This window comes from Cetorhinus maximus, chromosome 5 (assembly GCF_964194155.1).
Source record: "Cetorhinus maximus chromosome 5, sCetMax3.hap1.1, whole genome shotgun sequence".
In the NCBI taxonomy this organism is placed as follows: domain Eukaryota; kingdom Metazoa; phylum Chordata; class Chondrichthyes; order Lamniformes; family Cetorhinidae; genus Cetorhinus; species Cetorhinus maximus.
The window spans coordinates 151,911,968-152,200,325 of NC_135883.1; the positions used below are offsets into that span (position 1 = coordinate 151,911,968).

General features: G+C 43.1%; 2 protein-coding genes across 4 annotated transcripts; one reads left to right on the forward strand and one right to left on the reverse strand.

The window, feature by feature from the left end:
• Nucleotides 1–4,930: 4,930 nt before the first annotated feature.
• Nucleotides 4,931–166,445, reverse strand: slc4a1ap (solute carrier family 4 member 1 adaptor protein). Of its 3 annotated transcripts, none has more exons than XM_078542708.1 (15): nucleotides 166,140–166,445; nucleotides 142,563–143,251; nucleotides 136,131–136,326; nucleotides 133,244–133,366; nucleotides 108,425–108,485; nucleotides 103,952–104,091; nucleotides 97,734–97,894; nucleotides 94,584–94,653; nucleotides 78,073–78,262; nucleotides 63,391–63,502; nucleotides 43,961–44,159; nucleotides 26,784–26,897; nucleotides 23,009–23,079; nucleotides 9,275–9,347; nucleotides 4,931–6,069 (listed from the first exon to the last, which is right to left on the reverse strand). In XM_078542708.1, the coding sequence occupies exons 1-15, from the start codon at nucleotides 166,168–166,170 to the stop codon at nucleotides 6,020–6,022; spliced, it is 2,280 nt and encodes a 759-aa protein (XP_078398834.1). In that variant the 5' UTR covers nucleotides 166,171–166,445; the 3' UTR covers nucleotides 4,931–6,019. The 3 variants fall into 3 exon arrangements, with proteins under 3 accessions (XP_078398834.1, XP_078398835.1, XP_078398836.1); XM_078542709.1 differs by lacking the exon at nucleotides 166,140–166,445 and adding an exon at nucleotides 149,484–149,514; XM_078542710.1 differs by lacking the exon at nucleotides 26,784–26,897 and having other exon boundaries at nucleotides 166,140–166,206.
• Nucleotides 166,446–194,560: 28,115 nt separating this feature from the next.
• Nucleotides 194,561–208,215, forward strand: supt7l (SPT7 like, STAGA complex subunit gamma). The gene is made up of 4 exons (XM_078542711.1): nucleotides 194,561–195,249; nucleotides 198,368–198,692; nucleotides 204,351–204,591; nucleotides 207,336–208,215. The coding sequence occupies exons 1-4, from the start codon at nucleotides 194,837–194,839 to the stop codon at nucleotides 207,602–207,604; spliced, it is 1,248 nt and encodes a 415-aa protein (XP_078398837.1). The 5' UTR covers nucleotides 194,561–194,836; the 3' UTR covers nucleotides 207,605–208,215.
• Nucleotides 208,216–288,358: the final 80,143 nt, after the last annotated feature.

Sequence of the window (288,358 nt, forward strand, 5' to 3'; positions counted from 1 at the left end):
GAGGCCATACACAAGGAGTTCATAGGCCATGGCAGGCAGAGTGTAGAGGTGGGAAGAAAATGGAGATCGCAAAGCACAGACAGGGTCTGAAAACAACAGCAGAAAGAGCAGATTGCAACAGGAAAGAAACAATAGATTACATTGTTTTTATTCACGTGGGCGTTGCTGGCTAGGCCAGCCTTTTATTGTCCGTCCCTAATTGCCCCTGAGAAGGTGGTAGTGAGCTGCCTTCTTGAAACGCTGCAGTCCATGTGATGTAGGTACATCTGTTAGGGAGTTCCAAGATTTTGACCCAGCGACAGTGAAGGAACGGTGATATAGTTCCAAGTCAGGATGGTGAGTGACTTGGAGGGGAACTTCCAGGTGGTGATGTTCCTATGTATCTGCCACCCTGGTCCTTCTAGATAGTCGCAGTTGTGGGTTTGGAAGGTGCTGTTTAAGAAGTCTTGGTGAATTCCTGCAGTGCATCTTGTAGATGATACACACTGCTGCCACTGTGTGTTGGTGGCGAAGAGAGTGAATGTTTGTGGATGGGGTGCCAATCAAGCGGGCTGCTTTGTCCTGGACGGTGTCAAGCTTCTTGAATGTTGTGGGAGCTGCACTCATCCAGGCAAGTGGAGAGTTTTCCATCACACTCCTGACTTGTACCTTGTAGATTGTAGATAGGCTTTGGAGAGTCAGAAGGTGTGGGATTCCTAGCCTCTGAGCTTATCTTGTAGCTACTGTATTTATATGGCTAGTCCAGTTCAGTCTCTGGTCAATAGTAACCCCCAGGATGTTGATAGTGGGGGATTCAGTGATGGTAATGCCATTGAACATCAAGGGGCGTTGGTTAGATTAATTGCCACTTGTCAGCCCAAGCCTGGATATTGTCCAGGTCTTGTTGCATTTGGACATGGACTGCTTCAGTATCTGAGGAGTCGCAAAAGGTGCTGAACATTGTGCAATCATCAGGGAACATACCCACTTCTGACCTTATGATATAAGGTCATTGATGAAGCAGCTGAAGATGGTTGGGCTGAGGACACTACCCTGAGGAACTCCTGCAGTGATGTCCTGGAACTGAGATGATTGACCTCCAACAACCACAACCATCTTCCTTTGTGCTAGTATAACTCCAACCAGTGGAGAGTTTTCCCCTGATTCCCATTGGCTTCAGTTTTGCTAGGGTTCCTTGATGCCACACTTGGTCAAACGCTCCCTTGATATCAAGGACAGTGACTCTCATCTCGCCTCTGGAGTTCAGCTCTTTTGTCCATGTCTGAACCAAGGCTGTAATGAGGTCAGGAGCTGAGAGGCCCTGGCAGAACCCAAACTGAGTGTCAGTGAGCAGGTTATTGTTAAGCAAGTGCCACTTGATAGCACTGTTGCTGACCCCTTCCATTACTTTACTGATGATCAAGAGTAGACTGATGGGGCAGTAATTGGCTGGGTTGGATTTGTCCTGCTTTTTGTGTACAGGACATACGTGGGCAATTTTCCACATTGTCGGGCAGATGTTGTAGCTGTACTGGAACAGCTTGGCTAGGGGCTCGGTAGGTTCTGTAGCACACGTCTTCAGTACTATTGCCGGAATATTGTCAGGGCCCATTGCCTTTGCAATATCCAATGCCTTCAGCCATTCCTTAATATCACATGGAATGAGTCTAATTGGCTGAAGACTGGCATGTGATGCTGGGGACCTCCGGAGGAGGTCAAGATGGATCATCCACTTGACACTGAAGATTCTTGCAAATGCTCCAGCCTTAACTTTTACACTGATCTGCTGGGCTCCTCCATCATTGAGGATGGGGATATTTGTGGAGCCTCTTCCTCCAGTGAGTTGTTTAATCACCCACCACCATTCAACACTGGACATGGCAGGACTGCAGAGCTCAGCTCTGATCGTTGGTTGTAGGATTGCTTAGCTCTGTCACTTGCTACTTATGCTGTTCGGCACACAAATAATCCTGTGTTGTATCTTCACCAGGTTGACACTTCATTTTTAGGTATGCCCTCCTGCACCCTTCATTTGGATCCCCTGGCTTGGTGGTAATGGTAGAGTGGGGGATATGCCAGGCCATGAGATTACAAATTATGGTTGAGTACAGTTCTGCTGCTGTTGATGGCCCACAGCGCCTCATGGATGCCAGGTCTTAAGTTGCTAGACAAGTTCAAAATCTATCCCATTTAGCACAGTGGCAGTGCCACACAACACATTGGAGGGTATCCTCAATGTGAAGGCGGGAGGGACTTTGTGTCCACAAGGACTGTACCTCCTCTGGTGGTCACTCCTAAATGTGTGTGTGTGAACAATTGTCATTACGATTTGTGGCTCCCAGTCCTCTAATGTCTTAAATTCAAAGTTCTCATTATCATGTTTAAATTCCTCCACGGTATCACTTCTTCACCTTTGTAACTGTCTTCACCCTCACACCCCAAAAGTCTCCATTTCTCAGATTGTCACACCTTGGGGGGGGGTTGAGTGGCCCGTTTCAGCCGCCTAAGCCCACTGCTCAGGGATTCATTCAATAAACTCTTCCATCTCCCTCTTCTTGAAGATCCTCTTTAAAACCCACCTATTTGACCACCCCTCCTGCATTAATATGGAGGAAATGCAAGTTTGGCATTACCTGACACCTTTTCAATGCTTCTCTCTTGCTCCTTTCAACTTTGGTGCTGTCCTTCACCACAGGCTTATGACCAAATGGGAACTGTAAAATGAATTGCAGGCAACTTCAAGACGACATAGGCAGGTTAACAGATTGGGCAGGAGGATGTGGTACATGAAGCAACTTGCGGTGATAGGTCGTGGGAGGAAGAGTAATCAGAGGACAGAGACAGTAAATGGTAAAGCTTAAAAAACGAGCACGGGTACAGTAAGGCTAAATTTGTTCAGATAAACGAATCTGAGTGGGGGAGGACAAACTGAAAATTATTTATTAAAAAAAAGCACACATCCGATATCTGATACATGGGGCAAGGAGTACAAAAGCAAAGAGGTAAAGCTATGTATATTAACAGTTAAGCAATTAGAATATTGTGCTCAGTTTTGGCCACCACAAGGCCATTGAGGGGGTACAGAGGGCATTCACCAAGATGATCCCAAGGCTGAGAAGTTTTACTCATGAGGAGAGACCAGAGAAGCTTATGCTGGCCCCATTACAGCAGAAAAGGGTAAGAGGAGATGTGTTGGAGGCATTGGCTTTAAGACAGAAAGTAGAGTGGGAGTTAATGATAGTTATTCAGAGAAGGTTTGGAGTGGCAGAAGATGTAATTATGGTACTCCACAATGATCAGTGCTAGGGCCACTGCTGCTCATAATTTGCATTAATGATTTGGACTCTGGAATAAAAAAACGCAATTTCTAAATTTGTAGATGACATCAAATTGGGGGAGATAGTCAACACTGAGGAGAACTGTAACAAAAAAAAACAGGACATTAAACTTACAGAATGGGCAAATAATTGGCAAATGAAGTTCAACACGAACGTGAGGTGATACATTTTGGCAAGAAGAGCGAGGAGATCACATTACTTTGAAGGTGCAAGTCTAGGTGGGTGATCTAATAGAGATCTTGAAAAGTTTTGACAAGAATGAATACAGAGAGAATATTTTTTCTGGGGAAGAGCATAACTAGAGGCCATCAATATAAGGTAGTCACCAAGAAATCTAATAGGGAACCCAAAAGAAACTTACCCAAAGAGTGGTGTTAGTGTGGAACTCAGGAGCACAGGGAGTGGTGGAAGCAAATAGTATAGATACATTTTAAGGGGAAACTGGGCATACATTTGAAGAAAGGAATAGAGGGTTACCATGGTAGATTTAGATGAGCAAAGGTGGGAGGAGGCTTAAGTGGAACAAAAATGCTGACACGGACTGGTGGTTGGGCTAAAAGGCCAGTTTCTGTGCTGTATATCCTAAGTATTCAAAATTTTGAAGGGTTTGATAGAGTAATGGGAGGGGGGAAAAAAAACTGTCGGTGACTTTGTAGCCAGGTGGGCATAAATGTAAAAAAAATAATTTTAAAAATGAATGCATTGTTTCACACAGGGGTATACGCGATCATGGAATGCCATGCAAAAAAACGGATGGAAGCAGAATCCAGAAAAGCTTTCAAAAGGGAAGTGGTGAAATACCTATTTTGAAAGGGTACAGGGAAAAGGCAGGATAATGGGACTAAGGAGACAGCTGTATCAGGGAGCTGTCACCAGCACAACAGGCCGGATGGCCTCCTCCTGTTCTATAAAATTTTAGGAATCTGCCCTCTAAATGAAACAAAACTGTTCTAGCTCCTCAATGCTCACTGTGACAAAAAAAAAAACCCAAGAGGCAAAAAGAAATAGTAGTTAAACCCGTATACAGAATTTCCCCTTCCAGAAAAGTGCTTTCAAGATGGAGAAATGTTTAAATGTTTAAAGCTGTTTTACTTTGCCGATCTAAATGGAGGCATAAAAGAGGAAAACAATTCTTGTTCCTCTTCAATAAGACAAATAATCTGGTGTGGGGTGGGGGGGGGGGATGTGGTGGTGGGGAAGCGCACTAGTACTGTAAATAAAACACTTTTAGAAAACGTTGCATTCACATCATTCTTAATAATTTCCTGGTGGAATTCAGAGTTCATAAGAAGAACAGTTCACAAGAAATGGTTATACTTGGTGATTACAGATTTTTGTTTGTTTAAAAAAAAAGTGAACTAATGAGACAAAATGAGAAAACTTGATGTTTCAATGTTTCATAGTGTGTTCAGACATGACTAAAGCTACTGAGGTGAGCTATTAAACATCAGCAAATGCAGGGCTGCGGGAAACAGGGACAGGTGTGATCCCAAGCCCATGCCTGGGTAAATCCAATTACAAGTAGCTAGGCATCAGAAAATCCATTTCAAGTCTACAAAAGCCCCATGTCATTGCCTAATAACATCAACGATAAGTAAGTTAACAAAATCATATTCATGGTTCCAAATAACAAGATTTATTCCCATTATAACAAAGCAGTTGAATGCTACACTACTAAAGCACAGCCTCTCCCTTTTCAAAGTGACAACACAACCTGGTTGCTGATATAGGCAAGCGTACAAGGGACAATTTTCTTGACTAATGTTGCTGAAATTCTGGGGGTGCTCTGCACCATTAACGGTCAGGAAAATGGATGCACGAGATAACCCAAGAATTTCCAATCTGAACTTCAGGTGGGTGAAGTTTCCAGCAGGAGCCTGAAGTTGTAACATTACCCTTATATTGCAACTGAAAACTGCTGTTACAGAAACAAAATATGAGCAAGCACTGAAGAAACCAAAAACGTGGCTAAGCCAATGCCGTATGTAGTAAACAGAAGTGAATCCAGAGTATGGTTATGGTTATTTATTGTGGGCACCTCGCCCAAGCTTCACAAATCAGTGGTGCGCATGGTGTGGACTAGCAGCCATTGGTGACCAGACTCTCGTCACCTGTGGGCTTCCACAGGCCTGCTGCTGTGTTTTTTTCAGCCTCAAGCTGGAGTTCTCAAGGGAGAATGAAAAGAGAGACGAAGTCCGCCCCATGCGTCATGAAAAACTCCTGTTTCGTTTCCCATCCTCCACTTTGGGTGGGAGAGGGAGGGGCTGTCCCTGGAGGTGTTGTTAAAGCCACGAGCTCACCACGGGAGGAGCTGCAGATACAGAATCATTTCTCGTTGCTCTGAAGTGTAACATCACTGAAGATGTTCATCGGGCAAAGGCACCAGTTGGGGCTGTGATTCCGTCCCCATCCCCAACCCAAAAAGGAGCAACGGTTCGTTATGTGAATGTTGTTTTTTGTGCACAGTAAGGTCCCAGGATCATTGCAATAGGATGGGGTGTAGGCATGCAAAACAGCAGAAAATAACATTGACGAAATTCACAGGGTTGCACTGTTCTCCACTTTAATACAGCACCGGCTGCTGCCGTATCCTCAGTGCCCAGAATCCAAAAATAGTGCTCTGAAGGTGGCAGCACAGCCACGTTTTCAAATCCCCTCCAGCGAGGTGTAAGTCCTTGCGATGTAGCGACTGTCTTGAGCTTTCAATAGCCATATTTGTCATTCAGATGTGTCCTACCATCACCCGTTTGGCCTTGGGAAGGGGGAAGGAAAATCAGAAGTGAACAGTCCGGTCCATCAACAAATACGAGATGTGGCATTTTAAACAGTGTAAAAATACATTGAGTTGAATTACTCCCACTTCATGTTGGAAACACAAATGTTGCAAATGGGTTTATCAAAAAATGCCCTCTCCTATTAATATAAAAAGGTTGTGAGCCATTTGATGTCAGGAAGTTTTTCACACAGGAATGATAAACATATGGAATGGACTTCTGTGTAGGATAATAGAGGCGAAAGCTGCAAAAACGCTTGGATATTTTAACTGGATGGGTGGGAGTAATGCACTGGAGATTCTTTCTGCATCTTAAGCTAGAATAGGCCTGCTGATCCATATCTACTTTGTGATCTCCTATGACCCTCCACTGAAATGATTACCTTTATCACTTCATTAGGACTCACCTCCAAATCCTCAATATTATTCCAAAACAAAGAATACAATTGCATTTTATGTGGTGCCCCATCAACTCTGCCAGAAATGTGCTTCACATATGATGAAGCTGCACTAACTGTTGTGGAGGTGAATGTTGTTTTGCACACATAGCAAGATCCCATGAACAGCCATGCGATGAAGATGAATAATAGAGTTTTAGTGAGGGTGAGGGGGAGTAGAATTTCTTTTTATTCATTCACAGGATTTGGGTGTCACTAGCTAGGCCATCCCTAATTCTTTTCTTATTCATTCATGGGATGTGGGTGTCACCGGCTGGGCTAGCATTTATTGCCCATCCCCAAGTGCCCTTGAGAAGGTGATGGCGAGCAGTCTTCTTGAACCACTGCAATCCATGTGGTGTAGGTACACCCACAGTGCTGTTAGGGAGGGAGTTCCAGGAATTTGACCCAGCGACAGTGAAGGAACGGCGATATATTTCCAAATCAGGATGGTGAGTGACTTCCAGGTGGTGGTGTTCCCATGTATCTACTGCCATTGTCCTTCTAGATGGTAGTGGCTGTGGGTTTGGAAGGTGCTGTCTAAGGAGCCTTGGTAAGTTCCTACACTGCATCTTGTAGATAGTACACACTGCTACTACTGTGCGTCGGTAGTGGAGGGAGCGAAGGTTTGTGGATGAGGTGCCAATCAAGCGGGCTGCTCTAATTGCTTGAGAACAAGTACACAATATAGATTCAAAGACTACACAAAATTATTTGGCAAATTGGATCCAGAATTGGCTGAGTGGCAGGAAGCAGAGGGGTGATGGTCGAGGGGTGTTTTTGTGACTGAATACCTGTGTCCAGTGGGGTTCCAAAGGGATCGGTACTGGGTCCCTTGCTGTTTGTGGTATATATAAACGATTCAGACTTGAATGTAGGAAGGTTGATCAGTAAGTTCGCTGATGACACGAAAATTGGTGGGGTGGTAAATAGTGAGGGGGATGGCCTTAGATTACAGGAGGATATAGATGGGCTGGTCAGATGGGCTGATCAGTGGCAAATGGAATTTAATCCGGATAAGTGTGAGGTGATGTACTTGGACAGGACAAACAGGGCACGGGAATACACGATGAATGGTAGGGCCCTGGGAAGTACTGAGGATCAGAGGGACCTTGGTGTGCATGTCCACTGATCCCTTAAAGGTAGCGGGACAGGTAGGTAAGGTGGTTAAGAAGGCCTATGGGATGCTTGCCTTTATTAGCTGAGGCATAGAATATATGAGCAGGGAAGTTATGCTGGAACTGTATAAAACACTGGTTAGGCCACAGCTAGAGTATTGCGTGCAGTTCTGGAATCCGCATTATAGGAAGGATTTGATTGCACTAGAGAGAGTGCAGAGGAGATTTACCAGGATGTTGCCTGGGCTGGAGAGTTTTAGTTATGAGGAGAGATTGAATAGACTGGGGTTATTTTCCCTGGAACAGAGGAAATTGAGGGGGGGACATGATTGAGGTGTATAAAATCATGAGGGGCGTAGATAGGGTAGACAGGAAGGAACTTTTCCTGTTGGTGGAAGGATCAATAACCAGGGGGCATGGATTTAAGGTAAGGGGCAGGAGGTTTAGAAGGGATATGAGGAAGAATTTTTTCACCCAAAGGGTGGTGGGAATCTGGGACTCATTGCCTGAAAGGGTGGTCGAGGCAGAAACCCTCATAACATTTAAGAAGTATTTGGATGTGCACTTGCGGTGCCATGGCATACAAGGCTATGGGCCTAGTGCTGGAGAATGGGAATAGAATAGTTAGGTACTTGTTTGACTGGCGCAGACTCGATGGACCGAATGGCCTTTTTGTGCTGTAGACCTCAATGACTATTTCAAACAAGGTAGTGAACTTCTTGTTAAGTGCATCTATAGAACTGAAATATTTAAAATATACTAAAGAAAGCAATTGTGAAATAACTTTTTGGCCAATTTTAATTCAACAGAAAGAACTGTTATGAGGTGGGATACAGAGAGAATTGTTTTAAAAATAAAAATTAAATTTGACAGATTGGGCCAAAATCTGCTGGGCAGGGCATGTCACCCAAGTTAGATTTTTTCTGCGCCCTTTAGCTCAAAATATTTTTCCCTGTAAATCGCTGGAAATTTGAGCCGATAATGCTGTGGCCAGGATAATAGAGCCTCTGGGGCTTTGTTGAACGGTGGGACGAACAAACTATCTCTTTAATCAACCAATGAGATTTAAAGACTGGGAAAGAAACAGGAAGTGCTGAGAAGGCAGCTAAAATCAATGTCAAATCAGGTACAGAAAGTAAAATGAAGAACAGAAAAGAAAGATTATGCTAAGAGGGAAATACAAAGGAATGAAAAGTAAGAAAAAAATTCAAAAACCCCAAATTGGACATTTTAAAAATTAACAACTGACTACCTGAAGGAATGAGATACTTAATTGGTTACTAGGCTAGAGAGGATGATTGGCAACCATCAATAACGATCACATTCTTAAAAGGGTCTTTACGCTGATAGTTAACGACTTAACTTCCTGTGTTTCATGGTCAGTTAATGTGCAAATATAGCAACATCATGAAAAAAGGGAGGTTAGTCATGAAATGTCGTTTTCCCACAACTAACTGTGGAGCGGCGCAAATTGGCCAGTGACTTAGGATGACTTGCAATTCACGGGGTATTCTCTTTCTCGCCACAAATTACTGGCCATGTTGCACACTAATGGCAGACACTGATATTTTTTCAGCCAATTCTAGTCCAATGTAGCTCATCTCTCCAAAAGCAGTTGCTGAGATGTACCTGAAGGGGGCATCCACACACAGTAGTCAGGATCATTCTCTGGGTAGTGTTCTGATGAGAGTTGCTGAGGTGGCTGTGGGAAGAGAATTATTAAATAAACAGAAATAATTGGAGGCAAAGTCAAGTAATCAGCATCTGTTACACACAACATAAAACGGAAAAAAAACTACAGCACTGGAAATCTGGTAACAAAATAGAAAAGGCTGCAAATAGAGAACAGATTGATGTTCTGGATCAGGCACCATCCCCATCAGAAATGTTAAGCTGCACTTAAAAGTGTTTCACTTTTTAAAATGAGGAGCATAGGGACCACAGTAGGCCATTCAGCCCCTCGAGCCTTCTCTGCCATTCAACTAGATCATGGTTGATTGTCTACCTCAACACCATTTTCCTGCACTATCCCCATATCCCTTGGTGTCATTAGTATTTAGAAATCTATCCATTTCTGACTTGAAAATTCTTAGTGACTGAACTTCCACAGCCTTCTGGGATACAGAATTCCAAAGATTCACTACCTATTAGTTTATTTTACATATATCTGTTTTGGGGATAAATCGTAATTTACTGATAGTTTCCTTGAGATGGTGACGGTGGTGGGTCACTTCAGAGGGCAGTAGGAATCAACCATGTAGTGTGGGACGTATGTACACCAGACCAAAGGGCTGGTAGCTGGGTTTCACAAATAACATTACCTTATCCTGCAGCACCTCAGCCAAGCTGCTACTGAAACTTTCCATGCCTTCAGACTCAACTATCTCAATGCTCACCTAGCCATTCTACATAAACTTTAGCTCATCCTAATTCACTCCAAGTCCTGTTTACCCAATACGCCATACTCTCTGGCTTACATTGGTTTGGTTTAAAATGCTGTTCCTGATTTAGAACTCCCTCCAAGGCCCTGTCTCTCCCTATCTCTTGTAATCTTCTCCAGCCCAACAACCTTCTGATATTTCGATGCACCTCCAATTCTGGCCTCTTTTCCACATCCGGATTTTAATCTCTTCACTACTGACAACTGTGTGTTGAGCTGCTCGTCTCTAAGCTGTGGAATTCCCTCCCTGAATCTCTTTTACTCTTTCCTCCTTTAAGACATATCTCTTTGACCAAGCTTTTGGTCATCTGTCCTACTATCTCATTATGTGGCTCTGTGCCAAATTATGTTTAATAGCATTTCTGGCAAGAAGCTTAGGACATTTTCCTATGTTAAAGACACTATATAAACACAAGTTGATGTTTTTGTACATTGAATTTAATTTTCTGGCTTGATGGGATTTGAATTCACAATTTCCAGTTTGCTAGTTCACCAGTGTGAGCTCTGTATTACCATGTCCATCACACACAACACATTGATTCATATTAAGATTAATGTACATGGTACAAGCTTGTGTCTGTGACAAGAGAACATTGTTTCCATGGATTCTGGGCAGTTTGATCTCATGTTTGCTTTCCCAGCTTTACCATTATTTCAATGGAAATAGCTGAAGGAAGATGCCATTAGGATCTGATCAGCATAGATAGAGAGAGAGAGAGAGGCCTTGGGTTAACTTTCATCTGTTACTGGCGGATAACAATTTTTGCAGTTGTAAAGTTTCTGATTTGTCACTCTCAATCTTTGGCTTGCAAAAAAAAATGGATAAAACCTTCATTCATCAGAAAACTGGATAATTTTAAATTAAGTTATATAAGGCCATATCAGATCATCCAGATATCTGAAAGATACATGAAAGCAGTGACATACATTAGTACAACAGTAATCAGATGAATATCTTGTTGATCTGTTTTTCACTTTCAGGGAGAAATGTTGGTCAAGGTCCCAGCTACACAATTAAGATCTTTTTATTTGAATTGTGCCATGGGATTTACCAGAACATATAGACAGGGCCTTGATTCATCATCTCACCTGAAAGACAGCATCTCTGACAGCGCAACACAAGCTCAGTACTGCACTTGAGTGCCAGTCTAGATTTCATGTTAAAACTCCTGCAGCAAGTCTTGAGTCCATGACTTTCTGACTCAGTGAACGACTTGCAATCACAGAGTCAAGCTTGTTGAATATAAGGGAAATTAGGGATGGACAATAAATGTTGGTCTAGCAAGTGAAGCCCACTTCCCATGAAAGAATAAATTGAAATATATAATTGGACAGCAAGCATGATGAGCTTAGCTCTAAAATTAGTATGCAGTTAAGTGGTCCTTAAGATTTCTGCCAGGAATATTGGGTGGGGGGTGGGGGGGGGGGAGAGGGTGTGTGTTGTCAGTTTTATGTGACCGCACTTTGGGCTTTTTATAACCCCTACCCCCAACCCGCTCACAAGGATTTCAGTGATAACCATGTGAATAACACCAATGTGCATGTATGCAGAGCCCTTTAACACAGAAAAAACATTCCAAGACACCTTGTAGAGGTTTAATGAGATAAAAGTGAACGGGGAGTCAGGGAAGGAGATATTAGGAGGAGCAATCAAAAGTTTGGTGAAATGTTTGTATTATTTCCACTTGAACTGTGAAAAACAACCGGCAGTGGAGTTGTAGATTTTATCCTTCTAGACTCCGGTCCCATTCCTTTCTGTCATCACCACCTTTGGCAATTTAATCTTTTTTTTAAAGATAGATAAATCCTTATTTCTTTCAGCTTAAGGGTCTTTGACCATGGAGGTCAAGCTGAAGCAGCGATTAGGGCTCTGACCTGGGTATTAATGAATGTTGGCAACAAGGGGGGAGAAGGATAGATATAAAATAAATGAAATTAATTTTAAATATTAACACCCCCCCAATTTAAACAGGGTTTTGCACAACATTGGCGAGCTTGGTCAATTAAAATTGTACTATTTCAAAATGGCTGAACAACATTCTAGTAGCTAGCAATCCCATCCCAACAGAGAGAGCCACTTAGATGAGGCATAGTCACTGCTGTAAGCACTGAAAATGGGGCTTCCCCTGGCATTTTTTAAATAACATTACCCAGTAGGAAAAATGAGAAACACTCTCAGTTAGAGATATGACTGGCCTCAGTGCCTGAGCTGGGAGGTGCGAGGAAGGTGAGAGAAGAGAACAAAGTCCCTGCTCCTGAACATTGCTGGAAAGCGCCTGCATGTCTGAATCTTATTCAAAGACAAGATAGAGTATGACTTCATTGAATAGCCAGCTTGATGTTCACTGTGTGTTCAAACAGCAGCGGTCACTTATAACAGCTCCCAGACAGAAGCCAGTTTCCATGGAACCGTGTCCCAGCATCTTCGGGAACGGAGAAATTTGGCAAGAAATAAAAAAACTAAAATACAGCCTCAAGTATTTCTTAAACCCACCTGTTTATCTATCCTTTAAATAAGACTACCAGATGGGCAGAATATTTAAACAAAGATTGTGCTTTAATATATAAAACAGTGTATACCAAAAGGCCTTCTGCGACAGATTGTATGCGAGTGCTGAAATGCATAAACTATGATTTGAACCAGTAGGTTTTTTCCATTAGACTTTCATTAAAAAAAGCTTTGTGCATCTTACTGATATCTCCACAAATGCATCTTTCAATAAGTTGCTCATGTTTTCAATTGTCTCAGGATGTTCACTTAAATTAGATTCATTATACCGGAGCTGGTTCTCAATGTAACATAATGAGAGAGGGCACTGGTTATGGGAGTCAGTGATATGTGCTGAAGCCTGCACGGCTGTCACTCAAAGTACATCTGATAAGTAATTCAGAAACGATGGCCTCTGACCAGGGATGCAGTGCCAAATTTTGAGGTGCAGGAGCTGGAAGAAAACGTGTTTGCCATATCGTTTCTAAATCTACTATCACGTTGTTTTCCTATGTATTAATCATTTGAGTCCCCAAAATTCAGCCAAACTATGCTTTTTAAGTGAAAAATATTAGTTCCGGTAGGCTTTTTATTTCGAACCATGTGGTATTTTGAATCATTAGTCTTTAGCGTAGTTAGATTTTCATTATGCAACAGTTTACTTATTTAACTCAAGCCTATTAAAAACATGAATTACAGAAAACTTTACTTACTTCTGACGGGGGGTGAGGGGCCACTGCTTTTTTTGATTTATATTAATAACCTAGACCTGGGTGTACAGGGCACAATTTCAAAATTTGAAGATGATGCAAGACTTGGAAGTATTGTGAATTGTGAGCAGGATAGTGACAGACTTCAAGAGGATATAGACAGGCTGGTGGAATGGGCAGATATGTGGCAAATGAAATTTAATGCAAAGAAGCGTGGTGATACATTCTGGTCAGAAGAACGAGGAGAGGTGACAGAAAATAAAGGGTGCAGTTCTAAAGGAAATGCAGGAAGAGGGACATGGGTGTATATGTGCATAAATCACTGAAGGTGGCAGGGCAGGTTGAAAAAGCAGTTAATAAATTACACTGAATCCTGGGTTTTATAAATAGGGGCACAGAGTACAAAGTAAGTAAGTTATGAACATTCATAAAACACTGAAGGATGTGAAGGTTTTAGAAAGGGTGCAGAAAATATTTACGAGAATGGTTCCAAGATGAGACACCTCAGTTATGTGGATGAATTGATGAAGCTTGGGGCTGTTCTCCTCGGTGAAAAGAAGATTGAGGGGAGATTTGTTAGACGTGGTCAAAATCATAAGGGGTTTGGATAGAATAAATGTGGACAAACTGTTCCCATCGGCAGAAGGTCGAGCACCCTAAGGTGATTAACAAAAGAACTAGAGACGACATGAGGAAAACCTTCGTTATCCACCTTTTTTTCATTCATTCATGGAATGTGGGTATTGCTGGCTAGGGGTGGGCAATAAATGCTGGCCTAGGCAGCGACGCCCACATCCCATAAGCAACTTAAAAACAAGAGGTTTGCATCTGGAATGCACTGCCTGAGCGTGTGGTGCAGACAGATTCAACTGCAGTTTTCAAAAGGGAGCTGGATAATTATCTGAAGAGAAAATATTTTACAGGGAAAAGAGAAGTGGGACTAGCTGACTTACTGTTGCAGAGAACCAACACAGAGACAATGTGCCGAGTGGCTTCTTCTCTGCTGTAGCCATTCCATTATTCTAGCACAGATACATTCAAGGAACTTGATAAACACATCAGGAAGAAAGAAGGTGAAGGTTACCCTGATAGTGTGATCAAGAAGGGTGGGTGGAGGCTTGTGTGGAACATAAATACCAATATGGATAAGGTGGGCCAAATGGCCTGTTTCTGTGCTGTAAATTCCATGTAAAGCTGCCAGCAGGGAATACAAACACTACACTGCGTTTGACATCCTCAGGCCATCACAGCCAAGGAATTAATGTTCAGCAGGCAAACTATTAGTAGGATACAGATGCTGCTTTAAACCTTGAGCTTCAAAGACCCTGAAATGCCTTTTTATGAGAAAGCTGTGTGCAGGGAGTTGTAACCAGGGAGTTGTAAGGTTTGTATTTATTTTTACATTGACTCAGACACTCAGCCACAGCAGCAGGAGGTCCGGGACCCTGGCTCCGGATTCACAGCCACACCATGAGCTCTGGACATTCCGGTCAACTCTTACCATCCGGTCTGAACTCAAACTCTAGGAACTCATGGCCAAACTTGTCCCTGTGCCTCATCACTTGACATGGTCCCCGTGTCGGCCGCCTCTGTGTCACACATCACACAGTACCATGTGGTTGCGAGAGGATTTCCCTCCAATTGTCAAACTGATCCTATCTTAAAAAGTGAGGTAGCCTGCGGACTGCAGTTTGAAGTAGGGCTCTTGAATGAAATGTGTCACCCATTTAAAGAGGTCTGTAAGGATTTTGCTTTTCATGGATAAAGTATGTTGAGTGAGCTACTGTCAGGGGAGGCAGGCTTCCTCACTCCACCTCAAATATAAAGGAGGCAGCATTGACACCTGCAACAGCATCAGAAGTGAAAGCGAGAGGATTCTGCAATCACAACTGAAGGCATTTCCGTTTCACTCTCCATCAGTCCAGGTTGGGAATGTAGCCTTTTAATGCTCACACAATGTCCTTCAACATCCTGCCTTTTAAACACGCCTCTTGCGCTGACACTTTGAAATCCACCTGAAGGTGAATAGGACAAGCAGGTTGCTGGGCATGCGCGAGTGAATCCAGCAGAGAATTCACGGATAATTCCTCCTGCTGTAGAACTGGTGGTTATGCTGTGGCTTTGTTTCAAGCAGAGCAGTCCATTCTTCACTCTGCTGCTGCTCTTCTGTCCTAGGATTGGGTTCTGTAAGTAGCAGATGCTAAGCGGGCTGTGTGACGCTAACTGCCTGTGGGAGGCAATATGATGACTCATGCTGTCAAATCTTTAATTATTGCCACTCTGGGGGGGGCATTAGAAAGTTATGACTGATTAACTTTGAAAAGTTTAATTTCAGACGAAATTACATTTCCTAAGTAATGTTAGCAAGGTCAGTGGAAAGAAAAATCAAGTGGGGCGTATAATGATTGGCCAATCAACAAAGGAGAGTTTACTATCCAGTAGTGAATATTAAAGCCTTTAAATAGGTGGTGCTGGAGTGGCGCTCTGGTGCACTTTGGCAGCACTACACCTTGAACAGGACCAGAGAATTTTTCATTCTCCAAGCCCTCCAAAATTAAAAGAAACACTTGTACTCATATAGCACCTGATCACATCGCAGAAAACTTAAAAGTCTTAAATGCTACACATAAAATGAATTACCATGAAGCTGTTCCAGTACAGCTACAACACTGGCATCTACCCAACAATGTGGAAAATTGCCCAGGTATGTCCTGTCCATAAAAAGCAGAACAAATCCAACCCAGCCAATTACCACCTTATCCGTCTACTCCTGATCATCAGCAAAGTGATGGAAAGTGACACTGACAGTGCTATCAAGTGGCACTACAATACAATACTACTATAACCTGCTCATCGATGCTCAGTTTAGGTTCCCTCAGCTCCAGAACTCATTACGGTGTGGGTCCAAATGTAGACAAAAGAACTGAACTCTGGAGGTGAGGTGAGAGTGACTGCCCTTGACATCAAGGCAGCATTCGAATGAGTGTCATCAAGGATCTCTAGTAAAATTGAAGTCAATGGAATCGGGGAAGACTCTCCAATGCCTGGACTTGTACATAGCACAAAAGACAATGAAATAAAAACAGAAAATAGTCGAAATACTCACCAGGTCAGGCAGCATCTGTGGAGAAAGAAACAGAGCTGACATTTCAGGTCCATAACCTTTCATTAGAAAGTTCTCTCTCCACAGATGCTGCAAGGCCTCTTGAGTATTTCCATCACTTTCTGTTTTTATTTCTGATTTCCAGCATCTGAGGTATTTCGCATTTGTACAAAGAAAGATAGTTATGGCTGTTGGAGGCATCGTCTCAGCCCCAGGCATCTCTGTAGGAGTTCCTCAGGGTAATAGCCTAGGCCCAGTCATCTTCAGCTGCTTTGTCATGGCCTTCCCTCCATCATAAGGTCAAGTTTGGGGCTGTTCACTGATGATTACACAGTGTTCAGTACCATTCGCAGATTCTCAGCTAATGAAGCTGTCCATGCCCGCATGCAGCAAGACCTGGGCTGATAAGTGGCAAGTAACATTCGCACCATACAAGTGCCAGGCAATGACCATCTCCAACAAGAGAAATTCTAACCATCGTCCCTTAATATTCAATGGCATTACCATCGCTGAATCCCCCCATTATCAACATCCTGGGGATTACCACTGACCAGAAACTGAACTGGACCAGCCATATAAATATTGTGGCTACAAGAGCAGGTCAGAGGCTGGGAATTCTGCAGCGAGTAAGTCACCTCCTGACTTCCCAAAGCTTTTCCATCATCTACAAGTCAGCAGTGTGATTGAATACTCTCCACTTGCTTGGGTGAGAGCATCTCCAACAACACTCTAGCAGCTTGACACAATCCAAGACAAAGCAACCCGCTTGAACAACACCCTATTCACACTCTTCACTGTGGCTGCCCTATGTACCAGTTACAAGATGCACTGCAGCAACTCTCCAAGACTTCTTCAGAAGCACTTTCCAAACCAGCAAACTCTACCACCTAGAAGAGCAGCAGCAGGCATGTGAACACCACCACTACCAAGTTCTCCTCCAAAGCGCACACCATTCCAACTTGGAAATATATTGCTGTTACTTCATTGTCACTTAGTTAGAATCCTGGAACTTCCTCCTTAACATCACTGTGGGTATACCTACACCACATGGACTGCAGCGGTTCAAGCAGGCGGCTCACCACTATCTTTCTCAAGGGCAATTTGGGATGGGCAATAAATGCTGGCCTAGCCAGTGATGCCCACATCCCTGGAATGTATGTAAAAGAGGAAACGCAATAACTAAGAAGAAAGAAAAACTTGCATTTATATGGTTCCTTTCACAACCTCAGGGCATTCCAAAGCACTTTACAGCTAATGAAGCACTTTTAAAGTGTGGTCATAGTTGAAATGGAGGAAACGTGACATTTGCACATAGCAAGGTTGGAGAAGCAGCAATGTGATAACTGACCAGAGAAACTGTTTTAATGTTAGTTGAGAAATAAATATTGGCTAGGACATCAGAAAGACTCCCCTACTCTTCTAAGCACTGCTGTGGGATATTTTATGTGCAGCTGAGAGGGCAGACAGGGCTTTGGTTTAACATCTCAACCGAGAGACAGAACTCCTGACAATGCAGTACTCCCTCAGTAGTGCACTGCAGTGAGAGAGAAGAATATGAGCTCAGGTCTCTGGAGTGGGACTTGCATACACAATCTACATTACCACTCTAGTGTCAAGTATAACTGTTAAATAAGTCAAGGATGTTCAACCTCCAGCCTGTAGAATCTGGCCCTTGAAGTCCAGGCTGCTGAATTCTATCTGCACCTCTACTGCTCATTTACTGTGTACGACTCATTTCCCGTACTTCTGCTCTCACCTTTTCTTCTCTCTCCCAGAATCATGATAATGTTCCCCTTTTCCTCACCTTCTATCCCACTAGCTTTTGTATTCAACGGATCATCTTCTGCCATTTCCACCACCTGTAGTGCGATGCCATAATGCAAAACCATAACGGGAGTTATGTACAGGCCTCCGAACAGTAGTCAGGATGTGGGGCACAAGATACACCAGGAGATAGAAAAGGTGTGTAAGAAAGGCAAGGTTACAGTGATCATGGGGGAATTTCAATATGCAGGTAGACTGGGAAAATCAGGTTGGTAGTGGATCCCAAGAAAAGGAATTTGTGGAATGTCTACGAGATGGCTTTTTGGAGCAGCTTGTGGTGGAGCCCACTAGGGAACAGGCAATTCTAGATTTAGTGATGTGTAATGAGGCAGATTTGATAAAGGAGCTTAAGGTGAAGGAACCCTTAGGAGGAAGTGACCATAATATGATAGAATTTACCCTGCAATTTGAGAGGAAAAAGCTGGAATCAGATGTAACGGTATTACAGTTGAATAAAGGCAACTACAGAGGCATGAGGGAGGAGCTGGCCAGAATTGACTGTGAGATGAGCCTAGCAGGAAAGACAGTGGAACAGCAATGGCAGGAGTTTCTGGGAGTAATTTGGGAGACACAGCAAAAATTCATCCCTAGGTAGAAGAAGCATACTAAAGGGAGGACGAGGCAACCATGGCTGACAAGGGAAGTCAGGGACAGCATAAAAGCTAAAGAGAAAGCATACAATGCCACGAAGAGCAGTGGGAAACCAGGGGATTGGGAAGCCTACAAAGACCAACAGAGGACAACTAAAAAAGAAATATGGAGGGAGAAGATTAAATATGAGGGTAAACTAGCCAGTAATATAAAAGAAGATTGCAAGAGTTTTTTTAGATATATAAAAGGTGAGAGGCAAATGTGGACATTGGGCCGCTGGAAAATGACGCTGGAGAAGTAGTAGTGGGAAACAAAGAAATGGCGGAGGAACTGAATAGGTACTTTGCGTCAGTCTTCACAGTGGAAGACACGAGTGACATCCCCAAAGTTCAAGAGAGTCGGGGGGTACAGGTGAGTATGGTGGCCATTGCCAAGGAGAAGGTGCTAGGAAAACTGAAAGGTCTGAAGGTGGATAAATCACCTGGACCAGATGGATTACACCCCAGAGTTCTGAAGAGATAGTGGAGGTGTTAGTGGTGATCTTTCAGGAATCACTGGAGTCAGGGAGGGTCCCAGAGGACCGGAAAATCACTAATGTAACCCCCCTGTTTAAGAAGGGAGTGAGGCAAAAGACGGGAAATTACAGGCCGATTAGCCTGACGTCGGTTGTTGGTAAGATTTTAGAGTCCATTATTAAGGATGAGATTTCAGAATACTTGGAAGTGCATGGTAAAATCAGGCAAAGTCAGCATGGTTTCATCAAGGGGAGGTCATGCCTGACAAATCTGTTAGAATTCTTTGAGGAGGTAACGAGTAGGTTTGACATAGGAGAGCCAATGGATGTTATCTACTTGGACTTCCAGAAGGCCTTTGACAAGGTGCCGCACAGGAGGCTGCTCAGTAAGTAAGATAAGAGCCCATGGTGTTAGAGGCAAGGTATTAGCATGGATAGAAGATTGGCTGTCTGGCAGGAGGCAGAGAGTGGGGATAAGGGGGTCCTTCTCAGGATGGCGGCCAGTGACTAGTGGAGTTCCGCAGGGGTCAGTGTTGGGACCACAACTTTTCACTTTATACATTAATGATCTAGATGAAGGAACTGAGGGCATCCTGGCTATGTTTGCAGATGATACAAAGATAGGTGGTGGGACAGGTAGTATTGAGGAGGCGGGGAGGCTGCAGAAGGATTTGGACAGGTTAGGAGAATGGGCAAAGAAGTGGCAGATGGAATACAACGTGGGGAAGTGTGAGGTCATGCACTTTGGTAGGAAGAATAGAGGCATGGACTATTTTCTAAATGGGGAGAGAATTCAGAAATCTGGAGTGCAAAGGGACTTGGGAGTCCTAGTCCACAATTCTCTTAAGGTTAACTTGCAGGTTGAATTGGTAGTTAGGAAGGCAAATGCAATGTTGGCATTTATTTCGAGAGGACTAGAATATAAAAGCAGGGATGTGCTGCTGAGGCCTTATAAGGCTCTGGTCAGACCACATTTAGAATATGTGAGCAATTTTGGGCCCCGTATCTCAGGAAGGATGTGCTGGCCCTGGAGAGGGTCCAGAGGAGGTTCACGACAATGATCCCAGGAATGAAAGCCTTAACATATGAGAACGTTTGAGGACTCTGGGTCTATACTCGATGGAGTTTAGAAGGATGAGGGGGGATCTGATTGAAACTTACAGAATACTGAAAGGCCTGGATAGAGTGGATGTGGGGAAGATGTTTCCATTAGTAGGAGAGACTAGGACCCGAGGGTACAGCCTCAGAGTAAAGGGAAGACCTTTTAGAACAGAGATGAGGAGAAACTTTTTTAGCCAGAGAGTGGTGAATCTATGGAATTCATTGCCACATAAGGCTGTGGAGGCCAGGTCATTGAGTGTATTTAAGACCGAGATAGATAGGTTCTTGATTGGTAAGGGGATCAAAGGTTACGGGGAGAAGGCGGGAGAATGGGGTTGAGAAACTTATCAGCCATGATTGAATGGCAGAGCAGACTCGATGGGCCGATTGGCCTAATTTATGCTCCTATGTCTTATGGTCTTATGCCACCACCAAACACATCTTCCCTTCTCCTCCCCTTTCAGCATTCTGAAGTTACCATCTCCTCTCGACACCCTGGTCCACTCCTCAATTAACCCCAACCCCCTTATCCCCTACCCACAGCATGTTACCATGCAAGCACAGGAGATGTAACACCTGCCTGTTTACCTCCTCTCTCCTCATCATTTAAAGCCCCGAACACTCCATCAGTGAAGGAACAACATTAAGAACAGCCCTTTCAATCCTCCAGGCCCACAAAATCTAAACAGGACAAAACCAGTAAATGAGCAGTAATGGAAACAGAAAATGCTGGAAATAATCAGCAAGGCAGACAGTATCTGTGGAGACCAAATCAGAGTTAACGATTCAGATCAATGGCCTTTCATCAGAACTGGGAAAGGTTAGAAATGTAATAGGTTTTGCGCAAGTGAAATGGGGGTCAGGGAGGGGGGGAAAGAACAAAAGAGAAGGTCCATGATACAGCAGAAGGCGGAAGACAGTAAATGACAAAAGTGTTGGTGGGACAGAGCTAAAGGACATGCTAATGTGGCAAGTGAAACAGCAAATTTACTAGTATGTTTTTCAATTTAGTATACTGTATTTGCTGTTCACAATGCAGTCTCTTCTACACTGGCGAGGTCAAACGCAGATTGGGTGACCGCTTTGCAGAACACCTCTATTCAGACTGCAAGCATGACCCTGAGCTTCTGGTGGCTTGCTATTTTAACTCTCCATCTTGCTCTCACAGTAACATCTTTGTCCTCGGCTTACTGCAGTTTTCCAATGAAGCTCAACGCAAGATTAAGGAACAACACCTCAACTTTTGATTAGGCACTTTACAGCTTTCTAGGCTCAACACTGAGTTCAACAATTTCAGGCCAATTTCAGTAATCTCTACTCCATCATCTTGTTTCCTTTTTTTTTGCATGCATCAAGCTTAATCGTTTTTTCATTTTGCTTCTGGACAGGGGCTGTTCATTATTCTGCCATTCACAGCTTACTTGTCCCATTAGCATGCCCTTTGGCTCTGCCTCACCAACACTTATGTCATTTACTGTCTTCCGCCTTCTGCTCTAACATGGATCTTCTCTTTTGTTCTTCCACCCAGCACCCCCACCCCCATTTCACCTACACAAAACCTATTACATTTCTAACTTTTCCCAGTTATGATGAAAGATCATTGATCTGAAACATTAACTCTGGTTCTGCCTCCACAGGTGCTGTCTGACCTGCTGAGTATTTCCAGCATTTTCTGTTTCCATTACTGCTTGTTCACAAGTTTTGTCCTGTTTAGATTTTGTGGGCCTGAAGGATTGAAAGGGCTGTTTTTAGTGTTGTTCCTTTACTGATGGATGAATCCTCAATCAGAATTCTTGCATCAATGATTTGAGATATTGGGAAATTATCAGAAACATGGATTTAAACATCCCTGTTCCTTTCCCTGTTCCATTGGAGTACATCCAGGAGACAGGCCATGAGGACAAAGCTTCGACTCTCCTGATCCGTACAAACTTGTTATACTACATTTCTGAAGAAGTCATATCAGACTTGAAATGTTAACTCTGTTTCTCTCTCTACAGATGCTGCCAGACCTGGTGAGTTTTCGTAGTACTTTTCATTTTTATTACGTTATAATACTACTGGCCTGAACTGGAAGGGGAGGCTGTGGCATTGTTATCAATTACACAAGACTGGGGCCATGCTCCTGGCTGCTGTGATTTCTCCAGACACAAATTCAGCTCAACTGAAATACACAATGAGAAGAAATAAAACACGCAAGGACTCCATGCTTGAGTTTTAGTGTAAAGCTACAAGTGGAAGAGCAGACAACCAGATGGAAGGACAAATGGATCGGCAAGAAAAATTTGTGTGAACGGTTTCTGGACATGTGAATATATGAGGGACTGCTTTGGGGTCAGTGTGGAAGGAAGATCTGTCAGTGCTTTCTCCATGATGGCAAAGCTCAGACTGTGAACTCAAACTGTAAGGAAAACTGATGTGAAGCAAACCTACCGACACTCTGGGACAACATGCCGTGTCTCCAGCACGCAGCATCACTCTGATATGCCTAAAATATTAATTCTAAAGTTGATTTTCTTTGCATAATAAATATGCAAACTGGCTGGTAGCACGTGTACCCTGTGGATGTGATAATAAGTATAAATTACTTACTTTCTTTGGACCATATATTTTCTTCCTCATAACTTTTCCTTTACTTTTTTCATCATTAGACTTGGTCATGGCTTTGAAGTAAACAAAAAAAAATTAGTTAAATCGAAAATATAGATTTAATTAAAAAAATTGCTTTGTATATGGTTTTCAACAGATGCACAATATCAATGATATTTTGACCAAGTCTACCCTCTTGATCATACAAGATCCACTCAAGTGGCTGGGTCCTTTGGTAAATGTACAGCATTGTGAGGAAGAAGGAAATGATTTGTTTTACAAGCTCATATTTTCTTCTCAAATAGGTTACCTTGTAGAAGGACTGGAGGGCAGATTGAAGGTTGAAGCTGTAATATTAGTAATGAGTGTATTAGTGTTTTAAACAGGTCAACCAGTCAGATAACAGACAAGGGATATCAAATATATTAAAATATTTGTTACTAATGTCACACACAGTGATTTCAATCCCAATTGTCCCCTTGTTCTGAAAAATTAGGCAAACATCTCCTCTGACACCCACTGAGGTGTCACCCTGGTTCCTAAAGGACCAGAAACTTCATTGCATGCTCTGTAAATGAAGTACTAGTTGAGACTAATTTGATAATCTCAGAAAGTAAACAACATACAGAAGATGTGAAATGACACAAAACTCCAGCCTCAATCAAGTATCTGTAATTTGGCCCATTTCCACATCTCCAATATTTCAGAATTATATTAACACTCCCTCCTGCAGTTTTCTTGTCTCCTCTGGACACCAACTCTTTTGTGGGATCTCTGTTATTTTACCGTTCAAGTATGAGTTTAGATACTGTCAACAAGCTCTTCAGCCGAGGCTGGGCATCACACTTCAGTTTGACTCTCTTCTTATCCAAACCCTCTCCACATGCACAGCTCGGCAGGATTGTAGACATCACTTAAGAATGGGAACCCTTGGTGATCATCTTCTCTCTAGCAAGGAGTTCTGTGTTCAATTATAGGACCCTGGTTGAGGCCAGCTAACTTGGTATGGATGCAGATTGGATCCTGGAGCCTTCCCGTCTGTGGCTCCTAGGCCCAACCCGCTAATGGCCAGCAGTGTACTATTGTTTTATATACTTTTTTTATTTTTTGATAATTTTCTCTTCATGCCTACTGTCCCTAAAGACATGAACTGGGCATAAGCTACCACTGGTACTAGGTGCCCTCAATTACATCACCCATATGTGCAAATATCTCTGGAGAGCATAAATGGCCTATTTTACTATGGTGGACATCATAGCTGATGATCAGTTCAGTGAAGAGTGCAGGAAGGCATGCCAGGAGCATCACCAGGCATACCTGAAAATGAGGTGTCAACCTGCTGAAGCTGCAACACAGGACAACATCTGTGCCAAACGGCATAAGCAGCAAGCAATTGACAGAGCTAAGCAATTCCACAGCCAACAGATCAGACGTAAGCTCTGCAGCCTGTCACATCCAGTCGTGAATGGTTAACAATTAAACAATTCACTGGAGCAGGGGACTCCACAAATATCCCCATCCTCAATGATGGGGGAGCCTAGCACATCAGTGTAAAAGATAAGGCTGAAGCAATCTTCAGCCAGAAGTGCTGAATGGATGATCCATCTTGGCCTCCTCCAGGGTCCCAAGTGTCATAGATGCCAGTCTTCAGCCAATTTGATTTACTCCACGTGATATCAAGAAACAGCAGAAGGCACTGGATATTACAAAGGCTATGGGCTTTGACAATATTCCGACAATAGTACCGAAAAGCAGGACAAATCCTAACCGGCTAATTACCACCCCATCAGTCTACTCTTGATCATCTATAAAGTGATGGAAGGGGTCATCAACAGTGCTATCAAGCGGCACTTGCTTAGCAATAACCTGCTGACTGATGCTCGGTTTGGGTTCTGCCAGGGTCACTCAGTTCCTGATCTCATTACAGCCTTGATTCAAACATAGGCAAAAGAGCTAAACTCCAGAGGCGAGGTGAGAGTGACTGCCCTCAACATCAAGGCAGCATTTGACCGACTGTGGCATCAAGGAGCTCTAGCAAAACTGGAGTCATTGGGAATCAGGGGGAAAATTCTCCGCTGTTTGGAGTCATAACTAGCACAAAGGAAGATGGTTGTGGTTGTTGGAGGTCATTCATCTCAGTTCCAGGACATCAATGCAGGAGTTCCTCAGGGTAGTGGCCTAGGGCCAACCATCTTCAGCTGCTTCATCAATAACCTTCCTTTCATAAGGTCAGAAGTGGGAATGTCCGCTGATGATTGCACAATGTTCAGCACCAGCCGTGACTCCATAGATACTGAAGCAGTCCATGTCCAAATGCAGCTTGGGCTGACAAGCGGCAAGTTACATTTGCACCACACAAGTGCCAGGGAATGACCATCTCCAACAAGGGAGAATCTAACCATTGCCCCATGACATTCATCATTGCTGAATTCCCCACTATCAACATCCTGGGTGGTTACCATTGACCAGAAACTTAACTTGACTAGCCATATAAATACTGTGGCTACCAGAGCAGGTCAGTGGCTAGGAATCCTGCAGTGAGTAACTCACCTCCTGATTTCCCAAAGCCTGTCCACCACATGAACTGTCCAAGGCACGGGTCAGCGGTGTGATGGAATATTCTCCACTTACCTAGATAGTGCAGCTCCAAAAACACTCAAAAAGCTTGACACCATCCAGGATAAAGCAGCCTGCTTGATTGGCACCCATCCACAAACATTCACTCCCTCCACCACCGATGCACAGTAGCAGCAGCGTGTACCACCTACAAGATGCACTGCAGGAATTCACCAAAGCTCCTTAGACAGCACCTTCCAAACCCATGACCACTACCATCTAGAAGGACAAGGGCAGCAGACAGATGGGAACACCACCGCCTGGAAGTTCCCCTCCAAGTCACTGACCATCCTGACTTAGACATATATCGCTGTTCCTTCACTGGGTCAAAATCCTGCAACTCCTTCCTGGACAGCACTGTGGGTGTACCGACACCACATAAACTGCAGCATTTTGAGAAGGCAGCCCACCACCACCTTTTCAAGCGCAATTAGGGATAGGCAATAAATGCTGACCTAGCCAGTGATGTGCACATCCCATGAATGAATGAAAGAAAATGATTCTCTCCTCACTGGAAGCTCATGTACAGAGTTTCAGGAAAGGTTGCTAGATTGCAAGTCAGTCTGAATTTCCCCATCCCCGAATGTAGCTCTTGAGGACAGTTGTAGGATCCCATCAACTACTTTTCTGAGGTCAGCTAATTCACTGGAAATCCGTGATCCGCTAACTCAGAGGGAACTAGTGATTAATCTGGAAATCCCCTTGGTCTATATGGTCCAGCTACTCATCAGATAAACTGCAGTGAACCTCTGGGGGGAGTTTCCATCCATTTACTTTCAACATGTAAAACTGGAAAAGTGATTTTGGAAAACTTGCTCTAGTTTGATAGACCCTTGTCTGAGTTTAGCCATCCTCAATTGCAAAACACCCTTCCTGATGTTGTCCACAAGGACAATTGACAGGGAGTGGGCTCTAGAATTCTATGCCAGTCAGGCACTCACTGGGTTAAAGGTGGCACGTCATCATGCTGGTTAACTGCAGAAAAGGGGTCCTGCAGCAGCACTTAGCACTGGTAAGTGAGGTGCAGCACATAATGGTATTATATACATTTTTCTTTAATCTCGCTAAATTTTAATCTCAAATTATTGGCGGAATGATAGAACATTGTCTCCTCCTCCAAGAAGTGCTAAGCTAAGTGGTGATACATTTGAATTGGCTATACCTGGGGATGAATCTTTAGATGGAGAGTTGTTACAATCCCCCTGGTCTTCGAATGAAGGAGCTGCACCATCCTTATTGCCTTCTTGGCTAAGGCACCGAGACAACAGGGCAGTTTCTATTCAAGAAAGCGAAGCAAAACAGATTAACATGTTTCGTGTCAGGCTTATTCAATTGTTGCTTGCTCAGTGAAACTGCATAGCAGTTAATGCCACAGAGAGAAAGTTGTTTCAAATGAATTGCAAAATCAATATCCGGATTGTCTTGCATGAAATTATATGCAATCACCAGCCATGCAAAAGCACTGATTCATCCTTGAACAACACATTGGCTTAACCAGGTGGGAAACCAGATAGCTTTTGATAAAGTACTACCCCCATGGAAGAAAGAGAGAATACATGGTAGTTGGGGTTGGGGATGTGGGATAGTCACGTGTGGTGTTAGGAGGCCCAATAACTCAGATCTGAAACCATGCTGTTTGGTGAGGAAATAACAATTCTGCGATTAGATGAGGTTGCATTAAGTGAGGGGATCAGATACCAAAGATACAGGTTCAGCATTTGCAAATTGAGCAGTCAAACAGAACATTTTCATCTTGCAGGGTTGTAGGCTTTTGGAATAAGTTACCAAAGTGGACAGTACAAGGGGGTTCAAATGGCAATGTGCTGCATTTCTGCAGGCAGATACGATAAGAGATATGATGAGAAGGTGCAGAAATATGGTTGATGAATCCAAGGACTCCCCTTACCTGTGTATTCAAGTAACTGATTATCACAAATGTATTTTGGTGGTAAAAATGTGCTGTAAGATGTATAACAGCTATTTCTTAATGAACTAAGTTAGCTCCAACAGCACAGAAGGGAACATGAAAACACAGTGACCTTTTGAGCTGCAATTTACTTTTCTTCATTGCAGCTTTGCAACTGAAATAAATCAATATTTTGACAAAACTATATATTTTTTTTAACACACAGAAGTTTTTTTCCAGTGGTTGGAATCAGTGCCCCTAACAGAGCTTTCCATTAACCTCAGCAGGTCCGTATAGGAGTTCAGTCTTTCTGACTCAGAGAAGCTGCTGAACTAGAGAGCTCACTGACAGCATTCGCTGTGTGAAGTTTTTTCAGAATTCCCAATTGGATTTAGTGACTATCTTATATTTATGGCCTCCAGTTTTGGTTTCCCCCATAAGTAATTTAAAAATACAATTAGCTAGGAAGGGGAAAAAATATACAAGAACAAGGGAAAAGGGCAAGGAAATGGGACTAGAGTACACGGCTCTGGTTGTTGAGCTAGTACTGGAGACTCCTTCATTGCTACAATTCTTAACAGTCTGATCAAGACAGCTGTTACTGCCTCCTCAAACTCTTCTGCCAAAAGTGACATAGTAAGAGTTAGACTTCCACCTGGACAGGAGAGTGTAAATCCCGTTTCAATTAATGACAGGAAGACTCTCCTATCGTTTGGCTGTAAGGTACTTCAGAGTGTTTGGGCAGTGTACAGGTAGCTCCTTGTGGAAATGGGACTGTGCATAAAAATACTGAAGTTACAATCTCACTTCCAAACATCCCAAGGATGGCTGGCGCAGTGAGGCTGCGATTGAGGTTAATACTGGGGTATGGTAGGAAGCTTTAATCTGCCATTAACTGACCTAGGGAGTGTTTGATACCGACACTAGTTTCCTAAAACGTACCAACATGCCTCAGCTTGGCGACGCCATGAGCCTACCAAAAAATGCTAAACTTCAGTTATAACAATAATATTTTAATATTGTGTTCTGTGAATAAGGCAGTGCATGGTGCTTGTAGAGGCATCACTCTTATTACACTTTTCATTCTTCCATTGCAGATTTGACCAATGAACTGCTAGTATGAAAGACAAGGGAACAATGCTAGCTAGGTTCTTATGCAGGAAGCAGCAGAAACAGATAGGGAGAGACTGACAGGAGTTGTTGAGAGTTTATTTTTTTCAAAGCACTCACCAGCTAGTTTCATACTTTATTTTGACATCACACAGTCAACTTTTCAATTTTCACTGAATAAGGGAGCGAGACTGAAACCTGGATATCATCTTGATCAGTGTCATCCTATGGAAAGCTTATGTAACAGCAACTTGCATTCATATAGTACCTTTAGCATAGCAAAGCTTCCCAAGGTACTATACAAGACAAATTTTGACACCTATCCACATAAGGAGATTTTGGACAGGGAAAGAGGTAGGTTTTATTTAAGGAAGGATGTAAATGTATTAGAAGCAGTTCACAGAAGATTTATTAGACTAATACCTGGAATAGGCAGGTTGTTTTATGAGGCAAGATTAGATAGGCTAGACTTGTATCTGCTGGAGTTTAGAAGAGTAAGAGGTGACTTGATTGAAACATAAGATCCCGAAGGGTCATAATGTGGAGAAGATGTTTCCTTTTGTGAGAGAATCTAGAACTAGGGCTCAATGTTCAAAAATAAAGGGTCACTCACTTAAGACAGAGATGAGGAGGAATTTTTCCTCTCAGAGGGTTGAGTGTCTTTGGAACTCTCTTCCTCAAAAGGTGGTGGAAGCAGAGTCTTTGAATATTTTTGAGGAAAAGATAGATAGATTCTTGATAAGCAAGGGGGTGAAAGGTTATGGGGAGTAGATGGGAGTGTGGAGGTGAGGTGATCTTATTGAATGGCAGAGCAGATTAAAAGGGCGGGGTGGCCTACACCTGCTCCTAATTCGTATGTTTGTACATTTTAAGGTGTGTATTAAATGGGGCAGAGAGAGGTACAGACTTTCACAGTTTACTACCTAGGCAGCTATAGTGGTGGGGAAAGATGCACAGGAGGCCAGAACTGGAGCAATGCAGAGCTCGCGAAGGGTGGTCGGGTTGTGTAGAGGTTGGAGATAAATGGAGTCCAGCCATGGAGGGATTTGAACGCAAGGATGAGGTGTTAATGGACAGGAAGTCAATGTGGTTTGGTGAGCACAAGGCTGATGGGACTTGATACAAAGTAGGATAAGGCTAGCAGAGTTTTGGATGAATTGAAGTTTACAGAGGGTGCTCTGTAAGATGGGAGGCTAGGAAAGCATTGGAAATGTGTCTGCAAGTAATCAAGTTACCTACTAGTTACATGTTCAAAAAACTCCCAAATTTATTAAACAGGATTATTAGTAAAACCATGTTGACTTGTTCTATTCATACTATGCTTTTTTAAATGCATTGTTAAGGCTTCCGTAATAACTGATTCGAGCATTTTCCCAACAAACTGATGTTAGGTTAACTGGTCTGTAGTTCACTGTTTTCTCTCTCCCTCCTTTCTTGAAAAGAGCAACTTGCAATCCAGTGGGACCATTCCCGAATCTAAGGAATTTTGGAAAATCATAGCGAACACACCCGCTATCTCTGCAGCTATCTTGTTTAGAACCCTAGGGCATAGACCAGCAATGTTACAGAGAAGAGCTAGGGAGTCTTAGAGATGGAGAAGATATCTGCTGGAATCTCAGCCCATGGAGAATGCACTTTTTACAAAGGTACAGGGACTTGGAGATTAGTTAGGAGAAGTGGATGGCAACTAGCAGGTTTCGAACAGTAGTTGGTGACAGAACAGTAAACATCTGTTTGCTGCTGATATCAAACTCAAATTCTGGATGGCTAAATGGGCCAAGACTGCTACATACTACATAGTTGAATGCCTATGATAACTTAACCAGTTTACTGAGAACCCTGGTGTTCCAACTGAGATCTGTGTAAACACAGGAACAGGAGTGGGCCATTCAGCCCCTCAGGCTTCATCCGCGATTCAGTTAGAATATATATGGTTGATTTGTACTTCAACTCTTCTTGCCCGATGTAGCTCCATATCCCTTGACATCAATTGCTTCCTGATTTCACTCTTGAATACCTAGCTCTAATTTTAAGGTTATGACCTATTGTTCTTGATTCTCTCACTAGGTCAAACAGTTTCTGGGTTGACCCTATCTAATCCTCTTATATTTTAAACAGCTTGATCAGATCATCCCTCAATCTTCTATACTCAAGGGAATACATGCCATTTATATGCAATCTGTCTTCATAATTTAAAGCCCTAAGCCTAGGTATTATTCTGGAGAATCTGCATTGCACTCTCTCCTATGCCATTGGATTCTCAAACAGAAAGCGAAAAGTTCCAGAAACAGGCATCACATCAAAAGAGAAAGATAATAGTACAGATGAGGTCCTTTGGCAGGGCTTCCACCTGGGATTGTAGCCCATCTTCTCTTATAGAGGCTGACACACTGGCTGTGCAATGTCCTTATTTTCATTCAGGCTTCCTTCATTTGCAGAACTTTTATTTCTACTATTTGTAGACATAGTACCTCAATCCAGTCAATCACTCATGCTGCAAATAAAATCTAGATTGAAACTTCTTTTTGTGCATGGTGTAAAACCTTACAGGAAGCTCAAGTGCCAATGATGGCCCTTGCGCTGAGCCGACGATATTGAGCAGAACGGAAGCATGAATAATTGAGAAAGAGGTAATATTTGAATTGGAGTTTACAAAATTAGATATCTTCGTCCTTGCACTGAGCAGTTTGCATTGAGGATAAATGGTACATTAGAATTCTATTTGGAACAGGCAAGTGCTGATCCAGTCAACCACACTGCCTCAAAAAAAATTTGTTAGAAGCTTTCTAGGCTGCAAAGGAATGTTGTATGAATGGAATTCATTTTAATGCTGTAGTCAATTCCTATGGAATGCCCTCCCTTGCTAACAGCACTTTACCAGAAGCTAGCAGCAGAACCAGAAATTATATACAGGAGGGCATTCAGCCATTGTAACCATGCTGGCACTGTTTTGAATTTTGTAAATCTCTTCCAAAACTTCGAATAGATAGCTGAATTTTTCCCCCCTTTTTGTTAAGGCTGCATAATTTAGATCTACACATCTGAATCAGACAATGAAGTATGCACAAACCTGGGGCTAAGTCAACGTGCTAAAAGGTATTTATAAATGGCAAATGCATGTAATCGTTTGGTGTAACAGTTCCACAAACTATTTGCAATTTCTGCATCCAAAGATATTCTATCAAGGTCATTTCATTGGTATACTTTTATTCAGGAATCATGGATACATCTGCAACAGGTAGATTGGTGAGGATGAGGTCAAGTAGGTTTTCCCTCTTGTTGGTTCCTTCACCACTTGCCAAAGACTCAGTCTAGCAGGTATGTCTGTTAGGACTCGGCCAGCTCAGTCAGTAGTCATGCTACCAAGCAACTCTTGCTGACGGACAAGAATATATTTTGTGCTCTTGCCACCTTCAGTACCTTCTTCTAATTGGTGTGCAACATGGAGTAGTACTGCTTCATTGACTGAGTGGGGGTTGGGGGTGGCAGTCGGTGGTAATCAGCAGGAGGTTTCCTTACCCATGTTTGACCAGGTGCTAAGAGACTTTATGGGGTCCAGAGACAATGTTGAGGTCTCCCAGGGCAACTCGCTCCCGACTGTATACCACTGTGCCACCACCTCTGCTGGGTCTGTTCTGTCGGTGGATAGGACGTACCCTGTGATGGTGATGGTGGCGTCTGGGTCATCATCTGTAAGGTATGATCCAGTAAGCATCAGTTTGTCAGGCTGTTGCTCGGCTAGTCTATGGGACAGCTCTCTCAATTTTAGCACAAGCCTTCAGATGTTAGTAAGGACAGCTTTGCAGGGTCAGCAGGACCGGGTTTTGCTGTTGCTGTTTCTGGTGCCTAGGTCAATGCCAGGTGGGCCATCCGGTTTCATTCCTTTTAGAATTTGTAGCAGTTTGATATAACTGAGTGGCTTGCTCGGCATTTAAGGGTCAACCTAGAGTCACAGGTGGCCAGAAGAGGTAAGGACGGCAGATTTCCTTTCTTAAAGAGCATTAGTGAACCAGGTGGTTTTTTTTTCTAATAATTGATAATGGTTTCATGGTCACCATTACAGAGACTAGCTTATGATTTCAGATTTTTTAATGTAAATTTCACCAGCTGCTGTGATGGGATTTGAACTCGCGTCCCTAGAGCATTAGCCTGGGCCTGGAGAATTGCAAACATTACACCTTTATTCAAAAAAGGATGTAAAGATAAACTCAGCAACTACAGGCCAGTTTAACTTCGTTGGTGAGGAAACTTCTAGAAAAAAATAATCCCAGACAAAATTAACAGTCGCACGAACAAAAGCTGCTCAATTAAGGAAAGCCAGCATGGATTTCTTAAAGGTAAGTCATGTTTAACTAACTTGTTGGCACTTTTTGAAGAGGTAACAGAAAGGGTTGTTGAGGGCAATGCCGCTGATGTGATCTATATGGACTTCCAAAAGGCATTTGATACAGTGCCGCCCAACAGACTTGAGGGCAAACTTATTGTTCATGGGATAAAAGGGACAGGAGTAACATGGATACGGGACTGGCTGAGCGCCAGGAAACAGATTAGTGGTTAACAGACGTTTTTTGTGCTAGAGGACGGTTTGTGGTGGAGTTCCACAGGGGTCAGCATTGCCTTTCCTAATATATATTAATGACCTAGACCTTGGCGTGCAGGGCACAATTTGAAAGTTTGTGGATGGCACAAAACTTGGAAGTATTGTGAGCTGTGTGGAGGATAGTGTAGAATTTTAAAAAGACATAGACAAGTTGGTTGGTGGAATGGGTGGACACGTGGTAGATTCATTTTGGTAGGAAGAACATGGAGAGCCAATATAAAGGGTACAATTCTAAAGGGGTGCAGGAGCAAAGGGATCTGGGTGTATATGTGCCAAAATTATTGAAGGTGGCAGGACAGGTGGAGAGAGCAGTTAATAAAACATACAGGTATCCTGGGCTTTACTAACGGGGCATAGAGGTTATGTTGAATTTGCATAAGGCACTAGTTCGGCCTCAGCTAGAGTACTGCATCTTGTTCTGGGCACCACCTTTAGATAGGATGTGAAGCCATTAAAGAAGGTGCAGAAAAGATTCATGCGCATGGTTCCAGGGATGAGGAACTTCAGTTATGAAGATAGATTGGAGAAGTTAGCATTGTTTTCCTTCGAGAAAAGGCGGCTGGGAGGAAATTTGATAAAAAATCATGAGAACGAAAGGGCACAGATTTAAAGTAATTAGTAAAAGAAGCAGAAGCTATATGAGGAGAAACATTTTTACAGAGTGAGTGGTTAGGTTTTGGAATGCACAGCCTCAGTGTGTTGTGGAGACAGATTCAATTGAAGCATTCAAAAAGGAGTTAGACTGTTATCTGAAAAGGAAGAATGTGCAGGGTTATGGGGAGAATGCAGGGGAATGTACTAGGTGAGTTGCTCATTCAGAGTGCCGGTGCAGACATGATGGGCTAAATGGCCTCCTTCTGCACCATACCAATTCTGTGATTTTGTGTCTCTTGATTACTACTACAATATCACCATTATACCTCCCAAGCTCTACTGAGCATCCTCATCACTTGCCTTGTCCCTATTGCACAAGCTTCTTGTCTTTCGGCAAATTTTCTCCCCTTCCCTTCTGAAATCAGACGCTCGTGGAAACCTCCTGCAAATCATCATTACTTATTTAGGAGCCTCAACAGTAAGGCCTACAACTCTAGTGGAGCACATTATCCCCAAGCATCCACACACCCATTCATCCACAGGAATCACAGAGAATGATCAGGACTGAGAGGCACATACCTCTCCTTCCCCTCCCCAAATTCCAGAGTGTTTGTGAGTGTGTCTGATTGCAGCTCCAAAGCACCATGCTCCAACAGATTCAAGGCTCAATATTCAAATTAAATGCCATCAATATGTAAATTACATTCAAACAGCCTTATACTGAGATAGAAATGCAAATCCAATCAATGCAATGGGGCTGTCAGAGCTATATAAAACACCTATGCAGCCAGCCAGACATAAGTTCAAGATATAATTGTTCCTTCTGTATGTTTCTTGTTTGCAATGTTGGTGTGAAATGTCCCTATTAGTTTGAAGTCAGGTACTTCTTGCATTGTTTAATCAATGCTGTCACTAGGTATATTTATCACCACAAATTGCTCTCACCACTAGTGACAGTTCTATAACCAGTTCAGCTATTTTCATATAGCTTGAACTGATCTCTCCAGACGCAGCTTGCATTTGGGAATGAAGGCAAGAATTTACATTTATATAAAGCACCTAATCACACCCTCAGGACATCCCAAAGTGCTCAACGGTCAATGAGTTACTTTTGAAGTTTAGTCACTGTTGTTATGGGGCAGTTAATTCGGGCAAAGTATAATTCCACTCCCAGCAAATGAGATGAAGGGCCAGTTATGTGGTGTTGCTGCTTTGGGGAAGAACGTTGGCCAAGACACTGGGCCAGGTCCTTGACTGCAAAAATGTATTACTGGGAATTTTTGGCAAAGTTTTAATGGGCACCATAGGCATCTTTTACTGGGTCATTAATTATATTTTTCTGGGTGCCTGGTAACTGCACCAGTTTAGTTTAATGATATAGTGGAACATGGTGATCAATGTACCAAACTAATGCCCACACCAAACTGCATTGGCCAAAGCAACTGCTGGAATAGAGAAGCCTCCAAATATTAGTTTCTGAGAGATTGGAAAACCATGTTCTAAAATTTCAGGGCACAGGGGTTGCTCTCCCAGGGTGGAGATGATTAATTTAATATAGGCGTTTCATTCTAAAATGGAATTTTGTAGATAGGGAGAAACTGTTTCCATAAGCAGGGTGATTGGTAATCAAAGGCTATAGGTTTAAGGTAATTGACAGAAGACCACAGGGGAAATGAGAAGAATTTATTTTTACTCTGATATATGATGATCTGGAATGCACTGCCTGAAAATGAGGTGAAAGCAGATTCATACGTTTATACATATATATACACATGCCCCTCGGGCATACCCTCGCGTTTATGCAACTTGTGGCAGTGGCAATGGGTCATCTAATCTCTCCTCTGCTGTGCAATGCAGTTTTAAGTCAGAAAAGTGAGAATTGAAATAGTTCAGAAAGTAGTTAGTGAATTTGCTCCGCTTGTTATTTTTCACAGGCTGCAGTGACCAAATAGTAATTAAGAATTGTGTTTTGCAACACAGTAAGTAGATGTACTGCAAGTTCAGTCAACGCCTTCGCTCAGTTGGGAAGTCAATTTGGAAAGCTCCCTTGTCTCAGATCAACATCTCTACATTGTTATCTCTTTTCAATAAAATGCAATATACATGTACAAATACTGCCAACTACTGTGCCCCCCTCAGGTTTAACACTGACAAGATTTAAAACAAAAATATTGCTAAACTTCCAACTGGAGCTGCATCAAATCATTAAGATGCTCAGAAGTGTCAATGCCAGGGTTAGGGGCACTAAAGGTGGTTAAGTTTTGAGGATTTGCTGACCACAGAAGCATGAACAAGCAGGTGTAGAGGGAAAATATAACTTTAATCTGAGCTTGCTGATGAGGAGTTGCCAGACTGAATTATGGAGGGTGAGGGGGAGGTGTGTCAGACAGAATTAAGGGGCAGGAGGGAGATATGTTGCTGTATGTACTGGGAAGGTTGGGCAAGAACAGCCAAAGGGCGAGGAGTCTCTGTGGCTGGGGTCCAGGTTGGGGTAGAATGCCAAAATCTGGGCTGGGGTGGAGTGAGTGGGGGAACCGTGTGGGGAAAGGGTGGTGGTGGGGGGGGGGGGGGGGGGGGGGGGGGGTGGAATGGACTTTGGTCGAACATTAACTACTGAAACTAGCTACTGAGGAAGTAATAATCTACTCACTATGCTGTTTTTCTTTTGAAAGAAAAAACAAACCTTTTTAATAGTGAAGAATTAGTGTTTAAAGTTAACGAGTGTGCAGAATTTTTGTTATAAAAAATCCTAAATGTTCTAGGAGAGCATGCACCTACTCCATCTTCCATAAGTGCACAACCAACTTTGTGTCTTTAGCAGTTTCATTCCCGCAATCACATTTTATTTTGGTTATTTTTTATGCATAGATAGAGGTGCCAAGGAATATGGAACCAAGACAGGAAGATGGAGTTAAGATACTGAACAGTGGCGAATTAACTGAATGGCAGAACAGGCGTGAGAGGTTGAACAACGTACTCCTGTCCCAATATGCTCCTCCAATGCAAGTGAAGAAACGTGTCTGCCTACGAAGCTTGTGCAACCATTTGTTTTCGTGACATAGGTTGATAATCAGGATCATTCCTGAATTGTCAACTTTTCTGAACTGCTGGGTTAACTTTTGTTAGTGTTTTGGGTGATTTGAGTGCATTGTAGAAGGAAGATATTACCAAAAAATTAGAATCGGTGCCAGCTCCATTTACACTGCTGGAAACAAGTTAACTGTAATTGAGGTCAGACTCCTTGAAGCAGAACACAGGCTTTCAAACCTGAACAACTGCAAAACAATGGATGTGGAGGGAGAAGGCAGCCATGCAGGAAGAAATGATGATTGAGGTCATGCCAAGAAAATTGTGTGCCACCAAGAATAAAAAAAAACAAGTGATGGAACAGCTAGGCTTACCCAAAAGAACTGGAGTTCAGAACTGAGGTTAAGTTGGTATGCAATTGCTAATGGGAATCAGCTGGAGCATAGCAAGAGGTGCAGATAGCGTATTACAAGCTCAACACTCGCTGGTATAGAACAGAATCTTCTCTCACAACATTTACCACTTGTATTTATATAGCAACTTTAAAGCACTAAAATGTACTAAGGAATTTCACGGGAGTAATCAAAGAAAATTTGACACCAAGCCACAAAGAGATATTAGAACAGTGGAGGCAGGTTTTAAGGAGTGTCTTAAAGAAGGAGAGAAAGGTTCAGAGATTTAGAGAGGTATTACCAGAGCTCAGGGCCTACACAGTTGAATGGTGAAACAAAGAAAATGTGCAAGAGGCCAGAATTGGAGGAGTGCAGGGATCTCAAGGAGTTTTGGGGCTGTAGAGGTTACAGAGGTAGGGAGGGGTGAGGCTATAGAGAGATCTGAAAACAAGCTTGAGAACTTTTAAATCTAGGCATTGCTGAACCGGAAGCCAATGTAGATTTGCGGATGGAGTGGTGATGGGTGAATGGGACTTGGTGCAAGTTAGGATTCAGGTACAAGCGTTTGGATGAGCTCAAGTTTACAGAGAGTGCAAGGTGGGAGGTTGGCCGAGAAGGCATTGGAATAGGTGAATGTAGAGGTAACTAAAACATGGATGAAGAATTCAGCAGCAGGTGGACTGAGGCAGGCATGGAGAAGGATGATTTTATGAAAGTGGAAGTAGGTGTTCTTGGCGATGTATAGGTTACATGGTTGAAAGCTTATCTCTGGGGCATTATCTCTGGGAAAAATAGATGTCAAAACTGCAAACAGTCTAGTTCAGCCTCAGGTCAGGGAAAGGAATGGAGCCAGTGGTGAAGATATGGAGTTCGTGGAGGGCGGGGGATTAGAAGGTGGGGAGGGGGGCAGGGTAGGCAGAAAACAATGGTTTTGATCTTCCCAATTTTTGCTCCTCCAATACCATGTATCGGACAAGCAGTGTGACAAATTAGAAGTAGTGGCGGGATTGAGAGATTTGGTGGTGAGGTAATTCTGAGTGTCATCAGTATACATGTGGAATCTGACATTTTGGATGATGTCACCGAGTGGTACCATGTATATGTGAAAGAGGAGGGGGCCAAGGATTGATTCTTAGTGGACTCCCTGGCAACTGTACAGGAATGGGAAAAGAAAGCCATTGTAGGTGATTCTCTGCCTCCAACTGTATAGACCGGAATAAAACAGTCAAGAGCAGCCCCATTCAGTTGGGTAACAGGGGAAAGGAACTGGAGGATGGTCAAAACAAAAAACTACTGCGGATGCTGGAAATCCAAAACAAAAACAGAATTACCTGGAAAAACTCAGCAGGTCTGGCAGCATCGGCGGAGAAGAAAAGAGTTGACGTTTCGAATCCTCATGACCTGCCGAAGGGTCATGAGGACTCGATGCTGCCAGACCTGCTGAGTTTTTCCAGGTAATTCTGTTTTTGTTGTGGAGGATGGTCAACCCTGTCAAACGCTACAGACACATTGAGAAGGATGAGGGACAGCTTCCCATGCCAGAGTCATATAGGATGTAATTTCTGATTTTGATAATGACTGTTTCAGTGCAGTGGCAGAGGCAGAGGCAGAAACTTGATTGAAGAGACTTAACCCCACCCCCACCTGGGCTGGAGCGCAACTTCACCTGGAACAAGATGTAACACCTGCCCACAGTACACAGGCTCCACTGAAGGCCTGTCCTACAATGGGTGTAATAAAATCCATCCCTTCCACTGCAGAATGCAACACAATGCATGTTTGTAGCAGGTTGCAATACCACCTGCCTATACTTACACAGCTCACAACACGCCCATCTCCACCGCAGCCACTGGCAACAAACTATGAGACATTTCACAAAAGTAAAGCGTTTTACTCAGGTTACAGCAATATTCTGAATTCTTCAGCATAACATTCAAATGTTTTGCCTCGTGATGGAGTTGAGGGAGAGAAAGAAACTTCAGGAAATTTGCCCCATGCGCCACCACCTTGTGGCCAAAACCGGTAATGAGGTTGTGACGGTTGACATACCAAAACTGAAAAGGAAAAGTTTGCATGGCAATTTCTAAGGGCAAATATTAGCCTAAAACGAAGACAGAAGATTGGGACAATAAACAGAAAGTTTTGTGGCCAGGGAGTACTGCAAGCATGATATATTAAAAAAAAACTATAAACAAGACCCTTCGTGGAATGTAGTAAAAGAAGGCCGTTCATGCCTCAAGACCACTGTAAGAAAAGGTAGCTTTAAGAATATTATAGAATCAGCTGGCATAGAATTGTGATTACCTAGTAGAAGATTTTTTTTCTCTTTCTCTCTTCAAAAATAGTTGCTTAGAAACCAGGGCAGGGATAAACAGAGATAATAGCCAAGGAGAATGGTGCTTTCAGGGGCCCTTATATCAAGGTCTTCTGGTACAGGCCTCAATGTTGACATTCCTGAGTTGATAGGACAAAGTCTTGTACCCTCTGATTGAGATCAGTGCCTGGCAGGAGTTAACAAATGGCATCCAGCATGAGGTAAGCTGAAAGATGACCTCAAGGCAAAATGATGGGCAGGGGAGATTACACCTTGGGTACCTGTCCTTCAGTTGTCACTGATCAGATGGGATCGAACAAGTGGTGGCAGTAAGCCACCAGCCCCTAGAATAAGGTATATAAACAGGTGCTCAGAAGTGGGAGTGTTCAGTCTTCTTCAGACCAAAGAAGACTGGAGAAGAGCTTCCCCAACACCTTGATTAGTTTGAGAAAACAGAAAAGATAAAAGAAAGCTGTGAAAGAAGAGGCAAGAGATTGCCACCTTCAGCCACAGAAATCAACTTCAGCTGTCCACTCGTCCTCTGGCGCTGGTAAACTGTTCGCACCTTTCTTTCCTGTCTATTTAGCAAGATATTTAAACGGTTGCTTCTTAATAAACTGCTGTAAAAGCACTTATCAGCTCAGCCCACTTTTTGGGTAATCCGTGACTCCTGAAGTCAAAATTTACAAAATGGTGTCAGAAGTGGGATATCACAGTGATTGAGATTATGAGCCAGGAGTTCATGATTGCATTTTCAGGAGGCTTTCTAATGACGTCCAGAAATGAAAGCTTAAGCTAAAGAAGTGCTGAGATGGTTCAAGAGGAGGTCAGTGAGAACCGAGGTGGAAACAGGCCTTGCAATAGAGCAAACAGGCTCCATTTACCGATAAATTCCAAACTCAGAATCACTATATCTCCAGCAAAATGAAGTGAATGGAGGACAGCTACATTATACAGATTATGTCTGTAAAATTAATCCCAACCATTTATAGCGGTGTGGTCTCCAGGTATGATTGACTCGGGAGTTACCCAATCAATGCCATTCTGGCTATGTTTCATGACGTTACTATATTTAACCTTTAAAATGAAGATTGAACGTATTTTTAGTGCTTGAGAAAATTGGTTGGATTGAGTTTATGGAGTTTGACAGCACTGAGATGTTGAATTAACTGAGGATAATTCAGCAGTCAGTCACTTCAATAGAATCACAAATGCTTCCCATGATCTGCTTCAACAAAAGAGGCAGAAAAAAAGAAAGCTGCTGAATTATTCCCCAAGAATTTTGATCATTTATTACAAAGTTACAGCAAACAGGTGTAGCTGCAGGTTCCAACGGCACCAGCAGCTCTAATCCTACCATTTAAAAATAATCGTTTGGTAGTACAGAACTTGAGTATTGTTGAAAAAAGACATTTTGTCAAAACTTTTCACCTTGCCCTCATCAGGACAATCGCAAGATTACCAATGTCAGGGGAAGCAACAACTTTATTCTGTATGAGAAGAGAGTGCTGATTTGTTGGCAAGTGGACTCTGATTGGTAAAGGCGTTGCCATGGAGAATGCACCAGTTAATGGTGACTGACAGTTAACTGCCAAGCACTGTTTGAAATTTAAACCAGGCAGCTTGACTTTGATTGGTCAAAACATTGCCTTGAGGAATGAACCAGGGAATGGCTATCACTTATTTTGCTGAGCTGAAACAGGCACAATGTGTGTACAGGTTGTTCCTGTCTGCTTAGAACAGGGCCATGTTTATTAATATATGTAGCTTCCAGTACATGCAAATGTGCCACACTGCAAGCCAACTGACAATCTTAAATTGGTTGTCAGCGTAATTTTTAGTATAGTGAGGATTATTTAGCAAACATTGTCCCAATCACGGAATCACATCCAATGTTGGACACTGTGTTTTGAGTTTTGCAAGCACAGGCTGGTTGGGTACGGTCTGTACCTTGCCCATTGTGAACAACTGAAGGGACATGCTGTTTGATACAATCCGCCAGTCTTTGGGGCATACGGCCTACATACCTAGCATCACACTGGCACTGAAATTCATATACATTACTCATTTGTGTGATAGGCAAAACGTCTTTTTGGCTTGACGACAGGATCCTGTTAGTGACGAATACCACTCATGTTGCCACTGCATAGTAGCAGCGTGAAACAGCTGCTCAAATTTCTGAGGAGCCTTACCCCTCCAGGGTTACCTGATGCAGACTAGGCACTTTTCAGGGCCGAAGGTGACAACCTTAGGCCCATTCATGAGTTTGTGCGATACACGGTGTGAAATGATCTAATCAGGGTAGCCATTATCCCGCAGGATGTCTTTGATGTGCTCTATTTCAGCATGAAGTTTGCATTTACGATGTTGCTGATAAGGCTAATTTTATAGCGTGTGGAACTGTAAAAATCCCAAACTAAAACAAAAATACCTGGAAAAACTCAGCAGGTCTGGCAGCATCTGTGGATAGGAGCACAGTTAATGTTTTGAGTCCGAATGACCCTTCAACAGAACATTCGGACTCGAAACGTTAACTGTGCTCCTATCCGCAGATGTTGCCAGACCTGCTGAGTTTTTCCAGGTATTTTTGTTTTTGTTTTGGATTTCAAGCATCCGCAGTTTTTTGCTTTTATCTTAGTGTAAAAATCCCAACTTGTGTATTGACCAGTGAAGGTAGGCTTGCGGTAGACCCTGGCAGATTTCTCAACTAGCATGTCCATGGGATCCCCTCTAGGCCCAGCTCTCGCAAATATCTTTGTTGGGTTCCATGAGAAACATGTCTTTGATGGAATGACACCTAACCTCCTACCCCTTGTATGTTTCCAATATGTGGATGATACTGTTTGCTATAATTAAATCTGTAGCAGGATATAATAATTTCCTTAAATGTCTCAATGGGTTCCATCCTGTGCTCAAATTCACCTTGAAATGAAGCAGTCAAATTAACTCCCTTTTCTTGATGTACTAGTTGAGAAATCTGTCAGGGGGTTCTCTACCACTGTCTACCGCAAGTCCACCTTCACTGGTCGGTATACGTGTTGGGATTCTCATAGTTATACGTGCTATAGGATTGGCATTATCGTTAATCTCGTAAACAGGGACCAAGCCATTTGTTCACCATGCAAGCTTTTTGCTGAAATAGAGCACTTCAAAGACATCCTGCAGTACAATGGCTACTCTGATCAGACCATTTTGCACTATATATCACATAAATTCATGGACGGGCCTAAGGTTGTCACTTTCGGCCCTGAAAAGTGCCAGCCTACCTTAGATTACCCTGGAAGGACAAGGTATCTCAAAAAATTTGAGCAACAGGTGAAGCTAGCTGTTTCACGCTGCTACTATGCAGTAGCAACATGAGTGGTATTCACCACTAACAGAATGCTGCTGTCAATAGACATTCTGCCTATAACACAAATGAGTAATGTGGTATATGAATTGCAGTGCCAGTGTGATGCTAGGTATGTAGGCCGTACGTCACAAAGACTGGCGGATTGTATCAAGCAGCATGTCCCTTCAGCTGTTTACAACGGGCAAGGTACAGACCGTACCCAACCAGCCCATGCTTGCAAAACTCAAAACACAGTGTCCAACATTAGATGTGATTCCACAATGGGGCAACATTTATTAAATAATCTTCAGTGTGCTAAAAGTTACACTGACGGTCGGACTCACAGTGTGGCACATTTGCATGTAGTGGAAGCTACATATATTAACACACAGGGCAGGATGGTCCATATATTAATACACAGAAAGAACATGTACACACATTGTGCCTGTTTCAGCTAAACAAAATAAGTGATAGCCATTTGCTGGTTCCTTCCTCAGGACAATGCTTTGACAATCAGTCAATGTGCCTGGCTTAAATTTCAAACAATGCTTGACAGTCAGTCACCATTAACTGGTGCATTCTCCATGCAACACCTCTACCAATCAGAGTTCACTTGCCAACCAATCAGCACTTTCTTCTCATACAGTATTAGGATGTTGTTTCCCCTGACATTGGTATTCTTGCGATTGTCTTGATGAGTGGAAGATGAAAAGCTTTGACAAAAATGTGTTTTTTCAGCAATACTTAGCATTTTTCTAGTGTTAATCTGGACCGGTGAGCGGTGTGAAACTATTTAAACATTGACAGCATCAAAGCCACTCATAATAGTGTTCACAATTGATGACCACATACTCTCAATTTCTAGTGGGATGGCAGATCAGGAGCGTGATTCTGGCTAATTATCTCTTCCCTTCTTCAGCCAAAAAATATATGATGGCCTCTTGTAGCAGATTAACTGCTGCCTGAGCTGAGACCAATAAAGCAGCACAGGCTGGGAAGACTCCCTCTTGCTAGTTCATGCTGCCTTCCTGATGTCAGCAGTTAAGAATTCTGCTCTTAACTCACCATTATCCTGGCTGGGATTTTCTGCTGAATCAGTCGGATGAGACAGGTCTGCTTCTTGTTCCATTTCTTGCCCTTGGATCCAACCAGCAGGCTTGTTCTTTTCTGCTTCTTCCTCCTCCTCCTCCTCCTCTTCTGCTACTTGGCTTTCCTTCATGTTAAAGAAACTACTGGGTGGTTCAGGGCGTTTAGGTGGCAATCGCTGTACAGGAAGAATAGAAATATAAGCACACCTTTTTATTACCACCAAGTGTTTGGAAGACTTTTCCTTCAGAAAAGAATTTGTCATTAGCACTTTAGCATTAACATTTTGTCATCTAACTTTTTGTCTCCTGACATTTGAACTTTATAGCCAGCAACAACAACTTGTATTTAGAAACAACTTTAACAAAAAAAAGTCCCAAGGTGCTTCACAGAGACATAAGAATGATTAAATAAAAAGGAAATGGTCGTTGAATCAAAGGAGGAAATATTAGATGACCAAAAGCACAGTTAAAAAAAAGGTGCATTTTAAGGATATTTTAAAAAAGGGGAGGTGAAGAATTTGAGGGTTTGAAGAGCAAATTCCACTATGTGGTTAAGACCATTTTAGTGTTATGGAAGGGAAGGAAACTCTATTGGAAGAATTCAAACAGAAAGCTGTTGGAGAAATGGGCATTGGACCTTGAAGGTGACAACACTTTCAAGGACACAAGAGGAAATAGGGGAATTGGCTGATTAATCTGGATGAACTTTTATGAATTCTCTTTATAATTTTGAAGCTTTCAAGTAAATGCCCTCAAAGTCTTCTCCTACTTTTCCAGCTTCTCCCATTTTACTTGGGGTCACCACAATGCTGGTTGATCACCCTTCTCCTTCTATACTTGTCAGTCACCCATTCCTCTTCTAATCCCTCTGCGTTTCAGTCTCTCATCACCATATCCTTCCACCTGGTCTTAGACCTTCCTCCTTTTCATTTTCCTGGCAATCCCATCTCCAATCACTCACCTCACTACATCCTCTCTCTCTCTCTCAATCACAGGTGACCATACCATTTTCAATTGCTTCTCGGCTACATTTTTTGATCCTTCCAAAATCTTCACTGATCCCCCTGATATCCTAATCCCTGATCTTGTCCTTTCTTGTCACTCCACACAACCATCTCAGCATCCACATCTCATTAGTATCCAGTCATTGTTCCTCTCTTCTTGATGTTGACCAAGTTTCTGCACTCTATAACAAGGCCGGTCTCACAACTGTTGTAGATTTTTCCTCTCAGTTTCAGCGATACTTTTCTATCACATAACACTCCACTGCACGTCTTCCAATTATTCCACAAAGTGCCAATCCATTGCTTAATTTCCACTCTCATACTTCCATCTTCTGTGACCACTGACCCCAGGCACTTGAAGCTACTCACTTTCTCTAGGTCTTCACCCATAATCTTTACACCTTCACTCTGTTCCTCTTCCTTAGTTTCAAATCTTAAAGTCCCCTCTTGCCTAAAGAAAATGGAGAAGGTGAACACATATAGAAGCCCAACCATGGAGGCACTGGAAGCAGAGATTACAAACGATAACAGAATGATGGTGTTGGAAGCAAAGTGGGATAAGAAGTTTGTGATCTTGGGTCTGGACCAATCGATGGTGCTGTACAATGCTACATCTGAAGGAAATTGGAATGGAGGATGTCTATGAGTGCTAGTTTAAGTATGCAGAGTTAGGTGCCACCACAATTCCTTAGTGTTCATTTGATTTCCTTAGGGACATCTTGTGGAATTTGCGCTCATCTTTTTTGTATATAGTGGACTGATATTTGGAAAAAATATTCGTCCGAAGTTTTAAAATATTTTGGGTACCATAAAAAATGTATTTTAAAAAATTGACCTCTATTTCAGGTCTTACTTCCTTCGAGTCTTCTTCCTATAAGTCTAAACTGATCCCCAAACATGTGATTCTCTAGCTAGAGCAGTGATTTGCTCCCGGGACAGTTTTGATTAAAACATTAACGCCCTACGGCTGATAGGTGAGGATTTCTAGCAAAAACCAACTGTGGGAAGTAAAGGAGCTGGTTTTGGCACTGACCTCCACCACCTCAAGAGCATCAAGTTAACATTTTCATTTCAACACAAATGCAATTTTCCCCACGTTGGGTGATTGAGTAATTTAGGGTTTTGGCCAGAAACATCCTACATTATCCAGGACAAAGCAGTCTGCTTGATTGGGACCCCATCCACCATCTTAAACATTCATTCCATGCACCACTGGCAGACTGCTGTGTGCACCATCTACAAGATACACTGTAGTAACTTGCCAAGGCTTCCTCGATAGCATCTCCAAAACTAGTGACCCCTACCACTGAGAAAGACAAGGGCAGTCGGTAGGTGGGAATACTACCAACTCTAAGAAGCACACCGCCCTAACTTAGAAATGCATCAACGTTCCTTTGTTATCACTCAGTCAAAATTAGGGAGCTCCCTCACTAATGGCACTGTAGAAGCACTTTCATTGCACAGACTGAAAGGGAGCTCACCATCAACTCCTCAAAAGCAATTAGGAATGGGCAATAAATGCAGATCTTGCCAGTAATACCAACATCCAATGGAAAATAGGAGCTAGGATTCAATCAAACTCAGATTTTCTCTTCCCTCAATCTTCAGTGAAAGTCCCCAAGTGACTAAATGGCCTCCTTTATCTTTGTAAACCAAACTTGGGTAACAAAGTGGGAAATGTCATCCAACGATATATTAGAACTTGCAGTGCCTGTTGAACTGAAGCAAGCCCAATATTCTGATCTATTAATATTTTTTGAAGTTAAAATTTTTAAACTTAAGGATATAATGCTGAATTACACAATTGGCAAAGCAATACAATAAATTAATAAAATATATTCTGCAATTGTACAATCACCATATCAAGACACCAATCAGGCAAATAATGAAATAAACCACTTTGCCATTTAAAACACTAACGCAGTCAGCTCTAGTCACACTGTATATCAAAGTGAAGAAAATGAATCCCTTGAAGCTCTTGATCAGAACCAATAGTTGCAAACCCAATTAAAAAAATGAGCAAAGGCACATGTGTATGACAACACAAGTCAGATGGAGAGAAAAGCTCTCTTTTAATTTGCCGTGATAAACCTTAATCCTAACCTTATAATGGCACCCCCTACTGTATCAGTGTCACACCTCCATCTCTAATAGCTGCCATTGATGTACACCTCTGAATTAAGATTGCCAATTTGTGTCAAATCACTGCCACCTATGTTTTGTAGACTCATACAAGCTGAACTGAATCTGGGCAGGGTCATTTTATGTTTGACCCTTACAACCAGCAGAAATTTGAAAGTTTCATCACATCAACGTGGTATGGATTGAAACCCAGATTCCAGAAGTGGAAAGTAATTAAAGGACATAAAATAAAACAGTAAAATATTTTACTGGCACATCAATAACAGAAAGGAAGACTGTAATGGGAATAGGACCATTAAGGAATAGATAGGATAATACCACAGGTAATGATAGAGAGATGACAGAAATATTAAATAATTATTTTGCTTTGGTGTTTACCAAGAGACATTTAATGATGAGATGAGTAATGAGATATGTGCATTTAAAATAAAAAAGGGGATGTGTTGAATAAACTAAACAAACTCAAAGAGGATAAAGACCCTGGTTTGGATGGATTATATCCATGTGCTTAAAAGAATCTACAGAAGAGATAGCAGAGACATTACTACTAATATTTAATAATTTGTTTGAAAAAGGTGTACTGCCAAAGGACCAGCAAATAGCTAATGTAATCCTTGTATTTAACAAGGGGACAGAAAATGTCTAGGGGATTATACAATGGTCAGCTTAACATCAGTGGTAAGAAAATAACAGAATCTCTGCTAAAGGGGAATAGAAGAACAATTGGAAATAAAAATATAATCGTTTGGTCCCTGAGACGTGAAAAGAAATCCAGAACTTTATTCTTATTGTTATTTTTCTTTAAAAAAAAAGGACTTTCTGCTCAACCAAAAAAGATGGCTGCTACAAGTCACATGATTGTAGGGTTGGCCCTTTGTCTGGGAGCTAACCCCAGGAGTTACAAGAACAAAAGAATTATTTTCTCAGATGGTGGTACCTCACCCCTCATTGTACAGACCCCTTATAATGACGAAAGCCAGGAGACTCTCACATAGAAACTCATTAGGCTTGCAGAGCTGCTAACAGACTCACATCACACCTGAAACTGTCCAGACGCATTTCAAAAGGGAATCAAAGGGATTCCATTTGCACCTGATAAGCTCACCTAGTTAGCCAAATCAGCTCACCTTGTTAGTGGAGTCAGTAGGTCCGCCTAGACAATAGCTTCCTGTCACCAGACCCTCAATATGGGTGGTAACTCTTTCAACACCTAACGACTGGGACATTAACAATCCTGAAATCAAAGCTAGTTCCAGATGCTGGATAAACACAGAGATAAAAACAAAAAAACTGCGGATGCTGGAAATCCAAAACAAAAACAGAAATACCTGGAAAAACTCAGCAGGTCTAGCAGCATTGGCGGAGAAGAGCAAAGTTGACGTTTTGAGTCCTCATGACCCTTCAGCAGAAATGCAGGCTGGGTGACCGCTTTGCAGAACACCTTCGGTCTGTCCGCAAGCATCACCCAGACCTCCCTGTCGCTTGCCATTTTAACATTCCATCCTGATCTCTTGCCCACAATGTCTGTCCTTGGCTTGCTGCATTGTTCCAGTGAAGCTCAACGCAAACTGGAGGAACAGCACCTCATCTTCCGACTAGGCACTTTACAGCCTTCCGGACTGAATATTGAGTTCAACAATTTTAGATCTTGAACTCCCTCCTCCATCCCCACCCCCTTTCCGTTTCTTCCCCCTCCTTTTTGTTTTTTCCAATAATTTATATAGATTTTTCTTTTCCCACCTATTTCCATTATTTTTAAATGTATTCCACCCATCATTTATCTATACCTTTTATGCCCTTTTAGTCTTATTTCACCCCACCCCCACTAGAGCTATCTGTACCTTGCTTGTCCTGCTACCCACTCTTAATTAGCACATTCTTTTAGATAATATCACCACCTTCAACACCTCTTTGTTCTTTTGTCTGTGACATCTTTTGGTTATCTCCTCCTATCACTGCTTGCTTGTCCCAACAACCAACCACTCACCCCAACCCCACCACATCCTCTCCCCCCTTAAACCAGCTTATATTTCACCCCTCTCCTATTTTTACTTAGTTCTGTTGAAGGGTCATGAGGACTCGAAACGTCAACTTTGCTCTTCTCCGCCGATGCTGCCAGAACTGCTGAGTTTTTCCAGGTATTTCTGTTTTTGTGCTGGATAAACATCCCTTTTGAAGTCATAGTGGAGAAAGAAGGGTCACATAATTCAAGTGACCAATTTGAAATCTCTGTATGCCTTTGAGAACTGAGAAACCCTCAGTCTGCTGTTTTAACATTCAACTGGTGAGCCACCAAATGGCAGAGCCCTCCTGGTAGAACAACAGCCTGTGCCTTGAAACCAGTCTATGCTAGAAGATTTCATACCATCGCCTACAGAACCGATCCGATCTCTGTGTACCTACTCCATCTAGTGCTATCCACACCAACTGCAAAGTGAACCCTACAACTCCTGTCTTCAGCCAGATGAACTCGAACTCCTACATGAAAGGATATCTCATTGGATTCTGACTCTGGAAATCATGTGAACTAATATTCACTTCTGTGGTTTTTGTACTGTAAAACTCTTTCTATTGCTCAGTTGGTTGGTTGGTTTGTGTGTGTATATAGCGGAGTGGGAAGTTGCGGATACTCCTCCCCCGGGAATGTGAAATAAACTAACCTTCTGAGTTAATCATAATGCAAGTTTGCTGCAAATTATTAGTAAATTGGTCCATACAAACCAAGGGATTGGGAAAAAAAGCCACCACATACTCAAAAAATAATTCAAAACATCTTCTGCTTACGGACAGATGATGAGAAGAAATCAGTGCAGTTTGTCCATAAAATAATGAATAGTCAGTATGGATTTCAAAAGGGAAAGTCTTACTTGACTGACCTTATTGAATTTTTTGTGGAAGTAACAGAGAGAATAGACAATGGTAATAAATAAGGTCAGAGGATGCGGAGTCAGGGGACAAATGGCAGAATGGATTGCTATCTGGCTTCAAGATAGAATCCAGGGAGTGGGAGTAAAGGGTAGTTATTCGGAGTGGCAGAAGGTGGGAAGTAGTGTTCCACAAGGATCAGTGCTGGGTCACTGCTGTTCACGTTTTACATCAAAATTTGGACTTTGAATCTAAGATACAATTTCTAAGTGACACCAAATTCGGTGGTATAGTTAATACTGAGAACTGTAGCAAATTACAGGAGGTCATTAACATACTTGCATAGTGAGCAAATAACTGGCAAATGAATTTCAACAAAGATAAATACGAGACTGTATATTTTGGTAGGAAGAATAAAAAAGTCACTTATGACTTGGAAGATGCAAGTCAGTTCAATAAAAATCTGGAATTAAAAGTCTAATGATGACCACAAAACCATTGTCGATTGTTGTAAAAACCCATCTGGTCCACTAATGCCCTTTAGAGAAGGAAATCTGCTGTCCCTGGTCTGCTCTACATGTGACTCCAGACCCACAGCAATGTGGTTGACTCTTAAGTGCCCTCTGATTAAGGGCAATTAGGGATGGGTAATAAATGCTGGCCTAGCCAGTGACGCCCGCATCCCATGAATGAATTAAAAAAAAGAATATGGAACTCACATCACAGTGACTGACTGAAGCGAATATGAACATACGAGTTAGGAGGAGGCGGCCATTTGGCCCCTCAAGCTTGCTCTGCCATTTGAAAAGATCATGGCTGATCTGACTGTGGCCTCTACTTTCCTGTCTACCCACTATACCCTTTGACTCCCTTGTCAGTCAAGTATCTATCCAACTCAGCCTTAAAAATATTCAGTGATCCTGCCTCCACTACTCTCTGGGGAAGATAATTCAACAGACAGCCTGGTATAGATGCATTTAAGGGGAAACTAGATAAGCATATGAGTGAGAAAAGGATAGGTGACTCCCGATGGCAGATTTAGATGTGAAAAGTTGGAAGGAGGCTTGAATGGAGCACAATCACTTATTTGGACTGGATGGGCTGAATGGCCTGTTTCAGCGCCGCATATCCTATGTAATTCTGCTAACAATTGCACAGGAAGTGTACTTCAAACAGCGACATCATGATGCAGGTAACTTATATAAGACAACAAAGTCACTGGGCTTCCAGATTCCATTTGAAACCAAAATGGACAAACACAGGGAAAATGTATTTTGTTGACTGGAAGGTGAAACAGCAAAAAAAATCATGGTAATGTACAGAGGTCCATTTTCCTTGCAGTTATGTGATTTTGATGTAATCACTCCTTATTTCTTTTTAAACAGCCTGCTCTTCAGGGTAGGTGAAAATGTAAATCATTGACACCATTTTTAATGTTGAAGATTGCAACTCCTCCCACTGAATGAAGCTCCTCCAGTCATGTTCCCTACATAGATCAACTCCAAGTGCTCATCTGTAAAATTTAAGATTTACTTTCATACTTAGGAGATGAGAGTGCCAAAACAGCTGCCAAAATTAAATTTGACATTTTGTAACTAATGTCTGTGTAAGCATTTTGGAGCTAGGATCAGCTGAAATCCAAACTTTGAAAATGCTGTACGCTCAGCCTGATTAATGTGCTATGCGTGAGAGCTGGTGCAAATTGAACACAGCCCAGGAGTGGGTTCAATATAAAAATGACCACCCCACCCCCACCAGAAAAAAGGACTTTTGTTTTATTTACTGAACCCTCCCCCCTGCCCTTGGCATGGATAGCCATGCTATTGACCTTCAATATATCAGCAGCATGCAGAAACATCCCATGTGCCCAGCTCAACTTGTTAGTATCTTGACTCCCTTCTCTCTCCCCTTGTCCAGTCCCTTCCCACCTACATCCGTGATTCCTCTGACACCTTATGTCACATCAACAATTTCCAGTTCCCTGGCCCCAACCGCTTCCTCTTCACCATGGATGTCCAATCCCTCTACACCTCCATCCCCCACCAAGGTGGTCTGAGGGCCCTTAGCTTCTTCCTTGAACAGAGGCCCGAACAATCCCCATCCACCATTACTCTCCTCCGTCTGGCTGAACTTGTTCTCACACTGAACAATTTCTCCTTTAACTCCTCTCACTTCCTCCAAATAAAAGGTGTGGCTATGGGTACCCGCATGGGCCCCAGCTATGCCTGTCTCTTTATGGGGTATGTGGAACATTCCTTGTTCCAGTCCTACTCCGGCCCCCTCCCACAACTCTTTCTCCGGTACATCGATGATTACTTCGGTGCTGCTTCATGCTCTCGCCGGAACCTGGAAAAATGTATTAATTTTGCTTCCAATCTCCACCCCTCCATCATTTTCACATGGTCCGTCTCTGACACTTCTCTTCCCTTCCTTGACCTCTCTGTCTCAATTTCTGATGATAGACTGTCCACCAATATCCATTACAAGCCTACCGACTCCCACAGCTACCCCGACTACAGCTCCTCACACCCCGCTTCCTGTAAGGACTCCATCCCATTCTCTCAGTTCCTTCGCCTCCGTCGCATCTGTTCTGATGACGCTACCTTCAGTTCCTCTGACATGTCCTCCTTCTTCCTTAACCGAGGTTTTCCACCCACGGTCGTTGACAGGGCCCTCAACCGTGTCCGGCCCATCTCCCGTGCATCCACCCTCACGCCTTCTCCTCCCTCCCAGAAACATGATAGGGTCCCCCTTGTCCTCACTTATCACCCCACCAGCCTCCACATTCAAAGGATCATCCTCCGCCATTTCCGCCAACTCCAGCATGATGCCACCCCCACCGGCGGCATTCCGTAGGGATCGTTCCCTCCGGGACACCCTGGTCCACTCCTCCATCACCCCCTACTCCTCAACCCCCACCTATGGCACCTCCTCATGCAAACGCAGAAGATGCAACACCTGCCCCTTCACTTCCTCTCTCCTCACCGTCCAAGGGCCCAAACACTCCTTTCAAGTGAAGCAGCATTTCACTTGCATTTCCCCTAACTTAGTCTACTGCATTCGTTGCTCCCAATGCGGTCTCCTCTACATTGGAGAGACCAAACGCAAACTGGGCGACCGCTTTGCTGAACACCTGCGGTCTGTCCGCAAGAAAGACCCAAACCTCCCTGTCGCTTGCCATTTTAACACTCCACCCTGCTCTCTTGCCCACATGTCTGTCCTTGGCTTGCTGCATTGTTCCAGTGAAGCCCAACGCAAACTGGAGGAACAGCACCTCATCTTCCGACTAGGCACTTTACAGCCTTCCGGGCTGAATATTGAATTCAACAACTTTAGATATTAAATTCCCCCTCCCCCCATCCCCACCCCGTTTCCTCCCCCTCCCCCCATCCCCACCCCGTTTCCTCCCCCTCCCTTTTGTTTTTTTCAATAATTTATATAGATTTTTCTTTTCCCACCTATTTCCATTATTTTTAAATCTACAACTAATACCTTGTCAATCTTTCCACCCCACCCCCACTAGAGCTGTACCTTGAGTGTCCTGCCATCCATTCTTAATTAGCACTTTTCTTAGATAATATCACCACCTTCAACACCTCTTTGATCCTTTTGTCTGTGACATCTTTTGATTATCTGCTCCTATCACTGCTTGCTTGTCCCTACAACCACCCCACCCTCAACTTCTCTCCCCCCGCCCCCCACCTTAAACCAGCTTATATTTCACTCCTCTCCTAACTATACTTCAGTTCTGTTGAAGAGTCGTGTAGACCCGAAAAGTCGACTCTTTTCTTCTCCACCGATGCTGCCAGACCTGCTGAGTTTTTCCAGGTAATTCTGTTTTTGTTTTGTTAGTTCTCTCTCTCTTCCTTGGTTCAGTGGTGGCATCTCACACCACTGAATCAGAAGGTTACGGGTTTAAGTCCTACTCCAGAGACTTCAACACATAATTCAAGCCGACACATCAGTGCAGTACTGAGGTATCAACTTTCAGATGACTAAACGGAGGTCATCTGCCCTCTCAGGTAAACATAATAAGTCCCAAGGTATTACTACTCTCCCAGTGTCTTGGCTGATGTTTATTCTCAACCAAGGCTTACAACAGATGATCTTGCGCTCTGTTTTAATGTGGTTTTCAAGGGCTTGCTATGTGTAAATTGGCTGCTGCTATTCAGAGTGACTACACTTCAAAGATGCTAAGCTGGCTGTAAAGTGCTTTGGGATGACCTAAGGTTGTGAAAGGCTCAATATAATTGCAAGCCTCTCTTTCTTTTTATTCAGATAATTTTGCCCAAGGCTGGTAGTTATTACACTGCAGCAATATCCAAGTATATTATGTTAGTACAGATGTGATTTGAACTTTGATTATCCAAGAATCCAAGACCTTAGTTGCTGCAGCTCTTTAATAAGCTATATGGAGCCTCAGTTCATTTATTTTACAATAGCCTGAAAGCATGTATTCACATTCCAAAGAAAATATATTACAATTTTGCACCGATTCAGGAAAACATAAAAATGTAAATTCTTCTTAAAACATTTTGAACATCCTGTTATTCTTCAGAATTACAAGATAGCACTCATAAAATTTAAGATGGTAATTTATTATTTTATACAATGGAGTTAGAATGCTCAGTTTGGGAGCATTCATTTTTTTTTAACACAAGTGTTTGAAAAAAGATGTATAGATTCTATGCATTAGACACTGTAGTTGGGGGTGGCTGCTCTCCAATACTAAGTTAAACAATGGTCTTTAATCACTTGGGTTCAAAAGCTGCCCAGGTTGATTAAATAAAAGTATTTTTATTGCCTGCTGGCTGTAAAATGCTTCTGGACAGCATCAACCTAGGTACTAATGGGTATGGGTGCACAGAAAATGATCCCCTGGTTTAGCAATCTCACTAATTCAAGATGTGGGGATGATTGATATGGGAAATGAAACTGGTTGGGTGTTCTTCTCAAGTGGAGTCTGAGTCTTATTATTAGGGCAGATTAGAGAATAGTCTGCTCTAAATCTATCTGTGCTGCTTTTACTATGGGAGCACCCGCTGTTGACATCAAACACCTTAAAAAAAAGTGTCTTCATTCTCTAGCACAGCCACCATTCACCTTTGTGAACATATCATTAAAATAAAATTAAAAAGGATATTTATCTATTTCTGCTTGGCTTTGTGCAATGAAAAAAATTGTATTTATACAACACCTTTCACTTCCACAGGATGTCCTAAAGTCATTTACACCTAATTAAGCACTTCTGAAACATAGGACTGAAATTTTAGGTCCCGACAGGGGTGAGCACAAAAATTAGTGCTGCCAGGTGGTTTTACATTGCTGTTCCTGCCACTGGTGATTTTCCTCAGGATGGTAGAAGGTGGGGACCTGTCCAAATTGAAAATGGGGAATTAATCTGATTTCAATATTGTTGTCAGCTCATGCAGGGCTAGTTTGGAATTTTGATGAGGATGCACAAGTTATACACTGGGTCAGGAACTGTCAATGTGCATGCAGCTGGTAGCACAGGGGGCATGGAGTCATGGCCACACTATCAACTTAGCTGTGCCTTTAAAAGGGAGCAGAGCTGATGGGGGCACACAGGTACAATCGGGTGATAAAAGTTGTGGGGAGAGTGGTGTCTACATGTTTGGGCAGTGGAGGGGGTTGTGACACCTGCCTGCCATCCTGGGGCCATAAGAGGAGGGTGAGGGCTCCAGAAATGATTGAGTACAGCTACATGCCAGTCAGACAACAGCTGTGGATTGGATTACAGTTCTCAGATATTGTGTCAAACGATGAGGAGGATCAACATCCTCAGCGGCAGAGGAAGTGCCCTGGGCATGAGGAGGACTGAGGGGAGATAGGAGAAGCAGGAAGGCAGTGAAGACCATACCCCTAGATTGAGTGTACCACCAAAGATGAAGTTACATGGACATGTTAGAAGGCCACTACCATAGGAGACTGTGCTATCCAGGTAGATGGTCACTGAGATTTATATCAGTGCTGCAGAAAACTTCACACCTCACAGCACTGATCGCCATGCCTGCCAGTAGCCGTCAAAGTCATTGAGTCCTTGAACTAATACTGTTCTGGCTCCTTTCAAGGATCGGCAGTAGAACTTGGTGGCATCTCACAAGTGGTAGCAGACTATTGTATCTCACAGGTATGCCCTATTTGTGAGAGCTGTACAGTATATACAATTTCAAACAGATGGCCTCGCAAGCACAAAGAGCAGCAGGTTTTGTTTGCATCAGTGGAATCCCCAGATGCAAAACATTATTGATTGGACCCATTTGACAATGAGGCGCTGGGTGAGTGGTCAGTGAGATTCCTCAACAGTTATGGTTTCCACTCCCTCAAGAACTTTCTGCATGTCCATGCCTGCTGTCCTGGCAATTGCCATGAGTCCTTCATCCTTCAGCAGTCCAGGGTGCCGCAGCTCTTCATTTCACCTCCAAACTTAGTGCATGGAATCGAGGGAACAAGGGTTGTCCCCTTGAAGAGATGGCTGTTCACCCTCTGCTGGGACAGAGCCACAGAGGTGCTACAACCGAAGTGATCTGCTCATAAGGACCACCATCGAGTAGGCATTGCGATTCTAAAGGAGCTGGACTGCCTGGACTGTTCAACCGGCATCCTGCCGGCCACTCCTGCAAGGGTCTTGCACAAGGTGGTGGTCTGCTGCGTTCTTTAGAACATGGTCCTCCAGAAAGGTGTGGACCTTGAAGAGAATAAGACACTTGAACAGTACAGCTCATCAGAGGAAGTGGAGGGGCAGGATGTCAAAGAGAAGGAAGAGGAATATGCAAAGCAAAGAGGTGTCCCAGCTATTCAGGGAGGTGGTGGGGCCAATGCAGTATGAGAATTCTGTCAGGAAGCTGTCAACAGCAAGGGTCATCTGGTCCAGGCATATTTCAGCGGAGTCCTTCTAGCCCTGCAGGATCCACTTTGATCTGCTTGGGAGAACACTTTCATTGAAGATGTAACCATGAATCCATCCACTCTCACCACCAATGAATGATGCACATCTGTCCAGTGATCTCATTGTCCTCCTTCAAAGACCTTTGCTGCCCTTCGCCACTTCTTTCCTCTTTTCCAGATTCACCATTGAAAAATAGAAGCTTGCATGTTCTCCATCATTTGTCAATATTTACAGTTTATTCTAAAAGGTGAAAAAGTATAAACGAAACAAATCCCGGTCAACAATTCAGTGCTCTGCCCGACACAGTGACCTTAGCTCCTGGCAACTTCTATCCCATGTGGTCTGCTCATGTGTGTCTGCTTGTGGCTGAGGTGCCTGTGGCAGTTGTCCTCATCACAAGTTGCATAGATGGTCGCTCATTTTGAGGGGCCAAAGAGACCGATGATGATGACGATGGTGTCCCATGAAGTGTGGCTTCCTTATCTTACTCGGTGACTGCCTCAGCCGTTGGTTAGTGCTCTGGATCACTCGAGAGGACCACCAGCTCAGGCACAACTGCAGCCATTCCAAGCACCTTTGCACCACCAGTACCACTGACTGGTCAATGCTACAGAGCGTGCATGCATTCTGTGCATGTCAGTGCGCTGCTCCTGCATTTGCTCAGAGTGCTGCCACATCTGGCTCCAAGAGGCTTGCCATTCTCTCAATGCAGAAGCTCATGCGTTCAAATTACTGAGCCACGGTGATGGATATGAATTGAATTGACCCCTCCATTCTCAGCTCATGACTGCACACCGCCTTAAGAACTTTGACATACGGGTACACGTATGCTGCTGGTCTAAGTTGAGTCTTCTTGCTTTTTTGTGACTACTGATGCTCTACATCTGTGCCCAGCAAGGATGACTGTCTCTGTTCTCCATTCTCTGAAGGGGACTTCCCACAGCTTCTTCTGTCACATCCTCCTGCTCACTACTGTCTTGTTCTTCATCCAATGCCACTCTTTCTGACTGCACGTGAGGACCCATCGATGTCACTGTATCTGCACTGGTGGCAAGTGCGCTTGTATGGTGAGTTGGTGCTGGCTTTGCTGTCTCAGTCTCTTGTGGTCGCCCCAGTGCTGTGAGAAGGCTTGGACGTGTTGCCATGACAGAATCTTTGGGGGAGACAAGGGATCACAAGAAGCAGCCTTTGAAAGCAGAAGCCTCTGAAGTGCTGAGGCTTCCCAATGCAGTGGTCTTTGGCATGTTGCCAGATGGAGGGGTGGTGGGGGAAGAGCATTCCACCACCTTAATCTACAGATTGCAATATCATTTCACCCTCTCCTCCAGGGTAGCCCATCTCTCCATTATCCATAAGTCCTATGGGGCCACCCTGACAATTTCCATGGCTTCCTATTACATTGCAATGACGATGGCGAGCTGTGTTAAGAGCCTCCTCCTCCATTGAGAGTCCTCTCAACTTCATTGTGTGCTCTTTTCTCCTGCAAGGACAAAGGAGGGAGAGATAAGACCCAGCTCATCTCCCTGACCAATGCCAGTGGCTCATATACATAGAAAGCTGTATATATCAATGCATGACAGGCCCTCAGCAGTGTCCAGGCTCTGAGTCTTACTGAGAGGACAGTAAATGTCCTGAGCACACATTCCTCCTATGTTCAAGAGCAGCATGCATCTTCACGTTCTTCACCCGGTGTGTCTGCTGCAAGTTGAACACCCAGAGCTTGCCATTAGAGTCTCACAGTGCACTTACCTTGTCAGAGTGAAGGCGGCCATTGAATGTTTTTATGGCACTGCACCCAGTTCCTTTGGACTACACTTTTGCTGCTGATTGTTTCAGCCACCTCCAGTCAGTCTGCTTTGCGTGACCGGGTGGCTTTCTCCTTCCAGCCTTTGGAAAGAAGTCCTCTCTTCTTTCCCTCACAGCTTCCAGGAGGGCTTTGAGGCCAGCATCTGAGAAGTGAGGGGCACACCTCCCCCAGACACCAAGCATCTGCGTCTTCTTCTGTCTCCCCAGTCCTCAAATGTTTTTTTCTGAACAGCTGCAATGATGCCTTTAAACCAGGCCTGCATTCAGCTATCCTGCCTGCATCCCACACCCATTAATGGGTCTCCCAACCTGTCTCCCGCCAATCAGCATACCATTTCTGGAAAAACCGTGGGCTATGACAACTTAGTCCCCATCGTTCCCGATGTCTGTTTCCTGATGCCGGAGGCAAAATACTGTCACTATTTTATGTAGAGAATGTGAATGTTAATTTGTGTACAGCAAGCTCCCACAAATGACCATGAGATAATTTCTAGGTTATTTGTTTTTAGTGACTTTGGTCAGGACTCCCTGCTCTTCTTTAAAAAACAATGAATATGCTGAACTTCATGGAGCATTCAAAAATCGTTCAGTCAGAACACGCTGCAGTACCTGGCAAAGTCCCTTACAGCTTCTTCACTATGTCCCAGTTTCCTTAAAAATAATGTTTACACAAGAGTTTTATAGCCTTCCATTTGATTTATAATAATGTCAGAAGAGTTATGGTAAAGTAGTAAAGTGCAGGACTTGCTGGAACAGATGAAAATTCATCTTGTGTTATTTTGGGAGGAAAGCAAAATGCTACCGCTGTTTTCAAAAGAGGGAGTTAGACAGGACAACCTATAGTGAAACATTCTAAATCAATAAACTGCGAATACAGCATGTGTAAATTAGAGTTGCCTGTCCTTCTGATTTCTCTTAACTACAAAGAATGTTTCACTCTAAAATTAAACGAAGTCAAATCAGTGATACAGGGAGAATAAAACCTTGGGGGTCAGGTTAGAAGGTTGTTATGTGACAACGGGCTTGGGTCACGAAATGGGCCACTAAAAACAGAGCTGAAGCCAACTATATGTTTTGCCTTGAACACAGACACTGCAATATATTCCACTAAATAGCTTTCATCCTGCCATTAGTCTTGTTGTTGGAAATTGTTCCTTCACACTTCAACCAATTTTTCATATTTTAGCACATGGCTTTGCACATTAAGACTTGTTAAACCATCTTCTACTCCAACTTATTTTTCTAATGTTTCAAAACTGTATTTCTCCCTTTCCTTGATATCTCCTAATCAATTTAGCACCATTAGGCTTCAGCCTCGGCTTAATGATAGCACACTTTCCTACGAGTCAGATCATTTATGCCCCACTCCAGAACCTTGAGTATAAAATCCATGCTGAGGTGCCAGTGCTGATAGGATGTTAAACTGCAGCCCTAGTATGGCCTCTTGAGTGGACATGGAAGATTCCATGGATCCTATGTGAACAAGAGCATGGCAAGCATTAACTGCACTACATACTGATCCATGATGAATCCAACTAGAGAAGGTTCACTGGCTGATTCCTGGGATGAAGCGGTTATCTTATGAGTAAAGGTTAAGCAGGTTGAGTCTGTACTCATTGGAGATAAGACCATAAGACGTAGGAACAGAAGTAGGCCATTCGAGTCTGTTCCGCCATCCAATGAGATCATGGCTGATCTGATAATCCTCAACTTCACTTTCCTGCCTTTTCCCCATGACCTTTGATTCCCTTCCTGATTAAAAATATGTCTATCTCAGCTTTGAATATACTTAATGACCCAGCCTCTACAGCTCTCTGTAGTTAAGAATTCCACATATTAAGTACCCTCTAAGAGAAGAAATTCCTCATCTTTGTCTTAAATGTCCAACCCCTTGCTCTGAGATTATGCCCTCTGGCCCTAGACTCTCCCACAAGGGAAAAGAACCTCTCAGCATCTACCCTGTCAAGCCCCCTAAGAATCTTATATGTTTCAATAAGGTTGCCTCTCATTCTTCTCTACTCCAATGAATACAGGCGCAACCTACTCAACCTCTCCTCTTAAGAAAATCCCTCCATACCCAGGATCAACTGTGTGAAGCTTCTCTGGACTGCTTCCAATACCATTCCTTAGATAAGGGGACCAAAACTGTTCACAGTATTCTAGGTGTGGTCTAACTAGTGCTTTGTTTTATATTATTTTTATACTCCACTCCCTTTGAAATAAAGGCCAACATTCCATTTGCCTTCCCTATTCCCGGTTGAACCTGTATGCTAGTTTTTTTGGGATCCATGCACGAGGACTCCCAAATCCCTCTGTGCTGCAGCTTTCTGCAGTCTTTCTCCATTTAAATAATATTCAGCACTTCTACTCTTCCTGGCAAGTGCATAACCTGACATTTTCCCACGTTATATTCTGCCAAGTTTTTGCCCACTCACCTAACCTGTCTATATCTCTCTGTAGACTGTCATTCTCACCACTTGCCTTCCCATCTATTTTTGTGTCATCCACAAACTTGGCCATAGTACATTCATTTCCCTCATCCTTTCCCTCGTACAAGTCATTAATTTTTATTGTAAATAAGTGATTATAAGAATGAGAGGTGATCTTATTGAAACATAAGATTCTGAGGGGACTTGGCAGGGTAAATGCTGAGAGGATGTTTCCCCTCGTGGGAGAATCTGGAACTAGGGGACAGAATTTCAAAATAAGGCTTCTCCCATTTAAGACAGAGATGAGGAGGAATTTCTCAGGGAGTTGTTAGTCTTTGGAATTCTCTTCCACAGAGAGCAGTGGAGGCTGGTTATTGAATACATTCAAAGGTGAATTAAACACTTTTTGATCCTCAAGGGAGTCAAAGATATGGGGGGTGGCAGGAAAGTGGAGTTAAGGGCACAATCAGATCAGCCATGATCTTATTGAATGGCAGAGCAGGCTCAATGGGCCAAATGGCCTACTCCTGCTCCTATTTCTTATGATCTTGTGTTATGTCTCCTCCTGGCCCACACAACCAAACTCAATTTCATTGATTTCACCAACTTTTTATCCATTTCCTTCCTTCTCCTGCCTCCCATTGATTTTGAGAAGGCATGTCAAGAAGAAACAGGTCTTTACTGACTGAAAATATGGCCAATTGATGCTTAGAAATGAAAGGAATGCTGTGACACAATCTGGTTAACCTCAGGCGTGCTTTCATGTGTCAAAGCTGGGAAGTAAATTCACCTTGACTGGTCAAAGGGTGAATGAAAAGAATTTTGTAAATATTTTGTGCTTGATAAGAATGTGTAATTTTAAGATGTTTCTAAATGCTGATTTGCAATGGCAACAGTAAACATTTTTAAATGCACAAAATCTGAAACAATCTGGAGAAAACATCTACTTAATTGCCTGCCCTAATCCTTTTGCCATTTATAAGAAAAATCATGTCCCTGTGACACTGGCATGGGTTAGGCATGCTTTAGTCCCTCAAGTTACAATCTTGTGAAGAGGAGAAAACTAAAGTCAGTGTTAAAAAAATAAACTGGTGTATTTTCAAAGCTTTGATGTACCTAACCAAGATCAAACAATGTAAATCCTGCTGAGAATATCTAGCTAACTGTTTATCGAGAGAAAAAGAAAAGGAACTAATTAGTAGCCACAGCAAGACCCAAGAGTGACTATCGGACACACACAGACCACAACTTATCTTAGCCTGTGGTTTTTTGCGTTCTCCAGTCTCATAAGTAATTTAAAGCTTTGCAGCTAAAAAGGTTTAGTACCTCTTTAGACATAAATAATTCAGATGATAGATTTTTGTGTTAAATAATCAAGCCTCTTGTCATGCTGCATAAATATCTCATTTTACAACCAGGGCAGCCTGTGGGGATTTTTAAATTCTTAAACATATAGTGATCCAATTTGTTTTTTCAGGGGCACTCATCTTTAAATCACTGCTACAGCAAGAAAGTTGGCAGATAACCATTGTAAGAAGGTTTGCAGAAGGAACCCTGCCATCAGGGCCACCGTACTTAAAAAGGGCGATGCACTTCGCATTATGAACTGCGACATTTTCTTTGTTAGGTAAGGGTATCAAGGGACATAGAGGCAAGGTTGATGATGACATTGAAGTACAGATCAGTCATGATCTCAATGAGTGATAGACCTGGTTAGAGGAACTGAAAGGATGACTCCTCTTCCTAATTTGTTCCACACATTTCTGTTGACCCTGTGTTTTTATAAAGAAAGGATACAATGGCTCCTGCGGAACATGAACATTGGCAAGGACCTGTTGAGTTGAATGGCTGGGTTCTGTGCTGTAAATACTATGTAACTTGCTTCAAAGGGTTGTTGAGCTCATCAAAGTCTCAGAGCTGAATTGACAAAGACAGCTTGCACTGAAGCAACATTGGGTCAATAACTATCTCTACGAATGTTCATTTGGCTCCTCCACAAGGGCAGACTCAGAAACTCTTCTAAATTGGAACCTTGGCAAGGTCATCAGCACTTAATGCCTCAACAAAATTTGAATGAAAAAAGATAAAAACAGATTGAATAGATTAACCAATGAATCTTCCATGACTTGGCTTTGCTTGCCTGGTTGTTAAAGAAAATATTTATTCCCCTGTAGCAGTAGTCCAAACAGGACTGTGGCAAAGAGTGTTCAGTATTTTCTTCATATAAAAAAACACATTGCACTTCACTTACCCCAATGGTGCCTGTCTTCAGTTTAAACTTTTTTCCTCCTTTCATTGCCCCAAACATGGGCACAGCAGTTTTCTTAGGTTTGGATTCTGGGTCTCCAGTCTGATTCACATTCCTTAGGATAAAATGTTTTTAATATTAGGCATCTTAAATATTCTCACTATGACACATTATTCAGGGAAAGTTTTTAAGTAGGAGTTTTATTTCATGCAAAGTTGTATCTGTACTTGCTCTCATTCCGAAAGTTTTTTTAAATAAATAAGACTTCCACTAGAGATCAACACTGCTTCTGCAAGTATAAACAGCCAAATTGAGATTTTGTAACCATGAGTAGTGCTAATTTTGGTTTTCAATACAAGCCAAATATTTTGGGGGTACCATGATGATTATACAATATGGCACTTAGGGAATGAGATCAGGAATACTCAAATTCAATATTGGTCTGTTTGGAGATAGCTTCTCAAACTGGAAAACCACAACTAGGCTTGGCATCCTTGGGCTGGGATGGAGTTGTGAGTGGATTTTGTAGCAGAGCTACTCGTCAGAAACAAGTATATAAATGCTGGGTGAGATTTGATGCTAATGAAAAGGCCTGTCGACAGGCCATTTGGGCAAAGTACCAAAATAACCCTGCACATGTGGAACCTTGCCTCCACATAAGTCATCACCACCTTCAGAATTAGCAGGGAAGGCTTCCCCAATGACTGAAACCTTATATATTGAGTGGCTGAGTCAAAGTGTCAGCTGTGGTTCGGTTGATAAGCACTCCTGTCTTGGAGTCAGAAGGTTGTGGGTTTAAGCCATGCTCCAAAGACTTGAGCACAAAATTTTACGTGGCATTAAAATTGCGCAGTGAGAGAAAACCATACAAGGGACACACTATTCACAGATTGTATGTGTATGTGTGTATTCTTAGAATGTAAGTGATGTTTTCAATGCTGCATTTATAGCCTGTCTCCAGCTGCCCTTGGCAGGATTATTAAAAAGCCATGAAAAAAGTTCCCACATTTATCAAACGATTTATCAAATGGAATTTATACGCCCAAAGCATAGGGATGGCCATCTAGTCATTCGAACCTCAAATTCCAATAGATATCATTACGAAATTAGAAAACCTGCTGACATCTCAGGATTCAGTTATATCATCTTCAAGACTGGATTGTGTGGTTATTGAACTGCTTTAAGCTTTGGTATCATGGAGTTAGGTAGAGAATTCCAGGATGGTGAAGGAAAGGTGGCATATGTCTAAGTCAGGATGGTGCTTTGCTTGAGGGGAGCTTGCAGATAATAGTGTTCCCATGACCCAGCTGCTCCTGGCCTACTTGATGGTAGAGGTGCTGTTGAAGCAAGCTTGTGGAGTTGTTGTCACGCATCCTGTGGATGCCATAGTTAGTGTGCTGATGCTAGAAAGTGTAGATATCGAGTACAGGGGCACTGATCAAGTGGACATGTTTTGTCCTGGATGGTTGTCCTCGAGGCTTGTTGTAACTCTTTTTACAAAACAAATAAACTGGAAGTTAACAAATCAAGGGACAAAGTAAAAGGTAGCCCCTTAAAGGGAAACTGTAAAAACAAAAAAGACGAAATGCAAAGGAAACTTACCAACATTAAATCAAAATGCGATTAAAGGGGGTTGATAAAACACCCCAGTCCCCGCGGTGCCCACCGAGCACGGAAGGCCTCGATGGTGCCGGCAGACACCATGTGCTCCCTCTCCAGGGACACCCGGCTGCGAACATAGCCGCAGAACAGGGGTAGACAGTGGCGTCGGATGACCCGCTTGATCGCCCGCTGCCTGGACCTGTTAATGGCCAACTTGGCCAGGCCCAGGAGCAGGTTCATGATGAGGTCCTCCTCCATCTCGGCCCCCCTCAGCACTGGGTGCCCGTAGATCAGGAGTGTGGGGCTAAAGTGCAAAAAAAAACAGTAAAAGGTTTTTCAAGAAACTAAAAAGGGGGTGCAGTCTACAACAACCAACATACACGTGACCCACCAACTCTACAAGGCCGCAAAAGATGCAGGCATCTTGGGAGTCTGTGAATCGACACATCCTACGATTGTTTGGGACTTTTGCATGTAACACCCTCCAACCCAGGTCCCCGATGGAAAAGGGGGCACACCTCTGTAGAGGGTCAATTGAGGTTTGTTGTAGTTGCACCCATCTGGGAGAGTGATAAATGAAGATCAGGCGCAGTGGAGTAATTTGGGTATTGTAAGAGAATTAATTAGGAAATCGAAGATAATAATAAATTCCAGAGAGAGAAAAATAAAATGTCTGTCCCATCAACACTAACACCCAGAGTCCATATATTTTAACTCTACCGCATTATCACCATCTGTTGATGCCTACTTTAGAGAACACCACGTTCCTTCCCTTGCCTCCAATAAAATATAAAAGTAGTGTGGTTAATATCTTTAAAATTTCAAATCTCCCTTCTCAACAAAAATTGATCCTGCTCCCTTTTAATGATGGATTTGACCCTGACTCAAATGCCTTCTCTGGCATTGAGGTGCCCACTATTCTGTAGGAAAAGTTCTCTCTCATCTGTAACTGTTCCCAAGGCTTCTGATTTTGTATTTTTGCTTTCTAATGCTGTGCTTATTGTTAAGATTAAAGATCTTGCTTGCCTTAACACCATCGCAACCTTTTATTACTTTCAGCTCTTGCCTCACATTGCTTCAAAGTATTGTCTCCAGTAAACGTAAGTTATACATTGGAACATACATACAAATTAGGAGCAGGAGTAGGCTACTCAGCCCTTCGAGCCTACTCCATTTGGTTGCTTTAGGCTTTCTTAATGATTTTGCTCAGCAAAGCAGGAGCATTTTTGCCTTTTGAGCTTCTAAATATGCAGCAGGTAGCAAAGTCTAAAATCTATGTTCTGATCAAACTGCATAGATGTCAAAGCGCAGATACTGATAGGTTCTGTCTCTAATGTAAAAGGTAGATCAGGCATGGTATAGGGAAACCTCAACCAGTTCAGTGGTCCACATGGTTTTAGACAAGAATAAGTCCAGGAGAAAGAGATGGAGTATCTCTATGCCTCCAGAACAGACCTGTAATATTTCATCTCAGGTTAGTGGTGCATTATTCTATTAGGGCTCAAATTGCTGAGGGTGACAAGAAGGATTTATAGTTTGTAGATTTCAAGTCATCTGCAAGTTTTTTTTTTCTGGCCATTTTCATCACTTGTGGATCTACAATATATTAGATGCAATTAAAACAGATGTTAAACCTACTTCGGTCCACATGGCACCCTGTGTAGATAATAAACAAGACTGACTTGATTGTCAGATCTTTTTCAAACTTTTATATTTCTCCCTGTCGACATATAATCTCAAAACATTTAAATACATTCAGAGACACTTGCAAAAGCTATAAAGTCGTGAGGAAAAATGTGCTCAATGACAGAACGGGCTTCTCCTGTCAATATATCTACATTCTTACGCTTATAATTACTCTCCGAGGTTATCATTCCTCCCCTTCTGCTTTTGGTTCTTCCCTTCTTTCATTCTCCCTAGAAAGTACAAACCTTTAAAACTTAAGCTTAATGGCGCCTAACTATTAATTCAGTGGTGTTGTATCCTATGGGTTTTGGCTCCTCACTGATGTAATGCTGCAGCTAAATGGTCGTAACTGCAAAAATTGCAGCTTGTATAGAGCAAAGCTGACAACTTCATGGAAAATTATGAAAAAACTGAAAAGAAAGGAGAGCCCAGGAGAGGCTATTAAAGTCCCCAGAACACAAAATAGGACAGAGTGTTTGGAAAGGGCTAGGAATCTAACTTCAAGCACATCAGATAAAGGGACGACAATGAGAAAGGGGACGGGAAATACAGGACTGGAGGTGTTGTATCTGAACGCACGCAGTATACGAAATAAGGTAAATGAGCTTGTGGCGCAGATTGAAATTGGCAGGTATGATGTGGTGGGCATCACGGAGACATGGCTGCAAGGGGATCAGGACTGGGAGCTAAATATCCAAGGATATACATCCTATAGAAAAGATAGGCAGGTTGGCAGAGGGGGTGGGGTTGCTTTGTTAGTAAGAAATGAAATTAAATCGATAGCAAGAAATGACGTAGGGTCAGATGATGTAGAATCTGTGTGGGTACAGTTGAGGAACCGCAAAGGTAAAAAAACCATAATGGGAGTTATGTACAGGCCTCCGAGCAGTAGTCAGGATGTGGGGCACAAGATACACCAGGAGATAGAAAAGGCATGTAAGAAAGGCAAGATTACAGTGATCATGGGGGATTTCAATATGCAGGTAGACTGGGAAAATCAGGTTGGTAGTGGATCCCAAGAAAAAGAATTTGTGGAATGTCTACGAGATGGCTTTTTGGAGCAGCTTGTGGTGGAGCCCACTAGGGAACAGGCAATTCTAGATTTAGTGATGCGTAATGAGGCAGATTTGATAAGGGAGCTTAAGGTGAAGGAACCCTTAGGAAGAAGTGACCATAATATGATAGAATTTACCCTGCAATTTGAGAGGAAAAAGCTGGATCAGATGTAACGGTATTACAGTTGAATAAAGGCAACTACAGAGGCATGAGGGAGGAGCTGGCCAGAATTGACTGGGAGATGAGCCTAGCAGGAAAGACAGTGGAACAGCAATGGCAGGAGTTTCTGGGAGTAATTTGGGAGACACAGCAAAAATTCATCCCTAGGAAGAAGAAATATATTAAAGGGAGGACGAGGCAACCATGGCTGACAAGGGAAGTCAGGGACAGCATAAAAGCTAAAGAGAAAGCATACAATGCGGCGAAGAGCAGTGGGAAACCAGGGGATTGGGAAGCCTACAAAGACCAAAAAAGAAATATGGAGGGAGAAGATTAAATATGAGGGTAAACTAGCCAGTAATATAAAAGAAGATTGCAAAAGTTTTTTTTAGATATATAAAGGGTAAGAGAGAGGCAAAAGTGGACATTGGGCCGCTGGAAAATGACGCTGGAGAAGTAGTAGTGGGGAACAAAGAAATGGCGGAGGAACTGAGTAGGTACTTTGCGTCAGTCTTCACGGTGGAAGACACGAGTAACATCCCCAAAGTTCAAGAGAGTCGGGGGGCAGAGGGGAGTGTGGTGGCCATTACCAAGGAGAAGGTGCTAGGAAAACTGAAAGGTCTGAAGGTGGATAAATCACCTGGACCAGATGGATTACACCCCAGAGTTCTGAAGGAGATAGCTGAAGAGATAGTGGAGGTGTTAGTGGTGATCTTTCAGGAATCACTGGAGTCAGGGAGGGTCCCAGAGGACTGGAAAATTGCTAATGTAACCCTCCTGTTTAAGAAGGGAGTGAGGCAAAAGACGGGAAATTACAGGCCGATTAGCCTGACCTCGGTCGTTGGTAAGATTTTAGTGTCCATTATTAGGGATGAAATTTCAGAATACTTGGAAGTGCATGATAAAATAGGGCAAAGTCAGCATGGTTTCATCAAGGGGAGGTCATGCCTGACAAATCTGTTAGAATTCTTTGAGGAGTTAACGAGTAGGTTAGACAAAGGAGAGCCAATGGATGTTATCTACTTGGACTTCCAGAAGGCCTTTGACAAGGTTCCGCACAGGAGGCTGCTCAGTAAGATAAGCGCCCATGGTGTTAGAGGCAAGGTACTAGCATGGTAGAAGATTGGCTGTCTGGCAGGAGCCAGAGAGTGGGGATAAGGGGGTCCTTCTCAGGATGGCGGCCGGTGACTAGTGGAGTTCCGCAGGGGTCAGTGTTGGGACCACAACTTTTCACTTAATACATTAATGATCTAGATAAAGGACAGAGGGCATCCTGGCTAAGTTTGCAGATGATACAAAGATAGGTGGAGGGACAGGTAGTATTGAGGAGTCGGGGAGGCTGCAGAAGCATTTGGACAGGTTAGGAGAATGGGCAAAGAAGTGGCAGATGGAATATAACGTGGGGAAGTGTGAAGTTATGCACTTTGGTAGGAAGAATAGAGGCATGGACTATTATCCAAATGGGGAGAGAATTCAGAAATCTGGAGTGCAAGGGGACTTAGGAGTCCTAGTCCAGGATTCTCTTAAGGTTAACTTGCAAGTTGAGTCGGTAGTTAGGAAGGCAAATGCAACGTTGGCATTTATTTTGAGAGGACTAGAATATAAAAGCAGGGATGTGCTGCTGAGGCTTTATAATGCTCTGGTCAGACCACATTTAGAATATTGTGAGCAATTTTGGGCCCCGTATCTCAGGACTCTGGGTCTATACTCGATGGAGTTTAGAAGGATGAGGGGGGATCTGATTGAAACTTACAGAATACTGAAAGGCCTGGATAGAGTGGACGTGGGGAAGATGTTTCCATTAGTAGGAGAGACTAGGACCCGAGGGCACAGCCTCAGAGTAAAGGGAAGACCTTTTAGAACAGAGATGAGGAGAAACTTCTTTAGCCAGAGAGTGGTGAATCAATGGAATTCATTGCCACAGAAGGCTATGGAAGCCAGGTCATTGAGTGTATTTAAGACCGAGATAGATAGGTTCTTGATTGGTAAGGAGATCAAAGATTACGGGGAGAAGGCAGGAGAATGGGGTTGAAAAACTTATCAGCCATGATTGAATGGTGGAGCAGACTCAATGGGCCGAATGGCCTAATTTCTGCTCCTATGTCTTATGGTCTAACATCTAGTCAAGCACAAATTTTCAGTTCCTTTGCTTGAAATTACATTTAGGGCAAATAAACATCAATTGTCCATTTTGGCAGGAAGAATTAAAAAAAAGCATATTATCTAAATGGTGAGAGATTGCAAAGCTCTGAAATGCAGAGGAATCTAGTACATGAATCGCAAAAGGTTAGTATGCAGGTACAGCGATTAATTAGGAAAGCTAATAAAATGTTAGCGTTTATCGTGAGGGGAATTGAATACAAAAGCAGGGAAATTATGCTTTCTACGTACAGGGTTCTATGTACAGAGCACTGGTGAGACCACATCAGGAATACTGTGTACAGTATTGGTCTCCTTATTTAAGGAAAGATGTAAATACGTTAGCAGTTCAGAGAAGGTTTACTAGACTAACAACAGGAATAAACAAAACCAAAAATAAAAACACCTGGAAAAACTCAGCAGGTCTGACAGCATCTGTGGAGAGGAATACAGTTAACGTTTCGAGTCCATATGACTCTTCAACAGAACTAAGGAAAAATAGAGGGGTGAAATACAAGCTGGTTTAAGGGGGGGTGGGACAAGTAGGGCTGGATAGAGGGCCAGTGATAGGTGGAGATTGCCAAAAGATGTCATAGACAAAAGGACAAAGAGGTGTTGACGGTGGTGATATTATCTAAGAAATGTGCTAATAGGTGACATTAACGGTAGAAAGCAGGACGTGCAAGTTACAGATATCCCTCGTGGGGGTGGGGTGGGGGGAAGGGATCGAAATAGGCTAAAAGGTCGAGGTAAAACAATGGAAGGAAATACATTTAAAAATAATGGAAATAGGTGGGGAAAAAAAATCTATATAAATTATTGGAAAAAAGGGGGGATCGGAAAGGGGGTGGGGATGGAGGAGAGAGTTCATGATCTAAAGTTGTTGAACTCAACATTCAGTCCGGAAGGCTGTAAAGTGCCTAGTCGGAAGATGAGGTGCTGTTCCTCCAGTTTGCGTTGAGCTTCACTGGAACATTGCAGCAGGCCAAGGACAGACATGTGGGCATGAGAACAGGGTGCAGTGTTGAAATGGCAAACAACAGGGAGGTCTGGGTCATGCTTGCGGGCAGACTGAAGGTGTTCCGCAAAGCGGTCACCCAGTCTGCGTTTGGTCTCTCCAATTAGAGGAAACCGCATTGGGAGCAACGAGTGCAGTAGACTAAATTGAGGGAAGTGCAAGTGAAATGCTGCTTCACTTGAAATAAGTGTTTGGGCCTTTGGACGGTGAGGAGAGGGGAAGTAAAGGGCCAGGTGTTGCACCTTCTGCGGTTGCATGAGAAGGTGCCATGGGAGGGGGTTGAGGTGTAGGGAGTGATGGAGGAGTGGACCAGGGTGTCCCGGAGGGAACGATCCCTGTGGAATGCCACCAAGGGGGGTGAAGGAAAGATGTGTTTGGTGGTGACATTATGCTGGAGTTGGCGGAAATGGCGGAGGATGATCCTTTGAATGCGGAGACTGGTGGGGTGATAAGTGAGGACAAGGGGGACCCTATCATGGTTCTGGGAGGGAGAGGAAGGTGCGAGGGCGGATGCGCAGGAGATGGACCAGACACAGTTGAGGGCCCTGTCAACCACCGTGGGTGGAAAACCTCAGTTAAGGAAGAAGGAAGACATGTCAGAGGAACTGGTTTTGAAAGTGGCATCATCAGAACAGATGCGACGGAGGCGGAGGCGAAGGAACTGAGAGAATGGGATGGAGTCCTTACAGGAAGCGGGGTGTGAGGAGCTGTAGTCAAGGTAGCTGTGGGAGTCAGTAGGCTTGTCATGAATATTGGTGGACAGTCTATCATCAGAAATTGAGACAGAGAGGACAAGGAAGGGAAGGGAAGTGTCAGAGATGGACCATGTGAAAACGATGGTGGGGTGGAAATTGGAAGCAAAATTGATACACTTTTCCAGGTCCAGACGAGAGCATGAAGCAGCACCAAAGCAGTCATTGATTACCGGAGGAAGAGCTGTGGGAGGGGGCCGGAGTAGGACTGGAACAAGGAGTGTTCGACATAACCCATAAAGAGACAGGCAGAACTGGCACCCATGCGGGTACCCATAGCCACACCTTTTATTTGGAGGAACTGAGAGGAGTTTAAGGAGAAATTGTTCAGTGAGAGAACAAGTTCAGCCAGACAGAGGAGAGTAGTGGTGGATGGGGATTGTTCGGGCCTCTGTTCGAGGAAGAAGCGGAGAGCCCTCAGACCATCCCGGTGGGGGATGGAGGTGTAGAGGGATTGGACGTCCATGGTGAAGAGGAGGCGGTTGGGGCCAGGGAACTGGAAATTGTTGTTATGATGTAAGGTGTCAGAGGAATTGAGGATTTAGGTGGGAAGGGACTGGACAAGGGGAGAGAGAATGGAGTCAAGATAGCAAGAAATGAGTTCCGTGGGGCAGGAACAGGCTGACACGATCGGTCTGCCGGGACAATCCTGTTTGTGGATTTTGGGTAGGAGGTAGAAGCGGGCTGTCCGAGGTTGGAAGACTATGAGGTTGGAAGCTGTGGAAGGAAGATCTCCAGAGGAGATGAGGTCAGTAACAGTCCTGGAAACAATGGTTTGATGTTCAGTGGTGGGGTCATGGTCCAGGGGGAGATAGGAGAAAGTTTATGCGAGTTGACGCTCAGCCTCTGCAAGGTAGAGGTCAGTGCGCCAGACAACAACAGTACCAACCTTGTCAGCAGGTTTGATGACGTCAGGGCTGGACCCGAGAGAATGGAGTGCAGCAAATTCAGAGAGAGAGACAGGTTAGAGTGGTGAAAGGAGCAGAGAAATTGAGACGACTGAAATACCTGGAATAGACAGGTTGTCTTTTGAGGATAGGTTGGACAGGTTAGGCTTGTATCTACTGGAGTTTAGGAGAGTAAGAGGTCACTTGATTGAAACATATTATTGACAGAGTGGATATGAAGAGGATGTTTCCTCTTGTGGGAGAACCTAGAACTAGGGGTCATGGTTTAAAAATAAGGGGCTGCTCATTTAAGGCAGAGATGAGGAGAATTTTTTTCTCTGAGGGTTGAGAGTTTTTGGAATTCTCTTCCTCAAAAGGCAGTGGAAGCGGAGTCTTTGAATATTTTTAAGGCAGAGCTAGATAGATTCTTGATTAACAAGGGGGTGAAAGGTTATCAGGGGTAGGCAGGAAATGTGGAGTGGAAGTACAATCTGATCAGCCATGATCTTATTTAATTGCGGAGTAGGCTGGAGGGGCCTACTACTGCTTCGAATTCGTATGTTCATATGTAGATGATTGGAAGAATGGGAATGGGCAAGAAAGCTCCACATTCTTGCTAGGGGTATTGGAGTTACTGAAAGTGGACATCAGCAATAATATATCACTACAATGGTAGAGTCAGGGACAAATCCTCTCTTGCTGGGGGATCCCGCTCCCATACTACATCTGTACCTTGTAGGCAGAAATTAAGGTGCACAGTTAGCCAAGGTTGCTAGACCATGGTCGAAAGCATGGGAAATCAGGACCTTATTTATTGCTATTCCAATGCAATTTGGTTGAAATCTTTCTTCTAATCATCAATTCCAGTTTTATATGAAAGTATATAAATTATAAACAGTAAAGCGGGGCTTTGAATGCAGCATGCAGCTCATTGGAAACACCTAATGCACTACCCCAAACTTTCTGTCTGTTAATGTCAATGACAGAAAATTACAGGCGAGGCCCTGCCGATATTGCAGGCTCGGAGAATTCTTCTCGCTTCTTGAATATTTCCCAACAAGGTGAAGCCTCTTGATGCAAAATTACTCACTATTCAGAGGAATGAACTATACGGTAGGCCTTCTGTCTCTTCCTCATCCCTGCCCTAGGTCACCTAAATAAGCACAGTGTGAGATTAAACATGATATTCTTTGTCATTACCATTTAGTTTCACCATCTTGTATACTTGGTTTGTATTCCTTTGAGAATAGATTAAGGGGTGATTTAATTAAGATGATTAAAGGAATAGAAGGAAACTACTTCCTCTGGTGAGGGGGTCCAGAACAATGAGGCCATCCAAGGGTGATGGCAGGAAGCACTTGTTCATACAAAGGTTAGTGGAAATCTGAAACACACTCCTCCAAAAAGCTGCTGAGGCTGGGGGACAGGGGGATGGAGGGGTGAGGGGTGGTGGGTGGCAGGGGGCAGTGGGGATGGAGGGGTGGTCAACTGAAAATTTCAACACTAACAATGATAGATTTCTGTTAGAGAAGGATATTACGGGGACGGAACCAAGGCGGGTAAGGGGCGCACAAGGAGACAGGAGTGAGACGTAGCAAATTAGGCTCACGTGATAAGCTTTGCTAAGTCCTTTTCAGGTTTCACTATACGTTAAGAACCAAGATCTGACATAACTAAGTTAGGCTAGCTTGGTAAGTAGACACTGCCTGGAGTGGCAGTTATCTGCCAATCACCTGAAAGCAGTTCATTCAAGTGTGTTAATTACTGAAGCTAAACAAGCTAATGACTCATCAGAGGATCTATAAAAGAGACAGGCTTTTCAAACCACGCAGTCAGTAAGGGGTATGCGAGGAGACAGGCGACTACGCCATAGTGAGAAGCAAATCTGACTCATGTGCGAATTTGGTGCATGGGGGAAAGAGGTGTGGTATACATTGGAATTATTCTAAGTTGGGAACAGGAGCAACTGAGCAGAAATTGTCCTGGTCACCTTCAGAGCAGAGTTTGAAAAAAGAAATTGAACAGTGACATCAGAGGAAAACCATAAGTTCATTGGTTCATAAGAAACTGCCATTAGGGAGTGTCTTTAAATAGCTGCAAATTAGAAAAGTATTATTTTTAAAGTAGCTACTTGCATTTGAATAAGAAAAACTGGGAATAAGGGGGAGTCAGGGCTAGTAATGTAAATATAAGTAAATGAAAGTAAAATAAAGTTAACGTAAGGGAAGTAAAGTTAAGACGTGGCAGGGCAGCTTGGTTGTGTCGAATGTGGGAAGTCATGGACACTACCTGGTGACTTAGATGGCCACATGTGCAGGAAGTGCTACCAGCTGCAAAAACTTGAGCTCTGGGTTTCAGAACTTGAGCGGTGGCTGAAGTCACTGTGGTGTCAACATGAGACTGGGAGCTACGTGGATAACACGTTCAGAGAGATGGTCACACCGTAGGTTAGGAGCATGGAGGCAGGAAAGGAATGGAGGCTGCCAGGCAGTCCAACAAAATCAGGCAAGTAGTGCAGGAGACCCCTGGAGCCCGCTTGCTAACTGATTTTCTTTGGATACTGGTGAGGGCATTGGTTCCTCAGGAGTGCAGTCAGGACCCAGTTTGTGGCACCACGAGTGGCTCAGCTGTACATGATGTGGGGGTGGGAAAGAAGAAAGGAAGAGCAAAAGTGATAGGGGATTCATTAGTTAGGGAAATAGGCAGGCGTTTCTGTGGCTGCATCCGTGGCTCCAGGATGATATCTTGCCTCCCTGGTGCCAGGGTCAAGGATGTCACAGAGTGGCTGCAGGGAATTCTTCTGAGGGAGGGTGAACAGCCAGAGGTCGTGGTCCACGTTGATACCAATGACTTGGGTAAGAAGGGGGATGTGGTCCTGCGGACAGAATTTAGAGGCCTAGGTCGAAAATTAGCAAGCAGGACCTCAAATTAGTAATCTCTGGATTACTCCCAGGTGCCAAGTGCAAGTGAGTACAGAAATAGGAACATAAGGCAGATGAATGCATGGCTGGAAAGATGGTGCAGGAGGGAGGGCTTTAGATTCCTGGGACACTGAGACTGACTCTGGGGGAGAGGGCACCTATACAAGCTAGACGGGTTGCTCCTGAACAGAGCTGAGACTGAGTTCCTTGCAGGGCATTTTGCGAGTGCTGTTGGGGGGAACCTTTAAACTAACTCGGCAGGGGTGTGGAAACTAGGAGAGAATATTAGAAAGGAATGCCAGGGCGCACAAAATAGTTGGAGAGACAAATAGCACTAGTATAGAGAATAGTTAGTTAATAGGTGGAGTTGGAGTGTGAGAAAATCGTGAAGTCTAAATCAAGATTATGCAGCATGTGTGTGAATGCACGGAGTAGAGCGAATAAGATTGGTGAGTTACAGGTGCAGGTTGCCATGCATATTGTGGTGATACGAGACCTGGCTTAAGGAAGGACAGGACTGGGTGTATTCCAGGGTACAAGTTGTTCAGGAAAGATAGGGCAGATAAAAAGGAGGAGAGGTGGACGTATTGGTTAAGGAGAGCATTTGCAGTGCTGGAGAAAGAGGATGTCCCAGAGGGTTCAGGACAGGATCAATTTGGCTACAGCTAAGGAACAAAAAGGGTGCAATTGCAGTGCTCAGTGTAGTCTATAGACCACCAAGCAGTGGGAAGAATGTAGAGGAACAAATCAGCTGGGAAATTACAGAGAGATGCAAACATTATAGAGTAGTTATAATGGGGGACTTTAATTACCCAAATGTAATCTGGGATAGTGATAGTGTAAAGGGCAGAGAGAGGCAAGAGTTCCTAGAGTATATTCAGGAAACTTTTCTACACCAGTATGTGTCCAATCCAACAAGAAAGGAGGCACTGCTGAACCTGGTGCTTGGAAAAAGGTGGGCCAAGTAGATCAAGTGTCAGTGGGGGAACATTTAGGAGACCGTGATCATTGTATCATAGGATGACAGTAGAAAAGGACAATGGGCAATCCAGAGTAAGAATAATTAACTGGCGGGGAGCTGACTTCAATGAGCAAGAATGGAGCTGGGCCAGATAGACTGGAACCAAAGGTTAGCAAGAAAAACTGGAGGTAGCCCATTGTTCAGCTACAAAGAAGAAATGGTTTGGGCACAGTCAAGGTATATTCCCTCAGAAAGAAACGGTAGGGCAAACAAATCCAGAGCTTCCTGGATGAAAAAGGCGATAGAAATTAAGAAAAAGAAGAAAAAAGTGTGCTTGTGACAGGTGTCAGGTAGAAAATACAATTGAGAACCATGCTGAATACAGAAAGCTCAGAGGAGAGGTGAAGAAGCACATAAGAGAAGCGAATTATGAGAAAAGACTGGCAGCCAACATATAGGACATAGACAAGTTGGAGTGGACAGATAGGTGGCAGATGAAGTTCAATGCAGAGAAGTGTGACATGATTCATTTTGGTAGGGAGAATATCAAGTGACAATATAAAATAAGGGGTACAAATCCAAAGAGTGTGAAGGAGCAGAGGGTCCTGGGTGTATATGTGCATAAGTCATTAACGGTAACAGGACAGGCGGTTAGAGCAATTAATAAAGCATGCAGTATCCTAGGCTTCATTAATAGGGGCATAGGGTACAAGAGCAGGAAGTTTATGCTAAACTTGGATAGGACACTAGTTAGACCTCAGCTACAGTATTGTGTACAGTTCTGGGTGCCACACTTTAAGAAGAATGTGAATGCATTGGAGTGCGCAGAAGAGGTTTACAAAAATGGTTCCAGAAATGAGAAAATTCAGTTATGAAGATAGATTGGAGAGGTTGAGACTGTTCTCCTTGGAGAGGAGAAGGCTAAGAGGTGATTTGATAAAGACGTTCAAAGTCATGAAGGGCTGGATAGAGTAGATAGGGATAAACTGTCCCTGCTCATAAAAGGATTGAGAACAAGAGGGCACAGATTTAAAGCGATTTGCAAAAGAAGCAAATGTGATGAGACACAAAACTTTTTCACAGTGTGGCCCGAGTGTGGAATACACTACCTGGAAGCGTGGTGGAGGCAGGTTCAATCGGGGCTTTCAAGAAGGCAGTAGATGATTACTTAAATAGACACAACATGCAAGGGTACGGGAAAAAGGCAGGAGAATGGCACTAAGTCATAATGATTATTCGGAGAGCTGGTGCAGATACCATGGGCCGAATGGCCTTCTTCCAGTAACAATTCTGTGATTCTGTAAAACCCAGATCTGTCATGATCTAACTGAATGGCGAAATAGGCTTGAGAGACTGAATGGCCTATTCATGTTCCTATCTTCTTGATTCAATGAGGAATTGTCAGCATTGTTCACATCCAGAGATCAAACATCATCACTGCTGATCTAACCATGTGCTGATTGAATTGCAGTAGTTAATTATAAGGGCTGCTCACTTGACTTACTCCATTTTTAACTCTGGTAGACCCACTGGCGTCACTATCTTTATTAGTTTCTGTAGCCTTTGCTGCTCCTTTTTCAGCTCGAAGGACTTGATGTGCCATTTCTTACGAGTGACACTATCTACTGTTGCTCCTGTGCGGATTTTGGTCATGAAGGCATCCAATGGATCTTCCCCAGGGGCCTGCGTGCAATCTGTGATGGAAATGACACCACGCATTAAGGACAAACAGTTGATTCTGTACTGTTAAACTGATTATCACCTGAATGTATAAACTCTGCATCCAGTATTGGCTATTCATTTGTTTTATTTCCCCATACTTCACTGGGATACTGCACTCATATCACAGGATAGATAAGAGTCGGGGAGTCCATTTTTGTGTTATAGTTCATCCATGCAAAAAGAATCTAGAATCTGCACGTCCCCTCCCACCCCAGCCACCTGCCATGGGATTTGTCTTCAGAACCCTTTCAAGAATTTCATTCAACATGGCAATTACTCTTTGCAAAGAACTTCTGTATTCAAGAGATGCAGACACTTTACTATCTCACTGTCTCCTGAATCCTTCTCTCTGTAAGAAAGTGCTAGATAGCTTCTTGAATGCAGAAGTTTCTCCACAAAGAGTGATCAGCGCACAAACTCCTAAAACTGTACTTTGCTGCTTTGGGGCCATGCATCCCTTTCTCAAACTCTTTTCCTCTCACTTTCAGCAAACTGAATAAAAGAAAGAGAGAATGTTATGACACAGAAAGAGGCCATTGCGCTGGTGCTGACTCTTTGAAATAGCTATCCATTTAGCTCCATTTCCCTACCCTTACAAATTTTGCTTTTCAAATATTTATTCCCTTTCAGAAGCTACTGCAAATTCAGCTTCTGACTATTTCTGGCACAGCACTGCATAGCTTAGCAACACTTTTGTTTTTTGGTAATGATCTTAAATTTATGCTGTCTGGTTACAAATTCATTCACCAGCAGAAATACTTTTTCCTTTACGGCATCATCAAGACATTTGAATTTTGATAAACTTTTAAAGATCCCTAACAAAAACAGAAAATGCTGGAAAAACTCAGAGTCAACCCTTCAGAAGGGACATACGGACTCAAAACATTAACTTTGTTTCTCTCTCCACAGGTCTACTGCTGAGCTTTTCCAGCATTTTCAGTATTTTTGCTTTTACCCCTTTTCACCTTTCTTTCTCCAATAAAGAACCTGAATTTCTCCAGTTTTGCCTCCTTCCTCATTCCTGTATTGGTTTACTGTATTTCTTCGATATGCTCTCCATGACTGAGGCATCATTTTCTCAAATAGGGGACCCAAAATAAATGTGGTTGTGGCCAATCAAAAAAGGCAGGACTCAATGGGCCTAATACCTTATTCCTGTTGATAACCTACCTGCAATATACTCAATGATTTGTATAAGTTTATTGCATCCCCCTTTTTGTTTTTGTACTGTACACCATTATTTATAAATCCTAAGATTCTATATGCTGTTTTGGTTTTTTTCAACAAAGTATTATCAACCAGCCTCCTTTTAAAGATCTACGTATTCTTATTCTGCCTCCCAAAATGTATCATTTCACCTTTTTCCACATTACCTGATATCTGTCTGCTGGGAAAACAGAGATAGATAAAAACAGACTTCAAAACAAGGAGTAAGTCTTACATCCCCAGCACAACAATTATTCTGAAAATAAAATGATTAAAATATTTTGAGGAACAGGAAGAGAAAATTTGACCCAACCAACCTTGTCTTTTTTGATGGATCACAACCCTATTTGTCTCCCTTCTCATCATATCCCTCCTGAAAGCGGGTCACCAGCTGGCGGGTGAGACACCAGACGCCTCCATTAAATACTGCCCATTGACTGACCATTCACAGCCCTCTGGGGTAGAGGATCCCAAAGATTCCAAACACTCCAAGTGAAGAAATTTCTGCTCATTCCTTACTGTGAGTTATCCTATTTCTAGATTCTCCAGCCAGAGGAAACAGCACCTACCCCGTCAAGCCCTCCAAGAATAATTGCTCACTTTCAAAATTATTCTGTTTTTCTAACCTTCCTGCTAAAGTGAATAACAATACTTATCCGCCCTCTTCTTGTCCAATAATTTAACTGGTCTATATCCGTATGTAGCCTCTTTGCATACCTCCTCAGTGCATACTTTCCTACCTAGCTAAGTTTTTTGATGACACAAAGCTATGTTACATTCAATCCCCTCATCTAAGTCATTGTTATGGATTATAAATAGCTGAGGCTCAAGTACTGATTCTTGTGCCACTCCACTAGTTATACCGTCCCCTCCCAAAAATGGCCTGATTTTTCCTACTCTCTGCTTTCTGACCATTGCCTGATCCTCAATTCATGCTAATGTATCAACCCAATCCCTATCACAGTTGATGCTCTGTTTGGGTTCCACCAGGACCACTCAGCTCTTGACCTCACTACAGTTTTGGTCCAAACATGGACAAAAAAGCTGAACTCGCGGTGAGGTGAGAGTGACTGCCCTTGACATCAAGGTTGCACTTGACCTGGTGTGGCATCAAGGAGTCCTCGAAAAACTGGGGTCAATGGGAATCAGGGGGGAAACGCTCCACTAGGTGGAGCACCAAGGAAGATGGTTGTGGTTGTTGAAGGTCAATCATCTCAGACCTGGGACATTGCTGCATGAGTTCCTCAGGGTAGTGTCCTAGGCACAACCATCTTCAGCTGCTTCATCAAGATCAGAAGTGGGGATGTTCACTGATGATTGCATAATGTTCAGCACCATTTGGGATTCCTCAGATACTGAAGCAGATGGTGTCCATAAGCAGCAAGACCTGGGAAGTATTCAGACTTGGGTTGATAAGTGACAAGTAACACTCATGCCACATAAGTGCCAGGCAATGACCATCTCCAACAAGAGAAAACCTAGCCATCTCCACTTGACATTCAAGGCATTACCATTGCTGAATTCCCCACTGTCAACATCCTGGGGTTACCGTTGACCAGAAACGGAATTGGACCAACCATATAAATACTTTGGCTATGAGAGCAGGTCAGAGGCTGGAAATTCTGCGGTGGGTACCTCACCTCCTGACTCCCAAAGTCTGTCTACCATCTACAAGGCACAAGTCAGGAGTGTGATGGAATACTCTCCACTTGCCTGGATGAGTACAGCTCCAACAACACTCAAGCAAGACACATCCAGGACAAAACAGCCCGCTTGTTTGGCACCCCATCCACTACAGTAAACATTCACTCCCTCCACCACCGATGCATAGTGACAGCAGTGTGTACCAAGATGCACTGCAGTAACTCACCAAAACTCCTTTGACAGCACCTCCCAAACCCGTGACCTCTACCACCTAGAAGGACAAGGGGAATCGATGCATGTGAACACCGCCACCTTCAAGTTCTCCTCCAAATCACACACCATCCTGACTTGGAACTATATTGCCAATCCTTCACTGTCACTGGGTCAAAATCTTGGATCGCTCTTCCTAACTTTACTGTGGGTGTACCTACGCCACATGGACTGCAGTGGTTCAAGAAGGCAGCTCACCATCACCTTCTCAAGGGCAATTAGGGATAGGCAATAAATGTTGGTCCAGCCACCGATGGCCGCATCCCATGAACAAATTTTTAAAAATCCTCTCTCTTCCAAGACAAGCAGTCAGTTACCTATTGAATCCATTTACAGTGTCTGCCTCATTTCTTTCCCTAATCTGTTTGTTTTGTTTCCTGTTTAATTATTATACAAGTTTATTACCTTTGGGTGAAAAAGCACTTTCCTTCTTAAAGACAAATTCCTCATTTCCAAATTTGCATCTTCAGGTATTTCAGCCTTTCACCACAGTGAATAATTTGCTCAGATTATTGACAAGGTGGGGTCCTGTGTAGTCTCAAGGAGCCCATTAACAGACTAACCATTAACAGATTTCAGAATACTTGGAAGTGCATGGTAAAAGAGGGCAAAGTCAGCATGGTTTCATCAAGGGGAGGTCATGCCTGACAAATCTGTTAGAATTCTTTGAGGAGGTAACGAGTAGGTTAGACAAAGGAGAGCCAATGGATGTTATCCACTTGGAATTCCAGAAGGCCTTTGACAATGTGTCACACAGGAGGCTGCTCAGAAAGATAAGAGCCCATGGTGTTAGAGGCAAGGTACTAGCATGGATAGAAGATTGGCTGTCTGGCAGGAGGCAGAGAGTGGGGATAAGGGGGTCCTTCTCAGGATGGCGGCCGGTGACTAGTGAAGTTCCGTAGTGTTGGGACCACAACTTTTCACTTTATACATTAATGATCTAGATGAAGGAACTGAGGGCATCCTGGTTAAGTTTGCAGAAGATACAAAGATAGGTGGAGGGACAGGTAGTATTGAGGAGGCGGGGAGACTGCAGAAGGATTTGGAAAAGTTAGGAGAATGGGCAAAGAAGTGGCAGATGGAATACAACGTGGGCAAGTGTGAGGTCATGCACTTTGGTAGGAAGAATAGAGGTATAGACTATTTTCTAAATGGGGAGAGAATTCAGAAATCTGGAGTGTAAAGGGACTTGGGAGTCCTAGTCCAGGATTCTCTTAAGGTTAACTTGCAGGTTGAGTCGGTAGTTAGGAAGGCAAATGCAATGTTGGCATTTATTTCGAGAAGACTAGAATATAAAAGCAGGGATGTACTGCTGAGGCTTTATAAGGCTCTGGTCAGACCACATTTAGAATATTGTGAGCAATTTTGGGCCCCGTATCTCAGGAAGGATATTCTGGCCCTGGAGAGGGTCCAGAGGAGGTTCACGAGAACGATCCCAGGAATGAAAGGCTTAACATATGAGGAACGTTTGAGGACTCTGGGTCTATACTCGATGGAGTTTAGAAGGATGAGGGGGGATCTGATTGAAACTTACAGAATACTGAAAGGTAAAAACAAAAAGCTAAAAGCTACTGCGGATGCTGGAAATCCAAAACAAAAACAGAATTACCTGGAAAAACTCAGCAAGTCTGGCAGCATCGGCGGAGAAGAAATCAGTTAACGTTTCGAGCCTTCATGGCCCTTCGGCAGAACTGGAGCATAGTTAGAAGAAGGGAGAAATATAAATTGGTTTAAGGTGGGTGGGGGGGGAAGGGGGGGTGGGGGAGAGACACATTGAGGGTGTGGTGTGGTGATTGTGGAGATGAGCAGATAATCAAAAGATGTCACAGACAAAAGGGTCAAAGAGGTGTTGAAGGTGGTGGTATTTGTCTGGGAAAAGTGCTAATTAAGAATGGAAGACAGGATATTCAAAGTACAGCTCTAGTGGGGGTGGGGTGGAAAGACTAAAGGTTTTAGTTTTAGATTTAAAAATAATGGAAATAGGTGGGGAAAGAAGAATCTATATAAATTATTGAAAAAAAAGCGGGGGGGGGGGGGGGGTGGGAAAGAAACGGGGTGGGGATGGGGGGAGGGGGAGTTTAAGATCTAAAGTTGTTGATCTTAAACTCCCCCTCCCCCCATCCCCACCCCGTTTCTTTCCCCCCCCCGCTTTTTTTTCAATAATTTATATAGATTCTTCTTTCCCCACCTATTTCCATTATTTTTAAATCTAAAACTAAAACCTTTAGTCTTTCCACCCCACCCCCACTAGAGCTGTACTTTGAATATCCTGTCTTCCATTCTTAATTAGCACTTTTCCCAGACAAATACCACCACCTTCAACACCTCTTTGACCCTTTTGTCTGTGACATCTTTTGATTATCTGCTCATCTCCACAATCACCACACCACACCCTCAATGTGTCTCTCCCCATCCCCCCCCACCACCCACCTTAAACCAATTTATATTTCTCCCTTCTTCTAACTATGCTCCAGTTCTGCCAAAGGGCCATGAAGGCTCGAAACGTTAACTGATTTCTTCTCCGCCGATGCTGCCTGAATACTGAAAGGCCTGGATAGAGTGGACGTGGGGAAGATGTTTCCATTAGCAGGAGAGACTAGGACCCGAGGGCACTGCCTCAGAGTAAAGGGAAGACCTTTTAGAACAGAGATGAGGAGAAACTTCTTTAGCCAGAGAGTGGTGAATCTATGGAATTCATTGCCACAGAAGGCTGTGGAGACCAGGTCATTGAGTGTATTTAAGACCGAGATAGATAGGTTCTTGATTGGTAAGGGGATCAAAGGTTACGGGGAGAAGGCGGGAGAATGGGGTTGAGAAACTTATCAGCCATGATTGAATGGCGGAACGGACTCGATGGGCCGGATGGCCTAATTTCTGCTCCTATGTCTTATGGTCTTATGGACTGCACAATAAAGCTCTCTTAATGTAAAGTAATTGAAAGCATCAAGGCAACAGCTTGTAGCCTTGTGAATTTGAGAAAAATGCAACTAAGCAGAACTCGTGTGCATTTGAAGCAAATATGTTTCCATGTATTAAAAGAATTAATGTTGGAGTAGAACATTTTCTGTAACATTTCTCCATTAGGAGTCACTACCCATCAAACCATTCATCCACTAATTAAGGAGGGATGTGGGGTGGAGGAAGGGGAACAAGAGAGAGAGAGAGAGAGAGAGAGAACACGAGAGAGGGAGCAAGAAAGAGATAGTGTGAGAAAGTGTGGGGGCGAGTGGGGCAGGGACGGATTTAGTATTGAGATTTATCACCATGCAGTTCCTGGCTATAAGAGGAGCTTCGGTAACAAATCGGCTGGAGACTCGATCAATAAGAAGATGCATGGCAACCTCCACAAAACACAACCAAGGGCAGATTTAAACTTGGGATTATTCTGCTCTGACAGACTGCATTCAGAACTTTAGAGAAGAACTTAATCTGCATTTCATCGAGACGCAGAATGCAGAATTTTATACTAGAGGCAGTTTATCGGAATGAGTTTTGCGGCACACCACAGAACCTTAATTAAGTCATGTAAAAATTCAAATAATTAAAGTCGGCTACATTCAAACTGGAAACCTTTTCACACCTGTTAAAATGTTCTTCCATATACTTTTTAAATGCTCCCTCATTTCAGTGACAAAAGAAATCAATAGTTTCCTTACAAATCAAATGCTGCTGCCAGTGTTGGGACCAGTGCATAGGAGTGTTGAGCTGAAACAATACGAAGAAACATATTTCAGCTTGTTCGAAAAGCTTGTTGGTAGGGTTGTTACAAGGCATTTCTCCTGGTAGATAATTGACATCTGCCTGTACCTATTCTACCCCTCTATGACCCATGTATTATTCTATGTAAGCTCCTGGCTACCCAAGTGGCTAATTTTCAGGTGCGAACCTTGACAATGAGAGTCAGCAGATCATTCGTTCCTGGGCTTCATCACAGCCAGGCTTCGTACTAACATTGCTGAACATGTACACACACCTTCCAGAGGAGATCATTGCTGATTTGTAGAGCGCCTAGAGACACGCTGACTGAGATCAGCGAACTCAGCACAGGGTTTTGCCCTTTTAGCTTTGTAAGGCCTAGTACTGCATCAAACAGTCAAGTCAGGATGCAGTCCTGCGTCCAGTACCTAGCACTGTAATAACTCATGAGAATGTTTGTCATCTAGGACTAAGATTACTGGGAAACCGGTGTGTGAAACAGAGAATGGAAAATTTCAAGACCCAGATGGTAAAAAGAATCTAAGCTATTACACACTGGAAATCACTACAATGTATATGCTGCATCAGTGTGTTTTTAAATTAGGGGCTAGTGCAAGAGATTTTGATTAGGAAACCTGAAACCCAAGCACAGAAAAAAGTCGAGGGAGGGAAGAAAAAAATTTTGCTCATCAAAACTACCACTCAGTTTATTTTAACTCCTCACTATTGACCTTAACTTTAAGAAACATTAAGTTCCTTCCCTTAATTCCCTGAAAGAGCACAAGCAATGCTTTTTGTATCTTTATAAGTGAAATTTCAAGGGTTATGAAGCAAAAGTGCACAAAAAGGAATCAAGGTGCAAATCAGCCATGACCTAACCGAACAGTGGGACAGGCTTGAGGCCTACTCCTGATCCTTTGGACTGGATTTCCTGGTGTGCATCGGGATCCAGACGTTGGGTCATGAGCCCACCCATGTCCTCAGCATGCCCACTGGCACACCCTTTGGGAAGCTGTCTCCTAGTTCGATACTACAGGCCAAATAAGAGGATAGCGCCTCAAAGTGGAAGTGCCTTTGGCAGCCTGTATATTAGTAATAGGTTAAAGAGGCTCGCAGCTGGTAGAGCCACTGAGTTGGAGAGGCAAAGTCTCCTCTGGACTATTAATGGATGGGGCTGTGGCATTTCATCCCCTGGCCTTTCGCTGGAAGGCTGTTTTGATTGAACTGGCAGCCTCTACATTTGGCAGGGTGAGGCGGGGCTCACTCCAACGTCAGGAACATGCAGGGTCTTAATTATACTAATTGGCTGCCTGCATCTGTGGAGCAGGCAGCCAACCTAGGTCCAAGTCCACCCCCAGGAAAGGTCCCCGGAGGCAGAAATGCATCGGGGAACAGTTCCGATGCAGCTCGCCACTATTTTCTTGGACCCCCAGTCTCCTATTCTGTCTCCACAGGGCAGGGAAAATTCTATCCTTGTAAATGCTCCAAATCTCCAAGGTCACAAATTCAAACATGAAAAAATTGTCAAGTAAGGAATAAGTGCAAATAGGACTGACTTGGTCTGGATTGCCAAGACATGGAAACCACATAGCCCATGGGCTGCTTTTTGGACATTCTTGCCATAAGGTTTGGAGCACCTGCTCACTCTTCTCAGACACTGTCTCTTAACCTTGTCTAATGCATCTACTTATTATACTTGGTTTTAGCTCTGGCATTTAAAAGGTATTCTTGCATGTCTTAAATAAAAGGGGAAGAGGATAATAAAGCTAATCTTAAATTGACATGATTTTTCTGTTCTTTCCTGCCTAAATTATGACAGAAAAGGAAGGTTTGCAATTTACAGTGTTGAGAGGAAATCTCACAATGAAAAAGAAACTTCCATAAAGAAATACTGTTAGCATTCTTTGGTATTCAATTCTTTTCTGTAGTTGCCCTGATCAATATTCCTCCTTCTCAACTAACACATGAAACAAGCTAATGACGTTTATGAGACCTTGCTGAGTGCATGTTGGCTGCCTCTTTTCTTCATATTCCAATAGCGACTATGTTTTAAAACCAGTCTGAAACACTTTGGGATATCCTGAGGGCACAAAAAGTGCTATATAAATGCAAGTTCTTTCTTCGTGGTTTAATTTTCCAAACCAGCTAAATAAAAGAAAGATTTGCAATTATAAAGCGCCTCTTTGCATCCTCAGGGTTTTGCCAATTGTTTCATCGCTAATGAATTACCTTCGAAATGTAAGAATTTATAATTAACGCAAAAGTGGTGGTCCACTTACACACAGCAAAGTCCCATAAACAGCAGTTAGACTGCCTTTGGTGGCATTGGGTTGAGGGAGGAATATTGGCCCAGATACTGGGAAAAAACTCTCTCCCTCCTCGAAAAAGAGCTATAGGATTTGTTACATCCACCTAAACCCAGGCCCATTTAGTTTTAAAACATAGTCACTATTGGAATATGAAGAAAAGAGGCAGCCATCATGCACTCAGCAAGGTCTCATAACCATCATTAGCTTGTTTCATGTGTTAGTTGAGGAGGAATGTTGATCAGGACAACCACAGAAAATAATCGAATACCAAAGGATGTTAATCAGTATTTCTTTATGAAAATTTAATTTTCATAGTGTGATTTCCTCTTAACACTGTAAATTGTCATTACACTCGCATTGGAGGCAGTATAGTGAAGATTCACTAAATTGGTTTTTGGGATGATGGGGTTGTCACAAGTGAATATAAGCCTAATTTACATATAGCTTATATTCTCTAGAGTTTCGAAGAACGAGAGCTGTTTTCATCGAAACCTACAAAATTCTGAAGGTGCTTGATAGGGTAGACACAGATTGTTTCTGCTGGTCAGAGCACAGGGGCATAGTCTCAGGATGAAGGGGCGGTCATTTAGGATTGAGATGAGGAGAAATTACTCCACTCAAAGCTTTGGGAGTCTTTGGAATTCTCTAATCCAGAGGGTTGTGCAGGCTCCATGGTTGAATACATTTAAGGCTGGGATAGAGATATTTTTGGTCTCTCAGGGAATTAAGGGATATGGGGAGCGTGTGGAAAAATGGAGTTGAAGCCTAAGATCAGCCATGATCATATTGAATGGTGGAGTAAGCTTGACAGGCCATATGGTCTACTCCTGTTTCCATTTTTGGTGTTCCTGTGTTTATTATCTGAAGGATGGTACCTCAGAGTGCAGTATTTCCTTATCATTGCACAGAAAAGATCAACTTAGAATCACTTATGCGCATAATGAGATAATTGGTGAAGACTTGTTTAAAAAAAGAAACTTCCCAGCCTTCAACTTTAGCAAGTCTCAATAATCTTACAATTGGCTTGTCGAGGGCTGAGATACTGCACTTTGGGAACTGAGGACGTTATCTTGCACAACATCTAAGCAGCTACTGAGGCTGACTGCAAAAGTTGGATCATTATTAGGGCAGAGACAGCCATAGTGTTAGGAACTATTCAGCATTAGCTCTTTACATTCAGCTCTCTCAATGTGCCAGTCTTATCAGTAGCATTTTTCTCCTGCAACCAACACAAACAAGATTAGATTAAAGCGTTATTTATCTGATTACTGTGTTTGGGACCTTTGTTGTACACAAAATGGCTGGAGCTTTTACCTACATTGTAATTCTTTCTGTGCAAGGTGCTTTGGGACATTTGAGGGATGTAATAAGACACTAAGAGGGAGATGATGATGATGTAGTGGTAATGTCAATGGACTAGCAATCCAGAGGCCCCAGCTAATACTCAAAGGGACATGGGTTCAAATTTAACCACATCAGTTAGTGGAATTTAAATTCATTAATAAAACTGGTATTATAAAGCTAGTTTCGGGAATGGTGACCATGAAAACTATCATTGAATATCACCCTACAACAGCTTCAGCCTACTAACTCCTTAAGGAATGCACCATTGGACTTTTTGATTCTGGACTCATGTGAAACTATAATTCTTATTTTTATCGTGATCTTTGCCCTGATTCCCTTTCTTTCCCTTATCCCTCTTTTACCGTATAAATGCAAAAAGGGGCGGATGTTATGAAACCCCTTCCTGCATTTTGTGCGTGTAAAATAAACTACCCCTCTTATTTTACCTTATCTCGAGTTTGCTGTGGGGTTATTAATAGAGGATTGGATCACTCAAAAACTGAATGGTTGGGGAAAATGCGGCACCACTTATAAAGGGGGAAATCAAAAATCAAAAACACTTATCTGTTTACGGATAGGTAGTGAGTGGAGAAATCAGGGGTGTTCTAAATGAAACCCCCTCCTGTCAGTACAATTAAGAGGTGACTTGATTGAAACATATAAGATCCTGAGGGGTCTTGACAGAGTTGATGTGGAGAGGATGTTTCCTCTTATGGAAGAATCTAGTACTTGAGGCCACTGTTTAAAAGTAAGGGATCGGCAATTTAGGACAGAGATCAGGAGAAATTTTTTCTCTCAGAGGGTTGAGAGTCTTTGGAACTCTCTTCCTCGGAAGGCGGTGGAAACAGAGTCTTTGAATATTTTTAAGACAGAGGTAGATAGATTCTTGATAAGCAAGGGGGTGAAAAGTTATTGAGGGTAGGCGGGAATGTGGAGTTGAGGTTACAATCAGATCAGCCATGATATTATTTAATGGTAGAGCAGTCTCGAAGGGCCGAGTGGCCTAATCCTGCTTTTAATTCGTATGTATGTTTGTATTCCAAACTTGGGATGTATCCAAAGCACCTTACAGACAATGAGGTCTTTGAGGTTTGGCCACTGTTAAAACCAATTTGCGCATAGAAATGTCCCATAAGTAGCAATGGACACCGACCAGAAAGAAATCTTAAATCTCGCTGATTGAAAGATCAATATTGTGAGAGACACCCAGGAGAGCTACTTCTTCAAAATAGTGCCAGGGGACCTTTTATGGCCAGCTGCGAGAACAGACAGGGCTACAGTTTAACATTACAGCTAAAAATGGCCACTCCAACAGTACGACACTAGAGTGCTAGCACAGAATTTTATGCTCAAGTCTCTGGAGTGGGAAATAAGAGGAGTAGGCCATTCAGCCCCCTGAACCTCCTCCACCATTCAACTAGATAATGTCTGATCTCTATGCCACTTTCCCATGCTATCCCCATATTCCTTGATATCATTAGTCTCTAGAGATCTATTGATCTCTGTCTCGAACATACTCAATGACTAAGCTTCCACAGCCTTCTGAAGTAGAGAATTCCAAAGATTCACAATGCTTCGGGTGAAGAAATTTCTCATTATCTCAGTCTTAAATGGCTGTCCTCTTATACTAAGACTATGTCCCTTAGTTCTAAACCAGGGATTCACAAATTGTGGGTTGCAATGAGATTTTGGATCGCAAGTTCTGAGGCAGCAATGGTTGGCATGGAGCTCCAACTGAATGCTAACAGCTGTGGGGCTCCTTTAAATCCCCGTGTTTCTTTCTATTGGTGGTGTGTTCTAACGGACAGATTTTTGAGGCCAGATTACTGCTGCAAAAAAAGCCTCTGAAAATGTAGGGTTTTTTTTTATATAAATAAAACTCTGCAGTTTAAACAATTCCCACCAAGCTGAACTTCTCCTCCCCACTCCCTGCTCAGGAGCTAAAACACCCCTCCCCACCCACTCAGCAGCTGAACCTACCACCTTCACTTCCACTTGGGGTTACATGAAGTCTGAGGCATTAAAATGGGGTCACACCAGGAAAAAGTTTGGGTGGCACTCTTATAAACTCTCCAGCCAGGGGAAATTGCCTCTCAATACCTATCCCTGTCAAGCCCTCTCAATCTTATGTTTTAATGATATCATCTCTCAATTTTCTAAACTTCAGAGAGTACAGACCGATTCTACTTAATAGCTATTCATAAGTCAACCCTCTTGTCCCAGGAATCGATCTGGTGAACGTTTGTTGCACCCCTTCTGAGTTAAGTAGGACTTTCCTTTGGTACAAAGTCCAAAACTGCACACAGCACTCGAGTTGTGGTCTCACCAGAGCTTTGTACAATTGCAGCAAGATTGCCTTATTCTTGTATTCCAACCCCCTTGCAATAAAGATCAACATACCGTTTGACTTCCTTAGTTTTACTTGATGGACTTGCATGTTGATTTTGTGTGTTTCTTGCACAAGAACACATAAATCCCTCTGAACACCACCATTTAATAGTTTCACACCATTTAATATTCTGATTTTTTATTTTTCCTACCAAAGTGAATAGTCTTACATTTCTCCACATTATTCTCCACCTGCCACCCTCTTGCACGCTCTATTAACTTATCTATATCCCTTTACAGCCACTCTGTGTCTTCCTCACAGTTTAATTTTCCACCTAACATTGTATGGTCAGCAAAGTTGTACACATTACAATCAGTCTCTTCATTTAGTCCATTAACATAGGTTGGAAACAGCTGGAGCCTCAAGCACTGATCCTTGCAGCTCCCCACTAGTAACAGCTTGCCAACCTGAAAAAGACCCATTTATTCCTACTGTCTTCCATCCTTTAGACAATCTTCTATCCATGCTCATATATTACCCCCAATGCCACAAGTCTTTATCTTTTGCAACAAACTTTCATGTGACACCTTATCAAATGCCTTTTGAAAATTCAAATATACTTGATTCACTGGTTACCCTGAGTTATATTCTCAAAAATCTCTAAAGGATGTCAGGAATTTAAATTAAGAAGAGGTTGTGAATATTGGACTCTTTTGACTGAAAACTCAAAAGAAGAAAGACATCAACTAATGTGAGCCCAAAGAAGTTCACTATAGAACAGGGTTCAAATCCGAAGGAATGCACTGGTTAAGAAGGAAAGCTAGGTGATGGCTTCACCCAAAGGGCAATACACTTGTGACATTGGTTACCAGTGAAGTCCATTGGTGAACAATATAAACAATATCAATAGACAATTTGATGCAGTTGTAGAAATGTAACATCTTGAAGGACATGGTGAAAAAGTAGATAAGTGAGCTAACCCTTCAAGATGAGATTCATTATCTAAGCCTAATGTCTTTTACCACTTGCTAAAAATTATTTTATTTGTTAGATGGAAAATACTTCACATCCGCCTTCACCAAAGAGAATGAGGATGAAGGTATGGAACTCGGGGAGATAGATTGCGAGGTTCTTGAGCAAATTGACATAGGGAATGACAAGGTATTGGAGGTGTTGGCAGGCTTAAAAGTGGACAAATCTCTAGGTCCGGATGATTTGTGTCCCAGGCTGCTGAGGGAGGCAAGGGAGGAGATCGCAGGGGCTCTGACCCAAATTTTTAATTCCTCTCTGGCCACGGGGGAGGTGCCAGAGGACTGGAGAACAGCTAATGTGGTTCCGCTATTTAAGAAGGGTTGTAGAGATAAGCCAGGGAACTACAAACCATTGAGTCTCATGTCAGTGGTAGGGAAACTATTGGAGAAAATTCTGAAGGAGAGAATCTATCTCCACTTGGAGAGGCAAGGTTTGATCAGGGATAGTCAGCATGGCTTTGTCAGAGGGAGGTCACGCCTAACAAATTTGATTGAATTTTTTGAGGAGGTGACCAGGTGTGTAGATGAGGGTAGTACAGTTGATGTAGTTTATATGTATTTCAGCAAAACCTTTGACAAGGTCCCACATGGCAGACTTATAAAGAAGGCAAATGCACATGGGATACAGGGTAATTTGATAAGGTGGATTCAAAATTGGCTTAGTTGTAGGAGACAGAGGGTGATGACAGAAGGCTGCTTTAGTAACTGGAAGCCCATGTCCACTGGCGTACCAGAGGGATCTGTGCTGGGTCCCCTATTATTCGTCATTTATATAAACGACATAGATGACTATGTGGGGGCTAGGGTTAGTAAGTTTGCAGATGACTCAAAGATTGGCCAGGTGGTTAACAGTGAGGTTGATTATTTGGGCTACAGGAAGATATAGATGGGATGGACAAATGGGTAGCTAAGTGGCAGATGGAATTTAACCCTGAAAAGTGAGGTGATACACTTTGGAAGGAGTAATTTGACAAGGCAGTATTCAATGAACGGCATGACACTAGGAAGTCCCAAAGGAACAAAGGGGCCTTGGCGTGTGTGTCCATAGATCTCTGAAGGAGGAGGGGCATGTTAGCGGGGTGGTGAAAAAGGCATATGGGACACTTGCCTTTATCAATCGAGGCATAGATTACAAAAGTAGGGAGGTGATGTTGGAGTTGTATAAAACCTTGGTGAGGCCACAGCTGGAGTAGTGTGTGCAGTTCTGGTCGCCGCATTATAGGAAGGATGTGATGGCACTGGAGGGGGTGCAGAGGAGATTCACCAGGATGTTGCCTGGGATGAAACATTTAAGTTATGAAGAGAGGTTGGATAGACTTGGGTTGTTTTCGTTGGAGCACAGAAGACTGAGGGGCGACCTGATCAAGGTGTACAAGATTATGAGGGGCATGGGTAGGGTGGATAGGGAGCAGCTGTTCCCCTTAGTTGAAGGGACAGTCATGAGGGGACACAAGTTCAAGGTGAGGGGCAGGAGGTTTAGGGGGGGATGTGAGGAAAACATTTTTTACACAGAGGGTGGTGACAGTCTGGAATGCGCTGCCTGGGAAGGTGGTGGAGGCGGGTTGCCTCACATCCTTTAAAAAGTACCTGGATGAGCACTTGGCACGTCATAGGATTTAAGACTATGGGCCAAGTGCTGGTAAATGGGATTAGGTAGGTAGGTCAGGTGTTCCTCACGTGTCGGTGCAGACTTGATGGGCCGAAGGGCCTCTTCTGCACTGTGTGATTCTGTGATTATTTACAATCTTGACTCCCTTCCTCCTTTCTTTTGCCCTTCTCAGTCTAATTTAGAGTAAGGAACTGGGAAATTCTCAGATCTCGTTTGTTCAGCTTCAGATAAATAAAGTTGGTCCTGCTGCAGGAACAGCATTGTGTGGAACAGTACAGCTGCTTTAAATCCTAATTTTCCAGTGATTAAAGTCTGACTAATTAGTAAAAAATGGATGAAATTGAAAATTATTTTAACAAAAGCTTTTACCCATTTGAAAATAAACCTGTTAAAACCTTGTTATAAAAATGTTTAGTCCATTTAGTCCAGGTGCAGCAATTTATTATCAGGTGTGATTTCAACCTGTCATTCTCTCCCCGTGTCCCCTGCCACCTCCCCCACAAATACCGCACCCCCTCCCCACAATTTCCTCACACTCTCAGCATCCTTTCCACTGAATTCTTGGATTGCATGCTCTTTATGTTGCAGCTTTACTTTTGCGGACTGTAAGATCATGGAAACACCTGGATGCTGTGGCAAGCAAACAAAATCCAATAGTTGTGGATCATCAACTCTAAAGAAATAAACTTTCCTTCAAGATCAACATTTCATTTCAACTCTTATTTTTGAGCTAGAAAAGGCTGGCCTTGGAGATTTTGTTTACTACCTCAATGGCAATTCAACAGAGCACCGAGGTAACACACTAAAGTCTGGTTCATTCTTATAAATTGTTTCCATTCAGTGGTTTATATTTACCTTTGCCCGATATCTTCAACTTGGCTTCAACGTCAGAAAGTTCTCTCTGCACCTCAGTTAACTTGGCAACCTACAGAAGCAAAGATGCGATTATGTGCACAGAATGGTCTTGTGGCACAACTGGTCAAAGCTGAATACCAAAAATTGATGTGCAGCACAACTGACAAGGTATGTTTTTAAAAATAAACCTACTTGATTGTGGAGCTGGAGGAGTAAGAGTGCCGCTCCCAACTTCACATTCAAAGAATGCAGCCAATGCTGGACATGCACACCCCACCCAGCTCCTCTCCCCCTGATGGACCAACCAACCCAACTCCCGCCCAAGGGATTGTTACTGAATTCTCCCTCCACATCCCTGCCAATTGCTGCCATTTCCTGTGCCCGAATAACTAGACCATAATCATCTGACTCAGAGGCTGGGGCACTATTACTGGGCCAACTCAGGCTCGTGGGAATAAAAACAGCTGTTAGTTTAAGTGGAACAATTCAGGCTGAGGCTGTTCCTTTTATAGGCTCAATTTTTGTAGACACAGTCAAATTCCACCATCCTTTCTGACAAGTGTCGACTGGGATTTTGATGAAAGAAGAAATTAAGAGTCATGACTGCTGTAAGACGCCCTGTTGCCACCACGGCTAAGCAGGCTCAAGTCTAAGAGCTGAAGGGTGCCATCTTATAACTTCTAAATATAAATATTTTGAAAAAGTTCTCCTTCCCATCCCATCAATTATCTCCCCTTCCTCCTCTGGTACTACAGGAGCCAGTACCTCTACCAAGGGTGAAGTTTTAGTTTAGTCCAGCTAGTTAACAAGCTAATTGATAGAATGGATGAAATTGAGATCAAGCAACAAACTGTCTTTATCCATTCACACATGCACAACTCCAATAGGGCACTCCAGTCGGCAACCAGGAATTAGGATCCACACCGATGCTCCTCTCCCTAACACTTGGTAGAGGTACTGGAGCCTGTAGAACCAAAGGAGGAAGGAGGGAGGAAGGAAAATTGATGGGGTGGGAAGGAGAACTTTTTCAAAACATTTATATTTAGAAGTTATAAAATGGCACTCTTCAGTTCTTAGAGTTGAGTCTGCTCAGCAGTGGTCGTAACAGAAAGTCTTACATCAGCCATGACTCTTAATTTTTTTCTTTTATCAAAATCCCAGTTGGCACTTGCCAGAAAGGATGTTAGAATTTGACTGAGTCTACAAGAATTGAGCCTAACGAGATGAGTATAGACTGGGAAGAAGCTGCTGGCAATGCTTCAATGCAGAATCATCAGCAGAGAATTTCTGTACATTATCGAGAATTTTATAGATGAGCATAGTCAGGATTTATTCTGATCCTTCAAAGATTCTTGCTTGTTTTTGTAATCGTTTCTGCAGCATACAATTCCCACAATTATCCATCTCTTTCTTAACATATAAGGATATTAATAAATTTGTAAGGATGGAATGATACTGTAAAATAATATGTTAAACTGGTTTGTCTCAGGTGTTCATCAGTTTCATAGACTCACGTTATCTGCCATTCCTGTTTTTGAAAGCTGGCTCAGAGCATCTGGGTCTGTAGAACTTTTGATATCAGCGTGATGAGGCACCCTGCTCCCGTGCACTTTTCTCAAGTAAATTCAGCCCATCTTGCATTTCCAGTGGGGAGCCACATTTGAAGGAGGGTCAGTATGGCACTACAACATTATAGGTTTGATTTTCCCATTGAATATATCAATGAATCTTACACCACAAGAGAAGGCCATTTGCCCATCGTGCGTCTGCTGGCTCTTTCTAAGAGTCATCCAATTAGTCCCACTCCCTTGATCTTTCCTTTTCGTCTTTCATATTTTCGAGATTTTATTCAATTCCATTTTGAAAGTTATTATTGAATCTGCTTCTATTACCCGTTAAGGTACTGCATTCCAAATCATCATAAGTTGATACATTTAAAAAAAAAACTTTTCCTCACATTGCCTCTGGTTCTTTTTGTCAATCACCCTGAAATCTGTCACCTTTGGTTGCCAACTCTTCTGCCACTGGGAACTGAATCTCCATATCTGCTGTATCAAAACCCTTAATGATCTTGAACACCTCTATTAATCTACCTTTAATCGTTTTTGCTCCAAGGAGAACCACCCTCGTTTCTCTACTTAGCTGAAGTTTTTCACCCCTGGTGCCATTCCAGTAAATATCTTCAGCATCCCCTCTCAGTCCTCAACATCCTTCTTAAGGTGTAATATCCGTAATACTCCAGCTGGGGCTTAGCAAGTGTTTTATAAAGGTTGAGCATAACTTTTTTGCTCTCGTATGTTAACGTCCTGTCAATTTATATTGTTACAGTTAAGAGAATCAGGTGATGGGTATTAATTGTCTTTGCGCACATATAAATAGGGGTTACCTGGGACACTGGGTTGAGTGGGAGGACAGCTGAGAGACTTGGACAAGTCAATAAACTCTCTCAATAAAGAATTCTCTCAACAGGTCAATAAAGAAAAGCCCTGTGTCTTGGTTTCGGCTTCACCAACCATGCCTCTATTATTAAAGCCAAGGATCCTGAATGGCTTTGCAACAGCCTTCTCAACTTGTTCTGCCACCTTCAAAGAACTACACCCTTGGTTTCTCAGTTCCTGCACCTCCTTTAAAATTGCACCATTTAATTTATATTACTTCTCCTCATTCTTCCGACCAAAGTGCATCACTTTACACTCATTGAAAATGGACTGAAACTATTAAAAGGCAAACTTACGGCTGATATCAGAAAGTCCTTTACATGAAAAGTAATCAACTCATTGAAATGGTTTACTCAATTGGGTCAAGGAGACAACCATGCTAGAACTATTTGAGAGAAGTAGGTTGTGTGGCTTAAGGGAGGAATTGTAGGTTCTTTCTGGATGAATGAACCAAAATCAAAGAAAGTCTTTTTTATTTCTACCTCTCTTGTGTAGTATCTCAAGGAAGGTCTCCATTATTGCCACAATAAAACCAGGTACTATAGGGTGTGCAACATGGCCTGAAAACAATGTTCCCCATGCTTCCCGTTTCCTCTCTTCCCAAACAGAAAGCACCTGGTCTTCATGGCTCCCATATATACACATCTTCTGTAGAAAATTATGTTCTTTCTAGAGCTGAGCATATCATTGAAAGAAAATTTTAGGCTTTTACCAATGAATCGTAAGTTTCCACTTTCTCCTCTACTTTCCCTGCTTTCTTCATTCTGCTGAGCCTTTTCTTTTCGATAACTCCTGTCCGGTCTAAGAAAGTATCTTCATCACTGTCATAGAAATCCTCTGCCTCCCAGTTTTTAGATTTTCGTTTCCTAGAAACTGGTAAGAAAGCAAATTGTCAGGCTATTACTAAAGAGGAATAATGGGACGTCCTCTTCACTTCAGAGCACAAAAAACAATTACAGACCTTTTGACTAATGATTAAAGTACCTCCTTCTTAATCAATATTACTAAAGGTTGAGTCAATGTGTGTTTGTTTTTGTGCTGCAGTGTCTGTGTATAGGACTGTAACAGCTCTTTGAAACAGACTGAGGAACTAGAGACCAATGTCCCATTTACTAATCACACTGTGCTGAGCAATGTCCATCAGTTCCCTTGTTTTTAATGGCAGCTTTTGCCAAGATGGCAGTTGAATTTCACTAAGTATCCCCACTAATACTGTGCTCTCATTCCCATCCACACTGCACTAATCTTGCCGTCTGCACCATGCCAACCTTCCCATTTCAAATGAGTGTACAATGACACACCATAGCTCATGTTCAAGTAATCGTTACTTTATTTTTATTCGTTCATGTGATGTGGGATTCGCAGTCTAGGCCAGCATTTATTGCCCATCCCCAAATTGCCCTTGAGAAGATGGTGGTGAGCTGCCTTCGTGAACCGCTGAAGTCCATGTGGTGTAGGAGCACCCACAGTACTGTTAGGGAGGGAAGCCCAGGACTCAGCAAGAGTGAAGGAACAGTGATATAGTTCCAAGTCAGGATGGTATGTGGCTTGGGAGGGAACTTGCAGGTGGTGGTGTTCCCATGCATCTGCTACCCTTGTCCTTCCAGGTGGTAGAGGTCACATGTTTAGTTAAATGCTGTTGAAAGAACCTTGTTGAGTTGCTGCAGTGCACCTTGTAGATGGTATACACTGATGACACTGTGTGTTGGTTGTGGAGGGAATGAATGTTTAGGATGCTGAATGGGGTGCCAATCCAGGGCTTTGTCCTGGATGTGCCTTGCTTCAATGTTGTTGGAGCTGCACTCATCAAGGCAAGTGGAGAGTATCCCATCATAGTTCTGACCTGTGACTTGTAGATGGGGGACAGGCATTGGGGAGTCATGTGGTGAGTTACTAGCTGCAGAATTCCCAGTCTCTGATCTGGTCTTGTAGCCACAGTATTTATATAGCTGGTCCAGTTCAGTTTCTGGTCAATAGTGACCCCCAGGGTTGATTTGGGAGATTCAGCAATGGTAATGCCATTGACTGTCAAGGGGCAATGGTTGGATTCTCTCTCGTTGGAGATGGTCAGTGTCTGGCACTTGTGTGGCACAAATGTAACTTGCCACTTATTAGCCCAAGCCTGAATGTTATGTAGGTCTTACTAATATGGGCATGGACTGCTTCAGTAACTGAGGAGTCGTGAATGGTGCTGTATATTTACGCAACCATCAGCGAAAATCCCCACCTTATGAAGGAGGGAAGTTCATTGATGAAGCAGCTGAAGATGGTTGGGCCTAGGAATCTACCTAAAGAACTCCTGCAGTGATGTCCTGGAACTGAGGTGATTGACCTCCAACACCACAACCACCTTCCTTTGTGCTAGGTGTGACTCCATCCATTGGAGGGTTTTCCCCAATTCCAATTGACTCCAGCTTTGCTCGGGCTCCTTGGTGCCACACTCGGTCAAATGCTGCTTTGATGGCAAGGGCAGTCACTCTCACCTCACTTCTTCCAAGTTCAGCAATTTTGTCGATGTTTGGACCGAGGCTGTGATGAGGTCAGGAGCTGTGTGACCCCCGGAGGAACTCAAACTGAGTGTCAGTGAGTAGGTTATTGCTGAGTAAGTGCCCCTTGATAGCACTGTTGATGACCCCTTCCATCACTTTGCTAATGATCGAGAGTAGGCTGATTGGACAGTAATTGTAGGATTTGTCCTGCTTTATGGGTATAGGACATACCTGGGCAATTTTCCACATTGTTAGGCAGATGCAAGTATTGTAGCTGTACTGGAACAGTTTGACTCAGGGCACAGCTAGTACTGGAGCACAAGCCTTCAGTACTATTGCTGGAATGTTGTCAGGGCCCATAGCCTTTGCAGTATCCAGTGCCTTCAGCCATTTCTTGATATCACAAGGAGTTAATTGAATTGGCTGAAAACTGGCACCTGTGATACTGGGGACCTCTGGAGGAGGCTGCAATGGATCATCCACTCAGCACTTCTGGCTGAAGATGGTTGCAAATGCTTCAGCCTTATCTTTTGCACTGCTGTGCTGGGCTCCCCATCATTGAGGATGGGGATATTTGTGGAGCCTCCTCCTCCAGTTAGTTGTTTAACTATCCTCCACCCTTCACAACTGGTTGTGGCAGGACTGCAGAGCTTATATCTGATCTGTTGGTGTGGAATTGCTTAGCTATGTCTATTGCGTGCTGCTTCCGCTGTTTAACGAGCTCACCTTTCCAAACTGCTTTTAACTTTTGTTCAGAATCTTCCCTTATCCTTCCCTCTTGACATACTGTGTTCTTGTAAATGCTTTGCTACATTACAGATGTTATAAGTGCAGATTATTGTTGTGGCAACTGTATGATTAGCTAATTACATATATACTCTATGGGGTGAGAATGAGAACTGTCAACAGTTTTCTTCCTCTCTTGTTATTGTGCAATTTTCCTGTTCAGCAGCCCAGCTAAGAACTGACAGGAGGAAAATAAAATGCTGCAAGGGAACCAAGCATCAGTTGAGACTGATACAGATCGATGGCTCTCTGAGCGACATAGCTGTGTTTTATTATGAGAGACAGATGGCCACCTGCATAATGGCAAATTATATGTCTTGTTATTCTCCATCACTCTGGGTTTATGAAACAATACATGGGAGTAGTTTCTGGGCTCCGACTTACTATAATGCTTGTTCAAAAAATTTACAGGAGGATGGTGGGCAACTGAATGTGGAATTTATCCTAAAGTATGCAAGGCTAAACTGCTCAACAGAAAATGAATTGTGCATGAGTGGGCTAAAATCATACATCCGATGACTTAGGACTAATATTAATAGTAGTACAGAGATCTGATTGCTTAATCAGATAAGGAAGGTCCCTCCCAAAGCCTTGTTGGACAGTTTTGACCTCTCGGCGGAAGAATTTGAATGCAACCACGGCCAAATGCTTTTAAAATCACTTGTATTTTGCAGTGCTTATTACACAGTCAAAATGCCTCAAATGTGTTACACAGGTAACTACTTTTGGAGTGCAATGATTTTAACAGGAACAAAGTTAGGAATTACTGATAGATAGACCCAGTTTAAACTAATTTCTTCTCTATCATTCTATGCCCTAACACTGCCCAACACCAGGCAAAAGTGATGATGGGAGCCAGTGCCTCGCCTGCTCCTTAGACGGATATTTACAGATGTGCAAGCAGCCTGGGTGGACTTTCCCCCTCATTTTCACATTTCAGTTAGGAAGTGTTTGGCCTCCAGTTCAATATGTTGATCCAGCAGAGAATGGGAATTAACCCTGTCAGTACAATTCTGCAAAATTCTGCACACCAAACTCAGACACTCCTTGAACCCTCTTCAGTACTGGTCAGGTAAACAGCAAGCAACGTGAAAGCCTATGAACTTCCAAAAGAATGGATAGATTCCTGATAAATGAATAAAACCTTAATCCTAATTATCAGATGCAAGAAAGACAACTTTCATAAACAAAGTTGTTGGCTCCACCAAGGCAACTCTGATACATTTTAATTGGTGTTTGTGTGGTCTTTGTCTTGATGTCTCTCCATAGAATTACACACTATTTACCATTCTGCTTAACACGTCCAAACCATCCAAATTGTGACTTTCTCATTTTGTCTGCTAGGTTTTCACTCACTTCAAGTTTCTCTCATGCTGTCTCCTACCCTTTATTTTATCTCAAGTCACAACTGAATAAGAGGGGAGACATTGGCAGGTGTGAAGTGTAACAAAAATAAGATTTGTCACTGTTGGCAGCAGAATAAATGGTGCAGGTAAAGAGATTGTTGAACACAAACGTGTTTAATAGTCTGTGTCCAACACAATAGCAGAATAAATTACTGCCCTGTGCATCCAAGCTTTAAAACCACAAAACAAAGACATAATTTACTGTCTTTCCAGAGACTTTGCAGGATCCAAACGCTGAAACAAGAGAATAGAGTTGCTTTTATTCAGTTGCATAAGATAGCAGTATCCAGACTTATGTATTCTGCTCATTTGAACTCCTTTCTCTTCCAAAAGAAAAGTATTCTGCATCTCTCACCAATATAAGAGCAGTGTGCAAGATAACTCTTCAAATATTTAAAACCGCTGTAAGCAGAGGGACATTTACGTGGGCTGCACACAAATAAAGGGAACTGAAACTTGAAGCCTCTTTAAAATGAACCACTTCTGTTGCTTCTCTACCTAAAGTTGAAGCAAAGAATGATGTGTGGTTCCCAAGACTAAAACTTCAGTCCCATTACACCTAGGCTGACAACCCAACTACATTATTTATGGACTATTCAGGAATTTGCTCCTGTAAACTTCCCTGTTTTCTATTTGGAGTGAACGATATGAGACTGAGCACCAGCCAACATTAAAAGACAAAGCAAACTTTCTTAAATCTAGAGGGCTACATTAAGGAATAGTACGATGCAGATTTGAGCTCATAATCCTCCACGCAACAATTTACCGACCTCACCATGAGAGGCATCAAGTGGACACCAGATACTTCCCCAATGGGAGGAATTAAGGAGAAAAACATTAATAACTCTGAACTGTTACCCTGGACCTCTCTTCCACACCAAGGGGATTTCAAAGAAGTCACCAGCAGAGATCTGGAAATAAGACAACTCAACACCACTCCATGGCGGTTACAAATAGAGGGGAGATCCAAGAAAGTGGATAAGCAGAAATACCTCAGAGGTCACTGAAAAGCATGCAGTACCAGGAGGGTTCAAACACATAACTCCTTGAAAGTACGAGTGCAGTTTGATAAAGCCATAGGGCTGATAAATAGGGGCATAGAGTCAAAGAGTACAGAAATGACGATGAATTTATATAAAACATTGGTTAAACAATAATATACTGGGTGCAGTTTTGTTATAGAAAGGACATTAAAGCCATAGGGAGCATAGAGTGGAGAATTACCAGGATAATGGTAGTTATGAGGAGAGCCTTTGAGATACCGGAGAGCATTTTGATCAGAGCAGAGAAGGCCAAGAGAAAATGTAATTAAAGATCTTAAAAATTATGAAGGGTCAATACAGAATAGGACATATTTTCTCTGATAAGGGTGTCAATAACAAGGGATTATCAATTTGAAATGATCACTATGAGGAATGAGGAAAGGCATTAGAAGAAATTTCTTTCTGCAACATGTTGCTGGAGGATGGAATGCATTGCCACAGGGAGTAATCAAAGCATAGACATCTGCATCTTTAAAGGAAAAAGTGGATAACTACCTGAAACAAAGGAAGAAACAGGGTTATGGGAAACAGCAGTGGGACTAGTGTTGAATTGCTCTAGCAAAGAGCTGGCACAAACATAATGAGTCTAATGGCCTCCATCTGTACTGTAAAATTCTATGTTTCTAAGCATTAATGTTGAACTCTGATTACTCAATCAATATATGAAATGAGCTTGTTTGGTTAGAATCCTTTAGCTGTGTTGGCAACGATGGCTGTCCTAATAACTTGTACATAATCCATCTCAATTATCTTTCCATTCATTTTATGGGTGTCCCTTTGGCAATTTATTCAGTCTTAATTGAAGCTGAAACAGTGCCTACTTTTGAGATAAATCAAGCAGTTAGGAAGTCAAGCAGAGTACATAGTTGGCACACTTTCCCTCTCTTAGGGCTGACTTATTTGAATTCTGACACACAAACAGACCACCACCCCTCCCCAATGCCCCACCCTGCTCCCCTCAAGTCTTCTTCCTTGGTTTGGAGGGGAATGATCAAGCAAGTAAATTCCACCAGGCAACAACACTGGAGGAGTCCTTGCTTATCTCCTCCCCAAGGTAGCTCTCAGGTGAGCACAGAAGGAGGTGATAGTTTCCCCACACTTAAGGGAAGAGCACAGGCTGGAATTCTTAGTTTACCATTAATGGTATTCATTTTAAATCATTTTACTAGAAAATGAATGGGAAAAAACAGTGTGGGTGGTACAAACCTGCCTCCAGGTGCAAAACCCCTCTGGCATCCAGTATCCTGCAGGCCTCCAACGAACACTGAACCATGGCTTCTTTCTTTTTGCCAGTGTGCGTCACCTCTGCAACAAGCTCTCTTCCTAGCGCATCGTCCACTGGTAGCCTAACAACAAGACGACAGTTACTTAACACTACAGCTCACGCTTCACAAGTACCAGTGAAAAAGGCAGACAATGAATTAGAACAGAAATAAAATGTGACTGCTCTCTCATTTAAACCACTCAGTCCTCCCCTCCGCCATTACACCCCTACTGCCCCTGATTTCTATTATCTGGTATGATACCAAATCAGTTGTTACTGGACTAATAATCCAGACACAAGTTCAAAATGGGCATTTTAAATTCAGTTAAATAAATAAATCTGGAATAAAATGCAAGCATCAGTAATAGTGACCAAGAAACTACGCAAATATGATGAAAACCCAAATGGTTCGCTAATGTCCTTTGGGAAAGGAAATCATCTGCTGTCCTTACCTATATGACTCTGGACCCACAGCAATGTAATTGACTTTTAATTGCCCTCTGAGCAAACCACTCATTTGCCACCATCTTCTCATAGGCAAGTAGAACTAAAGATCCTACTACCACTTTTGGAGATTTTAAATATTAAGTTAAAAGATTTATTAACAGCAATAAATGCTGGCTGGCCTTGCCAGTGTTGTTCATGTCCAGTGAATGAATAAACAAAAAAAAAATAAATTGAACTAACAGTAATTATTGTAGGATCATAGAATGATATGGCACAGAAGGAGGCCATTCTGCCCATCATGCCTGGGTAGAGCAGTTGAATTAACCTCACACCCCTGATCTTCCCCCCATAGCTCAGGAATATATTTTCCCTTCAAGTAATTATCCAATTCTCTTTTAATATTATAGTTGGGTCTCAAATCCTGCTGTCCAAAAGCCGGAGTTTTCAGAAAACCAGACATTTTTAGAATGTGCCATGTGTCAATTTTATTTGAGTAAAATAAAAAAAAAACTTAACTGGACAATTCGGCTAGACATTCCATTGGTGCGTTGTCGCGCCTGATTAGTTATCCCTTTTGCTGCTTGCATACTGGTATAATCCCATGCTCCAACCAATCCTTGAGCCCCCACCTGACCCGGCTTGACTCAAACCGCCCATGGCTCGAACCTCCTGACCCGAGGTTGTCGGTTTTGAGGCATTATACGTTGTTAGGGTTAGGGATATGGATATGGCAGGTGGCAATTGCCGGGGAGACCAAACCCCAAAAGGAAACTTGGCTAAGCTGTCATATTGATTTGCAATTTGTATTTTTATTATGAGAAGGTATGTGCACTAAAGTCAGAAGTAAAGAACCCACTACCACTTTTGGAGACTTTAAATATTAAATTAAAACATTTATTAACAAAGGAAAGAAAACTTAAAACACACAAGGCTACAATTACACAGTTAAATTTAGTCTTACAACATTTCCCAAAAGATTTCTACTTAGCTAGACTCCCACAAAAACACCCTTTTCCAGGCAACAGTCCAAAGATGATTAATCTATAAAACATCCAGTAATATTACCGCAAGGCACCAACTATTGCTATAAGGGAGGTATTTCACAGTTTCTCTCTCCCTCGACAATGGAATTCCAAAGCTTTTAACAAAACCTTGCTTTCCTGAAAAGCAAGCACTTCTCTGGGGTGCCTAGAGGCTGCTTTTCACAAGTCTGTCTTTGTACAGCCCACCTTTCAAGGTCTCACATGGCAACTCCCCATACAGCTTTCAACCTTTCCTTAAACATATTTTCTCCCTTTTAATCTTTAAAACCTATTATAACTTCTTTGGAAGTTACCTTTCCCAGGATATAAAATCTTTCATGTTGTCATTATGGTCAGCACTTCTAGGAAAAATAAACTTAATAACTTTGCCTTATTTATTTATAATTTTGCCAGTTGTAAAACTTCCTTTTTTATTCGTTCATGTGACGTGGGTGTTGCTAGCTGGGCCAGCACTTATTGTCCATCCCTAATTGCCCTTGAGAACAGAGTGGCTTGCTCGGACATTTCAGAGGGCATTTTTACAAGTCAACCACATTACTATGGGTCTGGAGTCACATGTAGATTTCCTTCCCTAACCAGATGGGTTTTTACGACAATCAACAATGGTTTCATGGTCATGATTAGACTTTAAATTCCAGATTTTTTATTGAATTCAAATTTCACCATCTGTAATGGTGGGATTTGAACCTGGTTCCCCAGAGCATTATCCTGAGTAACAATGACAGTGACAATATCTCTACATCACTGCCACCCCCTTCCGGTCATGTCTCTGAAATTCAAACCTCTCAACCTATCTACAAATGCAAATGTCAGCTCATCCATTTCCATTTCAAAATGCCTTTTACACCTAAGTCCTTTGATGATTTAAACCTTGCAGTCTGACTGTCTTCAGTTTAATTAAATTAGACACACATGCACACACACGCTTGCTTCAGTATCTTACAGTAATATTAGGGAAAAATGATATTTCCTTTACAACCTGTACTATTGAACTTTCAGTTGTACAGTGCCGATCACTCTAGCTATCGACCCTTCTGCCAATAGAAACAGTTTCTCCTTATTTACTCGATCAAAATCATTCATAATTTTGAACACCTCTGAACCTTCTCTGATGCGAGAACAACCCAAGCTCTTCAATCTCTCCAAATAGTTGAAGTTCCTCAACCCTGGTGCAAATCTCTTCTGTATCCGCTCAATGGCCTTGATGTCCTTCGTAAACAGCAGTGCCGAAAACTGAACAGAATTCTCCAGATGAGGTCTGACAGTATTTTATAAAATTTTGGCACAGCTTTTTCTTGCTTTTATACCCTTTTCATCTATTATAAAAGCCAAGGATTATATATACATTTTGAACAGGCTTCTCAACTTGCCCTGTCATCTTCAAAGACTTGTGTACACAGGCACGAACCCTCCAACCATCCGCCGCCCCCCATGCCCCCACCACACTCACTGTCTCTCTGCTTCTGCACCTTTCAAAAATTGTACCATTTAATTCATATGCACATTCCTCATTCTTTGTATTGCCAGCAAACGTCGATACATTACTCTCAGTCTCTTCGCCTAAGCCATGAATATCTATTATAAATAGCTGAGGCCCAGTACTGACCCTTGTGGCACTTGAAAATGAAAATGTCCCATTTATCCCTACTCTCTGCTTCCTGTCCATTATAAACCAATCCTCTATTCATGCTAATATATCAACCCCAACTCCACGAGCACTTATCTCATGTATTAGCCTTTTGTGTGGGACCTTATCGAATGCTTTTTGGAAATCCAAGTATACTGTATTGGCTCCCCTTTTTCTATCCGACTATATAAATCCTCAAAAACTCTGATAAATTTATCAAACATGATTTCCCTTTTGTTAAATCATTTTATCTGATCATACTATGATTTCCATTTTGCTTTATGTCTGGTCCCAATTGAAATCATTTAGAGCACATATTCAAACAACAAGGAGTCGACCACAAAAACGTGCCAGCACTTGGCGCAAACTCACCAGTCAATTAGATGCTACACACAGAATCCATATAATCAAAACTCAACAATCTGGCTGAAGTTTGGCACAAATTTCACCTTTCTGCCATAAGCAAATTTAAGAAATAATGGGTCACATTTCACAGCACATGATAAGACTATCTTGTGGGGGGTGGGGGAGGGGATCCTACATTTTCTTAATTTTGGTTTCAATTCTAGTCTCTTGAAAAGAATGAATGAATGGACCCCGCAGTTTCTGAATTCCTGACACAAGAAGTTAATTGTCACTCTAAAACTTACTGACCTCAACAGCTGCAATAGCTACAGAGGCCAGATATTGGGGCTAAATAGGCCTTTTATTTGCATTCAAAATACGGCCGAATGTGCAAAATCACAAGCATCCAAGCTAGGTAAAGAAAGCCATGGGGTTATGCAATGCCTAATGAGGAACAGGAACATAACTGAGTAAGTTAGTTCTATAGAGTCATATTGGACTCGAAACGTTAACTCTGTTTTGGTCTCCACAGATGCTGCCAGGCCTGCTGAGCTTTTCCAGCACTGCTTTTATTTAAGGTTCTAACGCTGATCCTTTGTCTATGCAGAGTTGCCTGACCCTGGCTGTGATTGAGGTAAGGGCACTATAATTAATCTTAGCAACTTTGCACTAGTTTAAGGGAGGACAAGAGAGACAATTATCCAGGGTCTGTGCTTCTGATTGTAATGCAGTGTGAATGCTGGATACTGGACTCGTGTTTAATGGCCTCCTGTCTGCCCCCTGGGGGAATGATGGCAAATAAAGGAAAGCCAAACATGACAGACAAAGCACCATTCTACAGCTAGCCAGGGAAGAACTTTTTTTCTACTAAATATCACTTGTAATTTAATGAAGTCAGAGCTACAAAGCTAGTGTCTTTAATAATTACTTTTTTCAGATAAAATCTACTATACCTGACTCGACAGACCCAAGTACCAGAGCCACGCTCATCATACTCATATTCCAGCTCCTCGCCTGCAAAGAAAAAAAAATGAAAGGGCTCAAATAGCAGATGTCTTGAAATTCTGGTTTTATTATGTTAAATAAACAATACAGGGGTACATAATTCACATCATAGGAACAGCAAAGAGGATCTGTAGTTATAAAACTCTCAGAAATTACTTAAAGATATCTCATACACAATGAAGTGCAGCAACTATTATGTACACAAACAGATGCCGCCAGACCTGCTGAGATTTTCCAGCACTTTCTGTTTTTATTTAAGGTTCTAACTCTGATCCTTTGTCTATGCAGTATGTCTATGTAATTCACCTCATTCCAGCCTTGGTCCGAACATGGACGAAAGAGCTGAACACCAGAGGTGAGGTGAGAGTGACTGCCCCTGACATCAAGGCAGCATTTGACCAAATGTTTGACATCAAGGAGCACACTAGCTTGGCCTTTAAAAACTGCAACCACCTTCCTTTGTGCTAGGTATGCCAGTGGAGAGTTTTCCCCCCCGATTCCCATTCACTCCAAAAATCTCAGTCCTGGGACATCGCTGCATGAGTTTCTCAGGGTAGTTTCCTAGGCCAACCATCTTCAGCTGCTTCGTCAATGACCTTCCTTCCATCATAAGGTCAGAAAGTGAGGATACTCACTGATGATTGCACGATGTTCTGCATCATTCGCAACTCCTCAGGATACTGAAGCAGTCCATGTCCAAATGCAGCAAGACCTGGACAGCATTCAAGCTTGGGGTGACATGTGGCAAGTAACATTCACGCCACACAAGTGCCAGGCAATGAACATGCCCAACAAGAGAGAATCTAATCATCGCCCCTTGACATTCAGTGGCATTATCATCACTGAATCCACCACATCAACTTCCAGGAGTTACCGTTGACCAAAAACTGAACTGGACTCGCCATATAAATACTGTGGCTAAAAGAGCAGGTCACAGGCTAGGAACCCTGTGGCAAGTAACTCACTTCCTGACTCCCCAAAGCCTGCCCACCATCTACAAAGCACAAGTCAGGATTGTGGTGGAATATTCTCCACTTGCTTGGATGAGTGCAGCTCCAACAGCACTTGAAACTCGACACCATTCAGGACAAAGCAGCCTGCTTTGATCCTTTTGTCTGTGACATCTTTTGATTATCTGCTCCTATCACTGCTTGCTTGTCCCCACAACCACCCCACCCTCAACTTCTCTCTCCCCCCGCCCCCCACCTTAAACCAGCTTATATTTCACCCCTCTCCTAACTATACTTCAGTTCTGTTGAAGGGTCATGTTGGACTCGAAACGTCAACTCTTTTCTTCTCCACCGATGCTGCCAGACCTGCTGAGTTTTTCCAGGTAATTCTGTTTTTGCTTTATTGGCACCCCATTCACAAGCATTCACGCCCTCCACCGCCAAAACACAGTAGTAGCAGTGTGTACCATCTACAAGCTGCACTGCAGGAATTCACCAAGGCTTCTTTGACAGCACCTTCACCCAATACTGCTGCCATCTAGAAGGACAAGGGCAGCAGATACATAGGAAGTTCCCCTCCAAGCCCACACATCATCCTGACTTGGAAATATATCGCCATTCCTTCACAGTCGCTGGGTCAAGATCCTGGAGCTCCCTCCCTAACAGCACTGTGAGTGCACCTAGGCCACATGGACTGCAGAGGTTCAAGCAGCCAGCTCACCACCACTTTCTCAATGGCAGTTAGGGATGGGCAATAAAAATGCTAGCCTTGCCAGCAATGCCCATGTCCCATGAAAGAAAAAAATGACTTCCGCTCCTGCTACAGCTCTTCACAAAGTCACAAGTTACATTCTGTGTGACTGTGATGAAGGTAAACTTTCCCTCTGGACCTGTCTGCAACATTTGACATGGTTGACCACACCATCCGCCTCCAACACCTCTGCAGTGTGGTATGCCCTCACATGGTTCCATTTTTATCTATCTAACCACAGCCAGAGAATCATTTCTTCTCACCCATTCCAAAAAAAAAGTCATATTGGACTCTAAGCATTAACTCTGTTTCTCTCACCACAGATGCAGCCAGACCTGCTGAGGTTTTCCAGCTTTTATTTCAGATTTCCAGCATCCACAGTATTTTGCTTTCACTTCCTTCTCTTCCTGCTCCCACACCATTACTTCTGGTGTCCCTTAAGAGTCTATCCTTAGCTCCCTCATATTTCTCATCTACATGCTGCCTCTCAGCGACATCATCTGAAGGCACAGCGTTAGTTTTCACACATATGCTGATAACACTCAGCTCTACCTCACCACCAGCTTTTTCAGCTCCTCCACTGTTGCTAAATTATCAGAAAGCTTATCTGACATCCAGTACTAGATGAGCAGAAATTTCCTTCAATTAAATATTGGTAAGACTGATGCAATTGTTTTGGTCCCCACTCCAAACTCTGATCTGCAGTTACCGACTCCAACCTTCTCGCTCACAATAGTCTGGGATCAAACCATTCTGTTTGCAAAGCAGGCTGCTTTTGTCCTTCTAGCTGGTAGAGGTCTTGAGTTTGGAAGATGCTGTCAGAGCCTTGGTGAGATGCTGCAGTTCATCTTGTTGATGGCACACACTGCTGCCACTTGCATTGGTGGTGGAGGGATTGGATGTTGAAGATGGTGGATGGGGTGCTTTGTCCTGGATGGTGTCGAGCTTCAAGTGCTGTTAGAGCTGCACTCATCCAGTTGAGTGGAGAGCATTCCATCACACTCCTGACTTGTGCCTTGTAGATGGTGGACAGGCTTTGGTTGGGGGAGGGGGGGGGGGGGGCGGGGGAGGGGGGTGGTGGGGAGGTGAGCTACTCACTACAGAATTCCCAGCCTCTGACCTGCTCTTGTAGCCACATTATTTATATGGCTACCCCAGGATGCTTGTAGTGGGGGATTCAGTGATTGTAATGCCATTGGATGTCAAGGGGCGATGGTTAGATTCTTTCTTGTTGCAGATGGTCATTACCTGACACTTGTGTGGCACGAATGTTACTTGCCACTTATCAGCCCAAGCCTGAATGCTGTCCAGGTCTTGCTGCATATGGACATGGACTGCTTCAGTGTCTGAAGAGTCGCGAATGGTGTGGAACATTGTGCAATCATCAGTGAACATCCCCATTTCTGACCTTATGGTGGAGTGGCTGAACATGATTGGGCCTAGAAGACTGCTCTGAGCAGCACCTGCAGTGATATCCTGGGGGCTGAGGTGACTGACCTCCAACCACCACAATCATCTTCCTTTGTGCTAATTATGACTCCAGCCAGTGGAGAGTTTTCCCCCTGGTTCCCATTGACTCCCGTTTTTCTAGGGTTCCTTGATGCCACACTCTGTCAAATGCTGCCTTGATGTCAAGACGAGTCACTATCATCTCACCCTCTGGAGGGATTCAAACATGGAGGTATGGGAAAGATGGGAATAGATTTGGGAGGTGACTGTTAAGGTCCAATAGCTGTTTGGCAATAAAGACTGAGACCAAGACTGGCCTCTTCAAACAGAGTTTTACTTTTGGTGCATAAAACTCTACCAACCACCTGTTATCCCATTCATAAAACCAAATGGGTACTTAGGCTGTTAACTAATAATTGGCAATTGAACTCCTTTAACTGTTTCCTTCCCCAACAGATTCCCCTCTTCTTAAAAAGAAAGTAATCCTTAAGCTTAATCATAAAAAACCTAAAGATCAATATATATTTTTCATTCAATAAATTCACATTATTCCCCTCCTTAAAAAAAAGGAACACATGTATAGATATGTCCACACAAAAGGAGTTTTTTTTTTAAAAAGTGAAAGACGTCCCTCTTTGAGGACCTCCAATAACTTCTTGGAGCTCGCTCCTCTTTTGGTGAAGCAGTCAGACAATTGGTAGCTGCTATCAATTCATTTAATCTTGGCAATCTCCTTATTCTCGGGCATTTGTTTTAAGCTTGCAATGTCAATTTGTAATCTCTTCTCGTTAACGCACTTTGTAGAGTGAACATTTTCCCATAGTGACTTATTATCTATAAGACATTCGATAGCTACCATTCCTGCATACCCTTTCCCATTTAAAATTTCTGCCAGTATCTTTGATACAAAGAAAGCCATATCTACCACTTCACAAGGGCGAGAATCTCCGCTGCCAACGTACTTTTTACAACTCTTCGTATCTTTTTAGATTCCCATGCCAAAGGGCAGTATTTGCCTTTTTGAGAAATATTATAATACCTCCTGCATTTGAAAATCCATCACGTGGATTTGCATAAGATGTATTACTAAACAGTTTCATTTTTCCAAGATCACCCAAAGATGAGAATTTCAAAACACACTGCTCCATTTTTAATTTTGTCAATGTTTTGTTTGCCCGAATGATTTCTTCAACCTTGGGATTGTTCATTTTAGTGCTCAATTCCAAAATGTCAAAAGTGACTTCTGGCCTTGTTTGTTTGTCTAGCCAAGTGAGTTGCCCAATTAGACTTCTGAATTCCTCTTTTTCCATTTCAGAAGCTGCTGTATCTTTCTGGGAGGCCCCACCAGAACTAATTGCAATGGGATTCATGTTGTCCAAGTAGGATTGCTGATGTAAAAGGATGTGTGATCCACTCTGCCTGATTTCCAATCCAATGTACTTAAATGCACCAGAAGCCTGACTTCCAATTTTAAACTCCATTCTGAGCCCAGTAATGACAACCATCTAAGATTTGATACTACCACAAAAAATCATCTGCATGCATCATAAAGATGCCTGCTAGTTTCCTTCCATGGTGCCAATAAAACATTGCCGGGTCTGCTTACAACTGAAGACAGCCCAACTTTAACAAAACTGACCTCACTGAGAAATACCAAACTCTGGAGACGTCATTTAAACCCTACACACATTTATTTCGCTTCCAGGGAGTCCCTTCTGCACTTGGCGCCTCTTTCAGTGGACGGAAAAAAACTTCCCTTTAAAGTTGATGCCCCTGCAAAAAGGCAGCTTTAATGTCAATGGAATAACAGCTAATAGAGCCAAAAAGATCTTCTGCATAACTTTTCCTGCCGTAGGTGAATCTACTCTTATATCCCGGTCATCCAGTTTTTCTTCAAACCCTCGTGCCACTAGCCTGGCTTTAGCTTTATAAGTTCCATCAGGAAGCACCTTACCCGTCTATGAGACGGAGCTTGTAGTCCCCTATCTGGCACCTCTGTGGATACCCCAAATTCTTTCCAACTATGCAGTTCTTGCTGTTTGGCAACCTTCATTAATTTATCGTCTAATTTTTTTGAAGCTACTAAGACTTCTCGATCACAAGGGCTTCTGCTCCTTGTAGCATTACTAGTCTGTGCCATATTCCTTGACCTTGTTAAGCTATGCCCTCTATCCTACCTTCTATCATGCTCTGGACTGTTACTGTTTGATCTCCCTCTCCCATTTATAGATGTTCTTTCAACAGTTCGCGATCTCTTCCTAGAGGCACGTTCACTCCCAGGCCCACTATCTTAACTAATACTGCATTTCTGTGCCTTCCGTTTTTGTACTTCATGTTCCCAATCCATAGGCCTAACCTCCTGTCCTTTATCTCGTACATTAAACCAGTTTTTATATTTTCTTGTGGCCTTCTCAGCTCTACCTACAATTGTTGCATCCCGCCACTGACTGGCCTTCTGGCAAGTATGTAACTTTAGTGCCAGTTTTTGGCAGTTGTCCTCTGGGACAAATCGTCTCACCCTGTTCGTCTGAATTAGTGCCTCCATCTTCAGATACCCTGTCAACTTCAGCTACCTGGTCCTCACAATCACGCAACATATGGGTATGAGAAGTACATGGTTCCTCATCCCTTCCTACAACACTTTCCGAACCCACAAATTTGTAATCCGCGCCAGCTAACCTTGATGAGTGTACCCGAGTAGTCTGGTTCCCATGCTGTAAAATTACTGTTTTACCATCTTTACCTATAATTTTTCCTGGGCCTTTCCACTTGTTAAGTCTTTCTCCTTTAAAATATACCATGTCTCTCTGATTGAAAATGGTTTCTGACAGTCATACATTGCGTCTTAGAGCTCGCCGAATTATTTCTGAAACTTCGGCTTTAAGGAAAGCCTTTCCATTTGCGCATAGTGCATTTAAATGCTCAGAAAAGGTGGAGCTAACCATAGTTCCCTCCCAAGCTGTGGGAATGATCACTCAGGACTGAAGGAATTTTTGGGTTTCCACCAAAAAACAATTAATATGGACTATAGCTCTGAGCCATCTGCGGTGAATTCTTGGCATGGACAGCACATGCTGGAGCTGATGTTAGTTTATAGCTTTGTCTATCTAAAAATATTTTACGAAGCATCTCATCTATCACTGTGTGATTTCTTTCACACACACTGTTGCTAAAAGGGCTTTCTGCTGCTGTATTCATAACTATTATATTCATGTTTTCGCACATATCCCGGAACTCACGTTAGCAAATTCCCCCCCATTATCAGTTAGGAATTTCACTGGTGGTCCCAATACAGTCCCTATCCACTTCTCCATTACCTGATCCACAATTATTTTTTCTTTATTGTATATGATTGTCAACTGGCTAAACCTGGTTGCCAAATCTACAAAATGTAAAATAAAAATGTTCTTTTCTTTATCCCACACCTTTAAATCCATCGCCACAACTTCATTCGCTAAGGGTAGACTCACTTTTGGCGATGACGGTGTCCTTCTGTATTTCTTACATATATCACATCTATTACTTATCTCCTCTATAAGTTTAGTATACTCTCCATCCCTTATTCCTGCATCCCTTAGCAAAATTTTTAATCTTTGCGAAGAAGGGTGAACAAACTGCCGATGCAATTTTAACACAATTAAATTTTTGTCTTTCAAATTTCTATCCCTGATGCTAATAGCACTTCTTTAATCTCCGTAGTAGAAAAGTTAGGTTTCGTTAAAGGAATACAGTAGTGTCCAGATTGCGTAACTTGCAAATCCACAGGTTTTCAAAATACAATGGCGGTGTCATTTTCCATGTCCAGCTTCATTTGTGCTTTTTTCATGCTGGATACTACATCTGTGCTGATGAAATGATTGATTCCAGCTATCTTACAGGGAATCACTACCCTTTTGAAAGATTTTAGGGCAGAAACGTCTTGTAACTAATACAATGCCCTCTCTTTGGTCAATATCGCCATCATCTTCTTCTGAGTCTTCTGTCTGAAGAAAACTTAGTTTCCAATCTTTTACTTATAAGCAGCAACCATGCACTGCTACCACTGTTAAGGTCCAATAGCTGTTTGGCTATAAAGACTGAGACCAAGACTGGCTTCTTCAAACAAATTTTCACTTCTAGTGTATAAAACTACCAACCAACTTATCTCACCTGTTATCTCTTTTATACAACCAAATAGGTTAGGTTGCTAACTAATAATTAGCAATTGAACTTCTTTAACTTATTCCCATTTCCGAACACTGACATGTTCAAGGACCCACAGACATCTGATTTAGGAAAAGGTCTAGCTCACAGAAACTAAACAATGCTTCCACTGGATTTTGCACACCAAACTTTGCCAACAAAGCTCAATGCACATAACAGGAAGCCAAGAGGAAATGATTATCAAGGCTGCCAGCTTCTGATCAAAGCAAGTCAATATATTCCTGTAATGCCTCACTACACATTGGGCATCAGTGAACATGAATATTTTCAATGCCCTACTCCCCCAAGATGACAGAAACCACACCTCCTAAACAGTATCCATGGGTATACCAAGAAGCAATATCATGCTTCAGTAATTAATCTTTCATTCAACTGGATCAATCATCTCGGTCTGTCCGCAAGCAAGACCCAGGCTTTCCAATTGCTTGCCATTTCAACACCCCATCCTGCTCTCTTGACCATATGTCCGTCCTTGGCCTGCTGCAACGCTCCAGGGAAGCCCAACGCAAACTGGAGGAATAGCACCTCATCTTCTAGGCATTTTACACCCTTCCGGACTTAACATTGAGTTCAACAACTTCAGATCATGAATTCTCTCCTCCATCCTCACCCCCTTTTTTCAATATTCATTCTTATTTCTTAATTTCAATTTTTAAATTTTAATTTTTCATCCACTTACTTCTATTATCATTTTTATTTATTTTCATTTTTATTCATTGTTTTATCCTATTTTCAATCTTTTTTCCACCACCGTCCCCTCCCCCCACCCCACCCTCACAAGGACCATCTGTCACTTGTTCATGTTGTTCTTTCCAGAGTGCTTACCCTTGTCCTGCCTTTATCACATTCTGCTTTCTGATCTTAATGCCACCATCAGCACCTCCTTTAGCCAGTATCACTATCATTAACACCCCTTTGCCCTTTTGTCCATGACATCTCTGGCAATCTCTCCTTTGCCTCCATCTCTCACTGGCCTTCTATCCAGCTTCACATACTCCACCCCTCCTTAAACAGTATAAATTTCATTACATTTTTACTTCTCTTTAGCTCTGAAGAAGAGTCATAAGGACTCGAAACGTTAACTCTTTTTTTCTCCCCACAGATGCTGTTAGACCTGCTGAGTTTTTCCAGCATTTTCAGTTTTTGTTTCAGATTTCCAGCATCCGCAGTATTTTGCTTTTATCTTATGGATCAAACATCTCGTTGCCTTCACTGCCATCCCACCTTAAAGAAAGTTTTAAACAAAGACAGATCCCATACAATTTTTCTTGCTTGGTTCATTTACTGTTACTGGCTGCAGGCTGTAAGAAAGGGATCCTGGTGGTAAAAGACCTTTAAAAGTCTTGCTGGGTAAGCTCACTGCAAGATACAAACAAGTGATTTACTTGACTCCGACATACTTTATGCAAACTGGATCAATTAGCTCATAGTTTATTAAACTAGTCCAGTCAGAATATATATATGACATATTATCAGCCAGTAGCTATTCTGGGACTATCAAAATACCACTGTGGTATTTGAAAATGTTGTTAAAGATCAAGAAGAGAGGGAACAGATTTCCTCCATTAAAAACCTTTTTCACAGAGATCAATGCTAACTTCTCTCAGCATGGCAGAGCTCCAACAACAGTAGTTCTTTTAATATGATATGCATAGATTTGCCTTCAGGACAGTTTTAAATTGGGACGCATAGGAAAATTTTACACTTAATCCAGGCTGTTGGGCAGTAAGTATTGCATTATTCTCCTTCAGCTGACAGTCAAGTGTTCTCAGATGACTGATGGACTTGGCATCAATGGTTTCCACTATGAGGGAAAAAAGCTATTATTGTGTGTGTGCATGCACGTGCATGTGTGTACTGTACGTGTCCACGTGAATTTCTTTTTGCAAACTTAATTTTCAAGGTGTGCTTTAATCATGCTTGGGAATTGAAGGGCTTTCCATCTCATTGTCCACAAGAAGCAAGTTCAAGTCAAGTGCAATGTGGCCCATCGGACTCCTTTAGCCAGTATCACTATCATTAACACCCCTTTGTCCTTTTGTCTATGACATCTCTGGCAATCTCTCCTTTGCCTCCGCCTCTCACTGGCTTTCTATGCAGCTTCATCTACTCCACCCCTCCTTAAACAGTATAAATTTCATTACATTTTTACTTCTCTTTAGCTCTGAAGAGTCATAAGGACTCGAAATTTTAACTCTTTTTTCTCTCTGGTCAATCTTTGGCATAATAATGCGCTTCAGGCCAAACATCAGAACAATATTCTTCCCATTTCCCACAGCAATCAACCTTTAGCTATTCTTGAGCAAGAACGCAAATACACTATCGAGTGATGCTGAATTAGGGAGTTTTGTGGTGTGTGCCCATTCCCACTGGGAATAGACTCAGACTGACAAAGCTCTCATCACGTAGGACCCTTGCAAACACAGCCTTTGATCCCATCCGTCTGAGATAGATGTGGATCAGTATACAACCCAGTGCATCACTTGCTCTGTAGCGAGGCAGTGCCCTAATATTCTTCTGCGCATTTCATCAATACTAATAGGAAAATGGTGGCCCTGATTCACAAATACATTTAAGGGGAAACTAGATAAGTACACGAGAGAGAAAGGAATATAGAATATGATAATAGGCTGAGATGAAGTAAAGTGTGAGGAGGCTTTTGAGGAGCACAGTCATAGGCATAGACCTGTTGGTGGTGTGCTGTAAATTCTACGTCATTCTACGAAACCCCCCAGCTGGCAGGGACAGGGAATGCTTGACAGCAATAAAACCAGAAAATACTGGAAATACTTTAGGTCAGGCAACCTCTGTGGACAGAAACAGAGTTAATGTTTCAGATCAATGACACTTCCCAAGTGCAGTAATTTACTTTTGTATCAATGTTTTACAATAGTTGATCTCTGACTTGGGAAAGGCTGGAGTAAAGGGCAGTGAAAAATGGTTGAAAAGAGAAAATTGCTAAGATGACTCAGCTGGTTGAATAGGGTCTGTACTCTGCCTATTGCGAACAACTGAAAGAACACGATGTTTGATTTAATCAGCCAATTGTTGGGATGTATGGCTTGAAATTCACACGCAATATCTGTGGCACCACAGAAATCTGTTGGACAAAGTGGGCAAACAAGTGCAGCCGACTAACTGAGCGAAGACTTGGAGTTTGGTGAGAGGGGAGTTAGGGGGAGGAGGAGTTGTTTGTTTGCTCTTTCTATTTTTCTCACCCCATAGGAATTGGTTCTTGCTCTACTATAGGGAAAGGAGCTAACCATTTGTTGACTGTCTGCTAAGTGGGTAAATTCTATTCTATCCCTAAGGTTCTAAATAGTACACAATTTGGTGGTAAAGTTAATAATACATAAGAAAGCAACTTAAATAAGGATTAATATAATTAAGTAACTATTTAAAATACACTGAGGATGGCAGGACAGGTGATATGTCAAGGCTGCAGCATGTGGGAGCTCCTGGATAACATTGTGATCCAGGGCAAACACGTCTGCAGTAAGTGTTTGTGGCTTGAGGAACTTTGGCTCAGAATCATTGAGCTGGGGCTGAGCTGCAGACTCTGTGACACATCAGGGAAGGGGAAAGTTACTTGGATACTTTATACTAAGAGGCAGTCACACCACTTAGGATAGGGTCTTCTGATTTGGTCGGTGGCCAGGGACAGGAGGGTGTGACTGTTACTGAGGCAGGTAAGGGAGTGAGAGTCTCTGCAATTATCCAACAGGTTTGAAGTTCTCCCAGCTTGTTTGGATGAGAATGGGGGCTGCAGGGTGGATGAGCAAACCGATCATGGCACCATAGTGCAGGAAGCCATCCAAGTGGCGGGGGAAAAAAGAAATGTAATGGTAGTATGGGAAAGTATAGTAAGGGAGATTGACAACATTGTTCTCTGGAGCAAAGAGCGAGAGGCCAGATGGCTATGTTGCATGCCCGGTGCCAGGGTTCAGGACATCTGCTCAGGGCTGGAGAGGAGCTCGCATTGGTGGTGGGTGGTGGGGAGAAGATCCAGCGGTCATGGCCGATGTAGGGACAAATGACATAGACAGGATAAGGGAGGAGGCTCTGCATAGTCAGTATGACGAGCTAGGCACCAAATTAAGAAACAGAACTTCAAAAGTAATAATCCACATGCAAATTGGCATAGGACAAATAAGATTAGAAAAATGAATGCATGGCCCAAAGACTGTGTGGGAGATAGGATTAATTGATGACCTCCTAGTGAAGGCACCCCTAGGTAGCAGTGATCATAATATGATTGAATTTTGCATTCATTTTGAGGGAGAAACGAGTGTGTCCAAAACTAGTATTTTAAACTTAAATAAGGGCAATTATGAGGGCATGAAAGCAGAGCTAGCTAAAGTGAACTGGCAAACGAGGTTAAGGGATAGGTCAATAGGAGTTCAGTGATAGACATTTAAAGGGATATTTCAGATACACAGAATAGATACATTCCAATGAGAAAGATAAATTCCAAGGGATGGGCCCACCATCCGTGGTTAAGTAAAAAAGTTAATGACAGTATCAAACTTAAAGTAAAAGCGTATAATTACGCAAACATGGGTGGCAGGTCAGAAGACTGGAAAGAATATAAAGAACAGCAAAGAATGAGAAAAAGATTAAGAAGACGGGAAAAATTAGAGTATGCGAGAAAGCTAGCTAGTAATATAAAGGCAGATAGTACGAGTTTTTATAGACATTTAAATAAGAAAAGAGTTAACAAAGTGAGCGTTGGTCTTGGAGTGTGTCTGGGGAATTGATAATGGAAAGTAGGGACATGGCGGATGAATTAAATAGGTATTTTGCTTTGGTCTTCACTGAGGACACAAGTAACATCCCGGAAAAAGCTGTATATCAGGAAATGGAAGGGAGGGAGGAACGTGGGAAAATTACAAACACCAGAAAAGTGGTATTGGGCAAACTGTTGGGGCTGTGGGCTGACAAATCTCTGGTTCCGGATGGATTTCACACTAAGGTCTTGAAAGAAGTGGCTAGTGAGATAGTTGATGCATTGGTTTTAATTTTCCAAAATTCCCTATATTTGGCCAAAGTTCCACGATTGGAAAAGAGCAAATATAACTCCTTTATTCAAAAATGAAGGGAGAAAGAAAGCAGGAAACTACAGGCGTTAGCTTAACATCTGTCATAGGGAAAACGTTAAAAGCTATTATTAAAGATGTTATAACAGGGCACTTAGAAAAATTCAAGACAATCAGGCAGAGTCAACATGGTTTTGTAAAAGGGAAATCATATTTAACCAATTTATTGGCGTTCTTTGAAGGAATCATGTGCTGTGGATAAAGCGGAACTGGTACTGTACTTTCCAGAAGGCATTTGATAAAGTGCCACATCAAAGGTTATTGCAGAAAATAAAAGCTCATGGTGTACAGGGTGACATTTTGGCATCGATAGGAGATTGGCTAGCTAACAGGAAACAGAGAGTTGGCATAAATGGGGCTTTTTCTGGTTGGCAGGATATAATGAGTGGGATCGGTGCTGGGGCCTCAACTTTTTACAATTCATATCAATGACTTGGATGACGGACCGAAGGAATGGTTGCTACATTTGCTGATGACACAAAGATAGGTAGGAAAGTAAATTGTGAAGAGGACGTAAGGAGGCTACAAAGTGACATAGGTAGGTTAAGAGAGTGGGCAAAGATCTGGCAAATGGAGTATAATGTGGGCAAATGTGAAATCGTTCATTTTGGCAGGAAGAATAAAAAAGGTTATTATTTAAACGGTAAGAGATTGCAGGGCTCTGAGATTCAGAGGGATCTGGGTATCCTAATGCAGGAACCTCAAAAGGTTAGTATGCAGGTACAGCAAGTAATTAGGAAAGCTAATAGGTTATCATTTATTGTGAGGGGAATTGATTACAAAAGTAGGGAGGTTATTCTTCAGTTGTACAGGGCATTAGTGAGGTCATATCTGGACTATTGCTCACAGTACTGGTCTCCTTATTTAAAGAAAGATGTAAATGCGTTAGAAGCAGTTTAGAAAAAGTTTACTAGGCTAATACCAGGAATGGACAGGTTGTCCTATGAGAAAAGGCTGGACAGGTGAGGCTTGCAGCCACTGGAATTCAGAAGAGTAAGAGGCGACTGAATTGAAACTTTAAGATCCTGAGGGATCCTAACAGGGTGGATGTGGAGAAGATATTTCCTCTTGTGGGAGAATCTAGAACTAGGGTTCACTGTATAAAAATAAGAGGACACTCATTTAAGACAGAGATGAGGGGAATTTTTTTCTCTGAAAGGGTTGAGAGTCTTTGGAACTTTTTTTCTCAAGAGGCAGTGGAAGCAGAGTCTTTGAATGTTTTAAAGGCAGGGCTAGGTAGATTCTTGGTTAACAAGGACGTGAAAGGTTATTGGAGGTAGGCAGGAATGTGGGGTTGAGGTTACAATCAGATCAGCCATGATATTAGTGAATGGCAGAGCAGGCTCGAGGGGCTGAGTAGCCTACTCCTGCTCATAATTCGTATGTTTGTATGTTGCGCAGGAAGGGATGAAGAAGAGGAGAAGAGCAGTAGTGATAAAGGGTTTGTTAGTTAGGGGAACAGACAGACATGACGCCAGGGTGGTGTGTTGCCTCCCTGGTGCCAGGGTCAAGAATGTCACGGTGCAGCTGCAGGACATTCTTCTTGGGGAGGGTGATCAGCCAGAAGTCATGGTCCCCTTTGGTACCAATGAATTAGGTAGGGAAGGTGATGAGGTCCTGAAAGCAGATTTCGGGAGCTAGGGAGGAGATTGTGAAAAGCAGGACCTCGAAAGCAGTAATCTCAGGATTACAGTCTCATGTGCAAGTGGGTGTAGAAATGGAAGACTAGAGCAATTGAATATGCGGCTGGAAAGCTGGTGTAGGAAGGAGGGCATTAGATTTCTCAGGCATTGGGACTGGGTCTGGGGAAGGTCTTGTGCAAGCTGAACGGTCTGCATCTGAACAGGACTGCGATGAATATCCTCGCAGGGAAGTTTGCTGGTGCTGTGGGAGTGGGGTGTGCGGGTTGGTTTAAACTAGATTGGCAGGGGGCAGGGAACCTGAAGGCAAATTCAGAGAAGGGAAGCGGCGATGAAGAATTAGTGAGTGGCTCTGAAAGACAGAAGCAGTGCAAGTTAAAAAGTGTACAGCACAGGAACTTGGCAGTGTTAAAGGGTGTATATGTAAATGCAAGGAGTATAGCAAATAAAGCTGATGAGCTGAGGGCACAGATAGACACATGGTAGCCTGATTTCATTGCTAAAACGGAAACTTGACTTGAAGAGGGGCAAAAATGACAGCTCAATGTCCCTGGATATAGATTTTCAAGCAGGATAGAGAGGGGATAAAAAAAGGTGGTGTGTAGCATTTTTGGGTAAAGAAACAATTACAGCTGTGGGAAGGGGTATTATAAGAAATTAAACACCAAATGAGGCCATATGGATTGAGCTCATAAACAAAAAAAAAGGAGCAGCCATATTGATAGGAGTGTGCTATACACCCCCAAAATAGTGGAAGGGAGTTAGAAGAGCAAATATGTAGGCAAATTTCTGAGTGCAAAAGTAATAGGGCAGTATTAGTTGGATGCTTCAATTACTCTAATATCAATTGGGATATAAACAGTGTAAAGGGCACAGAGGGCACAAATTTCTTGAACTGCATTCAAGAGAACTTTTTCAACATGTAACAAGCCTAGTGAGACGGGACGCAATTCTACATTTAGCCTTAGGAAATGAAGCTGGGCAAGTAGATGAAGTAGCAGTGGGGGACCATTTTGGAGATGGTGACCATGATACAGTTACAATTAGCATCACTATGGTTGGGGGTGGTGGGGGGTGGTAAGACAAATTTTATAAAGCTGAGAGGTGAACTGGTGAAACTGGACTGGATACAGCTACTAGAAGGGAAAAGAGTGTCAATTCAGTGGGAGACATTCAAAAGCGAGATTCTATGAGCACAATGTAGACATGTCCCCACAAAGAAAAAGGGTGGTACTGCCAAATCTAGAGCCCCCTGGTTACCCAGAAGCATACAGAGTAAGATAAAGCAGAAAGACAGAGCTTATGACAGTCACAAATAGTTTAATACTGTAGAAAGCCTAAGAGTATAGAAAGTACAGGGGTGAAGTAAAAATGGAAATTAGGAAAGCAAAGAGAAGATATGAAAAAATATTGGCAGGTAAAAGCAAAGAAAACCCAAAGATGTTTTACCAGTACATTAAGAGCAAGAGAGTAACTAAGGAAAGGGTAGGGATCCTTCAGAAATGTACATGGTAACTCGTGTGTAGATGCTGAAGGTGTGGACAGGGTTCTCAATGAGTACTTTGTCTTCTTCACTGAGGAAAGGGATGATGCAGACATTCTAGTTAATGAGGAGGAGTGTGAAATATTAGATACAATGAGCATAATGAGGGAGGAAGTACTGGAGGGACTGGCATCCTTGAAGGTGGATAAATCACCAGGGCCGGATGTATTGTATCCCAGGTTGTTAAAGGAAGTCAAGGAGGAAATAGTAGATGCTCTGAGGGACATTTTCTAACCCTCACGAGATACAACCGAGGTACCAAAGGATTGGAGGTCTGCAAACGTACCCATATTTAAAAAGGGTGCAAAGGATACAGGCCAGTCAGTCTGAATTCAGTGACGGACAAATTACTGGAATGAATTCTGAGAGAGAGGGTAAACTGTCACTTAAAAAGGCACGGATTGATCAGAGATAGTCAGCATGGTTTTGTCAGGGAAAGATCATGTCTTACTCACTTAATAGAATTTTTTGAGGAAGTTAACAAGGAGGATTGATGAGGGTAGTGCAGTGGATGTTGTCTACATGGATTTTAGTAAGGCATTTGACAAGGTCTCACATGGCACACTGGTCAGAAAAATGAGATCCCATGGGATATAGGGGAAACTGGTGAGTTGGATCAAAAAGTTGTCTCAGTGAAAGGAAATAAAGGGTAATGGTCGATGGATGAGTTTTTAAAATTCAGTCACAGGGTGTGGACTTCACTGCCTGGGCCAGCGTTTATTGCCCACTCCTAGTTGCCCTTGAGAAGGTGGTGGTGAGCTGCCTTCTTGAACTGCCGCAGTCCATGTGATGTAGGTACACCCACAGTGCTGTTAGGAAGGGAGTTCCAGGATTTTGGCCCAGTGACAGTAAAGGAATGGTGATATATTTCCAAGTCAGGATGGTGAGTGGCTTGGAGGGGAACTTCCAGGTGGTGGTGTTCCCATCTATCTGCTGCCCTTGTTCTCCTAGGTGGTAGTGGTCGTGGGTTTGGAAGGTGCTGTCTAGGGAGCCCTGGTGAATTCCTGCATTGCATCTTGTAGATGGTACACACTGCTGCTACTGTGCGTCGGTGGTGGAGGGAGTGAATGTTTGTGGATATGGTGCCAGTCAAGCGGACTGCATTGTCCTGGACGGTGTCAAGCTTCTTGAGTGTTGTGGGAGCTGCACTCATCCAGGCAAGTGGGGAGTATTCCACCACAATCCTGACTTATGCCTTGTAGATGGTGGACAGGCTTTGGGGGAATCAGGAGGCGAGTTACTTGTTGCACGATTCCTAGCCTCTTCTAGCAACAGTATTTATATGGCAAGTCCAGTTCAGTTTATGGTCAATGGTAGCCCCCAGGATGTTGATAATAGGGAGTTCAGTGATGGAAGTGCCCTTGAACGTCAAGGGGTGATGGTTAGATTCTTTTTTGTTGGAGATGGTCATTGCTTGGTACTTGTGTGGCGCAAATGTTACTCGCCACATCAGCCCAAGCCTGGATATTTCCAGTGACGTTCCATAGGGCTCAGTGTTGGGGTCCTTGCTGTTTGTTGTACATATGCATGATTTGGACTTAAATGTGGGAGGCATGATTGGGAAATTTGCCGATGACACAAAAATTGGCAGCATAGTTGTCTCCAGAATGATATCAATGGTTTGGTTGAGTGGTACACTGAACCCAATCTAGAGAAGTGAGGGGTAATGAATTTGGGAGGGCAAACAAAGGAAAGGAATACTCATAGATGGGAGGATATTGAGTGCGGTTTAGGAAGTGAGAGACTTTGGAGTGCATGTCCACAGGTCCCTGAAGGTGGCAGGACAGATGGATAAGGTGGTAAAGAAAGCATATGGAATGCTTTCCTTTATTGGATGAGCTATTGAATACAAAAGCAGGGATGTAATGATGGAAATATATAAAACTCTGGTTGGGCCACAGCTGGAATTTTGTTTACAACTCTGGTCACCATATTACAGAAAGGACATAATTGCTCTGGAGAGAGGACAGAGGAGATTTACAAGAATGTTGCCAGGGCTTGAAAATTGCAACTCTGAAGAAAAATTGGACAGGCTAGGGTTGTTTTCCTTAGAACAGAGGAGGCTGAGGGGAGACCTAATTGAGGTGTACAAAATTATCAGGGTCCTAGATAGGGTAGACAGAAAGATTTATTTCCTCTAGCTGAGGGGTCAATTACCAGGTGGCATAGATTTAAGGTGATTGGTAGAACGATTAGAGGGGACATGAGGAAAAACTTTTTCACCCAGAGGGTGGTGGGCATCTGGGATTCACCGTCTAAATTGGTGGTTGAGGTTGAAATGTTCAACTCATTTACAAGGTACCTGGATCTGCATTTGAAGTGCTGTAAAGGTGGTGGAAAGTGAAATTAAAAATGAGCGGCTAGCTTTTTTCCTCTTTGTATGGCTGTTGTGGACACGATGGGCTGAATGGCCCCTTTCTGTGCCGTAACTTTTCTATGGATCTACGGTTCTATGTTGCTCAATTTTGTGGTAGGCCAAGCGTCTTTTTGTACTGATGGCAGCATCCTGTCAGTGGAAAATACCACTTGCGTAGCCACTGCATAGCAGCAGCATGAAAAATCTGGCTTAATCATTTGCATTTGCAAAACGCAAAACAAAACATCGGCTATTAGATGTGATTCTGTGATTAGGCAGCACTTGCTGTACAATCCTGAGTGCACAAATGGCTACACTAGTAACCAATTTAAAGTAATCGGTCGAGGTTGTAATGTTACTCATTTACGCTTGCCAAAAGTGACATACATTCATACACAGGGACCTGTTCTCTGCAAACAAGTGGAATATTTTCTCAACTGGACCTGGAAAAATTTATAAATTTTGCTTCCAATTTCCACCCCTCTATCACCTTCACATGGTCCATCTCCGACACTTCCCTTCTCTTCTTTGACCTCTCTGTCTCTATTTCTAATGATAGACTGTCCACCAATACTCATTACAAACCCACCGACTTCCACAGCTACCTTAACTACAGCTCTTCATACCCTGCTTCCTGTAAGGACTCCATCCCATTCTCTCAGTTCCTTTGTCTCTGGCGCATCTGTTCCAATGATGCCACGTTCCAAAACAGCGCTTCTGACATGTCTTTCTTCTTCCTTAACTGAGATTTCCCACCCACTGTGGTTGACAGGGCCCTCAACCGTGTCCGACTCATCTCCCGCACCTCTGCCCTCTTCTTCCCCTCCCTCCCAGCCTCCGCGTTCAAAGGATCATCCTCCACCATTTCCACCAACTCCAACAGGATACCACCACCAAACACATCCCCTCACCCCCCATGTCAGCATTCCGTAGGGACCATTCCCTCTGTGACACCCTGATCCACTCCTCCATCACCCCCAACACCTCATTCCTTTCCCACGGTACCTTCCCACGCAATCGCAGGAGGTGAAATACCTGCCCCTTTACCTGCTCCCTCCTCACCATCCAAGGGGCCAAACACTCCTTTCAGGTGAAGCAGTGCTTCACTTGCACCTCCTTCAATTTGGTCCACTACATTCGCTGCTCCCAATGGGGTGTCCTTTACATTGGGGAGACCAAACGCAGACTGGGCGACCGTTTTGTGGAACACCTTCGGTCTGTCTGCAAGCATGACCCAGACCTTCCTGCTACTTGTCATTTCATGCTTTCATGCTCACATGTCCATCCTTGGCCTGCTGCAATGTCCAAGTGAAGCCCAATGCAAACTGGAGGAACAGCACCTCATCTTCTGATTAGGCACTTTACAGCCTTCAGGCGTAACATTGAGTTCAATAACTTCAGGCCATGAACTCTCTCTTCTATCCTCACCCTTTTTTTAAACCCTTTTAAAAAATGTATCTTTATTTTTTTCTACTTATTCTTATTTATTCATTCATTCATTGTTTTGTCCCCTTTTTAAAATCCCCTCTTTTTCTTTTTCTATCCTTTTTCCCCCAGCCACGGCCCCCTTCCCCACAACCCACCCCCAAAAGGGCCATCTGTCACTTGTTCATGCTGTTCTTCCACAGAGTGTTTTCCCTTGTTCTGCTATTAGCACATTCTGCTTTCTTATCTTTATCCACAATCAGCACCTTCTTTAGCCATTACCACTACCATTAACACTCCCTTTGTCTTTTTGTCCACGACATCTTTGTCAAGTTCTCCTGTGCCCCCACCTATCGCTGGCCTTCTATCCAGCTTTACCTGCTCCACTCCCTTTAAACAGTATAAATTTCATCACATTTCTACTTCTTTAGCTCTGAAGCAGGGTCATATGGACTCGAAATGTTAACTCTGTTTCTCTCCCCACAGATGCCATTAACTGTTTCTCTCTCCACAGATGCTGTCAGACCTGCTGAGTTTTTCCAGCATTTTCTGTTTTTATTATGGAATATTTTCAAGCCTTGTTCTTTTTTTGAATTAATGTACCCAGGTGCTTGAGGCACCTCTAGTTCCCCATCGCATCCTTAACTAAAGGCAACACCTTGGCCAGAGTCAACTTGCTAAGCAATCAGCACCTATTCTCCTGTGGTATAAATCGTTGTGATCATTTGAAATTTAACATTCCTGCACTTGTCCTGATGAGTGCAAGGTGAAAAGCTTTGGCAACATGTCTCTCTTTTCAGCAATATTCAAGTTCTGTACTGGCAAACGTTGATGTGTTGGACATGACATTACAGACTGTGGTGGTAATTCCGCTGCTGATCGCCCACAGTGCTTCATAGATAGCTACTTTTGGGCTCATAAACTTTCCTTAAATCTATCCTCTTAGAACAATGGAGGGTGACGCCACTCTGAAGGCAAGACTGAACTCAAGGGCTGGAGTGGCAAGTTTCCTTTCCGGAAGGACATCGGTGGGCCAGTGGGCTGAGAAGATGCACGATTCACTGGCCTCCGTTTTCTCTGAGTCCTCTTCTCAGCCAGCTGAACTTTGTTTTTGCTTGACCCTTCCAATGCCTTTCCAAACAGTCAGCCTCGAGAGGTCATGACCATCAGTGACTGTCTCCCACTTGTCAGGGTCAATATCTGCCATCTTTATGTCTGCTTGCAGGGTCCTTGTAGCAGAGGTATGTATGCCCAGAATCTCGTGACCCAGCAGTTAATTCAGTGTACAGAGGGTCTTTGAACATACATTCATCATCCATCCGATGAATGTGGCTAAGCAAGCACAGACTGCGTTGGTTTAACAATGAGTGTATTGTTGCAAATATCTTGTTAATGGTTAAATTGGTTTAAAAGCAGTGAACTCTGGAAGGTTGTAAAACCCATTTACATAATCAGATCAAAAGAAGAAATTGTAAATGAGGGATAATTAACTAAAGGTCGGTTTGAGGACATCCCACAGCAGGCTACATCGTCATAAACATGGGTGAAGTTTAGGAAGGTTTTCTGGTTTCAATTTATCAGGCTGTTTGCTGAAAGAGTTAGTTAGTTGGGACAGTATGTGGTTTGCAGCTCACTGAAAGAAGATATCCAAAGTAAATGACAGATAGATCTGCACTGTAAGCAGAGTAAAAAACTACCTTCATCATTCACCGTGTGGAATACGAATGAGGCTTAATCTGTTTGAATTTTATGGGGGAAACAGAAGCTTGAAGATTGCCTAGTTTGAAACTAGAAGGAGAATCCACAGTGGTCCTCTACAGAGTTTTGTGGCAAAGAAAGCAACAAGCACATTAGCTTGGAAGGATTAGGAAAGTAACCAGAATTAGGTACCGAGACATCCACAGCCAAGAGATGGTAAATGAAAGTTTTACGTCTGAAAATAGCTGGAGCTGAGAAGAATTCTTCAGAGGACAGTGACATCCTTATGGGTGGTCCCCAAGGAAGTAAATAACTTTTAAGACTGATGTGTCTTATAAGAGAATTCTTGGGGAAAGTAAGAAGCAAACCTAGGGTATGGTAGATGTGGGTATAAACCATAATGTTAACTTTATTGTATTTGCTTTGTTTAATTTGTTCTAGATACAATGAAGTTTGTGTGTTTTGTGAAACAAAAGTGAAATCTTGTTGCATAGTTCTATTGGTTAAAACAAGGAGTTTGGGTTTCTTTTTAAATATTAATGGCCCCTAACTAGATCATAGCAGTAAGATGATGGAATTAACATGCTCCAGGACTGGAGTTGGTGATCTTGTCCTGTCTGGAGATGCCGAGGATATATCTGAGACAGCAATAGTGGAAGCTGTTCAGCCTTTTCTCCTGCCTAGCATATATTGTCCGGGTCTTACCACAGTAGAGAACTGCGTTGAGAATGCAGGCTTGGTAAACTCAGGTTTGGTGTTCTCAGTACCTGGAACTTTACGCATGGCATGCGAGTCAATAGCTTTGCTAAGCTTCTCCTCTGTGGAGTTGATATCCAGCTCTGCCATGACAGGCAAACTTTCTATGGTGTCCAGAGCTTCCTCAGTGACAGTGTTCTCCCTACAGTACAACTGAAGGTAGTGTTCCACCCATCTCTCCAACTGTTTATTGCAGTTGGTGATGATCTCCCCTGTCTTTGTTTCCAATGGAGCCACTTTCTTTGCTGATGGACCTGTTGCCTTTCTGATCCTCAAAAACATGTCCCTGACATTTCTTGTGTTGAAGGACATCTGGATATTCTGGCAGGTTTGAAACTAATTGGCGCACTACTTAGCAGTCTATTGGACTTTACTTCTAGTGGCTCTGAGTGCATTCAGAGTTTTCTTGCTCCGATCTCTCTCGTAATTAACTAGGTGGGAGGTAGCTGACCACTGACTCACGATAATCTCACATCAGCCGAGCTGGATGGAACTTGTTGTCAGAATGCCAGACTCAGCACTGCCCAACCAGGCGCTCTACTCAGAGCTATGCCAGGGAGCCCGCTCACACGGGGAGGCAAAGGAAGCACTTCAAAGACAATCTTAAAGCCCCCAAGAAGGTTTGATCCATTAATCTAACAGGTGGGAAACAGATTTAACAAATCATGACCAAAATGACTATCCATCATCAAAAATGGTGTCAAGACCATTCAATCAGCAAGAGCAGTTGCTGAGAGAAAACGGCAAGAAAAGGACAGTTGCTTGAGCCAACAATTCGTCACCACCAGTGCCAGCTGACAACTGATGTCCTCCCTTGGGGGGATCTGCAAGGCCAAGATGGGGTTCATAAGACAATCTGAAAGCCTACAGCCAACACTGACCTCTCATTTCCATCAGCCTTCTGCGAGGAAGAATCATCCTTGACATGACAGACGAATCATGGGACAGGTGGTACAGACTGACGGAGGATAGAATTCCATAAATAGAGAGATGTATATAGATCTTTCAGATGAGATATTGAACTCACTCAGATGGATGTAAAAGATCCCATGGTACTATTTCCAAGAAGGCAATGGATTAAGCAGGTTGTCCTGGCCAGTATTTATCTCTCAATCAATATCACCAGAACAGATTATCTGGTCATCAGTTACACCGCTGTTTGTGGGATCTTGCTGCGTGCAAACTAGTTGCCACATTTCCTACATCACAACAGCAACAATGCTTCATTAGTACTTCATGGGTTGTAATGCAGTTTGGGATGTCTTGGAGTCGTAAAAAGCGCTGTACAATCGTAAGTCTTTTTCCTTCTGTCACAAACAAAAAGCTACTATATCCTCCCTCTTTCCAAGACTGAAACAAACTAACCAACATTTGTTTTGATGATACCTCAAGACCTTTCTTTCCTACTTATAGATGATTAATTTGCTGTGTGCTTCCATGTATTTGATGCAGATTTGCAGCTTTTTATTTTACTGGTCAATAATTCATGACTTTTGGAAGAGGTGCTGGGTATTGAAATGGATGAATTAAGTTTGGTCATTCAGGCCCCAGTTTATTACTTCACAGCTTTAATTACGGCGTTTTGAGTTGCCAGAGATGGCTGTTTTTATTGAAACACAAAAAAATCTTGAGCAAACCAGAATGAAAATACAGATGTGAAGAATTATGTTCACATTACGGCACCCCAATAATAAAACTAAAATATACCAAAAACAGCAACTTGCAGTTATATAGCACTTTTAACATAACTTGCTTTCACAGGGGCATTATCAAGCAAAATTTGACACCAAGATACATTGAGCACACATTAGGACAGGTGAGCAAAATTTTGGTCAATGAGCTTCTTAAAGGAGAAAGAGGTAAAGAGGAAGAGGTGTTGAGGAATGATTTTCAGAGTTTAAGGCCCAGGCAGCTGAAGGCATGACCTCAGCAATAAAAACCAGGGATGCATTAAGATGCCAGAATTGGAGGAGGACAGAGTCCTCAGACCATTGCAGATCTGAAGGAGCTTACAGAGATAGGGAAGAGTAAGGTAACGCCATGAGGAATTTAGAAACAAGAATGAGAATTTTGAGAAGTTGGCCACTTCGTTAAAGCAAGGTTGAAATTTCTTCTGAAGGTTGCGAGTAAAATGAAACTAAAACCACACATTCAAGAAAATTATTTCTAGGATTGGTGCAATGGTTTCAGCTTTCAATCCCTACCAAGCAACTCTACTGGAAACTGTAATATTTCTGAATACACTTAGGATGGGGAGATGATTAAGCTTAGTTGCAATGCCCTCTGTGGTCAAAGACTCGACGTCTGTGTTAGGGGAAACAGTGGTATAGTGGAAATGTCACTGGGCTAGTAATTCAGAGGACCAGGCCAGTGCTCTGGGAACATGGGATCAAATCCCACTCACGATAAACTCTGGAATTGAAAGCTAGTCTCAGTGACGGTAATCATGAAATTATCATTGATTGTTGTAAAAATCATTGTAGTTCACCAATGTCCTTCAGGGAAAGAAATCTGCCATTCTTACCTGGTCTTGCCTACATGTGACTCCAGGTCCACAGCAATGTGTTTGACTCTTAACTGCTCTCATGGGCCATTAGGGATGGGCAAATGCCCGCATCTCATGAATGAATTTAAAAAACAACAACAAATTTAAAAAGGTTGTTTGGGCAAGGAACTGGAGAGCTGATGGATCAAGCAGATTGTATCCCAGCAAGCGCCTGTGCCTTCAAGAGAGGTAGGAAAAAACTAGAAATGAAAAGTGAAATCACATAACTTGGCTGCCTTTTTGTATATAACACCATGCACCACTGAAATAACATCACCTTTCTTGACAGCGAGGCCTTTGTTAATTCTGCAGTGGTTATTTCATTTTCTGATAGTAGTTTAAAAAAAATGCCTACCTTCCCTATCAAAGAAGCCCTGAAGTGCTTTCTTAGGGTCTTTGATATAAAAAGCTTCTTGGTCTTCCTGAAATTCAATGGAATATGGGTTGTCTTCACTTTCATCCTCCACTGCATCCTCAACTGTTGAAATATTTAAAAAACAATCACAGATCTGGCAGACACAGTCTACTTTATATGATAATTCATTGAATAGCAGATCACTTGCTGCCAAGTGAGATAGAGACTCACTCCTGATGGTCTCAGACTAAAGCAATAAATATAAAATAGTAGGTACAATAGGTACTAGGAAGAAGAGAGGGAAGGGGTGAGATACAGGAAAAAGCTAAGTCACAGTTATTAAATTACTAGTTGAGCTTGATGGGGGCTCGTTAATCAATTAGCATGTTCAGTTTTTAACAAATTACAGCTTTCTTTTTACAAAATTTTCTTTATATTTGCTTTATTAGTTGATTGAATTTACACATTAAAAAATGTGGCAGTGTTGCGGCTGGCGGTGGGTGGGAAGGGGGGTGGGGGTGGGGAGGGTACTGAAGTAAAGCTGTCCATTTCCAGATGTGTGGTATAAACACCCCGATCTTCAAGAAATCTGTGGCATCTCAGATGTCTGGAATATGGGTCCTTGCATAGGGAATCAGGTTTTCCTCGAAAGTGGACAATACAGAAGCCTGCTGACTACAAAATGAAGGCGCTGTACACCCAAGCCAAGGGTCGTTGGTACATGATAAATTTAGATAAAGAAGATACTTCGGCTCATTTGGTCATCCGTCCTACTGTTTCCTTGTTACAGCATGTGGGTCCTTGTATTTACCATTAGGTTTTCCTCAAGGCTGTGAACTGGTCCCTCTACTTACACAACAAGAAGCAACTTAGCCTCCACTTACACAGCAGAGCTCAATACCAGACTTGAATATGCCGAGCAATTCATGGATATCATGAATGGGAATCAGAGCAGCTCCTTTTTTGAAGGGTGGGTATGATTTTAAGAAAAAAGGCAGTAAGTTTACCATGCAGAGTTTATGAAGGTTTTTAAAGACATGGTGTGGCCAAAAATCCTATCAAAACAGCTGTCTTTTGGTCAGTAGGATTTCTGCTCTCAGTGGCCTTGTGCTGAAGTAACAAGGGACAAACACCAAACAATTCCTCACATAAAAAGTGCTGCGATGTTAGTACAACATTACTTAAAGCTTAAGTAAGAAGAGCGACGTTGCAAGAAGTCCATATGGTCCATAAAGCCCATTCCTTCCACAGTCCATGCCTGACTACCCTCAATCACATCGACTGACCCTCTCCACAACCTCCTTGTCAATCAAATCAAACCGTTATATTTATTTCAATCCCTTTTTGCCACAGATTTCTTTTTAAATGTTCCAGTTTCCCAGTATAAACTCCTTTTTGCTTGGCAGTTTTTTTTTCCTACATATGCAGGTTATATATCGGCAAATCAAAAAGAAGAAATCAATTTGTTACAGATTGATGTACAAAAAATAGCATAGTGTGCAACTTGGCCTCCATTTGAAAAGCCACGGTTCCTGTTTGCTAGGTAATTTTGTCACTCTGAATAAGTGAGGTAGCGTTGATGTAATTTAACATTTGTCTGCCAAAGTAATATTTTTCAGGTTAAATTAATAAATATGTACACAATGAACAGGTACTATTTGGGTTGAACCTATTTGTTCTGATTCTGTTTCTAAATGGGCAATTTGGCTCAATTAAGTTCATCCACTCAGAAAGAATGCATAGTTTCTCCTTCATGGTATTTGACTGTTCCTCAAATGATTGAATTTCTTTTTAACTCTCTACTACCTCACCAAGAAATTAATTCTGTGTTAAGAATCTCACACCACAGAAGTAGGCCATTCAGCCCACCATGCCTGTACCGGCTCTTTGCAAACAAGATCCAATTAATCTGCTCCCCTGCTCTTCCCCCATAGTCCTGCATTTTTAAAAACTTTTAAAGTGTATCGCTAAGTTTGAAAGTTATTATCGACTCTTTTAATGCCCTTCCAGGCAGTGCATTTCAGATAATTTAATTGCTATGCAAAAAGTGATCACTGTGTGTGTGAAAAGACTTCCTGATAGCAGCCCTGAACTTGCCTTGACAGGAGTTTGCTGAAAGCTGAAGGACTACACATGAAATTGAAATGTGCAAACACGAGTGAGCCATTCGATTAGATCATGGCCGATTACAGAATCTGTATCTTGTCCAATTCATGACCCATGGGACGGATTGTAGCCCCTGAAGCTACTGTTCAAAATGCCTGGAAGACAGGTAAGTGAAACTGAAGATTCTGCAAGGGCCTGCTCCTCCAATCACAGGCCAGTCCTCTCCCACGTTTGCTGCTGATAGTTTCACTACTGTGATTGCAGGAGCAACAAACACCAGCAGTGGTGAGTATGTTGGGGAAAAGCAGGGTTTCGGAGGGGTGGGGGGGAGGAGCTTGCGTGCAATGGCGGGGTGGGGGGGAGAGTGAGAGTGAGTGAGAGTGTGTATGTGTGTCTGGCTCACTCCCAATCTCTGGATTCTCACTCACGCTCATCCCCACACACCAGATATTCATTGCCACTCACACATTGGGTGAGGGTGAGTCAGAACCCTGAGATTGGGAGTGAGACGGGCATACAGACTCTGACCCTCTCACGCTCATCTTCATTAATTACTCCAATTTATTACTTTGACACGGCTTTATTTTTGCTCAGCAAGTTGTTTCCTTTCTTCATATTCAACTTTTTCTTTTGAAATCATGTGTGTTTCGAAAATTTGCTCATCAGCCCCTTAAGTGAGAAAAAAAAATGGAAATGTGTTCCCACCCCCACGCAAAAAAGGTTGGACAAGCCTGCCAAATACCTACCAAGTGTCATAGCTCTACATGGTAAGTACACCTACCGATTCCCCACGTGCAACCAGTGACATCTTTGGCTGCAGGTGGCCTTGGTTGTTCTACTGGCTCGGTGACCACATTTTCATCCTCGTCGGAATCTTCTCCCAGCATTCGCTTCTCCAGCTGCTTGTGCTGCTGACTCCTTTGCTTCAGCTCAGTCACGGTGAAATCAGACTCTGCATCTTCATCCTCTTCTGGGCCCTGCACACAAACAGCATCATGAAATTCATAACAAAACTAGAAGGTCACATTATTCCGCTCTAATAACCTCACCAGAACAAAACTCCAAGTATACTTCAACTCAGTTGTTCCAGTTTTGTGTTTAATGTTCTGGTAGGATTGTTATTGGCCTATTCGAATTAACTACAATTTGAAAATTGCCTGATAGGACCTCTGATAAATTGGTTTTTAAAACTTATAGCAAGAAGTTAGCCTGTGTTGGATAACTGTAATGAAGGTCGAATGCTTTCTTAGGAATTAGTTCAATATATGTCACCCTACCCCACTTCTAATCTTTTTAAATATTTATTTTTGTTTGGTGCAGGGGTGAAAGATAAAGTGAGCAGACAATCCAGTTTTTACTAAATCTTTTTAAAAATAATTTCATTTCTACTTTGACTAACAGGAGATGGTTCAGGAAACAGATGGCAGAAAATCTTGTTAATGCGAGAGACCAGGTAAAGATTTCGGTGGGGGGAAGGCAGGATGGTGAAGGGGGTGTAAACATTGGGCAAAACCAAGATCCTCCCTGTGTCAGAGTTACTCTCTCTCTTTTTTTCCTTCTTCTATTTCTCTTGGCTCCTCTCTTCTTGGGGCCAGAGTTGAGAGAATCAAAGTGGTGGGATGCATCATTCACAAGATGTGAATGGATTTGATGAGGGGGCTCATGATCAAGCAGGGTGACAAAGCAATCTGCACGTGTATGCATTTGCCTGCCGTGCATTTGTCTTTCTCTCCACTTTTAGCAAATCAATTCCAAATTTGGTTAGACTCTGGAACATAGAGGTGCAGGACAGATGTTATCCAACTGCATTACCCTGAGGGATCTCTGAATCCCTTCATATCAGGCCTCTTGTGTATCTCTGATTTTCATCGTTCCACTATTGTCTGCCATGCCATCCGTTGCCTAGGCCTTAAGCACTGGAATTTCCTCCCTAAACCTCTCCACCTCTCTCTCCTTATTTAAGACGTTCGTTAAAACCTACCTTGTTGACTAAGCCCTGTCCTAATATCTACATGTGTGGATCAGTGACAAATTTTGTCTGATAACACTTCTACAAAGCACCTTGGGTTGTATTACTACATCAAGGCATTTAAATAAAAGTTGTTGGAGTGAATATACAACCTGGCATCAGCTTGTTTTTTGTGTGAGATTGCAGGAAAAGGGGCAGGGTGCAGCAGCGTGGGAGTAAGGAGAGAGATACTAGTGGCTGGAAGATGGAATGCAAAGGCTTACGGGAAAAATGAGAGGGAGCAGCTATCATGAGAGATGTGCAACAGCAGAATTAAATTAAAGCAGATAGAAAACCACTGTTTCAGAAATAATATGTTGGGAATGTTATTGTTCCCTGATGGCTCTGGGTTCTGGATAAGATAAAGAAACTGCGATTTTAAAAAAAAATTCTTTCAAGGGATGTAGGCGTCGCTGGCTAGGCCAGAATTTATTACCCATCCCTAACTGCCCTCGAGAAGGTGGTGGTGAGCTGCATTCTAGGATCTGACAGGTTCAATGGAGACTACATTTTTAAAAAAATACTCAGATAAATTACATTATGGTGAATAAAGTCTGTTAAATGTTAATATTGAAAGACATAAAAAATCAAAACAAGCAAAGCCACACTGAAAAACGGAACCCCTCCATACAACTGCGGTGTGGCAGGACACAAGTTTTGTCCAACAGCTTCCCACATTTTATGTTGGAGGTATCAAATATGCAGATGGACAGATTTTCTCAAAGGAAAAAGGGGCAAGAATCACTTGAACTGTCCTTGTATACCTCCTGGTACAGCACAGCATTCTGTGGCCAAAGTAAAAAGTGCAACAAGAAACCAGAGGCTGGATATAAAGGAACAAGAGCACACCGGAGATTCCAAAAGCACGGCAAAAGATAGGAGACCAGATGTAAAGAAACGGACCAAATCAAGCGCAGGAAAGAGATAAGGGAGTGTAAGGGTCAGGGAGTGAGGTGAAAAACCATTTAAAGTGACCTCAGTACAAGGAAAAGAGCTGACTGGCGAGTAGCTACTGAGTGATTTTTTTTCCCCAGATTATGGGAAAGTCTTAAGTTCTTTTCTGATAAATTTAGATCCTAGTCTACTAAATTGGCAGGGTACCACAGTCCAGTTGAATGCACATCCTGTGCCATGTGGGAACTACAGGACACTTCAACCACACATGCAGAAGGTATCGTCAGCTGGTGGAGTTTGAGCTCAGGGTTTCAGGGCTTGAGCAGCAGCTGTTGACATGCGAAGCATCTGTGAGGCTGAGAGTTTTGTGAATTGCATGTTACTGGAGGTGGTCACCCTGCAGCTCAAGTGTGTTCAGGCAGAAAGGGAATGGGTAACCTCCAGACAGACAAGGAGTGCACAAGTATTCTGACTGTATCTTGCTCTCCAGTCCTGAATACTGGTGAGGGTGATGGTTCCTCTCAGGAATACAACCAAAGCAAAGTCCACGGGACCATGGGTGGTTCAGCCATACAGGTGGACAGGAGAATTGGGAAAGCAATAGTGATAGGGGATTTTCTAGTTAAGGGAACAGGTAGGCCTTTCTGAGGCTGTTGAAGTGATTCCAGAGTGGTATGTTGCCGCCATGATGCTCGGATCAAGGATGTCGCAGGGCAGCTGCAGAATATTGAGGGGAGAGGGTGAACAACCGGATATCAAGGTCCATATCCGTAGGGGCTGAGGTCCTTTGGGCAGATTTTAGGGGGCTAGAAAATAAATTAATGAGCAGGATCTCAAGGTTAGTAATTTTTTTAATGACTCCTGGTGTTAGTGTGTACAGAAATAGGAGGTTAGTGCAGATGAATGCATGGCTAGAGACCTGGTGCAGGAGAGAGTGCTTTAGGTTCCTGGGGCATTGGGACAGGTCTGGAGGAGGTGACACTTGTATAAGTCAGATGGGGAGGCTTGCTAGAGCTGCTCAGGAGGGTTTAAACCAGCTTGGCAGGGGAAATGGGAAACTCAGTCTGAATTGAGAAGGGAGAGAAACAAAGCTGGAAATAGATGTAAGTTTATTACGCTAGTATGGAAGACAGAGGAAACAAAGGCTAGGGAATAGACAACAAAGCAGTTGTCAGTGATTAATGGTATATGCTTCAATGCAAGGAGTCTAATGTATAAGGCAGATGAGCTGAGTACATGCAGAGACACATTTGGCAGTGTGAAATCATAGCTATTATTGAAACATGGTTTAAAGAAGGGTGAGAATTGCAGCTCAACATTCCTGATTACAGGATTTTCAGTCAGGATAAAGAGGGACACTAAAAAAAGGAAGTGCAATATTGCTTAAAAAAACAATTACAGCTGTGCAGAGGGATGATATTTTAGAAGGCAGAGACCCTCATCATGTTTAAAAAGTACTTGGATATGCACTTGAAGTGCTGGACCAACAGCTGGAAAATGGGATTAGGTTAGAAAGCTCCTTTTCATCATACTCATTGGGCTGAATGGCCTCCTTCTGTGCCATAAATTTCTATGATTCTATAGAACCTTGTGATCAAGTGGAGATGGTGTGATTAAAGGGAGAAAACAAATTAAAGTAAATGGTAACTGTAGAGACCTTGGCTTTTGGTTGCAGCATTTTAAACAAAAAAAAAAATTGCACTGGCGAAGATTCGGTGGCAGCTGCCAGACAGTGTGCACCTGCTCACAAACAGAAACAAATAGGATTTGGCAGCTTGTGCTGATCTTCTGTTCAACCTTCATGTTGGTTTAAGAGGATGACCACTTTACCAAGGGTGAACATTTGAAAAATTTGTACTGTGTCCAACCAATCTTTGACAAACAATTCCGATTAAATTCTGTCATTCGAAACCTCGAGGTGTTTATGGAAAGCATTTTGATCTATGTAACATAATATTAAATTGTACTGGCTTAAATTCAGGTTTACTTTTGTGTATTGTCCGGGGACAATGCTGGAGTTTACTGGTCTTTCAGAAACTAATCAGGCTGTTTTCTCTCCATCTCTTCTCCTTTCCCTCCAAAAATAAACGTGGTATTAACCAGTACTGCAGCGATTCTTTAACCGCTGGAGAGCCACTCAATTGAGTGAGCACTATTATTAAAAAAAGGGCAATGTGGTTTTGCTTAGCTGCAACAACAATTTGCATTTATAGAGCAAATTTAACACGGTATCATGTAGCAAGGTACTTCACAGGATCATTGTCAAACAAATTTGACACCAAGCTGAATGATATTAATGACAGCTGATCAAAAGCGTGGTCAAAGTATCAGATTTGAAAAAGCATGTTGAAGGAGGAAAGAGAGGCAGAGATTTTAGAGGCAATTTTGGAGATCAGGGCCGAGACAGCTGAAGGCTCGGCTGCCGAAGGTGGAGGGATGAAAATCAGCGGTGCACAAAAGGCCAGAATTGGAGGATCTCGGAGGTTCCAAAGATAGGGAGGGGCGAGGTCATAGATGAAATTGCCAATAAAGAAAAGAATTTGAAAAATCAAGGTGTTGCAAGATTGGCCAATTGGAAAAGTTTCACAGCATAAATTAAGAGTTTGTACCATTCTATGACCGGTCTATCAAGTCAGCTTTCAGAATGTAATGGTAGGAACAGTAAAAAGCCATTGAGGCTAACAAGCCCATCTTTTTTCCATGATGACCATCATATCCTTGCCCTATCCCTCAATCCTTATTCTCACCAACAGCACATTGAAATGTCTCCCAAACCCAATTACACTGTGTATTTCAACAAGTCTTTCCTGGTAACTTACTCCCTATACCTATTTCATTTTGGGTAAGTAGGAACACTAGACTTCCCTCTTATTTAGTACCTTCTCATTTGTAATTTACCATTTAGACCCTTCGCCTTGATAAAAAATTGTAAAGGCACAGGATTACATTTGTAATACAGTTACAATTACTCCATGGGGTTACCCTGGGGTGCAATTGGCGAATTGTAGCCAGAACGCACAAGACTCTGTACTGGTTTTACTGAGGTGAAGCGACACTCAGGTTTCTGCACAAACCCATTAGCATCAGCATGAATGTAAAACTTCCTAGGAATCACTGCAATCGACCAGTGATTGGAACAGGGGATTCGCCAGGATCTCAAAGGGGAGTGGGATTGGTAGGAAATGAGTTATTCTTTAACTGGCTGAGTTAATGCACTTGGTTTTACTTTCTAATTCACTTCAACTGACTGCTTTAACCTGTACTCTTTGTATAAAAGGCCTGTGGCCATTAAACTTACACAGGTATTCCCTGCTCTGCTATAGTTAACTGATTCAATTTAAAATAATTGTAGCAGCAGCAACAGAAGCAGACCTGGGACAGGCTTCAGCTGACTGCTGGTCACTGCAGTTTAGGTGGTTAACACTGGTTATATATGACCACAGGTTCCGGGTATCAGCACGATGTGATGAGCACCTCCAAACCAGCATAATCAGCAGCATCTTGCTGCTCCAACTGGGGTGGGGGATGTGGCCAGGTTTGCGGACAGGACTACTTCAGGTAAACAGATTTTTGAACCAGCTTAAAATATCGCCAATACTTCAGCGTATGGTGATTATGGACATGATTCACTTGTGCTTAAAAGTCTTTACCATTACTTAATTTGATTCCACTGATATCTGGGTGTAAATCACATGGAAACTTCACACTGTGATGTTCAATCAGGTCACCACACCCATCGGATATGCAGATGGGACCAAATGTTCAACTATCTGGATCTTTTCAGGCTCCATGGAGTAGGCTCTCCACTGTCCAGTGAGTCATCAGCGTGCACGTGAAATGTGGATACAGCAACTCCCACTTGCCTGAAACTTTGCTATCAGGTCTTAATCATGCCTAGAATTTACTGTTCAATACAGTCACATACATGTATACCAATGCATTTTGCTGAAGGCGGTTCTTTTTAAAACTCTCAACTAATCATCCCAAAGTGCTCTCAACACTTCTACCATCCCTGGCAGGACTGTAACCAAGGCCATTTCACCCATGCATCATAATATTCCTCTCGCCCCTTCCAGACACAATCAAGCCTCATCCAACAAGTAGATTCTGTCCTTCTAATCATGGTTGACCTGGGTTGCACAAGGGTGAAGTACTGATGGCTGTTTATGTGTCACTGCTAGGTCTGAGAGATTTTTAAAAAATGTACAGAATGTTTGAACTTGGTATAAAAATGACACACATTCACCATTACACCGTAGTGAAATCCAAAGACCAATGTGCACTTATCCCTGGAGTTGACTCCATTCTCACCTGCAACACCAGGAGTCTCGTGCTCCCTCCAAATTTAATAACGTGGCCGACTTTAAGCCGCTGATAGCAGTTTGGCTGGACTTTCTGTTTGTTCACTGTGGTCCCATGAGTGCTGTCCAAGTCGTAAATGTAAAATCCAGTGCCACTCTCCCCATCAGCAACTCGCCTGTGCTGCACTATGGCATGGTACCGGGAGATGGAAGGGTGCTCGAGAGAGATGTCACAGGTTGGTAGCCGCCCGACGACATAAAAGCTCTTTGAATTCAGACCAATGTCCGAGACTATGCTGCCGTTCTTGAGGATCTCAAAGCTGTAAGGGGATTCCGCTAGTCCTCCCCATGGTGGTTCCACATATGGGAGCGGAGGGCAGGGCTTGTATTTATCTGAAGGTAACCTGATGGCGGAATACCTGCGTTTTATTGGCAGCGATGTGGCACTGGGGCGAGGCTTTTCAATGTGCTGCTGATCTGCCGCAGGCTTTTCTTCGAGTTCAGGTCGGGTTTCTTGGTCCGGGCCTGTCGAGCTCTCCGTAGCTGCTGCAACTTTCAGCCCAGATTCTTCGGTAATTTTAACACTTTCAGTAAATTCGGTGCCAGCAGCCGGAGTGGTTGGATGGTGAGTTTTCTCCCTCTTCTGCGATGAGGCCAAAGGGAGCAAGGGCTTCTTAAAACCATCACCGTTTAATGAATCTGTCACAAAAAGAACTGTGTTACAATGCAGCACATGGTTCCATGGCTCGAGCATCTGTGGTGGGTGGTGGAGAAAGTAGATAACCAGTTGAAGCAGAGGAAGATACAGGGCTATGGCTAGAGGGTAGGGCAGTGGCATTAGTTTGGAGTTGTTCAAGCAAAGAGCCAGCATAGTTACAGTGGGCAGAATAGCCTCTTTCTTTGCTGCATACTTCTATAGTTCTCCATTTCTATGAGTCATTGTGGGTAAAAAACTGTTAGAACTGAGCTAAAGAATTTGCTTACAATGGAACTATAGTGATAATCATAAAAACTTACATCAAATGACAGATATTTTTAAGTTGAAACTTTGAATATTAACACAGCTGTCCTAACACGCCATCTGTAGCCAAGTATGGTCTTGATAAAAGTATTTAAACTGTAGCTCCCCAATCAAAGAGTCACTAAATTCCCAGTAAGTTTTTTCAGAAACAGCTGAGACACACAGACTAGGGAGGGCCTCATCTTTAACTACAGTTGTGAACTGGGGAGTTATCAAGGATATGAATAGACTTCAATTCTACTCCCGACGAGTGTGGAAGGAGAGGGGTCAGGGTTCCTGCTCATGATTGCGATCAGTGACTCCTGCTAGAAGCTGTGAGCACAGGCTTGGTTCAAATAGCCTGGAAACGATGGTAAGCATTGGTAACCCCTTTTGGGAAGTGAAGGTTGCCCTGTGCCCATGGAGCTAAATTCTAGGAAGGAAATAATTGAGAGAAAAGGACCAGAGGACTGGAAAATAAGTAAATGTAATTCCCTCCAGTCAGTTGAACTTCCAATTTTAATAAAGTAATGGTGTTTAAATTGAAAATAAAAGTAGAAATTATTTGGGGAAACTTTAGTAAATCAACACAGCATGAATTTATAAAAAATTGTGCTTGATCAACCTTTCAGAATTCTTAGAAGAAACAATACAGAGCATGGAACAAGAAAATATACTAGATGTAGTTTTTTCAGACTGTAATAAAGAATTTGACAATGCCCCACAGAAAGAGTGCTATGGCAAAGATAATGGGTCACGAATTTGTGGGAAAAGGGACCACACGGATAGAGAGGATATTGGAGGGCAGAAAGGAGTTTCTCCAAGTGGAAAGATGTAGTGATCTAAATGAGTCCCATTTCATGTTGCTATAAAACCATCTGCATTTAGGAATTGAGGGACCAGTATTGAAGTTTGCTGATGACATCAAATCAGAGGATATAGGAAATGCTGAAAGACTGCAGGAGAGCAAAGTTAGGCTAACAGGATAAAGAGACAGGTGGAAGATTTTGGCATCTTGATTTCCTGCTCGGCCTTGAGCTGAGCTAACTTATTTTTACTTTCCTCAATACTGCAGGTAATGTCACTGGACAAGTAATCCAGAAGCCCAGGTTGTTGCTCTGGGGACATGGGTTCAAATCCCACCATGGGAGTTGGTGGAATTTGAAATCAGTTAATAAATCTGGAATTAAAAGCTAATACCAGTAATGGTGACCATGAAACCATTGTCGATTGTTGTAAAAACCCATCTGGTTCACTTCTATCCTTTAGGGAAGGAAATCTGCTATCCTTAACTGTTCTGGTCGACACATGACTCCAGTCCCACAGTAATGTAGTTAACTCTTAACTGCCCTCTGAACTGGCCTAGGAAGCCACTCAGTTGTATCAAACTGCTACAGAAAAGTCAAAAAGGAATGAAGTTGCACCTAGCATCGACCTAATCACCAGAAACGACAACGGCACACACAGCCCTGTTGACCCTGCAAAGTCTTCCTTACTAACCTTTAGGAGCTTGTGCCAAAATTGAGAGAGCTGTCTCACAGACTAGTCAAGCAACAGCCTGACATAGTCATCCTCACGGAATCATACCTTAAAGAAAATGTCCCAGACACCACCATCACCATCCCTGGGGAAGTCCTGTCCCGCCGGTAGGACCGACCCACCAGAGGCGGTGGGCACAGTGGTATACAGTAAGGAGGGAGTTGCTCTGGGAGTCCTTAGCATTGACTGCAGACCCCATGAAGTGTCTTGGCATCAGGTCAAAATGGGCAAGGAAACTTCCTGCTGGTTACCCCCCCACCAACCCCTCCGCCCTCTTCCCACACCGCCACCGCCCCTCCATCCACCCGCCCGCCCCCACCATCTTCCCACACCGCCACCGCCTCCCCATCCACCCGCCCGCCCCCCGCGCCCCCCACCTACCCCGTCCCTGCCAGCCCACCACCCCCCACCCACCCACCCACCCCTCCCTCCCACCCACCCACCCACCCACCCTGCCCCCGTCCCCCACCCCCAAGCTGTTGAATCAGTGCTCCTCCATGTTGAACACCACTTGGAGGAAGCATGGAGGGTGGTAAGGGCACAGAATGTACTCTGGGTGGGGGGCTTCAATGTCCATCATCAACAGTGGATCTGTAGCACCACCACTGGCCTTGCTGGCCATGTCAGAAAGCACACAGTGGCTAGAATGAGACTGAGACATGTGGTGAGGGAACCAAGAGGGAAAAACCTATTTGACCTCATCCTCGCCAATCTGACTGTTGCAGATGTGTCTGTCCACGACAGTGTTGGTAGGAGTGATCACCGCACAGACCAAGTTCCGTCTTTACACTGAGGATACCCTCCATTGTGTTGTCTAGCGCTATCACCATGCTAAATTGGATGGATTTAGAACTAGCAAATAAAAACTGGGCATCCACGAGGGGGCAATCAGCAGAACTGTATTCAACCACAATCTGTAACCTCATGACTTCACATATCCCCCACTCTCCCACTACCTCGAAGCCGAGAGGCCAATCATGGTTCAATAAAGAGGAGGGCATGCCAGGAGCAGCACCAGGCATACCTACAAATGAGGTGTCAACCTGGTGAAGCTACAACACAGGACTATTTGCATGCTAAACAGCGAAAGCAGTTGGCAATAGACAGAGCTAAGCGAACCTACAACCAAAGATCAGACTTAAGCTCTGGAGTCCTTCCACATCCAGTTGCGAATGGTGGCGGACAATTAAACAACTAACAGGAGGAAGGGGAGGCTCCACAAATATCCTCATCCTCAATGATGGGGGAGCCCAGCATATTAGTGCAAAGGACAAGGCTGAACATAACATAAGAAATAGGAGTAGGCCATTCGGCCCCTCAAGCCTGCCACGTCATTCAATAAGATCATGGCTGATCTGCCCAGGCCTCAACTTGTCTTTCGTGCCAGCTCCTCATAGCCCTCACCTCCCCGATATTTCAAAAATCTATCTACCTCCTCTTTAAATACTTAGTGATCTAGCCTCCACAACTCTCTGGGGTAAAGAATTCTATACATTCACTACCCTCAGAAGGAATTCCTTCACATCTCAGTTTTAAATGAGTGTCCCTTTATTCTGATAAGGGGACTGATATGTAGCATTTGGAACCACTGTAAGCCAGAAGTGCCAAATGGATGATCCATCTCGGTCATCTTGAGGAGGAGGTCCCCTGTATTACAGGTGCCAGTCTTTAGCCAATTCGATTCACTCCACGTGATATCAAGAAATGGCTGAAGGCACTGGATACTGCAAAAGCTATGAGCCCTGACAACATCCCAGCAACAGTTCTGAAGTCTGGTGCTCCAGAACTAGCCACACCCTTAGCCAAGCTGTCCCAGTACAGTTCCAACTGGCAAGGAGGAAAATTGCTCAGGTATGTCCTGTCCAGCAGGAAAAAATCCAAACCAGCGAATTACTGCCCCATCGTCAGGAAAGTGATGGAAGGTGGGGGACGATTATTCATTATGTGATTATTCAGAAATTTGTTCAAGTTCAACCAGCTCAGTCAACAATGAATTTATGTAAGCCACCACACCCAAAGGAATTTAATTACAGCTACTACAAGTACTGGCATAGACACATACAGGGAAAGGAACGGAAGAATAGGTTCCTAGGTGAAAAAGGGTAGGGAGAGACATTTGTGGAGCATAAACATTGGCATGGACCAGTTGGTTCAGAAGACCTGCTTCTGTGTTGTAGACACTGGGTAAAACTGCCCCAATACAATCTTTTCATGCACTTATTCTTGGAACCACTGATTAATATCCAGTTGTATATTAAACTATTCCTTTATGCCTGCCTTTTAATAATAGGCTATTATTTTGTGAGGTCTCATCTAAGGAATGAACAAGGAGTTTCTCTTCTTCCTGTTTTCATTTTTCTTAGTGACAGCTCTGGTTTGATGGCACTATTCTTTTCTGTGTAGCACTTAGGACTCCTTGAGACATGATGCCAAACTACTCTCATATTGAATACACTGGAGAGCAACTAAAATGGATCTTCCAAATCAAAGTTTGAACTGTCAATGTTGTATAATGACCTCCTGAAAGCAGCAATACCACCAGCCCTTTCCAGCTCTCTTGAACAGAATGCTGGAGAAAGTGACTTTCTGGCCCAAGTTTAAATAGATTTATATCCTATGTTTTCAAACTGGGGTCTACAGGCCTTCAGAAATCCGAAAGGGTAATTAGATTCCTGTCTGTATGGGGCCACACATACTTTATGCCGTGAGCAGAGTGGCAGCAGTTCCACATTTTAAAAATCTGTTAGTGCATCACTGTTGAAAAAAAAGTTACAACTTTTAACACTTACTAAGAAGATATAATAATTCTCATAATGTTATTGGAATTTACTGTAAAATAAAAATAATAGTGGGATGTGTCTGTGTGTCTATATGTGCCTGTGTGTCTATATGTGCCTGTGTGTCTATATGTGCCTGTGGGTATGTGTGTGTGTGTGTGTGTGTGTGTAAGGCTTAATTGAATTAGAGGCAGCTAGTCTGGGAAGTTAGGTTTGAAATGGTAATTAGGTAAACATAGAGGTGTCAAGGGAACATTTGCATTTTTAAATAAACCACGCTAGATTGTTTTCAAAAGAGGGGTGAAATGTGTCACCTAGCCAGGTGAAGTTTAGAAACAGTGTGTTTATTTTTCCCAAAGGTTACTGGTAAAACTTAGTGCTATGAGAGGGTTTTATTATCAGGAATATAAAGTCCAAAGACATAGTGGGATAATGGGTATTTGCATTCAAAGGGGAAAATATGTATAAAGGTGTGAAAGCTGTGTGTAAGGATAGGCATTTTAAGATCTTACAAGTGTGAAAAAGTCTTCAGCATCTATGCCTCAAGCTGCTGTCTTCAAAGGACTGAAGTTAAGAAAACTAGCTTGGAATTCGACTTGTTCAGGGTATCGTGTTTCTTTGCCTGGATCTTTTAAAATCTGTGTGTCTTATTGTTGCCTTAACAAAAGTGTAACTGGGAGTTAGATTGATTAGGGGATTTAAAAGTTACATAGTAGTAATTTGTAGATCTATGTATGTATTTAAAAATCATTTCTCTTATTAATAAATGTTTAATTTAGTTTTATAAAAACCTGTAAGACTTGGTGGTCTTATTACTACTGAAGTCAAGGCACACATCTCGAAATTTATACAAACTGCGAAACAAGTTGTGGCAGTTGTTTCAAGTTTCCCTTTGGGATTTGAACAACTCAGCATTTACCATCAACTGTGCCATGACACACTGTATTCCTTTTCCTGACACTGTCTTTCAGAAGCTGGGACAATGGACTTCCATAAGAATCAGAAATTTCAGTGGTCCTGAGAGGGTTGAAAATGACTGCTGGGAAAACTACCGACTATTTGCATTGTGAAGCAGAGCCAGAGAAATATGTAGCACAGAGCAGCATGCAACAAGACAAAGAGAAATACTATCAGTAGAATGCATTTTACCTTGTCACAAGCCTAGGGCTTCTGTCTTCAATCAAAGTTACATATTAAAAAAATAATTTTATGATATAAAAGCTGCTTGCCTGACATCCAGTACTGAATTAACATAAATGTACTCCAATTAAATACTGGGAAAACAGAAGCCATGGTCTTCAGTCCCACCACAAACTCCAGTCCTAGCCACCGATTCCAAACACTCTCCTTGGCTACTGTCGGGGGCTGAACTAGATAGTGTTGGCATCCAAATAGACTCCGAGCTGAGCTTCTGACCCCATATCCTCTCCATTACCATGGCCACCTACTTCCACATTGGGAGCATCATCCATTTCCATCCCTGCCTCCGTGTATTTGCTGCTGAAAGCTTCACACATATCATTGTTACCTCTAGAATTGATCACTCCAACAATTATTCTTGCACCTTCCGTAAAATTGAGGTCATTCAAAGCTCTGCTGTTGTATCCAAACTCACACCAAGTCCTGTGCATCCATCAACCCCGTGCCCGCTGACCTGTATTGGCTCCTGTTTCATCCTCGTTTCTAAATGCTTCCATGGCCTCGCCCTCTCCCTTTATCTGTAACCTCCTATAGCTCCACTATGCTCAGAGATCTCTGCATTCCTCCAAGTTCCTCCAGAACACTGATGAAAGATCACAAACATTAACTCTGTTTCTGTTTCTCTCCACAGATGCTGCCACAGCCTACTGTGTATTTCCAACACCTTCTATTTTTACTTGAGGTTATGTTAAACTTGTATAAAACACTGGTTCGGCTGCAACTGGAGCCTCCAGTTCTGGGCACCACACTTTATAGGAAAGATGTGAAGGCATTAGAGAGATTGAAGAAAAGATTCATGAGAATGGTTCCAGGGATGAGGATCTTCAGTTACGTAGATTGATTGGAAAATTTGGGATTGTTTTCTTTGGAGAAAAGAAGGTTGAGAGGAAATTTGATAGTGGTATTCAAAATCAAGAAGGGTCTGGGCAGAGTGCATAGGGAGAAACTGTTTCCATTGGTGGAAGCATTAAAGAGGGTTTAAGGTAATTGGCAAAATATGCAATGGAGACATGAGGAGAAACATTTTCACACAGTGAAAGGTTAAGATCTGGAATACACTGCCTGAGAATTTGGTTTAGGCAGGTTTAATCAAGGCATTCAAGAGGGAATTGGATTATTATCTGAAAAGGTATAATGTGCGAGGTTACAGGGAGAAGGCAGGGGAGTGGCACTAGGTGAATATCTCAGAGAGCCAGCACAGACATGACAGGCCAAATGGCCAGCTTCTGTGCTGCAACAATTCTGTGATTGTGATTTTAAGAAAAAAACCACATAATTTTGCTTTGAGTTGATTTCCCACAATACACATCCACGAGAGGAGAGGTATACAACCTGCTCCCATTTTTAAAAAAATTCATTCATTTTTTAAAATTCATTCACGGGATGTGGGCTTCGCTGGCTGGGCCAGCATTTATTGCCTATCCCTAGTTGTCCTCAATCAGTGCCACCATGGGGAGTTCAAAAAGTGACTGGGTGGGGAACTTGCTATAAGATTTGCCCTCTCTCCCGTCCTAATGCCCATAGCAGAATATCATTCAGTAATAATGGGCATCTTCGGAAGTGCCATGGGATGGCTTGAGTTGGAAGCAGAAGCCTGTGGTACTGGTGCCATAGGAGGTTTTTTCTGAGGATGAGACTGGGGCAGGGACATATTGTTGAGGCAGGTTGTATGGCATTTTGCTCTATGCCCACCTCACCAGAGGGTGTTTGATGGTTAACAATGGGTGCCCAAAATGGACACCATCCTATTCACTCTCACTTTGATAAGCAGAAAATTCACCAAAAAGGTTGCTGGCTGACAGCTTGCCAAAAAAGACTTCTCTTTAGTTGGGATTGCATGTAGCCCAAAGAAATGGCCGGTCTCAAGGTACAGCATCACAGCATTTAGCATACACAGTTGCTGTCAAATCAGAGCTGCAGCAATGCTGTAATATAAAGAACCATAAAAGTTAACCACTAGAGCTTCACTTCTGCTGTTTATGACCTTAATAAAGTTCGGAAATTAAATGATTTTCATATAATGGATGGGTCATGAGTGGATGTGCTCAATGAAGCTTATTACTACATTAATTTACAGTGATTAGATCATTGTTAATCCTTCAGTGTACACTGATCGAACTCAGTTGTGACACCAGTTATTGACAAAAAGTCCTTCAAAATTGGAATAAAGAACCCATGCAATCTACAAACCATCTATTATGTGAAAGCTAAAACAGGAGTGCTTTCAAACCGGAAATCTTTTAATATCTCCTTATTTTGGAATTACGCTATGAAGGTCCTTGGGATGGTTTTCCACATTACAGGCATTATATATGTTGGTGGTGCGGCAGAAGGTCTTGGGTGAAAAGCGATTAACTACAGATTATCAACCAAATATCCTCGATCAAATTACTGCATTGTGACCCCGGAGGTATCCCTTCTCTATTAAAGTGTACAGGATAATTGCCATTAACTAAATTGTTACTGAATGAGAAATTAATTTCAGTCCCTAATCCTCACCATGCATTAAAACAGATCAGGACTCAGAATATGGTCACATCTCTTGCTCAGCCCAATCCTTCCCCTGTACAATTTTGATCTTGAAAACCCTACAGATATTTGCAGAGCTGCCAAAGCTCAGAAATTAAAATTTGGTAAGATTACTGGACAAGGCTTGCCAAATCCAAACACCCTATATTTTATCCCTTGAAACCACACATACACAAAAGCTACAAGCTGGATACTAATATCTTTGTTTGGATTAATTTATCTGCAGTGAAAATGCTGTTGAATTGTCACTCATCTGAAGTGAAGGTCTTTTGTTCTGGTCTGAAATTGTGGCATCTGAAATGTGCTTTTTGTAACAATCAGACCCAGATATTTACAAACATGTGACTTAGGAACAGGATTAGGCCATTCGGCCCCTTGAGCTTGCTCCACCATTTGATAAGATCATGTTGCTCTGATTATGTCCTCTACTTTCCTGTCTAGCCCCTTTATCCTCCAACTCCCCTGTCAATCATGAATATAAGTAACTCAGCCTTAAAAATATTCAATGATCTTGCCTCTACTGCTCTCTTTGGAAGAGAATTCAACAGAGAAAAAAAATCTTAAATAGGAGATCGCTTATTTTTAAACCATGACTCCTAGTTCTAGTCTCCCCCACAAGGGGAAACATCCTTTCAGCATCCACCCTGTCAAGTTCCCTCAAGATCTTATATGTTGCAATAAGGTCGCCCTTCAATTTTCTAAATTCCACTGTATACAGGCCCAACCCGTCCAATGTTTCCTCATAAGATAACCCCACCATCCCAGGAATCATACGAGTGAACCTTCGCTGCATTGCTTCAAATGCAATTATATCCTTCCTTAAATAATGAAACCAAAACTGTACAGAGTACTCCAGATGTGGTCTCACCAATACCCAGTAGAGCTATAGCAATGTTTCCCTACTTTTATATTACATTCTCCTTGCAATAAATGATAACATTCCATTTGCCTTCCTAATCACTTACTGTACCTGCATACTAACATTTTTGCAATTCACGTACCAAGACACCCAGATCCCCCTGTAGCGCAGAGTTCTGCAATTTCTCTCCATTTAAATAATATGCTGCTTTTCTATTATTCCTGCCGAATTGAACGAGTTCACATTTTTCCACATTACACTCCATCAGCCAATATTTTGCCCATTCAGTTAACCTGCCCATATCCCTTTGAAAACTCCTTACGTCCTCTTCACAGCTCACCCTCCTACCTATATTTGTATCATCAGCAAATTTAGCAACCATACATTCGGTCCTTTCATCCAAGTCATTGATACAGGTTTTTAATAATTAATAATTGTTAATAGTTCAGGCCCCAGCACTAGAGTGGGAAATTTGGTTCAGGTGGGAATTCAGGGCAGAGGGGGAAAGAGGTGCTCCTTTTTCTACTTTTTTTTCAGCCTCCAGCGATTGGCGACTTTCTTCCCTTCTCTCCAAGCTAAGAGTGCAACTTTCTATTATTTTATCGTGTAAATTATTAACAAGTTGACTAATTAAATTAATAATGGGCAGAAATGGCAGGGCTGGTGGTGCACTGTGACTCTAACATGTGGGAATCTGTGGAATGCACTGCCAACCATATCTGCTGAAAGTGTCTGCAGCTTAGGCAACTTTTGCTTCGAGTTGCTGAGCTGGAGTCTGAGTTGCTGATACTGGGGGCATCAGGGATGGGGAAGAGTTACCTGGACACTTTGTTCCAGAAGGCAGTCACTCCCCTTAGGTTAAGCAGAGTTGGCCAATGGTCAGGGACAGAAGGATGTGACTGCAAATCAGGCAGCTAAGGGGAACAAGTATGTGGTGATGAAGGAGCTTCAGCCACTGACTTTGTCCAACAGGTACACGATGCTTGCTACCTGTGTGGATGAAGAGAAGGGCTGCAAGGTGGATGAATGGACTGACCACGGCACCATGGTGAAGGATGCCATTCAAGTGGGGGAATGAAGAGGAATGTGGCGGTGATAGGAGAGAGCACAGTCGAGAGGATAGATATTGTTCTCTGCAGTCGAGAGCGTGAGTCCAGGCGGCTGTGTTACGTGTCTAGCATCAGGGATCGGGGTAGGTGCACAGAGCTGGAGAGGAACTTGCAGTAGGAGAGGGAGGATCCAGTCGTCGTGGTCCATGTAGGTACCAATAACAGGACAGGCCAGGAAAGAGGTTCTACATAGAGAGTATGAGGAGCTGGGCACTAAATTAAAAAAGCAGAACCTCCTCTGGATTATTACCCGAATCATGTGCAAATTAGCATAGGGTAAATAAAATTAGAGAGGTGAATGCATAGCTGAAAGGCTGGTGTGGGAGAAGTGGGTTCTGGGTCGTGGGGCACTGGCACCAGTACTGAGGAAAGTGGGGGTTGTACCGTTGGGACGGTCTACACCTGAACCATGCTGGGACCAGTGTTCTAGCGAGCTGCATACGAGGGAAATAGAGAGGGTTTTAAACTAAATGGGGGTGGGGGGGGGGGGGGGGGGGGGCGCAAGGGATCATATTTGGGACAATGCAGTAAATCAAAGATTAGAGACAAGGCAAAAGAGAAAGATATAAATATGGGAAGGGATAAATAGACTGTGACATAAAGGAACAGAGAGTGCAAATCTAAGAATAAATCAGCAGATAACGATCGAAGCTATGAAAATAACGAAATGCCAAAACTAAAGGCTCTGTATCTGAATGCACGTAGCATTAGAAACAAAACAGATGAATCGATAGCGCAAATAGAAATAAATAAGTACGATCTGATAGCCATTACAGAGACATGGCTACAGAATGACATAGATTGGGACCTGAATATTGAAGGGTACGTGACATTTAGGAAGGACAAGAAGCTAGGAAAAGGTGGAGGGGTGGCTCAGTTATTTAATGATGGTATTAGCACATTAGAGAGGGATAATCTAAGTTCAGGAAACCAGGATGTAGAAGCGGTTTGGGAAGAGATGAGAAATGATAAAGGCAAGAAGTCACTTGGGGGAGTGGTGTACAGGCCCTGAGCAGTAACCACACAGTAGGACAGAGGATGAAGGAAGAAATAATGGGAGCCTGTCAGAAAGGTACAGCGATAATCATGGGGGATTTTAATCTACATAGAGGCTGGAAAGATCAGATGGGCAAAGGTAACCTAGATGAGGAACTCATAACAGCATGTTCAAGTGCCAACCAGAGAGAAGGCTATACAGACCTGGTATTGTGCAATTAATGACCACTTAATAAAGGCACCCCAAGGTAGCAGCAATCATAATATAATTGAATTTTACTTTCAGTTGGAGGGAGAGAAGAGTAGGTCTAAGACTAGTATTTTAAATTTAAATACAAACAATTATGAGGGTATGAAAGTAGAGCTAGCTAAAGTGAACTTGCGAATTGGGTTAAGGGGTAGGTAAATTCAGATCTAGTGGCAGACATTTAAGAGGATATTTTAGAATACACAGAATAGATATATTCCAATGAGAAAGAAAAATTCCAAGGAGAAGACCCACCAAAAAAGTTAAAGATAATATCAAACTTAAAGAAAAAGCATATAGTTGTACAAAAATGGGTGGCAGGTCAGAAGATTGGACAGAATATAGAAAAAAACAGCAAAGAATGACCAAAAGATTAATAAGGAAGGAAAAATTAGAGTATGGGAGAAAGCTGGTTAGAAATATAAAGACAGGTAACAAGAGTTTCTACAACTTTTTTTAAAAAGAGTTAGCAAAGTGAGCGTTAGTCCTATAGTCTCTCTGAGAACTTAATAATGGAAAATAAGGAGATGGCAGATGAATTGAACAGGTATTTTGCATCGGTCTTCACTATAGAGGATTCAAGTAACATCACAGGGATGGCTGTAAATCAGGAAATGGAAGGGAGGGAGTAACTCAGGAAAATTTAAATCACCAGGGAAGTGGTTCTGAGCAAATTGTTGGACCTGCAGGCTGACAAGTCCCCAGGTCCTGATGGACTTCATCCTAGGGTCTTAAAAGAAGTGGCTAGTGAGATATTTGGCGTGTTGGTTTTAATTTTCCAAAATTCCCTAGTTTTGGGGAAGGTCCCATTAGATTGGAAAAGAGAGAATGTAACTCCATTATTCAAAAACAGAAGGAGATAGAAAGCAGGAAACTACAGGCCAGTTAGCTTAACATCTGTCACAGGGAAAATGTTCGAAGCTATTGGTTAAAGTGTAATAGCGGGGCAATTGGAAAAATTCAGGGTAATCAGGCAGAGTCAACATGGTTTGTGAAAGGGAAATCATGTTTAACCAATTTATTGAAGTTCTTTGAAGAAGTAACTTATGATGTGAATAAAGAGGAACTGATGGATGTACTGTATTTAGATTTCCAAAAGGCATTTGATAAGGTGTCACATCAAAGGTTATTGCGAAAAATAAAAGCTCATGGTGTAGGGGGTAACATATTAGCATGGATAGAAGATTGGCTAGCTAACAGGGAACAGGGGGTAGGCATAAATAGGTCTTTTTCTGGTTGGCAAGATGCAGCGAGCGGTATGCTATAGGGATTAGTACTGGTGCCTCAACTTTTAAAAATTCAAGTAAATAACTTGGATGAAGGGACTGAAGGTATGGTTGCTAAATTTGCTGACGGCACAAAGATAGGTAGGAAAGTAAGCTGTGAAGAGGACACAAGGAGGCGACAAAGGGATATAGATAGCTTAAGTGAGTGGGCAGAAATGGCAAATGGAATATAATGAGGGAATATGTGAAATTGTCTATTTTTGCAGGAAGAATAAAAAAAGCATTATCTAAATGGTGAGAGATTGCAGAGCTTGGAGATGCAGAGGGCTCTGGGTGCTCTAGTGCAGGAATCACAAAAGGTTAGTCACAGAATTGTTACGGTGCAGAAGGAGGACATTCGGCCCATCGTGTCTGCACTGCCTCTCCAAATGAGCATCATGACTTAGTGCCATTCTCCTGCTTTTTCCCCGTGCCCTTGCACATTGTTTCTATTCAAATAATCATCTGTTGCCCTCTTGAATGCCTCGATTGAACCTGCCTCCACCACGCTTCCAGTCTGTGCATTCCAGACTCAAAACTCTCAGTGTGAAAAAGTTTTTTCTCTCATCACATTTGCTTCTTTTGTAAGTCACCTTAAATCTGTGCCCTCTAGTTCTTGATCCCTGGATAAGCGGGAACACTTTCTCCCTATTTACTTTATCCAGCCCCTTCATGATTTTAAACACCTTTATCAAATCGCCTCTTAGCCTTTTCCTCTCCAAGGAGAACAGTTCCAACCTCTCCAATCTATTTTCATAGCTCATGTTTCTCATCTGAAGAACCATTCTTGTGAACCTCTTCTGTACTCTCTCCAATGCATTCACATCCTTCCTATAGTGTGGCACCCAGAACCATACACAATACTCCAGCTGAGGTCTAACTAGTGTCTTATATAAGTTTAGCATAACCTCCCTGCTCTTGTACTCTATGTCCCTATTAATAAAGCCCAGGATACTGCATGCTTTATAAACTGCCCTCTCCACTTATCCTGCCACCTTCAATGATCTATGCATATTTACACCCAGGTCTCTCCGCTCCTGAAACACCCTTAAGAATTGTACCCCTTATTTTATATTGCCTCTCCATGTTCTTCCTACCAAAATGAATCACCTCACACTTCTCCACATTGAACTTCATCTGCCACCTATCTGCCCACCCCACCAACTTGTCCACGTCCATTTGAAGTTCTATACTGTCCTCCACTCAGTTTACAATACTTCCAAGTTTTGTATCATCCACAAAATTTGAAATTGTCCCCTGAACACCAAGAGCTAGATCATGAATATATATCTGGAAAAGCAAGAGTCCCAATACTGACCCTTGGGGAGCTCCACTACAAACCTTCCTCCAGCCTGAAAAATATCCATTGACCATTACCCTCTGTTTCTTATTACTCAGCCAATTTTGTATCCACGTTGTTACTGTCCCTTTTACTCCATGAGCTATAACTTTTCTCACAAGTCTGTTGTGTGACACTGTATATAATGCCTTTTAAAAGTCCATTAACACCACATGAACAGCATTACCCTCATCAACCCTCTCTGTTACCTCTTCATAAAGCTCCAGCAAATTAGTTAAACACGATTTCCCCTTTAGAAATCCATGCTGGCTCTTCCTAAGCAACCCACATTTTTTCATGTGACTACTAATTCTATTCTGAACAATTTTCTCCAGAAGCTTTCCCACCACTGAAGTTAAACTGACTGGTCTATAATTGCTGGGCATACCCTCACAACCCTTTTTGAACAAGGGAGTAATGTTTGCAATTTTCCAGACCTTTGGCACCTCCCCTGAGTCTGGGGAAGACTGAAAGGTTATGGCCAGTACTCCTGGAATTTCCATTCTTACTTCCTTCGATATCCTTGGACGCATCTCATCTGGTCCCGGTGCCTTGTCAACCTTAAGTACTGACAGTTTACCAAACACTTCCTCTTTATCAATTTTGAACACTTCTAGTGACAGAGTTCTCTCCTCTGTAGCCATGGCCTTGGTAGCATCTGCTTCCTTGGTAAAGACAGATGCGAAGTATTCATTTAACACCTCAACCTCACCTAACACCTCCAGCTTCCATGTGTAAGTCCCCTTTATGGGTCCCTAATCAGCCCGACTCCTCTTTTTACCACCCTCTTACGATTTCTGTGCCGATAGAAGACTTTGGGATTCCCCTTTATATTGGCCGTCAGTCTTTTCTCATGATCCCTCCTTGCTTCTCTTATTTGCTTTTTCACCTCCCCTCTGAACCTTCTGTATTCCTCTTGGTTCCCTGTTGTAGTTTCTACCCGAGACCTGTCATAAGCACACTTTTTCTTCTTTATCTTAATTTTTATCTTTTTCATCCAGGGAGTTCTGGATTTGTTTGTCCTACCTTTCCCTTTGGAGGGAATATACCTTCACTCTGCCCGAACCATTTCTTCTTTAAAGGCAGCCCATTGTTCAGCTACAGTTTTTCCTGCCAATCTTTGGTTCCAATCTATCCGGCCCAGCTCCATTCTTGCGCCATTGAAGTTGGCTCTCCCCCAGTTAATTATTCTTACACTGAATTGCACATTGTCTTTTCCTACCATCAATCTAAACCTTATGATAAAATGATCACTGTCACCTAAATGTTCCCTCACTGATACTTGGTCTGCTTGGCCCACCTCATTTCCAAGAACCAGGTCCAACAGTGCATCCTTTCTTGTTGGACTGGACACGTACTGCTGTAGAAAATCCTCCTGAACACAATCTAGGAACTCTTGCCTCTCTCTGTCCTTTACACTACCACTGTCCCAGTCTACATTCGGATAATTAAAATCCCCCATTATAACTATGTAACGTTTGCATCTCTCTGTAATTTCCCTGCAGATTTGTTCCTCTACATTTTCCCACTAGTTGGCAGTCTATAGACTACACTGAGCAATGTAACTGCACCCTTTTTGTTCCTTAGCTCTAGTCAAATTGTTTCTGTCCTTGAATCCTTATGGAACATCCTCTTTCTCTAGCACTGCAAATGCTCTCCTTAACCAATACAGCCACCCCTCCTCCTTTTCTTCCTTTCCTATAATTTCTGAACACCCGGTACCCAGGAATATTTAACAGTCCTGCCCTTCCTTGGGCCAGGTCTCTTATCACCACAACATCATATTTCCACATGGCAACCTGCTCCTGTAACGCCCCAATCTTATTTACTATACTCCATGCATTCATATACATGCACAGTAACCCTGATTTAGACTTCATGGCTTTCTCCCTTACTCCGACTCCACCTATTAACTTACTATTCTCTATGCTAGCACTATCTGTCCCTCCCAGTATTTTGTGCTGCCTGGTATTCCTCTCTAATATTCTCTCCTGGTTCCCAGACCCCTGTCTAGTTACTTTAAGGCCCTCCCAACAGCACTAGCAAAACGACCCAGAAGGAACTCAGTCTCGGCTCTGTTCAGTGCAACCCGTCCGGCATGTACAGGTGCCACCTTCCCCAGAGCCAGTCCCAGTGTCCCAGGAATCTAAAGCCCTCCCTCCTGCACCATCTTTTTAGCCATGCATTCATCTGCCTTATCCTATTTCTGTACTCACTTGTACGTGGCATTGGGGGCAATCCAGAGATTACTACATTAGAGGTCCTGCTTGTTAATTTTCTACCTAGCTCCCTAAATTCTGATTTCAGGACCACATCCCCCTTCCTACCTAATTCATTGGTACCAATGTGGACCACGACTTCTGGCTGATCACCCTCCCCCAGAAGAATGTCCTGCAGCTATACCTTGCATTTACATATACACCCTTTAACACTGCCAAATTCCTGTGTTGTACATTTTTTGACCTGTGCTTCTTCTGTCTTTCAAAGTCACTCACTAGTTCTCCATCTCCACTTCCCTGCTCTGAATTTACCATCAGGTTCCCTAACCCCTGTCAATCTAGTTTAAACTGCCCCTCCCCCATTCCCACAGCACCAGCAAATCTCCCTGTGAGGATATTCGTCGCAGTCCTGTTCAGATGCAGACCGTTCAACTTGTACAGGTCCCACCTTCCCCAGACCCAGTCCCAATGCCTGAGAAATCTAATGCCTTCCCTCCTACACCAGCTTTCCAGCCACATGTTCAATCGCTCTAGTCTTCCATTTCTATACCCTCTTGCACGTGAGACTGGAAGTAATCCTGAGATTACTGCTTTAGAGGTCCTGCTTTTTAATCTCCTTCCTAGCTTCCTGAAATCTGCTTTCAGGACCTCATCCCCTTTCCTACCTAATCCACTGGTACCAACGGGGACCATGATCTCTGGCTGATCATCCTCCCCAAGAAGAATGTCCTGCAGCCACTCTGTGACATCCTTGACCCTGGCACCAGGGAGACAACATACCATCCTGGAGTCACGTCTACGGCTGCAGAAACATCTGCTTCCCTAACCAATGAATCCCCATCACTATTGCTCTTCCACTCTTCTTCCTTCCTCCCTCCTGTGGAGCTGCGCCGCTCGTGGTGTCACAAACTTGGATCTGACTGCACTCCTCTGGGGAGCCAACATGCTTACCAGTATCCAAAATTGAAAACCCATTTGCCAGCATGATCCCAGTGAATTCCTGCGCTACCTGCCTGGATCTCTTGGACTGCCTGGCGGTCGCCCCTTCCCTTTCTGCCTGCATGCGCCTAGCTCGCAGTGTGACCACCTCGCTGAACGTGCTATCAATGTAGCTCTCAGCCTCACGAATGTGCTACCGTGACTCCAGCCATCATTCGAGCTCCAAAGCCCAGAGCTCAAGTTTCTGCAGCTGGCAGTACTTCCTGCACACGTGGTCGTCCAGGACACCAGCAGTATCCACAACTTCCCACATATTACAGGATACTCATTCCATATGACCGAGCTGCCCTGCCATGTCTTAACTTTACTTTCCTTATGTTAACTTTAATGTACTTTAGTTTACTTACATAACTTTATTTTACTGGCCCTGACTTAAATTTACTCCCCTGTTCCAAGTATTTCTTACTTAAATCCAAGTAGCTAGTTCTTTAAAGATAATATGCTTTTCTAATTTACAGCTATTTAAAGACACTCCCGAACAGCAGTTTCTCATCAACCAATGAACTGACGGTTTTCCTGTAATGTCACTCTTCGTTTTGTTTCTTCAAACCCAGCGTTCTAGAGCTGAAGCAGCTGTCCCCAGTGTGTTCTCCAACCTGGTTCGCTCTCTGCCTCTCTCCCGGGTAGTATGCAGGTACAGCAAGTTATCAGGAAACCTAATAGAATGTTATTGTTTATTGCGAGGGGAATTGAATACAAAAGTAAGGAGGTTATGCTGGTTATACAGGGCATTGGCGAGACCATATCTGGAGTACTGTGTATAGTATTGGTCTCCTTATTTAAGGGAGGATGTAAATACGTCAGAAGTTCACAGAAGGTTTACTAAACTAATGTCTGGAATGGGGAGGTTGTTTTATGAGGAAAGGTTGGACAGGGTAGGCTTGTATCTGCTGGAATTTAGAAGAGTAGGAGGCGGCTTGATTGAAACATAAGAATCTGAGGGGTCTTGACAGGATGAATGTGGAAAGGATGTTTCCTTTTGTGGGAGAATCTAGAACTAGGGGTCACTGTTTAAAAATAAAGGGTCGCTCATTTAAGGCAGAGATTGAGAGTCTTTGGAACTCTCTTCCTCAAAAGGTGGTGGAAGCAGAGTCTTTGGATATTTTTAAGGCAGAGGTAGATAGATTCTTGATAAGCGAGAAGCTGAAAGACTATTGGGGGTAGGCAGGTGAAAATGTAGAGTTGAAGTTACAATCAGGTCAGACATGACCTCCCAAGCCCATGACCTCTACCACCCAGAAGGACAAGGGCAGCAAATGCCTGAGAAAACCACCACCTGCATGTTCCCCTCCAAGCCACTCACCATCCTAACTTGGAAATATATCACCGTTCCTTCACTGTCTCTGGGTCAAAATCCCAGAATTTCCTTCCTAACCGCACTGTGGATGTACATACGCCACATGGACTATAGCAGTTCAAGAAGGCCGCTCGCCACCACCTTCTCCAGGGCAATTAGGGATGGGCAATAAAAATGCTGACCTAGCCAGCGAAGCGCATGTCCCGTGAAAGAATAAAAAAAATCTTATTGAATGGCGGAGCAGGCTCAAGGGGCTGAGTGGTCTACTCCTACTCCTAATTTGTATATATGTTCGTGTCAGCAACTGCAGAATTGTATTCAACCATAATCTGTAACCTCATGATCTGGCATGTCCCCATCAAGCCAAGGGGCCACTCCAGTTCAATGAGAAGTATAGGACAGCATGCCAGGAGCATCACTAGGCATACCTGAAAACGAGATGCCAACTTGTTGAAGCTACAACAAGGGACTACATGCATGCTAAATAACGGAAGCAGCATGCAATAGATAGGACTAAATGATCCTACAATCAACCGATCAGATCTAAGCTTTACAGTCCTGCCACATCCATTCATGAATGGTGGTGAGCAATTAAACAACTCACTGGAGAGGCAGGCTACACAAAGACTTAAGTTCCCGAACTAGGCATGCCTCTAGCCAAGCTGCTCCAGTACAGCTACAACTCTGGTGTCTTTCCAGCAATGTGGAAAATTGCCCAGCTATATCCAGTCCACAAAAAGGATAAATTCAATTCGGCCAATTACTGCCCCATCAGTCTACTCTCGATCATCAGCAAAGTGATGGAAGGGTTTGTCGACAGTGTTATTAAGTGGAATGTACTCAGCAATAACCTGCTCACTGATGTTCAGTTTGGGTTTCACCAGGATCCAGATCTCATTACAGCCTTAGTCCAAACATGAACAAAGAAGCTGAATTCCAGAGGTGAAGTGAGAGTCACTGCCCTTGACCAAATGTGTTATCAAGGAATGTTAGCAAAATTGAAGTCAGTGGGCATCTGGGGAAAAACTCCCCACTTGCTGAAGTCATACTTAGCACAAGGGAAAATACTTGTGGTTGTTTGAGACCAACCATCTCAGCCCAGGTCATCGCTGTAGGAGTTCTTCAGGGTAGTGTTCTAGGCGCAACCACTTTCAGCTGCATCAATGACCTTCACATTATCCGAGTGGAGAAATGGACTGCCTTCAAAAAGGAAACAGTTCAGGTACTGTTAAACTACATTACCCCCAGGGGGAACTGTAGGAAAAACCAGTCCAGAGTTCCCTGGATGACAAAAGAGACAGAGAATAAGATGAAGTAGATAAAGGGGTTGGATACTACAATTGAGAAGCTGCCTCAATATAGAATATTCAGAGGGCAAGTGAAACAACAAATGAGAAAAGCAAAGGGACAGTATTAGAAGAAACTGGCAGCTAAGCTAAAAGCGAGTGTAAATAGTAAAAGTTTGGTAAAAGCAGTGGGGCAATTATGGACCTAAAAGGTGATTTGTGCATGGAACCAGGGGGTATTCCTAAGGTATTAAATAAGTACTTTGCCAAGGAAAAAGATACTGCAGAGTCATAGTCAAAGAGGAAGTGGGTGAGACATTGGATAAGCTAAAAGTGGAGGGATTAGATAAACTGGCTGTACTTAAAGTTGACAAGTCACTACAACTGGATGAGATACATCCAAGTATACGGAGGGAAGTAAGGATGCAAATTGCAGGGGCAATGAACATAATTTTCCAATCCTCCTTAGACACAGGGGTTGTGCCAGAGGACTGGAGAATTGCAAATGGTCCAAAGATAGATGCAGGACTACAGGCCAGTTGATTTAAATTCGATGGTACGGAAACTTTTAGAATTGGTAGTTCAGGAGAAAATTAAGTCACTTGGGCAAATGTGGGTTAACTAAGGAAAGCCAGCAAGGATTTGTCAAGATAATTCGTGTTCAAATAACTTGCTTGAGTTATTTGAACAGGTAACAGACAGGGTCGATGAGGGTAATCTGTGGTGCGCGTGCACTCCCAAAAGGCATCTGATAAAGTGCCACATAACAGGTTTGTCAATAAAGTTAGAGTTCATGGAGTAAAAAGGACAGTAGGAGCATGGATACGAAATTGGCTGATGACAGGAAACAAAGCAGCGGTGAACAGTTATTTTTCAGACTGGAAGAAGGTTTATAGTGGGGTTCCCCAGGGATCAGTGTTAGGACTCCTACTTTTCTTGATATATATTCATGACCTGGACTTCAGTCCACAGGGCGAAATTTCAAAATTTTCAGATGACACACAACTTGGAAGCATTCTGTGAGAAGGATACTGCTAAACTTCAAAAGGGCATAGACAGGTTGGCGGAATGGGCAGACTAGTGGCAGATGAAATTTAATGCAGAGAAGTGCGAAGTGATTTATTTAGGAAGGAGGAACGTGGAGAGACAATATAAAATAAAAGGTACAATTCTTTAAGGTCGGTGCAGGAGCAGAGAGTACATGTGTAGAAATCACTGAAGGTGCCAGGACAGGTTGATAAAGCATTCAGAATCCTGGGCTTTATAAACAAGGGCATAGAGTACAAAAGCAAGCAAGTTATGATGAATCTGTATAAAACACTGTTCGGCCTCATTTGGAGTATTGTGTCCAGTTCTGGAAGGATGCTAAGGCATTAAAGATGGTGCAGAAAAGATTCACGAGAATGGTTCCAGGGATGAGGAATTTCAGGTGTGCGGATAGATTGGAGAAACTGGTGCTGCTCTTCTTAAAGAGGAGAAGATTAAGAGGAGGTTTGATATCGGTGTTCAAATTCATGAGGGGTCTGGACTGAGTAGATAGGGAGAAATTGCATTGGCGAACAGAGCAGAAGCCAGAGGACACCGATTTAAGGTGATTAGCAAATGAAGCAACAGCGACACGAGGGGAACCTCTGTGCACTGGAGTGGCTAGCATTTGGAATGTATTGCCAGTGTGTGTGATGGAGGCAGATTCACTAATGCTTTTCAAAAGGGGGATGGATAATTATCCAAAGAAAAAAAAATGCAGGGCTACAGGGAAAAGGTAAGGGAGTGGGGCTAGACAAATTGCTCTTGCAGAGAGCCAGCACAGACATGATGGGCCAAATGATCTTTCTGTGTGCTGCAACAATTCAATGATTCCAAGTTCAGAAGTGGGGATGTTCCCTGATGATTGCACAATGTTCAGTACCATTGATGATTCCTCAGATGCTCTAAGAGTGCATGTCCGTATGCAGCAAGACCTCGACAACATTCAGGCTTGGGCCCGGGTGGGGAGTGAGAGGGTGTGAATGTGATTGTGACAATCTGGGTGCGAGTGAAAGTGTCTGGGTGTGAGAGCGAGAGCCCAGAGACTGGGAGTGAGTAGGCACACACCCTTCCCTGCTTTCTGTTCCATACCCAAAAACCCATGCACAAATCAGGTCAGAAGAAGAGGAAAAACCAGGCTGAAAGGCAACCTGCTTCTGACCTCCACTTTCGTATGAATTCTGCCGAGGCCAGCTTGGAGTTAAACCCAAATCTTTCGCTCGACTCCAGTCCACACCCCTTCCCTGGTAACCAGGACTTGGGCCCGGTCTCTCTAGCTCTGCTTCTTAAGCGAAACTGCAAAAAATGTTTATTGGCTAGCTGTGCTGCTGCTTAGAAATGTAATGGTCATTTATATAATTTAATTTTTAAAATATTAAATAATCAATTTATTACTTTGACATGGATTTAAAAAAAAAATCAATGTTGGGCTGAAACTTATCTTTCTGAAATTTGCCCATCCATCCCTTGATGTGTGAAAAAAAAAATTGAAATGTGGCCCGGCTGGGCAAGGCTGATCTACAAGGTGCACTGCAGGAACTCACCAATGTTCCTTTGACAGCACCTTCCAAACACACGATCGCTACCATCTAGAAGGACAAGGGCAGCAGACCCATGGGACCACCACCACCACCTGGAAGTTCCCCTCCAAGTCACTGACCATCCTGACTTGGAACTATATTGCCGTTCCTTCACTGTCACTGGGTCAAAATCCTGGATCTCTTTCCCTAACAGCACTGTGGGTGTACCTACACCACATGGACTGCAGCGGTTCAAGAAGGCAGCTCACCACCACCTTCTCAAGGGAAACTGGGGATGGGCAATAAATGCTGGTCCAGCCAGTGATGCCCACATCACATGGAATTAATATTAAAAGAAAGACAAACTGGGGAGTGTTTACCTGCTCCTCCTCCTCCCGGTTCCTCCGCCATGGCAACACGCACCGCTCGATTCCTTCCCCCCGACTACTTCCTGCGGGGCCCTTGGAGTCTCCGAAACATTGGTTCCGGTTTAAAAAAAAAAAAGATGCATTTTAAAATATTTACCAAGTGAACCTCCCCTCTCCTCCCCTCTTCCTCCTCCACATCATAATTTACACTTCGGGTTTTCCGCGGGCGCGGAACCGGCTCTCGGACCGGGACGACCTGTGCTCAAGTTCCCGGAATCAACCAACCCGCCCCCATCCTCCTCCCCGCCACCAAACCCCGCTCAACTCCTCCCCCAGACACAAAAATACCGAGACAGGGTCGCTAACATCATGTCTCATGGCCCAGGGGATTATTCGTTGCGAATCTAATCGAAACGAAACGAAACCACTGCCGTGGAGCAGCGACTTGCAGGCGGGAGTGAGATGCCGGGGGGAGGAGGATCAGAGTGAGACCCGTCTCCAGGAGAGAGAGTCATCCCGAGCGACTGGACAGCTCTTTCTGCTCCATGGGTGCTGTGTGAAATAAAGTAGCTCAGGGACTCATTCCTGGTCTGCATCACCAAGCCTGCTGCTGCTGCTGCAAAAAACTAAATTGAAGGTGTACACCAGCAAAGGACACAGCACTTGCCAGGTCAGGTCACAGGAGTCTTATAAATGTGGTATCAGACAGTTAGCCTGTGGATTGTCTGGGGCTCTTCCCTTCATGGGGCTGACTCAGGCCACGGCACCTGGAGAATATCTGCAAAATGACCCTACATGTACATCAAGGGGGATTTTCTGTTTCGAAAAGGAAATGTTTAGGTCTGGTCAAATTAAGGCAGAGGGGGTTTAAGGGAGGGAGTTCCACAGAGCTGGCGTATGGCAGGATGACGCAAAGATTGGCCGGGTGGCTAACAGTGAGGTTGAGTGCCTTGGGCTACAGGGAGATATAGACGGGATGGTCAAATGGGCAGATGAGTGGCAGATGGAATTTAACCCTGAAAAGTGTGAGGTGATACACTTTGGAAGAAGTAATTTGACCAGGAAGTATTCAATGAAAGGCATGACACTAGGAAATTCTGAGGAACAAAGGGACCTTGGCGTGTGTGTCCATAGATCTCTGAAGGCGGAGGGGCATGTTAGTGGGGTGGTGAAAAAGGCATATGGGACACTTGCCTTTATCAATCGAGGCATAGATTACAAAAGTAGGGAGGTCATGTTGGAGTTGTATAGAACCTTGGTGAGGCCACAGCTGGAGTGCTGTGTGCAGTTCTGGTCACCACATTATAGGAAGGATATGATTGCACTGGAGGGGGTGCAGAGGAGATTCACCAGGATGTTGCCTGGGATGAAACATTTAAGTTATGAAGAGAGGTTGGATAGACTAGGGTTGTTTTCGTTGGAGCAGAGAAGACTGAGGGGTGACCTGATCGAGGTGTACAAGATTATGAGGGGCATGGACAGGGTGGATAGGGAGCAGCTGTTCCCCTTAGTTGAAGGGTCAGTCACAAGGGGGCATAAATTCAAGGTGAGGGGCAGGAGGTTTAGGGGGGGATGTGAGGAAAAACTTTTTTACCCAGAGGGTGGTGACGGTCTGGAATGCACTGCCTGGGAGGATGGTGGAGGCGGGTTGCCTCACATCCTTTAAAAAGTACCTGGCTGAGCACTTGGCACGTCATAACATTCAAGGCTATGGGCCAAGTGCTGACAAATGGGATTAAGTAGGTAGGTTAGGTGTTTCTCACATGTCAGTGCAGACTCTGGGCCGAAGGGCCTCTTCTGCACTGTGTGATTCTGTGATGGCGACTCAGTTCATGGCCTCTGATGCTGCAAGAGTAGGGAACAAGAGGGCAGCTTGTGCCAACGGAAAGAGTGTGTTTGTGGGTATGTAGGTCTGCTGGGTATTGTTGAGGTAGGATAGAGTGAGTCCTTTTTCGTATTTTTCCATGGGATGCGGGGTGTCACTAGCTAGACCAGCATTTATTGCCCATCCCTAATCGCCCTTGAAAAGGTGGTGGTGATCTGCCAACTTGAACCATGGAGTCATGGAGTGCTTTGAAGGCTAGAACAAAGGTCTTGAAGTTGATTTGCTGGATTTTTGGAAAGAATGAGGTAGATGCAGATGCAGGACTTTGTGTGAATGGCTATAGCGTCCCAAATTTGGTGGAGGTGGAGAATCAAGGATAGTGTTAGACAAGTTATGGTCCTGAGGTAATGAAACTGTGAATCAAGGTTTCATAGCAGTGAAGTAGTGGAGGCCAGTGATAATAAAGAGATGGGGCAAAAGGTCTTGAAAATGGAACATGCTATAGAAAAGCTGAGCTCTGAGCCGAGGAGTGCAACTAGGTTAAAATGGACCAACCCAAAAAGTGGATGTAATCAGGCACAGAGGCACATAGGCCTGTGAGGGAGCTGAAAGAGGACGGCTTTGGTTTTAGCAACATTAGTCTGGGGTAAACATTGGCTCATCTATTGTTGGTTGGCAGTCGTAGTCATAGGATTTTCTGGCAGATGTGGGGAGATGAATCAATGGAAGATTGGAACAGGAGTAGGCCACTTAGCCCCAGAGCCTGTTCACCTCTACAGTGAGATCCTGGCTGACCTGTGACCTAACTCCATGTACATGTCCTTGGCTCGTATTCCATAATAATTTGGTTCACAAAAATCTATCAGTCTGAGATTTTAAATTGACAATTGACGCAGAATCAACTGCCATTTGTGAAAGACTGTTCCAAGTTTCTACTACCCTGGAGGGAAAGATGTTGGAGGAGGATGAGCTCGTCGATGGTGCCAAAGGGAGTGGCGAGAGCAGATAAGAGCATTTTCAGTATTTTCTGGTTCCATTTCACTAGAATGGCACTTAAACAAAAAAGGCTTGAAAAATTAGGGCCCTTTTTATAAATAGCTCAAGGAAGGAAGATTTCTACTGTTTAATAAATTTACATACTCTAAGGACACGCTGCCATTGAAGGCTTGATTTTGGCAGGGAGGTAAATGTGCCATCAATTTCACGCATGAATGTGGCGTGCCGGTTGCCTGGCCCTTTGCCACCTCCATGCAATTTTTCTGGAAGTGGCATCTTGGGAAAGCAACTGGGAAGCAACAGGGTATCAGTCTCAGTATTAATCCAGTTGAGTTGTCTATTCCCTCACACCTGCAATTTTTCCAATGGCACACAGGCCTTTGGCTGAAGTCGAAGGCACGTTGTTGCCTGGACGTGGCCTCTCAGTTGTAGGTCAGCCGGAGTGCCAGCGAGGCTTCCCTTAAATCCTCCTGTTAATTGGCCACCTTCTGGGAAAATGGTGCAGGTGGGCAGGACTCGGACACCAGCAGGATTTGACCCACATATGGTCCCAATGCCCACCGGAAAATTCAAGCCACAGAGTTTGTGCTACAGAGTTTATTTCATATTACTTACAAGTAAATTTTGAGGGTCGTACACAAGTATACTGTCCTATACAGTACGATGACAAGTGTCCTGAACAAGAGACGCTACGGGCTTGTGGAATGCAGGGGTGGGAGAGGGATATGGGGGTTGGGTGGGTATTGATGAAAATGAGATACTGCTATATGTTGCAATATATTAGCATGGATAGAGGATTGATTATTCGACAGGAAACAAAGAGTAGGGGCAGAATGGGAAGTTTTCAAGTTGGCACGCTGTGACTAGTGGAGTGCCACAAGATCAATGTAAGGGCCTTAGCTATTTACAATCTATATTAATGACTTAGAGAAACAGTCTGAGAGTAATTTGTCTAAGTTTGCTGACAATGCAAATTAAATGGGAATGCAGCTGTGAAGAGGGCACGAAGAGGCTGCAAAGAGTGATTAAGTGAGTGGGCAACAAGGTGGCAGATGAAGTGTGAGGTTTTTCACTTTGGCCATAAATTAGAAAACAGAATATATTTTAACAGGTGTGAAATGTGGAAATGTCGATAGTCAGAGGGAGTTGGGGATAATCATACAAGGATCACAAAAAATTAGCATGCAGGTACAGCAAGCTATTAGGAAGGCAAATGGCATGTTGGCCTTTGTTACAAGGGGATTGGAGTGCAGGATTAAAGAAGTCTTGCTACAATTACACAGGACTTTGGTAAGGCCAAACCAGGAATACTGTGTGCACTTTTGTTCTCCATATTTAAGAAAGGATATACTTGCATTGGAGGCAGTACAGCAAAGGTTCACTAGATTGGTCCCTGGGATGAGAAAATTGTTTATGATGAGAGGCGAAGTAAATTGGGCCTATATTCCCTGGAGTTTAGGAATGGGAGGTGATCTCATTGAAACATACAAGATTCTGAAGGGACTTGACAGGGTGGACACTGAGAGGTTGTTCCCCCTGGCTGAGGAATCTAGAACATGGGGGCACAGTTTCAGGATACGGGGCTGATAATTTAGGACTGGTATGAGGAGAAACTAATTTGTTCGGCGTTGTGTATCTTTGGAATTCTCCACCCTGGAGGGTTGTGGATGCTCCATTGTTGACTATATTTAAGGCTGGATAGACAGATTTTTGGCCTGTTGAGGAAAATGGGGAGTGAGCAGGAATATGGAGGTGAAGCCCAAGATCAGCCATGAGGATACTGAATGGCAAAGCAGGTTCAACGGGCTGAGTGGTTTACTCCTCCTATTTCTTGTGTTTTCATGTTACAATAACAACAGACCCTTGTCAGCATTGTGTGTTTTAGGATTTGTGCCCTCAGCAGGTAGCCATGGATATGGCTTGGTATTTCTCTAGTTCCTCTGCAGTCAGTCGCTCAGGTGTCGCACTCGCACATGCTTGTTGCTTGTGGTGTGATGTAGGGCTTAACGCAGATGAGTGTGATGTGGAACACTGCCTTGGTGAAAATCCTTCATGAGCTTCACAGGCTACTTCCATTGCAAGGTGCTGCTCAGTTCAGTCTCAAAAGAGGTCGTGGAGGTGTTTGTTTTGCTGGTCAGCTTACTTCTGGAGACGAGTAAGGGTGTCCAAGTGTTGGGTTTTGTGGACCCCACAGGTGCGTATCATGGAATCTCTTAAGATATTGTGTAAAGATTAAATTCTTGTCTGCTTTAGTTTGCACACCTTCAAGTTTCTGATGCATGTTGGCCGGTGGCAGGGTGCGTCAAAGTTCTCGCTCCCCAGTTCTCTCAGTGTGTTCTTGGCTGAAAATTCCTAGGGGTCGCTCCTCCACTCAGGTGCATCTGTTCATGGTGGTTTGGGAACAGCTTTCTCCTGGAAGCACAACACGAGATATCAATATATTAGAAAGCTGCAGAACTCCCAGACAGCTGCTGCTATACCCAGAGCACAACCTCCCTTGTGCGAGTACCCTCCAGCACAGCATGCGTATTGGTTCTGGTTCTCGGCACATCTTTCATTATTTATACGTGCCTCACTGCTACGCTACGATCAGTGAAGGTGTGCAGAATGGGTTGTCTCCATGCTGTGCAGCTCAAGGTTCTTATATAATCAAAGAAATTTACAACACAGATGGAGGCCATTTGACCCCTCTTATCCATACTGGCTGAAAAATAGCTAGTCAGCCTAAGAACTTTCCAGCTTTTGGTCCTTAGCCTTATAGGTTACAGCATTGCAAGTGCAAAATCCAAGTGCTTTTTAAATGGGATGAGGGTTTCTGTCTTTACCACCCTTTCAGGCAGTGATATCTAGGCTCTTACCACCCTCTGGGTGAAAAGAAAATTCTCCTCCATTCCCCTCTACCAATTAGTTTAAATTTATGCCCACTGGTTGTTGATCTCTCTGCACAGGGGTCCTTCCTATCCACTCTATTAGGTTCCTTATAAATTTAGACAACTCAATTAGATCGCCCCTCAAAACCCCCTGTTCCAAAAAATGCAACCACAGCTTATCCTGTCTTTTCTTATAGTGAAAATTCTACATTCCTGGCAATAGGCTCACAAATCTTGTATGTATACTCTTTCCAGTGTGATCACTTCCTTCCTGTAATTCAGTAGGCAGAACTGGGTGCAGTACTCTAGCTGTAGTATAACTAGTGTTTTATACAGCTCTATTATAACCCCCCTGTTCTTATATTCTATGCCTTGGCTAATAAAGGAAATATACCTTGTAAACTTTATCTGCCTGTCTTGCTACCTTTAGATATCTGTAGACACATGCCCCAAGGTCCCTCTGTTGACCTGCCCTTCTCAGAATCTTACCATTTATTATGTAATCCTTTGCCTTGTTTGGCACCCCCAAATGTATTACCTCCCATTTCTCTGGATTAAATTCCGTTTACCATCTGATCAGTCCATTGGTATTTCACCTCAACTACAGCTTTCTTCTTCATTATCAACCATATGGCCAATTTTCATATCATCTGCAAATTTCTTAATTATGTCCTATATATTTAAGTCTGGATCATTGATATAGACCATGAGGAGTATGGAACCCAGTATTGAGCCCTGCAGAACACCACCAGAAACACCCTTATAGTCACAATCATTTTTTTTTATTCATTCATGGGATGTGGGCTTCGCTGGCTGGGCCAGCATTTATTGCCCATCCCTAGTTGTCCTTGAAAAGGTGAGCCACCTTCTTGAACCGCTGTAGTCCATGTGGTGTAGGTACACCCACAGTGCTGTTAGGAAGAGAGCTCCAGGATTTTAACCCAGCAACAGTGAAGGAACGGTGATATATTTCCAAGTCAGGATGGCAAGTGGCTTGGAGGGGAACTTCCAGGCAATGGTGTTCCCATCTATCTGCTGCCCTTGCCCTTCTAGATGTAGTGGTTGTGGGTTTGGAAGGTGCTGTCTAAGGAGCCTTAGTGAATTCCTGCAGTGCATCTTGTAGATGGTACACACTGCTGCTGCTGGCGTCGGTGGTGGAGGGAGTGAACGTTTGTGGATGTAGTGCCAATCAAGCGGACTGCATTGCCCTGGACGGTGTCCAGCTTCTTGAGTGTTATGGGAGTTGCACTGATCCAGGCAAGTGGGGAGTATTTCATCGCACTCCTGACCTGTGCCTTGTGGATGGTGGGCAGGCTTTAGGGAGTCAGGAGGTGAGTTACTCATTGCACTATTCTTAGCCTCTGACCTGCTCTTGTAGCCACAGTATTTATATGGCTAGTCCAGTTCACTTTCTGGTCAATGGTAATCCCCAGGATGTTGATAGTGGGGGATTCAGTGATGGTAATGCCGTTGAACATCAAGGGGCGATGGTTAGATATTCTGTTGTTGGAGATGGTCTGACACTTGTGTGGTGCGAATGCTACTTGCCACTAGTGGACTAGTGATCCAGAGGCCCAGGCCAATGGTCTGGGTACATGGGTCTAAATCCCACCATGGCAGCTGGTGGAATTTAAGTTCAGTTAATAAATCTGAAATTGAAAGCTAACAATAATAGTGACCATGAAACTATCATCGATTGTGGTAAAAACCCATCTGGTTCATTCATGTCCTTCAGGGAAGGAAATCTGCCATCCTCATCCGGTCTGGTCTACAAGTGACTCCAGATCCACAGCAATGTGGTTGACTCTTAACTGCCCTGTGAAATGGCCAAGCAAGCCACACAATTCAAGGGATGGGCAACAAATGCTGGTCTTGGCAGCGATGCCCATATCACATGAAAGAGTTTAAAAAAAAACATTTGCAGTCCTCTGGCAGTACGCCTGTGACCAGAGAGGATTAAAAAATGGTGGTCATAGCCTTTGCTATTTCCTGGCTTGCTTCTCTTAACAGCCTCGCTTAGTTTAGGTCTCATGAACCATGCCCAATGGTTACATAATGTATGCAAAATAACCTTGACACTTCTGATTTCACAATTTTTACCATTCACACTTCCGTAACTTCCAGCTAAGTAGCTGGAGTGTGCCTTCTGCTCCGAAGAAGGCCAACATCCTTTTCTACACCTTCTTCAGCAAGATCTTCAAGACAATCACAGTAAAAAGGGAAGTTTTTCCCATGTTCTCGACTCCAAAGTTATTTTCATTATGTAGCTCTGACAGAAGTTTAGCACCAACATAAACTCCTTTCCCTTTTAACTGCCTCACTAGATTTCCACTCTTTCCCACAGTCCCTTCACACACCCTTCACCTGTTTCTCATGTACATCTCTGTCCCTAGAAACTGTCTGAGGCTGAACCAGACCATTCACAACCATAGTTTTGTATCTGATCCTGAAATGAGTTTCCAACCACTATGACTGCCTATTTCCACTTTCGTAACATTGCCTGACCCAGATGCTGCCTCAGCTTATCTGCTGCTGAAACCCTCACTCTATATCTTTGTTGCCTAATAGACTTGACTGTTCCCATGCTCTCTGTGCTGTGAACCCATCTTCCACCCTACATGGACTTGCGCTCATTCAAAAAGCTGCTTTTTAAAATTACTTCTTTCGTGGGATGTGGATGTCAATGGCTAGGCCAGCATTTATTGCCCATCCCTAATTACCCTTAAGAAAGTGGCAGTGAGCCGCTTTCTTGAACCTCTGCAGTCCATGTGGTGTAAGAACACCCATAGTACTGTTCAGAAGGGAGTTCCAGGATTTTGACTCAACGACAGTGAAGGAACAGTGATATAGTTCCAAGTCAGGATGGTGTGTGGTTTGGTGGGGAACTTGAAGGTGGTGGTGTTCCATGCATCTGCTGCCCTTGTCCTTCTAGACGGTGGAGGTCATGGGTTTGGTAGATGCTGTCGAAAGAGCCTTCATGCCACTGTGCATCGATGGTGGAAGGAGCGAACGTTTAATATGGTGGATGGGTAACAAGCAAGCGGCTGCTTTGACCTGGATGGTGCCGATCTGCTTGAGTGTTTTTGGGGCTGCACTGATCCAAGGCAAGTGGAGAGTATTCCATCACACTCCTGACTTGTGCTTTGTAGATGGTGGACAGGATTTGGGGAGTCAGGAGGTAAGTTACTCGCCACAGAATTCCCAGGCCCTGACCTGCTGTTGTAGCCACAGTATTTATACAGCAGCTCCTGTTCAGTTTCTAGTGAATAGTAAGCCCCAGGATGTTGAGAGTGCGGAATGCAGCAATGGTAATGTCATTGAATCTCAAGGGAAGATGGTTAGATTCTCTCTTGTTGGAGATAGTCATTGCCTGGCACTTGTGTGGTGCAGATGTTACTTATCAGTTATCAGCCCAAGCCTGAATGTTGTCCAGGCCTTGCGGCATTGGACATGAACTGCGTCAGTGTCTGAGGAGTTGCGAATGGTGCTGAACCTTGCACAATTATCAGTGATCATCCCCACTTATGACGGAGGGAAGGTCATTGATGAAGCAGCTGAAGATGGTTCTACTACCAATTCTTTATTCTCACTAAGTCCCATTTGCCCATCACTCCTCTGCCCACAGACCTACATTCGCTCCTAGTTCAAAGGATTAGCTCTGGAATTCCTCCCTAAACCCCTAAACCTGTCTATGTCACTTTGCTCCTTTAAGACACTTTTAAAAACCTATCTCTTTGACCAAATTTTTGGTCATCTGTCCTCATATCATACTATATAGCTGGGTGTACAATTTTGTTTGATAACATTCCCGTGAAGCGCCTTGGGATGTTTTATTGCATTAAAGGTGCTATATAAATGAAAGTTGTTGTTATACAGTGAGCCTATTAAAATTAGAGGAAGAGGTCAGCCCTCTTCATTGCGAGTGCAAAGTGCCTTGTTTTGCCAATATTGCCAACCCAGAGTTTAGTGTTTATCAAAATGAGAAAGTCAATATTAGTATTTAGGAACATAAGATTTAGGAAGGGGTCATCAATGGTACTATCAAGCAGCACTTGACTTGCTTAGCAATAACCTGCTCACTGACGCTCAGTTTGGGTTCTGTCAGGGCCACTCAGCCCCTGACCTCATTACAGCCTTGGTTCAAACATGGACTAAAGAGCTGAATCCTAGAGATGAGGTGAGAGTGACTGCCCTTGACATCAGGGCAGCGTTTGACCAAGTGTGGCATCAAAAGGAATTGGGAAAAACTCTCTGCTGGTTGGAGTCATACCTAGCGCGAAGGAAGATGATTGTAGTTGTTGGAGGTCAGTCATCTCAGTTCCAGGACACCACTGCAGAAATTCCTCAGGGTAGTGTTCTACGCCCAACCATTTTCAGCTACTTCACCAATGACCTTCCTTCCATCATAAGGTCAAAAGTGGGGATGTTCGCTGATGATTGCACAATGTTCAGCATCATTTGTGACTCCTCAAATACTGAAGCAGTCCATGTCCAAATGTAGCAAGACTTGGACAACATCCAGGCTTGTGCTGACAAGTGGCAAGTAACATTTGCACCACACAAGTGCCAGGCAATGACCATCTCCAACAAGAGAGAATCTAGCTATTGCCCCTTGAGATTCAATGGCATTACCATTGCTGCATCCCCCACTAACAACATCCTGGGGATTACTATTGGCCAGAAACTGAACCTGTAGCTACAAGAACAGGTAAAGAGGCTAGCAATCCTGCAGTGAATAACTCACATCCTGACTCCCCAAAGCCTGAGAACCATCATCAAGGCACAAGTCAGGAATGTAGTGGAATACTCACCACTTGCCTGGGTGAATGCAGTCTGCTTGATTGTCACCCCATCCAAAAACATTCATTCCCTCCACCACTGACGCACATTGGCAGCAGTGTGTACCATCTACAAGCTGCTCTGTAGGAACTCACCATGGCTCCTTAGACAGCACTTCGAAACCCGTGACCTCTACCATCTAGAAGGACAAGGGCAGCAGACGCATGGGAACACTACCACCTGGATGTTCCCCTCCAAGCCACTTACCATTCTGACTTGGAAATATATCGCCGTTCCTTCACTGTCGCTGGATCAAAATCCGGGAGCTCCCTCCCTAACAGCACTGTGGGTTTACCTACATCACTTGGTAAACTGGTTCAGGATAGCAGCTCACCACCATCTTAAGGGCAATTAGGGATGGGTAATAAATGCTTTCCTTGCCAGCGGTGCCTACATCCCATGAATGAATAAGAAAAAGGAGCTGGAGTATGCTATTTGACCCTTCGAGCCTGCAGGTGAAAATTGGGTTAAGGGATATGTCAATAGAGATGCAGTGGCAAACATTTAAGGGGATATTTCAGAAAACACAGAATAGATACATCCCAACGAGTAAAAAAAAGACCAAGGGATGGACACACCATCTGTGGTTAACTAGAAAGGTTAAAGGGAGTATCAAGCTTAAAAAAAAGGATATAATTGTGCAAAGATAGGTGGAAGGCCAGAAGATTGGACAGAATATAAGGGACAGCAAAGGATGACGAAAAGGTTAATAAGGAGGGAAAAATTGGAGTACGAGCGAAAGCCAGCCAAAAATATAAAAACAGATGGTAAGAATTTCTATAAATATTTAAAAAAGAAACAAGTTAACAAGTGAGTGTTGGTCCTATAGAAAGTGAGTCTGGAGAATTGATAATGAAAAACAAGGACATGGGAGATGAATTGAACAAGTATTTTGCATCAGTCTTCGCTATAGAGGATACAAGTAACATCCCAGAAGCAGCTATAAATCAGGAAATGAAAAGCGGGGAGGAACTCAAGGAAAATTACACTGAATAAATTGTTGGAGTTGCAGACTGTCAAGTGCCTGGGTCCTAATGGACTTCAGCTAGGGTCTTAAAAGAAGTGGCTACTGAGATGGCTGATGCGTTGGTTTTAATTTTCCAAAACTCCCTAGATTCGGGGAGGGTCCCATTAGTTTGGAAGGTGACAAATGTAACTCCATCATTGAAAAGGGAGGGAGACAGAAAGCAGAAAACTACAGGCCAGTTAGTTTAACGTCAGTCATAGGGAAAATGTTAGAAGCTATTATTAAAGAAGCTATAGCAGAGCACTTGGATAAGTTCAAGGTAATCAGGCAGGGTCAATATGGTTTTGTGAAAGGGAAATCATGTTTAACCAGCTTATTGGAGTTCTTTGAGGAAGTAACATGTGCTGTGGATGGAGGGGAACCAGTGGATATACTGTACTTAGATTTCCAGAAGGCATGTAATAAAGTACCATATCAAAGGTTATTGCAGAAAATAAAAGCTCATAGCTCAAAAGCTATAGGGGGTAACATATTGGCATGGATAGAAGATTGGATGGCTAACAGGAAGCAGAAAATAGGCAAAAATGGGTCTTTTTCAGGTTGGAAAGATGTAACGAGTGATGTGCCACAGGGATCAGTGCTGGTACCTCAACTGTTTACAATTTATATAAATGACTTGAATGAAGGAATGGATGGGATGGTTGCCAAATTTGCTGATGACACCAAGATAGGTAGGAAAGTAAATTGTGAAGAGGACATAAGGAGGCTACAAAAATATATAGGTAGGTTTAGTGAGTGGGCAAAGATCTGGCAAATGGAGTATAATGTGAGAAAATGTGAAACTGTCCATTTTGGCAGGAAGAATAAAAGAGAAGAACATTATCTAAATCACAGAATCACAATGCAGAAGAGGCCCTTCGGTCCATCAAGTCTGCACCGACACGTGAGGAACACCTGACCAACCTACCTAATCCCATTTACCAGCACTTGGGCCATAGCCTTGAATGTTATGAGGTGCCAAGTGCTCATCCAGGTACTTTTTAAAGGATGTGAGGCAACCCACCTCCACCACCCTCCCAGGTAGCGTATTCCAGACTGTCACCACCCTCTGGGTAAAAAAGTTTTTCCTCACATCCCCTCTAAACCTCCTGCCCCTCACCTTGAAATTATGCCCCCTCATGACTGACCCTTCAACTAAGGGGAACAGCTGCTCCCTGTCCATGCCCTTCATAATCTTGTACACCTCGATCAGGTCGCTCCTCAGTCTTCTCTGCTCCAACGAAAACAACCCAAGTCTATCCAACCTCTCTTCATAACTTAAATGTTTCATCCCAGGCAACATCCTGGTGAATCTCCTCTGCACTCCCTCCAGTGCAATCACATCCTTCCTATAATGTGGCGACCAGAACTGCACACAGTACCATAGAACCATAGAAAAGTTACAGCAGAGAAGGAGGCCATTCGGCCCATCTTGTCCATGCCAGCCCGAGGACACCCAGGTGCCCTTTCTAATCCCACCTTCCTGCACCCGGCCCATAGCCCTGCAGCTTATAGCACTTCAGGTGCAGATCCAGGTACTTTTTAAAAGAGTTTAAAGTTTCTGCCTCTACCACCAACTTAGGCAGCAAATTCCAGACACCCACTACCCTCTGCGTAAAAAAGTTCTTCCTCAAGTCCCCCCTACACCTTCTGCCACTTATCTTGAATCTATGTCCCCTGGTTCTAGAATTCTCCATCAAGGGAAACAATTTTATCCTGTCCACTCTATCTATTCCTTTCATAATTTTGTACACCTCAATCAACTCACCTCTCAGCCTTCTTCGTTCTAAGGAAAATAACCCCAACCTATCCAATCTCCCCTCGTAGCTACACTTTTCTAACCCTGGCAACATTCTTGTAAACCTTCTCTGCACTCTCTCCAGAGCTATTATGTCCTTTCTGTAATGTGGTGACCAGAACTGCACACAATACTCCAGCTGTGGCCTCACCAAGATTCTATAAAACTCCAACATGACCTCCCTACTTTTGTAATCTATGCCTCGATTGATAAAGGCAAGTGTTCCATATGCCTTTTTAACCACCCCACTAACGTGCCCCTCCGCCTTCAGAGATCTATGGACATACACACCAAGGTCCCTTTGTTCCTCACAACTTTCTAATGCCATGCCGTTCATTAAATACTTCCTTGTCAAATTACTCCTTCCAAAATGTATCACCTCACACTTTTCAGGGTTAAATTCCATCTGCCCATTTGACAATCCCATCTATATCTTCCTGTAGCCGAAGACACTCAACCGCGCTGTTAACCACCCGGCCAATCTTTGTGTCATCTGCAAACTTACTAATCCTACCCACCGTATTGTCATCTATGTCATTTATATAAATGACAAATAATAGGGGACCGCGCACAGATCCCTGTGGTACGCCACTGGACACTGGCTTCCAGTCACTAAAGCATCCTTCTGTCATCACCCTCTGCCTCCTACAATTAAGCCAATTTTGAATCCACCTTATCAAATTACCCTGTATCCCATGTGCCTTTGCCTTCTTTATAAGTCTGCCATGTGGGACCTTGTCAAAGGCTTTGCTGAAATCCATATAAACTACATCAACTGCACTACCCGCATCTACACACCTGGTCACCTCCTCAAAAAATTCAATCAAATTTGTTAGGCATGACCTCCCTCTGACAAAGCTATGCTGACTATCCCTGATCAAATCTTGCCTCTCCAAGTGGAGATAGATACTCTCCTTCAGAACTTTCTCCAATAGTTTCCCTACCACTGACATGAGACTCACTGGCCTGTAGTTCCCTGGTTTATCTCTACAACCCTTCTTAAATAGCGGAACCATACTAGCTGTTCTCCAGTCCTCTGGCACCTCCCCTGTGGCCAGAGAGGAATTAAATGGTGAGATTGCTGAGCTCTGATTTGCAGATGGATCTGGGTGTCTTCATGCATGAATCACAAAAGGCTAGCATGCAGATACAACAAGTAATTAGGAAAGCTAATGGAATATTATTATTGTGAGGGAATTGAATACAAAAGTAGGGAGGTTATGCTTCAGTTATACAGAGCACTAGTGAGACCACATCTGGAGTACTGTGTACAGTATTGGTCACCTTATTTAAGGAAGGATGTAAATGCGTTGAAAGCAGTTCAGAAAAGGTCTGCCAGACTAATACCTTGAATGGGCAGATTGTCTTCTGAGGAAAGGTTGGACAGGCTAGGCTTGTATCTGCTGGAATTTAGAAGAGTAAGAGGTGACTTGATTGAAACATATAAGATCCTGAGGAGTCTTGACAGGGTGGGTGTGGGGAGGATGTTTCCTCTTGTGGGACCATCTAGAAATAGGGGCCACTTTAAAAATAAGGGATTGCCCATTTAAAACGGAGATGAGGCAAAATTATTTCTCTCAGAGGGTTGAGTAGTTGAAACTCTCTTCACGAAAAGGCGGCGGAAGCAAAATCGTTGAATATTTTTGAGGCAGAGGTGGATAAATTCTTAGTAAGTAATGGGGTGGTAGGTTATCGGGGGTAGGTGGGATGCAGATTTGAGGTTACTATCAGATCAGCCATGATCTTATTAAATGGCGGAGCAGGCTCGAGGGGCTGAATGGCCTACTCCTGCTCCTTGTTCGTGTGTATTCAATAAGATCATGGCTGATCTGGTTGTGGTCTCAGCGCCACTTTCCTGTCTGCCCCCATAACCTTTGACTCCCTTGCCTAACAAAAATCTATCTAACTTTGCCTTGAATAAATTTTAAGACCCAGCCTCTGCTACTTTCTGGGGAAGAGAATTCCACGGACTAGCAGCCATGAGAGAAAAAAAAATTCTCCTCATCCCTGTCTTTAAAGGTAGACCTCTTATTCTTAAACTATTTACCCTAGTTCCTTCCCTACAAGAGGAAACATCCTCTGGGTATCCACCCTATCAAGTCCCCTCAAGATCTGATATATTTCAATAAGATCACCTCTCGTTCTTCTAAACTCCAACGGGTATTGGCTCAACCTGTTAACCTTTCTTCATAGGATAAGCTTTTCATCCCAGGAATGGGTCGAGTAAACCTTCTCTGAACTGCTTCAAAAGCTGTTATTTTTTTTCAAATAAGGAGACTAAAACTATACACAGTACTCCAGATGTGGTCCCACCAAGGCCCTGTATAGCTGCAGTAAAACTTCCCTATGTTTATATTTCAGTCCTCGTGCAATAAATGCCAACATTCCATTTGCCTTCTTCATCACTTGTTGTACCTGCATGCTAACTTTGTGATTCATGTACTAGGACACCCAGATCCTTCTGTAGCACGGAGTTCTGCAATCTTTCTCCATTTAGATAGTATTATTGATTTTCTATTCTTCCTGCCAAACTAAACAAGTTCACATTTACCCATGTTATACTCCATCTGCCAAATTTTTGCCCATTCACTTAACCTGTCTATATCCCTTTGCAGACTACCTACCTCCTCCTGACAACTTACTTTCCTACTCTATCTTGGTGTTAACAGCAAATTTAGCTATCATACATTTGGTCCCTTCATCCAAGTCATTGATATAGATTGTAAAAAGTTGAGGACCCAGCACTGATCTCTGAGGCACTCCACTAGTTACAGCTTTACAATCTGAAAAAGATCCATTTATCCCTACTCTCTGCTGCCTGTTAGCTAACAAATCTTTTATCCATGCTAATATGTTATTCCCTATACCGTGTGCTCTTATCTTGTGTAGTAACCTTTGATGTGGTACCTTATCAAATGCCTTTTGGAAATCTAAGTACGCCACATCTACCAGTTCCCCTTTATTCACCTTGAATGTTATTTCATCAAAAACCTCAATAGATCAGTTAAACATGATTTCCCTTTCATTAAGTCATTTTGGCTCTGCCTGATCACATTGTGATTTTCTAAGTACCCTGCTATAACCTCCTCAATAGCTCGTTCCCCATGACAGATGTTAGGCTAACTGGCCTATAATTACATGCTTTCTGCCTCCCTCCTTTCTTGAATAAAGGTGTTATATTAGCTATTTTCTAATCTGCTGGGACTGTTCCAGAAGCTAAGGAATTTTGGAAGACTATAACCAATGCATTTACCATCTGTGCTGCCATGTTGTTTAAGGCCATCCGGTGCTGGGGACTTGTCAGCCTTTAGATCTAATGGTTTTCCTATTTTCCTAGCATCTTTTCCCTGGTAATCGTGATTGATTTAGGTTCATCTCCCCCCATCATCTTTTGATTATCAAGTATCTTTGGGAAGTTTTCTAAGTCTTCTACAGTGAAGACAGACACAAAATACCTGTTCAATGCTTTTGTCATTTCTTTGTTTTCCATTATCAATTCCCCAGACTCACTATCTAGAGGACCAACACTAGTTTTAGTTAAAAGCAAAATACTGCAGATGCTGGAAATCTGAAATAAAAACAGAAAATGCTGGAAAAACTCAGCAGGACTGGCAACATCTGTGGAGAGAGAAACAGAGTTAACGCTTCGAGCCCGTATTACTCTTCTTCAAAGACTCAAAACATTAACTCCGTTTCTCTCTCCACAGATGCTGCCAGACCTGCTGAGTTTTTCCAGCATTTTTAAATTTTTATATTAGCTTTACTCTTTTCCAATTCAAATACTTGTAAAAACTCTTACTGTTGTTTGATTACTGGCTAGCTTTCTCTCCTACTCTTCCTTCTGCCTCTTTCTTATCTTTTTAGTCATTCTTTGCTGGCTCTTAAAATCTGTCCAATCCTCTGGCCTAACATTAATCTTTGCACATTTGCACAGTATTTCTTTCAATTTAATACTATATTTAATATTTAGGCATAGTTGATGCATCTTTCTCAAAGAGCCTTTTTTTCTCGCTGGGATAAATCTTTGCTGAGAATGATTAAATAGCTCCTTAAAAGTCTGTCACTGCAACTCTATTGTCCTCCCTTTTAACCTAGTTTCCCAGTTCACCCTCGCCAGCTCTGCCCTCATACCTCATAGTTACCTTTATTTTGGTTTAAAACGCTAACCATGGACCGACACTTCTCCCTTTCAAACTAAACATGAAATTCTATCGTGTTGTGATCACTATCACCTCGAGGCTCCTTTACCAAGAGATTATTGATTAATCCTGATTCATTGCACATTACCAGGTCTAGGATAGCCTGCTCCTTTGTTGGCTCTAGAACACATTATTCTAAGAAACTGTCCTGAAAACATGCAATTAACTCATTTTCCTGGCCACCTTTACCAATTTGATTTACCCAATCTACATATAGATTAAAGTCACTCGTGATTATTGCAGAACCTTTCTTATGCACCCCATTTATTTTTTTCTGTATGCTCTGTCCTACAGTGTAACTACTGTTAGGGGACCTAAAAGCTTCTCCCAGAAGTAACCTCTTACCTTTACTATTTCTTTTCTCTACCCAAACTGATTCTACACCTTGCCCTTTCAAGCTAATGTCATCTCTCGGTACTGAACTAATGTCATCCTTAATTATCAAACCTACCCTGCCACCTTTTCCTAGTTTCCTGTCATTCCGATATGTCAAATACTCTTCAACATTCAGATCCCAGCCTTGGTCACCTTTCAACCACATCTCTGTAATTCCTATCAGGTCATACATATTTATCTCTATCTGTGCCAACAATTCATCCTTTGTTATGAATGCTGCAAGCATTCTGATACAGGGTCTTAAATTCTGTTTCTTTTTTTACCATTTTTTGCAATCTCCAGCCTTATCTGCAGGTACAGTCTTACGATTGTATGTTCTGTCCCTTCCTGTCACACCCTGGTCCTCATCACCCAAATTGCTGCCCTTTACATTATTTCATTTGTCTTTAATAGCCAACAAAATATTATGGATCTTGGAAATCTGAAATAAAACAGAAGATGCTGAAAATACCCTGTAGGTTTGGCAATACTGGTGAAGAAAGAAAGGTTCATGGTTTTTCATCAGAACCTTACATTGTAATGTAGCCTGTGGGAAGACTTGACTCGGCGGTGCAAAGTTCCTCCCTTCCCATCACTCTTGCCCTACTTTGCTGAATTCTTGATCTTCCTCCATGATCATTATGTTCAGAATATTGGTAGGAGAGTCATGGGTTGTAATAGCTCAGCTCGTAACCACAGGATGTGGAGCAGCAATGATTGAGGTTACGGAGCAGGAGACCTGGACGGTGATGGGGGCGTAAAGGGGATTTCACATGAGGGATTTCACACCCTTTAAATAATAAACTGAATATGATTATTAGTTTTCCAGGAAATAAATCCTTGGAGAAGGTGCAGGGATTTACTAGAATGCTGGTGGAGATAAGGGTCTTCAGTTGTATGGAGAACAGCTAAGCGAAAGGTTTAGGGGTGATTTCAGGGGCTCAGGATTATGTAGGGGTTTTGGTAGAGTAAATAGGGAGGAACTGTTTCCACTGACAGGAGGGTCAATAACTAGAGGACTCAGATTTAAGGTATTTGGCAAAGAACCAGGGAGATGAGAAATTTATTTACCCAGTAAGTTAATTCAATACACTACCTAAAAAAGGTGGGGAAAGCAGATTCAACAGAAACTTTCAAAAGGGAATTAGATAAATACCTGGTGGGGAATAAAATTATAGGTCCATGGGGAAAGATTGAAAAAACCAGCACAGTCACAATGGTTAGGATGGCCTCCTCTGTGTTCTCTGATTCTATAATGCTACAATTGCATCTTATCCTTGCATTGAATGCACCTCATCACGGTGTTGTATCATGCACAAGTTGACACTTTAATTGTGCAGCAGCAAGGCTCATGAAGTTATTTGTTGATCTAAATAAACTTCTATTAATTATCATCTCTGTTGGAGTCTCTTTCAAAGACCAAGCTGCAGAAATACCAAAGAGTGAAAGATGTAGCACTCTGAACTGTAGCAGCTGGAAATGCGCTGGCTCTCATCTTTAAAGTAGCTTTGAAGATTCAGCTGAGAAGGCTTACACCTCGGCCGCAGGGAACCCTTGATTTTGGTCATATTTTTCTTTTTCTAAATTGTGCATTCAAATGGATAGATTGTGTACTTATGGACACCTGTGTGTTTGTCTCTCTCTTCATTTGTTCTTTGTATTTGGGTGGTACTGGCAAGGCTGCCAATCATTGCCCATCCTTTGTATCTCTGAGAATATGGTGGTGGGCCTTCTCGTTGTACCCTGTCATTCCTCTTGGCGAGATGATTGTGTTAGGTGGGGAATTTCAGAATTCTTACCCAGCACTGATGAGGGAATCATGCTATAGATCCAAATCAGGACGGTGTTCCCATGGCATTGCTGTTCTTGGTGGTAAGAGGTTGCAGGGGAGCGAGATATTTTTGAAGTAACTTTGAGTTACTGCAGTGAATGCTGTAGACCATACATACTGTAGTGACAGTACGCCAGAGGTAGAAGGCGTGGATTTTGAGTGCAGTGGATAGGACACTGATCGAGCAAATCGCTTTGTCTTAGATGCCGCTGAGCTTTGAATGTTGCAGCTGCACCCATCTAGGCTAATGATGAATACTTGTGACAATAAAAACAGAAAATGTGGGAAGTACTCAGCAGGTCAGGACTGCACGGTCATCATTGACCTGAAACATTAACCCTGTTTCTCTCCATTGATGCTGTATGACCTGCTGCATATTTCCAGCATTTTCTGGTTTTATTTCAGATTTCCAGCATCTGTACTATTTTGCTTTTGTTTGAGTTTTCTTTTAACCGTGTGGCAATCTAGGGTGACATTGCAGTGCGGTACTGAAGGGGTGCTGCACTGTTGGAGGTCAGTGTCTGCCCCCCTCCGGTTAGCTTCTATTGCCTCCTGTTGTGTGTCACCTGCAAGAGAGAGGGAAATATGAAAGCGCAGGACTAGATGGTACAGCTGCCAGCTCACTGGAGAGGTCACACATGAGTTCTACTGCAAAGGAATAAGTGAAAGTTTCTTTGGGACAGCTTTAAGAGGAACACTAATAGTTATGTCCAATATAATGCTTTGTGTGTTGGGATGCCTGCCAGAAAGCCTGCAGTCAGTGTCAAAGAGCATGGTGTTACAAATATGAAGTTTGTAGGATTGTTATCTTTTGGGAGTACCTATTTAATTTAGGGTAAAATGGAGGAATGAAGGGAGTCATATGATCTGTTCTGAATTCTGCCCAACGATTGTGGACAGCCGAGATGTTAAGGGTTAAAGGGAAACCCAGGCTGTCTTACTGGGAAGAAGGTGCGAGATAGTCACACCTGTCAACAATGACCAGAGTAGCTGTGATGACAGTAGATAGACTACTAGTTTCCAGTCTCACAGGGAGGTGTTAGGAATATCAAATTTTGTAAATGGTTAAACTTTAAACTGTCTATTTAATTCCAAGCTAGAATGGAGTTGGGGATTTATAAGATAGTTAACCAATATTTCTGCATGGATACAAGACCCATGTGGTTTATGTTGCCATGAAGATGGCCTTTGAGAGGGAAATGAGCCATGGAAAGCCATTGAAGTATCAGCTTACAGGATTTTCTTAAACTACCCCTGAACCTCATTGACAGGTCAGTCTGAAAGAATCTGAGAGAGAGAGAGAAAGAGAGAGAGTGCAGAGCGATAGAGGCAGCGAGTCTCAGTTGTTCACCATGCAGAATGTGGGTGGGAACATGTGCTTGGATTGAAGAGATCAAGTTCATGAAGAATTAAACAATGTTGGAAGATTCGCCTAGCTTTGGCTAGAGGGTAACCCTAATTTTGAAAGTCAGTTCAAGGGTTAGAAGTTATTTGGCTGGAAAAAGAAAAAGGAAGCAAACCATTGGGAACTGAAAATAGCTTTGGACTTATTCCTGGAGGATAAAGTGTCCACTTAGGGGACAGAGTAGTATAACTTTCAAGGGGGATTTTTGATCATTTTAAAAGTTAAATAGGGAAACTTTTCTGTAGTCTAGCATATAAATTGCCAGCTGAATAGTGCTTAGACAATGTTGCTTTTAGTTTGTTAGTTACAGTAAAAATCTTAAAACTTGAAATCTTGTTGTGTGATCTTTCCAGTTATTCACTGGAAATTCAAATACCTGTTTAAAAGTTAACGATCACAATGGAGGAGTCTGACATCAACTTGGTTCAGGACTTTGTGCAGAGCTTGGAGCCACATCCTTTCCAACATGGAAATTGTAGCCTATTCCATTTGCATGTTTGTGGACCAATGTTCCCTCTAACTTCCCTTTGCTGGGTATGGCCCATTTCTCGCACTGCGCAGTTCCTTTGAGACTGCCGTACAGGCACGCATATTAAAAAGACGGCTCTTGTGCACCACTGTTTGTTCCATGCACACATATTCTCCTTTACTGCACAACGGTGCACCAAAACAGCTTAGAGAATGTTGATTGCATCCAACCATGATGCAGCATCTGATGACTGATATCTCAGCTTCCATTGCAGGCCTTTGACAGTTGCTAAGCAAATGCACAAGGTTGATTGATTGACTTTTTATGTAATTCGGCATGATTAGATTTACAATTTGGTTTCGGTCATGTTTTTTTTGTGATGGCTTTTATTTTTGCATTGGGGCCAAACAGACACTATGGCCAACAGTGACAGAGGGATGATGAGGTGCGGGATGTTGGTGAACGGGGAATTGTGGTTGAAGTTACTAGTATCACGCTCATCTAAGTTCTTCACAAATAATGCTGGCAGTAAAGGTCTGCCTAGGTTTCCATCTCTCTTTCCCTTCTTCCTCCTCAAGCTCATTAGCTGCTCAACATGTAGCTGGTGGAAGAGCTGTCCCCTCGTGATGAGGTTGTGCAACATTCAGCAGACTACACAAATCTTAACTCCCACTCTGCTGAACACTGCAGGGCTCCAGCAGATGGTCCAGGCAATGGAAGTGATGCTTCGACATACCAATGCATACCACCATCACATTTCTTTGTATACGTGCTGCCAAACGAAAGTGTTGGTTATGCACCGGAGTCATCAGCCATGTCATCAATGGATAACCCTAGCCTCCCAGTGCCCAAACACAGATGAGACAGTGGACTACTACAGAATGAAGGCATCATGACTACTGCTAGGATACCAAGCATTGACCTGCATGATTCACAGCCTATGGTCACACACCACCTGCACGTTGAGTAGAATCCATTTTAGTTCTGGTATAGTACAGTGTTGACATGTAGCACCTGCAAAGCAATGTGCATAGAGTCAGTGGCATCCTGCAGTATTGGAAAGCCTGCAATCTTAATGAAGGCACATGTTCCCTCAGCCAACTTTCTCTTGCAAGAAAAAATGAAATGTAGTTGACTGTCTTTGGATTGAGACTATCAGTCACCGCCCTTAAGCAACATTGGTAGGCAAACTCTAAGATGTAGCAAATATCCCCAGCTCCAGCCTGGATGGAGCCAGACACATAAGCATATCGCCTCAGCCACCTTCACAGCCACTGGCATTGTGATTCTGTCCCTGCTCTAAAGTTGCAGTTGTGGCTGCAGCATGTGACAGATTTCAGTGAGAATGTCCTTATGAAAGTGCAGGCATCTCGCACATTATTCCTCACCCAGGTTCAGGTCACACAGTTGTTCCCTGAGCACCATGGGCAGTTATGGCTCCTGCTGAGAGCCCCCCCCACCATCCCTCCTGCTCTACCTCCTTTTCCCTCTTCCAGTAGCTTGCTCATTCTGCCAGTCACATTGTATTCCAAGGGATATACCCACTGGGAGATGGTCTGGGAGCAGCTGATTTGTACAGAAGCCTTGCAGTCAGGAAAAAGTCCTACAGCACCTGCCACACCGCTCCCTGTACAGACATTTATGCCTTGAACACACAAAGGAAAGTACCAAACACTTGTAGAATTATAGCAACAACCAGGAAAAAAACAGCCAGTAACTAGCCTATAAGTAGTTCGTGATCCTGTCAAACAGAGCTGGGGGTGGGGGAGGGGGGTGCCACTTCCTGCTGCTGAATACTTATTTGGCTATGTGAGGTTAAGAGCAAATGCTGCCAGGACTGTTGAACTCCAAAATGACAGAGCTGGGGTAAAATCAGTGTTGCACACTGATTGATGACATGATTCCCTACCCTACTTCTGATGGACAATCACTGCCTCTGCGCTGATACCTACTTCAATATGGTACCGGGTAATTTGCTCCTCAGGTATGCGTGAACTCCACCGATGCCATTTTGCAGTTCTTGGGGCATGGGGGGATGTTTCCCCTGGTTGGGGAATCTAGAATCAGGGGCCACATTCTCAGGATATGGGGCAGGCCATTTAGGACTGAGATGAGGAAAAATTTCTTCACTCAGAGGGTGGTCAACCTGTGGAATTCTCTACTACAGAAGGCTGTGGAGGCCGGGTCACTGAGAATATTCAAGAAAGAAATTGATAATTTTTTGGATATTAGGGGCATCAAGGGGAATGGAGAGAAAGCAAGAATATGGCGTTGAGATAGAGGATCAGCCATGATCATATTGAATGGCGGAGCAGGCTCGAAGAGCAGAATGGCCCACTCCTGCTCCTAGTTTCTATGTTTCATAACGCCCAAAAAAAAGGTACTAATGAGTCCAATTCCTTGCCCAAAGTGTGCTGATTGCATCGTCAGCAAAGCAAGTTTTGAAAAATGACTGAGCCTGACAGCAGGAGGGAGATCAGTAATTAGAATAGACACCGCCATTAACCTCATACTTGAATAAGCTGCCACCTCAACTGCGAATGCTAATTCAGCCCCTTACTACTGTCAGCCTTTGTAACTCTCACTAGACAGCTCCCTTGATGAGGCCATCGGTGATTGAAACAACAATATTCCACACAAATGTCAATGGAAATAGATTTCTTTTCAGAGTTAATCATAATTCTTTACAACTTTGAAAGGGGAACTGCATCTTTATTCTGTTAATTTGAGGTTAGGAAACTGTAGATGCATTATTATTTTAGAGAGGCAGATAGCACTAAAATAGAGAATAGTAAGTTAATAGATGAGTAAAAGGCAGTATTTTTTTTTTGTTCATGGGATGTGGGCATTGCTGGCTGGGCCAGCATTTATTATCCATCCCTAGTTGAGAGGGCATTTAAGAGTCAACCACATTGCTGTGGATTTGGAGTCACTTGTAGGCCAGATCAGGTAAGGATGGCAGGTTTCCTTCTCTAAAGGGCATTAGTGAGCCAGATGGGTTTTTACAACATTCAACAATGGTTTCATGGTGATCATTAGACTTTTAATTCCAGATTTTTATTGGAGTCAAATTCGTGGTGGGATTCGAACCTGGGTCCCCAGAGCATAACCCTGAGTTTCTGGATTACTAGTCCAGTGACAATACCACTATGCTGTCGCCTCCTTTCCAAATCAGCATTACACTGCATGTGTGTGAATGCACGGAGTATAGTTAATAAAATTGGGAAGTTACAGGCATAGGTTGCCTTGTGGGATTATGATGTTGTGGCAATAATGGAGACCTGGCTCAAGGAAGGGCAGATCTGGGTGTTAAATATTCCTGGTAACAATGTGTTCTGAAAAGATAGGAAAGGGAAAAAAGGAGGAGGTGTGGCATTTTTGGTCAAGGAGAGTATTGCAGTACTGGAGGAAGAGGATGTGTCAGAGGATTCAAGGACAGAATCTATTTGGCTAGAGCTATGGAATAAGAAGGGTGCAATTACATTGCTTGGTGTAATATATAGGCCACCAGCTAGTGGGAAGTATACAGAGGAACAAATCTGTAAGGAAATTATAGAGATGTGTAAACATCATAGAGTAATTATAATGGGGGACTCTAATTACCTGTATATAGACTGGGATAGTGGTAGCGTAAGGGGCAGTAAGGGACAAGCATTCCTAAATTGTGTTCAGGTGAATTTCTTACGGCAGTATATGTCCAGTCCAACAAGAATGGAGGCACTGCTAGACTTGGTTCTTGGGAATGAGGTGGGCCAAGTAGATCAAGTGACAGTGAGGGAACATTTAGGGGACAGTGATCATTGTGTCATAAGGTTTAGGATGATGGTGGAAAATGACATTGGTCAATCCAGAGTAAGAGTAATGAACTGGCAGAGAGCAGACTTCAATGGGGCAAGAACAGAGCTGGGCCGGATAGACTGGAATCAACGGTTTGTGGGAAAAACAGTAGCTGAACGATGGGCTACCTTCAAAGAGGAGATGGTTTGGGCACAGTCAAGGAATGTTCTCTCAAAAGGGAAGGGAAAATTAGGACAAACAAATCCAAAGCTCCCTGGATGACAAAGGAGATAGAGATTAAGATAAAGAAGAAAAAGTGTGCTTACGACAGGTGTCAGGAAGCAAATACAATTGAGAACCAAGCTGAATACAGGAAGTTCAGAAGGGATGTGAAAAAGCAAATATGAGAAGCAAAGAGAGATTATGAAAAAAGGCTGGCAGCTAACACAAAAGGAAATCCCAAAGTATTCTATAGCACATCAATAGTAAAAGGATGGTAAAAGGAGGAGTAGGGCTGATTAAGGACCAAAAAGGGGATTTACATCTAGAGGCAAGAGGCATGTCTGAGGTGTTAAATGAATACTTTGCATCTGTCTTTACCTACGTGGTAGACGCTGCCCAGGCCAAGGTGGCAGAGAAGGAAACTCAGTCACAAGAAGGGCTTGAAATTGATAAGGAGGACGTATTGGATAAGCCTTAAAGTTGATAAAGCACCAGGACCAGATGAGATGCATCCAAGAATATTGAAGAAAGTGAGAGTGGAAATTGCAGAGGCACCGGCAATAATCTTTGAATGTTCCCTGGATTCGGGGGAGTTGCTGGAGGACTGGAGAATTGTAAATATTACGCCTTTGTTCCAAAAGGTTGTAAAGATCTGCCCTGCAATTACAAACCAGTCAGTTTAACTTTGGTGGTGGAGAAACTTCTAGAAACAATTATTTGGGATAGAATTAATAGTCACATGGAAAAATATGGATTGATTCGGAAGAGTCAGCATGGATTTGTTAAAGGAAAATCATGTCTAACTAACTTGCTGGAGTTTTTTGAAGAGGTAACAGAGATGGTTGATGAGGGCAAGGCTGTTGATGTGGTGTATATGGACTTCCAAAAGGCATTCGATACAGTGCACACAACAGACTTGTGAGGAAAGTTATAGATCATGGAACAAAAGGGGCATTAGCAACGTGGATACAAAATTGGCTGAGGGATAGGAAACAGAGAGTAATGATTAATGGGTATTTTTCAGGCTGGCAGAAGGTTTGTAGTGGAGATCGGCATTGGGACCCTTGCTTTTCCTGGTATATATAAATGATCTAGATCTTGGTGTGCAGGGGACAATTTCAAAGTTTGCAGACGACACAAAACTTGGGAGAATTGTGAACTGTGAGGAGGACAATGTAGAACTTCAAAAGGATACTGACACATCGGTAGAGTGGACAGATTGGTGGCAGATGAAGTTCAATACGGAGAAGTGTGAGGTGATACACTTTGGTACAAAGAACATAGAGACAGCATAAAATAAAGGATACTATTCTAAAGGGTGTGCAGGAGCAGAGAGACCTAGATGTATATGTACATAAGTTATTAAAGGTGGCAGGACAGGTAGAGAGAGCTGTTTCTAAAGCATACAGTATTCTAGGCTTCATTAATAGGGCATAGAGTACAAGAGCAGGGAGGTTATGATAAACTTATATAAGACACTGGTTAGGCCTCAGCTGGAGTATTGTGTACAGTTCCAGGTGCCACACTATAGGGAGGATGTGGACGCAATGGAGAGAGTGCAGAAGAGGTTTACGAGAATGATTCCAGGGATGAAACACTTCAGTTATGAGGAAAGATTGGAGAATTTGGCTAAGAGGAGATTTGACAGAAGGTTTCAAAGTCATGAGGGGTCTGGACAGAGTAGATAGGGAGAAATTGTTCCTGCCCATAAATTATTTGAGAACCAGAGGGCACAGTTTTGAAGTATTTTGCAAAAGAAGCAAGTGCGAGGTGAGAAAAAACTTTTTCACACAGCAAGCAGTTAGGGTTTGGAATGCATTGCCTGGCAGTGTGGTGGAGGCAGGTTCAATTGAGGCATTGAAGAGGGCATTGGATGATGAAATAGAAACAATATGCAGGATTGTGGGGAAAGGCAGGAGATTGGCACTAAGTTAAAATGCTCAGAGAGCTGGTGCAGACACAATGGGCTGAATAGCCTCCTACACTGTAACAATTCTGTGATTTTGTGACCTGCTGCCTGGAGTATTGATCCCTGAGTTTCATTCTAAAATGTTGCTTTTCAAGTTAGGGTCTGCAGACACTAGGGGGCCTATAGATTTCTGTCATTCTCAGACCACATAGATTGCACAACATGAGCATAGAACCTCACAAATTCTGTATTCTACATGGTTTTCTTACGTTGCTGTTTATATAAAACTTTTTTTTTTGCATTGGCATTATTGTTGATTTTTTATTTTGGGCATCAGGCATTGTCTTTCTGAAGTTGGGACAGGGAATCCCTGAAATGGGTCAGTATTTCAGGGGGTCCCCAGAAGTGTGTTGGTATTTACAGGGGGTTCCTAAAAGTGTTGGTATTTACACAGGGAAATGTGTTGGTATTTGCCAGGGTGTCCCTGGGAGTATTGGTATTTACACAACGTCCCAGGGAGTGTTGGTATATACAGGGGGTCCTTGGAAATGCATTGGTATTTACAGGAGGTCCCTGGGAGTGTGCTGGTATTTTCAAGGGGTCCCTGGGAGTGTGTTGGTATTTACAGGGGGTCCCTGGGAGTGTGTTGGTATTTATAGGGGTCCCCAAGATTGCCTTAGCATTTGCAGAGGGTCCCCAGAAGTGCTGTCAGTATTTACAGAGGGTCCCCAGGTATGTGCCACTAGTTGCAGGGGATCTCGGGGCCTTGTAAGATAAGGCACACACCAGGTAGTGCATTTCCCTATTTAAATATTGTGCCCTGCAGTTGTATTTACTAAATCAATCTACTTGTAATAAAATAATCGCATCTCTTTTACGTCTTGACAGATTTCACCAGAAATATTGCAGCCAGTTTGAAGGAGCCTGAAGGCAGCTGGCAATACAGAAGAATGATCCTTTACTCTTGCTTTTTGTGCTTCTATAAAAAAGACTTGTCAGTTTGTTGACTAATTACTTTTCACTGGTCCTGGAAAATCACAACGGGCACACGTCCAAAGCAAATCTCTGTAGTGAACCCAACACACTGCAGCTTTGACTCAGCTTTCTTTAAATTTGCATATCTCTTGGGTTTTCTCAATACAAATCTCCATTTGGCCCGAAGTGGTGAGGGGGGAGGGCGGAGTGAAGATGATAAAGTACTGGGGTGAGATCCCGGTGTCCTCCGCTCAGCCCAGCCGGAGCTCTTTTGACCTGCTACAGCGGGAGTTCCGAACGGTGGAAATCCAGGACCCTCCACTGCACCAACCCTCAGCCGACAGGCCCCGGCCGGCGACCATGCTGGATGTGCCGTCCGAACCCTGCGGCCTTACTGTCCACACCATCCAGCTGTTGCAGTACAACCGGCGGCTGCGGAGCCTCGTTGCCGCTGCTCAGGCACAGGGCCAGCCACAGATGGAAGGAGTGAAGGCCGAGGAGGCTGAGGCCCTGCCGCCAGTACCCAACTCACCGCCCATCCCGGAGGAGCTACTGCCTCTGGACAGTAAAAGCCCGAAGCTGCCTTTCCAGTTGAGGCACAGTGACCCGGAGAGCGACTTCTACAGGTGAGCTTGAAAGTGCTGAGATGGCAAAGAAAGAGAGAAAAACTTGCATTGATGCAAAACCTTCCATAAACCCAGGACATCCCAAAGCATTTTACACCCAATTATGAAGTTGTAATGTAGGAAATAAAGCAAGGTCCACAAACTGTAACATGACAATGACCAGATCACCACCTGTTTATTATTGTTGTTGTCTGAGGGATAAATATTGGTCTAAGCACTTCTTTGAAATAGAGCCATGGCATCCTTTATGTTTACCTGCAAGGGCGCACGTGGGCCTCAGCTTAATACCTCATTAAAAGGATGGTACCTCCGACAGTGTAGCACTCCTCCAGTACTCGGTCTAGATTAGGTGCTGCACTCGCTAGACTGAGACTTGAATCTACAACCTTCTGACTCAGCGGCGAATGCTGCCCCTAAGCTATGGTTGATATTGTGTCATGGAGTAGGAATGATCTATGGAGGTGTTGCGACAGAATGTTCTTCAAGTTATAATAATGATAATTGGGAAAAAACAGTGATTTAAACCTCGACAAGGCACTTAAAGGAGAGCTGTATCCTTCTATATTATCGCAATTGATTTTTCTTTTACACTGACTATAAATTTGCTTTATTGATCCTGCTATGGTTAGGTCAAGTGATTTGTTGCAACAAATCTTTTGCTATCGTTAAGATCTATTTGACACAGCACTTTCACTGCCTCCAGAACTACTTTTGGGCAAAATTGCAGTACTTGCCCACAAACCGAGTAAGTGTAGAAATTCATGGGACTTGTTGCACCTGCATGTCGATTTGAAGGGGAACAGGTTGTATCTATGAGGAAAGAGCAGGGGTGCAGGACTAATTGGATAGCTCTTTCAAAGAACTGGCACAGTGACAATGGGCTGAATGGCCTAACAGCACTGTGATTCTCATGGGATTTAGTGGTTATCCAAATCGGTTTCACTGTGAACAGTGCTGCTCTGAATTTTATCTACTTGTTCCTCTTAACACACACGTGTCCAACTCCCTGCACCTTCAGTTTAAGATCAAGATTTGCCTCACTGTCTTCCACTCTTAGCTCACTTTTCTCCCCCTGAGGACATCAAAAGTGTGGAGCTCCATACCTCCCTTCATCTTCTCATAAATCAAAAGACTTTTAAAACATAAAATTGAGATCACCTAACCATTACTTTGTTTTCACTCATACAGATTTTCAAACACGGGGGTCATGCATTAGGCTCTTCGTTAGCTTTTTCAGCAGGGCAGGTTGTACAACAACAAGATTTGCCATGTAATTTTGGCTAATCACTTATGCTCTTATGTTATTTTGGTTTTAAACTAGTTCCTCATACAATATCATCTATATAGATTGCATAGTCAGGTTCTTTTTCATTTTTCAATTCTTCCATAGGATGAGAGCATCGCTGGAAAGACCGGCATTTTTTGACCATCCCTAATTGCCCTTGGGGAAAGTGGTGGAGAACCACTACCCGTCCAGCTGGTGTAGGTACACCCACAGTGCTGTTAGGAAGAGTGTTCCAGATTTTTGGCCCAGTGAAAGTGAAGGAACGGCAATACAGTTCCAAGTCAGGATGGTGTATGGCTTGGAGGGGAACTTGCAGGTGGTGGTATTCCCATACATCAGCTACCCATGTCCCTCCAGGTGGTAGAGTTTGCAGGTTTGGAAGCTGCTGTCAAAGGAGCCTTGGTGATTTGTAGATGCTACACACTGTGCTATTTATGCACTGGTGGTGGAGGGAGCGAATGTTTAAGGTGGCGGGTGGGGTGCTGATCAAGCGGGCTGCTTTGTCCTGGATGGTGTCAAGCTTCGTGACTGCTGTTGAAGTACCATGAAGTGGAGAATACTTCATAGAATTTTACAGAACAGAAGGAGGCCATTTGACTCATCGTGTCTGTACCAACTCTTTGGAAGAGTTATCTGATCAGACCCTGCTCTTCTCCCATATCCCTGAAAATTAACTTTTTGTAAATTAATTCTGCAAATTAATTATGCAGATTGACAGCTTTAAACAAAGGAGCATGGAAGAGATAAGGGGCCTCAGTTTTAAGTTTGCTGTAAAATGGAATCCTTAAAGCGTGGAAATGCCTCAAGTCGCCTTACTAAACTCATTAATACTGATTCTCAGATCCCCTGTTCTCCATCACATTGTTAATGATTGGTTGTCCAGGCTGTTCACTAGTGTGCCGGGAAGCATATATCTCTTACAGGTCACTAGGATTTTTCACACTTAGAAGTAACCCTACAAATCAATGCTGTAATAGATAGCATGGTGTTAGTTAGAAAAGCAGGAAGAAACTTACCAGTTCATAAGTTCAAGGTGAGGAACACGAGGTTTAGGGGGGATGTGAGGAAAAACTTTTTTACCCAGAGGGTGGTGAGAGTCTGAAATGCATTGCCTGGGAGGGTGGTGGAGGCGGGTTGCCTTATATCCTTTAAAAAGTACCTGGATGAGCATTTGGCATGTCATAGCATTCAAGGCTATGGGCCAAGTGCTGGTAAATGGGATTAGGTAGGGAAGTCAGGTGTTTCTCACACATCGGTGCAGACTCGATGGGCCGAAGGGCCTCTTCTGCACTGTGTGATTCTGTGAGTGGTCCATGCTGATAGACTGCACAGTTTTAGCTGGTGAACTCCCAACTAGTACCCCCCCCCCCCCCTGCCCCCAACACTCCCAAGCTCTTGCTGTTGCAACTTAACATCGAAGCTATTGGATCCTGAGCAAGTGTTTTCTATGGGGGAAAAAGGTGTGTGTTCCCCATTAGGTTAAATCGAAAACTTTGCCTCCTCTGGACTTCTCAGTGCCCTGTTTTGGAGATCTGCAGGGACAGCAGTGGGCCATTCAGCCTCTCAGGTCTGTTCTGCCTTTCAGTTGCTTGGCTGCTGTTTATCTGAAAAAAAAATCTATCGATCTTTTCAAATCTCAATTGACTTGACATCTTTCTGGGGAAGAGAGTTTCATTTTCCCTTCAGTGCGACTATGGGTTTCTCAATCTCATACAGTGGCCGAACAAAGTACGATTTTGTGGTCCTGTTTTCAGCATGGTGTCACTGTTAGCAGCGTCACTGCCCCCACTTCCCAAAAGAATTAGCTGTAACCATTGTGGTTTGTTCCCCCAGGGGAAAGGGTGAACCTGTGACGGAACTTAGTTGGACGTCTTGTCGGCAGCTCCTCTACCAGTCAGTTGCCACAGTCCTAGCACACGCAGGCTTTGAGTCTGCCCATGAGGGCGTTCTGGAAACGCTGACAGACGTCGCCAGTGATTACTATTTCAAATTCACACGGCTCCTGCGCTTTGCCACGGATCGAGAAGCACGGGTTGGGCAGTCCCCGTTCCAGGACGTGATGGAACAGGTATTCCATGAGGTGGGAATCGGCAGCGTGCTCTCCTTGCAGAGGTTCTGGCAACATCGCATCAAGGACTATCACAGCTACACTCTCCAGGTAGGTAAACCACATCGTAAACACATTCAGACATTTCAGATCTGCCCCCCACCTCCGCCAGTGGCTCAAAATAATGCCCCAATGGCGCTCGTGCCTTCAACTGCCTATTTTCTAAGCTTCGGAATTCCTTCCTGAAGCTTTCTAACTCTCTCTATCTCCCTCTTCTCCTTTAAGATGCTCCTTAAAAATCTACCTTTTGACCAAGCTTTTAATTATCTGTTCTAACACGTAATTGTGTGGCTTGGTATCCTTTTTTGTTTGATAATGCTCCTGTAAAGCACCTTGGGACATTTTACTATTTTAAAGGTGCTATTTAAATGCAACAATCATATTTTCTGTGAAGTTATTGTTCCAAGTAGTCATGCTATTGTATGGTACTGAGCCAAGGGAGATCCCAGGTTTTATCCTTAACTGCGCCATGTTAGCTGATCATGCCTGGGAGTGATAGTGAGGCGCTGTAGTTGCCTCAATACGCTGGGCTGGCGAGGGAAAAGAAATCTGCCAAGTTCCCAGGTCCTGATCGGTGTCTATCAACCCCTGCCCTGAATGTGCGTGGGCATCCGAGTGAGCTATGCTTTGCTCACACAGTCAGATAGATGTTCAAAAGCTTTGTGCCATGTTACCAAATGTCCTGAAGAATATCTGAAATAAACCTGAAGAGTACATAATGCTCCCTTTGCCACAACATGGCTACGTTTTGACTGGCTGATTCTTACAAGTACTGTGTATTTGCCATCTCACACTTCAGAGGTGAGCCCATGGCTTAACCTGAACTGTGAGCTTGCATACTGTACCCCAGTTTGTGTCGTTGTACTCCAATAGTTCATTTAATAATAGATGTGAATATAGTTTTTAAAAAAAGTCTTGCATGGTTTCTGTTCTGAAACATTGACCTAAATCTTCCAATCAATGTCAGAATGCTACATCTGACACTGACCAGACAGAAAACTGCCCACTTACCTGGATACGTTTAAAGGCCAAACTTGCGATGCAGCATCTGGAAGAGCTCCCTCAGTGCAGGAATCTGCTCAGAGACCTGCAAAGAGGATCAGTGCAGAGAACGTGCCCCCTTTTTATGGCAGATGCTGCTGTATTCTGCTAAGTATTTAAAGGTCCAGTCTTAATGAATGAGTGTGGGTTAGTGAATGGATGACCTAATGGGTAAGTGGGTGAGTGGATGAGAGAGAGTGGTTGAGCGGATAGATGGCTGAGTGGGTGGATAGGTGGGTGAGTGAGTGCATAGTCGGGTGGGGAGTATTCGGGTGGTCGAGGGATAGTCAGATTAGATCGGGTTGGGGTAGTCGGGCGGCCAGATGGCAGTCGAGTCTGGTCAGAAGTTTGTCAGGTGGTCAGGAGTGGTAGTCGCGTCAGGTCAGGCGGTAGTGGGGTCAGGGTAGGTGGGTAGTCATATAGTCAGGTCTGGTCGGGTGGGTGGTCAGGGGGTTGGTCAGGTCGGGGGATTGCGGGTTGGGGTGTGGTCAGTTGTGGAGTTACCCAGGTATTAGATCTGATTTTAAACTCTATCGTTTCCTGGATAACTATCCAGTTAAGTACTGCATATCTAGCCCAAGTCTCCGACTCTAGCTCAGATTCTGAGACTTTTGCACAGGCTCCCAGGGAAAAGGGAATTGCCCATCGCAAGTTTAAACTTCCCAGACAATTCCCACGTAGGTACATGCATCAGGACTTCCATACTGAACTGTGCTGGGACCAGTGTTCTAGTGAGTCGTATAACTAGGGCTGTAGAGAAGGCTTTAAGCCACATAGTTGGGGCGGCGGAGGGGTGGGATGGGGGGGAAATCACATGAGGGAGATGTGGAAAATTAAAGAGAAAGGACAGACATTAAAACAAGGTAGCAATAAGGGTCATGATAAGAGCGGCAGGAAGACACAGAGCGTATAAACTTAATAGTGCACTGGCAGTTAAGATCAGAGTTTGCAAGAATGGTGAAAAGACAGAATAAAAGGCTTTGTATCTGATTGCATGCAGTATTCATAACAAAATGGATGAAATAATAGCACACGTAGAAATGTATCTCTATGACCTGATAGCCATTACAGAGACACGTCTGCAAGGTGACTAAGGCTGGGACCTAAATATTCGAAGGCATTTGACATTTCGGAAGGAAAGGAAGCGAGGTAAAGGCGGTGGGGTAGCTCTGTTAATTAAGGATGACATTGGTGCAGCAGTGAGAGAAGGCCTTGGTTCAGAAGATCACGAATCAGTTTGGGTAGAAATAAGAAGTAGCAAAAGTAAGAAGTCACTTGTAGGAGTAGTTTATAGGCCACCTAACAATATAGCGCGGGAAGATGGCATTGAGTTGGATCAGCCATGATCTAGTTAAATGGCAGAGCAGGTTTGAGGGGCAGAATGGCCTAGTCCTGCTCCTATGGACTGTGTATATACAGGAAGAAATATTGGTGGCTTGTAAGAAAGATACTGAAATAATCAGGGATGATTTTAATCTTCATATAGATTAGATGAAACAGATTGGCATTGAGGGAGAAATTATACTATGTGAGAAAGCTAGTTAGAAAAATGAAAACTGATAGTAAGAATTTCTATAAGTATTTAAAAAGGAAAAATGTAACCAAAGTGAGCGTTGGCCCTCTAGGGTCTGGGGAATTAATAATGGGAAATAAGGAAATGACAGAAGCATTGAACAGGTATTTTGTGTCTGTCCTTACTCTAGGAAACACAGAAAAACCCAAGAATACTTATAAGTCAAGAGGTAAAAGGGAATGAGGAGCTTAAAACAATCACAATCATAAAGGTTACTGGAAAAACTATTAGAACTAAAAGCTGACAAGGCCCCTGGATTTGACGGCCTGCATCCTAGGATCATAAAGGAAATAGCTGCAGAGATGGTAGATGATTTGGTTTTGACCTTCAAAAATTTCCTAGATTCAGGAAAGGTCTCAGTTGATTGGAAAAATCACAACTGTAACACCACTGGTCAAGAAAGAAGAGAGAAGAAGCAGGAAACTATAGGCCAGTTAGCCTGACATCTATCATAGGGAAATGCTAGAATCCATTATTAAGGAGGAAAAAGCAGGACATTTGGAAAATCATCATGTAATTAGGCAGAGTCAACATGGTTTTGTGAAAGGGAAATCATGTTTGACTTATTAGAGCTCTTTGAGGAAATAACAAGCAAGGTAGATAAAGAGGAACCTGCAGATATGGTGTAATTGGATTTCCAAAAGGCATTCAGTAAGGTGCTATATCGAAGATTATTACACAAAATAAGAGCTCATGGTAAAACAAAAATAAAAATACCTGGAAAAACTCAGCAGGTCTGGCAGCATCTGCGGAGAGAAACACAGTTAACGTTTCGAGTCCGTATGACTCTTCAACAGAACTAAGTAAAAATAGAAAAGACGTGAAATATAAGCTGGTTTAGGCGGGGGGAGGTAGAGCTGGATAGAGCTGGATAATGTGGGAAAATGTGAACTTGTCCACTTTGGCAGGAAGAATAGAAAAGCAATATATTTTTTAAACGGAGAGATACTGCAGAGCTCAATGGTACAGAGGGATCTGCATGTCCTGTACATGAATCATAAAAAGTTGGTATGCAGGTACAGCAAGTGATCAGGAAGGCAAATGGAATGTTCCATTTATTGCAAGGGGAATCGAGTTTAAAAGTAGGTAAGTTTTGCTACAGCTGTACAGCCGTGACAAGACCGCATCTGGACTGTGCACACTTTTGGGCTACTTACTTAAGAAAGGATATAATTGCATTAGAAGCTGTTCAGAAAAGGTTCACTCGACTGATTCCTGGGGTGAAGGGGTCATCTTATGAGGAAAGGTTGGACAGGTTGTGCCTGTATCCATTGGAGTTGAGAAGAATGCGAGGTGATCTTATTAAAACATCTAAGATCCTGAGGGGACTTGACAGGTTGGATGCTGAGAGAATGTTTCCTCTTATGGGGTAGTCTAGAACTAGGGGACGCAGTTTAAAAATTAGGGGTCATCTATTTAAGACAGAGATGAGATTTTTTTTCTCAGAGGGTTAATAGACTGTGGAATTCTCTTCCTTAGAGTGCAGAGGCTGGGTCATTGAATATGTTCGAGGCTGAGTTAGATAAAATTTTGATTGACAAGGGAGTCAAGGGCTATGGTGGGTAGACAGGTAAGTGGAGTTGAAGGCACAGTCAGATCAGCCATGATTTTATTGAATGATGGAGTAGGATCAAGGGCGCTGAATGCCTACTCCTGCTCCTAATTCTTGTATTCTTGTGACACACATCTTCAGTCATATGTCAGGTCTCTAACCAAACGGAGACTGAAAGATTTGGGCCCATATTTCCTGATGTCTTGATTTTTGTTTAATACTTAGTAATTTTATATGATAAACCTATTAAAACCACGTAAATGATTTCTATGGAGATTGCAGTGTAAACATTTATATTGAGGGTTCGCTTGTCAGAGTGCAATCCCATCTGTTGTGATGCTGAGATGCAAGTCACCCACCGCTTCTTACCACTTTGCTTTCCAGTCCATATTCCCCTTCCCAACAGGCAAGTTTGAATTTTATCTATCTCTTTTAATCGCTTTTTTCATTTTAATATATTTTATCTGTTAACATAATGCTCTCATTTTAAGTGGCTATCCAATTTTCTGTGCTATGCCACCCAAGTTCTCTTACATAGGGCTCCACTGGTCTTTTAATGATTGGTCTATTGCTCTCTGCAGCCTCTCCCTGGCCCTCCACTGGTGTTTGTGATCAGCCCTGGCGACTTTGCTTAGACTTTTCTCTGTAGGCTGCTACTCACCCACCCTGCCACTTCAGCTAGTTTGATGCCTTTTAGATTAACTTCCTGACTCATAAATTAGTTCCCTGCCACTTGAATTTTTCCCCTTCACCCAGCCTCCAGTACCACTGAGGCTTGCTACCACAGCTGGTTTGTTCCTGTCACTTCTGTTTGTACTCCTTTACTTTCTATACCTCTTAACTTCTGTCCCGCTGCTTAAGTTACTGATTTATTTTGTGGCCCTGCTACTTAAATTTTAATGCCTCCCACCTCCTGCTTCCATCGCTCCTGTACACAATATGTCAGGCAATTATACTTCTCTAATATATATTTAATATTACTTTGTATCCACTGACTCACACAGTAGATTGACTAATATAATTTTTTTAAGTTGGAGGCAAGGGCTGAATGGCAGAATAAGTTTGGCCTTTCACTCTGGAACTTGGGAATAAGGATATCACCAAAGATCATTGTGATGAAAATCTCTTTTCTCTCTCTACCTACACGAGTCCTACATGAAGTCAGTTTGGGTGGTCTTAACTCAATTCCTCATGAGCCTGAATCAAAGCATGAAAATGCTCCTAATCTGCTACTACTATCCTCAAAATAGGCAATTTCACCTCTGAGGCTTCAAGCATTGCCTGGTGTAGAACATGGGATCATTATATTCATGCAGCATTGGTACCTTCTAAAGTTGGGACATTGCTGGAATTATGAATTATCTTTGGTCATGTTACACCTGTTGACCGGGAAAGGTCTATTTTCTAGCATTGCTATGGGCACATAAAAAAAACCCACATCTTCTGCATTAATGTTGTCCCACCAGGATATCTCTGAGCAGCACACAATGCTCCCATACTCACCTACTGACTGTCTTGTTTTCACATGGACTTTTGTCTACAGGTGAGCAAGCAGCTGGCTGAAGAGTATGAAAAACTGGTTAGTCCCGAGAAAATCTCAACCGAGGACACTAAACCATTGAAGATAAAGGATGAACCCATCAGTGACATTGCTTTCCCTGTTAATGAAGAGAACGAGTCTGATCTGTCTGCAGGCGAACAAGCCTTGCAGCTTGGGGTTTTGGCGCAGGCTCATGAACGTTTTGCTGCTGCACTGGAGGTTGATGCATCCCCTCAGACATCAGGTGATGACACATTTTAAATTCTACTATATTTCTTCACTAGGTTACCAGAAGATGTACAGCGGAAACCTGTGAATTATGGACACCTTAGGGTCTGGCAACAAGTGTCATATTTTTGCAGGTGTCCTTATTTTCAACATGAATGTTATGTATAATTAAAGTAAAACAGTAGAATGGGGAGTTCTATACCCAGCATCTATAATGGCAGGGAAACCACTCTAATCCTGAGACAGATTCATGCAAGTATTCAATCCCAGAGATGGAATGGTTTCTCAGCTACAATGGAGGCTGGGTAATGAGCTTGCCATTACAAAAAACATCTCTTTCACAAACCTGCTGCTGCCTTATGTCTCCTGTGGTGTTAAAGCTAGAAGGCTTCCTCTGGCCTATTTTATATGCCTGACAACTCCAGTTCTCCCCCTTGAGGATATTTGTGAAGTCTGGAGAGAATACTGTACTGAGTTGCTGCCTTATCCAACAACCTATAAAAGATTGAAAAGAAAAAAAGCTTCATTTATACCACGCTTTTCTTATCTGGAGGGTAATCTAAGGCACAGTGAATTGCTTTGAAGTGATTTCTAGGCAGATGTGACAGGGCAATTTCTGTGCTCACACAGGCTTCCAAGCATAATAATAAGCATAATGACCATTTACTAACCAGTTGTTTTGGTGTAATTGGTTGAGTGAATAATTTTAGCCAGTACACTAGGCAAACTAAACAGCTCTTCTTAAAACCTGTCTTGTGGTCTTTTATGTCCACTGAACAGTCAGACTGTATTTAATGTCTCATCTAAAATATAACATCTATGACCTTGTAGCACTGATACATCAGCCTAAATTGCATCCTCGGGTACAGCAATACTACTTGAACCCACAGCCTTTTGAATTAAAGGCCAGGAAACTACCAGTGAGCCAAGTCAGCATTATTGCAGAAATTTCCATTCAGCATGGAGAAACCTAGTGCTGCAACACTGTACAGATAGAAGACTTGGTTGGCACAAATGGACTCCACCTTATATCTCCTAGTAAATGGTAGGACAGGAGATGAAGGCAGTGTTCATGCTGAATACCTAAATGCTGCTGTAATTGGAGGGAGACAGTGCATTGAATCATTGAACTTGGAGATCAATGCTATAAAAACAATGAATTTCCGTAGAGCAGTTCTGTGGCTGGTGGATTAGATTCTATTTGAGGCAAGAAATGCTTAGTATTCCAGGGCAATGTTGTAGTATTTAGTAATCTTAGTAGGACTTTAAAATGTTGCTGATATTGTTGGCTCTTTAAAACAGTTCTTTTGTCATCGTGGCATGTATATCCTCCAAATGTCTCAAATGTAATCTGGCCGAATTTCTCATGTGTGAGATTATATAGGGTTGTGATTGACTTAATAAGGGATCATGACATGTGGTAAGACTCAGTATCCCACCTGTACTGCTTTCATTGATTTTAATAAGGCTTTTGACCTAGTATCTCAACCATCATGGAAGTAATGGCAGTTCATGGCCACACATTGGATTTAAACTAGTATATGTACGGCAGCTCCAAGATTTGTATATAGGTTGGTGACTCACCTTCCTCTTCTTCTTGAAAGAGACGTGAGCAAATGCCTGCTATCACCTACCCTTCTCCTTATCGATGAGTTAATAAGTGATGACTTTGCCTATTTATTCCAGAATCTCTGAAAGTTTTATGGTGGTTTTTTTTTTGGACATATTCTTTGAGCAGTCTCACCTGGCACCCAAATACACTCTGTATACCATCTACCAGGCTGTGACCAGTGGGCAGTGCCAGTGGGTTCCAGATTATGGCTTTTCACCATTTGGGAATCTCCACCAGCAACTGTACAGCAGTAGAGGTTGGAGCATGTCCCCAGCCTTGCCTTGTCATGGTGCAGGATACAGGGAGACTTTCAAATAGAAAACAGCAATTCAACTCTTCTTCCTAAATCACTGATTGATTTTTTGAAATAAAAGCAAGAAAAATGTATTTAGCAAGCCAAGATCTAACAGAAGCAGAGTGTTTTGGGATGAAAGCTCTGAATCCACCAAGACATATCTATTGCCCAAATGCAGTCCGGCCTAACTGTCATTCCAGTCTCTTCTGTTTTAATTTCAGCAGTTTTATTTTGCCTTCGGTCTGAAGTGCAGGGTACTGGGACTGAATGGAGAGCTGTCTCAGAGATTTGGACTTGGGCATAGGAAACATAATCACAAAATTTTCTGACAGCAGGAAAATAAGAGTTTTGGTAAACAATAAAAACGGCTAAAAGACATCAGGAAGACAAACAGGTTGGCAGAACGGGTAGACAGGTGGTACATACAATTTAATGTGGACAACAACACCACCACCTTCCATTTATATATAGCTCCTTTTAATGTAGAAGCACACAGAAATTTTAAGATAAAACAGTGTGGAAGGTTATAAAGTCAAAGAATGGGCCTATACACTTAATGGAAAAGTGCTGAATGGCGTGGATGAATAGAGAGACATAAGGCTTCAAATACAAAATTCCCTGAAATTGCAGGAGCAGGTATGTGAAGCCATAAGACTGACCAATAGAATATTAGATTTTATAAATGGGGACAAAGAGTACAAGAAGCTGGACGACCAACACTGCCACCAACTCTGAGCAACTAGTGATGGGCAATATATGCCAACCTTGCCATTTTCAGCCACATTACGTCATTGCTTACATCGCAAGAATGATTTTGTTTTATTATTATGTTTTGCTTCTTTGTTTCCTTCAGGCCCTGAGGTAAGCAGCTCTCCACTGTGGAACCTAACTCAAGTTAAAATGGAGCCTCAGGAGAATGAAGAAGGCAGTGGACCTTCTCACGGCGTTTTGGGCAACGATGTTTTTGAAGAGCCAATGTCTGCCATGAGTGACTCTGGCATCCCGCAAACCCCTAACACTGCTGGCTCCGAAGGCAGCTATATATCCCACTCGCCCGACAGCCTGATAGCCTCTTCTCCTGTTTTCAATCAGCGACCGAAGAAAAAGATGAGGAAAATGTGAATATTCATTGGGCGTTCAAAAGTCTCTTTTTTTTTCTTTATATTTCCGATGCTTATTTGAAATAGTTCTTTTCCATAATAATGAATGCTAATTTGAAATATTTTTTCATCAAAAGTGAAACCTAATTCAGAATTATTGTATGTTTGTATATCGAGTTTAATGTCAAAGGACAGGAACAAAACAACAACGAAAAATGCTTCAGCCAGTCTGAAGTTCCTTCAGGCTAATTGTATTTGTGCAGAAGAGGAAGACTGGGAGGAAGAATCTAGACTTTGAGGGACTGCGTAGCTGTATGGATACAATCCTATTTTTCCACCTATGGGATTTGAATTTCAATTCAGTTCAGAATGATGGTGAGTTCTTAGTAAAAAGGAATGACTTGTGTTTGTATACAATGTTATCACACCACAGAGAAATTGTTCATCTATTGTATTGCTTGTTATGTAACCAACGTGACAGCCGTTTTGGGCACAATTGGCAATCAGATGTCCCTAATCTGTCTGAGTGAAATGAATGAAATCAGCATGTCTCCTAAGTGAGAAGGGATTCATAAACACAAAACTTCGCAAGTGTAGTGTAATTGATGCTGAGAGGTTTAACGGTCTCCTACAGTGCATTAGCCATCCCCGTTTACGTTGCATATTTCAAATAAACAACGTCTTTACTAGCATTTGTCTCTCAACCAACATTACTCAAACAGATTAAATGGCCATTCACGTGCATAGCAAGACCCAAACCATCAATAACTGTATGGCAGCTTTTTTTTTGCTTTATTCTTTCATTTGTTGCCCATCCCTAATTGCCCCTGAAGTGAGTGGTTTGCTCGGCCATTTCAGAGGGCAGTTAAGAGTCAACCATTGCTGTGGGTCTGGAGTCACAGGTAGGCCGGACCAGGTAAGAACATTAGATTTCCCTTCCTAAAAGCCATTAGTGAACCAGATGGATTTTTACAACAATCAATGATAGTCATCATGATCACCATTACTGAGACTAGTTTTCAATTCCAGATTTTTATTAATTTGAATTTAAATTCCGCCAGCTTGAACCAGTGTCCCCAGAGCATTAGCCTGAGCCTCTGGATCACTGGTCCAGTGACATTACCACCATGCCGCCGTCACCTCCTGGTGCTGCACTGATTTACATAAGAACATAACAATACTTACTGCACTTGGTGTATGAAACACGTTTACATATGATCAGAAGCTTTAGGGAGCATTCAATGATTCTGCATTTCCAGTGGGGCACCGTACTCAAAGCATAACATAGCCAGAGAAAAAGTGCTGCAGTCTTTTAGCTTCATCACCAACATGGAACTCCGGCTCAGTGAATTTATCTGTGAATAAATACATCTTTTGTAAATGAGGCAGATCATGTAAACTTCACAGTGTTGGGTTCAATATTTGTTGTGTATCAGATTGTCGTTTTATTTAATGCAGCATGTGTGAAAGTTTCTGAAATGAAAACAGAATACCACGTGCCTTGTGTTTTTTAATAGACCTCCACTTTGCCACTTGGTTCCATCTCTCCAGAGAAAACTTTTAGTGGAATGATGGAGGCTTTTGACAAAGTAACGGTAATGTCACTGGACTGGTAATCCAGAGGCCCAGGCTAATGCTCTGGAGACATGGGTGCAAATCTCATCACGACAGCTGGTGAAATTTAAATTCAATTAATTAATAAAATTAATTAATAAATCTGGAATCAAAAGTGAGTCTCAGTAATGATGACCATGACAACTATCATCAACTGTTGTAAAAATTCATTTGGTTCTTAATGTCCGTTAGAGAAGAAAATCTGCTATCCTTACCTGCTTTAACTTAATGTGATTCCAGACCCACAGCAATGTAATTGCCCTCTGAAATGGCCTAGTAAGCCACTCAGTTCAAGGCAATTAGGTATGAAGAATAAATTCTAGCCTTGCCCATATCCAATGAAAGAGTCAAAAAAAAAGAATTCAACAACAGAAATTAAGCCTTGATCCCACCCCTGTCTAATTATCTTCTGGCATTTGAGTTAACAAAAAGTTGTCAACCCCCTCACTTGCCAATTGTGGGGTTAACTTCCCCCAAGAACCTGAAAGTTCTGGTACTAACTACGCTATCAATGAGTCAAAAGTGGCTGATCATTTTATCATGCCTTGCTTAGAGACACTCCCACCAGAGTAAGCAGTGAGGAGGCGGTATGAACAATTGAAGGGGAGATTTTAGCTTTTTAGTTGAATCCCTAATCCAACCAGTGCTGCCATTGTGACATTTTGTGTGCAACCCACGTTGCCTCCACAGGCAAGGACAGCTTTCTTCTTCTTGCCCTTTTCTCGTCCTCCCTTTATAACCATTGAGTTTATGAACAGTGGCAGGGAGACAATTGTACAAATAGAAGCTGTTAGCATCACCCAGTGCTAACTCAAGTTATGACCACGACCTTTAAGCTCCCTTCCGGCAACATGACTTGGGAAAATTACCCCAAGCGCAGAAGTGGAGCATACAGTCTTGATGGACATTTCTTTCCCTGCTTACGGTCTGTTTCTGAATATATGGCCACTGGGATAACAATCTAAATAAGCTGCCCATAAGCACTCTGCTTTTCATCAATGTTCTATTACCCTTTTGAACAAGTACCTAAATTAAGCTGTTTCATGCAATTAAATACTAAAGAAAAAGCATTGCAATTTTGATCATTATCTGTAAGGGAAATAGACTTCTTGGGTATGACCAGTCATCAGAACTGGTATTTTCTGGCTACAGTTATTATTCAGTTTTTGCTTGCGGTTGACATTTTCTATTTTACTGTGACATAAAACATTAATTAAACCAGCAATTAAGGAATGTTTTAGAATGTGTTTATGGCGCTTCCTGAGCCTATGGCTTCAATGATAAGCTAACGGACGTCACAAACCTAAAGAAACTTGAGAAATGGTATTTTATGAAATTAATACTGTATCCTTTGATGACCTGGAAAGAAGTCTGGGTTTGGACCACAGGAATAAAAATAATACTGGGAATGCACAGCGAATTCATTGAATTGTCTTCACTCTTCAGATGATAAAAGTTACAGGAAAGGGTCCATAGCTGAAATGTCAACCTACTGACAGATGTGCTGAACGTTTCTGACATTCTTTAAATAACTGTTTGTCCCTACTATTTAAACCCCGGCCCACCATTGATGTCTGCCAATCATTTATAAAGTGCAGTGGTAATATCTAGGCAAGTTAAGCTAACAAAAGTCCCCTTTCAAGTTCCTTAGGAAACAGCAAAACTCAATAAAAGTAGGCTAGTGCTGACTTTTTTTCTCTTGGTGAATAAAGAGAGACATTTGAAATTTATTCTTTTTGAGCACTGCAAGCAACCATTTTGTGAAGCTGTCACTTTTACATGTCCTTGGCTGAACAAGTACAATGGATTCATAACTTCATTACATCAAGCAACAGGTTATTTGTTTCCAAAAACATTTAGGCCTTGTATTAGGCTCAAAAATTCACAACTAATCAAAGTGACCTAAATAACACGAGTGTTAATGCATTCATTTCACAACAAAGGCTTATAGGGCCTGAACAAGCTGGATGCATTATCACCTCCTGAATCTGTTCTCATCTACACCACCAGCTGGACAGATTTGGGCCATCTTCTGTTGGAGGGAGGGGGGTGTGGTGGGTGGAAGAAATAAATGTGAAAAGTACAGCTGCTGTTTGCTGGCTGGGTAGGAGAGAGGTGTACCTTATTTATGCAATATTTTTGACATGGGTAAGTGAGTTATAGACAATTTTGATCAATAATTGAGTTTTTAGTTTAGAAATGTTGCAGTTCAAATCAAGAACTTTTTTTATACAGCATCTTTAATATAAGGTACTTCACAGGTGCATAAGGGAAGTGGATGCTAAACCAAGGAAGGATAAATTAGGAGTTGTGACCAAAAGATGGGTCACAGAGGAGAGGGATCTGTAAAGGTGACACTGCACTTTCTTCAGCAGCACTGAATTGAAAGGCAGTTGACAGCTGCAACTCATAATTGCATTACATCAACCAACTGCAGCATTCACCTGTATTGAGCGGAAAGGCAACATCTGACAAATGCAAAAAAGTTTCTAATTCATATAAATGGATCTGGATAACTCACCCCTCAGCCCATTGTGCTGGCTGTAGAAACAAACATTGTGAAGCTGTTGCAGTCAAACAGTCTGACTTAAACTGATTTTTTTGTAGAAAAATGCTTTGCATGACTTATTTCTGGGCAATAAGATAAAGATGCAGCGGTGGAAGAAAGTACATTACATTTTTGTCACAACTATCAACGGTATCTGCTGGAGATCAGCTACAGGCTTTTGCCTTCAGCGTTGCTTCTGATTTTTGGTCAGAAAATTATTCAGGAGATTTTATTACAGCAAGACATTTTCTATGGTTCTATGTGAGGTTTACAAACTGATTGCTCAATGAATGGCTGGCCAGTCTTGCTGCACACATGCGGTATATAGTCTGGTGCCTTGCAACTTTTCAACTGATTGATAGGTCTATTGAATTCAGGGGCCAGGCCTCCCACATAGGCAGTCTGTTGATGGAGAACATTGTTACATTTATTTCAAACAGGAAATGTCATTGTGTGAGCCTGTTTCATTCCTTCCTTATACATTTTAGATATTTTTCTCTGCTTTTATTATGTTACAAACTTTCTTTTCAATATTACCAATAAATTTCAATTTATTTCCAACAAAAGGTTGCACTTTCAACATTGTCTTTTTACACATGCTGACTTTGATCTGCCGTGTATATCCAGAATTTGCATCATTTTTCTTGTCCTTATTCTAAATTACTAACTATTTATGAATACTAAATTATACTGGAATTATAATTCATAGGAATAATACAAAATAATTTGAGTATTTTGCAATCTATTTGCTTATAGCATGAAATCAATATGAAGTTAACTGATATTATTCTAATAGGTAATTGCAGTGGATTTAGGAATGTATATTAATTTAGAATACTGGAATAATTTATTTATTCAGTACCCATATACAAGTTTATGTCAAATTTGTCTATCATATCCTGCAAATGTGATTGGTAGGTGGTTAGTTCTAAATACATGCCTTAATTATATTCAATGATGGTGCATCCACAACCCTCTCTGGGCTGGAGAATTCCAAAGATTCACAACCCTTTGAGTGAAGAAGTTTCTCCTCATTCAGTCCTAAATGATTGGTCCCCTATCCTGGGACTATGCCCCTTGCTCTAGATTCCCCAGGCAGGTATCTCCCCTGTCAAGCTCGTTCATAATCTTGAATGTTTCAATGCTATCAACTTTCAGTCTTCTAAACTCCAGGGAATTGATCCAATTTACTCAGCCTTATAAAAACCAAGATGGGATTGAGAAGTAAGTGTAAGCTTTACTCTTACTGTACACAGTATGCCATTGCACAGATGCTTTTTTTAAAACTGGTAATCTTGCTGGGAATTTGTAATTGTCAAATTCAAATAACTGTTATTTTTGCTACCACAGCCTGCTTTTATAAAATATTAAAATGCACCAAATCTTCAAAGGTGTAAACTAGAGATCAATTGTTTTTAGCTGTTAGCAAATATTTCAAAAAGGACAATGCTAAATATTAAAGAATGCTAACCTGGTCGAGCACGTAGGGCATCTGTGATCTTTGATAGCCTGTGGAAAAGTCATGGCTATAATTCTCCCAAGTATGTTAGCGCTCAAGCCTAGGTGACTTTGCTGGCTCAGGCACATTCGGAGGATGGAAGACGACGCATTCCCAAGAATTTTCAGTATGGCGAGATAGCTGAAGACAGAAGACTGACATGATACCCAAAGCTCCATTTCAAGGATGCTTGCAAGTATGACAGGAAGGCCTTAAACATTGTTTTTCACACCTGGGAGACACTAACCAATGAAAGAGAAAAATGGTGACCACCTGTGGGCTGGCATGAGCCACCCTGATGATCAGCGGCTTGGCGACAGGCACCAACACTGAAAACAAGAGCCCACAACTACACCTGATAACCACCTCCTAGGCAGCACTTGTGGCAGAACCTGCCTTTCACAGAAAAGTGCATCATGTGAAACTATCCCATTGCCAATGGATTTGCTGCATGTCCCTCATACTACATAGTTGAAAGGATGCTGCAGATACCAATAAAACTGAATTAGATACAAGACTCTTATATGATGATAGGAAGGATAATGGAATATTTACTCAGATTAAATAGAAAGCTATCTAGAAACTGGACATATAATAATCAGTACAGTTTTCAAAAGGAAAGGTCATGCTTAACCGAACCTATTTAAATATTTGAAGATGTAATAAGTTAGGTGAGGGTTACGTAGTAAAAGTTATATACTTGCATTTTCAGAAAGACTTTTGTAAGGTACCACACAGTAGACTCATGACTAAGGTTAAAACATGAAGTCAGGGGACAAAATTTCAGAATGGATAGCTAGCTGGCTACAAAATAGAAAATAGTAGGGAATAAAGGCAATTACTTAGACAGGGAATATGCAGGAAGTGGTGTTCCACAAGGATAGGTGCTGAGATTACTATTTACAATGTACGTAAACAATTTCAAAACGTGGACTACATCAAAAGAAGGACTATGATAAAACACAAGACAACATTAACTAACTTGCCAAATGGTTGTGTAATTGATGAATGAAATTCAATAGATGAATGTGAGCTGGTGCATTATTTGCAAGAAGAATAAGGAATAATAACAACTTGGAAAATAAGTGCCTAAATGGGTAGAGGAATCTGCGGTGCAGATATACAGATCATTAAAAGTAATGACACAGGTTAATACCATTTATTATTTTTTAAAAAAGCAAATAAAGCACTAGGGTTCATTTCTAAAGGGTTAGAATTGAAAAGCAGAGGTTATGTTAAACTTGTATAGAAGATAGGTTAGATGTCACTTGGCACACTGTGAACAGTTCTGATCTCTGAGAAGGATATGGAAGTACTGAGATGCAAATAAAGATTTACTAAGATGTTATGAGAACTGAGTGGTTATAACCATCAGGAAAGATTAAAGAGACTGTTTCACCGACGTAAATAAAATGTAAGATGATGGCAGAGGATTGGCAACGGCAGTGTCTTTGACAGTCAAGCAGGGGATACTTCACCTTTTTCTTACTCTAGCACTTAAGCAGCTTGATTGATATCTATCACGTCATAGATTATGTCCCAACCCTTAATCTAGATCCAGCTGCTTCTTCATTATCAAAGGATTTCTGAACGAAGCTGAACTGTTAGCAAACAACTTCACTGCTGACTTTGTGATGGATGGAACCCAATGATGTTGAAGTTGATGTTGATTTGGCTAGCATGCAATTCCCTGAGGATGTTGTAGGGCAGAGAGAGCTTTTGTTTCACCTTGGTTGAAGTTCAGGTTATTTGTAAAAGTAACGAAGACTGGAACTAGCAATCTGCCTTGGATACTTAGATCATAGATGCAATCTGATTAGCGTGCCAATGAGAAATCAATATTTGCTGTCACATAATACGATGCTTATTATGGTGTTAACCTAATACTAGGAACATCCAGTTTAATGATTGACATTTTTAAAGGGCTTATTTTAATTTATTCCATTGGGTCCTGAAATGCAATTACAGTTGACTCCTCTTAAAGTTACTTAATTCAGATTATTTGATAAATCAATCCTTTTTCAGCACTGAGTTCCCATTTTGCTGTGTAATTTATGTTGCCAAATTCAAATCACAGAATAATTCTAATTATTTGTTGTAGAAAAAATGACTTTAAATTATTAGGAGTAGACTGTATTATGATACACTGTCCACATAGTTTATGTATTATTCAGACGGTCAGAAGTAAAATGTTTGAATTATATATAAATCACGCAGTAAGTTATTTATTAAGGCTGTACATTTTGAATATTATTAATCTTCTTTCTGGTTATAGCCATCTGCCCAATTTGGGATTAAACAGGATGGTTCTTTGAGCAGGCTGCCCAGATTAATCTGAGAGTAAATCAGTCTGCAGCAATTTGGAGCTGAATGCACATCACTCTTGTTTATTTTACAATTAAAATACATTTTTCCTTGTTACCTCTTGATGGATGTGAAGGCATTATGTGCCGAGGCCATTAAGGTCTATATTGAACTTTCATCAGCAGAGAAACAAATCTCAGATCTCAAGCCAAGATCCTAATCCTGCTCTGCTCCTATTTTAGCCTCTGCCCAATGATAAAATATCACTCCCCGAGGAAGATACATTAGGGCAGAATTTGACTTAGGTGGGTTCTTGGTGGACAGGGTGACCAGAATGTCTGTCTGATCACACAAGCAGATAGTTCAACCTATTTTTGACAGTTGGGCATCATTAGTGGGCTACAATTACAGAGGAGACCATTAACCCTGTCAATTGATATTAAGTGGAGTGAGGTGGGTCGGGGGGCAGAGGGTTGGGGAGAGGGCGGGTGCGGAATAGATTTCTGCTGGACCTAGCACAAATTTAATGTCCAACATACTTGCTGAAGACAGGTTGTCAATTCACCCAGAGCAAATTCAGGATGAATCAGAGATTTATTCACAGCAGCACAGGATGTCTCATAGACTCATAGACATCTACAGCACTGAAGGAGGCCATTCGACCCATCGTGTCTGTGCCATTCAACAAAAATCTGACTATACTAACCCCATTTTTCAGCGCTTGGCCTATAACTCTGGAGGCTATGGCAATGCAAGTGAATATCTAAATACTTCTTAAATGTTATGAGAGTTTCTGACTCAACCACCCTTTCAGGCAGCGAGTTCCAGACTCCCACCACTCTCTGGGTGAAAAAATTTCTCCTCAACTCCCTTCTTAGCCTTCTACCTCTTACCTTAAATCTACGCCCCCTGGTTATTGTCAAAGAACATTTGGATTCAACAACAGTGTTAGAAGCTCCAGCTGAGGTAACAAGGCAGGTCCTTTTCCCCATGAATTGCATGAAATGTACTCAGAAAGCCTGAAGGAAGGCAGCTGAGATAGTAATTGTCCAAACTTAACATGGATCCAGTAACACAGGAGGTTTGGTGACATGATCGTGACTGCAAGGATGGTATTGATGAATGTTGTCTGTATCTCTCTGCATTAGACCTTGCTACAGCAGTAGGTTTTTATCCACTCCAGCACTTGAGTCTTTCTCCGACTCCACATGCTTCAACTCCAGTTGTATCAGGCCAAGGCACCATCTCCCCTCATTACAATCACTACTGCAGATGCCCCTCACAATGGGCACAAACAGCACTGTCTTGCCCAGGTCACCACTGAAAGGCCTTTCGCTCTTCTGACAGAGCTGAAGTGCAGTATGCTGATTGTAAATGTTGGGAAGACTGAAGCATTTGTCTTCAGTCCCCGTTATAAACTTTATTCCCTAGCTGCTGACTCCAACCCTCTGCCTGGCTACTGCTTACATCAGATAAAGGGACGACAATGAGAAAGGGGACGGGCAATACAGGACTGAAGGTGTTGTATCTGAATGCACGCAGTATACGAAATAAGGTAAATGAGTTTGTGGCGCAGATTGAAATTGGCAGGTATGATGTGGTGGGCATTACGGAGACATGGCTGCAAGGGGATCAAGACTGGGAGCTAAATATCCAAGGATATACATCCTATCGAAAAGATAGGCAGGTTGGCAGAGAGGGTGGGGTTGCTTTGTTAGTAAGAAATAAAATTAAATCGATAGCAAGAAATGACGTAGGGTCAGATGATGTAGAATCTGTGTGGGTAGAGTTGAGGAACCGCAAAGGTAAAAAAACCATAATGGGAATTATGTACAGGCCTCCGAACAGTAGTCAGGATGTGGGGCACAAGATACACCAGGAGATAGAAAAGGCGTGTAAGAAAGGCAAGGTTACAGTGATCATGGGGGATTTCAATATGCAGGTAGACTGGGAAAATCAGGTTGGTAGTGGATCCCGAGAAATAGAATTTGTGGAATGTCTACGAGATGGCTTTTTGGAGCAGCTTCCCTACCCACTAGGGAACAGGCAATTCTAGATTTAGTGATGTGTAATGAGGCAGATTTGATAAGGGAGCTTAAGGTGAAGGAACCCTTAGGAGCAAGTGACCATAATATGATAGAATTTACCCTGCAATTTGAGAGGAAAAAGCTGGAATCAGATGTAACAGTATTACAGTTGAATAAAGGCAACTACAGAGGCATGAGGGAGGAGTTGGCCAGAATTGACTGGGAGCTGAGCCTAGCAGGAAAGACAGTGGAACAGCAATGGCAGGAGTTTCTGGGAGTGATTTGGGAGACACAGCAAAAATTCATCCCTAGGAAGAAGAAGCAGCATACTAAAGGGAGGACGAGGCAACCATGGCTGACAAGGGAAGTCAGGGACAGCATAAAAGCTAAAGAGAAAGCATACAATGCAGCGAAGAGCAGTCAGAAACCAGGGGATTGGGAAGCCTACAAAGACCAACATAGGACAACTAAAAAAGAAATAATGAGGGAGAAGATTAAATATGAGGGTAAACTAGCCAGTAATATAAAAGAAGATTGCAAGAGTTTTTTTAGATATATAAAGGGTAAGAGAGAGGCAAAAATGGACATTGGGTCGCTGGAAAATGACGCTGGAGAAGTAGTAGTGGGGAACAAAGAAATGGCGGAGGAACTGAGTAGGTACTTTGCATCAGTCTTCACAGTGGAAGACACGAGTGACATCCCCAAAGTTCAAGAGAGGTGGGGGGCAGAGGTGAGTATGGTGGCCATTACCAGGAGAAGGTGCTAGGAAAACTGAAAGGTCTGAAGGTGGATAAATCACTTGGACCAGATGGATTACACCCCAGAGTTCTGAAGGACATAGCTGAAGAGATAGTGGAGGCGTTAGTGGTGATCTTTCAGGAATCACTGGAGTCAGGGAGGGTCCCAGAGGGCTGGAAAATCGCTAATGTAACCCCCCTGTTTAAAAAGGGAGTGAGGCAAAAGACGGGAAATTACAGGCCGATTAGCCTGACCTCAGTCGTTGGTAAGATTTTAGTTTCCATTATTAAGGATGAGATTTCAGAATAATTGGAAGTGCATGGTAAAATCAGGCAAAGTCAGCATGGTTTCATCAAGGGGAGGTCATGCCTGACAAATCTGTTAGAATTCTTTGAGGAGGTAACGAGTAGGTTAGACAAAGGAGAGCCAATGGCTGTTATCCACTTGGACTTCCAGAAGGCCTTTGACAAGGTGCCGCACAGGAGGCTGCTCAGTAAGATAAGAGCCCATGGTGTTAGAGGCAAGGTATTAGCATGGATAGAAGATTGGCTGTCTGGCAGGAGGCAGAGAGTGGGGATAAGGGGGTCCTTCTCAGGATGGCGGCCAGTGACTAGTGGAGTTCCGCAGGGGTCAGTGTTGGGACCACAACTTTTCACTTTATACATTAATGATCAAGATGAAGGAACTGAGGGCATCCTGGCTAAGTTTGCAGATGATACAAAGATAGGTGGAGGGACAGGTAGTATTGAGGAGGCGGGGAGGCTGCAGAAGGATTTGGACAGGTTAAGAGAATGGGCAAAGAAGTGGCAGATGGAATACAACATGGGGAAGTGTGAGGTCATGCACTTTGGTAGGAAGAATAGAGGCATAGACTATTTTCTAAATGGGGAGAGAATTCAGAAATCTGGAGTGCAAAGGGACTTGGGAGTCCTAGTCCAGGATTCTCTTAAGGTTAACTTGCAGTTTGAGTCGGTAGTTAGGAAGGCAAATGCAATGTTGTCATTTATTTTGAGAGGACTAGAATATAAAAGCAGGGATGTGCTGCTGAGGCTTTATAAGGCTCTGGTCAGACCATTTAGAATATTATGAGCAATTTTGGGCCCCGTTTCTCAGGAAGGATGTGCTGGCCCTGGAGAGGGTCCAGAGGAGGTCACGAGAATGATCTCAGGAATGAAAGGCTTAACATATGAGGAATGTTTGAGGACTCTGGATCTATACTCGATGGAGTTTAGAAGGATGAGGGGGGATCTGATTGAAACTTACAGAATACTGAAAGGCCTGGATAGAGTGCACGTGGGGAAGATGTTTCCATTAGTAGGAGGGACTAGGACCCAAGGGCACAGCCTCAGAGTAAAGGGAAGACCTTTTAGAACAGAGATGAGGAGAAACTTCTCTAGCCAGAGAGTGGTGAATCTATGGAATTCATTGCCACAGAAGGCTGTGGAGGCCAGGTCATTGAGTGTATTTAAGACGGAGATAGATAGGTTCTTGATTGGTAAGGGGATCAAAGGTTACGAGAAGAAGGCGGGAGAATGGAGTTGAGAAACTTATCAGCCATGATTGAATGGCAGAGCAGACTCGATGGGCTGAATGGCCTAACTTCTGCTCCTATGTCTTATGGTCTTATGGTCTTATGCTTGAGGTTTAACCAGATTATTCACAATGTTGCTCTCATTTGCTGCATAAATGACCTTCCCTACATCGTAAGGTCAGAAGTGGGGATGTTCACTGATGATTGCACAGTATTCACTACCATTCTCAACTCCTCAGATACTGAAGCAGTCCGTGTCCATATGCAGCAAGACCTGGACAACATTTAGGCTTGGGCTGATAAGTGGCAAGTAACTTTTGCACCACAGAAGTACCAGCAAGAGAGAGAGTCTAACTATTTCCCCTTGATATTCAATGGTATTACCATCTCTGACTCCCCCATTATCAACATCCTGGGGGTTACTATTGACCAGAAACTGAATTGGACCAGTCACATGAATACTGTGGCCACAAGAGCAAGAGCTCTTTCACTTGCTCAAAATCTATCACTTTTCTAACTTTTTCCAGTTGATGAAAGGTCACAGACTTGAAACATTAACTCGGTTTCTCTCTCTCCCAGCTGCTGCCAGACCTCCTGAGTATTTCCAGCATTTTCACATTTTATTTCAGATTTCTAGCACCTGCAGTATTTTAGCTTTTGTCCCTTATTGACAGTTTCTTGCAAATGGTTGATTGTCCTTTTTGGTCTTCCATGTCCCAGTTCCACATGTCAGATAAAACCTGGCTGCCAGGTTATCACTGCTCCTGCTTCACTGTGATGTATCTGCTCATGCAGGCTTGTCCAACATACAGCCTGTGGGCCGGATATAGCCCACGAAGCCCCTCTGTATGGCCCCTGGAGCCAGTTTTCAAAATGCCGGTCAAACAGGTAAGTTTGAATGGAGGATTCCGCATGGAGCTGCCCCTCCAATCACAGACTTGTTTCCCTTGCATGTTTGCTGCTGATGCGCTCACTAGTGCAGGGACAGCAAACACCAGCGGCGGTGCTGAGCTCAGGGCCCGGGCAGCCGAGGAGTGGAGCCTGGGGAGCCGAGAAGCGGGGCCCAAGGAGCTGAGTAACCGGGGAGTAGAGCTGCCGGGGAACGGGGCCCAGGGAATGGAGGTGCCGGGGAGTGGAGGTGCCTGGGAGGGGAGCGGGGCTTGAGGCAGCTGGATCGAGGTTCAGGCATGCCGGAGCGGAGCACAAGGCAAAGGGGCAGACCACTAGCTTCTGAGTAAGTGAGTGATCACGGGAGACTGTGTGTGTGGGGAGAGGGGTGTGTGGTGAGGGGGAAGAAGAGAGAGTGGGAGTGGTGGTAGAGTGGGGGGGGAAGAGAGCACATGAGGCGGTAGAGACTGCGAGGGGGCAGAATGGGGAGGGTGAGAGAGTGTGAGGGGGGGGTGAAAGAATGTGAGGGGGTGAAAGATTGTGAGGGGGAATGAGAGCTTGAGGGACGATGAGAGTGTGAAGGGGGCATGAAAGGATGTGAGAGGGTGAGAGCGTTTGAGGGGGAGGTGAGAGTGAGGCAGAATGAGAGAGTGTGGGGGGGGGTGAGAAAATTTAAGGGGGGTGTGAGGGGTTAAGAGATGTGGGGGGTGAGAGTCTGAAGAGGGCGAGAGTGTGAGAGGGTCATGAGGGAGTGTGAAGTGGGGTGAGAGTATGTGGGGGGTTGAGACTGTGAGGGGGGTGAAAGAGTATGGGGGAGGTGAGAGAGAGTTGGGGAGTGAGAGAGTGTGAGGGGGTGTGAGACTGTGAGGGTGAGGTGAGAGAGGGTGAGGTGTGAGGGGGTGAGAGGGTATGAGGGGGAGGTGAGAGTGTGAGGGGGAGGTGAAAGAGTGTGAGGGGGTTGAGAGTGTAAGGAGGGGGTGAGAGTGTGTTGAGAGGGTGTGAGAGAGTGTGTGCGCACGGTGCAGAGTGTGTCCATAAGTGTGATTCACTCCCAGTATCAGGGTTCTCATTCACCCTCACCCACACACCATCATGCACTCTCATCCACACCCACAGTGGCTGAGGGTGGGTGAGTGAGCACCCTTAGAATGGGGTTTGAGCTGGACACACACACTCACCCTATTGCACTAATACTCATCTTTATTTATTACTCATTTTTTGCTCAGCAAGTGGTTTCATTTCATATCTTTCTGGAATTTGCTCACCAGCCCCTTGAGTGTGAAAAATTTTGAAATGTGCCCCCCCCTTAAAGGTAGGACAAGCCTGTGCTAATGGCATCTACCTGAGCTCTTATGCAGAAAACATAATATTTTGAAATGTTCCCTTCTTTAAACCAGGTCTGATAAAGGAGTAACATCTTCACTTTCCAATTTCCCTCTGATGTTGATGATGTTACTAAGGCTTTAACAAGCAGAAGTTGACTCTCTTTCCTCCCTTTTATGTTCCTTTTCAGGAAGCATTACAAAGCTCAGAGCAATGCAAGCATTGACTGTCTTTCATCCCTTTCTTCCATCAACATTATAGCTCTTTCTACCCATCCACGTTTTTGCTAAAATGAGCAAATTATGGCCCTATGTAAACAGGCAACACATGCTTGCCATGTCGGGAAAACAAGTCTCTTCCTTACCAAACAACAAATACAAGTTCACTGAACACTTTTCCACATCATCAGTACTCCCTTTAAATAGTCACTTGAGTGAAACCACAGATACACAGACCTAACATTGGCCAAGCCAGTAATAGCTACAGTTCAGAGATCTAACAATCCAGGTGTGAATGAAACTCTTTCGAGTTATCAACAGTCACAGATTGCAACTCGTTCGAGTACAATAACAGTTCTTGGTTTCCGGGAGTGGGACATGAACCCACAACCCTCTGATTCAAAGGCGAGGGTGCTATGAACTGAGCCAAGCAGCACAGAAGGGCAGCTACAGTTTTATAATAGATCAGATTAGTCTGAATTGGCTGAGCTTCTGACAAATAAAGTAGCTAATCAGAACCACTTTGGTAGAATAAGACTAGACAGGTTTATAATAAGTTTATAAAAGTAACTATAAGAGAAGTGATTGAGATCATTAAGGCCAATTGTGGGGTGATTGTCACGGCTGTGGTATTGGTTGCATTTTGCCAATGTGAATTCATCATTTCCCCCAGAATCAGTCTTAGAATCAAATGGCACACAAGGAGGCCATTGGGCCCATCATGCCTGAGTTTTGAAAAGCGTCCTCCGAGTTTCTCCTTTTCAAGTACATTTCAATTCCCTTTGGGAAGTTAGTATTGAATCTGCTTATACGAACATATTAATTAGGAGCAGCAGTAGGCTATTCGGCCCCATGAGCCTGCTCTGCCATTCAATAAGATCGTGGCTGCACTGATTGTGGCCTCAACATTACTTTCCTGCCTACCCCCTATAACCTTTGACTCCCTTGTCAATCAAAAATCTATCTAACTCAGCCTTAAACATATTCAATGATCCTGCCTCCACTGCTCTGGGGAAGAGAATTCCACAGACTAACGACCTTCTGAGAGAAAAAAAAATCTTCTCGTCTCCTCCTTAAATGGGAGCCCCTTAATTTTAAACTGTGTCATCTAGTTCTAGTCTCTCCCATAAGGGGAAACATCCTCTCAGCATCCACCCTGTCAATTCCCCCCAGGGTCTCATGTGTTTCAATGAGATCACCTCTCATTTTTCTAAACTCCAATGGATACAGGCGCAGCCTGTCCAACCTTTCCTCCTAAGAGAGCCCCTCCATCACAGGAATCAATTGAGTCAACCTTCTCTGAACTGCTTCTAATGCAATTATATCCTTTCCATTGTCCTTTCGGGGGGTGCATTGTAGACCATGGCAACTCCCCGTGTAAAGAAAGTTCCCCTCGCCTCTCTCCTGGTTCATTTGCCAATTATCTTAAATTTTGGACAAATGCACAAAATTAGGGGTGAAATGCTATACTGATTTTAGTAAAATGTAACTTTTCTCCTGTTTAACCTGTCTCAGAACATAGGCCCCCAATAATGTGGTCATGGTGCAGCGTTGTCAAGATCTCAAATCGTATTACGAGGTTGGCTCATTTCTAGGAGTGAGTCATTGGATACCAGCAGGTGGTAAGGAAACCCGATTTGAGAAGCTGACAGGCCCAGTACCCTGAATTGTTTTCAATGTCTGGTAAAAGATGTACAAAAACGCCGCATGGAAATTTGACATGTCATTTTCCTTTCCTCCCTGTAGATAAAAGACGCCTGATCAGTCCATATACGGGGATGGGATGGAGAAGAGCAGGATGGTGAAACTTTGCCTCCCCATTTGGCAGGTTGGTGCCACTAGGTGGAGTCATTGGGAGAGACCGAAAAATACAGAGGTTGAGTCGGTAATCACAGCAGATTGTAAAAAGGAAAACCCTCTTTGAAATTTCAGTCTAAACATTTATGAAAAGAAAATGACCTGTGTTAAACTCCAGCATCCTGGAAATCTAAGTACACATGCTGCTCCCCATTTTCAAGGCAACAAGAATACTAAATGGAGAATTAGTTCTTCCTTGCAAGCAAAGAGATTTCAAACTTTACCAGCATTACCTCAGCAATGGGAAACTATTTATGAGGAGAGATTTAAGATATTGAGAACATTTCCAGGTGCAGAGAAAGCTAAGATGAGATGGCAAATAATGGGCCTATAATTTTCTGGAGATTAGATGAATAAGAGGTAACCTTGTTGTGATGTATAAGATTCCTAGAGGATTTGACAGGGTAAATGCTGAGGAGCTGATTCCCCTGATGGTGGAGCCTAGACATAGCGATCATAGCTTCACGATAAGGGGTTGACCATTTCGGACTGAGATGAGGAGAAATTTCTTCACTCAGAGAATTCCAAAGATTCACAACCTTCTATGTCAGAGTGCTTTGCAAGCTCAGTTTTTTTATTCATTCACAGGATGTGGGCCAGCATTTATTGCCCATGCCTAGTTGCCCTTGAGAAGGTGGTGGTGAGCTGCCTTCTTGAACCGCTGCAGTCCATGTGGCGTAAATACACCCACAGCTGTTAGGAAGGGAATTCCAGAATTTTGACGTAGCGAAAGTGAAAGAACGGCAATATATTTCCAAGTCAGGATGGTGTCCTTGGAGGGGAATTTCCAGGTGGTGTCGTTCCCATCTATCTGCTGTCCTTGTATTTGTAAATGGTAGTGGTCATGGGTTTGAAAGGTGTTATCTAAGGAGTCTTGGTGAATTCCTGCAGTGCGTCTTGCAGATGGTACACACTGCTGCTACTGTGCGTCGGTATACTCAAGACTGAGATCAATAGATTTTTGGACACCAAAGGAAACAAGGAATATGGGGATAGGGCGGGAAAATAGAGTTGAGGTTAAGGATCAGCGATGATCTACTGAATGGCAGTGAAGGCTCAAGGAGCCATATGACCTACCCCTGCTCCGATTTCTTATGGGATTAAAGACCGGCTTTAAAATTATGAATGGAAGATTCTTTCCTTCTGAATGTGAAGTCAGTGATGGTTTATAATTGTCACTAAGGCAGTGAAGAGAGACGTTAGAAGACATTTATTTTCACAGAACAAGAGAATAGAATGCTTTGCCACTTGGTGTTCAAACCATTGAAACTTTTAAGGAAAAGCTGCCTTATTGTTTGAGGTAGAGGAAGACACAAGACCATGAGGAGAAAGCAGGGCAGTGTGACTACTCTTGGATTGCTGCAGCAAATGCTGGTATAAATACCATGGGCTTAATGCCCTCGTTCTGTGCTGTAAATTTATGCAATTCTCTCTAAAGAAAAAAGAGGATGTGCATTTATTGAGCAACTTGAACACCCTCTGAATATCCCTGAATGCTTCACAGCCAATTAATTACTTTTTCAGCACAGCCACTAGAAGGCAAAGGCAGCGGCCCATTTGCTCACACCAGGTTCCCACAAACAGCAGAGGAATGAATGAGCAATTGCTCTGTTGCTGTGGTCTTGATTGAGAGATAAATGTTGTCCAGGACACCAGGAGAACTTCCATGTTTTTCTTTTATTAATGGCATGGATCTTTTATATCTTCCTGAACTAGGGGCTGCAAGCCCGCCAAGATTGCCCTGTCTCCAGGAATTAAAGATTGCACTGTTACAATCCTGGACCAAATCACCATTGATTTTGGTGCAATCAGATTAGGGGCCAGTCATTCTTTGTTTAAAGTAGAAAAAGCTTGATATCCAAGGTATTTGCTAAGAGGGTAAAACTACAAGATTCCATGGTTTTAAACAAACAAAAATAAATGTTACTATATAAAGTCGGAAAAGTAAAACAATTTAAACTATAGTCGAACGTACCATACTGCACAATAACTGGCAGATGTGACCAAGACAGATCTCACAGATTTGTCAACAACCCATACAGATGTTAGTGTCCACTGTGAGTTACACAATCTCATTAAAACCCTGTCTCCCTCACAAGGAATTGCAAGTTTCCACTGCTGAAGATCTAGCCTCTGAATTCCCTCAAAAGCCACTCTGACTCAGACTGCCTCAACAACTGCATAACTCCTGATGGTTCAATCTCTCCTCCTGAGTCTGTGTTTCATGGGACTCGCAAAGCTGCACTTCACCACTGACTCACTGGCGCAACTCCAGCTCTTCAGCTATTCTGAGCAGAACACCACTGCTCTGAAGGGTTACCTTTGCCCCAATAGCCCACAGCATGGATTCACTGGCCTTCTGTTGCCTTTTCAGCTCTCCAGGTCTTCACCCGAGCCCTCACTACCTGGAGCACTTTTGCTGTTTGGAGTCTCTTTCTTTGCTCATACGACCATATGAATTAGGAGCAGGAGTAGGCCATTCGGCCCCTCAAGCCTGCCCCGCCATTCAATAAGATCATGGCTGATCTGATTGTAACCTCAACCCTACATTCCTGCCTACCCCCGATAACCTTTCGTCCGCTTGTTAATCAAGAATTTATCTAGCTCTGCCTTAGAAATATTGGAAGACACTGCTTTCACTGCCTTTTGAGGAAGAGAACTCCAAAGACTCACAATCCTCTGAGAGAAAAAATTCTCCTCATCTCCTCCCCATGGCTCCTTCCCAGTGGTCTCTTTCACTGGGTCCTGTCTTTCTCTCTCTGTCCCTCTCTCTCTCTGGGTTCCCCCTCTCTGGATTCCCTCCCTCAGTTCCGGGACTCCCCATTATGGCGCCCAAAAATCTCGGTCTCATGATCCTTGTCTTTGCACACACCCGATGTCCTAGATGGCTGGACCCTTTATCTGAACAACAACCTGGAATGGAGTAAAAACAGACAATGCTGAAAAAACTCAGCAGGTCTGACAGCACCTGTGAGAGAGAAACAGAGTTAACATTTCGAGTCCATATGACCCTTCATCAGAGCTAAAGAGAAGTGGAAACCTGATGAAATTTATACTCTTTAAGGGGGGGTGGAGCAGGTGAAGCTGAATAGAAGGATAGAAACAGGGATTTAAAATGGGTGATAAAAAGGGGATAAAATAATGAATAAATGAATAAAAATAAAAATAGATAAAAAATAAACATAAATTTTTAAAAAGGGATTAAAACAGGGATTATACCATGAGCTCTCTCCTCTATCTTCACCCCTTTTCTAATCCCTTTTTAAAATTTATTTCTATTTTTTATCTACTTACTTTTATTTTTATTTTTGTTCATTTTTTCATTCTTGGACCTGATGAGAATTACAGTCCTCAGCCTCCGCCCGGAACCAGGTAAGTTCCTCTTCCTTGACAGAACTCCAGGATTGAACACTATGGGAGAAAACTCATAGTGGCATTAAATTATAGTGTTTCCTTTTGACTTCCGTAAGTTATCAAACTATCAGTGACAATGGGGACAAAAAGGTTGTTTAACTGTCTGTCAATAGCCAGCCAGTTGGATAATGAAAAGCCTGGACATTGTTCACCAATCAATGGTAGGAGTGTGGAGCAGGACAGCTGGACACAGTAGCCATGCGCTGACACTGCCAGGCAATTCTGACAGAAGCAGGCAGATGGGGTCTTGCCTTAATGTCTCATCCAGAGGACAGCAGTCCGACAGTGCAGCGCTGCCTCAAAACTACATTAAAGCGTCAGCCTTGGCCAGGGGACAGCAACCTGCATCTCTGGACCAGGCTATTAATAACTCATGTGCAGCTCCTGACCTTTTTGATGGCAGTTAAATGGCTTTTTTATAAAACTTTTATTAACATCATACTTGTGAGAGAGTATCGTTCAAACAACAATAGTTTTGTAAAAACCTCTAAAATGTTGTTGGGTATCTTGGTTTTCATTATGATTGGCTTTTAAGTAACAGCTCTCTTAAGATATTGTGTTTTTGACTCAGTTTTAAAAATGCCTTTTCTTGTTATTAGGGTTGCCAACTCCTGACCTAAGCTATGCACTTCAACCCTGGAGTGGAGTTTGAATCCTCACCCTTTTGACTCAGAGGCAAGGTGTTTCTCACCTGGCTAAGCTGGGATGGAGCAATATTAACAGAGGTCTGGGACCAAACCTTTCCCACGATGCTCAACCCAAGGTGTAATGCATGTTCATTTGGAACCTGGAATTGATTCTACACAGAGTGACAACAACAGCCGTAGCACAGCTACTTTCTCATGTGTTTTAAACAGCTGAATGCTCGCTACTAGTAAATGGTAGCCGTAACCATAGCAACTCTCTATATGATTGTTCAGAAGATTGAAAAAAAACCTCATTGACACCACAGTTGACCTATTAATGTACAATTTATAGTTGGTACTTGATAAGATTTCTGTAATGACTTGACGTACCGGGCAGGTTTCAACTAGAAACAGATAACCTTATTACAGGGAGCTTTTCAGATTCTACATGCTTGACCCAGGTCCTCGACAAGAAAGCCCAGCACCACCCCCCCCTCCCCAGATTACTCGCGCTCGGTGTCATTGGTTGGAGCCTCCAAGAACAATTACGTGGCACCTGATAGGCAGTAGGAAAAGCTCCACCTTCAATTACTATATTTCCTCCCCCTTTAGTTTTTTTTACAGTTTCTGTTTCCAGAGAACATTTGAATGTGCTACAACATATACGTATATACAACTCAGATGATTAAAGTGTAAGTATCTGAGGTGGTTTCCTTATTCAGTTAGAGTAGTGCAGCTCTACCACTTAAGCTTCTTCCACTGGATCGACATGATCAGGAACTGCAGCACCAGATACATCACTAGAAAGTGGCAGTTCAGGGTTTGACAACTCTACAGAGATACCATGTCTATTCTAGATCGATCTGCTGCCTCAGGAATTTATGGTTCGATGTTAATCACAGGTGGAATAGCTGGTTTTTGGAATATCTCTCTATTCCTAATATGATCTACATGTTTTTGAACAATTTGGTTTTCTACTTCTACCTAGAAGAACAAGGGACCAGTTTCTGAGACAATTTTTCCAGGAACTCAACAAGGTCCATTTCCAAAACTATCTCCTACAGTGAATCTTTGAGCTTTGCTATGAACATCGTGATTCAATTTTTAATTATTCTGATTCTTCTCTACCTTCCCCTCTAAGTTTGGAAACACCAGAATTAACCTTGTACGTAAGCATTTCATCAATAATTCAGATGGCATTGAACCCGTAGTTGAATGAGGCATCGTACGATAATTGAGAAAAAAGCGGGAACTTGGAGCTTCTAGAGTAACTTCTGATAACCTCTTCATTCCAGATTTGAAAGTTTGCACAGCTCTTTCCGCTAAACCATTTGATGAGGCATGATATGGTGCTGTTTTAATATGTCTGATTCCATTTAACATCATGAATCTCTAAAACTCTGTACTGGTAAAGACTGTACCATTATCCCAAACGATGACTTCTGGTGGGCCATGTATACTAAAACATTGACACAGCTTTTCAATAGTTGTGCTCGATGTCGGTGATCTAACTTCATACACATTCATCCATTTAGTATGTGCACCTACAATCAATAAAACCATGGCACCTAAGAATGGTCCTGCATGATCAATATGTGGTCTAACCCTGGGTCGACCAGGCCACTAGCACGGATGTAATGGAGCTGAAAAAGGCAACTTCTGTTGTTGCTGACAATGGATCCAATGCTTGATCATGCTTTCAATGTCACCGTCAATACCTGGCCACCAGACATAGCTTTGTGCAAGCATTTTCATCTTCAATATGCCTAGATGCGCACTATTTAACTCTGTCAAGAGAGGTTCTCTGCCTTGCAAAGGGACAACAACTCTTGATCCCCACAACAAGATTCCATCTTGACAACTTTACTCATTTTTCAAGCATGGAATGGTCTCATCTCTTCTGACACTGGTGAATGTTACCACCCTTGCAATATAAGGTCTTTGACAAAATTGGATCTCTGTTGGTCCAATTCCTAATTTGCTTTTGACACACAGGCGAAGAATCCGAGGAATTCAGTACAAGCATAACGTCTTGTGGCACTGGAGAATGTAAAATGCTATCTGGTAACAGGAGACAACCGAGTCCGTCCGCATTTGCAATATGCAAGCCAAGATGCTGCATAAAGGTATACTCATACACAGATAATATCAAAGCCCAGTGTTGAATTCTTGCTGATGCTATTGACAGAATGGCTTTATCCTCACTGAATAAACCCATTAATGGTTTATGGTCCAGCACAATGGTGAAATGTCGTCCATGCAGGTACTGGTGGAATTTCTTCACTCCGAATACCACTGATGAATCTTCCTTTTCTAGTTGGGAATAACCCTTCTCAACTGCGAAGAGGGTTCTTGGACATAGTCAATTGGCCTTTCTGATCCATCTTCCATTCTATGTGATAACACAGCTCCCACACCATAAGGAGAAACATCACATGTTAATAGCAGTTCTTTCGATGGGTACCAATAAACATGATGAATTTAATAGCTTCTTAACTTTCACAAAGGCTTCTGCCTGTTGTGAATTCCAATACCAACGATTCTTTTTTCACAACAAGTGTAATGGCACTAACAATGTTGACAAGTTTGACAAGAAGCAGTTATAATAGTTGATCATGCTCAGAAAAGACTTGAGTTCAGTTACACTAGATGGGGAGGTCGCATCCTTGATTGCCCTAACTTGCTGGGGGGTTGGTTAGCTCAGTTGGTTGGACGGCTGGTTTGTGATGTAGAGTGACACCAACAACACAGATTCAATTCCTGTACCAGCTGAGGTCATCTATGAAGGCCCCACCTTCTCAACCTCACCCCTCAATTGAGGTGTGGTGACCTTCAGGTTAAACTCACCACCAGTCAACTTTCTCTAATGAGAGAGCAGTCTATGGTCCTCTGGGACTACAGCGACTTTCACTTCTTGCCCTAACTTTCTCTTCTACCGGATGCAAACCCATGGCATCCACCCGGTGACCCAAGTAAGTAGCTTCTGGTGCTTGGAATGTACATTTCTCTTTCTTTAATCCTACGCCGGCTTCCAAGAACCTAAACGTAAACCCCTACATTATTATGGATGGCTTTGACTGGTAATGCGTTTTCACGAGGTCCACTAATTCATTAAAGGAGTTAAAATTGGGTGCGTTTGGGACCATCAGGCTGCAGATAAGATTGTACGTCTTACTACCACATACACTCAAAAGGATTGCTTTCTGTCCCTCCTCCGTGGTAATTTTGTTCGCAACGAACTCTAAATACTGGCCCCAGTATACCATAGTCATAATCGTAAGGATCGATTCTGGTGAAGAGAGGCATGACTGGTGAGTAGTCTTTTCTTTCTTCTCAAGATTCGATGTACTCACATTCACAAGGCGAGGTGCAACATCGGAGCTATTTTACCCTCGTCGCCAAATGTAATGACTTGACGTACTGGACAGGTTTCAACTAGAAACAGATAACTTTATTACAGAGAGCTTATCAGATGCTACATGCTGAAACCAGGTCCTCAACAAGAAAGTCCCGCCCCCTGGATTACCTGCACTTAGGGCTCATTGCTGGAGCCTCCAAGAACAATCACGTAACCCCTGATAGGCAGTAGGAAAGGCTATATCTTCAATTACTACAGTTTCCCTCTATAGACTTCTACCAGAAAACTTTCACAGGAGATGCACAGCAATGATCACATTAATTACAAAAGTTCAACAGATTTTCCTTAAATGAATCCTTAGAGGGCGTGGAGATTAAAGTTTGGGAAAGATCGTTCTAGTCTTTAATTGTTCTTGGGAAAGAGGAGTTAGCAAAGGAAGAATGTTGGGGTGTATACAGCTGGAGCTTTTGGTTATGAACTCTTCGACCTCAGTCGTTTTTGGACTTAATGTACTGCTTAATAATATTTAATCATCCATTCAAAATTTTACAGAGGCATCTCAAACTGGGCCTTTCTTCAGTTCTGGAGACTGTGCCAGTTTAGCAACATGACCAGCTGGGAGATAATAGAATCTCACAAATAATCTTCTGTAATGTAATGAGCTGGCTGGCATTGAACTTTCTCAAGGAGGGGAATGCTTTTAGCAGAATATGTGTCCCAAGTGGCTACGCCATTCTGCAAGTGTGGTCTAACCAATATCTGGTACAGAATTTCCTTTACTGTAGTTGAAGAATGATGGAAGTTCTGTTTCACGAGCCCAAGCATTTAAGATGCTATGGAGGCTTCAAATTGGCTTTGTACATTTCATTTGGATGTGGATTCCTAAGTACCAGCATTCTTTAGTAAAGTCAAGGGGGTGGGGTTGGAATCATACATTGTGTAGTTGGGTACTGATGGGCATTGAGTATTTCTGATTCGCATGATATTACATTTCTCTACATTGAATTCCATTCCCCATATATTCGCCCATTTGATTAGATTATTTAGATCATCCTGAAGGACGTCTGCTGCTTTAGTAATGGCACTACAGATTAGACAGTCAACTACAAGGAGTCTGATCTGGCTTGATATTCCATCCTGGATATCACTTATAAAGAGGGGAAACAAATGTGGGCCCAGGACGGTAACTTGGAGCACGCTGCTTAAGATTGGTTTCCAGTTTGAGGTTTCCCGTTCACTGTGACCTTTTGTTGCTGTTGGATAATAAATGCTTAGCATTTCCTTGGACTCCATAATGATCTAGTTTGTCCAGTAGCTTCATGTGTGGTACACAGTTAAAAGCTTTGGAAAAATCTAAAATAGCTAAATCTGTGGTGATGCGATTGTCAAGGTTATAGGTCAGATTGTGGATGGTAAGGCTGAGTTGTGATGTTGTTGATTTGGCTTCAAAAAAGGCATGCCGTTCGTCAGTAAGGATATTCTACCTTTCAAGATGTCTCATTAGCTGACTATCAATTGTGTGTTCTAGTAATTGCAGCAAACACGAGAAAGGAAAATAGGTTGGTAGTTTTCTGGATCACAAGGGGAGTGGTCTTTTCTCATAAATTGGAGAGACATCAATGGGAGTTAGTCAATGGGTAGCTCACTTGTGTTTATGGATTGTAGAAAGATACATTGTAACTTGTAACATTAGCGCAAACTCACTTGCTGCAGTTTTAAGTGCATGGTTTGGGATGTCATCAGTACCACAAGCTTTAGATCAATCAATGTGGATGAGATGATGTCAGGCATCACAATCAAGCGCCTGAAAGCATACCTCATAAAAATGCTGTCCCCAAATATTTCTTTTTATTTTATTTATTTATTTCCTAACAGAGATTTCGTCCCACGCTTGGATGAGGTTTCATGAATAAATTTAAAGGCCGTCTGATGATAAAGCTAACGATACAAAAATAGGTGGGAGGGCTTGTCGTGATGAGGACATAAGGAATCTGCAAGGGCATATAGATAGGTTGAGTGAGTGGGCAAAAACTTGGCAGATGGAATTTAATGTAGGAAACTGTGAGGTCTTGCACTTTGGTAGGAAGATTCAAAGGGCAGACTATTATTTAAAAGGAGAGAGACTCAAAAAAGTGCAGCACAGTGGGATCTGTGCATGAAACACAAAAAGTTAGCATGCAGGTGCAGCAAGTTATTAAGAAAGCAAATGGAATTTTGACCTGTGTTGCTAGGGGGTTGGAGTTTAAAAATAGGGAAGTCTTGTTACAACTGTACAGGGTGTTGGTGAGGCTGCACCTGGAGTACTGGATACAGTTTTGGTCCCCCTATTTAAGAAAGGATGTACTGGCATTTGGAGGCAGTTTAAAAGAGATTCACTAGGCTGATTCCTGGGATGAAAGGGTTGACTTATCAGGAACGACTAAACAGGTTAGGCCTTTATTCATTAGAGTTTAGAAGAATGAGGGGTGATCTTATTGAAACATACAAGATTCTGAGGGGGCTTGACAGGGTAGATATTGAGAAGATGTTTCCAATGGTGGGAGAATCTCAAACTGGGGGAAATAGTTACAGAATAAGGGGACATTCATGTAAAACTAAGATGCAGAGGGATTTCTTCTCTCAGAGGATAGTGAATGTCTGGAATTCTCTACCCCAGAGAGTTGTGGAGGTTAGATCACTGAAAGTATTTAAAGAGGAGGTGGACAGATTTTTGAAATATCGTGAAGTTGAGGGCTATGAGGAGCTGGCACGAAAGAGGAATTGAGGCCTGGGGCAGATCAGCCATGATCTTATTGAATGGCAGGGCAGGCTTGAGGGGCCGAATGGCCTACTCCTGCTCCTATTTCTTATGTTCTTATGCCTCGCCGAATTACCTGACCACCAACTGTAAAGTTAGACAGGCCATGAAAAATCACAGACAGTTGCGCCGTCAATGGGCTTTATTACCCGCTTAATTGTCGGTGGGCAGGCTTCTGACTTTTGCACGTGCCCTCTGAGTGAATTATCGTGCGGGTGCACGTCATGACATCAGGACGCTCGCCCGATGTCATATCGGGCGATTTTACACCCAATTGGGTTGGGCGCATGCCTGCCCGTGGGATGTAAAATTCTGCCCATAGACTTACAAGATGATTTACGCATTTGATTAACATTTTCTGGTGCTTTTCCACAAAGTTGGTCTCGGGAGAGTTGTTGAGAAACTGCTTTGTCATCTGCGCGGCCTGGCTCTTAAAGGCACCCATATTGATACCCTGCCACCGCGGCACTTTATTTCGGTGGTTTTCGGTACAGTGGTCCCTTAATGCAACACTCACCCGAGACTGCTGAGTGGTCACTTATATCAGAGTGGGGCCTGACAAATATCATCAAAGCAGGATGTGTAACGAGCAGAAACTCTAATACATTCTCAGTTCCATTGGTGCGATTCCTGGCGGTAAAGCTGACCATCTGCATTAACAAGTGGTAACTCACTATATTTATTAACTTCTCCTGAAGTGGGTTTGTTGCATATCGGGGGCAACCTTGATTCAAAGGAAGATCAGGAACATTAAAATTCCCTCTTAATATGATAGAGGGCGGTGATATTGTATTATAAAGTGTTGTTAGGCTAGCATCTAGGTTACTTAATGAATCCTTGGGGCTGCTGGCTTTCTGATGGTAAGCTCCAGCATAAACATCTTCCCCTGGAAGATCAATTGGTACCATATTAACTCCGTGTCTGTTGAGGATAAATCATGTCATGCAAGACTGGCAGCTGAGTTCTTGACTGTGAAAAAATACTCCTGCATATTTTGAAGATCTTTCTTTGTGATATACTTATGGAGCCACAAACAGGTGACCAAAAGCTTATTCAAAGAAGAATCTTAAAGGAGGGGAGTGAGGTGATGAGGTTTAGGAATAGAATTCCCAGGCTTGGGGCCCAGACGGTTGAATGTGAACTAAGTCAGGGATACGCAAGAGACCAGGGTTGGAGAAATGCAGAGACATTGGACGGTTGCAAGGTTGGAGGAGGTTCCAGAGTAGGAAGGGGTGAGACCACAAAGGGGTATAGAAATGGGGATGTGAATTTTAAACACTGCTTTCAGCCATTTTGGCCTTCCTCATCTGAACAACCTCCCAAAACTCCTCCATCTTGTTGTTCCTCTTTTCAACTTCACAATCCTCCTCAACACGGGTCTCTCCTCATGAGACATGAACACAGAAACCAGCACACCAGCAGAGAAAGCTAAATGCCCACATAAACCTGCACACCAGCAGAGGAAACTAAACAGCCACATAAATCCACACACCAGCAGAGGAAACTAAATGCCCACATAAACCCGCACACCAGCAGAGGAAACTAAACAGCCACATAAACCCGCACACCAGCAGAGGAAACTAAATGCCCACATAAACCCGCACACCAGCAGAGGAAACTAAACAGCCACATAAACCCGCACACCAGCAGAGGAAACTAAATGCCTACATAAACGTGCGCACAAGCAGAGGAAACTAAACAGCCACATAAACCCGCACACCAGCAGAGAAAACTAAACAGCCACATAAACCCGCACACCAGCAGAGAAAACTAAACAGCCACATAAACCCGCATACCAGCAGAGAAAACTAAACAGCCACATAAACCCGCACACCAGCAGAGGAAACTAAACAGCCACATAAACCCGCACACCAGCAGAGAAAACTAAACAGCCACATAAACCCGTACACCAACAGAGAAAACTAAACAGCCACATAAACCCGCACACCAGCAGAGGAAACTAGATGCTACAGAAACCTGCACACCAACAGAGGAAACTAAGCGGTCACATAGACCCACACACCAGCAGAAGAAGCTAAATGGCTACATAAACCCACACACCAGCAGAGAAAACTAAATGCCCACAGAAACCCACACACCAGCAGAGAAAACTAAATGCCCACAGAAACCCACATACCAGCAGAGGAAACTTAACACCCACATAAACCAGCAAAGGGCACTAAACTCCCCAAACTTCTCTCTTTACAATATATCAAGTTCCTTTGATATCTTTTCTATATTGATCAGTGTTAAAAGTTTAATTTGGCCCAGATAAAATCATTGCACCATTAATATATTCATTCAGTTGTGTAGACAGGACTGTTTAAAATATTTATCCGCACTGCACAGCCATCTGCCTGATACATATGTTGCTTGTCGACTAATGCCCTTACCATATGGGACATTGTATTATCTGTGCAGATGGACTGTGCTCAAGATCCATTGTATAACACAGGTCGTGCTAGCAAGTTCTGCACATCAAAAGACTGCACTTCAGAGTTTTCAGACACCTGCAATGAAGACAAAATTGCAGCAAACTCTGAGAGACAAAGTGTGCCATTGTAAAGTTGAATCCACAAGGCTTCTCAGTGAGTATGGTTAACTCGAAGAGGAATGCAGGAATTTAATTACCCACACACGACTTCCATCACTAAGAAGAAGGACAAGGGCAGCAAGTGTTTGGGAAGACCACCGGCTGCAAGATCCCCTCCAAGCCACACATCGTCCTGACTTGAAACTATGTTGCCATTCCTTCACTGTCGCTGTGTCAAAAAGCCTAATAGCACTGTGGGTGTACCTATAGCACATGGTCTGCAGCGGTTCAAGAAGATGGCTCACTGTGACTTTCTCAAGGGTAATTACGGATGAACAATAAATCTGGCCTTGTCAGTGGGGTTCAAATCATAGAAATAGAAACCTTAAAAAATCTACGATACAGAAGGAGGTCATTCAGCCCATCATGTCCATTCTGGTAGAAAGTTTCAGCCCCTGACTGGGGATCGAACCCACGCCACGGCAGTGAAAGTACCAAATCCGAACCACGACTCCGAACTCTTAAATCTAAGAGTTCCCAAGAATTAATTTACCAAAAATATCCTCACACACGGCACACTGAGCAACACACTTCTTACAGTGTGTGAGTGCATTACAATGGCATGGACACACATCTTACCCCACTGAATCTTTATTTACTATTTGAAAGTACAAAGTAGTTACTGCTGAACCTGAGATGTAAAAGTGCTTGGCCTTAGACAAAGGTTCCAGGTAATGTCATCCTATGGAGTTTGCTCACTGCAAAGCAAACACCATCGGCCAAGGTATGGCCGGTGCACTAATTCTCTTTAGGGTGTCAATGGCAGGAGGAGAAATGAGAGGCTGGGGGCGATGGGGGTGGGGGTCAGCAAGAATGAGAAGCGCGCTGGGCAAGTTAATCCAGGCAGATGATTCCCTGTGATGAAGGGTTCAAATCCCAGAGAACTCAAATTAAAAATTGAGAAGCTAGGAGTAAGAAGGGAAGTCAGGTGGAACGCTTTCATCCAGAGGTTAATTAAGTTGTGAATGAGTCACCAGAGAACGTCAGTGAAGCAGACAATTTCAAAAGGTTCAACAGGTGAATGAATAGATTTTTGGAGATCGTAGGACATTGAGGGATATAGTCAGAAAACAGATAGGTCAGGTTCATCTGCGAAAGAGAGGCAGGCTCATTTGGGCCTAATAGCCTTTTTATGATGAGAATTCCTGCTGTTCTTATTGCATTATCAGATAACAGAGGCATTAGTTACATGCAGGATAACAGAACCAAGTGTGACAATACTATAAAATATAAGGTGAAGAAAAGGGCTTGTGATAGGGAAAGAATAACTAACTTGGAAACACTAGAAGCAAAGTGCAACAATTGAAATTCCACCAGACTGCCACTTGACTAACTGAAAGCACACAACACTTACAAAATAATTAGTAATTACTATTTGGGAATCTGTAAAAGAAAAAAGCTCCCATCATGACTTGGTGCAGTATTGTCTAGGGCTGTCTCAGGTTCGATCCCCAGTCTCTTGTGAGTTAGCTGGTACCAGATTGGACAACAGTGCAGGGTTTCTACAGTTATCCCCTTGGGTGGAGGGGTCATAAGTCAGCCAGGGTTTATTAGCCAGTGAGTTAAGCAGGCCTGTGCAGGTGCGGCAGAGTTGGGTCACAACTGGAAAGCCCCCACTGTTGTTGGGTATTGGATACCATTCGATAGGTCTTAGTGAAGTCTTCATATCTAAGTAGGTTAATTGTATGTATTTGTTAACGACAAGAATTATGTACGTATATACAGGGAAAGATTCAAGCTAGGAGCTGAATCCATGCTTGCTTGGGCACACGGCTGTGTCCAAAACTAGACTGACTGCTAGGTGTGGGTCATGTGTTCTCTTATTTCACTGTGTGGGCGGCACTGCACTCAGTCCCACGTTAACCCTATATGTGCCAGACCCTTGTACTACACCTATGGTCAAACAGCACCTGCTGAGATTTTAAAGTTGCTTTTCTGAATGAGTGCTCCTGGCACCAAATACTGCCCCCCAAGAGCACCGGCCTAGAAATATGGTACGTGCAGCGCCCATTTTTATCAGGCCCTGCTTGGTTCACTGAGATTCCAACATGGCAGAAAGGAAGTGTGCATCTCTTCCCAGCCATATGGGAAAAGGACAAAAAAGGTGTTCTTTGCTCTCATCTGAAACAGGTATTGGGCCCTTTGCAGATGCAGATAAGGTAGCCTAATGCCTGTTTGATACCCCTTTCTGTAAGATTGGTTTTCCTTGAGGCAGTTACCAATGTCATCCTGAACTCAGGCAAACCAGCCCTAGGGAATGCCTGTAACAAATCTGGTAAGTAACTAACCCAAACATGGTGCTAGGAAGAGTAGGATTGCTCCTCTTGACCCAACATTACAGGATCCAAACACCACTCTTGACCACCAGCAACCCCTCAATTGTTAAACTTCCGATTCACTCCTGATTACTCTGTTCTCAAATGCCTCAGCCCACACTGCCCCCCCCGCCGCAACAAACTCCTAATACCAACCATCCATTGCCACTGCTCCTGATCTGATCCTCGGTCCAACCCCTCTCTGCTTCCAATCCCCAACATCTACCCCTGGAATTCCCAATACCAAGCCCCACAATCTCTGACCCCATTCCGGGCCTTGACCCCCTCTGACCCAAGCCCTTAATCCCCAATTTCTGATCCCAATCTCCAACACATGATCCCATTGTGATCCCTATCCTGGGTACGGATCTCTGATATTCCTTTCTTGAGGGCCGTTATTTGAACTCCTATGGGATCTTCACACTTCGCCAGAATTATTGAAGCAGGCTTAGGGGCCAGTATCTGGACAGCCTAAGGGCCTCACCATTCACGGTACAAACTATTTCAGGCAAATACCTTTAGCATCTCTGAGCTGGTATCCCACAGTTTTGTACCAGGGCCTTATCCTGGCATCCTAGAATGACACAGCACATAAGGAGGTTATTAAGCTCATTGTGCCTGTTCTGGCTCTTTGAAAGAGCTTGCCAATTACTCTTCCTCTATAGCTTTTCTTTTCAAATATTTATCCAATTCGCTTTTGATAGTTATTATCGAATCTGCTTCTTCCAGCCTTTCAGGCCGTGCATTCCAGATCTGAACAATTCTCTGCGTAAAATAAATTCTCATCCCACCTTTGGCTCTTTTCTCAATTATCAGAAACCTGTGTCCCCTGGTTACTGACCCCACCCCCCGTCACTGGAAACAGCTGCTTGTCTACTTTATCAAAACCCCCTTGTAATTTTAAACATCCGTAATTAATCTTCCCGTTGCTTTCCCTGCTGTAAGGAGAACAATCTGAATTTCCCTAGTCTCTTCTCATGACTGAAGACCTCTTGCTGAAACCACTTTAATAAATCTTCTCTGACACCTCGCTAAGGCTTTGACATCCTTCCTAAAGTGTGGCACTGAGAATTGGGCACTATACTCCCACTGGGCTCTGCAGAACTTCATAAAGTTTCATCATAACTTCCTTGCTTTTGGACTCTACGTTTATAAAGCCCAGGATCCCTAACATTTCTTTTAATTGTAGTTAAAGGTACCCATGGCTTGGGAGATGGGCTGATTTTACTTCATAACGATCCCTAGAGAAATAAGATGTGATGTCACAAGGAATGTGGTAGCTAAGTAGGCACCAAGCCAGATGAAAACTTGTAGAGATACATTACCGTTGGCTTTGTTATATAACTGCTAGAGCTGACAGTATTTCACCTCCTGCCAGTCTCTGTGGTAGTCTGCTTCAAATCAATCTTTACAGATGACTGCTTTGAAGTGGGCTTTTATCTCTTTCTGTGGAAAATGTCTGCTATCTTTCCATGTAGCAGCCTGATCTCAGTTAGATCAGGGTAGAATCTTAAGTGAAACAGTCTTTATCCTTCTGACAGAAAATTTGGCAACTGAAGGCACAGAGATCTCATTGAGGGAAACATAACCGAGTCTCACCTGGGTAGTTTCTGGTCAGAATGCATGCCACTGGTCTTTTTGTGTCCTTTTGTTTTTATGTCCCACACAATCCCCCACCCATCCTGCTCCCCCCAACCCTCTTTCACTCTGAAAAGGCACGGTGGAGTATAGTTCCAGCATTGACTCTCCTGTCTTTTCTCTAGAAAAGTAAATGTGAGGGGTAACCGTTGTATATTTTATATCTCGGAGCTATACAGGGATGACACACCAGTTTCTATGCACGTAGGAACTTTATTTACAAGCGCTTTTTTAAAATTCTGCTCCGTGATTACAGCTCTTTGCTTTCAGCAACTTCCACAGCTTGTTTATTTTTCTTTGAGTTCACACGCAGGCTTAACTAATCAAGCAGAGTGAGCAATAGCAAATAGACACACATAATCAAACACAGAACAATTGAACATTACATCACTCTCCCTTGTAAAACTAAATACCTTATTTTAAATTAAATTGTCCTAAACAACAAACATCGAGTCATTTCTTAGACTTCAACTTGTCAGTTTCCCCTAAGTACGAAAATAGTGTTTGAGATACAAAGGTCCCTGATAACCACACTGAGATCTACAAATTTGAGGTTGTGGTTCTGTGTGACCAGCTTGGTTGTGTGAACCTGCGAGATCCTTCACCTCAAAGTTCAACTGATGAAAATGATCTGACCATGTGTAGTTGCATAGATGTCGATGACCAGACCCCGATGTGGCTAACAATGTGGTAGTGCTTGGTGATTGGTGTGGAGAGTGACCTTTTTACCATTGAGATACAATGTTCACAAGCATAGATGTAGGCTAGTGCTTCCCACTCTCTAGCAGAGTACTTGCATTCAGTTTCCAACAACAGGCATGATACATAAGTAATTGTTTGTTCACTTCCTTCAATGCATTGAGAGTATAGCTCCGATCATGTTTCCCAACACATCTGTTGTGACATACGTATCCGCATGTGGGTTATAATCCGTGAGGACTGGCAGGGATGTTATCTTCGCCTTTAATGAATCAAACGCTGTTTGCTGTACGATCATCCATTCGCATTGTGCATCTTTGCACAGTAGCTTCTGAAGCGGCTTGTTGATCTTTTTGTACTTAGGAACGAATTTGTGATAGAAGTGGGAGTACCAAGGCACGATGCCAACTCTTTCACGTTAGAACGGGTTGGAAGTGCATGAATGGCTTTGACATTGTCGTGTGCAGGCTTTACTCCAGCTGCAGTCACTTTATGCACTAGGAAGCCAATCTCGGGTGCCATGAAAGTTCATGTCCTTGTTGAGTGTCAAGTTGTGTTGTGTGAGTCAAGTGAACACCATTGATCAAGTTCTGCTTTTTCCCTTCCCTGGACAACAAGATCATCAAGTAGGCTGAGTATCTTCTCAACGTCTGATGGCATGTGGTAGGGACTGGACTTAGCCCATATGGTATTCTGCAGTACTGAAACACACCTTACTAAGTCTTTAATAGGCCCTTCGAGCCTGCTCCGCCATTCATTATGATCATGGCTGATCATCCAACTCAATAGCCTGCTCCCGCGTTCTCCCCATACCCTTTGATCCCTTTCACCCCAAGAGCTATATCTAACTCCTTTTTGAAAACATACAGTGTTTTCGCCTCAACTACTTTCTGTGGTAGCGAATTCCATAGGCTCACAACTCTCTGAGTGAAGAAATTTCTCCTCATCTCAGTCCTAAATGGTCTAGCCCATATCCTCAGACTGTGATCCCTGGTTCTGGACTACCCCACCATTGGGAACATCCTTCCTGCATCTACCCTGTCTAGTCCTATTAGAATTTTATAGGTTTCTATGAGATTCCCGCTCATTCTTCTGAATTTCACCGAATATAATCCTAACCGGCTCAATCTCTCCTCATATGTCAGTCCTGCCATCCCAGGAATCAGTCTGGTAAGCCTTTGTTGCACTCCCTCTATAGCAAGAACATCTTTCCTCAGATAAGGAGACCAAAACTGCACACAATATTCCAGGTGTGGTCTCACCAAAGCCCTGTAGAATTGCAGCAAGGCATCCCTGCTCCTGTACTTGAATCCTCTCGCTATGAAGGCCAACATACCATTTGCCTTCTTTACTGCCTGCTGAACCTGCATGCTTACCTTCAGCGACTGGTTTACGAGGACACCCAGGTCTCATTGTACATTCCCCTCTCTCAATTAATAGCCATTCAGATAATAATCTGCCTTCCTGTTTTTGCTACCAAAGCGGATAACCTCACATTTATCCATATTATACTGCATCTGCCATGCATTTGCCCACTCACTCAGCTTGTCCAAATCACACTAAAGCATCTCTGCATCCTCCTCACAGCTCGCCCTCCCACCCAGCTTTGTGTTATATGCAAATTTGGGGATATTACATTTAGTTCCCTCATCTAAATCGTTAATATATATTGTGAATAGCTGGGGTCCCAGCACCGATCCCTGCGGTACCCCACTAGTCATTGCCTGCCATTCGGAAAAAGACCCATTTATTCCTACTCTTTGTTTCCTGTCTGCCAACCAGTTTTCTCTCCATCTTAATACATTACCCCCAATCCCATGCACTTTAATTTTACACGCTAATCTCTTATGTGGGACTTTGTCGAAAGCCTTCTGAAAGTCCAAATAAACCACATCCACAGGCTCCCCCTCATCAACTCTACCAGTTACATCCTCGAAAAATTCCAGTAGATTTGTCAAGCATGATTTCCCTTTCGTAAATCCATGCTGACTCTGTCCGATTCCACAATTTGGGTACAGCTTTGAATTTATCCTACTGTGATGGGGCACAAGTAGATGAGACTGCTGAGGTCTCTTTGTCCGTAGCCCTTGCGCTTGAGCTGGTTGGGCACGCTGTGTTTGCAACCCTGGGTGCATTTCTGTGTAACCTCTTTGAATCAAACACGGAAGATTTGATTTGGACTGCCAAGGTTGTGGCTTTTTCAAAAGTTAAATCATCATCTACCTTGAGACATTCCCTAATTCATACAATTGAAGTCCTTTCAATTAATTGGTCATGAATTAGTTCATTGGTTCATGTGCCAAATTTATATGTAGAAGCCAATTGCTGCAATGCTGCTACAATATTGTTTTGTGGGCTCACCATTTCCCTGGCAGCTATGGAGGAATGTATATCCTTCAAACATCACACTTTTCTTCGGCCCAAAGTATTTTTTGAGAGCACTTACCACTGTATCAAATGTCTTATGTGTGCTGCCTGAATATTCGCTGGCCTCCCCCTCCAAGGCAATGTACAAGTAAAGCCTTCTTGTAAATTGCCACTACCGTAAATTGCAGACTGTCCATACCCATCGCAACAAAGTAGGTCCTGAACTACGAAATCCATTGATCCCATGGCATGGCAATGAAAAAAATGGTCCTGGAGCAGGTAAATTTAAATGTTTCTCTATCATCTACGTTGCCAGTTTGTTAGATAGTTTATATGTTGGAGCTATGCAGAGATGACACACCAGTTTCTATGTATGTAGGAACTTTATTTACAAGCTTTTATGTTAAAATATCTGTTCCATGTTTACAGCTCTTTGCTTCCAGAACTGTCTACAGTTTGTTTACTTTCCTCTGAGCCCACGCCCAGGTTTAACTAATCAAGCACCAGTGAGCATTCATAGTAAACAGGTTCACATAATCAAACACAGAAAAATTGAACACTACAGTAATCAAATATCCACCTTTAAGATTATAAAAGGTTTTGTTGTATTATAAAAGGGTAGGCATAGAAAGAATGTTTCCACTAATGCCGGTGGGAATTCAGGAGGAGCTTATTTGTAAGAGAATTACTAGAATGTGGAACTCGTCCCCACATTGAGCAGTTGAGGTGAATAGCATAAATTCATTTAAGGGGAAGATAGCTAAGCACATAAGGAAGAGGGGTATAGAGGGTTTATGCTATTGGGTTAGATGAAGAAGGGTGGGAGGATGCTCTTCTGTGCGTTCAATGTAATTCTATGAAGTAATATCCTCCAGCACCACAAACCTCCATGATGGCATGATGGTGGATAGGCAATGGCTAATATTTAAGGAACGAATGTATGCATTGCAACAGTTATATTCCTCTCTGGCGCAAAAACACAACAGGAAAAATGGCCCCAACCATGGCTAACAAAAGAAATTAAGGATAGTATTAGGGGAGTCATGTAAAGTTGCTAGAAAAAGTAGCAAGCCTGAGGATTGGGAGCAGTTTGGAATTCAGCAAAGGAGGACCAAGAGATTGATTAAGAGGGGAAAATAGAGTATGAGAGTAAACTTGCAAGGAACATAAAAGAGGACTGTAAAAGCTTCTATAAGTATGTAAGAAGAAAAAGATTGGTGAAGACAAATGTGGGTCCCTTACAGCCTGAAATGGGAGAATTTAGAAAAGAGAACAAAGAAATGGCAGAGCAATTAAACAACTACTTTAGTTCTGTCTTCATGGAGGAAGAAACAAAAAACTTGCAGAAATACTAGGGAATCGAGAGCCTAGTGAGAAGGAGGAATTGAAGGAAATTAGCATTACCAAAAATACAGTGCTTGAGAAATTAATGCGACTGAAAGCTGAGAAATCCCCAAGGCCTGATAATCTACATCCCAGGATACTAAAGGAGGTGGTCATGGAAATAGTGGATGCATTGGTTGTCATCTTACAAAATTCTGTAGATTCTGGAACAGTCCCTGCAGATTGGTGGGTGGCAAATGTAACCCCACTATTTAAAAAAGGAGGGAGGGAGAAAACAGGGAATTATAGACCGGTTAGCTTAACATCAGTGGCAGGGAAAATGCTCGAGTCTATTATAAGGAATGTGATAACAGGACACTTAGAAAATATCAAAGTCAACATGGATTTATGAAAGGGAAATCAGGTTTGACAAACCTATTGGAGTTTTTGGAGGATGTAACTAGCAGAATAGATAAGGGAGAACCAGTAGATGTGGTGTATCTGGATTTTTAGAAAGCTTTTGATAAAGTCCCACATAAGAGGTTAGTATGCAAAATTAAAGCATGTGGGATTGGAGGTAATATATTGGCATGGGTTGAGGATTGGTTAGCAGACAGGAAACAAAGAGTATGAATAAATGGGTCTTTTTCGGAATGTCAGCTGGTTACTAGTGGGGTACCACAGGGATCAGTGCTTGGACTCCAGTTATTCACAATATATATCAATGATTTGGATGAGGGAACCAAATGTAATATTTCCAAGTTTGCTGACAACACAAAACTTGGTGGGAATTTGAATGATGAAGAGGGTGTTATGAAGCTTCAAGGTGATTTAGACAAGTTGAGTGTGTGGGTAAATATATGGTGGATGCAGTATAATGTGGAGAAATATGAGGTTATCCACTTTGGTAGAAAAAACAGAATGGCAGAGTATTATTTAAATGGTGATAGATTGGGAAATGTTGATGTACAAAGGGACCTGGGTGTCCTGGTGCACTAATCACTGAAAGCAAGTATGCAGGTGCAGCAAACAGTAAAAAGGCAAATGGTATATTGGCCTTCATTGTGAGATGACTTGAGTACAGGAGCAAGGATTTCTTACAGCAGCTGTGCAGGGCACTGGTGAGACCACACTGGAGTATTGTATGTAGTTTTCGTCTCCTTACCGAAGAAAGGATATACTTGCCAGAGAGGGAGTGCAGTGAAGGCTCACCAGACTGATTCCTGGGATGGTAGGACTGTCGTCTGATGAGAGATTGGGCCGACTAGGTCTATATTCACTGGAGTTTAGAAGAATGAGTGGGGATCTCATTGAAACATATAAAATTCTGACAGGGCTGGACAGACAGGATGCAGAGATGATGTTTCCTTTGGATGAGGGTCTAGAACAAGGGGTTACCATCCCAGGATGCGTGTTAGGCCATTTAGGACTGAGATGAGGAGAAACTTCATCACTCAGAGGGTGGTGAACCTATGAAATTCTCTACCACAGGAGGCTGTGGTGGCCAAGTCACTGAATATATTTAAGAAGACAATTGAAAGATTTCTAGACACTAAAGGTGTCAAGGGGTATGGGGAGATAGTGGAAGAATGGCATTGAGATACAGGATCAGCCATGATCATATTGAATGGCTGAACAGGCTTGAAGGGCTGAGTGTCCAACTCCTGCTTCTATTTTCTATGTTTCTATGTTCCTATGTCTGCAATCCTCCAATTCTGGCGTCTTTTGCATCCCTGTTTTTAATTGCTCCATCATTGGTGGCTATGCCTTCAGCTGCTAAGGCCCTAAGCTCTAGAATTTGCTTTCTACCCCTCTGCCCCTCTCTACTTCACTTTCCTCCTTTAAGACACTGCTTAAAACCTATCTCTTTGGCCTTTGCTTTTGATCATCTGACCTAATATCTCCTTATGGGGCTCAGTGTCATATTTTGTTTTATAATGCTCCTGTGAAGTACTTTTATTACGTTAAAGATGCTATATAAATATTAAATTGTTGTTGTTGTAGTAGTATCCAACTGAATCGAACTTCACATGTGAAACAAAATGAAAATTCTTGGACCTAAGAAGGATTGCAGCACTGTAAGGTGAGCTGGGACAGGGGATGAGTGGAGGACTGGGGTGCAGTAGTTAAAGTTCATGGCAAGGCCGGGTCTGCAACCCAATTTTCCTGCTGGAACTGGGGTTATGGGGTGGGGTGATGGTGTGCTTCTTGTTTCCAAAACCCACCCTTCCCCCACACCTTGTGCTGATACCAGAGGAAGACTGGCAAGATAATGTCACGGCACCAGAAATCCCATGTGTTTTGCATTCAATGCCCCCAGCTCCCTTCACTGCGATAAGATCCTGGAAGACATGGAACTCCACAAACAGTGTCTCCTAGTGGCGACTGGAGTTAGAAAGAATTTCAGGTCCTGCATGACTGCAGGTCAAAGTAACACAAAGTAAAATGATTGCACAATGTTCAGAACCATTCGTGACTCCTCAGATACCGAAGCAGTTCACGTCCAAATGCAGCAAGACCTGGACAATATTCAGGCTTGGGCTAACAAGTGGCAAGCAACATTCACGCCACATAAGTGTCAGGCAATGACCATCTCCAAGAAGAGAGAATCTAACCATGCGATGGCATACTCTCCACTTGCCTGGATGAGTGCAGCGCCAACAACACTCAAGAAGATTGACACTATCCAGGACAACGCAGCCCACTTGATTGACACCACATCCACAAACATTTATCCCTCCACCACCGATGCACAGTAGCAGCAGTGTGTACCATCTACAAGGTGCACTGCTGCCACTCACCAACGCACCTGAGACATCACCTTGCAAACCCATGACTACTACCATCTAGAAGGACAAGGGCAGCAAACACATGGGAACACCACTACCTGGAGGTTCCCCTCCAAGCCACTCACCATCCTGACTTATATCGCTGTTACTTCACTGTTGCTGGATCAAAATCCTGGAACTCCTTCCCTAACAGCACTGTGGGTGTACCTACACCACATGGTCTGCAGCAGTTCAAGAAGGAAGCTCACCACCACCTTCTCAAGGTCAACTAGGGGTGGGCAATAAATGCTGGCCAGCGATGCCCATATCCCATGAATGAATAATAAAAAAAAATTCCTAGATCAAACTGCTTTTGTGGCCTATTGGAGCCATGACTGTGATTTGAAGGGTCTGGCTAACCCCCTCCACCATGGGCAGCTATGTTTTTTCTGGTGCATATAGCTGGTTGGCACCAAATAAGCACATAGGATAACACTTCTCCCTGCTTACCCCATGCAAATAACATGCTCCCCTCCATTGTTCCTACAAAATCAGACAGAGGTCAGTGTTGAAGCTACCAGAGGACTAGCTGTTCACTGGTGGAACTTCAGATCTCTTAAATTCAATACCTATTCCTTTGGGATTATTTACTGAGGTGCTTTTTAAATTTATTCATTCAGGGGATGTGGGCGTCACTGGCTGGACCAGCATTTATTGTCCATCCCTAATTGCCCTTGAGAAGGTGGTGGTGAGCTGTCTTCTTGAACCGCTGCAGTCCATGTGGTGTAGGTGCACCCACAGTGCTGTTAGGAAGGGGGTTCCAGGATTTTGACCCAGCGACAGTGAAGGAACTTAGTTCCAAGTTAGGATGGTGTGTGGCTTGAAGGGGAACTTGCAGGTGGTGGTGCTCCCATCTATCTGATGCCCTTTTCCTTCTAGATGGTAGAGTTCATGTGTTTGGAAAATGCTGTCAAAGGAGCCTTGGTGAAGCCTGTGGGACCCCAGTTGCAGTTCAGCTCCCAGCAGGTATGGACCAACAGCATGAAGCAGCTGCGCATTCAGCTCAAACTGAATTGGTAATCTCACAGAGAGTCACGAAAGGATGGGCTGGTAGGCAACATGTAAAAACACGACTCTTTCAAGGTTGGAGTTGGGGAACATTGCTGGATTTCACACACTACCTAACTGTGCTGTGATTGGCTGGGTGTGTTTGATGTTATGATTGAGTCTTGAAATGGACAGTATTCCATTTCCCATTTATTCATAACAAAAATCACTGGGATAATATTTTACCCAAATTTTTATGAGGTATCAAAAAGTTTCTTTTCACAGGAGCAGCATCATTGTATTGGAATTAAGATTCGGGGCACTAATACGTGACTGTTCCGCACACAATCAGTGAATGGGTCCGTCCCATTCTATCCCACTGTGAGCGATGAAATATCTATGGGCTGGAAAAATTGAAGGGATTATATAAAGGAGCGTGGAGTACTGTCCAATTTGATATATTTGTGGAACAATAGTTGTAATTAGTGTATGGGGGAAGCTATTTGCTGCTGAACAGGTGCAGGGCCTAATCTCCAGTTGCAATCTCCAGCATCCTCCCCTCCCCCTCCTCTGCAGAAAATGTGATTGCAAGCATTAAATGTCAGATATACACTTTCTACATAAACTTGTGATATTAAAATGTGCCATTCATGACTTTTTCTGACATGATTGGCCCATTGAGCCTTTTTTACCGTCTAGTTACCTGATTGGCCCATTCAGCCTATATTGTCCCCTAGTCACCTGATTGGCCCATTCAGCAAATGATGCCTTCTCATTATCTGATTATCCCAGTCAGCCTATATTGCCTTCTAGTCATCTAATTGGGATCCATTCCATCATCATTGTTCTAACAACTTAATTGTCCTGTGAGAACACCGGTAGTGACTGATAGTGTTAACAGTCATGGCTACCATAGACCAAACCACCCCCAACCCTCCCACTCCTTCCTCATACTGCAGCCTTGGATTCATATCTTAATTAGGCCTTCTTCGCTGCACTGAGCGAAAGCGACCAAGCCCAAAGTCCCTGCCACCGTGTCTGCTAATTGAGGCCGGATCTTTCCAGTATTACCTCAGCCCTATTCCCTGCCACTGCTCGTGCCTGAGAGCTGATTCTGAAATCCTGCATAAACCAGCCCCCAAATAATGTCAGAAAATAACAGCATTTATTGAAATATTACCAAGTGTCTTCTCCAGCAAATGAAATTCTTTCTTTCCAGGTCCATCAGTTCTACCATTGCAACTCTTTCCCCCCCCTAAACATTTTTTGAAGGAAGGCAGCCTAGCCCGCTCATAATTGGTTAAACAGTGCTTTGGGCAATAAGGTCGAGGAGTTTGGTATCATAGGGATCAGGAGTGGATGGGCAGTGGTGATGGTTTATACCACAGGGAGATCTATAAATGGAGATTGGGTAGAAAACGTACAATTAATTTCAAAAATAAATAAATCCTAGCTTCAGGGGAGCCATTTCACATTAGCAAATCCTCAAGTGTTCATACTCCATTAGAGTTTAATCTGTTATCATTCTGCAATTGAAGCCTTAAAAACTTAATTTGTGGATGTGGGTTAGCTGAGTGCAGGTTAACTACATCTTTGTGAAGCTGACAGAATTAGGTTTGTGCCTGATTTAAAAGGGCTAGTTTATATGATCTAGTCATCATAGTCCCTCACTGCTGGGTTGTCTTTCTTAATCAGTCTGAAAACAGCCACTGTGCCTGATTAAGTTTACCCATTGTCTTGCCATCACAAGAACGTGGATGTCTATGGATAGAGAAACATAGAGCACCTAGACAGCAGGACCTATTGCATTTGTCTGGCAAACATTTGGATAGAAACTGAGCGTATCAATAGAACAGCCACATCAAACTATACGCACTGAGAGAACCACCACATTTGGATTCATGAACCAGAGATGAGTTCAAATCCCACCACAGCAGCTGGGGACTTTAACTTCAGTTCATTAAATAAATTTGGTTAAGCTACTTTCAGTAATGATGACCATGAAATTACCAGATTTTTGTACAAACCCACCTGGCTCACTGATGTCCTTTAGGGAAGCCTTCTTGACTCTTAACTGCCCTCTGAAATGACCCAACAGGCTACTCAGTTGTATTCAAGAAGGCAGCTCCTCACCACCTTCTCAAGGGGAATTAAGAATGGGCAATAAATGCTGGCCTTAACAGCAACAGCTACATCCCAGAAAAAAAAATGATGGACCACATCAGGCTAAGCAAGCTGATTAAGCAACCACACAGCAGACTGATAGGATGGCCACATCTGGCTAAATGTGCCAACAGGGCGATCACATCTGGCAGTAGAACGGCCAAATCTGTCGGCAGTAAATTAGATGCGTGGACACTGGCCATTGAGGTTATTAACAGGGCTAAAGTTTTTATTGGATTTGTCACAGCATCAAATGGTTATACATGGTGGCTGCTAGGCAACTCTTTGACTCGACTCCCCTCAGTGCAGTCCATCATAAAAAAGCAAAGTGTTTGCTTGAATCGCTGCTGGCCAACTTTCTCATTGCTGCTGTGGGGAAACACAGCCTTTGTCTGCACCACCCTCCCGTTGCAATGCACCGGAAATCGTTCCCATCTTCAACCCTTTCCCTTCCACATGTGCATGCAGCCCCTGCCAGCCTCTGTTACCTTGTATATATGGACAGCAAAGGGAATGGCAGTTGCCCTATTCTATTGTGGTATCCATCACAGCTATCCCAATCCCACATTTATCCACACACTTTTCAGCTTGATGGCAATCAGGAGCAGGAATCCTGCCTGTTCTATATTTTCTTCTTTTCTTCCCTCCTTGCCCCAGTCCCACTCACCTTGCTGCCTCCATCCCAGCCACAACTCCCTTGACCCAGCCATGATCCGCTAATTAAACGCAGGCCAGGAATGGAACGAGTCGGGAATGCTTCCTTCAAAATGAATGGACTGAAAATGGCAGGCTGCACGCTGAGAATTTTCCCCCGTCCTCCTCTTTACATTGGTCTGATCATTGAATCGCTGTTCCCAATCCACTCGATTCAGCCACACACTGTGGACGACATTCACCTGTTGAGCATCAGTGTTCAAAACACATTGGCTTAACCGAAGTGCTTATGCCAATATAATAGAAGCAAAATACTGTGGATGTTGGAAATCTGAAATAAAAACAGAAAATGCTGGAAAAACTCAGCAGGTCTGGCAGCATCTGTGGAAGGAGAAACAGTTAGCGTTTCGAGTCTCTTCTGAAGAAGAGTCATACGGACTCGAAACATTGACTCTGTTTCTCTTTCCACAGATGCTGCCAGACCTGCTGAGTTTTTCTAGCATTTTCTGTTTGTATTGCTTATGCCAATACCTGAGTTGCTGCAATAGAGGAATATTTAATAGGACTTCACATTTTAAATGCAGTTTTCCATTGACAGGGTATCAGATGTGAAGATAACTGGAAAACTAAATTCCATGCAGCATTTAATCAACTGTGTCTGTATTTCTACTCATAGCCTTCAATTCCATTCTTAAATGTGTATATTTATCTTTTTAAAAGAGCCAATTGACATGGTATTAATTGCTTTTGCCGGGAGATTGTTCCACATATTAATTATTCCTTCACTGTCGCTGGATCAAAATCCTGGAACTCTCTCCCTAACAGCACTGAAAGGAGCTGCATACCTACACCATGTGGACTGCAGCAGTTCAAGAAGGCAGCTAACCACCAGCTTCTCAAGGGCAATTATGGATGGGCAATAATTGAAAATATGTTTTTCAGAACAGGAAAAACAGATTAGACTGAAAAAGGCTACTCTAGTCACCTATCTGCACAATCACTATATCCTCCAATCCTTTCTCTCTCCATAAACACATCTAAATGTTCCTAAACCTATTCATACTCTCTAGTTGATGATCGCCCCTGATAACTCATTCCACACACCTGTTACCCTTGGAGCTGAGGCTTAGTACTTTAACTATTAACATCCTGGAGGTTACCATTGACCAAACATTTAACTGGACTGGTCATATAAATACTGTGGCTACAAAAGCAGGTCAGAGGCTGGGGATTCTGTGGCGAGTAACTCACCCCCTGACTCCCCAAAGCCTGTCCACCATCTATTAGGTACAAGTCAGGAGTGTGATGGAACACTCTCTAGTTGCCCGGATGAGTGCAACTCCCACAATACTCAAGAAGCTCAACAGCATCCAGGACAAAGCTATCCATTTGATTGGCACCCCATGCATCAGCTTCAACATTCACTCCCTCCACCACCAATGCAGAATGGCAGCAGTGTGTACAATCTACAAGATGCACTGCAGGAACTCACCAAGGCTCCTTTCACAGCACCTTCCAAACCTGCGACCTCTACTCCTCAAAGGACAAGTGCAGCAGACACATGGGAACACCACCACCTGCAAATTCCCCTCCAAGCCACTTGCCATCCTGACTTGGAAATATATCGCCGTTCCTTCACTGTCGCTGGTTCAAAATCCTGGAACTCCCTTGCTAACAGCACTGTGGGTGTACTACACGACATGGACTGCAGTGGTTCAAGAAGACAGCTCACCACCACCTTCTCAAGGACAATTAGGATGGGCAATAAAAACGCATGCCTAGAAAGTGACACCCACATCCTGTGAAAGAACTTTAAAAAATCTTAACTATTTGATGTTGATTAAATGCTAGCCTTACCGGCATCATTCACATCCTAAGAACGCATAAAGAAAAACTGTTTAAGTGACTGAACATCAACTCATTGATAAAGAGAAACTCATCTTCAGATGAAGAAACCCAAGAGGAGGTTTGTGTGAAACACAAACACCAGCATGGACCAGTTGGGCTGAATGGCCTGTTTCTTTGTAATTCTATGTAATATTGCTCTGAATTATAATTGTGATCTGCCATTGGGCTAGCTACCTAATGATGGGAAAGCCATTTCACCATATGCTTTGTTCTCCCATTGCTGCCAGCAACCAACTGCAACAGAAGTTTGTAATAGAATGAGTTTATATTTTATCTGAAGGCGATAAGGGTTTCATTAATTATAAGAGATCTGGCCATACTTGTATTTAGTTGTATTCAATTAAATATCATTGATCACTGGATCAAGTCTATTTATAGGTTTCCTGTCTCATGCAAGGGAGGTTTCTCTATTAGGCCAGTCAATCATTCCATCGATTAATATGTAGGTTTTTCAAACTCAGGTCCCTGAGGAGGATTTTATCTGTCAGCAAATTTCTAAATGTTTTCTGCATTTATTGATTATTGGAACATTATTTCTGTTTCTGTATCTATTGTATAAAACATTTTTCTACACTAAGAGCACAGCTCTTCTTTGAGTGGCTGGCATGTTTCTTCTTGCGAGGAGAAGAGAGGCTTTGATGGTATGCCATGATAATTTTTACTTAGAGGATTGTGAATCTTTGGGGCAGAATTTTTCCCTCATTGGCTGGGCGTGTGCCTGACCTGAACGGGTGTAAAATAGTGCATGATGATGTCGGGCGAGCGTCCCGATGCCATCGCACGCTCTCGCGATATTTCGCTCGGCGTGCGCGCGCAAGAGGCTTATTAAGGACCTTAATCAGCAATTGTTTCAAAAAACTTTGAAAACTCATTTTTAACATGTCCCTGCTCATGTGACAGAGTCACATGAGGGGATGTTTCCCTTGTTTTTCCATTCTTTATTTTTAATGTTAAAAATCTTCAGCTCCCTGAGGCAGCTCTGTGCCTTCAGGGAGCTTTCTGTGAGGGCATCCGCACGCATGCGCTGATTTCTGTGTTCACCCTCCTCACACATCCCCCCAACCTCCCCCCACCCAGGCAGTGCTGAGCATTTCAGCGCACAATTCACATTGGCTGGCCGTTAATTGGCCAGCCAGCGTCAAATCGCGGTCGGGGGCCAATCACAGGCGGTGGACTTTTGTGCGGCCGCTCCCGGGCCCACTAGGGGAAATCCTTCCTTTGGAGTTCTCTACCTCAGAGGGCTGTGGTTACTCAGTATGGTCGAGAATGAGGCAGATAGATTTTTGGACATGGAGATAATCAAAGGATGCAGAGATAGGGCAGGAAAGTGGAGTGAGGTAGAAGATCTGCCATGATCTTAGTGAATCGTGGAGTAGGCTTGATGGGCCGTAAGGCCCATCATCTTATCATCAGGAGTCTCTGGGAGCGTTTTAATATTTACAGGGTGTTCTCTACACAAAGCAGTTTGATCTGAGTCACTCACAGAAAGTGAAAAAAGATGGTAGGCGTTTTGTTACTCATTGTAATGAATCTAGAGTGGGTGCGTATCTTTTACAATTCATAAACTTTCACTCATTTTTCTTATTTCCTGCCTGAGGTGAATAGATTTGTTTTTATTACCAGTATTATTTAGTGTGAATATTTACAGAATAGTGACAGCGCAGAATGAGACCATTTGTCCCATGCTACCTGCATCGGATCTCTGAATGAGCGATTCACTTAGTGTAATTCCCCCGCCTTCTCCCCATAACCCTGCATGTTCTTCCTTTTCAGATAACTAATTCCCTTTTGGATGCTTCACTTGATGGGCCTCACCACACTTTCAGGCAGTGCATTTTAAACCTTAACCACTCGCTGCATGAACACTTTTATTTTCCTCAAAGGGAGCAGAATTTCATTGTTGAGATAAGGCACCAATTTTATTCTCTAGTTGTGAGGTTAGTGACATGGGGCCATCAATTTAATATTATCACTAATAACAATCTCTTATCACTAAGAGGCTGAGGAGAGGTGTTAGAGAAAGTTCTTTTTGCAGAGGGTTGCTCAAGAATGGATTACTTTGCCTTACAATTTTAAAAAATTCTTTCAATGGGATGTTGTTATCACTGGCAAGGCCAACACTTATTGCCCACCCCTAATTGCCCATGAGAAGGTGGTGTTGAGCCGTATTCCAGACAACTGAAGGCCATTTTAGATGGCAGTTAAGAGTCAACCACATTGCTGTGGATCTGGATTCACATGTAGGCCACAGCAGGTAAGGGTGGCAGATTTCTTTCCCTAAAGGACATTGGGCAATCGGATGAGTTTTTACAACAATCTAGCTGTTTCATGGTCACTAATACTGATTCTAGTTTTCCATTCTAGATTTTGTTTAGTTAATTGGATTTAAATTCTCCAGCTCCCATGGTGCGATGTGAACTCATATCATGTAATCTGTAGTGTAGGCTCCTAGATTACTAGTCCAGTAACATAACCATATCCTATAACCTGGTAAAGAAAAATTGGATAGATCATTGAAGCTGAGGAAGTGTAAGCCAATGTATTATTTACTTTATTTTAATATATGAATCACTTTTTAACCATATAACTGTCTCTTTATTCCTTCTATAGTAATGAATGTAGACCGGTTGCTTGGCGGCCTTGTGTGCAGACTTTGTCTCATGGTGGTAACATCAACATCGAAGGGAAGCAGTACCCTGACTGAAGACACATGAAGAATTATATTGTGAGTACAAGGCAGCATGGGTAATTTAGTCAAGACCCAACCTTGCCAGAATTAGCAAGATCGGCAAAATGAATTAAACTGTGCAGGAGAACTTGCCTTGAACTGTGAGAAAGATTTCTTTTGTCCTTGGTAGAGGTAATAAGGATGTTTGCCTGACCAACTTGGGGGATTTATAACAGTGTAAGAGATAACAAAGCAGGGTTAGGCTGGCTGTATTCCATCAAGTATGGCCTTTTGAGAGGCCAAGACAGAAAGACAATGGAAAAGGCGTCGATGTAACTGAAAACCAATGAAATGGGCTAAGAACAGGTATTACCTTATATGGCACAAGGCCAGAGCCAAAAACAGTATGGAGAAAGAGTACTCAAAGATACCAGTGCTGCAGTGGGTAGGGTGGTTTGGTCAGCCACTCTGCACAACAACCCCCGCGGCAAATTGACCACCGAGGTGAACTCCAGCCCTTAGGGATGCTAAGTAAGCAGTATTGTGAGTATATACTATTGTTTGGTGATATTAACAAAGGTCTGCCACATTTAGTGGAATGATATCCAAGTTGTTGTGTGCCATTGATATTGAGTAGAGGCAAGAACTTTTAGACTAGCTAGGAGGCCATACAGAAGATATATAACAATTGGAAAAGGGCTTAATTTCAGATTGCTTGAACAAAAAGCTGGCACAGATCTGAAGGGCTGAATGCTCTCTCCCTGGGCTGTAAACTTCTCTGGGTTTGTAGTTTCACTTGTGATCATCCAATATTAGCATCAGAGCTTGGGTTGGATGCAACAGGAATGTGTAAACTAAATTCAAAACTAATACGTGAAAACACTAAATGAATGGTCAGTCTGGAGAACAGGCTGCCTGGGTAGATTTTTAAAAATTCATTTATGGGATGTGGATGTCGCTACCGAGGCCAACATTTATTGCCCATCCATAATTGCCCTTGAGGAGGTGGTGGTGAGCTGCCTTCTTGAACTGCTGCAGTCCATGTAGTGTAGGTACATCCACAATGCTGTTAGGAAGGGAGTTCCAGGATTTTGACCCAGCGACAGGGAAGGAACGGTGATATATTACCAAGTCAGGATAGTGAGTGGCTTGGAGGGGAACTTCCAGCTGGTGGTGTTTCCATCTATTCACTGCCCTTGTCCTTCTAGATGGTGGCAAGCATGGGTTTGGAAGGTGCTGTCAAAGGAGCCTTGGTGGGTGAAAAATAGTGGTGGATAGTAGAAGCAGTTAGTATTGATAAATTCAAATCCAAATTAGTTATATTTTTTTCAGAAAATAACCTTATCTCTGCAATCTCCCCTAGCCCCACAACACTCCAAGATATCTCCGCTCATCTAATTCTGGCTCTTTGAGCATCACCGGTTTTAATTGCTTCACCATTGGCGGAACATTAGCAACCTTTGACTGTCTAGACCCTAGGCTCTAGAATTCCCACGCTAACCTTCTCTAGCCTCTCTACCTTGCACTTCTCCTTTAAGATGCTCCTTAACACCAACTTCTTTGACCCAGCTTTTAGTCATTTGTCCTAATATCACCTTATGTGGCTCGGTGTCAATTCTTGCTTTATAACATGCGCAAACAAATTTCTGCAGATGCTGGAAATCTGAAATAAAAGCAGAATTTTCTGAAACCACTCAGCAGAGCAGACAGCATATGTGGAGGGAGAAACAGAGTTAACATTTCTGGTCTGTGACCATTTATTAGAAATGGGAATGTTGGAAACATACTAAAGCATTTGATTTCTCATAGCATCCACCTTATCACAGGCCTCCCCTTTTGTTATCTTCTCACCTCCCCTCCTTTCACTTGCTTAAACCTGTTACAATTCTAACTTTTCCAATTTTGTAACAGAGCAAGAATGTTAACTCTTGTTTCTCCCTCCACAAATGCTGCCAGGTTGGTTGTCAGACACCTGCCTCATAAGAGTGTTCAACTCTGTAGTAAGCACCACCTGGTGTGGCTCAGGAGCCCCACTCTGCTGTGGCAGATGTAACATAGTAGTATTTTGAAAAGTGCAATATATATTTTGTTGACTTGAAGATACCATACAGAATTGTACCAGCAGAGGGAGTCTGAAATCAGAGGCCGAGAGACTGAAGGAGCTGTTTTAATAAAATAAGTCATTGTGCTCATGCACTTTTAATTCTGTCTGCCTCTGGCAGTTTCTAGTCCTAAGAATCTCACAGTGATGTAAAATAAGAAAGTATGAATCTTTTTGGAGGGTTTTGTCTACTCACTGCAGAGAAACCAGCATTTTAAGTTGCTGACTTGAAGAAAGACTCAAGTTGTTTCAAAGGCACACAGGCTTGGATCAAACAAGCAAGAAAGCTTTACAGACAAGTTTCATCACTATTGCTGATGGAAATAGCATTGCCTATGCCCAACATACCATCTTTTGAAGTACATTTAGAGCCATCATCTGTCTTCCCACATTGGCAAAAGCGATTGTGAGGTTCTGAAGGGGTGATGGCAGGTTTTGCCTTCACAGAGGACAAAAGGAAAAAGGCCTTACTTTTCCACTAAGGTGGTGAAGACTTGGAAGATATCTTTGAAACGTTTACACCTGAGCAAAATTACTATGACTTAGCCACAAAGGCAGTAATGTCCTCTTTCAAGCCAAAGCAAAGCACAATATATAAAACAATTATCTTCAGGTGCACAAAGCAAGAAGCAGTGAGACAATTGACCAGTGTTGCATGTGTTTGAGGCACCTAGCAGCCAAGTGTGACTTTGGTGAAGCTGAACAGGTCAAAAGGGAAATAAAAACACAAATCATCGTATGTTGTCACTCCAGCCGACTACCCCAGAGAGCACTTGAGAAAGACAGAAAGCTGCCAGAGCTGTTGGAGCTAGCAAGGTCACTATCACTCTCCAAGTCCAGAGCTACTGAAGCGGACACTGCCAAAACCCACACTCCAAATTCAACTCCTGTGAACACTGTTCATCATTCATGTGCCAGGAAACCAGCTGAAAAGGAACAAAGCAGTCTCACGAACAGAGTGGTGACATATGCAAAGAATATTTCCACCGTGGTGGTGCTTATCCACAGCAGATAGTGTCATGCTATCGGTAAAACTTGTAGAAAACTCAACCAATTTGCTCATGTTTTCGCTCATCTGTCTAAGACCATTTCCAACAGAAGGGTGCCACATACGTGTACCACAGCAAAGGGGTGAGAGAATGTAGCCAATGTAGAGCCAGATGATTCTGAACATACTTATATGCCCTTTTTTGGGCACTGTGTGACAGTGACCTTTGGCTGTTTGGACATAGATGTTCAAAAAACTTCAGGATGGCCCCATTCTCTGCAGTCCAGGGAATATGAAAATTTTCCCTCATAACAGTGGCAAACCGCTAAAAACTATTTTGAAATGCCAATCTCATTCACAGACACCAGAACGAGTTCTGTATTTTATATCATATCTAGAGGATGTGACACGCTTATCAGTTTTCACACAGCAATAGATCTGCACATGATTGCAGTCACATACATGATTCCTATGCATACGAGCAACATTCTTGAATTGTATGCTGACTGCTTCACTGGCATTGGCAAACTGAAAGGTGCTACATGCAAGTTGCATGTAGACACCAATGTGCCCCAAATAATGCATCAAAGGCAACAAATACCATTTCATGTCAGGAAACAGACTGAGTAGGAACTTGAGCATTTACTTGACATTGCCATTATTGAGGAAACTGGGGATGAGCCTACCCTTGGGTCTCACCCAGACAAGTCATCATAAAATCCAAGAGCGAAAACCAGATTAGAATCTGCGTTGATATGAGGTCGCCAAACCAAGCCATACAGTGTGAAAGACACTTGACACCAACAGTTGCTGATATCATAGAGAAAGTGCACGGTGGTAAACTCTTCACTAAACTTGACTTCAATGCAGGATACTATAAAATCGAGCTTGCAGAGAATTGAAGTGTCTTACAGTATCCTGCACTCACATTGGACTATGTCAAAACAAGAGGCTCAACTTTAGAATCAATTCAGCAGCTGAGGTATTTCAGCGCATGATTCAGCCTGTGCTTCAAGGACTTGAAGCCATGCTGAACATCAGTGATGACATTCTCCCTATGGTCGCACTGAAAGTGAACTCGAAACACAACTACATGCACGTCTACAATGCCTCAGAGAATGTAACCTTACCTTGAATAAAGACAAGTAATTGTTCAATCTGCGCAGAATCAAATTCTTTGGCCATTTATTCAGTGGTGAAGGAGAATCACCTGATTCACGGAAAGTTGAAGCCTTTGTAAATACTGCGTATCCTACAAATGTGCAGGAAGTCTGAAGTCCGTTAGGACTCATTACATGCTGTAGTCTTTTCATTCCTGACATCAATATGGTCTCTGCGCCACTATGCGATCTGACAAGAGACTGCCAAGTGGGAGTGAACCACAACACACAAACTGGTTGTACACCAGATCAAAAAGTAGTTGTCAGCTAGTTGCACCAATGCTTATTTCAACCCTGAGAAAACCACACCTCCCAGCTAGTCGTGGATGCAAGCCCAGTTGGCAAAAAGACAAGGCAAGGAACCCATCAACTGTTGTGGTGGCAAGCCGATTGCTAACATCTGTAGAACAACGTTATTTGCAAACAGAGACAGAAGTACTCTCAATCACATGGGGTATCTTACATTTTCATCTCTATTTCTATGGAAGCATGTTTGAAATCATAGCCAGTCATAGACCACTAGCAAGCCTGTTCAACAATCCACATAGCAAACTATTACTTGAATAGAACGTTGGATACTCAAACTACAAGAGTATGAGTTCCATGTTGAGTATTAGCCAGACAAACTCAACCCAGCGGACTAACTTTCACAGCATCCGTTGACAACAGTCAGTCCTATTAGTTGTGAGGAAAAGGCTGCCGAACAATATCTTAACTATGTAAGCCTAAATGCAGTGCCAAAGACACTAAACTAGCTGACATCAAAGTAACAACAAAATAATATGAGGCATTACAGCTATGTATGGCAGCTATAGAATCAAGAAACTGGAAAGTTGTGATCAAAAGAGCATTTACAAGCAAAATCACTCACACATGACGCTGTCTTCACAATGTTGAAAAGAAGCTTGCTGTTACAACCTGATCTCATGTTACCCAACAACTGCATTGTCATTCCACACTTACTGCAGGAATGTGTTGTCAATTTAGCACATGTTGATCACCAGGGATCAGTGTTGTCAAAAACCAAATAACTTAGAGAAAAGATACAGTTCCCAGAAATTAACCACATTGTAGAATCAAACATTTGTCATGTTAGGCAACCACAATGTCAAATCTTCTTGATCCTCTCAAGTTGTCTGAACTGCCTCCTGAACTATGGATTAAATTTAGTGTTGATGTTTCAGGTTTGCACACTGGTAAATACCTGCTTGTTGGCACCAACGGCTTCAGCAGACTCCCAGTGGTGGAAATTGTTATGTCAACTTCTGTGAAGTGATTCCATTTGGTAGGAAGAGCATGGTGAGACAACATAAAATAAAGGATACAACTGTAAAGGGGGTGCAGGAGCAAAGGAACATGGTTATATATGTGCATAAGTCATTGAAGGTGGCAGGACCGGTTGAGAGAGCGGTTAATAAAGCATACATTATCCTAGGCTTTATTAATAGGGGAAGAGAGTACAAGAGCAAGGAGGTTATGTTGAACTTGTATAAGACACTAGTTTAGCCTCAGCTGGAGTATTGCATTCAGCTCTGGGCACTGCACTTTAGGAAGGATGTGAAGGCATTGGAGAGGGTGCAGAAAAGATTCACAAGAATGGTTCCATGGATGAGGAACTTGAGTTATGAAGATAGATTGGAGAAGTTGGGACTTTTTCCTTGGAGAAGAGAAGGTTGGGAGGAGATTTGATAGAGGTGTTCAAAATCATGAGGGGCCTTGACAGAGTAGATAGGGAGAAACTGTTTCCACTCGTGAAAGGATTGAGAACGAGAGGGCACAGGTTTAAAGCAATTGGCAAAAGAAGCAAAAGTGACATAAGGAGCGACGCAGCGAGTGGTTAAGTTCTGGAATGCACTGTTGTAGAGTGTGGTAGAGACAGAGTCCAGGAGAGGGGGTTGCAGATGGTGCCAAATGCTAGGACCTGGGAGCTGGGGGATGGGGGGGCCTGGGTTTGGTGTTTTAAATGGAGTCCTTGTTGGTCTACGGATAAGCTGGGGGTGGTTGTGGGAGGGGGGGGGAGGTTGGGTCGGAGGTTGAGTGGGTGGGTGGGGGGAGGTTGGGGGTCGGAGGGGAGGTTGCAGGGGGGTGAGGGAGGTTGGAAGAAGTGGTGGGGAGATTGGAGGGGGTGGGGGGGGTGGTTTGGGGTTACAGGGGGAGTTTGGGGGTGTGTGGGGTGTTGGAGGATTGGAGGGGGTTTTGGGGGAGAATGGGGGGAGGGTTGAAAGGGAGGTTTGAGAGAGGTGGGGGGAGGATGAGGAGGTGGGGGAAAGGTTGGAGGGGGGTTGGGTGGTTGTGGGGAGGTTGGAGAAGGGTTGGGGGTAGCTGGATGGGGGGTTGGTGGGGGTGAGAATGGAAGGAGTGTGGCGATTCAGGGTTGGAGGGGTGAGGGGGAGTTGAAGTGGGGGGGAGAGGAAGCACTTTTAAGGTTTAGTACCACAAAATTAATTTCTATATGCACTTATCAAAATTCTAATTTGAATTTGAACCAGCTTATCAATAACAATCTAAATTTTCATTATGCTCTAAAGTAGGTACAATTCTGATGACATGTTGTGCTGATGTAACCAGAGGCTTGAGAATCTTGGGCCTCATCAAAGTAAATGTAAGATGCTGAAAGCTGGGAATGATGTAAAACAGGGCGTTGAATCATGATCGTCTGTTTTATTACTGCTGTAAAGCCTGGGAATGAAATCTCTATTTGTCACTAGGAGATTGCTTAAAGAAAGGTTTCACAAATCTCTACTCCATCTGAGTTCACCCCATCCTGTTTAAAATCTAGCAGAAGGTGGTCACAATCTTGGATTATAATTTCTCTGCGGATTCTGGATCGTCCATTGTAACTTGGGCAAAAATAATCCGTGGAATTCCCAGAGAAACAGCAGAAAGGGCTTTTACCATAAAGGGTCTTCACAGAAACCCAATCCTGTGACTTAAGTACCTCTAGAAATGATTTATCTCAGGATTTTGTCGTACAATCTTTTTTTTTGCTGTTGGAGCTTCTTATTTATTCCACTTAATTTGCCTGTTTCTCTCACCCCTCAGACAACAATTAGAATGAAAAAAATATGATTTACAGGTTTATTTAGTACAACTGTAACGCAACATCATATGGATCCTGTGGATAGGCTGTAAATTCACAGTCTGCAATACAATTGCACTTCATTATTCCCTGATCAAAGCAGCTAATCTGATGAGTCTGAACAGACAGCCGAAACGCAAGGAGCTGGATTTTGCAGTCCCCCTCCCCCGACACCGCAGGGCATGTTTTAGGTGGTGGTGGGAGGGGGTGTGGTTGTGGTGAGTGTTGCACGTAAAATTGGACAGGTGGCTAGCCCACCGCCTTCCCATCCATCCCCGACCCAGTCCCCATAAAACGGTAGGTGGGTGGGTGCCTTATTCGGCAGCCCGCCCGCCATTTTAAAATTAATAATTAACGGGCTATTGATCTTGTTACCAAGCCAATTGACCTGAATAGGCTGCCTGTGCCTTATATAGTTGGCATGGCGGGCGGGTGGGAGTGACAAGTCCGTTTTCTTCTAACTTTGTGGAAAAATTGGAAAGGAAAGAGTCATTTCATTTGATGGAATCCCCTGTGCGTGCCGGGGGTACACCCACAAGGTGCTATCGCCCCTTTGTTCCTCCCCCACATGGCATACAAAATCTGCCCACTCGCTCCCCCTCCCCCTCTCCATTGATCCCTCCACATTCAAATCCCTGGAATACCCGGGTTGGACACCATGGCTGTCAGCATCCTGGGGCCCACTTGCAGTCCCAGCAGCACCCACTATTCATGGGATGTGGGCAGCGCTGGCTGAGCCAGCATTTATTGCCCATCCCTAACTGCCCTCGCAAAGGTGGTGGTGAGCTGCCTTCTTGAACCACTGCAGTCCATGGGGTGTAGGTACACCCACAGTGCTGTTGGGGAGGGAGTTCCAGGATTTTGACCCAGCAACAGTGAAGGAACGGCAATATATTTCCAAGTCAGTATAGTGAGTGACTTGGAGAGGAACTTCCAGGTGGTGGTGTTCCCATCTATCTGCTGCCCTTGTCCTTCTAGATGAGAGTGGTGGTGGGTTTGGAAGATGCTGTCCAAGGAGCTTTGGTGAGTTTTAAAAATTTGTTTATGGGATGTAGGCATCGCTGGCTAGGCTGGCATTCATTGCCCAGTGCATCTTGTAGATGGAACACACTGCCAACACTGTGCGTCGGTGGTGGAAGGAGTGAATGTTTGTGGATGGGGTGCCAATCAAGCGGGCTGCTCTGTCCTGGATGGTGTCAAGCTTCTCGAGCGTTGCTGGAGCTGTACTCATCCAGGCAAGTGGAAAATATCCCATCACGTTCCTGACTTGTGCCTTGTGGATTGTGGACAGGCTTTGCAGAGTCAGGAGGTGAATTACTTGCTGCAGTATTCCTAATCTCTGACCTGCTCTTCTAGCCACAGTATTTATATGGTTAGTCCAGTTCAGTCTCTTATCAGTGGTGGCCCCCAGGATGTTGATAGTGGAGAATTCAGTGATGCTACTACCATTGAATGTCAAGGGGCGACAGTTAAATTCTCCCGTGTTGGAGATGGTTATTGCCTGACACTTACATGGCGCGAATGTTACTTTCCACTTGTCAACACATGCTTGGATATTGCCCAGGTCTTGCAGCATTTGGACATGGGCTGCTTCAGTATCTGAGAAGTTGCGAATGGCGCTGAACATTGTGCAATCATCAGTGAACATCCCCACTTCTGACCTTATGATGGAAGGAAGGTCATTGATGAAGCAGCTGAAGATGGTTGGGCCTAGGACGCTACCCTGAGGAAATCCTGTGGTGATGTCCTGGAGCTGAGATGATTGACCTCCAACAACCACAACCATCTTCCTTTGTGCTAGGTATGACTCCAAACAGTGGAGAGTTTTCCCCCTGATTCCCATTGTCTCCAGTTTTGCTAGGGCTCCTTGATGCCACACTCGATCAAATGCTGCCTTGATGTTAAGGGCAGTCACTCTCACCTCACCTCTGGAGTTCAGCTCTTTAGTCCATGTTTGAATCAAGTCTGTAATGAGGTCAGGAGCTGAGTGGCACTGGTGGAACCCAAACTGGGCATCAGTGAGCAGGTTATTGCTAAGCAAGTGTCGCTTGATAGCACTGCTGATGATCCCTTCCATCACTTTACTGATAATGGAGAGTAGATTGATGGGGCAGTAATTGGCTGGGTTGGATTTGGCTTGCTGTTTGTGTACAGGACATACCTGGGCAGTTTTCCATATTGCCGGATAGATGCCAGTATTATAGCTGTACTGGAACAGCTTGGCTAGGGGCGTGGCAAGTTCTGGAGCACAAGTCTTCAGTACTATTGCTGGAATATTGCCAGGGCCCACAGCCTTTGCCATATCCAGTGCCTTCAGCCTTTTCTTGGTATCACGTGGAGTGAATCGAATTGGCTGAAGACTGGCATCTGTGATGCCGGGGACCTCAGGACGAGGCCGAGATGGATCATCCACTCGGCACTTCTGGCTGAAGATTGTTGTGAGTGCTTCAGTTTTATCTTTTGCACTGATGTGCTGGGCTCCCTGATCATTGAGGACGGGGATATTTGTGGAGCCTCCTCCTTCAGTGAGCTGTTTAATTCTCCACCACCATTCATGACTGGACGTGGCAGGACTGCAGAGCTTAGATCTGATCCATTGATTGTGGAATTGCTTAGCTCTGTCTATCATTTGCTGCTTATGCTGCTTGGCATGCAAGTAGTCCTGTGTTATTGCTTCACCAGGTTGACATCTCACTTGTAGGTATGCCTTGTGCTGCTCCTGGCATGCCCTCCTGTACTCCTCGTTGAACCAGTGCTGCTGGGACTGCTGGAGCTGCCGGCCAATCAGCATTATCACTACGGATGAGCTTTTTTAAATCGTTTGCCTGGCATCCAAATTTTGCAACGAGAGGGAGGCGGGCCAGTAATTCCCCCCGTACTCCCCCCTCCACAATGAAATTCAGCCCAGGATACCAGTTCCCAGCTTTGTTTAAGATTCTGGGAAATGGTCCTGGTTCCCACAGTTGACTGAGATGCTCATTCTATGGGAGTAGGGCTGCCAACTTGAGTTGAATGCATTCCTGAAGGTGTCACCACCTCTTGCTTCCAACCATCCCCTCCCTACCTAGCCACCAGTCAGCCAACACATCCTTATCCTTCTTCATCCTTATCCTTGGTCTTGCCATGCCGATCGGAAAGTAAGCAGGCTCTTAATTGTCCAATCAGATGACTGTCGGTCAAACAGCCTTTCTTCCCATGTCCGGTGTTTTTGTAGGTAGTTTAGATAAAAAAGCATTCAAAGAAAATTTTAAAGAACAGAATTCTTTTGAATGCCTTTCTGATTTTCCTCTTGAGCGGCTTGCAGCAATGTTCTGGAGATTCCTGGAGGATTGGCAACTCTAGGGGCAGAATTTTTCGCTGAGTGGGCCTGACCCGCTCGAACGTAAAATAGCACGTGATGACGTCGGGTAAGCATCCCTACATCATCGCATACTCGTGCGATATTTCGGTTGGTGGGAGTGCACTAAACTCGGAAGCACGCCCACTGACAATTAAGAGGGCAATTAAGCCCATTAACGTCGCGATTGACAGGGATTTTTCGCTGCCCGTCCAACGTTACGGGCGAATCGGCCAGGCGGCCTTTGCATTTTTCAGGAAAGCTCATCCACGGGCACAATGAGGTTCCCGTGATCAAATAAAATAAAAATAAATTTTTGTGGCCAGCATTTTCATTATCTACATTTTCAGGTGACTGGTTATGAAGCTTGGACACTCTTCTCCGGTTTCCGTGACCTTTATTTTTAGGTTGTTCAGGTCTTCAGCTCCCTGAGGCAGCTCTCCGTCTTCAGGGAGCTTCCTGTGATTGCTCGCCCTCCTCCCGCCCCCCACCCTGGCAGCACTGAGCTTTCAGCGTGCCCTTCACGCTGGCTGCCCGTTAATTGGCCGGCCAGCGTGAATTCACAGTTGGCGGCCGATCGCGGGTCGGCTGTCCATTCCCTGGCCGACCCCTGACCCGACCATCATGCCTGCCCGCTGACCTATAACCCCTGCCCTATGTGGGACTGAGCCTAATATTTCCACAATACGTTGCCCTCAAGATGCATCATCATTATTTTAAATGCCAGCCTCCTGAAATAGGTCAGTGCTTTCTTAAAGTAATTAATCCTGAATGATTAGGTGTGGAGTTGCTGTTATCACATTATTCACCGTATTGTGAATCTCTCTGGTATTTTAGAGCTCATCACACAATCTGCCCGATGTCCAAACAGACCCTCACACAATAAGCTGCCAATTACCGCCTTTTTTCTTGACTCAGGATAATGGCTTTTAACCCCTTGAAGCCTGAAACCTTATGAATATTTAATGAATATTTTACTCGGCCTTTTCTTTCCCCAGTTGAAGTTAACCATTGCTTTTCTGAAATGGCCTTTGTGGGCAGATATACACAGGCCATTCAAAGAGGTTGTTACATATGAACGTATGAATTAGGAGCAGGAGTAGGCCACTCGGCCCCTCGAGCCTGTTCCGCCATTCAATTAGATCATGGCTGATCTGATTGTAACCTCAACCCCACATTCCTGCCTACCTCCGATAACCTTTCGCCCCATTGTTACTCAAGAATCTACCTAGCTCTGCCTTTAAAATATTCAAAGACTCTGCTTCCACCGCCTTTTGAGGAAGGGAGTTCCAAAGACTCACAAACCTCTGAGGGAAAAAAAAATTCACCTCATCTCTGTCTTAAATGAGTGACCCCTTATTTTTGAACAGTGACCCCTCGGTCTAGATTCTCCCACAAGAGGAAACACCCTCCCCAAACCCACCCTGTCAAGACCCCTCAGCATCTTAAATGTTTCAATTAAGTCGCCTCTTACTCTTCTAAATTCCAGTGGATACAAGCTTAACCTGTCCAGCCTTTCCTCATAAGCCAACCCGCCAATTGCTGGTATTAGTCTAGTAAACCTTCTTGAACTGCTTCTAACATATTTACATCTTTCTTTAAATAAGGAGAGCAACATTATACACAATACTCCAGATGTGGTCACACTAATGCCCTGTACAACTGAAGCATAACCTCCCTACTTTTGTAATCAATTCCCCTCACAATAAATAACATTCTATTAGCTTTCCTCATTATCTGCTGTGCCTGCATACTAACTTTTTGTGATTCATGCACGAGGACACCCAGATCCCTCTGAATCTCAGAGCTCTGCAATCTCTCACCATTTAGATGATAAGCTTCCTTTTTATTCTTCCTGCCAAAATGAACAATTTCACATTTTCCCACATTATACTCCATTTGCCAGATTTTGCCCACTCACTTAACCTATCTACATCACTTTGTTTCCTCCCTGGTGACTGTGGCACCAATAAAAATGGCATTAAAAGCTGTTGTGAATCTCCAGGTCCATGAGAAGGCCAAGGGGGAACAAACTCACAAGTTGGGGCCTGTAGTAGAGCAGAAGCAGCAGAGGCATGACAACAATAACTTGCTTTTAAATAATGTTGGGAAAATTCCTCAATGCACCCCACTGCAGCATAAGGAAGAAATAGACCGCAACCCTTAAAGATAGGTGGGATAACCAAAAGCTTGGCCAAAGATATGTATTTTTAAGGAGAGAGGAAGGTGGAGAGTCTTGGAAATAAGAAAGGCATCAACGACTGTTTCAGCTACAGATAGGCTGAGGTAGCAGCAGAAACACATGATGCTTTGGAGGCGGAAGTGGGGGCGGTGTGTTGGGGGGTGGTCTTTGTGATGAAGAGGATATGGGGTCAGGAATGTAAAGTCATACAGAATGCTGAGGTTATCAATAGTCTGGTTAAGCCTGTATTGGGGACAAGGGAGGAAATTGGAGTTGATAATGTGTGCATGGATTTTATGATAGGAGGAGAAAAGAAAGGCTGGCTGAAGACAGAGGAGGGGCAGGAGCACAGGTTTGCAAAATGCCCCTTTGGGTTTAAGATAATAAAATTTTAGGAGGGAAGAAGAGCAAGTTGGACTTCATATCCGCTCTGAAGAAGAGTCATATGGACTCGAAATGTTAACTCTGCCTTTCTCTCCACAGATGCTGTCAGACCTGCTGAGTTTTTCCAGCATTTTCTGTTTTTGTTTCATATTTATTGTTCAGAAGAAACAAAAGAGGAAAGTCCAATAGAACACTGACCATAATTGTATTGATGGAATTGCTTCATGATGCCATGACTGCAACTGTCTTGAATGGGAGATCTGAAACAACCACCTTCAAAATCCAGACAGGGGTCAAGCCCGTGAGTTATAGCTCCCATGCTATTTACAATTTACTTGACGGTGGCTAAGTCACCTCATGAAGGAGCAACTCTCCTCTGGTGTAAGTGTTAAATACTGCCTAGATGGAATACAATTTAACCTCAGTCGCCTCTGTGCCAAAACTAAACTGCCCACCATCGACATACATGATCTACAGTTTGCGGATGACTGCAGTGCCATTGCCCATTCTGCACCAGATTTGCAAGCCACTCTTGATCTCTTCAATTCTGCATACAAGAAGCTTGGCCTGTCTTTGAATGTTGCCAAAACAAAACTTATATATCAACCCTGGTCAGCCAAATATTCCACCTGCCATACATGTTGAAGGTGAGACTCAGGATATGTTGAACACTTCTCATACCTTGGTAGCCTCCTCTCTCAAAAGGCCACCATCAATGAGGAGATCCAACATCGGATAAGTTGTGCCAGCTCAGCCTTCTACAAACTATGGCAAGGTGTATTTAACAACAACGGCATCTGCAACTCAGCGAAAGTCCTAGTGTACAGGGCAGTTGTTGTCAACATACTCATGTACTGCAGTGAGACCTGGACTGTGTATCAGCGACACATAAGAGTGCCAGAGAAATTCCATCAGCAATGCCTTCAGTGCATCCTCCGGATTCTACCGGGGGACCGGTGAACAAATGCTCCTTCCTGAAGCCAGCTCCAGATGTATTCAGGCACTGTCCAGATGGACGAAAAGTGTCTCCCCCACCATGTCTTGTTTTCACAACTCTCAAATGGTCAACGTTCCAGGGGAGGACAAAGAAAACATTTCAAATGGTCTGAAGCTCTCGCACCAGCATTGACATTGATGACTGGGGGGAGCTTGCTATCAATCCTTCAAAACGGTGACAACTTGTCCTTCTAGCTGCATCATGCTTCGAGTCACAATCTCGTAATGATGAGGCAGAGCGGCAGCAGAGAAGGAAAGAAAAGAAAACAAATCCTGTATTCTGGATCCCACTACCTTGTGGGATGTCCTGCCTCATGTGTCCAAAGATCTGTGGGTTGAGAATTGGCCTGCTGAGTCACATGAAGATCCATGGCAGAAACTCGTGACTCTGAGTAGACATCATCCTTGAATCAAGGGACAGCTGACGACAATTGATGCACAGACACAAGAACAGAGAGAGAAGGAGAAAGAGAGAGTTAGGCACTAGAGATTAGAGAGGATAATCATTTTTTCTTGTGTTATTTTCTGGAGCACAATAGAAGTGTTAAAAGAGAAGCTACTGATAGGTTTTGGCTTTGCATTTGCAGTGAGATAAGAAGTATTGATTGGGAAATGGTGTACTTCATCCAACAGAACACACCAGCCTCCTTGGGAGAACATTAGCAATTGAGAACAAGTAGGAACTTCATCTGAGGTCAGTGAAGAATGTGAGGTCAAGTAGATCAAAAGCTGGAACAAACAAAGGAGTAGTTAAAGGCAAAATACTGTGGATGCTGGAAATCTGAAACAAAAACAAAAATTGCTGGAAAAACTCAGCAGGTCTGACAGCATCTGTGGAGAGAAAGACAGAGTTAACGTTTCAAGTCCGTATGACTTCTTCAGAGGAGTAGTTGGTTGGATTTGTGAAAGACATGAAAACTGTCTTTGAAGAATTGAAAGGAATAAGATTTTATCTGACCCATTGAAGAGATCAAGATTCCACCCGTGCACTGAAAGATGTGCAATCTGAGAGCTGGTGATAAATGGAGAAGGTCATTGATAAGGAGAATCCACAGAATGAGGTGGAGAACACAGAGCTGGGAACAATGTGCAACACATAGCGCGAGGGAGGAGTAGCAAATGCAGGTGTCAGCAAAGTGCCAGTTTGACCACTGCTCTGGATGCTGAGCCTAGAGGAGGTTGTCACAGCTACACAGGACCTGCCTACAAATGCAGCTTGGTGGCAAAGTATTGCACTTAATAGAGACATTGGAGAGTTTGGCAAGCCTGATGGCATCTATATTGGTCTCCATGACTTGCCGCTGTTTAGTATTGCTTGAGCTCCTAATTGAGCTACAGAGAGTATGGTCACTTCAGGACCTTTTGCTGTGGAGTCCCCTTGGCCGAGGTTCTAAACCCTTAGTCCTTACTTCCCTTCACATCTGGAGATTTTAAACATCAATTTCTGCCAGTCTGTCCTGAGCAGATTTACCATGTTGAGAAGCTAGCTAATTCAGAGATTGACCATCTCATTGCTGCATACGCAGCTCATTAGCCCTGAGAGAGGAGAAGGGCCCAAGAACAAAGGATGGCAGGAGCTGGATCAGATAGAGGTGATGCAACATCTATAAAGCAAACAGCCTGCACAAATTACTACACCTGTGTTGGACGCCATGCAAACACAGGCAACTACTGCCTCAGTACTTGTGGCATCTTCACACTTCAACTGAACCGTGTTGGGGCCAATGTTCTGATGAGTTGTATAACTAGGACAATCGAGGGGGTTTTAAACTAAATAGTGGGGGTGAGGACTCATGTGAGGAGAGATGTGGTAAAAATTAAGAGAAAGGGCAGGGTGATAGAGCAGAGTAATGACATGGGTAATAATAACCGGAGTGTGAGAGGAAGGGACAGAGTGTATACACTTAAGGCTGCACCAGCACCTAAGGCCAGAGTTTGCAAGAATAGTAAAAAATCAGAATTAAAGGCTCTGAATCTGATTACACGCAGTATTCATAAAAAAATGGATGAATTGATAGCACAAATAGAAATAAATATGTATGACCTGATAGCTATTTCAGGAAGGTGGTTGCAAGGTATCCAAGGCTGGACCTAAATATTCAAGGCTATTTGACATCTTGGAATGACAGAAACTAGGAAAAGGTAGTGAGGTAGTTCTATTAATTAAGGAAGACATTAGTACAGTCATGAGAGATACCCTTAGTTCAGAAGATCAAGATATAGAATCAGCTTGGGTAGAGATAAGAAGTAGCAAAATGAAGAAGTCACATGTGGGAGTGGTTTATAGGCCCCCTAGCAGTAGCTATACTGTAGGACCAAGTATACGGGAACAAACAATGAGGGACTATAAGAAGGTTACTGCAATAATCATGGGTGATTTTAATTTCCATATAGATTGGATGAAACAGATTGACAAACATAGCCTGGAAGATGAGTTTATTAAATGTATTCAGATCAGTTTATTTGAGCAGTTCATTTTAGTGCCAAACAGGGAGCAGGCTATTTTAGACCTGGTAACGTGTAACAAAACAGGATTAATTAATAACCTTATAGTAAATCAGCCTCTAGACAACAGTGATCATAACATGTTAGAATTTCACATTCAGTTTGAGGGTGAGATGTGGGGCCTAAGACTAGTGTCTTAAACTTAAATAAAGGCAATTACAAGGGTATGAGGACAGAGTTGACTAAAGTAAACTGGGAAAACAGGTTAAAGGGAGAAACAATAGCAGATATTTAAAGAGATATTCCATAACTCTCAGCAGAGATATATCCTATTAAAAATGGAAGGCTCTAGAAGAAGGATGCACCATCCCTGGTTGACTAAGGAAGTTGAGGATAGTATTAAATTGAAAGAAAAAGTGTACAGTACCGTGAAGATTATAGTAGGTCAGAAGATTGGACAGATTTTGGATTTAGCAAAGAAAAGCTAAAAAAAAAAAGCAGGGAGAAATTGGAGTATGAAAAAGTTAGCCAGAAATATAAAAACAGATAGGGAGAATTTGCACAAGCATTTCAAAAAGAAAGGAGTAACTGAAGTGAGCGTTGGTCCCTTGGAGGTTGAGAATAGGGAAATAATAATGGGAAACACAGAAATGGTGGAAGCATTGAAAAGGTATCTTGTGTCTGTCTTCGCTGTAGAAGACACAAAAAAAATACCAAAAGTACTTGAAAACCAAGAGGTAAAAGGGAGGGAAAACTCAAAACAATAGCAATCACTAGGGAAAAGATACTGGGAAAACTGTGAGAACTAAAGGCTGACAAGTCCTCTTGACCTAATGGTTGTCATCCTAGGGCCCTAAAAGAAGTGGTTGCATAAATAGTAGATACAATTGGTAGAGATCTTCAAAATTCCCTAGATTCTGCAAAGGTCCCTGCGGATTAGAAAATCACTAATATAACGCCTCTATTCAAGAAAGGAGGGAGACAGAAAGCTGGACGCTATAGGCCAGTCAGCCTAATGTCTGTCATAGACCAAAATACTAGAATACATCATTAAGGAGGTAATAGCAGCACATTTAGAAAATCATAATACAATCAGCAGCATCAACATGGTTTTGTGAAAGGCAAATCATGTTGGAGAAATATATTAGAGTTCTTTGAGGAAATAACACACAAGGTCAGGCTTGATGGGCTGAATGGCCTACTCCTGCTCCTATTTCCTATGTTCCTAAGATGGATAAGGGAGAACCTGTAGATGTGGTGTATTTGGATTTCCAGAAGGCATTCAGCAAGTTGCCACATCAAAGGTTATGACATAAAGTAAGAGCTCATGGTGTAGTGGGTAGCTTATTTGCAGGGATAGAAGATTGGTTAGCTAACAGAAAGCAGAGAGTAGGGATAAATGGGCCATTTTCAGGTTGGCAAGCTGTTACTAGTTGAGTCCTGGGACCTCAACTACTAACAATCTATATCACTGGTTTGGATGAAGGAACCAAGTGTATAGTAGCTAAATTTGCTGATGAAACAAAGATAGGTAGAAAGTAAGTTGTCAAGAGGACATAAAGGGTCTACAGAGGAATTTCGATGGGTTCAGTGAGTGGGCAGAAATTTGGCAGATTTAATATAATGTGGGAAAATGTGAACTTGACCACTTTGAAAGGAAGAATAGAAAAACAATATATTATTTAAATGGAGAGAGACTGCAGAACTCAGTGGAATAGAGGGATCTGGGTGTCCTGGTACATGAATCACAAAAAGTTAGCATGCAGATGCAGCAAGTGATTAGGAAGGCAGATGAAATGTTGGCATTTATTGCACGGGGAATGGAATATAAAAGTAGGGAAGTTTTGCTACAGTTTTACAGGGAGTTGGTGAGACCACAGCTGGAGTAGTGTGTACAGTTTTGGTCCACTTACTTAAGAAAGGATATAATTGCATTAGAAGTAGTACAGAGAAGGTTCACTTGACTCATTCCTGGGATGAACGGATTATTTTATGAGGAAAGAACAGGTTGAGTTTGTACCCAATGGATTTTAGAAGAATGAAAGGTTTTCTTATTAAAACACATAAGGTCCTGAGGGGACTTGACAGAGTGGATGCTGGGAGGATGTTTATCCTTGTCAGGGAGTCTAGTACTAGAGGACACAGTTTATAAATTAGTGGTCTCCCATTTAAGACTGAGATGAGGAGAACATTTTTCTTACAGACAGCCATTAGTCTGTGGAATTCTCTTTCCCAGAAAGCAGTGGAGGCTGGGTCATTGAATATATTCAAGGCTGAGTTAGACAGATTTTTGTTAGACAAGGGAGTCAAAGGTCATGGGAGGCAGGCAGGAAAGTGGAGTTGAGGCCACAACCAGATCAGTCATGATTCTACCAAATGGCAGAGCAGGCTTGAGGGGCCGAATCGCCTACTCCTGCTCATAACTCTTATGTCCTTGTGTGCAGATTCATCTACTCCCCCAGCGTAGCGAAGTGCTATCTCTATCCTGAGAGGTGCGCACCCACATGCAGCAGCCATCCAACTCACTACTACCTTCCATTAGGGAAACACATGATTAGGAAGTAAATTGTCAAAAATGGGCTAAAATAGACTGAACACATTTTCACCACATATTTCACTAGAATGATACCAGAATGATGAGATTATATCTATCAGAAAAGGTTAAGCAATCGGGACTTCTTTTCTTTAGAAAAGAGAAAACTGAGGGGTGATCTAAGATAGGCCTTTAAGATTATGAAGGAGTTTGTTAGGGTAGACCTAAAGGGGATGTATCCACTTGCAGGCTAACCTAGAATTAGGGGGCACAGATAGAAGATAGTCTCCAATAAATCCAGTAATGAAATCAGGAGAAACCTCTTTACCCAGACAATAGTGAGAATGTGGAACTTGCTTCCATAATGGGTGGTTGAGACGAATAGTATAGATGCACATGATAAGCCTATAAGAGGGAAAGGAATAGAAGATTTTGTTGATTGGGTGAGGTGAAGTAATGTGGGAGAAGGCTTGTGTGGAGCATAAACACCAGCATCAATCTGTTGGGCGGTATGTCCTGTTTCTGTGCTCTTTGTTCTTTGTAAAACACTGTTAATGTATATAGAGTTGGAACTGTTACAAGTTGCTTTGAGATGAAGTGGTAGAAGATAATTGAATATTGCTGAAAGAGAAACATGTTGCTGAAGCTTTTTGTCTTGCACTCATCAGGACAAACACAAAAATGCCAAATTTTAAACAATCACAACAATTTATACTACAGGAGAAAAGGGTGCTGATTGTCGGTATGTTGACCTTGATTGGCTGAGGTGTTACCATGGAGAAAGCAATGGGGAACTTTAGGCTCCGGAAGCTCCCAAGTAATTCTAAAAAATGTCCAAGGCTTGAACATATTTCTTTTGTTTGCAAAAAACAGATTCCTGCGTATGAGTGTATGTCATTTCCAGTAAGCGTAAATGAGCCAAGTTATGGGCTTCACTGATTATCTAAGATTGGTTGTTAGTGTAACTGTTAGCGCATGCAGGATTGTTCAGCAAGTGCTGCCCAATTGTGGAATCATATCTAACAGTAGACGTTTTGTTTTGGGTTTTGCAAGTGCAGGCTGGTTGCGCTCTGGATATTATGGAGAACCAAAGGAACACACTGTTTGATTCAATCAGCCAATCACTGGGACGTATGGCCTACACACCTGACATCGCACTGGCACTGAAGTTCATGCAGGAGGTCAGGACATTTCTCAATTGTATGGTAGATGGAATGTCTTTTTGGACTGACGGCAGCATCCTGTTAAATGGAAAATACAATTTGCATAACTGCTGTATAGGAGCAGCATGAAATGGCTTGCTTAACCTGTTGCTTAAATTTTTGAGATACTTTGTCTTTCCAGGGTAATGTGAGGTAGACTGGTCACTTTACAGGTCTGAAAGTGGCGCTCTTTGGCCCATTTTGCGAGTTTGCACAATACACAGTGAAGTCTGATCAGGGTAGCTTTGATCTTTTTCTGCATCAAGCTTGCAAGGTGAGCAAATGACTAGGGCCCTATATACCAGATTGTTGATAAGGCCAATCTTATAGTGCATGGAGCTATACAAATCCCAACCAGTGAAAATAGGCTTGTGGTAGACAGTTGTGGAGAACCCATTAGCAGATTTCTCAACTAACACGTCGAAGAAAGGGAGCAATTTAGACTGCTCCATCTCAAAAGTGAATTTGAGCATGGGATGGAGCATAATAAGGTGTGAAAGGAAATCCTTATATGCAGCTCCAGATTCAATGATTGCTCATTTAAACTTTCTAGAAACAACATACATTAATACGTAAGGATCCATTCTCTGCAAGCAAAAAGAATATGTACAAGCCTTGCACGTTTTTTGAATTCCCCGGGAGTCTCAAGAGCCTGTAGTTTCCCATTGCTTTCTTCATGGCAACACCTCGGCCAATCAGATTCAAGTTGCCAACCAATCAGCACCCTTTTCTTGTGTTACATAAATGATTGTGATTGTTTGAAATTTGGCATTCGTGCCTTTGTCCTGATGAGTGCAAGATGAAATGCTTCAGCAACATGTCTCTCTTTTCAGCAATACCTAATTTCTGTACTACCAAGCAACTGTTTACAAGATAGTTGGGCAGAAAGTTTTTTGTATTCATGGGTCAAACAGAGGGAAGATCATCAGGCCCATCAAGCTTACTCCATCCAGTTGATGCTGAAATCTTTCACAATATTCGTCGCCATTTCCTCCTGCAACAGTAAAACAAAACAGGGAAAAGAAATCTGTGGCAAATTGATGAAAAGCTCCAATCCAATACTCTTAAATCAATTAAACAAACTTGAGGAGGATCACACCTGTCCATAGCTCAACACAATCAAACCAACCAATGACTACAGCTGGAAATGTTATGTTCATGTAGGATTTGTTCAAGATTCCTTTTATAGGACTCCTGCTTTTCTTTACTCTCACCATTTAGCGCTCATATTCACCCTTTCGCCAAAACTACCCCCTGCATGATCCCAAATTACCTCATCTAAATTACCTGCAATAATTCCAGCTTTAACAGAAACCACTCCACACACTTCATCGTGCCTTCACCTCGACTGAGTTGCCTATCAAACAACTCAACTGGTTACAGGGAACAAAAATCCTCAGAAGGGATTGCACATTCCTTCTACAAATGTCTAAGGGGGGGTCATTAACTGAAGCTACAGATTCATGACCTGATGGTCAAAGCGTGCTCATACTGATGCCTCTGATCTTATTTTAGCCAAAGGGTGAATATAAGCACTACCATGGGTGCTGTGCTAATGACATTTCTGCTTGAAAGACCGGGTTCAGCACATCAGTTTGGCCTGAATGGCCATTCAGCCCATCACACCTATTCTGCCATTAAACCAGCTCATGGCCGATCTGCGATCTAACTGCGACCAAGTTAATCACACTAACATAACATACATATTTAAGTAGCTGCTAAACTTCAGCACCTCATCATAGAGTAGAAAAAATGTAATTTTCAATATTCTATGCTTTTAACTTGTTCTATAACCATTTGTTGCATTTGTTTTACAGTTAATGCCGGAAATGTTAAGTGTTTTTCTGCCACCTTCCAATTTATTGAAGGCAGTAGCTGAAATATTCAAACTCGAAGTTCCTAATCCTGGTGTTGGGGAACGGATGATCTTAGTTATAGGTGACTGCTCAAGATAACTTCAGTAGGAATTAACTAATATTCGGTAGAAATAAGTATTATTAATGATGATTTAAAATAAAATATGACAAATGTGGCTGAAACAGGCCTTGATGAGTGAAACTAACCTTTTACATACTGTGCTAGAATTAAGGAAGCCTGTACTTTGTTAAGTCTTCATTAAGTATTACTTCTAAAAGATAGAACTTGCAATTATATTGTTCCTTTCATGACCCTAGGATGCCTCAAAGTGCTTTGTAGCCAATGAAGTACTTATTTTTGAAGTGTGGCCACCAATGTTCCCCTGAAGCTCTGTGCATGCACAGCCACACAAAATTTTTTTAAATGCACTGCACATTGAGAATACTGGCCGTGTGCAACTGTGAAATTTTGAAGGGAACATTGGGTGGTCACTGTTGCAATGTAGGTAAGTTGCACAACCTTATCTATTTCAAGTATCCTATCTAACTGGAACGTATCAAATCGCTTCATCATTTTAAAAACACGAACCATATCTGCTTGTACTTCTCCAAAATCAATAACCCCAATTTTTGGGCTTTGATGAAGGGCACTTAGCAATGACCATGCCGGTTCTTTTGCCAAGCTATAGTGCGTATATAGTCATGATTGTTGTGCATTGGATTCATCAAGCACTTAAATAAACCTATTGTCCATTATAATCTGCCTTAACGCTCTAGCAATGTTATTGATTGGTTGTGTTTATCTGCCTTTTGCTTCTGGTCAGGCTACTGGTTGCTGCTGCTGATCTCCCGCCTTTACAGAGCAAAATGCCACTGCTGAATGTATTTCCGTATGGAAACATCAATGGTGTGACCTACACAGGCAAGACATCAGTTGCCTATCTGATGCATCTGCACACCCAAAGGGACTTTTTTTTGAAAAAAACTTGCATTTATATGGTGCCTTTCACAACCTCAGGACATCCCAAAGCACTTTACAGCCAACAACGGACTCTTGAAGTGCAGCCCCTGTTGTAACGTAGGAAATGTGATGACATTTTTTTTCAGATGAAAGGCCAATGAGCTGAAACATTGAGGGGAGGATTTCCCCCTCGACCGACCGCCGCCCGCGATCGGGTCCCAACGGCGATTTCACGCTGGCTGGCCAATTAACAGCTAGCCAGCGTGAATCACGTGCTGAAATGCTCAGCGATGCCTTGGTGGGGGGAGTGGGGATTGGGGGGGGCGGGGGAGGAGGAGGACGAGTGTGGAAGTCAGCGCATGAGCTGACACAGAGCTGCCTCAGGGAGCCGAAGATTCTTAACTTTACAAATGAAGATTTTAAAATTAAGGAAAGCATGTCCCCTCATGTGACTCTGTCACATGAGCAGGGACATGTTAAAAATGAATTTTAACAGTTTTTATTATTTAAAAAAAAAATCAATGGTTGAAACCTCATCCCGCCCGTGAATGAGGTTTTGCAAAAAATGCAAAGGCCGCTTGGCCTTTTTGCCCGCCTGCCAACCGTAAGGTTGGACGGGCAGTGAAAAGCTCAATTCAGTTCATTGATCAAGGGCCTTAATAGGCCTCTTATTTATCAGCGGGTGCATGTGCCCGCCAACTGAAATATCGCACGAGGGTGCGATGACGCGGGTCGCTCGCCTGACGCATCGTGCATCGTATTTTCCTCCCTTTCGGGTCAGGTGCGCGCCCGCCTGACGAGGGAAAAATTCTGCCATAACTCTTTCTACCTCCACAGATGCAGCCTGACCTGCGAAGCAGTTCCAGCATTTTCTGTGTTTTAATTCAGGTGCTGAGGCATATTATCTCTCACTTAATCAATCTTGCGCATAGCAGTCTCAGCCCTGACGTTCTCAAGATGCTATATCACCGAACGTTGGCACTCCCACATCTCAGTGTCTTGGATGTCACAGTCTTCATGATTCCTCTAACACCTTTAATGTGGATGATGCTGGTTGGCAGCTTGCCTGCTACACTGCCTTTGCCCCTGCAAAACCAATACTGCCGACAGCAAATCAAACAAGGCGACAGTGACATATAGAGTTTAATAAATCCAGCAAAGCTGATTCTAGAAGGCTGTAGTATTAGCTGCCAATGTGCCAACCTGGGAGAACTTTTGTCGCTAGACCAGAAGGTTATTGGTTGAAACCTCAGGCCAAACATACAGCAGAGTGTCAGCTGTAGCTCAGTTGGTAGCACTCTTAGCTCTAGGTCAGGTGGCTCTGGGTTCAAATCCCACTTCAGGGTTTGATTACAAAACTTAAATTCACATTGATGAATACTGCACTGTGAGAGATGCTGCCTTTTGAAGTAATATCAGAAATGGACCCAGGGTATATTTAATAGACACTACTGGAAATATCCATAAACTTCCAAACATTGATTAATAATATATAAGGACAGATAAGCACAAAGCTCCTTCCACAGGCATCCAGAGACATGTAATCTGGCATCACCAATGATGTATATTAGCTATTAATCCTTTATACTACACCTTTTGGGTAAAATGTTAAACTGAGACCCTACCTGCCAGTTTGGGCAGATGTAAAAGATCCCTTGGTTATTCTGAGGCTGTGTTCATTTGTGTTACAACACTAGGGGGAGCACTTCCTGCAGATGCAGTGTCAGTGCCAGTGGTGTCACTGACAGCAATGTCCCACCCCGCTGCCTGCATTAAAACAAACAAAGACAGGAACGAGAACCCACACTTCTGGTTCTTCCTCGCATCTCCCTGCCCTGTCCCCGCTTCCCTTGTGGCCCTTCTGGATGGTGGGAAGTGGAAGCGAGAAGCAGTGAAGGGAGAGAGAGGAGTGGGTGGAAGTGAGCAAATTATTGCAGATGCTGGCAATCACGTAAAAACAGAAAATGCTGGGAATACTCAGCAGGTCAGGCAGCATTGTGGAGAGAGGAGCTGTGTTAATGTTTCAGCTGGATGACCTCTCACCAGAACCGGGGAAAGTTAGAAATAAAGGGAGTGGTAACAAAGACGGGTCCAGAGGAGACTTGAATGGCGGAATGGTAAACAGCTGCTGTCCAAAAGGGAAAACAAAAAGAGCAAAACCAAACACTGCAAGGAGAAAGGAAACAAAATGGGGGCAGGGATTGTGGTCTGAACTTGTTGAAATCCACGTTGAGACTGGAAAGTTGTGGAATGTGGAAGAGGACAGTATAGAACGTCAAAAGGACATAGACAAATTGGCGGAGTGGGCAGATAGGTGGCAGATGAAGTTCAATGTGGAGAAGTGTGTGGTGATTCATTTTGGTAGGAAGAACGTGGAGAGACAATATAAAATAAGGGGTACAATTCTTAAGGGTGTGCAGGAGCAGAGAGACCTGGGTGTATTTGTGCATAGATTATTGAAGGTGGCAGGACAGGTGGAGAGAGCAGTTAATAAAGCATACAGTATCCTGGGCTTTACTAATAAGGGCATAGAGTACAAGTGCAGGGAGGTTATGCTGAATTTATATAAGACACTCATTAGACCTCAGCTGGAGTATTGTGCACAGTTCTGGGCATCACACTATAGGAAGGATGTGATCGCATTGGAGAGAGTGCAGAAGAGGTTCACAAGAATGGTTCCAGGGACGAGAAACTTGAGTTATGAAAATAGACGGGAGAGGTTGGGACTGTTCTCCTTGGAGAGGAGAAGGCTAAGAGAAGATTTGATAAAGGTGTTCAAAATCATGAGGGTAGATAGGAAGAAACTGTTCCTTCTTGTCAAGGGATCGAGAACGAGAGGGCACAGAATTAAAATGATTTTCAAAAGAAGCAAATGTGATGTGAGAAAAAACTTTTTCACACAATGAGTGGGTCGGATCTGGAATATACTGCCTGGAAGTGTGGTGGGGACAGGTTCAATCGAGGCATTCAAGAGGACATTAGATGATTATTTGAATAGAAACAATGTGCAGGAATATGGGGAAAAAGCAGGAGAATGGCACTAGGTCATGAAGGTCATTCGGAGAGCCGGTGCAGACTTGATGGGCTGAATGGCCTCCTTCTGTGCATTAAAATTCCATGATTCTGTGATTCTGTGAGGGCCTAATCAAAGTCATTATTGCATAGTTGTTTGTGGGAGCTTGCTATGTGCATATTGATGGCTGTGTTTCCTACATTACAACAGGTGACTACACTTCAAAAGTACTTCATTGTCTGTAAAGTGCCTCGTGCTTGTGAAAAGTGTGACATAAATGCAAGTCCTTCTCTTTTTAAACTGACATCCTAGTTTGTGCAGTACTGAAGTAGTACTGCATTACCAGAGGAGCAATTCGTTGTCTGAGAAGTCAAACCAAGGGCCCCTCTACCCATTCTAATGATTCAAGTCAACATCAAATGGTTATGTTCTGCACTGTCAGTGGGGTGCTTGCCCGCCAGGATGACATATTGGGAAATTGGGTGCAGTTCAAGCATGCAAAGTTAAAAAATCCCCGTAAGAGTTCCCATGACCCTTTCATACTGGAGTAGGAAGTTCAGCTGGTGTCTCGGCCAACGTTCCTTCCTCAACCAATATGACTTAAAAGCAGATTCACTTCATTTGAACTTGTGGCACATTGCTGGTGCAGGTGATGGCAGGCCCAGAACAACAGTCACCGCACTAAGAAAATGGGAAGTGCTTGAGGCTTGATGGTGGTTAATATGCTGTCAGTGATGTCCTTCATCGTTGCTCATGGATAGATGGCAAAAGCTTTGGTGCTCAAAACTAAATACACACTGGGGGTATCACTCACCTGTGCTGCAGATAGAGAGGCAGAGGAATCGGTGTATCAAATAAAGTGGAAAACCGTGCTGGATATATAATAGGCAGCCCATCCACTACCACATTTATTTGTGTCCACCCCTGCCTAAGTTAAATTTTAATGCTGCTATGTCCAGATTGTTCCACCTATTTTAAGCCTCCGCATCTCTCACATCTGCTTGACTTTGGGTTTGAAGCCTCTGCCCAAACATCCAACTCCAAACTCCAGTCACGGCCTGTGTCACTTTTCTCCTCTCTCTGACTGATTGAGAATCATGGCCCAGATATTCCAGGGCTATGGAACTCCTTCAGAATTTAATGACAGGACCACCACAGTAAGTTTTTAACTCCAATTCCTGCCTAGGACCAAACCAGATTGCCAGTCAGGAAAGAAAGTGGTAGAAGACCATCAGGGACAGTTCCTTGACCCTCCTCAACAACCTGAAAAGTTCAGAAGTGAACCTTGGCGGTGGTTCTGCCAATGGCAGTACTCCTGCTGCTCAGCCCATCAACCCATGCTATAAAGAGCACTTACCTGTTGGATCCAGCTGCTCTGATCTCCCTATAGCTGCCGGCTTTTCTGAATCCTGGGAAAATTGACTCATAGGCCGTTAAATTCAAATGGCTCCAAAATTCTGAGTAATGGGGTCTCATTAACATTAAAGAGCTACCTCTTCAGAGCAGATTATTCACCCTGGGTAAACTGAAAGTAGGTACCGCTGCAGAAACTTGGGGTCTAGTTTATGTATTTACCAATTTAATAAACCTCCCGCTCTCATCCTTGCTCCCATTGTTGGTGGCTTAAAATTTCCCCCAATAATTCTGAAGTTGGACAAAATGTAACTAATGTTTTCCCATCTCTCAGCTCCTTCTCCCTTTCCCTCCCAGGGTCAGTGCTTACATTTTATTCCATTCCTTTTCAGCAGGTTCTTCTGTTCTCTTCCTCTCACCAGGTTCTCTCTTAGCCCCTTCTCGACATAACAGATCCACACTTTCCCCATCTTCAACAGGATGTCTCCTCTCATAAACAGCTTCTCATTTCCCCCACACTATGGCTCCTCTATTTCTCTCTCCTCACATAACAAGCTCTCCCTTAACACGGTCTCTCACTAACCCCCTCCCATCCTCACTCTATGTCAACAGATGAATCTCATGAAGTTGCCAAAGCTGATTCTATTCATCTAGTTAAATTGCTCCCTGAGTTTCTGAAGCACTTTCAGCACTTGCACTGGACACCATCTGGTGAAGGAAACCCTCAAGTTCCACATCATAGTTTTCCCTGAAGAAAGCATTGATGCTGCTTGAAGGTATATTCCCCTAGCTCTGCAGGCTAAAGCCTTCAGCAGTAAGTGTAAAGATAGTTTGAAGCTGCAATCCCAATCTAAGTCTCAGAGATCAGGAACCTCGTTGCATCAGTAAAATACTTGCAATCTTCTAAAGAGTTGCTTGAACATGCTCGATAACAGCGAAAATCAGTCATTAAACTCAGCTTTTTAGATTTCTTCCTTCTGTTTCATCTTTAAACTTCACCTTACAGTTGTAATATGTCTTGAAGTGGTGGCATGTTGCGATCCCTTAAAGATATATTACCTTTAAAAAGAAAGGGGGATGTCGTAATATGCCTTTAAGGGATAGCAGAATGCCATCAGTTTAAGGGAAGTGTGTCATGTGATCCAGTCTCAGTTCACTTCGGCCTAGAACAGATCAGAGCACACACAGCCCTGCTGCTGATGTCTTCAAGCTTTCTACTTTTGTATATGTGTTCACATGTGCTTGGCCCAAGAAATGAACCCACAACGTATTTACCCAATCTCTTAAGAGTGATTATATCATTATAAAAACCATGCCACTTACAATTTATCCATTTACCTAACTTTCAAACTACATTACTTCACATTATATGAACAAGGAGCAGGAAGAGGCTATTCAGCCCCTCGAGCCTGCTCCACCATTTAATAAGATCTTGGCTAATCTGATAGTAACCTCAAACCTGCATCCCACCTACCCCCCAATACCCTATCGCCCCCTTGCTTACCAAGAATCTATCTACCTCTGCCTTAAAAATATCCAAAGACTCTGCTTCCACCGCCTTTTCAGGAAGAGAGTTCCAAAGACTCACGAACCTCTGAGTGAAAAAACTTCCCCTCATCTCTGTTTTAAATGGGCGACCTCTTATTTTTAAACAGTGACCCCTAGGTCTACATTCTTCCACAAGAGGAAACATTCTCTCCACATCCACCCTGTCAAGACCCCTCAGGATTTTATATGTTTCAATCAAGTCGCCTCTTACTCTTCTAAACTCCAGTGGATACAAGCCTAGTTTATCCAACCTTTCTTCATAAGACAATCTACCCATTCCAGGTATTAGTCTGGTAAACCTCCTCTGAACTGCTTCTGATTTATACCCTTCATGATCCTCATGTATTTCACCCAATCCACACTAATCCTTATCAAAAGGTTTCAGGCTCTCAATCTTCCAAGGCTTCCTTTCTGATTCCCATGGTTTCTGAAGGCTGGAAGGTCCTGGTATGTAGGGTCAGCAAGGTACAGGAGATGCTATTATGGCTTTGCTGCAGATATGTATAAAGTCCAGATCTTAATGTAATGTATGTGTAACTTGGCATCAAGATCAGGTTTCCTGATCTCTGTCAAGATTGCACTGTCAGCTCAGCTTGCGTTTAACTTTAGGTTTTAACATAAAATGGTTTATTTAATTATAAAGTACACACTTTTACGAGATCTTGTTTGTCTAATTGATGGCAGTGACGGCAATAGCGGGTAACTTTTATTTCACCCATTCCTAAATGTTACATAGTATTACGCTGAGAGGGATGGGCAAATGGCCTCGTTCTGCACTATAACAATTCTGTGAGACTTGGTAGAGATATTCAAAATCGTGATGGGTGTGGTCAAAGGAGATAGGGAGAAACTGTTCCCGCTTGTGAAAAGATCAAGAACGAGAAGGCACAGATTTAAAACGATTGGCAAAAGAAGCAATGACGATCTGATGAAAAACCTTTTCATTATCTGGAATGCACTGTCTGAGAGTGTGGTGGAGGCAGATTCAATCAGGGCTTTCAAGAGGGAATTGAATTATTATCTGAAAAGGAAAAGTATGCAGGCCCACTGGGAGAAGGCAGGGAAATGGCACCAGGTGCATAGAAGGCGAGGTGGTGATGTAGTGGTATTGTCACTGGACTAGTAATCCAGAGACCCAGGGTCATGCTCTGGGGGCCCAAGTCTGAATCCTGCCAAACCATATGGTGGAATTTGAATTCAATAAACATCTGGAATTAGAAGTCCAATGATGACCATTTTGAGGGAAAAAAAAACATTGTCGATTGTTGTAAAAACCCATCTGGATAACTAATGCCCTTTAGGGAAGGAAATCTGCCATCCTTACCTGGTCTGGCCTACATGTGACTCCAGACCCATGGCAATGCGGTTGACTCTTAAATGCCCTCTAAAAAGCCACTCAGTTCGAGGACAATTAGGATGGGCAATAAATGCTAGCCTAGTCAGCGAGGCCCACATCCCATGAATGAATAAATAAAAAAGGTTAATTGCTACTTCAGAGGCCAGCACAGACATGATGGCCAAATGGTCTCCTTCTTTAGCTATTCTATGATTAACACCTTCAGGGAAAGAAACCTGTTGTCCTCACCTGATCGGGCCTATATGTGATTCCAGTCCCACATCTTAACATCTGAAGTGGCCAAGCAAGCCACTCAATTGTACACGGCAACTAGGGTTGGCTAATAAATGTTGGTCTTGCCAGTAATGCAAACACCCTGGGAAGGAATTCAAAAAATTAAGTGCACGGCAGCTCTGTGAACGCTTTAGGCAGAAATGCTAGGTCCAAGACCTTTACAGGATGTGGGGGCCACTGGCTTGGCCAACATTTATTACCCATCCCTAATTGCCCTTGAGAAGGTGATGATGAGCTGCCTTCTTGAACCGCTGCAGTCCATGTGGTGTAGGTACACCCACAGCACTGTTAGGGAAGGAGTTCCAGGATTTTGACCCAGTGACAGTGAAGGAACGGTGATATGGTCCCAAGTCTGGACAGTGAGTGGCTTGGAGGGGAACTTCCAGGTGGTGGTGTTTCTATGTACCTGGTGCCCTTGTCCTTCTAGATGGTAGTGGTCATGGGTTTGGAAGGTGCTGTCTAAGGAGGCTTGGTGAGTTTCTGATGGTGGCTAGTGTCTGTAGAACACCATGGGCTGAATTTTTACCTCAGCGTGCAGACACGCGCCCGACATGCATGAGCGTGAAATACCGTGCGATGGTGTCGGGCGGGTGTCCCGACATCATCGCGCGATATTTCATTCGGCGGGCACGCGCGGGAGTCGGCAGCGTGCCCGCCGACAATTAAGAGGGCTGTTAAGCTCATTAATAAATTAATTGAATTGAATTATCCCCTGCCTGTCCAACCTTGTGGTTGGCAGGTGGGCGAATAGGCCAAGCACTCTTTGCGTTTTTTGCGAAACCTCATCCATGGGCGGGATGGGATTTTGAAGAGCGATTGAAAAATATATAAAAACTTTTACAACTCATTTGTAACATGTCCCTGCTCATGTGACAGAGTCACATGAAGGGACATGTTTTCCCTAATTTTAAAATCTTCATTTGTAAAGTTAAAAATCTTCGGCTCCCTGAGGCAGCTCTGTGCCTTCAGGGAGCTTTCACTGAGCCCACCTGCCTGCGTGCGTGCGCCGACTTCCGCGCTCGCCCTCCTCCCACGAACCCCCACCCAGGCAGTGCTGAGCGGTTCAGCACGCGATTCTCGCTGGCTGGCCGTTAATTGGCCAGCCAGCATGAAATAGTGTCATG

Excerpts from the sequence above, each read along its gene's own strand:
- slc4a1ap (XM_078542708.1), bottom strand. The coding sequence starts at position 166,170 with ATGGCGGAGGAACCGGGAGGAGGAGGAGCAG. Across the intron at positions 104,092-108,424 it reads ACTTGGGTCTGTCGAGTCAG|GCTACCAGTGGACGATGCGC; the intron begins GTATAGTAGATT and ends TCTTGTTGTTAG. Across the intron at positions 94,654-97,733 it reads TGGAAACTTACGATTCATTG|GTTGCCAAGTTAACTGAGGT; the intron begins GTAAAAGCCTAA and ends TTGCTTCTGTAG.
- supt7l (XM_078542711.1), top strand. The coding sequence starts at position 194,837 with ATGATAAAGTACTGGGGTGAGATCCCGGTGTCCTCCGCTCAGCCCAGC. Across the intron at positions 198,693-204,350 it reads ATCACAGCTACACTCTCCAG|GTGAGCAAGCAGCTGGCTGA; the intron begins GTAGGTAAACCA and ends TTTTGTCTACAG. Across the intron at positions 204,592-207,335 it reads TGCATCCCCTCAGACATCAG|GCCCTGAGGTAAGCAGCTCT; the intron begins GTGATGACACAT and ends TGTTTCCTTCAG.